We start from the raw sequence: 247,623 nt of genomic DNA on the forward strand, positions 1-247,623 counted from the left end.
TATGGTCCAGGTTACATTTAAAGAACATTATATTAGTCTTTGATATATTGAAAGATAATAAATTGGCATCACACCATTGTTTAACTTTGCCTATATCATGCTCTACCCTAATTTTTAGTGCATCAGTGCTTCTTCCATGGCAAAGTATAGACGTGTCATCAGCAAAACTTGTGAATTTGCCTTCAATCGATATATATGCCAGATCATTTATATATAATGAAAACAGCAAAGGCCCGAGGACAGATCCCCGAGGTACTCCACATTTAATGCTCATTGTATCTGATGATGTACTTTTGAAATTTACTACTTGAATTGATCTGATAGATATGACTCAAACCACAACAAGATGTTTCCTCTAAATCCGTAAATCATCTCAGAACAAACAATCCTAAAAAATGTATACTTTGAGATGGGTGACTATTTGGATTGGAAGATACAATTATATTTCAAGTTTCATTTCAATTCAGAGTCAGCTTATTAGCAGCAAACCATATGGTAATATGGTAATATTTTGCTGTCTCGTGTCATTAGTTTAAAGCTGGTCGAGTCTTTGCTAGAACATATTGAAGTCCTATCATCTGCAAACAAGGTACATTCTGTCCTGGTTTTTTCATGAACTTTTTCAAGGAGTATTTGAACGACCTGAATATCAAAAGCATGCCTCCTCTCGGCGGGGACGCGAAGGCGCACCTGTAGAAGTACTTTGCTACTCTACCCTTAAGGTAGAGGTAGTCATGAAATCTAGACATATAAATAGTTTATTTTGATAAAAAGATTTTTGCTTTTGCCTTTTTGCAAACAAGGTACATCTTGCTGGTTTTATAAAACTGCATAGATCATTGATATAAATCAAGAACAATGATGGACCTAAAACGGAACACTTTGCTACATTTGTTTGAGGTCTGACTTTATGTTGTTCATTTCAACATATTGGTACGTATTTGTGAGATAAGACTGGACAAGCTTGAGAGCTCTGCCCCAGACACCACAGTAACTCATTTTTTCAATCAAAATAGTATACGATACACAGTCAAACGCCTTCATCAGGTCACAGAGAGTCAAAGAAGAGTGCTTTCCCTGATCAAGACCTTCGACTATGTTGGACACTTTTTTGTAAGCTGCTTGAGTAACCATATTGTCAACCGTTGAAGTAGGACCGTTTTTCAAAGTAAGAATGAAATCATCGATGATTCAAAATTACCTCAATTACTTACCCAATTGAAGCACGCTACCAAAATATATTTTCAATAAAAGCCAACCACTTACCCGTTGGAATACTAGAATTCGTTGTGGCAGACATCCCGATCCCGCCCAAAGGGGGCATCATACTGACAGGAGGCATCACCCCTGTAGGCATCACCATCTCGCCGCCAATAGGAGGCTGTCTCATCAGTCCCGGCAGCAGGGGTTGCTGCTGAGTGGGTGCTACTTGCGACACGAGGGGTTGATTCGGCATTGCGTTCTGCACCCCGATGAGGGACTGCGTCGCCAGCAGAGGAGCAACTTTCGGAGGCTCTGGTCTGGGAGGGGCGCTGACTAGATTCGCGTTAGGAAGAGGAGGTATAGCGGGGGGAGTATTAGCTTTGAGAGAGGCTAGCAGGGAAGGGGGCAGACCTTTGGGGAGGTCGTAGCCCCTCAGTTTTAGGTTGATCAGCTTGCAAGCGATAGAGAATTCGTTTATGTTCATTTTGCCGTCAGCATCGGTGTCAGCGAGACCCCTAGGAGAAGAAATCGCTTTTACACTGCGGGAAAGGTCTTTAAATTAGTCAGAGCTTACCATATTTGTCCTAAAGTGACAGGGGGCAGCTGTGACTGGAGAAAGAAGCCTTTGGCTTGCTCCCCGGTCACTACCCCATTGTTGGGTTTAAGAGATCTGAACTGCTCCTCATACCGGGCCCTTTCCCTGGCCAAAATGACCCAAGGGTCCCTTGAAGGTGTCCCTGCGGCGGACATCGCAACTAAAACCAAAATAAATTTGATCAATCGCTTTATTGTTTGAAGAAATATGTTTTCTTTTTGACAAAGTCTAGCTTATGAGTAAAATTAAGCATAGCAGCCTGATGCAAGTTTTTTGTTGAGATATTTTATGTGTTCATTAAATTTCAGAGTATTATCAATCCATAATCACAATAATTTGGAGCACACCTTATTTTCAATGACCTGATTCTGGAGGCTTAGGTTTCCACAAACAAATTTAAATTATGTTAGTTCTATTCAGATTGAAACATAAAGAATTGAAATCACCCCAAGATTTGACTTTCTCTAAATCAGCCTCAATTATATTTTTCTGAGAGTTTCTATCATTTCCATGCCATAGTAAAGTATCGTCTGCAAACATTGTAAACTTCACTTGTTTATTGATATTAGATAGGTCATTCGCATAGATAAGGAACAAAATAGGGCCGAGCACTGATCCTTGGGGGACTCCACAGGTTACTTCCGAGATACTAGAATTTGTCAACAAAAAAATCTATTAGAATTATTCTTAGAAGAGACGTTATGGCCTATTTAACATAGGGAAAGTATATGCCTATGACTGCTTACTGTGGAAAATGAGTACACTCATTATTATAATCTATCACACACAGAATACACGAATGATGGCAAGCCATGTTATAAATATTGATTGATTGATTGACTCACAGCCAAAAATGTATCACTTACTTTGGTCTTAAGCTATACAATCAGCTACCTTCATATATAAAAAATATCAATAACCACAAAAAACTTCTATTCATTAAAAACCATTATGATCAACTGAAAAATATCTTAGAGAACAACTGAATCATTGTATACTCTGCCTTGATCCTCTACATTAGTCTACATCAATATTTATTATCTATATATTCATATCAATTCCTATATATGTCTCTACTCGAACTGTTTTCTAAAAACGTTTTTTCTTCTTTTAGTGACAAGCTGAAACATATTCTAGTGACATAATTTTATTGAATTACTGGTTTTTCTTTATAAAAATTCATGCAACATAGAAAATATCATTTTACATATACTTACTCATGATATCTATGTAATGGAATCATGTGCTTTCAAAAGTGACAAATTTCTACAACATAAAACTTACGACTTTAATCCACCTCGAATTAAAATCAATCTAGTGATAAGAGCTGGGAATTATATGTTTTACGTGTGATTTACAAGGCAAAAAGCAAACGAGCACTAATTCGTACCTTATTATGGCAGCTGCGACAATCGTCAGTTCTAGAGAGGCATTTTAACAACGAAAAGATAATTTAGCAATAGCTCTAATCATTTTTCACAAGACGAATCCTCCCTCAAATTGTTGTCACCATTACCACAGTCGAATCAATAAATTCTACCCTGCAAAGAGCCCACGTAAATTGAATCATAAAATAGGTTTACATAGAAATCGAAATCGCTTGGCTGTCAAAAATGAATGTTATTGACTTTGACATATAAGGGATTTTTTAGCGAAATAACCGTTGGTCCACGTTGAAGCTTCTGATAATTCATCGATTTTTCATTGGTTAAGGACTCAGGATTTCTTGTTTGAGTAGAATAATCTGCTCTGAAATAATAATGGATAAAAGTGCCTTTTCAAACAGTGAAATGTGGCATTCGGCTTTCATTGTTATTGTTTATTACTGGAGTTTTTTACCAACACCAAATCGTTATTTTCAACACCTCGACACGTGTTTCGAAGAAGTTTTAAGCTTCCTCTTTGAAGATGACCACTTGGTGATCGAAACACGTGTCAAGCTGTTAAAAATAACGATTTGGTGTTGGGAAAAAAACTCCAGTAATATTCATCACTACACCAAAGGTTCCAAACAGTGCATCATAATTGTTATAGTTACTATAACTATTGAATGATTAGTTAAGAGTTGGGTAGAAACTACTGGAAAAAATATTTTTTTGAAATCGAGTGTTCTATAATTTTAATGAGATATACAAAAAATAAAAAAGCTCTTTCCTAGTTGAAGCACAAGACCATTTTGAGTTATTGGAGATTAGTTTTTTTTTAATGTTAATACGACCACTTCCATTTAGGAATAGACCCCAGATGGCAGAATAATTATAAATTATATTTTGTACCTCATCCTTTTACAAACTGATATGTTTAAGTAAACCTAACAACTGAATTATGAATTATGAGGGGAGCACCATCTTGTTGTCAACAAATCGTCAATCGATTTAATGCATGTTATTTTATTCCATTTTAGTCTCATCAGTCACAATATTTATGACGTACATTCCCAATATCATGTTTATTCTATGGTGAAGTATAGTTTTCATTCATTGTTACGTCGTAATTCAATTCAGTTATGAATCTCGAACGTAAAAAAGTAGCTTATCGGCATAGTTTTCTTTCAAACGTCATTCTGATTTGTGTCTGTATTTCCAAAAACTATAAGAGAGAAAAAAACTCTGTAGTATTTTTGCTGTAGAAATAAAACGTAGACATATTTGAAAAGTACAGCAGAGGGGTTTATGATTGTTTGCGAGACTTTTTGCAGGCTTCTGTTTTTTTAATTATGTCAGCTATCAATTCTTCGTTTTTCATTATTATTATGAAAGGTGGTGAGGTCGATACCAACCTCAACCAGATATTTTTCTCGAGAGAATTTATCTATTTGAAGTTGGGATGAGATGATATGAACCATCAACTAAAAACAATGGTTGAATCTTATTTGTATATGTTGAATCATAACTGGTGATATTAGAGAGATATCGGTTACCCAAATAGCGTCAGGCAGTATTAGCGTTATCAGTTATCATCCAAAGACGAATGTGGATACTAACAATCGAAGGGTCGTAAAGTAATTTGACTTGGAATATTTTAATTTTCAATTTTCATTTCTTGTTAATATTTTTTTTTTATTTCCATGTCGTGTTAATATTTCAATTTTTTATTTTTTTAGTCGTTGCTTGTATTTCATTTCATTGTAATTACAGTTTGTTTGCCTAATATAGTTGTTATTTTTCAGCTAATATTTTTAATTTTTTACAGATTCTTTTAGGGATTTCAGACATTAGACAGATATTAGACAATGGAAGTCCGAATTAATGAAATGCACCACGAAACACTCTCAACCACCTTCAAATATCAATAATTCATGAATCAAACCAAATGGACGGTTAATGGGTTCTGTTGATAAAAAAATCGTGAAAAATGGTCCTAAAAATCTATATTTACCCCGCACTTCAAAAACAATGTCACAATCGGATGATCTTACGGTGTCTTCTGTACACATGCGCAGTAGTTGCAATCATCTAAACGTATGTGATGGACCGGACAAGTTTATAATTTTCAAGCCGCTAGAAATAGTACGACTATCATTCTGGTCCACTTTGGTCCCGAATTTAGACTTTAACGCATGTGTTTAAAGATCTGATACAAGTGTTTAGTGAAAAAGAAATTCCGCTGTGATAGTAGTACTCTGTTTTCTGTAGGAGAATTTTAAATCCTTAAGGTAAGGGGGTAGACTTTTAATTTATAAAATCATTATTTAACCGTTTGTTACGAGGTGTAGGGGAGATGTTGGTTGCTATGCGACCGGATATTGATGGCGCCAAAAACTGCGGTTTTGAACGGTGTTTTTAGATTGAGATCAACAATAGTCCTACAATTTTCCTCATTAGTCGATTGATATGAAATGAAAGGATATGTTACCATTGTCAAAATTGTGCTTATGAATAAATCTTCCATCGCCTATTTATCTTTTATCAATGTTGATTGCTTTAAATTTTAAATAACGTTCAGTTGAGAATAATTTAAAAGCGTACCGTGTTTGTCAAAATGAAATTTCCATTTCAAAATAGGTTGAACGTTGAAGTTATTTTTTGAGAATGAATAATTGTTGACGCAATCTGGAAAAGTGATTTTGCCTTCTTTGAATTTTAAATTAATAATGATATCTTGTACTATCTGGCAAACCTCAGACTATAGCTATTTGGATTGCCTTTGTATAGGCTATAGCCTATATCTTCGAGTTCAAATTTAGATTTGCTCCCATTTGCGAACGAAATATTTGTTGTTGAATATTTGTTTCAAAAGTTCAAGTCTCACGTTGATATCAACAAAAGAGCTATTCATTCAAAAACTGATAACAAAAATAATGTTCCATTCGAAACGTTTCAAAGTTATGTATTGAGGTAATAAATTAGCTGGGTTATAAAAGTTGTGTAGTATTACAAAATATTTTGTAATCGAGACCATTGTTATTTTCACATGAAATTAGAAAAACAGTCGTTTACATTTATGTTAAAAACAATTTTGATTACATGAAAGACAGGACAGTATTCAGGAAATATTTTTCCGTGAATTTCATATAACTGTAATTTTCACTCAATATGTTGTATACAGGGTTTTTCCTACGGTACGAAACTTCAGAGGGTGATTCATTAGGTCGTTTTAAAAAAAAGTTCCTATGTACATAATATGTCCGGAGTTGCTTCAGTTCTGAGATACAGCGACACAAGAGACGACAAAGGTTGTATTTTTAGTTTATTGATCTAAAAACTTAAAAACTACTAGTTAGTGGCGTACAATTTTTTTCCCAGTATTGTTGGCTGTGGTGTCCAATGAGATTCCACTGGACCTAATAATTTCAATCCAGTTAGGGCTAAATAAACGCCTTATCATTTTAAATAACTCTAGCAAACCCATTACGAAACATCTTCATTCAAATTTTTGCTCTAGACACCTTTCTAGATTATTAAAAACATAGCTTCCTGAAACCAATAAATAAACTAGGAGATATGAAAAATATTAGGAATTATAGAGCTGTTTGCAATCAGTTAGAGATGGCTGAGATGTTTGATTATATGCTTACAAAGAAACTTTCCTGAGACTGTAAGTCTTTACTCAATTCCCAACAACACGGTTCCTCAGAAGGTAAATCCACTTGTACCCACCTTGCTCTTTACACAAACTACACAACTGAAAATCTTGAGAGGAGGCTACAAGTTGACTCTGTCTATACTGACTTTTCCAAAGCTTTTGACAGAGTCAACCCCGTCCTACTTATACCCCGCTTGGTATAGACAGTAATATTTTGCAAGTAATCAATAGCTTGTTAACTGGTAGAACTCTGTCTGTAAACTACGGAGATACATCGACGCGAATTCAGATTCCATCAGGGGTACCGCAGGGATCCCATATAGGCCCATTGCTGTTCAACTTGTTTGTATCGGACAGAGTTTGTTTTCAATTATTTAGAATTTCTTATGCTTGCTGATGATAATCAAACTTTATTGAGCAATTACTTACCAGGAAGATGCTGAATTAGATCAAAGAGATCTCGAAGCGTTTTCCATGTGGTGTAGAAATAATTTGTTAGAAGGTAAACATTGATAAGTGTCAAATCATTACGTTCGCTAAAATTAGAAGTCCAAAATTATTTGAATGTGCATTGAATAGTATAGCTCTTGAAAGAGAAACATTTTTTCGCGATCTAGGAGTTAAATTTGATGGCGTAATCAATTTTAATCTTCAAGGATCAGAAATTGTGGCAAAAAGTCTCAAAATGCTAGGTTTTGTTTTGAGAATTTTGGGAATAAATTAGATCTGTTTAATGTATCACTTCAGGTCTTTATTAACTGAAAGCGCGTTTTCAAAGCTTTTCTTGACCTTACCATTTTCTTTGTAAGTACCAGATTTGCTACATCTTTTTTTTTGTAAGTACCAAAATTGTTTCATCTTTTAGTAATGTAGTCACAAGACATACGGATTTATTAATATTTTGTATTATACAATTCGCTAAATGTTTAGTAAAATTGTAAATTGTAATGTAGAAGACATCAGACATGAGCATTCAAAAATACTTTCTAGTTCCTCACACTTTGTTAAAGATGTTTTTGTAAATTGGCTTTGCCGTTGAATAAATAAATGAATAAATTTCAACCAAATCAATAGACCCCGAAATGTGATAATTTCTGTCGATCGTTCAAATCATGGGGCACCCACTTTTCGAGTTTTCTGACCTTTCCCATACGTTTTAAACCATCAAAAACCGTATGGGTGCTGACGCCCAGTTCTTCCACCATCTCACGCACCGTTTGTGACGGAGCAATCTCCACCAGGGTCCTCAAATCATCGTCCTGGATTACTGTAGGTCGACCACTTCGGGGCTCATCGAGGTTTAAATCTCTTGAACGAAATTTCGTAAATGAATGACAGAGCTACCATTTCCAAATGTCTGGTCAATTTTTCGGGCTGTTTCGGTAACGCTTTGGTTCAATTTGAATTCGTGCATTACTTACTGATTGTGTGAAGCACATTAAGTCAGTTATTGTTGATCTTTTGCTAAAGAAACCGTGTTGATTGTTTGAAATTAAATTCTTAACATCAGGAAAGATTCTGTTGTACAAGCACATCTCAAAAGCCTTCGCAAAGTTTGATAACAAGGTTATAGGTCGGTAGTTTTGGATATTGTTTATGACACCAGCTTTGAAAATTGGGCAAATTTTTGATATTTTCCATTTGTTAGGAAATCTTTAACGAAAAAGCTAGGTATGTTATCATCCCCGCTTTTGAGTTTTGGTTTTAGTTTGTTGAGAGAATTGCAGATTTCAATTAGTGAAAAATGTTTTAAAGAAATGATAGGATTGTTTGAGGTAACATTTGAGGTAACATATAAGTTGAAAAGGGGCAAAAAAAATCAAAATTTCGAAAAAATTAACTGCATCAATGTTTGGAATGGAGTTCAATATTCTCCATCGACACAGTAGAATAAATATTTATTGAGATATGAAACTACAAAAACATAACATGAAAACGGGCAAAACTATTGAAACAGACTGATATTTAATTCATTTTGCGAGCGAATGGGTATGCCTGCCTTCTTTAGAATCGTGCTAGATAATTCATTTTGAATATTAGATCGCCGAAAGACCTTGAATAGAAACGTGAATGCGTTCTGTATTTTAGTTGTGTTCAGTCGTAGTAATGATGATAATTATATTCCTCTCCCTTTCCTTGTAATGTTTCGAGAGCATTGATTTTTCAAATATATCGGTGGATTAGTGAATTATTTTACTGTTTAAATTAAATGCGAATCATTGACAGTTTATTTGCTATTAAACAGATAGTCTTCAATTAACTATTTCAGTGTTGAGTATTAATATCGCGTTCTGGGAATCTTATTGAACATTCGAACCGCAAGTAACAATCGAATAAATCGCTCAAAAATAAGTAGTTTCAGATAACAGACTACTTAGTAGCTTATGATAGTCCAGTTCACAGGAATCTTTTCATCGAAGACTTGTCCTCCGGATCTAAAATTCGATTCGGAATTGTATCTGAAGTTTACGAATCGGTCGGGAAAAATTGCAATCAAGTAATGTTTTGCAAATATCTTTAAAACTACAAAACTGCATATCGGTAATTTTTATGATTTTGATACTTCAAGGCTCTGTACTGGGCCCCATATTATTTATTATTTATCTTAATGACCTAGATAAATTACCGGTTCCATTTGAATTCACCATACAGTGTGTAAAAGCCAAATGGAATAAATTCATTTTTTCCGTTACGGTACATATTTCAACAAAATCCCGAAAAACGTCAAATATAATTTGACATAATTCAACGGGAAAATGCTATCCCTACCTTCAACCCTCTTTGAATGACAGGTACAACCACCAACTTTTTAAATGGGAAGTATAGGCTTGTGATATGCCGTTTGAAAGGTCTCCTCATTCTCTATCCAAAAATGTTATCGCTTTCAAGTTTATTGCAACAATTAAGATAAAATAAGTTAAAATCATCAATTAGAAAATCCCAGGTTTTCAATTTGAAAATTATCTCAGTTTCTATATTAACTTGCAACTAGTAAAAACTTACCTACTTAAATAATTAACAAACTGCATAATTAACATTTTATTGGGTCGAACATTTGTTCATTGGCGTCTTAATAATATCCATTTTAATTAATTTTACCGATATTGAGGTTTCTGAGTTCTACTTTTCCTTCTAAATTAAAATTATAAAAATCGGCGCTACACTTCCGATAGTTGAGACTTCTTTCTTAATTTCCTGATCTTATAGGATTTTTTTCTCAAATTTCAGGTAACTTCAATATTTTCCAAAAAATCATACCGCCATTTTTTTTGGTGATAGTTTACAACATTTTGCAATGTTAGCCGACTTTCAAAAGTTTAGTAACGTTTTCAGACCCAATGACACTGACACCTCAATCGAAATTTTCGGTCTAGGAAAGATTTTCTATAAAATGGCACTCGTTAACTAGACTAGTAGTGTCACATAACAGGCTACTTGATAATCGATCCATAAAGTGCAAAAATGTCAACAATCGGTAAACCCGTCACCGGCAGTTGTTTAACGTAACCATCGCCACCTCTATATAAAGCCAATCATCCTATTACCGGCAATTTCTTGTCGTTAACCAACGAATCTCGAAAGAATCTTTCGTTTTCTGTCGCTGCTGATAGCCCGTTTCCTCGACTTACAGCTTCCTAGACTTTTAAAAATAGCCTTATCATTATTTAGTTGCGTTTTGTTCCAGTCTCCGTATCAAAATGGGCTACGACGACGTAATCTCCCTGCTCGGAGATTTCGGCCGATACCAGAGACGGATTTACTTCTTGCTGTGCCTACCCGCGATTTTGTGTGCCTTCCATAAATTGGGGAACGTGTTTATGATAGCAGAACCGGATTATAGGTGAGTGTAAATTTGTTTCTTTCATAATAAAGGAGATTGGGATGGCTAGGGTTGCCAATTGAAGAGGGAGAAAAAAATCAAAGTAATATTTTCCTCCATATTAACTTTTTTTATGAATTCGTGTAGTCAATGACCATTTCGCCCAATACATTTCATAAAAAATTGAATTTGGTTTCTAGTTAGTTTCTAGTTTTGTTCATAAGTTGGTGTAAAATAGGGATAGTAGTCAGAAAAATACGTGTGATCCCGATTGATATCTAAAATGTGCTAAAGTTGTTTTCTAGCACACACAAATTGCAAACATTTCAAAAATTATAAAGAATTTAAGAAATTGAAAAAAAAAAAACTAAAGAGGAGGAAATTTTCCGCATTGTCAATTCCTAGCAATAATTATTGTTGATTTATAACAATAATTTGTGGTTGTAAATGAAATTATCACAAATATGGCCGAATAATGATAAAAATGAAGAATTACTCACGACTGGTATTTCTAAGCCTTTGACCGTGTGTGGGTTGAGGGTTTGCTGGCCAAACTTCGATGCTATGGCTTGTCAGATCATTTTTGTAAATGGCTCTTCACCTTCCTGAAAGAACGTTCCATGCAAGTGGCCGTCGATGGATATCTCCCGAAAACTTTCACCATCAATGCTGGTGTTCCCCAGGGATCCATATTGTCTTCAACCCTCTTTTTATTGAATATTAACGACTTATTGGAAAAAAACAAGAATCCAATATATTGCTTTGCTGACGACAACACACTTACATGATGGAATCGGCCCATACTTGATGAAAATCCATAACTAACGTATTCTAAAAACACTTTATTGTGTGATTTGCACTAGACAGTTTTACAAAAACGCAACACGCGTTTCGCCATACAATGGCTTCCTTGGGCGTGTATTAAGGCACGCCCGAGGAAGCCATTGTATGGCGAAACACGTGTAAAACCGTCTAGTGCAAATCAAACAATAAAGTGTTTTTAGAATATGACAACACACTTGTCTCGTCATCCATTTGTATTCCAGGACATCGGCTTCTAAGACATCCTCAGAGGCAGCAGGAAGTTGCATATAAATGAGGATCTAGAAGTAATTTCGAATTGGAGTGAAAGCAACCAGGTTCAATTCAATGCCACCCAGGCATCGGTTTTCTCCAAAAAGATAAATGTTTACGAACCGGATATACCTAATAATGTCAGGTTAGATAATTTCGCTTTCACCAATACGTCTTGGAACAATCATGTCACTGGAATAGGCTTTTTCATGCTATGGAAAATGATTGGTTTGCTTATAGACTGATCGAGTTAGGGGTATATTATACTCATCAAGTCTAATCGGTCCCAAAATCTCTTTATATTTCCAGAAAAAAGAATAATTCGAAAAGCAAGAATTTAAATTGGCCGCGTGTCTGTTGACCAATAAAATTGATCGTGTCTACAGCGGAGTTGCCAAGCGTATTGGTTTTTAATATCCAATCACAGATCTGATGATCCAATTTGACAGACGCCATTTTGTTATTACAACTTCCATAAGTATATTGATAATTATAGGCTTCGCAAATTTTACGATTTGGCAATGTTGATTATTTCTATTGTTCCTATTGGCCAATCGAACAAGAAGCGGGAATAGGGGCGTGACGTCACCGGCCTACCACATTCTATCTTTAATAATTAATTACGGAAAAACTACGGTACTTAGAGAGATAAAACAAAGTGCACTGTTTTTCAATTTAAAATTTCTATCAAGTGAACTATACACTGAAAATCATGAAACAAACCCATTGCAAAGGCTGCTTCTCAAAAACTTGGAACACTATTCCGAACCATTCATTGCTACATAAATATAATTTCCGATGGTGTGAAGTTAGGCGAGAAAAACTCTTATATAAGATCCATTCTGGCTTTTATTTAAAAATAAAATGTAACAAAATATTTATTCAGTCATGTGAAAGAACACTGCCATATTCTCTTCATGGCACCTAGATGTGATTTACTATTTGAGCTTACTTATATTAAAACTAAAATGTTGATCTAACTTCGCATCCTAACTGGAACATTTGAAGCGTTACTGCGCTTGTAAATAGCTTTTTGTGGTACAACTGCTTCATTTCGAACCTGAAACCAAAATCTTCTTTAACAAAGCCGAAGACAATCGTAATAAAAATCATTTGTGAATGGTTAGTATATATTATAATTTCATTACCCTGCCGCATCGAAGAGTTCCCTGGCCCCTTCTTGGCATTCCGACATCACCAATTCAATATTGTTGAATCGATTATTCTTGCACCAGTTCTGAACCACATTGATTAGTTTTAGTCCTACGCCCTTCCGTCGGTATCTGAAATAAGTCACAATATTACTGTCAATAGCTTCCTATTCAAAAATTAGCTTGCTGAGCTTAGTGTTCCTCGCCAAAAATTTATATATCTGATTGACGTGTATCGAGCGAAGGTAATCTAGAATGGAGATAGAATGAACTATATTGTTGTTAATTATCCCCGGGAAAAAATAACGCCGGCCGCCGCTGGCCTTTGTCGATCAACTGTAACTTGGCCAAGGTCGCGCTCAATTCGACTTGCGCTTCGCGATCGTTCTAGATGTCGCATCGCTTCGAGAGACTTCCCTATCGGCGCTCAGAGACTTTCATTACGATATATAAACACTACCAACAGGCAGATCGGAGAAGTCTAGTTAAAAGTGCGGTACGAAGTGAGCATAGACATTCGAGTATTAGTCTGAAGTTCAGATAAAGCTTTTGTGTTATATTGACAGTGCAGAAGCAAAATAAAGTTGAGTTCATTTGTGCAGTCAATTATTGTCGAATCTACGGGAAGAAGTAACAGTATTTTAAGTCCTATGTTTCGATAATGTGTGTTATTTTCTTCTAGGCTTATTATGATTCTTGATTTTTTTAATTATATTGTAGTCATACATACACATGCTCAGACAAAAATGGTTCAATGCGAATCTTCTCAAACTTAATATGGGAAAAACCCAGAGACTGATATTTTCTTCCAATAACATGCTTTTGAAAAGAAAAACAAGCCCAATTACTTGGTATAACTTTGGATGACTCCCTTAATTGGACGTGTCATATTGATGAATTAAATACGAAATTATCCAAATATCTGTTTCTGTTGAGGCAATTGAGAAAATTTGTTTCTATTGACACTCTTCTCGCTGTCTACTATGCCGTTTTCCACTCGTTCATTAGCTACGGGACACTTCTTTGGGGTAATTCTACTTCTGCTGGAAAGATATTTGTAACACAAAAAAAAAACAATAAGGATAATTTCTAATGCGGGATATCGGGATAGACGTCGCCTATTGTTCAAAAAATTGGGAATCATGACTCTTTCACAGACACGTTTTCAAAAGGGCATAAAAAATGTCTCATTGATGAAGGCATTTATAGTACCTATAGATGAATAAATGGCTGCTTCCATGGTAATGCCCGGATTTATCTTCCAAACGAAAGTGCATGTAATAATATCTTTCAAAAATTTTATTGTATTTTGTTATACAGTGCTGCTTGTAATAATGTATTTTAAAAATTATTGTACCCCTTTTGGATGCCTTGTGTTTTCGTTATACTGTGGTATTAATGTTTTTATTTTATTTAGGTATTATTCAATTTCAAATGTTTGATTCATCACCTGACTTGCTACAAATGTTTCATACATATGCGTAGTCAAATAAAATATCTATCTATCATCCGACAATTAAGAATAGTTCATGCATTTTAAAGTGAGTTTTATTACTATCATTCTTCCCTATACTAAATTTTTGTCTTTTTGGAAATGGAACAATAATTTATATTTCTAACGTGACCTGTCAGCCTTGTTTGTCCCAAGTTTCTGATAACGTCCTGTCTTGATGTTTTCACCGGTGTTCTTTACCTGTGTCCATCAAACATCTCTTGGGTTGTCCTATATATTGAATACGCTTCAACTCGATGGTCGTCGATGGTGTTTTCCAGGGATCCATATTGTCTCCAACCCTCTTTTTATTGTATATCAACGACATATTGGAAAAAAACAAGAATCCAATATACTGCTCTGCCGATGACAGCACATTTGTCTCGTCATTCCATTTGGTTTCTAGAACATCGGCTGGAGATGCACATCTTTACCGGCAGCAGGTGGTTTCATATCATAATGAAGATCTTGAGGTGATTTCGAATTCAATGCCAAGGTTTTCTCCAAAAAGATAAATGTCTCCGAACAGAATATAATAATGCCAGGATAGACAATTCCGTTTTCTGCTTCTCTGGAATTGCAAAGGCTGCTTCTCAAAAGATTGAAACACTGTTCCGAACCAGAAAACTATACAAACTCCAGCAATGATCGTTGCTTTATGAAGCCCAGATCGGTTCTTTGGAGTATGATTCACATGAATGGAGATCCGCCCCTAACCATACCCTAAGCTGCTGGATTCCATCCAAAAAATATCCATCCACCTGATTGGAGATACAAGCATCACCTGCAACTTCGATAGTCTCTCTTTTATAGATACTTTCACGGGAGGTGTTCAAGTGACTTGGCTTGTGTTTTACCCTTGGGAAAAAAATTAGGGGGACAAAATTTCACTTCTTCTTTATTCGCGTGTTAGTCAAATAAGGATGTGAAGTCTCATTATAACGAAATGATGAATACTCATTAAATTATTACCTCTGGTCTACGGCAAGTCTGAACAACCACGCCCAATCCTCTTTTTGCTTATGCCTCATCACTGCTACGGTCCCGATAATCTGAAATTGAAGTTCTTGTAAATTGAGAATTTTTTAATGACATTCTAGATTTTTCTCTTGCTTCAATTTGTTGCAAATATTGATGATAATGTGGTAAAATGAAAAATACCTTAATGAATAGTTCAGTTTAGCGTATGTATTAGCAGGGGAGTCCACGATGCGAAATAGGGATTTACTCGAGCGTCATTGAGACATATTAGGTTGCAAGCTTAGATTATAAGAAGAAAAAATTTTTATATAATATACCGGGTGTCCCACATTTTATGTGACAGGCAATATCTGGTTTGTTGAAGGAGATACACAAAAATGTTTCATACAAAAGTTTTAGGAGTTCATGAGAGCTATATTTTGATATAATTTTTAAATATACAGGGTGTTTGGTGTAGGTGCTACAGACCAAAATTCCATTTTTTAAAATAGAACGCCCTGTATATCATTACATATTCAGATGCTACGTTAAATTCTGATATCATTTCATGTTTGGTTTTTGAAATTCGGTTACGGCGTTGTTGAGTTATTGCACTTTTCCTTAAATATAAAGTTTTAAAAAAACTTATTTACTCGTACACGAATCCAGTCTATATCTTTTATTGAATTGAACTAGACTACTACTGAATACAAACCATTATTCTCACCTCTACGATACGATATCGATATCAGTTGAATATAATATTGAAATTCTTGAGAATGTGACTAACTTGAGGGTGAATTGCTTTATATTGCACAATTTCATCAAGTAGCTCATGCTTGTTGATGCCATAGTAACAAATGTTGTTGAATTGTATCTACTTGTCAGTTCGATTCAGTAATTCTTTGCAAAACAGTAACTGTGTTCTTTGTGCGAAAACTCCAGTATGCCTTTCGCGTTTAGTCCAAGTGATTGCATTGATATGTTATTAATTTTTGGGGAATGTCAGAAAAACTGCCGTCAAGCACAACGTCTATACCAAGAACGTTTTCCAGACAGACCCATTCCGTCACGAATGACTTTTTCGAGAGTTGTAGAAAAATTGCGAACTGGGTCATTTCCTTCTACTATAAAGCATCGTCATCATACGAGATCTGTTAGAACTGAAGATTTAGAGATCAATGTGTTGGCTTATATTATTATTCATCCACATGTTTCTATCCGTACTCTTGCAGAAGAAGTCGGTGTGAGTAAATCTAATGTACAGAAAATTCTGAAAGAAAATAAATACCACCCATTCAAAATTCAGTTGATTTGAAACCCACGGACTTTGAACGACGACTTGAATTCATTGTTTGTATTCAGGTAATATTACATGAAAGTCCTAACATATTCAGTCAAATTTTGTGGAGCGATGAATCGCGATTCCACAATAATGGAGTTGTGAATCTACATAACAGTCACTATTGATCTCAAGAAAATCCCCACTGGGTCCGCGAAAGTAATTTTCAAACTACTTGGGGTATTAATGTATGGTGTGGATTGTTCAATGGCCGCATCATAGGACCTTACTTTTTCAATGAAAATCTCAATGGATTGCGATATTTACATTTTCTACAAAATGATTTGATCCAGTTGATGGAAGATATTCCCATAGCAGAACGACAAGGAATTTGGTGGCAACAAGATGGTGCTCCTCCTCACAATTCACAGGTTGTTACTGAATATCTGGATAGAACGTACCCAAATAGATGGATTGGTAATAAGGGTCTAATTCGGTGGCCGGCTCGTTCCCCAGATTTATCACCGCTTGATTTTTTCCTATGGGGTTATTTAAAAGATATTGTTTTCACTACTCCCCCTTTGAATGTGGATGATCTGAAAATGAAAATTCGACTAGCGTGCAGTGATATTACGCCTGATATTATAAGAGCGACTTGTACGAGAGAAGTGATTCGACGTTTCGAAGCCTGTATAATATCTAATGGGCATCACTTTGAACAATTTTTATGACTTATTTCTAGGTACCTACCATTCTTATGAAATGATTTATCAAGTTATATTATTTACATTGTTATTAATTAAAGATTTGTTTTCGAATACACCTCTTTCAATTTCGCAATTGTTTCATATTCAAAATGATTCCTGACTGAATTCCACAACTCAAAATTGAAACCATTACTTCGAACACCCAAAATTTTGACTAATTTTCATGTGATCTGATGCAGAGAGAATGTATGAGATATTTTTAAAAATAATAGTCGTTCTCAAGACTTTACATTTTAAGCAATAACTCAACAACGCCGTAACCGAATTTCAAAAACCAAACATGAAATGATATCAGAATTTAACGTAGCATCTGAATATGTAATGATATACAGGGCGTTCTATTTTAAAAAATGGAATTTTGGTCTGTAGCACCTACACCAAACACCCTGTATATTTAAAAATTATATCAAAATATAGCTCTCATGAACTCCTAAAACTTGTGTATGAAACATTTTTGTGTATCTCCTTCAACAAACCAGATATTGCCTGTCACATAAAATGTGGGACACCCGGTATACCTTTTCTTCGGTGGGGGAAGCGGCTAAAGATTTTTAAATATGTAAAAAATACTGTTGCATGGACATACTCGAGCGCGTCAGATAGCATCAATGTTCCGCCATTTTGTAGTAGTTGAAGATATTGACATTATATTGTAGGGTTCTGAAGCATTTGTCAGGAGCTTGAAAAAGATGTATCACATTGAATTTTTTGAGTTGAGCTGTTCAAAAAATAAAATAAATGCACTGTATATTCGACAACGTTTGTAACTAAGATAATATGTTTGTACCTCGTTTTGTACATACTTTTCTGATAATAGCGCCTCAAAGCAACAATTCACTATTTGTTTTGGTGTATACAGTCGTTTGCATACAATTATAATGTTAACGGTTGTTATTGTTAACAATTTCTTCGATGTGTTTGTAGATGCATTCGGTGAAAGGTCATTCGTCAGTCTAAATTGAAAGTAATCAGAATGACTCGTAGCACAAGATCAATTGAACAATAGAGGCAATCAGGTTAGGTGTGATGGAGTTTTCGTTTGAAAAAGTAGAGATGCATCAATTAAATTTACATTACAATTGAAGCTTTTTTTAAATTTTTCAAACGTGTTTCAAGAGAAATGATAAAGTATGAAGTTGGCGGCCATTTTTTTGGTGACCAAAACGTCTGTTATGCACAGCTGCAGGATATGCCCCACTGAATCATACGGGTAATTGAAAATGTACTTCCGTTTAAAAATGCAACCACTTGGGGTTATTAAATTAAAAGTTCAACTCAGTAGGTACACCTCGAACTTCACTGTTTAAAAACTCTTTCATTTGTAGAACTGCGTTTATGTGGAATAAACTTTCTGAGAACGTTTTTCCAACTGGATTTAATCTCTGACGATTCAAATAGACCATTATGTTCTTCTCAGCAAATTGACACAATTGGGACTCTCTAACCAACTGCTTACTCTATTTTTTATCATATCGAGTTAACAGAAAACAATTCGTCGAATCTGAATCTTTAAAATCGGCTCAGTACGTAGTTACATCTGGGGTACCACAAGGTTCCAATCTTGGATCCCTTTTATTTTTAATTTTTATTAATGACTTGGCAACCTCTTTGAATATTCCTAACATATTATTTGCAGACGACCTGAAAGTATATTATAAAATCGACGACATTACATATCCAAATGTAAAATAATATCATTTACAACAAAAAGCGAACTTAAATGTACGATTATTCAATCAACAACACTACAATCAACCGCGTACACGAGATAAAAGATCTTGGTATCACATACGACGGTAAATTATCATTAACAACACATGTAAGGAATATGACGGCTGACGCAAATAGGATATTTGGGCTCATTTACAGAAATGGCAAAAACTTCAAAAGTATTGCCACCTTAAAATTGCTATATTTTGCGTATGCCAGATCTAAGTTAGAGTATGGCTCTGTGTTATGGAATCCAGTTTACGACTACCAAAAAATATCAATTGAGATCGTGCAGATGAAGTTCCTAAAATACTTATGTCTAAAAGTTGATGAAAAATACCTCACGAGAGCCATCGATCATAACATTTTGTTGACACGATTTGATATAACATCTTTGGAAAATGGAGAGTTATCCTTATACTAGAATTTGTGTCAGTACTGCTACATTGCATGATTTGTAACTGTTTGTGTTATATACTCAATTTTTCATTCCTCTTTCGAAATTATAGATATACGAATATTTTATATATACCTTGTTTTAGCATTTACTTTTATACGGTTATACAGGGGTGCGCAAAAGTCCGGAATAAAATTAATATCTTTTTAACCAGTATTTTAGGAAAAACACGCTGAAACACGTCAGTTGATTTCACGTTGTACGCATTTTTGGCAATAAAATGAAATTTTTTTTTCAACCCTTTAGCTGCAACCCTCCCCAACTTTTTTTTTCAAATGCAAACCTATGTCGTGTATGGGCTCATTGAAAAGCTCGTAAAAAATTGAATCTGACCATACCCTTTATTTTTTTTTACTCATGCGGTTACCACGAAATGAGAAAAAACTCTTTTGAAACCAAAAATGTTAGAAATACCTACTTAGTGCTATCTACGGGTGAATTAAAGTTGCAAAAAACAAATAAGTGGTGATGATGTACATTGCTCAACAATTGCTAAGGATCACCAGTACCTACTTTCTAAAAGTTTACAAATTTTAAGAACAGACCAACCGGGCCAGGCACCACAATAAATTTTATTTATGTGTAAAACTGATAACGTAATTGTAGCATAAACATTCTGTGGATTTTATTTTTTCACCAAAAACTAGTTCCATCCCAAGCAATTGTTGACCAGTGTACCTCAAAAAGAGAAAAAGGTTGTTGCATTTTTTGTACCAAAATGAATGCCCTGATAAGAACTATTGTCTTGACTCGAGTTTTAAAATTGTGGCATTTCTGGGTGAAATTGAAAATTGTATGTTTAGTTTATTAATTGTTCTTTTTTAATTTGCTAAACAAAAATGGTATTGTCAGAGGGGCAGCGTATCGAAGTTTTGATATTGTTGGGATGTTGGGATAGAATGGAGAGTCAAAGTGAGGTGTGTACTTTATTTAATGCAAAATATCCGGAAAATCACATTTCCCAGGCTACTGTGAGTAAGATCTTACACAAATTTGAAGAACATGGTACAGTGAAGGACTTGCCCAAAAGTGGCCGGCACATGTTTTAGACGAAGATCAAAAATTGGACATTGCCGTATCTCTGCAAGAAGATCCACATTTGTCAACGGTTTCATTAGCCCAAAACAATCCTGCGTCTAGACGTACGATTGGGAGGTTTTTGAAAACAGAAAAATACCACCCATATAAGGTATGTCTTGTCCAAGAGTCTTGGAAGATAACTATGACAGACGTTTGCAATTTTGTGAGGAAATAATGAGGCGATGTGACAAGAATGATGGGTTTCCACTCAATATACTCTTTTTGGACGAAGCTACTTTTTATTTAATAATAGTTATAGTTATCATAAAATATAATATCTTTAACCTATTTTACTGTACTAATGTTTCCCAAAGAAACAAACAACATGTATGTTTTTATACTTTTATATATTCGCAGACCGGTCCTCAATAAAGAGTTCTCTAGCAAAGGTCGTATGATTTAAAACCTTTACACATGGAGTAGTTAACAGGCACAACTATCGATTCTGTAGTCAGGAAAGCCCACACTGGACATGCGAAGCTCGTACGCATCTTCCTCAGAAAGTAAATGTATGGGCATGCAACATCAACAACAGAATATTAGGGCCATACTTTTTTGAGGGAAACCTTACAGCTGCACGCTACTTAGACTTTTAACGCTTTGAATTAGTCCCTGCTTTAGCTGTTATGTTTTCCAATGAAGCAGAATCCAGATATCCCCACTGAAACACTTTGGTTTCAACAGGACGGCGCTCCCCACATTTTGGTATTAATGTCAGAGAATATCTCGATGACATATTCGCAGGACGCTGGATTGGACGACGTGGTACAATTGAATGGCCGCCAAGATCCCCAGACTTAACGCCATTTGATTATTTTTATTGGGGATATATTAAAGATAAGGTTTATCAAATAGGCCGGCTAATAATTGGAGGCCAATTTCAGCATCTGTTACGTTAATTCACCCGTAGATAGCACTAAGTTAGGTATTTGTAACTTTTCAAAAGAGTTTTTTCTCATTTCGTTGTAACCACAAAAAAAATAAAGTGTATGGTCAGAATCCATTTTTACGAGCTTTTCAATGAGCCCATACACGACATACATTTGCATTTGAAAAAAAAAAGTTGGGGAGGGTTGCAGCTAAGGGGTTGAAAACAAAATTTAATTTTATCGCCAAAAAATGCGTACAACGTGAAATCAACTGACGTGTTTCAGCGTTTTTTTCCTAAAATACTGATTAAAAAGATATTAATTTCATTCCGGACTTTTGCGCACCCCTGTATATTCCATTATTTTTAATACTTATTTCATAAATACTCTGTAATAATAGCATTTCCTATGTATGATCAATAAATATCTATCTATCTATCTAGCTATTATTCTATTATTTTGAGTTCAAGTTTGTCATTACTTTCATTAATAAAGCGGACCAGACTAATATTTAAATTAGATAAAACGTGAATCATAAATGCTGGTCTAAATTTTCGGCAAGAACAAATATTGACGCTGAAACAGTAATTACTTTTTATTGAGACCCATCTGAAATAACAACGTCATTATTATCATCATAGTAACTACAATTGACATCCATGGTATTATCTCGTCCGTTACTTTCGCATCACAATTCGTACTTACAAGCGAAAGTGTTGGTCCACGGATTGTTCGCCAGATTCAACGTTTCGGCCATGGCGAACACCTTCAGCAACCTGTCGCTGATCTCCTGCAAGTCGTTTCCCTCCAAATCCAAACTCTTCAAGCATCGCAAATCTTCGAAAGCCCTTTCATCGATTTTCCTGACGTTGTTGTTGTTCAGCTTCAGCTCCCCGATGCAGGATAGTCCCCGGAACATATAACTAGTTATGTAGGAGAAGTTGTTGAAGCTCAGATCGATAGTGGAAGGCTCGAATTCGTTGATGTTGTAAAACGGCTCCTCGAAGTAGCTGTAGGGAGTCCGTTTGGCGAAGGAAGGATACTGATTCAGACGGTTGAAGCTCAGATCTAAAATTCGCAGGTTCCTGGTGAGATCGAACATCAACATTGGCATCTCCATGATGTTGTTCGAGCTTAAATCGAGCGTACGCAAGTAAGTGAGGTTATAAAACGCCGAGATGCTTATAGTGTCGATGCCGTTGCCTTTGAGGACGAGTTTAGACACCGTTAAGTTAGCGAACACATTTATAGGCACTTCCTTGATCCTATTGAAGCTTAAATCGATAGTCCTGAGTCTCGTGACGTTCTGGAAGGCGAAGCTCTCCAGTCTTTCCAAGGCGCTACTTCGGATGCGGATATACTTCAGCTTGGCCAGATTGCGGAAAGTTCCCGTCTTCAAGACTCTTATCGGCTCGTTTTCTATTATGACCTCCGTGACCTCTGGTTCGGTGTTGACTGTTTCTTGTCGCAGGAGAGTGATCGGTACATCGCCCCGATAGATTTTTATAGTGATGTAGTTGAAGAATTGGGTTTCGTTTGTTAAGACGCAACTGAAACCGAATACGAAGAACGACAATTGTATGAGGATGTGCATCGTGTTTGAAATGCCGCATAAAAATGCCGAATCCTGCGGACTCCAGCGGGTTATCTGATGTTTTCGTTATGGTTTGGTGGTATTTTATAAAAGAGATCGTCATTGGAATACGTAAATATTTGTTGTATGGGCCGGATTTAGCTTCCGGGTCATAGTTTCGAGTGTAATGCTGATTTATTGTGACAATGCATGTTTCGAAAACAAAAGTAATATGCAGATGTATGGAACGCCGTTTTACTTTTTATTGTCACAAATATTCATTCCTCAATTTATTCAACTAACAATTTATTTGTTTGAATTTAATTGACTCATGCATATTTTCGACACATTAAAAAACGATTGTTCGCAAAATTTGTTCTATTTTAAATGACACTTGATTTAAAATGTTACATGAATAAAATTGTTATTTGAATAAAAAAGAGTAATGAAATAACTTGAAGCTTTTATTGATTCCGAAGAAAAATATTGTTTCAGAGTATTGGAAAATGGAACGCCAATTTATTATATATTATGCTGAAAAATAATCTATATACATATAGTTCAACTCAGCAATAAACCAACATTTTAATTCAACAATCAATGGAATGTATTATTCGAGTAAATTCAACAAACGTTTCAATTCCGCATATAATTTTGACCTTTCAATAAAATGTTAGTTATTTATATGACTGTTGAATTACAATAAAACTTCAAATTCACTTTCTTAAAGTAAGTTTGGGAATAAAATTTCAATGAATATATTTGAATGACTGTCAAAGTTTTTCCATGAAACATTGTTGGTAATAAAAATAGACTTTCGTTTGTCTGAAAATATAGCAAATTAACTTTCCATACTAAATATTTTTCAATGAATAATAAAGATTGTTATATTTCAATTTTATTGAAAGTGTTCAATATTTGCAACATTCACTTTAATGCATTCAATTTAAAATTTGGTTACACAAAAACTTTTGTGCAAAACATTGTCAAGCAAGTATCATTTTATTTCATCAGTCTTTTTAAAAAGCTAATTTCTGACAAAAAATTAAATTTTTTGATGATTTAAAAAGTTTCTTGTATTTGAAAGATACATTTAAAACGATTGTTAATTCGGCGCTGGTATCGAGCGGATTTATCAAGTACTTCAATTGTTACATATGGCAACATGCTAGTTCATTTATAGTACGACAACACGCCGTTCAACCGTGGCGCCGAATAAAAATTATCCACAATCAATTTAATTCATGTATCACTGAAATTCAACAAACAAAATAATTCAGATCATTTCAAAGGAATATTAATAAAAAGTAAAACGGCGTGGCACGCCGTTTTACTTTCTATTGGTATTTTGTGAAAATGAATTGTTTTGACTGTTGCATTTAGGTGATACATGAATTAAATTGATTGTTGATAATTTTTATTCGTCGCTGCGGTCTAACGGATTATTACCGTACTATGACCAACGCCATACATATATACAGTTGAGTAGTTCCATAAAAATACGCCCGACGACAGCGCCGAATAGAAATTATCAACAATCAATTTGATTCATGTATCACTGAAATTCGACAAACAAAATAATTCAGCTCATTTCAAATGAATATTAATAAAAAGCAAAACGGTGTGCCACGCCGTTTTACTTTTTATTATTATTCCTTTGGAAAGAATTGAATTAATTTGTTTGTTGCATTTCAGTGATACATGAATTAAATTGTTTGTTGATAATTTTTACTCGGCGCTGACGTCGGGCGTATTTTTGCGGAACTACATAACTGCATATAATATGTATGTCATTGGTCATAGTACGGTAATAATCCGTTCGACTGCAGCGCCGAATAAAAATTATCAACAAACAATTTAATTCATGTATCACTGAAATTCAACAAACAAAATAATTCAGATCATTTCAAAGGAATATTAAAAAAAGTAAAACGGCGTGGCACGCCGTTTTACTTTCTATTGGTATTTTGTAAAAATGAATTGTTTTGATTGTTGCTTTTAGGTAATACATGAATTAAATTGATTGTTGATAATTTTTATTCGGCGCTGCGGTCGGACGGAATATTGTGTTACTGTCACTAAACTATCATGTTGCCAGATTTAAAAATTCAGCTTCTGCAAGAATCCGTTCGACGCTAGCGCCGAATTAAAATTATCAACAATCGTTTTAATTCATGTAACTATAATTATCAACAAACCATTTTATTCATGTTTCACAAAAATTGTAGTAAATTATTCGATAGTTACAAAAAAAGTATATGACAAACATTTACTTCCAAAAATTTCAAACAATGAATCTATATTATAACTGTTCGCAACTTTTCATCAAACAAATTGATTCATGTAAAATTTTAAATCAAGTGTCATTTAAAATAGAACAAATTTTGGGAACAATCGTTTTTAATGTGTCGAACAAATGCATGAATCAATTAAATTCAAACAAATACATTGTTAGTTGAATAAATAGAGGAATGAATATTTGTGACAATAAAAAGTAAAACGGCGTTCCATAAATGCATGTTTCGAAAACAAAAGTAATATGCAGATGTGTGTTTGATGAACTTCCCGAAGTGACAATATTTTAGAATAGCTGATTATACGATGGTTGCCTTTTATATTTCGGGATTAGAGAACAAAAACAAATAATAATCATCGAAAATCACTTCATTGTTTTTCAAAATATTTCCCTGGAAGATCTATACACTTCTGCATGCGTTTGAACCAATTTTCGAAGCACTTTTGCCACTCTGATTGAGGCATCTCCAAAACATGCATTCTGAAAGCAGCAACTGCTTCTTCAGATGTCGAAAAACGTTGACCTCTCAGTTTGTTTTTTACGTGCGGGAATAAAAAGAAGTCATTCGGTGCCAAGTCAGGACTATACGGCGGATGACTCATCAAATCGATGTTTTGGGTGCTCAAAAATGTAGTTGTTTGAGCCGATGTGTGAGAGCTATATTAATAATAATAATACTTTATTACCTTTTAGACAAAAATTACTTTGTATGGTAATCGTCAAGCTTATATAACTACATTTAGCACATGGTACTGTGTTACATGCCAACATTCAGATACTAAAATAAGATAAATGAAATGCAGAAAGGCAACGGAAATGCGTGCTCTCTTTCGAGGTAGTTCTAATATCGAAGTCAAACAACAACAAACAAGTAACAACAACAGAACATCAACATAATAAAAATAGAAACCATGAAGAACATAGTACCAGTTAAAGCAGTGAAAACTTATTCGAACATTTCTGAAAGGCTGTAAAAGCAATTATTTATCAAAATACTCATTCAGGCGTTCCATGGCGACCGCGATCGTTGTGGTCGTGGCGAAAACGTCATTAATGACGTCATTACTTATGCTCACGCCTAGCTCACGACGACCCATCTCAAGAGGTGGGTCGTTGTGAGCGTTTCGAGAAACTGAGCGCAATTTTTAAAACTAAAAGCAGCAAACATGGCGACAACAACATAATCGTTCTATTGTGCCGAACGAGATACTGTTGTGGATCTCAAACTTTCTCCTGCAGATGCTGAACGTGCGTTAAATAAAAAAATGGTTTAATTTTATTCTTGTGAATTATGGTATATAATACTGAAATGGTTGATTAAAAAAAAATTAACCTATAAGAATCTGTTGTGGCCATTTTCCAAAGAGCTATCATCAATTGATGACGGGTAGGAATTGTAGGACATCCGGGAACACGTCAGACTAAATCTCTTGTATCAGCTTATGTAAATAATTTAATGTACATCTTGAAAGTCTAAAGAGATCAATAAAGAATTCCATGAGTAAAATTTTCAAAATCTATAGTGTATTAAGTGATAAAAAATAATTTACCTGAAATGACTTTTAAATTCTTCATCTGAATAACGAGTAATTACATTATCTTAATCAATAATACGTGGTCTAAGTTTTCGTTTTTCACGGTTATATTTTTGTAAAATTGTACTTTGTGGAGCATTATTTCGACGCACCAAAAAATTTCCAACTGCCAACGTAAAAAGCATTTTTATTATATACGAACATAAATTAGTTAAATACTCCTCTAAAATTAAAGTATATACATAATTTTTGTTTAATAAATCATGTTAACCAACAATTAATAGAACTTATTGATACCACTTACAAATTGTAACATAACCTCATCAACTTTTTGTTTTGTTTTTTTAAACGCGCCATGTGTATTATTTAAATGAACGCTCAAAACGCTCCAAAATCCATTCCACTTGAGTTAATGAGTGTGACGCCCAGAACCAAGTGGAACGGCGAAAACCGTGGTCGTGAGCGTGATCGTTGAGTGCTTAGTGGAACGCACTGATAGCGCGCTTATGTGAAAACGTTCTCAGAACGTATAAGCTCAAAAATGTCCAACTTTACGATAAAGCTGTCAGTTGCAAGATTGCAACACCAGGGTTGCCAAATCCCGAAACATAAAAGGCAACCTATCGTATATGAGATGTTTTTATAGAGGTATAGAACTTTGAAACGGAATAAAACAAAGATGAATTTTTAAATTGGCACGAAATTTACTTTATTCGCAAGATGATCTGGCATTATAATTTAAATATGACTGGAGGTCCAATTTTCGATTACTTTTTCCAACATTTGTGGCCCTATATCGGCAATAACGCGGCGAATGTTGTCCTTCAAGGAGTCAATCGTTTCGGGTAGACTAGCGAGTTCACATATCCCCACGGATAATAGTTTAGCGGCGTTAAATCGCACGATATTTGAGGCCAATTCACGGGTCCGAAATGTGAAACTATGCGGCTACCAAATTGATGAACGAACAGACCTGGAAACGTGACATTTTCTGTAGACGTTTCAAATCGTGGGGCGCCCACTTTTCGAGCTATTTAAACTTTCCAATGCGTTTCAAACCATCACTCATTTCGCTAGACAATTGACGTAGGTCAAACTGAAAGAACTTTTAGAGCGTGCATAAAAGAACATAGTAAGTATCCAGAATGGAAAAATGAAAGGTGTGCTACTCACCTCCTCACAGAGGGACATGAGCTCAATCATGAATTCAAAAATCTTCATTTCCAGAAGGAAGGTTTACAACTGGACCTTCTGGAAACTATGGAAATCAATAAGTAAGTACAAAATTCCCAACTAGTAATAATATCTCTATGTTACTTTACATGCTCTCACCAGATAATCATGATTTTTCGCCCTAGAATAATAAATATGTAATATTCATCATTTTATTGATTTCTTTTTCACAAAACTTATACTATTGAATAAGTGATTTTACTAGTATTCGCCTGCCTCAACTAGTTAATGAATTGATTTCATCCGATCCTTTCAGATAGTTAAAACTACACAAGAATGAATTATCTGGTCAGACCATAAATGTAGAATTTTTTATTATTGACGCATCCAAATCAACAACGCTGCGACTATAATTACACTCGACGTCCATAGTATTAATCTTTCCATGAGTTTGGCACCACATCTCGTATTTACACGCAAAATTATTTGTCCACGGGTTGTTGGCCAGATTCAGCGTTTCGGCCATGGCGAACACCTTCAGCAACCTATCGCTGATCTCCTGCAAATCGTTCCCCTCCAAATCCAAACTCTTCAAGCATCGCAAATCGTCAAAAGCCCTCTCGTCTATTCTCCTGATGTTGTTGTAGTTCAGCTTCAACTCCCCTAAGCAGGTCAGCATCCGAAAAATGTCCATGGTGATGTAGGTGAAGTTGTTGAAGCTCAGATCGATACGGGACGGTTCAAACTCGTCGATATTGTAGAACGCCTCGTCGAAGTAACTGTAAGGCATCCTCTCGCGTACTTTCGGTACCTGATTCAGTCGATTGTAGCTCAAATCGAGAAAGCGCAGGTTCTTCGTGAGGTAAAACATCTCCATCGGCATCTCTAGCATGTTGTTCGAGCTCAAATCGAGTGTACGTAAGTAGGTGAGGTTATAAAACGCCAAATCCTGGAACGTCTCGATGCGGTTGCCTTTGAGGGTTATTTTCGTCACAGTCAAGTTGGCGAATACGTTAGCGGGCACTTCTTTCACCCGATTGAAGCTCAAATCAATAGTCCTGAGACTGGGGAGGTTCTGGAACGAGAAGCTTTCTAGTATTTCCAACTCGCTTCTCTGGATATGGATATACTTCAGCTTGGTTAGGTTATAGAAAGATCCCGCTTTCAAAACTCTTATCGGCTCGTTTTCTATTATGACCTCCGTGACCTCTGGTTCGGTGTTGACTGTTTCTTGAAGCAGGAGAGTTATTGGTTCATCGCCCCGATAGATTTTTATGGTGATGTAGTTGAAGAATTGTAATTCTTCCGAGGAGCTACAGATGGTGTTGAGTGCTAAAAGCAATATCGTTGTAATGGCTTGCATTGTTTCTGAGAGACTATGGTCGACGGTAAATGAGTTACGCCTTATCAACTATTCTTGTTTTTGTTTCATGTTTTGTAAATATGGATGTTCAGTCTTCAATATATGATAACAAAACGACAGGAGCGGGTTAAGAAATACCTACTGCAGTTTTCAAGATTCCTCCACATCACAAGAACTTTCATTGTTGTTATATTGAATTGTTCAGTTTTATCATTTTCAAAAGCATACATCAGCGGCGGCTGGTCAGAGGAGGCCAGGGAAGCTTAGCCTCCCCATAAAATTTAAGGCTAATCATCGCAATAAATTAAAAGATATTGATAAATAATTATGATTATTTGTTTCTAAAAATGCTTGGGTATCATTATTTGACCATTAATTTTCAATATAAATATATATATATATATGTCCGAAAAAACACTATCACTCGCTACGTAGTACGTACCACACTGTACCCTGCATCAACAAACCTCAAACGCACCCCCATGAACGAATAACGAATGAACCATCGACCCAAAATAATAAATGTCATACGTTGCAAGGGAGCCAAGCCTCCGATCGCTATAAAAAACACAAGCTCCGCGAGACTGATCCAACCAGCGACATACGTCCCGATTTATGATTATAGTTGCAGAAATTATAGCGTTAGAGGAGGCTAGCCTCCAGTTGGTCTCCTTTAGTGTACGGCTACGTTTGTCTTTTATTTAATTATTCGGACGGGATGCCGTAACGGACCGGGACTGAAAAATATTTCGGTGAATCGTTTTAGTGTTTCTTGATAATATTTGTTATTTGTGTATAAAACAGGCAGTTGTATTATAGCACTGCTCTTTAGTAATATTTTTAATGTGTTTTTAAAGTGTTTTCTTTCAATTTCAATGTGTTTTCAGGTTCTCACTTTTCTGTAAGTTTTTTTTTTCATTCATTATGGATAAGTTGGATGAAATTAAAAAATCTGACGATATAGTCGATTGGTTGCTGGCAAAACCTAATTAACAGCGAGGCCAAGCATTTTCCTATTCTTTCAGAAAAAATATCTCAAAATCCATTAGAACCTTATGACAACAAATATCATGTAGAAATAATTTCAACCCTGAAGAATAACTTCAAAAATCGTTTTAAGGATTTCAATGAAATGGCTTTAGTAGCGCAGTTTGTTGTTTCACCCTTTATGGAAATTGATATCCAACAGTTTGGAACTTGTGTTATGCAGAACTTTGGCGAAGACATCGCTGCAACAGAAATGGAAGTCATTGAGTTTCAAAATGATTTAGCCTTAAAATCGTTAGTCTCAAGTACTGAATGTATCTGGCCTATTGTAAGTAAAGACAAATATTCAGTTCTATGCCGTGTTGCCTTGAAAGTGAAAGCATTATTCAATTCAACCTATTTGTGTGAATCTTCTTTTTCCAATATGAAGTTTAATAAGAACAAATATCGCAATCGACTTACAGATGAACATTTGGATAATTATATTCGAATGGCTGCATCAAATTATACTGCAAACATTAAAAAAATTATCGATGAGTCTAAGTGTCAGCCTTCTCATTGAACATGCTTTTTTATTTTTCAATATTAATGTTCATGATAGTGCGTTACTTTTTTGTTGTGACATGCCGTTGTGGCTGGATAAAAGTTTGTGTTTATTTTTCAAACAGCTTCGATTGATAGGTAGGAATGTAGCTATGAACAAGTACGTAATGGTAATATTAGTTATTTTGTTATTAGTTTATTATTAGTACCTATGAATTATGTATTACCAGTTAAATAGTAAAATAAATACATATAATGATAAATTAACTGTGGATTATTTCATTTACGTTGCGTTACGTGGCTTCCGTGTGGGTAGCTCGCTGTTTATTCCAAAATTAACAAAGTATCTCAACACATTGAAGAGGTTGGCGACCACTGGTTTAGAGAATTACACGATCTTTCAAACGATGTGCGACTCGCCCCATATTCCCTATTAAAATTCCTCTGCTCTGGGGTTGAAGTGATGACGCTGTAAATGGGGAAAAAAACTGTCTCCCTCCCAATAAAAATCGACCTGTCTGCGCGTATTTTCGGATTTGCAAGATTATTACCCAAAACCTCCATGTCAAATTTTCAATGGCCCACTCTGTATTATTATATATTATATGTTGCAAAATGATTTCTCTATAATAACATAAATGATGATGTAGTCCAGTCTTGCAGTTTTTGTTATGAAATGCGTTCTATATTTCATGCTATAAGTTTGTTGCTTTCAGGTATTTTAAAATGTTTTCTATTGGTCAATTTGCCCATTTGATCTGGGATGCGTCAATCTGATTCGATTTCTATTTTAGCAAAGTACATTCGTGCAAGTAAATTCATTTTGAACTTGACTTTGCAAAAATCTGAGCAAGTCGAAATTTAAACTGGCTAAAATACTGCTGAACTGAAAACATATCTCTCCATCTTTGTCCGGTAAATCATTATCGTTTATACCCTCTAACTATCCTGTATTTTACCTTCCTCTGGAACCCTTCTTTCTTGATACCCTCCCTTTCGATATCCTCCTCCGTAACGATCTTGTACCAGCAGTTGCCTGGGTTTTTTATAAAAAAGTACGGTTGGTAGGCTTCGGCTACCCAGCACGCTAAAGGTTTTTTGTCGTACAGTACTTGAGCGGCCTTCATACTCACTGTTCCATAGATCATTACGTACAGACTTATCAACACTGCAGGAATGGACACAAAGCAGTACACGAGAGGTATTCCGAAACAGATGAAGAGCAGCGCAGAAACTAGAATCATCAGCTGGAATGTAATCTGAAAGAACAGTCCAGTTTCAATTTGTTTATTTCATTTATCAAATTACAGGTGAAACCTGTATAAAGTATATAAAATCAATGAAATAAAATTTTATAAATAATAATACAAAATAGATTTTGTAAAAATGAATAAATAAACGTACATATTTCCAAATGAGAAACATTAACTATTATTGAAAGATTTGGCAAAAGAAAAGGAGCATAGTGACATCCTTGAAGGACCTGCAATGTAAAAATTATTTCTGATTTTCAACTCACTCCTATCTGGAAGCTATGAATGAATCCTAATAGTAGATTGGTAGCGATCAGCTACCAATCTATCTGATAATTAGCCAGATCAAGGTGTATTATGCTTACCTCATGGAAGAGTGCATTTAACCAGGAGTTGTAAACATTCGAATAGTACGCATTTCTTACTACCTCCGATAAGGCAGGAGAATCATTGTCCCTTTTTTCTCTTATGACTATGTAGTAACTCATAGTGGATTTCGACTATGAATTCAACTAGGTACATAAAAAACCACAGTTCCCGTTCGATGAAAAATTATTGAAATGTGTCATCACTATCGTCGCACGGGGATCACAACCAACCGAAAATAATTCTAAAACTATCTATAATGGAAAATGTAAACAGTACTTTTTATTTGTTTACAAATTTGCCACGGTTAGTGAGGTTAGTTGGTTCGACTGATTCTTCTTTTGTTAATTCTTAATACGGCCTCATCTTCGAGAGAAAATAGCCAGCTGTTCTTTATTAATTTTGAAGCTCTGATAACAAAATCGGCAGATCATTACCGTGAGCTGGCGCTACAAAACTCTGGGGAAAAAATTTTTTTGGCCTTGACCGGATAGCATGGATCACTTCCATGTAAAAAAAACTAGTTTCTTCTTTTCTACAAGCTCTAGCGAGCTTGTTGAAAGAACTGCCTTGTTTTACAAGTAAAACAAGTCTAAACAAAATGATATGCGATGACCTTTATTATAGGAATATGTGGTGTTGTTGCGCTTATATGAAACTTTTTTTCAGGTGTACGTTACCAGGTGAATCACAAAATGGAACATATAGCCTGAATGAAACAACGTTAGCTGATAATTATCCATGGGATAGTTTACGAAACAGATATTCTACGTGTGAAATATTGGTAAACAATAAATCTGAAAAATGTGAGAGTCATATATTTGATCATGCTCTCTATGGATACACCGCGGTTATAGAAGTGAGTACAAAGACGATTAATTGATTGTATTTTTCCTGCTCACTACGAACTCCTTGAAAATGTTTCAAGACATTTCATAAATTTCTCATGTCTCATGTTCGTATTGTGTGACATTCGATGAATATATGCTGAGTAGAAAAACAACTACCGGGGCTTTTACGATTGATTCGATTTGTACAAAAATATAACTTGACTTGAACTATTTTGTTTGTCTGGTTTCACAGTTGTTCTTTTCCCGCAGTTTGGATTAACGTGCACCAAAGCCTATTTGATAGCGACGTCAAATTCTCTCTTCATGGTCGGCGTTATGCTTGGTTCAATCGTCTTTGGAGATATGTCCGACAGGTCTGTGTCTAACGTCCTTACGGTAATTTGATTTGTGGAATATTTTGTTTCGAATGTTCACAGGTTTGGAAGGAAAATCATCTTTTTCATATCTTTGGTTATGGAAGTAGTTTTTGGAATACTCGCCGCTATAGCACCAGAATTCTGGACTTTCACTTTCGCTAGGCTCATCGTAGGAGCCACGACGTCAGGAGTGTTCCTGGTCGCATATGTTATAGGTATACAAGAATGTGAAAGAAACAGTGGTATTTCCGGTAGTTTTGATTGCTCTGTATCAAAAACAATGATAAACGCCTGATTTCTTCTCTGTTTTGTTTAACAATAATTGTTGAGTACGCTAACTTTCTAGTCTTTACTCTATGCGATATATAAAAATATATTACATTTAAAACAGAGTGCATGTTTGACGGTTTTGAAGGCAATATTAAAGAAATAGGTTCTAAAAGGAAGTGAGTGACAATTCTCCAATGTATATTTTTTTTTTTTTTTCAGAATAGTAGTTTGTTTTCAGATAAGTTGAACTAATACAGGTCTATGATAGAACTGACTGATACTTGATGAAAATCCATTATAACGTATTCAAAAAACACACTTCAATGTGAGATTTCCACTTGAAAGTTTAAAAAACCGCGACACGTGCTTAGCTATACGATACACTACACTACAAATACACTAGGTATCTCACTTAACCTAACCTATAACACTCAATTATAATTTCATGAAAAAAGAGTTAGTGCATATGTTTCTTTCAGATTATAATGATTTATCATCTAAATTAAAGACCACAGCTATAATACCAGGCACACATTTGAATCAGCAAACATTTACACATTAAAACTTGAGTAATTTCAAAGAATTTTGAGAATTTTACATATTTTTAGTTTTAAATTGCTTCTCATGACCAAAACTGTTATTTTTTATCAGGTCACAATGTTAATTTACTTCAATGAAGCAATATTCACTAAGCTTATATATTGTTTTAGGTTTGGAAATGGTAGGTCCATCGAAAAGACCTCTAGCAGGGACGATTTGTCACATGTTTTTCTCAATAGGATATATGTTAACCGCTCTTTTCGCACTATACATACCCCATTGGCGGTACTTACAATTTGCTCTGACAATCCCTGGAGTTATCTTCTTGAGCTACTGGTGGTAAGTTGAAAAGTAACACAGCAAACGTTCGTTGAAAATTTGCAACATACTCTGAGTAAAAGTTATTGTATAACAAAAAAGTGTAATAAGGCGCCCAACGTGGGGCCAAGATTAACCGTTGCATATTTTAACGAACCACGTTTTTGTCATCATCACCTTTTTGGATCTACCATTAGCTACTCGAATAGAGTTCAATTTTATTCGCACTATATTCAAACTGAATGCCAAATTTTAGGTTTATACCAGAGTCAGCCAGGTGGCTCCTATCCAAAAACAAAACGACGGAAGCCAAAAAACTCATACAGATCGCTGCTAAAAGTAATAAAGTCACAATTTCAGATGACACACTCGATATGTTGTTAGTTTCGGCCGAAGAAGAGCTGGGAATCAACACGAAGAAATCCGAGAATACAGGCACAGTTCTCGATCTGTTCAGATATCCCAATTTGAGGAAAAAGTCGCTCATCATATTCTTCGACTGGTGGGTTTTTACTTATACATTGTCGTTCTGCTGTTATATGTTTCGTTTGTTTCAGGTTCGCGAATAACATAACCTACTACGGTCTGTCGTGGAACACTAATAATTTGGGCGGGAATCCCTATTTGAATTTCGTGATATCCGGAGCTGTTGAAATTCCGGCTTACGCTTTTTTGCTATTGACTCTCAACAGGTGGGGCAGAAGAAACGTCATGTGCGGATGTATGAGCGTAGCTGGAACGGCCTTACTATTGACAATGGCTGTGCCAAAAGGTAGGAGAGTAGTTCAGAGACAAAAATAACTAACAGTTTCAAAGTTGTGAGATGCAAGTGAAAAATTTGTCTGTGATCTGAAGAAAACTTTTTTCAGATCAACAATGGCTCATCGTCACTTTGGCTATGATCGGAAAACTGGCGATTACAGCTAGTTACGCAGCAGTTTATATTTTTTCCAGCGAACAGTTTCCGACAGTTATAAGAAATGCTGGAATCGGAGCCGGATCTACTTGCGCTCGCGTGGGATCTATCATTGCTCCATACATGAACATTCTGGTAAGTTTGAATAATATCTGTTAATATGATGAAAATAAAAATAGTCAGTGAGCTCATTTTGCCAATTCAACTTTGAATTACACCTCTATCACTACATATTATGAAACAAACTCCGACTAACGAACGGTTCTCACCAGTGAGAGGAGTAATAGAAGTGTATATCTCAATAATGTTTTTGGTGGAGTGATCGATATACGACGATATTATACATAATGAAGTCGGGACAGTGGTATTACCTTAGCGAGTTTTCATAAAAAATGCTGCCTAATCCCTTTGAGATATAACAAAACAATTCATTACATTTCATTTTTCTTTTATAGGTCTACACAAAATTTCGCGATGACATATGTCTATCTTTTGAGGATAGTTTACTATACCCTTTTTAATGTTTCATCCTTTTTAATTCAAATAGGTTAATTATCTTAAGCACACAATTATTGCCATTTGATTGACCTTATTAAGTGATGCGACCCCATGGTTGCCAACTGCGGTAAAATAATAACATTTGCTAATGAATAAATTATGAATAATAATAATGGGACAGACCATCTTATATTTCTTCATAGCTGATTCTTCATTCTGGAGCCCCAACTTCATATAGGACGACTGGAAATCTCTTTTCGGTCAGATTCTGGAAATCAGTTTCTCATTTACCAAAAACTGAAATGCAGAAGGAACTCGGAAAGATAGGTTATTTATTTATAAGCAAATGTCAAATGTCATTATTTTACCGCAGTTGGCAACCATGGGGTCGCATCACATGATAAGGTCAATTAGAATTTATATCTGAGTGTTATCTAATTTCACGAAAAAATGTGAAATGATAAACGATGACAAATGTCTCATATATAACAGCCCTTTGTATTTATCCGTGGAAACATCTAAAGTTGAGGTATCAATCAAGTAGCAAATAACATTTAGGAACAATAACAAACTACTAATAATATGTGAGGTTATGATTTGCTTAGATGTATATAAAACATTAACCTAGCCGTAAACATTAATTTCCAGTCGTCTCCTGATAATGCTAATTTTGTTAGCGAAGTACAGTATTTTTTTCTGATGTGCGAAAAATGATTTTAATGAAATCTGTTCAACTTTCAGACACATGTGTGGCAACCTCTGCCTCTTCTAATATACGGTAGTCTGGCATTGATGGGGGGCATCTTGTCATTGGTTTTACCAGAGACTCTGAATAAAAAGTTACCAGAGACGATAGAAGAAGGAGAAGCATTCGGAAAGTAAGTATATGCGTTTGAGTTGTACATTTCGTTTCTCGGTCGTATAGATTATTAAATCTTTTTTTTTTTCAGGAAATCCAAGATCGTGTCGACGGGAAACGGCAATGCGTTAAACGCTATTTCTGGTGTCACTACAAACGGTTCAGCTAATGAATCAGGCACAACGTGCGAAGAAAAATTACTTCATAATGGCGCGACAACCTAGTTAATAACATGAAAAACTAACCTCAAATTTTTCGTTTACCACAATTCCACTTTGAAAACAGTCGACATTTTCAAGTATATTTTTATTACTTGCTCAATTCGATATGTTCGAGACCAAAACTTGCATGAGAAGCCAGTTTAATTTCATTTTGTGTAATGATAACCTTTCAGCCAAAGTCATGTGATAACTTTTTGAATACAAAAGGGTATTTTTTTTTATAAATGCATTACAAAATATTATTTAAGTGATATACTTCTTGGATTTGGGGAAGTAAATTAGATAATTTTGATAATGTTTTCGATTTATCTTATTCCAGGGAAGGGCAATATTAAAAGTGTTCTACATTGACCTCGAAAGGAGGCTGCCCTCATCAGACTCACAATTACTTTATCCTGCTTCAACTCGAATACCATTACTGCATTAATTTCTTTTGCGCCAGATGCGCAGTGATATCTACTGAGCATCTGCCGGCGAATTTACTTATTCGTTGACTACAATACAAACCTCTCTGAATAAACAGACGAATATTTATGCGGCAGAAAATTTCTGATGGATTGCTTCAACCAATTGAACACTCTAACGTTTCGAATGGACCAATACTTGTGCGTGCCACTAAGCGCTCACAACGATCAAAATGCTCCTATAACTGTTCCACATAATGACCGCGGTCGTTGTGGTCGCCTCGAAAACGTCACTCATGACGTCATTGGTTAATCTCGACAGTAATTAATGGAATAATTACTTACGCATAATGAAGTAAATTTAAGAGTAGCATAAATTTGTAGTATAATGTAAGTGTGCAATTAGACACGATATTTTCAAAATTTACAGTGCAATATGTGATAAATAATCATGTACCTGAAATTACTTTTGAATTCTTCATCTGAATAACGATAAAATACGTTCTCATAATCGATAATGTGAGGCTAAAGTTTTCGGTTTTCACGATTATAATTTTAACTAGATGAACTAGTTTTTGGAGCATCTACAAATCTCCAATTGCCGTATAAGACATTTTGAATACATTTAAACTGAATTTATACTTTTTGATACAAATGAAGTTGCAATTGTCCAGGTTTACGTAGCCTCGTTAAAACTTCTACTTCATTTTTTCAACCTCGCCATTTGTGATGTTTACATGAACGCCTAAAACGTCCCATAATCAATTCCAATTGAGATTATAGTGACGCTGACAAGCAAGTGGATCAGGAAAAACTGCGGTCGTGAGCGTGATTGTTGTGAGCGTCTAGTGGAACGCATGGTACATGACACCATCGGATCTATTAGTGGACTCATCGGATCCTTGGCTGGATGGCGCTGAAATGTGAGGTGAATTAACATGAAAGAGAAGAAATTATGAAGAAGACGCCATATAAAGGATTGATAGAATATCAAAGGGAAACGGGTTTTCTAAACTTGATCCGTTGTGAAAACAAGTTTAACATTCATCGATGAACTGAATTTATCCTCTATTTCTTTGTAAAGCAACTAGTCGATTGGGGAATGTTCCTCCTGACGAAAATCAAGTAGTTTTCATACAAGAGCTCTAAACAACACATGTTAAACCTATCATTCTTTCGTTTCTATTTCACCATTTGGCAACATCGGTTATAGTTAATAAAGGACAATTAATCTGTTACCTGTATGAGACAAACAAAGATGACATATTTCATAGGCGTGCTGTTATGTTTACTTATGTTTCGAGTTCCAAGACATTCTGTGACATATGACATTTTGTGCACCTAACCTATATTCCTCTATATAAATAAATAACAAAACAACTGTTGTTTATGTGGCTTGTGAAGGTGATATTGAACTATAATTTATATTTTGCCTTAATTGTTGATTCATAAAGATAATTTTTCTTTTTTAAAGTAGAACATCTAACTACGTAAAAATTATTTCAACTTGATATAGGCGATGTTGCCAATATGTGAATTAGAAACAAATCCCTTTAAAAATTTGAACCCAACATTTGAAACATCAATTTGAATACTTTTCGAAGTGAATTTGAAAAACTCATGAATTAAACTCAACCTTATTTTGTCCAAACTTTCATTTGCTGTAATAACCCAAATTGAAGAACATTCCCCATTGTGAAAGTTTGTCCTTCACGATCCCTAGTAAATTCAAATGGTATCGTTTAGTGAGTTGTATAATAATTCAGAACTATGCATAGCTTTTCAAGTGGTTGTTCTAAAAGTTTTGTCCATATGCATGAGTATTTTTAACTGTAATATCTCTGAATACTTCAATTGATTCGAAATAGGCGCCATTCGAATCAGTGCACTGTTGCCAACGTGCCGCCGAATAATTCTATCAGCATGAAAATTGTGTGCTCGGAATTCGATAAAGTCAACGAAGGCCGTTTTTGTTTCGTCCTGATTGTCGAAGTTTCTAGCGGTGAGAAAGTTATCGAAGTGCTTGAAAAGATGGTAGTTTTTTGGCTAGAAGTCTGTACTACTGAACGTTTAACTGCTTTTATGATGCACTGTTTGGAACCTTTGGTGTAGTAATGAATATTACTGTAGTTTTTTCCCAACACCAAATCGTTATTTTCAACACCTCGACACGTGTTTCGATCATCAAGTGATCATCTTCAAAGAGGAAGATTAAAACTAGAAACTAATGCGAGCTAACCCTATTTATGCTATACCTATAGGTAAACCATCCAGGCGTACCTCCCGTACAGGTATACCAACCTAATATGTTTATATAAAACATTTTTAGCTATATAAAATTAATTTCACAATATTGCCTATCCAAATTCATTTTTATATAAACATATATTGTAAAATAATAAATAAGACAAAATAAAATTAATTTAGGTTGGTAAACCTGTATAGGTGGTACGCCTGGATGATTTACCTGTATGGGATACCTATATAGCATAAATAGGGTTAGCTCACATTAGTTTCTAGTTTTAATATTCCTCTTTGAAGATGATCACTTAGTGATTGAAACACGTGTAGAGGTGTTAAAAATAACGATTTGGTGTTGGGAAAAAACCCCAGTTATATTCGTTTAACTGTTTGTTGATTCGTCTGATACGCATTTATTGTATTTGTTTTCAGATTACAAAATGTTTAATATGATCTGTTTAATTTTCCTCAAAAACTTACACTCAATTCAACAGTATGATTACATTGGAGGATAATATTAGAACAATCATCACATGCTTTGTTTACTTCAAGTAGACCCTCAAGTTGTAGAACCGGAATCAAATAAGAGGAAGAGATTTACAATATTACACTAAACTACCACCAGGTAGTTTATTGCAGCCAATACCATTTTAGAGTGATACATACTATACCTAGATAGAAATTACAGAGCGCTAACAAATTATGGTACCTTGAAATTTAGCTGGATTAGCATGTGATAGACGTTAAGCATCTTCTGAACTCCAAACTTCCAAATTTTGCTATTGGTATCTTGTTGTGGATATACGCCGTCAAGTAACTTTTCTTCGATCCTAGTAATATAGGTGGTAGTGAGGACACTATATAGTTGAACAATAATCCAACTTTGTCCTGGGATAGAAATATTTTGTGTTGTTTATATTATGGGAAGAAACAATAGGTAAATGTTTATGAATAGGGATTAACTAAAGATACAAATTTGACAACATAATGAAATATTGGACAAGGAAACGCAAGTAATTGATATGAACAATGAATTAAAATATAAACTATTTAGATGATTCTGGCTATATGAAAATCATCTAATTATGTTTTTAACTTTCTCAATTGATTTTTGAACTTGAGAGCAGTTTTAGATTTTATTTCTTCAGGAATTGTATTATATATTATAATTCTATCATGATAAATTGATTTCTGTCCAAATTTAGATTCGAAATTACTAACTGATGATAATTTTGTTTGTCTATTTAGTGTTATTACTATGAATATTATTGATTTCTATGAAATTTAGATTTGTTATTGAATGAATTAAACAAATTTTTGTTCAGATCAACTAAATTTTTTGGTTTATATAAATTTATAATTCACAATCATTTATGCATTTGAGTTTTATTTTGTAAAGAAAGGTTTTATTGTTGATTCATTGGCTGATCCCCAAATAGAAATTAGATTGAAGATTGAAATAAATATTTTTAAAAAATTTAAAAGGAATATAGTTCCTAATTTTGAATAGAATACCAATGGGGGGGGGGGGGGTGCTACTTTTTTTCGAATAATTTCACAATAATTTTCATCTATATATAATCCAAGGAATTTAATAGAATTGATATAACTTATTATTAATTATAGGATTGGTACAACTGTTCAATAATCTTTCAGAAATATTTGTTTACAAAGATTTTTGGAAATTAGTTAATTTATTCTCTTGAAGCCATATATCTTAGATGCCTCTGAAAGTATACTACTATATAAGATGAAAAAAAACTCGGATGGGCATTGAAATATACCCGATACTTATTCAGCAGCAGTTTTTTTGTGTAAGAACATTGGGAGAAGTGAATATTTTGAATATAATTTCAAAATATCTATTTTATCAATAGGTATGTATCTCTCATAGAAAATGTCAGTGGTCTCATTTCGATTTCATCTTAACAGCTCAATACCTTTAAAAACATATCACTTAAATAGTTATTAAAAATACATGAGAAAATATGCACCTTTATGAACAAAAAAAAATAGATCTTCAAAACTGAAAATATACTTTAGTATTTTTTTCACGAAACAAATACCTTCTTCGCATATCAAATCTATTCATCATCATCATCTGATTCTTCTGCCTCTTGTGTCTCTAAATACTCTGTAATTTGAGATTGCAAACTAGTGTCTGCTACCAAATCTGTAACTCTCAATTGGTTGTTGTTGCATCCAATATAAGGACATTTCGCTTTGCTTTTCAACTGCTTTATATACCCCACTATGGTTCCGTGCTCATATACATGTTTGCACCTTTTGTTTTTGTAAGGATTTCTCACAACCGTTTTGGTTATCGGGTCTATAGGAGGGGTGAAAACATTGGAGCACATCATGGAATCACTCAGTTCTTCAAAATGAGTGTCGTCAATTTTCTTTTTCTTCTGTTTGACTTCCATTACGTCGCTCATACGTCCAAAAACGCTCTTCCAGATGCGGCTGTTCGCGTAGTTTTGCGATGATGATGTAGGTTCATTTTCAAAGAAATCCTGGAACATCTTATTTATATCTTCGGAACCAGTAGCTTCTTTCTCATTTAGTTCATTGTCAACTTTTTCCAAAGCGTCGTCCGTTTTCTTGATGAGTTGGTCTACCTCGCAGTACATCTTCACACAATTTTTCAGTTTCTCTTGCTCCTCGTTTTTCTCTTGCTCATCTTCGAAGTTCTCTGTTATCAATTGTTGCCATGTATCTATCGACTTTATGCATCTCTCCAGAGTTGCATCTAGTCTTTCACGAATCGCCATTGTGAAATAAATTGGTAAATTTATCGTTAATTCAAAATGCAATCATAACTACATACCTAACCTCTCTCTGGTTTTTGTTTTTCATTCAAAAATTTCAAAATAATAAAACCTCTTGGAGTTCCGTGATTTATGCCAGAAATCACAAAACACCAAAGTATTTAACAAAAAGTTTTCAAATCAGTTGTGTCATAGGAGCAGACACCAGAAAAGGTCTTTAATCGCTTTTCTCTTAAAAAAACAAATTTTAAAATGGGTCACTGCCTTTGAATTTGAAATGAATTTTCTCAAAAGCTAGCATCTCTAATGATGGTCTCCTAAACATTCAAAAACTTAACTTCAGCAATGATGGTTAATCATATCGTCACCGACTTCAGTCATAATGATTTATCAATAATAATATAAAAATTCTTACCCTCGTCTCGTAGACAACAATACCGTCAAAAACAACTTGTATTTTAACAGATGCAAGATTTAGACTGGTTTTGTTTGCCACAAGCCATTTATATCGGAAAAGGCCGTCACCAAATCAACAGAAACCTTGGTGTTCTCCCTTTTTACCAGTTCGCTTTTACATTTGAATTGAAGGGGTTATATTTTTAGGATGAGGGAAGATTCCCTCATCCTTTTTTGTATCAAGATGGAGTAGTAGAAAGCCAAAAACTTTCTTTCCCAAAAAGTTTATACATGTTGATAGATGGTGTCAGAATCGAAATCTTTCGCGGATATTTTGATCAGTTCTTCAATATTGTAAAAAAAAATTGTCGCCCAACATCAATTTATTCCTGAACAACATTGAAAATTGAAGTACCAACCAGATATTTTCACACAGTGGGTTCATGGGGTGTACTCTGGTGTACTCAGCACCTCTATCAATAGAATGCTGAAATATATACCTATGGGGACATTTTATTGTATTTGTTCGAAACTGCGGGAACGTTAGTTGCAAATACAAGGGGTAAAATAACAAAGACAGTTTGAAAAAGTATGAAGATGAACGAAAATCGTAACTAAATATGTTGAAAACTATAAAAATAGTCTCCACTGTTTGATTGAAAAACCTTCACTTTGGACAAATCTGCATCACTCTAACTCCACTCACCTAAAAATTGATTGATTGCAAACGAAAACAGTTATTTTGGTATGATAAGAACAAATTTAGAAATCATAAATGAAAATGTCAATTCAGATCAACATAAAATATAGGAAATACAAACTATTTAAAAAAAATCGGGAAAGCTTGTATCTTTTCTACGAAAAAGTAAAATAATTGGTTGTCCAGTCCTCTTCCTCTTCACCTGTGATTGTGTCATGTGTCATTGTGATTGTGTATTGTGTCATAGTCATATCTATTATTTTGTGTTTGTGTCGTTTGTGGTTAATTTACTTTCACTTGTTAAAACGATAAGAGAAGCTCATAAATCGAAAAATGCTTATAAAGATAACAAAATAATTTACAAATTCGTCCATTTCCTGTCCATAAAAAATCTTTATTGAAACAAAGCCTTTCGAAACAGTACCAAGGCCGTTGTCTATTTACCAAAAAAAAAACGACCTTGTTCTGCAAAAATAAACCATTTTTACCAGGAAAAACGAGAGCTGTACTTTTACTTTAAGAGTTATGTGATACCGTTGTAGGATGTAGCTTATTGAATTTATAGTCAGGTGAAAATGAGATCGAAGATAATGTTCAAGTGCTTGTAGACTGTGGAAAAATTATGACTACCACATTTATTGGTAATATGTCAGTGCCATGACTGAAGACATCAGTAAGCCGCCCCGAAGCAATACGACTACCTCTTGAAGTTCCTGTTGGTAGGTGATAGTGATGTCGGAAAGCAAGAAATTTTATCAGAACTCGACGATGGTTCGTCAGAAAGTCCGTTTTGTGGCCACAGTGGTAAGTGTATGTAATTGATACTGTTGTATTCGAGTAAATGTACAACGTGCTCGTTTTACAGCTTACAAGACGACAACAATTCTCTTGGATGGGAAACGGGTGAAACTACAGCTGTGGGATACATCTGGACAAGGCCGCTTTTGTACTATAATTCGCAGCTACTCAAGAGGTGCACAAGGTTCGTTATTTTCAATTATTCTGGTGATTGCCTGGTCCAGGTATCATCCAATTTTTTCATTGTTCTAATATAGTTCGGCGAGGATAAATTGAGATCCAATAGATATTCCTATATTTTTCATTCCTGACAATGAAGCATTGCTGATTCTTCTTCAGGTGTTCTCTTAGTCTACGACATCACTAACCCTGGTCATTCGATGGGTTGGACCGATGGCTGAAAGAGGTAGATGAACATGCGCCAGGCGTGCCGAAAGTTCTAGTGGGAAACAGGCTGCACTTGGCTTTCAACAGGAAGGTTGGACAGAGGGACGCACAAATATATGCTAACAAGCACAGCATGGCATTTTTTGAGGTATCGCCTCTGTGCAACTTCAACATACACGAGAGTTTTTGTGAACTGTCCAGGATGGCTCTTCAGAGGAATGGCATGGAAAGGCTGTGGAGATCTAATAAAGGTTTGTATTATTACCACTTAGCGGCCTTAGTCGTTTTCTGATGATGGTAAGTTGGTGTAATATCTTATTCTGCACACTTATCCTTAGAACAAAATTGTTTTGTGATAGTTACCGTTGAATTAGGGGGAAATAACAGTGGATTGTTCAATAAACATTGAGTTGAATTTACTGACAGTCATTTCAGCAAAATATTAAACGTTGTTAGTGGAACAAGCATCGAGAGATGGTAAAAAAGTTAAATCAGAATTAGCCTCACTGATGAATAAACTAATGAATATTTGTTTTTCAATGAAACCATTATTCAAAGCAAATAGAAAAGACCAAATGACAAATTATAGATCAATTTCAGTTTCATTTAAAATTATTAGGAAATCAGCACATTCTAGAATTATTCAAAAAACACTTTGTGAGATTTTCACTAAACAGCTTTACAAAAATGCAACATGTGTTTCGCCATGGATAGGTTTCTTCTGGCGTGTCTTAAAGTAAAGTCACGCTGCTATGGAGTCACAAATGTAATTCTTTTGAAATATTTATTCATTTATATTTACACGGGCAAGCCCAATTCGGATATAAGTAGTACAGTGCTATGCAGTACTTGATACAATACAGTGGATCAAAAGTAAGTTATAACAATAATACAATTCCGAAGTAAGATAGCAAATAAATTATTAAGAAAAAATTTAGGCACAATACAACAACATAAGCAGAGAGTTAGCCAATCTAAGAGTTCTGGGAATAAAGCCGTTATATGAATAATTGAATCTGTGAAAAGAAACATAAAACGTTTGCACCTGTCTAGTTGAACGACTGGGGACATGTAAAGATGTTTTGGAGAGAAGCTCGGGACTGATACTCAGTCCGTTGATAATTTTGAATAGAAGTATTAAATCTCTGTTTTCTGCGAGTCTCAAGAGAAGGTATGTTCAAAATGCATTCCAATGCAGTATAGGCATAGTATACACGTATCTTGAAGGCAATATATCGCAGGAAATTGTGCTGTACTGCCTCGAGTACATAAATATACATAAAAGTAAATTTATCTTTAACTAGAATGAAAGAAATGCAGTGAAAGCAATAATCATGAAAACAGTGTATCCCGTTCTAAGAATTCTTCTACGCTATAATATCTGCTTCTTTTTTTGTTTTAAATGGTATAATATGCAAATCTTCAATATCTTTAGGCACCGTATTGAATAATATTATGCTATTATATGCAAGTGATTCCTTGAATGTTGATTTTTTTATGTTTTGGGATTGTTAATGAATGTTTATTTTGTGTTGCATAGTTATGAACTATTGATTCATCTCTCAGATTGGGTACATTATTTGTAACATGGAGCAGAGCTTTATATATATAGATACACGGTAACTTTAGCATCTTGTTATTGCAGAAAGCAGGTTTACAGCTATCCCTGGGTGCAATATTAAAGATAGTTCTAATAATTCTTTTTTAAATAATGAAAACACGTTTTGCCCCCACAGAAGAACCCCACATTAATACATTTTGAGCCATATGTGAGTACGCCAATGAATAGTAAACAGTCCTGATACCATCTAAACTAAGCACGTCTTTGATCTGTCGTATTGCAAATAACGCTTGAATCAATTTTTTGCAGACATGATCGATATGGGGCTCCGAAGACAAGGTTTTATCTATAAACATACCAAGGAGTTTGTCTGTTTCCGAGAGTTTAATGTTGTTGAATTTCACTGTTTTCCTTAACACGAAGCTTAAATGTACTGTTTTACTTTCATTCAGTATTAGTTGATTCCTATCACACCAAGAAATCATGTCATCCATGACTGAAATAATGTTGTTTTCTAGCTCCTCCGCAGCAGTATTTCCAGAAACTGTTACGGTAGTGTCATCTGCGAATAGGATAATGAAACCTTGTTTTATATACTCGGAAGATCATTTATGTAGATAGAGAAAAGCAGTGGGTCTAAAATGGACCCCTGTGGTACCCCAAGGATGATGTCTTGAATATCAGATACTGCATTATTCACAGTCACTACCATTTTCCTATCTTCCATAAATGATTTTATCCATTCCAGAAGGAACCCTCTAATGCCTATGTTCTATAACTTACTAACCATTATGTCACTACTGAATTAAACGCCTTAGCCAAGTCAAATAATATTGAAACTACGTACTTCCCCTTATCGATTTCATTGTAAATATACTCTAAATTTCTAGCAATAGAAGTCTCAACTGATCTAGCTTTTCTAAAACCATGTTGATGATCGGTTAGAATCTTGTATTTTTCGAGAAACGCAATAATTCTATTTGCTACTATTTTTTCAATAAGTTATGATGGAATACTCAGTAATGATATTTGGCGATAGTTATCTATATCTTCATGTGAACCCTTTTTATGAATAGGAATAACTTTGGCTTTTTTTAGGACACTTGGAAACACACCTTCCATTATACTATCTAGAAACTATACTATATACTATACTATCCTAGAAACGGTTTCAAGCATTTTTCGATATCAGCTTTCGTTCGTGAGATATAGCCCATTGTAAGTTTTGAAATTGACACAGTGTATATCTAGTCTCAACCTTCCTCTTTCAGACACACCTCACAAGGAGGTATCGCAAGTATAATAATCTAGGAGATACATCCATTTTTGTCATTCATCTATTCCACTACTTTTCTAAATCCGACCGTGAAATAATTTCTGAATATTTGCAGTACTGACTCTTCAAGAACTGTGCTGCCGAGCAATTGTAGCCCGAACAACCGTTTACAGCATAGAGCAGCTACCCCTACCGACGTGCGTCAAGTCTAACCTCAAGTCGTACGCGCTTACAACATCGTCCACCCAGTGGAGGTACACCATCAACCAGAAAAAGGGGCGGAAGCTGCGTTTCCCGAGTACCCCCACCACTCCTGGCTCAGGAGCTGATAATCAAAGCTGTGTGCCTCGAAACACTTGCGTTGTGTCTTGACAGACCCTGACAGTTATGAGTAAGTGTCGTTGAACAGTAAGTTGGAGAGAGCAAGAAGTTGTGACTTAATTTATATACCTGTATTGTTGTGGAATGTTTCGATTTGCGATAAAGATTTGTGTATATTTTTTGTTTCATTTCTCTTGCAGTCGTCTAACCCGTGTTAGGAATCACACGTTCAAAGGTAAGACCTCGTTAATCCTTAGCTCGCACAAGTCTCGGCTTCTGAGGGTGAGGGTTGTCGTTCCTAGAAGTGTGACATCTGGTTAACGGAAAAACATTTCTTCTCACACACAACTTTCGTGTTCGAATCGTTGATTGCAATTTTGTGAAAAGAGAAATGAAAATTTCTATGTTTTTTACCACTTTTAATTGTAACTAACGTTACTGCAGTTTCGTCCTATATGAACATTCTCAAACTAATACAATAAACTGTGTTTATTGTATTAAAAGTGGCGCCATCTGTTGTCTTTTAAAATATATTGAAATTTATGATTGAAGCATCTTATCTACAATTTCAGAAACAAAAGCCAATCCCAGCATCCGCCAGTGTGTAGACATCTTTAAAACGACAATTAGAACAAATAAATATTGAATAATAACTTCTGACCTACCACTCCATCTAAAGTAACTGAATGTGGGAAACAAACCTTACAAGATGTGTAGATTTGTAGATCATGCATAGAACACAATTGTCGGTCGTCAAAACGCTAAGGAAAATTTTTGTGACATTGAGATACTCATCAGAATGGTGTCCACTCACCATCCTATCTATAGTAACTGAATTTATTCTCAACTGAGTATTCAACTACTGCTTTCATAGTCAAATCATCAAAGTATTTTTCTTAGGCTTCACGAACAGCTTTAATTTAGTATGTAGAATATTTTGTCAAAAATTCTCAACCTACGTCAATAATAAACAAATCCTATTCATTCACAGAGGTGCTGACTACGCTTAGGAGTGACATTGCTTGACAACGTCAAATTGGTACTTAAATTTTCAAAGTTACTTACATATGGGAATAAATTGATATTGTGTGAAAGATTATTCACATTATGATCCATAAATTGCTGATTTGAATATAATAGGAGCGACAAATTTCGATTCTTGATCCATTTATCAACATGTGTACAAGTAAAAAGCTGAATCTCATTTCTCGTATCGGTAGAGTTCGACTGTTTGAACATCATCGTTCTTATACATCTTTGATTTTAGTGTATCATGAAATTTATAGTACCTACCCTGACCACCAGAGAGTGATGGTAGTACGATGTCGGTGTTCAATATGGTTACAAACAGATTAGGTTAGGGGTAACTACATTTAAATACCGACATTGGTTAAATGCACCGTACAGAAGCAAAGGCCAAGAAAACCTAGAGAAAGAGAAAATACCACAGAACTATAACTTAGCTCTGTGGAAAATACCGACATTGTATTGCCATCCCTCTCTGGTAGTCAGGGTAGGCACTATAAATTTCAGAATATACTAAAATCGTACTTAAGCTTCTGTAGGCTATCAATCAATAATAAAAATCATAACTGCTTTATTATCCTTATATTGCCAAAGCGATGAGTAAAAACTTGTGGAACATTCCATAGTTGATTAATCCATCAGTCTTCCTTTTAGGGCGGTGGATTTGGAATACAAAAAATGCATTTGGTGATTTCTCAAGAAATAGCCTAAAGTTGCATTCGGTGGTTTCGAACACAGACAATGAATAGTTCTGAAGAGTAAAAGTTCCATTCGGCGACTTTGAACACAGAAATTGCATTCAATAGTCACAAACACAAATGTTGATTTGTGGTTTGGAATAGTGAGAGTGCAATAACAGTTTTCAAGGCAATGAATAAAACTTCTCATAAATTTAAATACATTCTCTAAAGATCAGTTCTTTCGAAGTTTCTGCTGATATGATTAAATGTTAGGAATAAAACAATGAAATATTTTTATAAATTTATTCACAATCCTTCAATACACTGACGAAAATCTAAGCAGCAAGTATGTACCTGAAATCATATCAAATGTCACCAAAATAATTCTTTTCCAATATTCTGCCTATGGGGAAAAGACAAAATACAGATTCCAGAAAAGAATTACTTTCGTAGCAGCATTGGAGCATTCTATAGGTGTTAACTAACCAATGTAATACTGGATTTGAAATTAATATTGATAACTCATGACAATGTAATTCTTACCTTCATAGATACCTTTCTCCTTATTATGTCCTCCATTTCCTATGCACTTGAATTTAAACTAGTAATGTAAAGCTATCCATTTGTTTAGATTCATGAAAAATTAGAATGAAAATTCTTTAGGCAGAACAAAACCCAAACCAAGCTGTCAAAAGCAACAGTAAAAATTATGAGATGGCCTAAACAAATAAGCAAACATGGTAAAATACTGAAAAAATATGCTTCTTTCATCATTCTACATGTAGAAAGATTATCTAGTTGATAATAATAATTTATTTCCGGAAAGACAAATATTGAATTGGAATAGTCAAGAAAAAACAATGAAGATCACAAACAAGTACACATTCAGAGCTTTGGAATACAAAGACAATGTTAAGAACTGTAAACAATCGAATTTCATCCCTGTATAACGTAATAGTAGTAACAGTGACAATATGAATCTCAAGTGACCACATAAAATAAACCTTCAAGGTTTTTAATATCAGATGATCAGAATGACAATGACATGTCAAGTGAACACACGGATCTGGGTTAGAGGCTCCTATAACTGTGAACAACCCAAGCTTTGATCAAAGAGTGTGAACATTCACGACAAGAGATAATTATGCCAAAGCTAGTATCCTGGTTTGATGGCTGTGTTTTGCAGGTTTTTATGAATAAGTTTTCGTCTACGACTGCGGTAGGCATCAAAGGCGATGAGGAAACAAACGCATCAAAGCAGATACTGTATTAGTTTTGATCGAAAGATCATTTACAAAAATCAGGCCCAGTTATGCTTTCCTGTGTAATGCCTATATTATTTTTCTTATTCGCCTAAGGTGATACGAGTTTTACCTATCACTTAAATAAGATTTTAACCATTCTAAAGCTTTACCTCTTATTCCATATGTGTACAGCTTGATGAATATTCACGATTCATACAGTCACATGTTCAAGATAGGTCCAACAAAATTCCCAGTAATATATTCCCTTTCACAAATGCTTTGGCAATACTTTACAACAGCAGTTTCAACAGATCTACCCTTTATATAACTATGCTGGGTTTTTTTAATAAGATTATTATCCATTTCACACGATTTAGAGAATGTAAGCAACACGCTAATGAATCTGCAGATTTCAAATAATTCACAATTTCCTGCCTTTCAAATTTGAAACAGTTGATAAAACTTTACTGCAGAAATTACGCAATTTTGGTGAGAAAGTTTCAAAATTATTTATATAACAGAAAACAATACGCGTTCACAGAAAATCAACAAAGTACAACCGAGAGGATACTTTGTGGATTTCCGCAAGGATCTATGCTTGGTCCACTTTTGTTCCTTACCCATATCAATTCAATGGCGGGCCTTCAAGTCCCAGGCGTTTAGAGTATTTTTTGTTGAAAGGAAGAGATATAAATTCAAAAACACAGATCATTTGATTCTACCAATAGGAACAAATTCGCACCCCATTCTGTAGTATCTGCTTTGACACAACCAGAACACTTCATCGATTGCCTCACCAAGTTAAATAATGTCGACCTCCGACGTAGACGAACATTTAACAGATGTTTTGATGCAGCCAGTGTAAAAATTACTATAGTGTGCGCCCGACTTCATATTAAAACGTACTGTGAGGCAGAACTGAGAATGCACCAAGACAGATCCATAAGAAAAGTATCAGAGTGGCAGGAAACATAAAAAAGGTCTAAGAGCTAACGAGAACAACGGACAGAAAGGAGATGGGAAATCGAAACTGAATGCACAAAGAGACACCTCAAAATTTGATGAATGTTTGACTTCAATTATCTGTTATAGACCTAGTCTACGACTAAAATGCTAGTAAAAGATAGATTTACTAGCTTCAGTAGTTTAAGGTGTTTCTTCTGAACAAACACTACTTTTTTCGAATATTTAGAAAGCAAATATTTCTTTAGGAGAGACTAGTGTTTGACGACTTTTTCATCAACACACAGAAAGTGTTAAACTTATCTTTGAAAGGGTCTTACGAAATAAGATTTCGAGCCAAATTTAGGCGATATCTCAGTTACACGACAAAGTCTCAAAGACCATAGATAAACAAGAATGCCACATTCCCCCGTTTTTTCTATTACTTTGGCAGAAGCAACGTAAGAGATCATCTGAATTAACTGAACTGAAATACTACTCCCTTAACCCCCCCATTTTATCTGGTTGGAAACCCCCATTAGACCTCACAGCTGTTATCTCCCTCCTTATTCCCGTTCAGCAGGGAGAACAGCAGCAGCTTTCTGCGCCCGGCAAGAACGGCATAAGCAGCACTGGGCAATCTCTCGTACCCCCGCAAAACCGCAACACTCTCTCACAGCAAACCAGCAGCACCTGCTGTGCATATAAAACTCGTTAGTGAGTGATTCTCGGATTCATTTTGAAAAGAAGCATGTCTGCTCCAACTTTAATATTAGTGATTATTACAGTTTGATACGACGCTGAAATATTTCTTGTATTGATGCTTTAAAGAACAAGGAGGTGCTTTATGCAATGGAGGAGGCTCAGTATTTTTACTACCAAAACATCAATTCTTGCTTCAGTCTATTCAACACTTACGGAAACATTTTTATTGCTCCTTCAATTACTTACAAGACAATACATTTTTTCATCAAAGTGTTTGCGCCTGTTTTCAAAATCATGAATTGAACATACTTCAAATTGAAAACAGGAATAGTTTACTCGCTTTGTGAAAGTTTGCTAATGCTAATCATTTTGATTTCTACAGTTTACATCCAAGTATGAATGAACACATCAAATCAAATAAAAAGTTGCAAACATAATCTTGAAACTACACACTTGATGAATTTTCGAAAATTCAAATTTTTTTGTTCAAAGTACAGATCAATCTAACCTAAAAAACGTGAGCAGGGACAAAACTGCTTCAAAAACAATTGTTAAACCAAAAAATCCCAGAATTATATACAAACATTATTCCTATCTATGAAAAACGATATAATTTTAAAACAAAGATCTTTCAAACTTTTAGGTCTAAGGTGGTAGGTTTTGAATAAATACCTTTAGAGGCAGGCCCTAATGAACTGCATGGCAGCCTGCAACTCTATCTGGTATCTGCAAAAAACAAGAGCTTAGTACACTAAAATATTTATTATCAACAAAATATACCTAAGACCTAGACCTCGAACGAGATTTGCTAACCGACTTGGACCTGCGTTTTCCATTCCTTGATGGAGGCGACTTGGACCGCCCTCTGGAGCTCTTGCTATCCGAGCGAGAGCGACTTCTGCTCACTGACCTACGAGTACGTGATCTTGACCTACTTCGTCTGCCCCTAGATCTGAATAATGATAAAAATATTCATCAGAAAACAAACAATTGGTGGTTTGGACAAAAACGATGGCCATACAAAAAGTGGTGGCAGTATTTATAACTACAATATACCTCACCATACATTTCAAGATTATATAATTTCAGAAATATTCATCTCCCCCAACTACCTACACCGTAAGTTCTTTCAAATACCTGCCGGAAATCAGCTACTTTCCCGGCCAATAAACTCTTTACAAAGATGTATAGTTCATGCAAAGAATAACTTTAGATACAAACTGGAACAAAAAAAAGCTCTCTCGAAATAACTATATTCATATAAACATAAAAACACTTTTTAGTTGTGGAATTGAATCAGATATCATTCATAGTATTGCTACACAATATAATATATAAAAGAGGTAAAATTTCACTTATATAGAACACTGTCATTCTCAAGTGAAATTTTTGTTCGGCATACCAGTAAAAATTCGCCTCCCACAGAAAAATTTTGCAAAAACATACCTCCTTCTGCCGCGGTTCCTCCTTTGAGGGGAGGAAGGCCTTCCATACCGGGCCATCTGCACTCTGAGTTCCCTGCCATCCATCATGCGTCCGTCCATGGCGTCTAGCGCGTCCTCGGCGTCCCTCTTGTCATAAAACCTTTAAAAAAGTATGCAAACATGCTCCGTCTACGATCAAGTTGCTAAACCGCTTACCTAACGAAAGCGAACCCTCTGCTTTCTCTCGTGAAACGGTCCCGCGGAATATAAATGTCTCCTACTTCACCGCATCTCTCGAATGCTCTTCTCAAATCCTCAACGGTTGTACGGTATGTTAAATTGTCGACTTTTAGGGATACCATTCCCTCGATACGCGGTGCAGGCCTACCGTAACTCATTTTGGATGGATTCAATCAATAAAACTGGATAAATGAAGTAGCTTTCACCACAATGCTATTATAAACTGCGCTTCCACTAAACAACGACAAAGCATTGAAGACAAACGACATTTCTTCTTCTCATTGGCTTTTGGATCTAGTTTCTAGGCCATTATCCAGTTTCGACAAATAAACCTGTATTTTGACCTTGTTTGATGGGAATATTGTCGACACTTTAGTCTCTTTCACACAAAATTTGTTATTCTTCTTCCATTTCCTTCTTTTATTCGTTATCTTTCAACGTACAACTAGCTATTGAGGTTTCGGAGTATAAGGATTTCACAAACACAAGGGAAGGTGAATGTTAATGGTACATATTCAGGAAAATTGAAGAACAGGGTATGTAGACTCATTTTTATTCGAGTTATTTCAATTCATTTCAACTTATTTTTTATTCAATTTCCAATTTATTTTATTTATTTATTTCTCGTGTTTCAGCATAAATCGTACTTTTTTTCATTTGAGAGACATTATATTATATATGAATGAAATTGAGGAACAGATCGATGAAGCATTCTTCGTTATGTATACAGCTGATACATCTTCATTAATATCAGAAAGTAGTAAGAGGTATAAGTAATAAGAAATAAGTAATAAGAGTTCGGAAAAATGAATTTCTGTTGCTTGTAACTATCTAATGAAATTTAAAATTTGAATATTGCGCAATAAGATACTATATCTTTGGCGCAATCAGTGTCAAACAACGAAACAAATGTTTCTTGAATTTAAAGGGATGTATGTTTGTAGAAGAAATGAATTATTGAGAAAGGTTTTTGTTATCTACTTCTCCATTTCTACACAAAAACATGTGGAAAGCTTTCAAAGAGTGGAAGCCATTAATTCGAAAATAAACTGATCACATACAAGTAACTTTCTGAAAGTTACCTATTTGCATGATCTAGACATCTTTGAAAATACTGCGTTTTCAGGAACTGTCAGAAGAGGGAACTTCTTTGACCGGTCCATTTTCTATAACTTGTGGTTTATTATTTCTGAATTTGTATGAAAAAGTACAAATTTTAGGATAAGCGGTAAATTTCCATCAGTTTTTGTAAAAATTTGCATATATCACTTCAGACTTTTACATATATAGAGTGTCTTCATTTATGAAAGTCTTTTAAAATATAAAATAAAATTATTTAATGTCAACTGTCAATCGTTTGAAGAGCAATTGTCGTCCGGGGTACACGAGTTAAATTTCGAACGGTGGTAAATGATGAATTTGACATCTTGACAATCGTCCATTTTGTAATTTCGTCATCGAAGATCGAGGAACGCGCTCCCTCTTCCGAGTTCGCGCCTAGCTTGTGTATTGCCTCTGCGTGGTTTTGTTTGTAATTTACAAATACTGGCAATAATTTCGATTAAAAATGAGTTACGGTGGTAGAGCACCACCTCGCATCGAAGGAATGATTTCCTTGAAGGTAGATAACCTAACCTACCGAACGTCGGTTGAAGATCTAAGAAGAGCATTTGAACGATGTGGTGAAGTCGGAGATATTTATATTCCGAGAGATCGTTTTACGAGGGAAAGCAGAGGATTCGCATTTGTTAGGTAAGTCGCCAACATGGTATTTCGTCAAATGTTCATATTCAGTGAAAATAACGGGTAAAACTTGATCTCAAATATGCTTCGAAAGTCATTTTAATAGTTTCGTTACACCAATTTCGTTTTGATGCTAGCGATTCTGGTTTAACTCATTCAATGTTTGTAGGTTCTATGACAAGAGGGATGCTGAAGATGCGCTAGACGCCATGGACGGACGTATGTTAGATGGAAGGGAACTCAGAGTCCAGATGGCTCGCTACGGAAGGCCTTCATCGCCTCAACGAAGATATCGTGGAAGGAGAAGGTAGTATTTGCATGAAGCTTTAGTCGTGGTTGGTTATATATCAATTCCGATCTAGGGGTGGCAGGAGAAGTAGGTCCAGGTCTCGCAACCGAAAGTCACCTAGCAGAAGTCGCTCTCGATCAGACAGCAAAAGTTCCAGGGGTCGGTCCAGGTCTCCAGCTTCCAAGGACGGAAAAGGGCGTTCGAAGTCTATGAGCAAGTCTCGTTCGAGGTCTAGGTCTTAGGTGGGTAGAACAACTTACAGCATTTATAATTGAATGGGGTGAGGATAAATAAAAACCTTGATTTAATATCGAAAGAAAGTAGACTTGCTGAAATTTTGGAGGGTCAAAAGTTTCTGTATCGAATGTCATACAAAAAAAAAGTGACTTCTATATGCACAGGAGCTGAATTCCTGTGCGGCTTTTGCGAAATTGACTTTTTATATATCAAAAAGGGCCATTTATTTTGTCATGCCATATAAAATTGTGGGGGATTCGTGGGACAGTAAACATAAGATCAACCCCTTACCACAAGGATCAAGGTAATTTATTTTGGTATAGTTGATGAACTGACTTTTTTTTATATAAAACCAATTTTAAGATTGTCGTTCAAGAATTTATCACTTCCAGAAATATCCCAGTCGTAATTAGTGTCTAAATTTATGAAAACGGTACAAAACGGTCAAATTATTCCTCCATATAACCTCCCTAAAAATTCAGCATGAGCTTGCTTTCATAAGAGTTGATAATAATAGTTTTTTTGTATTACATTTTTTCAGGTGATGATTCCTGAGGCAGTGCAGTTAAATAGGCTCCTGTTCTGTTCTCTAAAGGTATTTATCAGAAAATTGACCTAACGAAACAAACCCTTTGCTTCATTTATTTCCGTGTTTAAATGTTTTACGAATAAGATTAGGACAAATTGTCTTTTCGTAATTTACCTTTTACGGATCTAATCAGTTCACCATGGATTATCAACTCAATAGGTTAGTTTTTATTCAGATGCCAAGTTTTTTTCAACTTTGACAATTGCACATGTTTTTATTGAATTAATTGAATGTGTTTTTTTGTTGAAGATTTTTGCGTAGAATCATTAGGTTAAGACATGTTTAATTTTTGGGGATCATAAAATAGTTCTTAGAGGATTTGTAGCTGGATGAATGTTTATCTGATGTAATTTTTTTCTGATAAATGTGTCTTTTAAATCGTTTTTATTTATTTTTTTGTTGAAGTGCTTTACTTTGAAGGTAGAGTATTTATCTAATATTGAAAAATATTCAGAGTTTCAGTATTTACCAAGTATTCGCCTTTTATTTTTCACGATCACAAAAAATCACTCCTGCTAGAAATTTCATTTGATTTTTTTGCATTCAAAGTATTCTTATTTTCACTCCCTTGTTATAAGGTATAAAAAGTGATTCCTTCATAAAGAAAAAACAATTTATACTCAATCAATTTTGCCATATTCATTATACAGGGTCAAAACAAATAAACTTTGAATGAGCTTTGACAAAGTTTCAATGGCCTTATTTCGATTTTGTGCAAAACCCATATTTGATACTATGTCACTTCTTCAAAGAAAATGGGCCTCGCAAAAGCGTTGTCAAAACAGAGGAGTTTTATATAAATTGCGCTGAGTCTTATTTTGCATCAGTGATGCAATTTACAAAAAAAGTAAATGAAAATCATATTATTCGTCTTATGAAATTGTATTCAAAAAACTCTTCCGAATAACTTGCTTTGATATCTGGAGAAATTGAAATTTGACAGAAAATTGGGATTGTTGATCACTTCTTTTTGGATGTTTCTAATCTCGATCAAAGCAAAGATCGACACCAAACTAAAATTTTGATCAAAACTTTCAATAAAAAAAAATCATGAGACAATAAATATTATTTAAATCTATGTGTGGGTCTCGTCACTGATCTCAACTTCCTCAACCAATGCATGTTCAGCAGCATTTCCTTTCCCATGGCAAATTTTACAAACCAGTGAAAGGCACCCCATTCTCTCCAGTTCTTGCAAACCTTTACATAGAAGACTGAAACCAAGTGTAGATGACATCTTCATTATATGGCCTCATGAATTTGAAAGTGCCCATACATTCATAAAGTCATAGGACTTACAGTCCTACCTGAAGCTCACAATGGAAATCGATAATAACAACTCACTTCTATTTCTTGACGTTCTCATCACAAAATTCAACTATTTATTCTCAGACACTGTCTACCAAAAACCATCCTATACCAACCACTACGTGAAAGTGTTTCACCCTCATCTTGCCCAGTTGAATTCAGTTTTGAATTCTCTCCAGACATAGGTCTGTCAGACTCGATGACAGTTACAATGGTTTCTAAGGAACTGGACGGACTCAAAAGTCCGTTGCCAAAAGCGACTATCCCAAACCCAAAGATCCAACTTCAGCAAACCGATACCCCTCATACCAAACAGCCCAAAGAACAGACACACCACGCAAATGTTTTTATTTCTTATATTCATGGAGTTATGGACGAAGTAAGTCTAATTCTGAAGAGGCACGACATAAGAACAGTATTGACAGCCAACAGCGAACACCTAAGGACACAAAACCTAATGAGGCCCAGGGCATGTACGAAATACCATGTTTCATCTGCTCCAGAACTTACATTGGCCAAACCTACAGAAGAGTTTCCAACAGAGCCTATGAACACGAGCTTGCTGTCCGTAAATGGGATCTAGCCTCATCACTAAAACCATCGTCACTGAAAAAAAACTCTCCAGGCCAGGATGATACGCCAATCTATTAAAATTAAAAAACGGCCACAACAAACGAGATGATTCACGAAGATAACCTTATTCATGGAGATAGATCTTTAATGTCATGCCATACATCTCACAACATTGCACACCTCTCTTCTGCAAGTCACAACCCCCGTTCCTACTACTAAACCAACCCTCGCCCCAACTTTCGGTCTGCCTCTCCACTCGTCTAGGGACATGAAAACCAGAGCCCGTGAACCCTCAGTCGTTGCTTGGGAGAAGACAGATTGAGACCCATGTGTAGACCAGTCATGAGACCTGAGGAGTAGGTAGTTTGAGACCTCGGGGTCAAGTCACAAAACTCAACAACATGTACAAATTGATTCATTCAAGTAATAAGAAATAGAGAGCTCCGCAAGGCTCTCACTGTATCAAATATATTGTCAAATGTTTCATTTATAGTGATTGTCTTCTGTTTGTTGATAACTTGAAATTGTTCAGTATTAAAGAGTCTACGAACGATAAAAAATTTGTGTATTACAAACAGATTAAACAATTCGTATAGGAAAAATGAACTATATCTAAATAGCAATGAATGTTGTTGCATGAGCTTTTTTAAAGGCTCCTGAAAATTAAAATGTGTTACAACAGTAGAGGATTTTGAAATTTATTGAACGTTTTACCAACGTTTCTCTTGTGATTTTCACAACAGAAGGGATTGTACTGAGCAACTTTTTTGAGTTTTCCTATATTCGTCCTTAGTCTTATCTATATTGATTATGCCTAAATCGTATGATCTCCTCAGTATCAAGTACATAATTTAACCCCCGAAAGAGTTCTAAACAATCATTAGAAATGAAACTTTCTATGCTTTTTAACCAATTTTATTTGTAATGAGTGATTTTTTGCTGGTATCTCTTTGGCAACACTGTTTTTGACAGATGACGCGTGAATCGTGTCTTGTGTCATTTCAAACTTTTCCCAATTTATGGGCAGTTTCGTCGGCCTACTGAGCTATTCGGAAGCTTGTGACTAAGTTTCGAACCCATTTTACATTATTGGACATTAAACCACCTACACGCGTACGTAAAGTGAGGATCGAAGAAAATATTGTGGCTGTATCCGCCAGTGTTCGTGATGACCGTGTAATGTCGATTCGCCGCCGTTCGCAACAATCGGTCCTCTGTTACTCCACTACGTGGAAAATTTTGCGAAAGGATTCGGGTGTAAAACCTTGAAAGATACAGCTGGTGCAAGAATTGAAGCCACACGACCTCCCACAACGTCTAACATTTGGTGAATGGGTGTTGGCAAAGTTGGAGGAAGATTCACATTTTAATAGAAAACTTGTGTTCAGCGACGAGGCTCATTTCTGATTGAATGGATACGTTAACAAGCAAAATGCCGCATCAGGAGCCACAAGCATTGCAAGAGCTACCGATGCTTCCCGAAAAAGTCACTGTTTGGTGTGGATTATGGGTCGGTAGCATCATTGGGCCGTACTTCAAAGACGACAATGGCCGGAACGTTACGGTGAATGGCGAGCGCTACCGTGTGATGAGTGATGACTTTTTGTTGCCCAAAATGGAAGAATTGGACATGTGTTTCCAACAAGACGGTGCCACACGGCACGCGAAACAATGGTCCAATTAAGAGTCGCCTTCGGTGAACAGTTTATCTCACGTTTGGGGCCCGACAGTTGGCCGCCTAGATCGTGTGATTTAACGCCTTTGGATTATTTCTTGTGGGGTCATGTTTAGGCTCATGTCTACAGGGATAAACTAGCAACGACTAACGCTCTGGAAGCCAATATTGAAACATTTATACGTGAAATACCGGTCGATATGTTAGAGAGAGTATTCCAAAATTGGACCTTGCGCATGGGCCGTCTAAAGCGGAGCCGCGGACATCATTTGCATGAAATCATCTTCAAAATGTTTGTGTTGTTTTGAAAATCAAATCCTATACCTCCTAAAAATCACCTGTTAACTAACATTACTGCAGTTTTGTCCTACAAGGACATTTTCAAACAAATACAGTTAACTCGATAAACTAATAAAAGTGGTAAAAAAACAAAGTTTCATTTCTCATTTTTTATGATGATCTACCACGTAGTAATGGCTACATCCATCAGTTAGTTCTGAACAAGTTTATCGGATACTGTGCATACATGTTAAACAGAGTTATAGCGCTAGCGTTTATTGAATAAAAGTGTACAAAAATTTTAAAAAAATTATTCTTCAATCGATTATTTCTTTCATACTCTTTCAAGAGCAACCATACACAAAAGCCACTAGACGAAACCAAAGCACAAAAACAAAGCATTCGTGATCGAACACCATACTGAACCACGAATGAATTGTTAGACTCGACTGTCCTTAAGGATAAGCCTAAGTAAGAACAGGAGATGAGGTCTTCCTTATGAAGATGCTGTCTATGGAAACGACGCATGAATATCAATGATGAACGAAGCTCCCAAAGCCATTGACATCGACGGCCAAACAAGATTCGCTTTCAGTGCAAGGCAAATGATCGTAACCAGAGCCCAGATTTGTCTTGCAGTGGAAGAATCTCGTTCGTCGATGTCTAAGCTTAGTTCTGCAACATTCCTCCTTTGGAAGCTTCGTTTATCTTTGATAACTATCCTACAGATGGCGCTTTCCTATCTAATGAAACGACAAAAGACTCCATAAGGAGAGAAGACATCGACTTTTCTTACTAGAGGTACTTGTAAACACACATTGAAAACAGTTGAGAATTCAAAGATACTAATGGATTTTCTATGCACAGCAGGTGCGGCTGATTTGGTGCTGTGGCAGAGTAGCTGTGGCAGCCAAAAGTTGCGAGAGAATGTTGCGGCGGGTTTGCGGGTGTAGGAGATAAAGAGGGAGAGAGATAGGTGCGAATGCTGATCTTGTGGAGACCACGCTTACTGGGCTCACCGAGAGCTATTTTTTATGCATTGATCAGAGCACCGGCCCTGCTCCACTAACTTGAAACTAACGTCCGCGAATTCAGTTTGGGGGGTAACTTGAAGAGACACCGGTAACACAGTCATTTGATCGTTTTATCCAGATGAAACCAGGGTCTAAAAACAAAGCGTTCGGTATCAAACTTCGGACAGCGCTGTTTTGACTAACGGCAGTGGTGCCACGAATACATTGCGCCACTGTCCTTGAAAGACAAGTCAGTACGAGAAAGTGTTGACATTTCCAGCTGCGGCTCGTCAGAGGAGGCAAGGGAGGCTTAGCCTCCCCATAAAATTTGAGGCTATTCATCGCAATAAATTAAAAGATATTGACAAATAATTATGATTATTTTTTTCTAAAAATGCTTGGTTATCATTACTTTACCATTAATTTTTAATATAAATACATAATATGCCCTAAAAAACACTATCACTCACTACGTAGTACGTACCACACTGCATCAACAAAACTCAAACGCACCGTCCATGAATGAATAACGAATAAACCATCAACCCGAAACAATTAATATCATACGATGCAAGGGAGCCAAGCCTCCGACCGCTTTAAAAAATACAGGCTCCACGAGACCCATCCAACCAGCAACATACGTTCCGATTTGTAATTTCAGTTGCAAAAATGATAGCGTTAGAGGAGGCTAGCCTCCAGTTGATCTCCGTTAGTGTACGACTGCGTTTCTTTTTTATTTAATTATTCGGACGGGATGCCGTGACGGACCGGGACTGAAAAATATTTCGGTAAATCGTTTTAGTGTTTATTGATGATATTTGTTATGTTTATAAAACAGGCAGTATTGTCTTATAGCAGTGCTTTTTGGTAATATTTTTAATGTGTTTTGAAGTGTTTTTTTTTCAATTTCAAGGTGTTTTCAGGTTTTCACTTTTTCGGTAAGTTTTTTTTTTCATTTATTATGGATAAATTGGACGAAATTGAAAAATCTGACGATGTAGTCGATTGGTTGCTGACAAATAATTTTAAGTCTTTATGTTATGATAATAAATTTTACATTATTAAAACTCTGGGAAGGCCTTAATTGATTTCAATTAAACATCAGATAATCGACAAAATCGAGGATTTAATATTAGTTGGTACGATAAATGCGATTGGTTAACCGGTTCCATTAAACGAGAAAAACTTTTATGTTAGCCCTGTGTTTTATTTTCCGTACAACCGAATACCAAACGTGGTCTAAATAAGGATACTCCGATTAAAAAAATTCACCTCGTTCTACAGAAAGACATTTTGAATCTGAGGAGCATATATTTTCGTCTTGTAAATTAGAATTGTTTAGCAAACAAAATATAGCAACAGCTTTAGATACAGCTCAAAAAGAGGTCATAATTTCTTTTAATAATCAGGTTAGGGAAAATCGGTCGAATTTTAAAAGACTTATCGATATTACGATTTATTTGGGTTCGCAAGAATTAGCTTTTCGCAGACACGATGGAACCGAAGATTCGATTAATCGCGGCAATTACAAGGAACTTTTAATGTTATGGGGCAAATATGATTCACAATTTGGAACTTTTTTAAACAGTAGCGTTCTTTCGGGCACCTCAAAAACCATCCAAAATGAGCTTATAGGCATTAAGGAAAATATAAGCAAGGAGATTGAAAGTGTTTCTTTTTTTTTGCATGGGAAATTGATGAAACTACCTATATTACCTGTACATCACAACTTTCAATCGTTTTTAGATATGTCAAAGATGGTAATGTGGTAGAACGTTTCATGGGTTTTCATGATGTTTCATCTGGGCGCACAGCTGTCGATTTGTTTAATTTTTCAATTCGTAAGTGTGACACCTATAATTTTAGGCAAAAGTTAATTGCGCAAACCTATGATGTGGCTGCGGTCATGGCCGGCCATTTAAATGGTTTACAAACTAAAATAAAGTCCATAGCTCCTCATGAACTTTTTACGCATTGTCATGCCCATTCTCTAACTTTAGTATTAAGCAAAGCTTGCAACAACAAGAAAATGTTCGCGCCTCCGGTGGGCTTTTCTGTATGTATATAGTCTTTATGACTTAAGCCTCCCCTGTTCTCCAATACAGGAGCCGTCACTGGACATTTCTTCTTACGAATAGGTACGTCATTCATAGAATCGACAGAAACAAACTTTTATTGTCCAAACAGGCACTAGACCCAATTACAGGACACCTTATACAATTTTGGGATGCAAGAGTCAACTTTAGGAAATATATACATATCGTTATAGTAATACAGAAGACCCAAGATGAATGAGGCTCCCAAAGGTATTCTGTTGCAATGGATGGTGTCTTTGTGAGAGGAAATGAGTTCACTTTCTCTTGATCTCTCCATATTTGAGAAATACTTCACTGTCAGATTTTCACTGAACAGTTTTGCAAAAACGCAACACGTGTTTCGTTAGACAATAGCGTCTTCAGAAGTGTCTATGCTAACTAAAATCTACATATTCGATGCTTTATACAGAGCTTTTCTTTAATGCCCCCTTTCTATTTTTTCAACGGGTCAACTCAAAACATTGAAATTTGAGATAATGAAATTAATGCATGAATACTTTATTTAGAAATGAAATTGACAGCTGAAACTTTCAAGATGGCGACTGGGGGCCATCTGGGAGAAAATTAAATGGAAAGGGGGTCTTATGACATATCTTTTTGAAGCTCCTGACAAAATATCTTCAACTACTACAAAATAGCTGAACATTTAATAATTGCCTGAATACATTGACGTTTAACTACATAATATGAGGTAATAAGCTAGAGTTCAGTTCAGAAGATGCTCGAAATGGTTGCCTTGAACTTCTTGACATATGAACAGCCTATCCGATATTTCACGCCGAACATTTTCGAACACAGTAACATCAATATCTCTACAAATATTTATTATTCTCTTTCCTTGCCGTATATCTAATATTGAAGCAGGTTCAGTTTTGTACACCTTTTGTTTCAAATAGCCCCATAAAAAAATCAAAGGTGTCAAATCTGGCGAGCGGGCTGGCCATTCTGTAAGACCTCGACGGCCAGTCCAACGACCGGTAAAAGTAGTATCCAAAAAGTTTTTTACTTGTCTGGAGTAATATGGTGGTACTCCATATCGAATTCATTAGGATTCGCTTCGATGATTTCAGTGATGAGAGGGTCAACAGTAGTTTCCAGGATTTCAAATACAGTTCCCATGTTGAATTTTGATCAATAGAGGCAATTTTGTCTGTGAACATAGCCGTTTAAAAAAAATGTACATTCGTCACTAAAACAAATATTGTGGAGATATGTAGGATGCCTTGCAATGGTTTCCATCATGATTTGGTAGGAATTTCTTCTTCGATCTGGGTTATCTTCAGTTAATTGGTGTACCATTTTAATTTTGTATGGATGATACATATTCCTCTTCAAAAGTCTCCACACAGTAGAAGGAGACATCTCACAAACATTCGCGACGGAATAAGTAGACTGTTCAGGATTTACTACCATCTCATCAATTTTTTGCACTTGCTGTTCTTCTGGAATGGACGGATGACCTGGGGGCTTTTTATTATGTACACTACCGGTAGTTGTGAAATGGGATACAAGTTCCCTCATAGATTTTCTACAGATAGGACGATTCGGAAAACGTTAATTGAAAATCCTTTCGGTCTTGTGAAAGTTACGCGTCGCACCGTAAATAAAAGTCGCTTCAATTTTTTCTTCCAATGGACGAGAATTGACCATTTTAGAGATTGTTGACGTGGTACCTTTCTGCTAGTAAAACCGAAAACTAAATGAGAATATTCTAACTGAACAATGATGTTCGTTGTCGTACTGACATTTTTTTGTAGTTTTTATAAACAAAAAATAACTTAAATCTTATCGGGTTGTTGGAATTGCCATATGGCAGATAAAAAGGATTGTTCTAGAAATATCGAAAATAATAAACATGTATTTAATTCCACTGTCGGAAAGTAATTTTCTGAGAGAACTGAAAACAACTCTTGGGCCAGGTCAGTTCAAGAAACTGTACCATATAGTAGTTTATTTGACTATATGTTACATAGCTGCATTTTTATAGCGTTCGCTTTAGGACACACTGATAATATTGGTCGTTTTTTCAAAAATTAATGTTTGGGCGTGACTTGCAAAGTTATTAAAAACAATAAAGATACAACTTAATATTGGCCAAACATGTAGACCTTTTCCCCAAAGAACTAAATATCATATTAGTAGTTTTTTGAATGGAAAGACTAATTCCACATTTGCATACCATCTTTTAGTAGAAGTACATGAGTTCAATCACGACTATGACGTGTTACATTTAGAAGAGAAATGTTTGAAACTCAATCTTTTAGAATGTTCAGAAATGCATAGAGTCAAGAATTTAGGTCATTTACTTACGAAACACGTGTTGCGTTTTTTAAAATTGTTTATTGAAAATCTGACTGTTTCTTGGATACGTTATTCCATGACATTATTCTTTTTAGAGCTCGTTTTCGAACACTCTGGTTGAAAGTATGATAGAAAATAACAAAAGAAACGTAGAAACAACAATTCGTAGAAAGTGAGATGAGGCCAAATCCTGGACAACTGCATAGGTAGGTTATTAGTCGAAGGTCTATTGAAAATTTATGCAAATGTCTTTCAATTATTGAACCACATCTAGTAAACCTTGGCCATATTCTGGGTGAGGCTGCGAATAGATATGCCCAATTATATCTCTAGGTAAAAAAGTAATTTCGCAAAAGATATTTTGGGAAGTCAGTGTAGACAAAACATTTATTTGAGACATATTCCCATTGGATTAAAGAGAATACGTGAATCATATTCATAATTTACGAGGGTGACAGTGGGGCTGTTGTGGGGACGATAATGAGGTGCCCACGCAAATGTTCACTCCCCATTGATCGGTACTACATCCCACACTGCAATGCACTAGTAGACCAATCAGAACGACCCAGCTAGAGTGCGGACCAATCGGAAGTGATCATTTGCATGTACACCCCACCATCGCCTCCACCTCTATCCGCGCCATTACCCCGAGCTTCATCTGAAATTATAAATACTAGTGAATACGTAGCTCGGCATTCAGTTGTTGCTAAGTCTTCGAGATATAAACTTTGCCCTCGCAGTCAACGCATATACCACTGTTGTGAAATATTCTCACCTATAGTTTGTGTTTGAGAAATGACGCTAAATGTTCTCAATTGAAGATACAACTTTTCTTTTTTGAAAATCTTTGCAAGAACTTTTTTCCTTTGAAATGGAATTGGTAGTTTGAAAAGCCTTGCCCACAAATTGATTTCGATAAAGGCAACGTTCTATCGGGTGTGGTCCGTAAATCTGCATTGCATTGTATAAAATAATCGAAAAAAACAAAATCCTGTTTTTGGGACATGAAGTGAAAAAGTACTTATACTTACAGTAGGTATATTGGTGGATAAATTAAACTACCCTTATAATAATAGAGTATAAACAGAGGTGGTTCCATTGGAAAACAAGCTATCAATGCACTGACGACAATGTGCAAGTTTTAAGAGACTTCACAACAAATCCATAAATAATAACCTGGTTGCCAACTTCAGACAAATGGTTTCGAACGTAAACATACGATATTTTATTAACTTGCCCATGAAATTTCACTCAAAAAAAGCCTTATTTTTGTTTGCACTACTATCAAAACAACATTGAACCATTTTGATTTAGAAAATTAAACGTTAAATGCCTTAGGTTTACCACAGTTCAGTCGTCACTCGGCGATTTGAGTGCTTAATCCTAAATCCCCTGGTTACTATTTCCATGGTACCGGAACATTTATAGCACTTGATATTGACAACATCATCACAGATAAAATGCCAAACTTTTTCCCCGTCGCAGAAAATAGTATGTTTTTTATTATTATGATTTACCAAGGGTGAGAAATATCAATTCTCCTTAGGGGAATGGAGTAAATAATAGCAATTTCTCAGGTTAGTAGTGAAAAAAAGATGATTTTCTGGCATATTAGGGACCCTCTCTGGTCAATTTTTTATGATGACATGCTTATTCACGAAATTAATAGCCGTTTTCTGGCGCTCATGTATTCAAACCGTATTTGTCTGTGATTCAAATACATTCATTCTGGCGTTGAAACGATGACGTCATATCAATTATGATTTAAAACGTATTCATGGGTATTCTGTGAATTTGACGTTTAATCGTACTCGAGCATGTATTCAAAAACGATTCGTAGTGACGTCATTAATTATAAGATTCGCCAGAATAGAATTATGCAATTTGTGTCAGATGTCAAATTCAATAATAAAAACAAACTTTTCAATTTTCTCTTACCTCAATTAGAATCGGATTTGTACATACAATAATTTCCCAGCTTCATTTTGTACATTATTACAACTTATTTTATAAAAACTTCTCAGCACTATAAACTATAACGATCAAAATAAAACAGAAACTGACGTAACGTGACGTCAAATTTCGTTTCAAAACCAACCTCACGCTAGTTTTGAATCATCGCAGATTAAAATATTTCAATCTGTGTATGAGGGCCAGAAAACGCATTTAGTTTCATGTTTCATATTATTTTCCAGAGTTCGCAAGCCTAGTGACAGAATAGTAATTGTGAACTATTCTGTGGCCTAGTTCTGCCATATTTATTATCATTGGTAAACAATCCCAGCGACTGAAGCCATAATATTTTTTAATGAAGGACCACGATTCTGCGTAAATTATTTCATGCATTAACGCATTACTAATTTGTGTGTGGTGTCAGTCAAATAATTTATTAAATTTTGTGATTGTGTTCATGATACGTTCATATTTCGTCAAATTGTAGTTGCTTTGTTCATAAATTCATCAGACCAAAATGCCTAGAGGTGAGTTTCGGCAACATCGATGAAAAACTATTTCATCATCCAATTAACAAAATATCGCTGAAATGTGGTCATTTTTTAAGGAAAATTTACCAACCACAAGGGTCGCAATCGTAGGTTTACGAACCCCGAGGAATTGGAAGAGGAAAGGAAGAAAGAAGAGCAGAAAAAAAGATGGAGGCAACAGCAAGGAATGAGCAGTAGTGAAGAATCTGAAGACGAAGCTGCTGGAGATAAAAAGATCAGTGAAGGATCCGAATCGGGCAGCGAATCTGAGGAAAGCAGCGAGGATGAAGACGTAAGTAAAGTTTTGACCTTCTATATTTTCAGAAGACATCGTACAACTGGTATATGAGATGGATATCTGATCTTGCAGCAAGAAAGAATACATGAATTTGACTAAAGGGGAGATTCCGTGTGGCTTTTCCTCTATGTACTAGTTTTTAAGTTATAGTTCATCAAAACTGTCTTAGTGTTACGAACGTTATATCTTCGTCATCAATTTACTCATAGAAATATAAAATCAAGATTTCTTCTAATGTTCTATTTAACAGACAGTGTCTGCATAAAAAAGCATGGCATGATCCAACCGATATGTCGACATCCTCAGCAACTTCTCTTATGGTACTTCAAGAGGAAGATTAAACTGTTTAATCTTCCTCCTGAAGATGATCACTTGGTGATCGAAACAGGTGTCGAGGTGTTAGAAATAAAGGTTTGCTGTAGGGATTTAAAACTCCAGTCATTACTACACCAAAGGTTCCAAACAGTGTATCACAAGTACTACTATGTTAATTCATTTTGAGATGCCTTAATCATGGTCGATTCAAAACAAAGTCATAGCAACGGATGAAACTATCAAAATAAATGAATTGGTTACATTATATTCTCAAATAGCTAATGTAGATGCACGATACAGAGAAATCAGCCAGCGCTTGACAAAAAGATACAGGCAACAGTTGTAATAAAAATAAAAAAAAGAATCGATCTGATAATAGCCAGTTCGATTTATAAAACGACAACAACATGGCGGTTGGTTAATCTACTGAAAAAGAAACCCAACCAAGCTACAGAAATTTCCTTAAAAGAGAAAGCAAAAGAAAATTATCCACTAGAGAAATGGTCGTCAAATTCAATAAACATTTTTAACTTACTCCAATGAAAGTGGGGCTAAGTTCTTAGGCGTTACGTTTAATAGTTGGGCTAACATAGGAAGCACAGAAACACCATATGTTCAAAACTGAGCCCTACATGCTATATAATAAAATATCTGGGAGATATTGTATCGGCAGACATCTTGAGACTATTATATTTTGGGAAGGTTCAGTCTACTTTGCAATATGGCAAAGAAAGGATAATAACAACAATGTGTCATGCTTATCCAACTACAACATGTAAACCTTTATTCAAGAATGCCCATATACTAAACTAACCCTTCCATGCTGATTATGTACATTGGAAAATACCAAAATGAACTAATGAGGAATGAGGACACTCATATGTAAAATACTTGTAATATAGAAAGACTTCGACATCCCTATGCAAGGTTATCAGTCTGTGAAAATTCACCAAAGCATATTCTTATCAAATGTTGCAATGAAATAAGATGTATAGTAGATGTGAATCTGAATGACATTCTCTTCAAAAATCAACTGAGAAATTTCCTTTTTGAAAAAGTATTTAATAATGTTGAAGAATTTTATATTTCCTGATATCTTTACTATTGTGAAACTGACTATTGTATGTAAAATTCATTTGTAGATTAGCTTCTTATTATTTGACTAGTCTGATGAGTTTAATACACTTGGTATGTATGATGTCTTGTATAATATTCAAGTATTCTATTATAATCATTTAAATTGACCAACTTCGATTGATTCCCCGCATATATTTTCGAGGCTAAATGACTCGATGTTGATCATGACCAGCAACTCAAATTTCTCTAAACAATTATGTGCCTCATTATTATAATTACTTTTAGGCCAAGGGCAAAGGGGTATCTAAACTTATCGAAATAGAAAACCCAAACAGGGTACAAAAAAAAACGAAGAAACTGGCAACCCTCAACTCGACCGATCTTGATGCCAAGCCTACGTTGTCTAGGCGAGAGAGAGAAGAAATTGAGAAGCAAAAAGCTCAGGCTCATTACCAAAAATTGCATGCTGAAGGTAAAACCGATCAGGCTAGAGCTGACCTTGCCAGGTTAGCAATCATCAAGCAACAGAGGGAAGATGCAAAAAAGAGAAGAGAAGCCGAACAGAAAGGTAAGATGTTCATCAAAGCTGTCATAGTTGAAGAAAAATTTCTTGGTGACAATTTCTGTACAATTATGAAGGGATAAATTTCCAAACTTTTTGAAATGTAATTGATTGGCAAAATCTCCCTAAATTTTTATATGGTCCAGGGATCCTCAAGTCTCTTCATAGATTTGACAAGCTGTATTTTCCTTCATTTATGTACCGTCTGTAAAATTTGGATGTATGATTGTTATTATCATAAATTATTATCTCGAACCGCTTTGTGATTCATTCACTTTTTTCTTTTTCAGAGAAGGACACAGCTGCTAAAGAAAAAACTGCCCAAACTAGGAAAGCCTTAGGCAAAAAATAGAAATAGAAGTGATCGATTATAAAATATATATATGTATTATCACTAATTGAAGTTCCCCATATATTTGTTCATATTTCACCCCAAGAGGTCTTTTTCGATAGTTTAAACGAATCTACTGAAGGAAAAAAAATGTTCAAATTTCTATTCGTTTTGTATTAATAAACTGATTGATGCCAGTACTTTTTTTAATTATTCATATTTATTAAGTCTTACTCTATCTAATAGAAAAAATAATCTTATGGATCTTATATAAATTTAATATGACTGCCTATCTTGATATCTGATTAAAGTAAATGCTACAGAAAAATGAAGCCGTTTCCTTTTTGATCAATTTTGTAGCTTTATAACATAAGAAATCCCATCTTGGATTAACGAGGTTTGTGTTACATGCGATTTAACAGATGGCGCGAGTATAACCGAACTGGCTCAATTTTACTCTTTATATTGTTTACCTTATAAAATATAGCTGATTATTATTCCATACATCCATCCTCAAAGAAAACCGAAGTTACTTTAAATTTCCTTATTTCGGTTGGTTAAACTAGTGCACGTTCAGTGTATTCTATCATTTTTAGGAATTGAAAGTTTTACACTGAATGAACACGGGTTGTAGCAATGGAAAACGTTTTAACATTTACCATCTTCACCGGCGACACGGCACCTGAATTCTAATATAAATTAATGTGAATTAACAAAATATTGTTTATTCACATTAATTGTTTCGATTGTGTCAACTGCTATCCAACAATAGTACGCGCTCTCAGGTGGATGTCTAAGCAAGTAAACAAAAAAAGCGGGAAACTATCAAGATATTTATCTAAACGTGATTGTTGTAATCTGTGCATGCCTGAATGAAAGCAAAAGCTGATATTGAGAGAGAGAGATACTTCTATAAATGACGTTTTACACTTGACGTTGTTTCCTGGTAGTCACACGAGCATTGAATGAGGGCAACCACGAAATTCTTGCAGCGAGAGGGCGCTGAGGGGCATGAGGTCAGTTCTCCTGATTCTTTCGTATTTACATAGGGATGAAATTGATTTATTCGAATTATGCGACTAGGTTTGAGAAATCATTCGAAGGAGTGGGATTCAAGAGCACCAATACTACGGTGTAAGGTATTGATGTGACAAGTACTGCAGCTCACTCATAGCTGATTTATTATGTGTTCTAACATAAATGGTTGTGAATGTTGTAGGTGTTACAATTTTTGAATTCTATGAGAACTACAAATGAAAACTGTGTGAATGAAAGTTGAAAATATTGAAATACCAGGATTGAAATATTCCGATGGGCTAGTTGAAAAAGAAAATATTAAAAAAAACAAAAAAAATGTTAGAACAATAAGAATTAGAATCAAATAATACAGACGAATAATGGAAGAATATGTACGAAAACAAGAATAAATATTTCAAATTGAACTACTTCACGCCTTTCATTTGTTAGTATGTCCACATTTGATTTTGGTTAATTGGTTCATCTTTAGTTTTATTGTTCACATATTCTTGACCTGAACTTATTCAATTCATTCAATTACTCCCTTCCATTTTAGGTCACGATAATTTGTTTCCTTTGCAAATTCTTGTTCCTATAATTTTTTAAATTTTGTTTTAAAAGGAAGGATTATATTTTTAGGAGTGTTTAATTTTTGTTAAAGAAAGTTTTTGCCTTTCTACTATTCCATCTTGATCCAAAAAAATTCATTGTTGATTTCTTCCCTTATTTTTTAAATATTATTTTTTTGAGTCATATTCTTCATATTTCAATGACTAAATTTATTTGTATGTATTTCACTCAATAAGCCATTTAGCAAGGATATGTTTATCATTTAGAAATTTGTGATAGTATTTACTCACGGAGCATATTATTAACACCTAATTTATAAGCCAAATCCTCGCAAAAAGAACTTCAAACTCTTAAAACAAGCCTAATCGAACATATATCTCTCAGGCATTTCATGAATAAAATTCCAAAAGTCTTACAGAAAATTGTATTACTTAGTGTGGATAGCAAGTAATTCTACTTCAACAAGGAAATATTTACCAAGTATCCATGAACTGTTATCTTGACTTCTCGCCCAGCGCCCTCTGATGACCTCGCCGATGATAGTCCTCACTGTGTCATTATGAAGAAGTGGCAACCGGCAAGGAATTAGGTGAAATGAAAAAATATAAAGGTTATGTTTTGGGAGCGAAAAAATTAAAATAGTTATAAGCGCAATTAAAATTTGTTGCTGTTGTTAAAATTCACGAACTAACGATGGCTTCCTCAGGAGACAAACGAGATAAGGTTGTGACAACTCGCAATTGTACGTTCACCTTAATTTCTAATATCATTTCAGAACAACCAAGGCGGCGATCAGAAGGAAAAGAAAAGGAAAGAATCCATTCTCGATCTATCTAAATACTTGGAGAAAACGATCAGAGTCAAGTTTGCAGGAGGCAGGGAAGCTAGCGGAGTTCTTAAAGGTTATGATCCATTGCTCAACTTGGTTCTCGATAATACTTCCGAATACCTACGGGATCCTGATGATCCGTTCAAGTTGATTGAAGATACAAGGGAACTGGGACTGGTGGTTTGCAGGGGCACCAGTGTGGTTCTTATTTGTCCTATGGACGGAATGGAATCGATACCGAACCCTTTCATTTCACAAGACTGAACATTACTTTTCATGTGTGGTGTGGTTCAAATTAATATCTTTTTTATTTATGGGATAAAGTGTAACAAATCTTTATTGGTTTTTCTGATTCTCCTTTATATGATTAGGTTTGAAAGGTTTGTTTTTTGTGGAAAAAGTCGAGGAGACACTAGGTCTAGTAACCAGCAACTAAAATACGTTTACAACTTCAATATGCTCCATTCTTCAGTGTACCTGTCACTCAAAGACCTACAATAGAAATAGTTTCATTCCACTTCTCAGAGAGATCCAAGCAATCGACATAAACAGGCATGTCTTATTCACAGCAAAAATTTATTTGTTTCTCTTGTAGCACTGACTAATATTTTCATGAATCTACCTACTCCTAGTGGAGCTATAAAAACTCATGACCTACGGCACCGTTAAAAAGAAATGAAGAGATCAGGCGGTTCGACGTGGGTACTTTGTTCACTCAGTCAATCGGCCGATGTGTTTCTCGATGGTTCAAGCCCCAGGCTGAAAGATGGATTTTCACTTTCTATCGTCCAACCCGTGTTAGGAATCACACGTTAAAAGGTAAGACCTCGTTATTCCTTAGCTCACACGAGTAGAAACTTCTGAGGTTTATCGTTCGTAGGGGTGCGATACCTGGTTAACGGAAAAACATATTTTAAACATAGTTTCAATACTTCATTCACAGAGGCGCTGAGTACAACTCAGGTGAGGCAGCATGACAATGTCAAGTTAGCACTTCACTTTTTAATGTTCACATTTAGGAATAAATTGATATTAGGTGAAAGATTTTATTTACATTATAGTCCATAAATTGAGATCTGAACAGAATACGCGCGACATATTTTTTGATTCTTGCACCATCTATCAACAATGTACGAAGTTGGGTCACAGAACACCAGGGTGTTCTGTGGTTGGTTCAATCTCCTGTCGAGAGTTTTTGACAATACAAAAGCAAATAATAAAAAATACCAGAGATGACCAGGGTTTCTTCTCGTTTTTTTTGTTCCTTCCTTGCTTGCGCAATGGACCACTACTTCTTCTTCTTTTCGATTCAATGGCCTCAGCAACTAAGGCTATCCGGCCAGTTGTTAACGAAAGTTGTTGTTAAATCCAAATGTGGCCACACTCAAGTGGATCTAAGGCGGGCCCATCCACAATTGGGTTGAAATCACTATCCAGGAACTTGTTAAGCACAGCAAGCTTAAAATAATCCAGTTATATCATACAGGTGAAAACAATGGTTGTCCATGCACTACGAAGACATCGCACTAGCAAGCACATAGGTTTATTCGCAATGTAAGCAGAGTCTATTCAGAAGGTAAGCACAACAACACTTTTAATTGCAGTAACGTTAGTTACAATTAAAAGTGGTAAAAAACATAGAAACTTTCATTTCTCTTTTCATTATGATCTCCTACCACGTAGTAACGGCTACATCCATCAATTTATCTGAAAAAATCTATTGGAACAAGTCGTTAAACGAGTAAACCCAAAACTAACACTTTCAAAAACTCCGAAATATGCGAGGTCTGTTAAAAAATAAGGTGAGGGTTCAAATTTCGCGGGATACGTACATTCGATTAGCAATTTTTTATGTTGGTACACTCGTCTTGAACATATGTTCACAGTTTCAGCTGTTTAGAATGTTTAGTTTGTAGGGGAGAGGCATAAAAGTTGCGGTTTCGACAATTTTCTCCTATCGAAAAAAATGTATCAAGGTTTGTGTAAAAATGGAATTAAGTGCTCAAAAACACTTGGAATGTTTACAGTGGTGATTGTACTCTTGAGTTAGAAAAATGTTTACAAGTGGTATAAGCTTTCCACAAAAGGTTGAGACATAGTAAAAATCAACCAGTAAGTCCACTCCCACTCATAAATTCACAAAGTTCTCGGTGACCTCGAAAAGAAGTGCGGAGCCAATTTTGTCCTTTTACCATAGGCGTGCGCTCATATAAAAACGAAATTAAAGATATTATAGAAGATTTTGTGGTAAGTTACTTAAAACCAGCTACAAAATCTAAAACCAATAATAACAACAGCGAATAAACAAACACAATAAAAATTTCTGACCGTTTATTATAACTAATCCAATGCCCGTGGGACCGTCGAATCCTTCAATACTACAGCACTGAACGCGTTGGATGAGATCTCATCCTAGAGCAGTTGAAGGTCCCCGGCAACTCAGGCGGATCACGTGGTGAGATGTGGTTGAGATGTGAGTGAATGACGACGCTCGCCCTGGATGACCCAGCACATCAACAACCGATGAATATGATGAGAAAGTGAAGAAAATTTTAATGGAGAATCGTCAAATCATTATTAGAGAGGTTTATGAGGATGTAGGTATACCGTTTGGATATTTTTAAAAATGGCAATAATTTTTTTTTTAGATCGCTTTAGGGAAAAAAAAGTTGACGGGTGATTATTAAACGAATGTAACTTACAACAAAATTTATTAAATGGTCAAAAATACTGAGTGCGCATATAAGCAAAACTAAAAAAAAATATGGCTCTTCTTTGGCACCCCGAAAAAAAATCATAATACAAAAAAAAAATGGAATCAGTACAAAGTATGGCCTCCACGCTGGTTTATTACGGCCCTACATCTATCGTGCATCGACAAAATGGGATTGTCAATGTCTTGTTGAGGTACATTTGCCCATTCAGCGATTAAAAGCTCTCTCAATTGGAACGTTGTGTGAATGTTCCCCATATGCGGAGTAATTCTTCGTTGAAGCATGTCCCACACATGCTCGATGGGATTCAAGTCCGGTGATTGTGCTGGCCATGGCAATACATCAACTCCTTCGTTGGTGAGCCAGTCAGTCACTAGACGCGCGACATGTGGACGAGCATTATCGTGCATTAGGTGGAAGTTTTCACCAACAGCACCAGAAAACGGACGGACGATAGGTAGAAGAATGGTGTCGAGGTACTGTCGAGCTGTGAGGGAGCGATTTGGAAAAACGAGATCGGTTCTGCCGCTGATCATGATTCCGCCCCATAGCATTACTGTACCACCTCTGTATGTGTGGAATTCCTGGACGTGTCTCAAACGTTCCTTATTTCCAGGTCGTCTCCACAGTCTTGCTCGACGAGAATCTGGATTCGTCTGTAAACAAAACTGTGGCCCAATCATTTGCATCCCAGTTTTGATTTTTTTGACACCACTCTAATCTTCTACCGCGATTGCCACTCGACAAAGGTGGACATCTAAGTGGCCTTCTGTTGTGGAGATCTGCTTCATGCAGTCGATTTCTGACAGTATCACGACCAATGGTTACCTGGTGCGTCTGCTGCAACACCTTAACCAACTCAGGTGCTGTGATTGTCGGTTGTCTTCTTGCGGTTAAGACCAAAAATCGGTCTTGAACTGCAGTTGTAGCGCGTCCTCGCCCTGGATGTTGTTCGGCTGGACTGCCAGTTTCACGGAAACGCCGCCACAATCGACTGATAACACTTTGGGAGACACCCAAACGAAGAGCTACATCATTTTGTCGCATGCCACCTTGAAGAAGCCCTACAGCTCTATTCATCTCAGCCAATGGTAAGTGATGGCGTTCCATGTTAAAGCACAATATTTCCAGTTTAATTGCTGAGCAAGAACTGCATAGAATGTACAAACTCGACACTTTCAGATTATTCATTTTAGCCGAAAACCTACAGTTTATAAAAAACTTGATGAAAGATTAGTTACCGTTTTTGCAGGCTTTGTTCAACCCATAGAAATCTACTGGGTGGTCGAGTGTACCAATTTAATCGAAATTAAACGACCTCATGCATTCAATTTTATGATATTTAGTATGTTATAAAAATATCCCTAGACTTTTCCGATGTATATATATATATATATATATATATATATATATATATATATATATATATATATATATATATATATATATATATATATATAATATATATATATATATATATATGTGAAACCATGTTGTGAGGGCGATAACAAGTTATTTGCTATGAAATAGGATTCCAATTGTTCTTTTATGTTAATTTCATAAAGTTCAGAGATACTTGAAAGAATACTAATTGCTCTATAATTATCCATATTGTTAGGATCACCTTTTTTAAAAATAGCAAGTTTAAGATTGGTAGGAAAGATCCCTTTTGAGGTTGACAGATTAATTAATTATTGAAGTGAGAGATGATTAATTTGCAGATCCAACAATGAAACCTAACATTTTTAGCGCTTTAGAAGTAGTATTTGGAATATGGCGTTTGAATGACATTTTTGGGTCGAGGGTGATTCCTAAATCTCTGATTGTGTTTGCTGTTTTCAGTTCTGATTGATTGATTTTATATGGCCGGTTAATGGGATTTTTGTTTCGGAAAAAGTAAATTTCTGACATTTGTCTATATTTAATTGGAGTAGATTTATATCACACCAGCAAACAAAGTTAGATAAATCGTAGTGTAATAATTTTGTATCAGTTGAGTCGTGAATAACTTTAAACATCTTCAGGTCATCGGCAAACAAAAAAAATCACTATAAAGACTAACATCTTTCAAGTCATTTACAAATAGGTTGTAAAGCAATGGCCCTAAATGAGAACCCTGTGGTACACCCGGTGAAACTGTGATTGAGGAATATACTGAGTTACCATATTTTACAAATTGTACTCTGCAGGCTAGATAATTTTCAATCCATTTCAGAATGTTTTCTTGAATACCCAAAGCGTTTAGTTTATGCAACAACAAATTGTGGTTTACTCGGTCAAATGCCTTTGAAAAATCTATGTAAGTAGAATCCACCTGGTGTCTATTTTCGAAGGCATTCATTATACAGTCTTGATAAATGAGCAGATTTGTTCTGGTAGATCTACCACTTCTGAATCCACGTTGTTGATCAATGATTATATGTCTACAATTCCATGTTAGTTATGTTGTAATTAGGCTTTCTAACAATTTGAGTAATTCTGATTGATTACAGACTGCTCGATAATTTTTTATATCATTATGTGATCCACTTTTATAAATAGGTTTCAAAAAACGATTTTAAGGAAATATTCAATATCATGTGAATTGGTTTTACCAGGGTAAAAATACATTTTTTGATTAGGAATAGCGGAATTCCATCAGGACCTGTAGACAATTTCCCAGGTAATGACATGACTAGACTACTAACTAGCATACAAGACTGATAAAACCTTGGATAGACATATAAAAACAATAAATCCAACATCAACAACAACAACAAATCGTTTGTCTACATGCTAAAATGTGGCTCATACCCAAAAGTTTATATTGGAAGAACTTAACCAGAAAAGAAGTTTTAAATTAAAAAAAACCAATCCAACCCATGCATGCCTTCTGCTGGAGAACAACCGTAACTTCAACACAAACTACGACGTACTACATACAGAAAAAAAAGGAAAAAAATTAAACCTGCTGGAATCCCTGGAAATTATTAAACGTAAACAATATTTACAATTGAACGAAGAACAAAATTTAATCTCTAATGTAGAGGACCAGTCTAACTGAAGAAACTACCAAGTAGTGAAACGCCTGTTGGAAATTAAGTCTATATTGTTAATATTTATAGTTACCATCATGAATGGTATAAAAATATGACTTAAACACATGCATCAGGAAATCCCTCCCCTTATTTATATAAAATATTATTGGATGTATGAATCGGCAAAAAGTTATTATAGAGTTTGCTTTGAATCCCAGGCAAATACAAACCAAAGAAAATAAACAAAAAATAAAACTAGTTTATTTGAAAGTATGATAGCACACTATTTACAGAAAATATATAAAAGTATAAAGTATAAAATAGATGAGCACGTAAAAAAATCTGATCAGATGACATAAAAAATGATTAAAAGTCAGATAACTGACAATACTTAAAATATATTGAAATAATAATATCTAACTATGATTCTTCTCATTTCTATTGTATGTACAGTGTGACCGCTTTGGTTTCACTCGGACGGTGGTCTGAAAAAACAACACAAAAAACAGTATTATTTTATTAATTACGGCTAACAAACGAGAAACATTATCAGTGAACACTAAATAGATAGATATATACTTTATTGTCCAAGAAAATACAATCTTATTGACAAAGCTTGTTGAAAAATCTGGTATGTATATCACTTCAAAGATTAAAAGAAAAGAAACAATTCAAAAACACGAATACCCAGAAACACAGTTGGAACAAAACTAAGTTCACATATCTAATAGATAAAATATAACAATAAAAAATAAAATTTAACCACGTTTGTTGAAAGAATAGTTTTTATAGTCCCTTTCAAAAATGTTGAAAACAAATATACACAATTTGAACATAAGTTCACATGTCATGGTAATAAAATAAGATATATTCCAGTACAAAATGTAATTCAAAGTATAGCTGTCAATATAAACAAAAAACAACACCTATATTAAATCACAGCAAAGTTCCATTGTAATATTCATCAAGATTGTAGTACGCTTTTGTTGCTAGGGCATCTTTAACAAGATTTATTAACTTTTTATAGCTTTTTTCCTTCCTAATTTCGTAAGGTATGTGATTATTCAGGTTTTTACTTTTATAAATTAAAGAATACTTTGTCTGGCTTGGTTTTGGAACAGTAAGATGTATTTTATTTCCTGTTACTTGCCGTGTTATGTAGTTTATATGTTCAGGAGTTCCAACCATATTATGTTTTTTGTAAATCAGGCAAACAGTTTCCAGTATGAAAATTTTTTCTCTCAAAAATAATGGTCTGCATGACTCACACACTACCACTTTGCATAAGTATCTGACTGGTCGCTTTTGCAAAACGAACACTGAATGACGAAGTTGTTGACTGCACAATCCCCAGAAGGCAACACCATATCTCAGGTGGGACTCAATCAGGGAATGATATACCATTTTTGTTGTGGATGAACTCAGTTCATTTGAAACTATTCGAAGTACATAACATCCTGATGCCAATTTTTTATTCAAAGCTGAAATATGTTGATCAAATTTTTATTTGTTATCCATGAAGATATTACAGCTAAAGGTGAGTAGGTTTGTCCCTTTCAAAAGTTGAGGGGGAGACTATTGACGTCTGCAGTGTATATCTGAAAGTAGTAGTATTCTTCCTATAGACAAAAAATCTCTCATAACTAAGACATCTAAGAATTGTAGTCTCTCATTGTTTTCACTTCCTTATGTATAGTTCATATTCAGGGATCATCCACTTTTAAAAAGATGTGTTCAATGTTATAAATACAATATATTAACCAACTGTCAATTTGGCTTTCAGAAGGCGAAAGGTACAAATGATGCAAACTTTTTCTTTCTTGAACATGTCTACACACATGTAAACAATGGTGAGGTAGTAGCTGCAGGATTCTGCGATTTCTCCAAAGCTTTTGATTGTCTAAATCATGAACTTCTTTTGCAGAAGTTGAACTACTATGGCTTATGTAAGATATTCATTATAGATACACTCTGTATGTACATCGAGCGGTGGTATATTGTTTTTACGGGAATGTTAAACTACTTTTTTTTGTATATATTTTTTATATTGACATTCCAGTCAGTGGGAAATAGAATATGAAAAGTGAAACATCTTGTTTTATTATTCCAGAACGAATATTTATATTAATATTAGTTGTGAATATTCTGAGTTCCATCAAATTATTGAGTTCAGTATATTACAGCTTAAGTGATAGAAAACAGTTAGTAAGATGAAACGAAAAACTAGCATACACTAAAGATATCTTATGGGGAGTTCCACAAGGATCATTACTGGGCCCGATTCTTTTCCTTATTTAGGTAAATGACCTTGTGACTCTCTCAATTCAAGGAAATTTTGCGATCTTTTCGGATGACACCACACTCCTTTGGCATGGAAAAAATACTTGTAATATGAAAGAAACTATCTTTAGTGATTTAGAATTTGTGAAAAAATGGTGTGATGCAAACTACTTGTGCTTTAATATTAAAAACCAAACCTACTCACCTTCAGCTGTAATATTAACAATTTATACATGAATGGACAAATTCTTGAGAATAAAAACCAATCCAAATTCTTGTGAATCTTCATGGATAACAAATTAAAATTTGATCAACATATTTCAGCTTTGAATAAAAAATTGACATCAGGATGTTATGCACTTCGAAAAGTTTCAAATGAACTGAGTTCATCCACAACAAAAATGGTCCCGATTGAGTCCCACCTGAGATATGGTGTTGCCTTCTGGGGATTTTGCAGCCAACAACTTTTTCATTCAGTGTTTGTTTTGTAAAAGCAAGCGGTTAGACACTTATGTAAGCTGGAAACTCTTTGGCTGATTTGCAAAAAACATAATATGGTTGGAACTCCGCAACATATTAATTACAAAACCTGGCTCGTACCCGAAAATAAAATACATCTTCCTGTTCCAAAAACAAGTCAGACAAAGTATTTTTAATTTATGAAAGTAAAAAGCTGTATAATCACATACCTTACAAAATTAGGAAGGAAAAAAGCTACAAAAAGTTCAGAAATCTTGTTAACAATAGTGATACTACAAAATGTTTAGGACTATACATCAATGAAAGTCTTTGTTGGAATACTCATATTGAGATGTTAAAAAAGAAAATCGGACCAATTATAGGAATATTATTTAGGATTAGAAATTTTATTCGATTAAAAAATCTCAAATGTATATATTTCTGTTTGGTATATTCAAATCTACAATATATAATTTCAATTTGGGGAACAGCTAATTTATCAATAATAAATCTTCTCAAGAGACTGCAAAATAAAATAATAAAATGTATATCAAAATTACCATATCTTTAACCTACGTCAAATTTATATATACCACATGATCTTTTGGATATTCAATCTATTTTTCAATCGAAAATTTGTTGTTTCGTTCATTCTGTTAGAACGAATCACAAACATTCAAACTTGAAATTCAATCAAATAAATACCATCCATGACCATAATACAAGACAAGCAAAAAAACTACTAGTTAAATCATATCACTCAAAATTTGGGGAGAAATCAATATTTCATTTAGGAGTTAAAATACCTATATAATAATCTTCCAGAAAAACTAAAAATGAATCAAAAAACAAAATTCAAATCGGAATTGGAAAAGTTTATACTTTCTTCCACTAATTAAAATTCTGATCTCCATATTACATTTTTTTGTTTTTAATTAGCATTATAATTTAAAAATGTATATATACTTATATATGTATGTGTGTATATATGTAAATATGTATGTACATATGTGTTTGTATTTATGTGCTGTATATTTAACTGATATTCATTATTGAAATAATTTATCTAATCATTATTTTAAATTGTATCCCTGTTATAAACATTCTTGTTTCTTGGGATTAATAAAGATTATTATTATTATTATTATAGTGTACTACAATCTTGATGAATATTAAAATTGATCTTTGCTGTGATATAGTGTTTTTTTGTTGCTTATATTGACAACTATACTTTGAATTATATTTTATACTGGGATATATCTTATTTTACTGCCATGACATGTGAACCTATATTCAAATTGAGTATATTTTGTCTTTACATTTTTTGAAAGGGACTATACCAACTATTCTTTCAACAAATGTGGATAAATTTTATTTGTTATTGTTATACTTAATCTATTAGATATATGAACTTAGTTTTCTCCAATTGTGTTTCTTGGTATGTGTGATTTTGAATTGTTTCTTTTCTTTTATTCCCTGACGTGCTATACATACCAGATTTTTCAACAACCTTTGTCAGTAAGATTGTATTTTACTGCACAATTTAGTATATGTCTATCTAAAATCTCCAAAACCAGTATATCTGATACTTACCAGTCTCACTTCAAAAACGGTCGGTCTCTCTTGTGCAATATCGACACGTCCGTACAGGGATCCTCCAACAAGCTGTCGCTGATGGAACTCCTAGTGAGCTCAACCCCGGTCGCTAGTTCCGCCGTGATCTTCGCTGGGCTCTTGTACCGTGCCAACTTCCTATCGTGCCTAGTAAGACCCGGCTCCAAAATCATTTTCTCGATGGAAGGCGGCAAAGCCTGCTTCCTTTCCGCTGTGGTGATTTGCGTCTTGCCTGGTTTGTATATAACCGCGGGGAGGTTATCCAGGTTCTCCTTGTTCTTGTGGTTATGCGAAGGAGACGTTTCGACTTTAACCCTGCCCATCCTCGTCGGGTCTACATTCTTTTTCAGTACGGGCTGCGGACTATGGCGGATGTACATTCCAACGGGACTGACGATGTTCCTGAAGTTGGAGCATGTTCTGGGGGAAGTTTTGGACGGTAATTTTTGCCAGACGGGTGTCACGGGAATTTTGAAGTTGTCGCCGGATGGTGATTTTTTTAGTTTTGGTATAAAGCTCTTGGTACTCATCGCTGGGGTTACACGGTTCAGCTGTTTTTCTTTCAGTGCTGAGTTCGGTTCGGATCTGTTGATTAATAATATTTATTGATTTCTTTAGGACATGCTAATATACATACATTATTTTAAAAATATATAAATAAATGACATAAATAACAAAAATGATGATATGGTAGAAGAAAAAAATAAAAACCATTTTTCAATGATTCCAGAATGGTTTCAACATAAGGATATACATAATAAATATATTACCAAACAGAAAAAAGAAAATCAAGTATGATATTTTATATAGTTCATGAGTTTTTTTTTATAATTGGAAAACATTTATTGAATCTTTCAACGAAAGTAGGAGTTTGTTATACTCAATCAAACCTTTACAAAATAAAGACTTCATCCTATTCCAGCAGCTGGGAAACCAGCAAATCAGGAATAGCAGACCATGTTTGGACCCATCAACACAACATCGAGTGGTCCCAAGCTGAGATCTTGCACAAAAAGGAACATTGGTTTAGGAGAAAATTCAAGGAAGCCGCATACATGTTGTCCAACAACGTATTCAGCCAAGCCAGCGTAGAAATACGCAACATATGGAAACCCATCAAGAAGCGAAAAATGGCCAGCTCCCGCCAAAACGGTCATCTCCCACGGAACCAGTGAAGCGGAAAATGGAAAGCGGGGATAAGGGAAAGTACTCGAACGACCTATAAATAGTCATCTCTCAAAGGAATCAGTCCAGTCATCACCCGAAGACGATTGTAGATACTAAAACCATTTATATACCTAATAAATCAATCACTTATACAAGGGTTCTTTCCAGATGAATTTAAAAAAGCATTGGTAATTCCTCTGCACAAAAAAGGTGACCTAAAAGTAGTTGACAACTACAGGCAAATTTCTCTTCTCAGTTCTTTATCGAAATTGTTTGAAAAAATAGTGTCTACAAGAGTGATTTATCACTTAGAAAAGAACAAATTAGTAAGTACTTCTCAGCATGGTTTCAGGCAAAACAGGTCGATTGAAACAGCCTCGTGTCACTTGCTTAATTATATATATATATATATATATATATATATATATATATATATATATATATATATATATATATATATATATATATATATATAAAGAGATTGACAACAACAAATATGTCTTATCATTATTTTTCGACTTGTCAAAAGCCTTTCATACAGTGTGTATTGAAACTTTAATAGATAAATTGGCGCCTCTAGGACTTCCAGCCAGTATAATAAAGTGGATACAATCATATATGACAGATAGAACCATGATAGTGAGATGCAATAATTCAATTTCACACAGTCAGGCTGTGAAACTTGGGGTACCACAGGGTTCAGTTCATGGGCCACTGCTGTTTCTTCTTTATGTAAATGATCTTCCACAATATTTAGAAAACGTTCATGTTACCATGTTTGCCGACGACACAACGATAACAATATCCGATCAGGATGCAGAACAGCTTGCAGTTAAACTGGAAATGGTTGTAAATCAATTTTCATCCTGGTGTCAGAGAAATAAGTTAATTCTAAACACGTCCAAATCGGTAATAGTCAAATTTTTTCACCGAAAATTGTTACCCAACAAACTTTTTGTAGTTGATGACATCCAACCCTCTATGGAAACTAAATTTTTAGGCACTTGTTTAGATGAGAGTATAAATTGGAGTAGACACATTGAAAGTGTATATTCAAAACTGAATAAAGCCTATTTCGCTATTAAACAAATGAAATCAACCTTGAATACAGCAGGCTTGTTAAGCATTTACTATGCTATGGCATATGCACATATTAATCTGAACATATTGGCATGGGGTCGAGCAAGAGAATTCTTGAGAGTGTTTGTTTCCCAAAAGCGTTTAGTAAGACTGATTTTTAACTTGAATTATCAAGACAGTTGTCAATCTATCTTTAAAGAAAATAAAATTCTTACGGTGCCTGATGTGTACATATTTCAAAAGAAAGTTAAAGACTTGCTATTAGAGAAATGCTACTATAGTTTCCAAGAATTTTTAGACGATAATTTCTGAAAAATAAAATATGAACTTTGCCCGCGAAATTTGAACATTAACATTATTTTTTTAACAGACTGCGTATACATTAACATTCCAAAAAATAAAAGTACTCAATATTTTTCATCAACATCAAAACCAACACTCACCTGCCATTTGGAGTAGTTTTGGTGACCTTGCTGTTGAGCGGAGTAGTTTTCTCTTCGGAATACAACAGATCTGGGTTTGGTTTTTGAAGAAAAGATGCCGATATAATATCGTCATGGTTACTCTTCTCAGACACCCTGCGGATGTCCCTATCGGAACTTTCGCTGTCTGCAAGAGACGCGTTATTTGCTTGATTTAGGAGCTTATCCATCATCTCCATGGTGTCGTTGAGTTGGGAAAGAGCGTCATAAGAGTCGTCGAACTGAGCGAAGTCAATATTAGGAATCGCAACGGGAGAAATGTTGCAGTTTCTAGGAAGATGTTCGCTCTTGAACAGGTCTGTTACGTTGTGCGATTCAATTATCCCTGAAATATCATTTATTAATTAATCAGCCTTAACCCACTCTTTGATTAGATATTGAAATTAACATCAAGTAAATTGAAATAGGCCCAAATATTCTTTCAAAAGTTTAGGCGATTGCTATTGATGCACTACGCGTGAGCACATCAAATAAAAAATATTGATAGATAGATTTTATTCAAACTGTACAGTCAATGTCATGGTATATAAAATATATGATTTTACAATACACAGGGTAAATAAACACCGAAAATTACGTACAAGAGAAACATTAATAAAACAGGGATCTATGGCGCATTTTTTTTTAAAGACTGTCTTATTTCTAATTCATCACAGCAAAAAAAATCAAGACTTTGATGACTTATGACTAGATCATTCACTTGCCTAAGGCAGTGATTGAGTTGAGACTGATTGGGTGCCTGCATAAAAAACCCTATTGCGAATTAATAATAATAATAATTTTTATTGGTCTCAAGAAACATAAAGTTTGTAGACAGGTCAGTAGAAAAATACATTTAAAAATTTATATAAGGTCATACATTAAAATTGGTTAATGATAAAAAAATAGAAGGTATAATGCAATAGAAAAGCTAAATAATACATAAAAACAATGGCATTATACATTATAAATATATAAAGTATGTATATAGATAATGATGAATTGTGCTATCAATATAAATAAAACTACAGGTTTCTGTGGGTCATGAAGATATTTCTGTTTTTCTTGATGAATGTTTCGAATTCAAGTATACTATAGAAACAGTTATTTGATAGTATCTGTTTTAATTGATTTTTGAATTGCGTCGAGGGTCTATTCCTTAACTCTGTGGGAAGAAGGTTGAAGAGCCGTATGTCGTCTCTTTGCGTTCATTGCAGACGACATAATGGCACCAACAAATTGTGTTTGTGTCTGGTATCATGAGGGTGAATTTACGAGTGTGTAGAATTTATCTTTGACTTAACTGTTATTATACTTTGATAAATAAACAGTGAGTAGATGGTCATGATTTTTAATGAAGGAAACAGTTCTCTACAACTGGTATCCCATGGTACATTTAAAATAGATCTTATTGCCGCTTTCTGCAATGTGAAAATTCTCGTAATATGTGTAGATACTGCATTACCGTAACACTGTATTCCATACATCAAGTGACTATGAAACAATGCATAATACGCAGATACTGTTGCTTCCATGTTTGTGACATGTCATATTTTTCTTAGTGCAAATATCACTTGCGACAGTTTGTTACGTAAACAGTTTATATGAGCTGTCCACCTCAGTTGTGGGTCTAAAACTATACCTAGGAATTTTATGTGCTCATTTTCAACCAAACTATTTGTACCATTTACACTAAAGATTTCACAGCACTAGGAACATGAAGATTGATCACACTGAGGAGTTTAGGTACATTTATTATCTGATTAGAATATAAATAGTACATCATTCAAGCTTCGGCGATCCGACAGAGTTGGCATGTCAAAATGTTCTAGTTGAGTCCTGTAGGAGATCATAGAGGAAGACTCTTTATTTTTTTTGAAGTAGGTGTACCTAAGAAATTTCTTCTGTATTTTTTCTATCATCTCTGAATGAAATGCTGTTTGCGAATTCCAAATTGTTGAAGCGTATTCAAACTTTGATCTGACAAAGTCATTGAATAGAAGAATTCCTAGTTCCCATTTGAAATCCCTGGCGTTTCTTAACACAAAACCAAGCTTTCTGTTTGCATCATGTACAATATATTCTATGTGATTTCTGAAATTGAAGTTACTATTAAATATGACTCCTAGATCTTTGATTTGAGCAAGCTTTTCCAGTTTGGTGCCATTTATAAAATATTCCGTCGGAGTAATAACATTTCTCCGTGAAAAAGACATAACTTTGCATTTACCCTCATTCAGCATCAAGTTGTTCGTCTCATAAAAGATAGCGATAGAATCTAAGTCTTTCTGAAGGTTTTCACTGTCTCTTTCATCGTTGATGGTTTGGTATAGTTTGAGATCATCTGCATAGAGCAGGAATTTGGAATGTCTTATATAATCACCTATATTATTAATGAACATTAAAAATAAAAGTGGGCCTAGAATCGATCCCTGAGGAACGCCAGAGGTTGGTCTGAATTGTGTCGAACTTTTTTTATTGAAAGCAACAAATTGATCTCTATCTGATAGATATGATTTCACTAATGTTATCATTGATTGATTCATTGACAATTTCCTTAATTTGGCGATGAGAACGTCAAGGTTCACTTTGTCGAACGCTTTCGCTAGGTCTATATAGATTACATCAACTTGTTTTCCCATATTTATCAAGAGTGCTAAGTTATTTCTGAACACCATGAGATTTGTTATAGTTGATTTTTTATTAACAAAACCGTGCCGTTCTATGCAGATAGTGTCTTCAACATGGACATATAGTCTGTTATATAAGACTCTCTAAGATTTTTTATAATGAGGGGAGTATTGTTATCGGCCTATAGTTTGTTTTGATTGCCAGATTTATGGATAGGAATTATACGTCCCATTTTGAGATGTTTTGGAAACACACTACTTTCAACAACGCTATTGAAGATTATATTCAGAGGTCTTGTTAGGTTTTCCATATAACGTTTGTGAAAGTAAGATGGAATACCGTCAACTCCAGTTGATGTTTTGGGTTTCAAGGATCTAACTGCTTTTCATATATCTTGTTCGGAAATTGATGATATACATAATTCTCGTAGGTTGATCTCTAGAAAGAGATTGGTGCCACTTGGAGAATCATTACTATAAACTGATTGAAAATATTCAGCAAAAGCATTAGCAATATCTTGGTCATCAGAAATGGCCACATCTTTATATCTGAAATTCTTAGATATTTTGTAATCTCTTTTTATATTGTTAATGTAATTCCGCAATTCTTTAGAGTTTTTACTGATTTTGTTTTCAATAGTTTGTATGTGAGAGAGCTTAACATTGTTCCATTAAAAAAAATATATATGTTTTTCCGTTAATCAGCTGTTGCCCCCATACGAATTATAGGATGGATGCAAAGACAATATCATTTTCATTCATTCATTTCACAATATTAACTCCATTATAGTCAAATACAAAAATACTGAACCAAGTTCTGAACCTCGAGGAACCCCTCATTTTTTGAAACCACTGTCAAAGATCCTTTGAGAAAAATTGAGCTTAGGTAAAATTGTATCTACTTATCTCTGTACACAACTGTAATTTTATATTAATTAGTATTACTTTGTAGCATAACATAAGTGTTAAGTCACTTAGATGCTATTTTATACATAATCTTTACTTGATGTACTGCAATTACTGTCTTTACTTTACTTTACTGTCTTTACTTTCCACTGCAACTTACCTGAGATCTGCCTTGGTGACAAAATCTTAGACAGGGTACATAATTATAAATTTCTAGGGTTGAACATTGATGATAAACTGAAATTTAAAAATCACACAATAAACTTAAGCAAGAAGCTTGCCTCAGGTTGCTATGCACTAAGAGTGATTTCTAGAGAACTCTAGGCTACAAGAACAGCTTATTTCGCTCTAATAGATCCCCATATTAAATATGGAATTGCCTTCTGGAGAGTTTGTTCTAGAGATTTATTTCAAATGATTTTTTTGCTCCAAAAAAGGGATGTCCGATATATGTGCAAAGCAGCTCCCAGGGATCCATGCAAGCCTCTTTTCATAGCTCACGGTATTTTAACAGTAGCTGTTAGATCCTATTCCTGCGAGCTCCCTTGTTAGGAATTCAATTATATTCAACGGGATCAAACTGTTTAACCACTTACCAGCCCGAATTAAATAAATGCTACTTGTTGTTAGGGCCTATTATTCAGTTCAGGAGTATCTTGACGATTCACTTGAATCTTAACTTTTATTTCTATGTCTTGTTATTTCCAGCTGAATATCTCACTGTATTTCACATTTTTAGCTTATGTTTATTGTATTTTGTTTAAATTGTGTATGTTTTTTTTATGTAGATTTTTGTATCTTACATATTATTTATGACTTTGTCTACAAGATGTAGTTCTTCAGACAATAAAGTATATTTGATTGATTGATTGATTTATATCTGTCTCTTCGTCAGTGTTTTATTTTTGTTTTATGTATTTTCATGTATCAATTAAATAAAATAAATAAATTTCTTGAAGAGAATAGAATCTGTGCGGCAAAATTTTGTAGTTTTTCATTCAGAACATGCCTGGGGTCTTTCATTAAATTACCACTTAGAAGATTATTTCTTTTTGCAATAAATTTAAATCCAAGAACTCACCTTGGTGAATATTTTCCACTTTTTCATTTTCCAAACTTTCATTACTATCATTGCTGCCCCTTTCTTCCTCTACAGATTCAAGGCGCCTCCCTCCATGTCTCGTTTTAGACCGATCAAAAGATGCCTCGACTTTATCTTCAATGCTACCCATTTCACCCGAAAAACCACCATGCTCCTTCTCACATTCAGAACTCACTTTGTTTGTCGTTCTATTCAGTGTACTCGATTCTTCAACTTCTTCGAAGAGTTTACTAGATGACTTTCTAGCACTTTCCAGACTATCATTACTATAATTGCTGCACTTTTCTTCCTCGACAGATTCAAGGCGCCTCCCTTCACGTCTCGCTTGAGACGAATCAAAAGACACCTCAAATTTATCATCACCGCCAACAATTTCATCCGAAGAACTACCATAATTGTTTTCATAGTCGGAACTTTCCTCGCTTGTCCTTCTATTCAGTTTATTTGATCCTTCAAACTCTTCAAAACATTCACTGAAGGACTCTTTAGCGTTGTGGATAGAGTATTCCTTCTCAACATCTGAATCATTTGCTTCGTCGATACACACAACGTCATCAGAATTTGAATCTCTTGCCCTAGACAATCAGAATACAATTTAGTGTCGTCAGTAAAAATATTCTTTTATTAGCAAAGTCTATATGAAAATGAGTTTTAATAGTATTAACATAACTGTGTGATTGATGCTGTCAACCGAACATAAATAATAATAATAATAATAATATTTATTTATCCTTTGAGACGTTAACAAAATATAGGACAAGTCAGTACAACACATTAAAATAGTATAAAGAAAATAAACATACATAAAGATAAAATATCTCAGCAGTTTTAAAGTATGAAAATGTATAAAATATAAAGAAAAAAAAACAAGATTAGTCAAAATTGGATGTATAATAAAATAATAAAATCTGGATGAAAGTCTGGACCGCAATCAGCTAAAGTCGTCTAAAAGGAATTCCCTGACACTGTAATAAGCCTTAGACAGGAGCAAATTTTTAACTTCTCTTTTAAATGACATCAAACTCATGGTTTTAAAGTGATCAGGTAGGTGATTGATTAATTTTATTCTCATATATTTGGGTGACTGTTCAAATTTAGAGGATCTGTGTCTAGGAATACTTAACAATTTTCCATTTCTGGTTGAGGAACTGTGGTAAGAAGAATTTGTGTTATATTTTGTTAAATTATCGTGGATGTATAGTAAGCATTTAAATATGTAAATACAAGGGAATGGCAGGATTTGATATGATATGAAGTGCTGTTTGCACGATTCTCTCCATGGGATATCAAATAATTTTCTGATGAGGTTTGCACAATCTGACGTCTTCCTGTGAGATAATTCTCGAGCCATTTATGAGTAATTCCACGGATGCCATAGTGATATAGTTTTTTTAGCAGTATTTTGTGATCTACACAGTCAAAGGCTTTAGCAAAGTCTCAGAACACTGCTGCTGATGACTCTTTTTTATTAATGTTTCCATAAACATCATAAAATAAAGAAAACATAGCATCATGGATGTTCTTTTTTATTGAAAGCCGAACTAAACATTATGTGCATTGAAGCTCGGAGATCAGAGGTCCGATTATGAGTACTCTGATATCCTGATACTTTTGAATTTATCTGCTTTGGAGCACTGCCGACCTGATATGAACTGTCTATATTAACTTCAAAGTAAATTCAAGAAGAACCAGAGTGTCGGAGTTGTTTAAAGTTCCTTACCATTCTAGTAGCCATAAATCCATTACTAGCAAATTTGAATCAAACATACTGTCCTGCTATGAAGAAACTGCTGATTATTTTTATTAATTATTTGATATTTTGTATTCTTAATATTCTATATTGTTGTCCAATTGTTTATTTTTCTCTCACACTATTTATATGTTTATTGTAAAATGGCAAGTCCTTTAATAATGAATAGTCAAATAAATGAATAAATACATAAATAATCTGGTTACAGATGTTAATTTCACTTGTATATACCACTTTTTTATATTGTCAGAAAATTATATGTATTTTCCATCTGTGACTTGCCGTAAATGTACGAGAATACATAAAATGGTTAAATAAACTACTACTGGTGCTACTTCAGTTACTTACGACAAATTTTCATCCCGTGATTTTCCAAGACGTTTCCCAAAAGCCGAAGTATCTGACTCATCTTGCTCGACTTCATCAGAGGAGTTCAAACTGTCTTCATTTATGTTTCCACTGCTAGTGCCAACGCTCGAAGAGTTTTCTTTTTCTTCACTCGTATCCAGAGTGATATTATGTACCATTATTTCTTGTATGTCTTCATCGGATACCTCTCTCTTATATATCGAGCTTTCCTCAATTTCATGAAGGCTACGATTCCTTTCAGGGAAACCCTCACTACCGATACTGATTTTTCCGCAACTGTATTTTTCGTCTTTAACATTCCTGCTGTCCCCTTCAAAACTTTCACCTTCGTCACTGGATATTTCGATAACTCCTTCTTGAGATTCTATGCTATTGTTAGGACACGAATTGTTAAAACTCTGTTCGGAACAAAGCACCGTGGGTTCTACCAGGGTGTGATGGAAGTTCTGAATGTCAAAATAAGAGTTTCTGTTCATTGCCGCTTTTACAAAGTCAATATGAGTATCATTGTGATTTTGAATACTCGCAGGACTTGTAGCCGCGGTGGCTTTTGTGTCTGATGCTGTTAGGTACGCGGAGCTGTCTTGGATCAAAGAGTCATTCGTTTCTGCAAAAACAATATGAGATTTTAAATCCGTCAAACTTTGTCAACTATAGCAAATTTCGTAAAAGTACAGTTTGATTTTTTCCTGGTTTAAAATCGATAATTGAAAAAATAAAAATCAAATCTGATCAATATTTCCTTCTTAAATTTTTAAAAATCATTGATTTATTTTCAACAATTTTTATTTCTGATTATAAATGAAAAAGTAATACCCCAATTATAAATTGAACTATTCTTTATTTATCCCAAAATATTTATATTAGGGTTTAAACAAAATAAAAATAAAAATAAAAACAATTTGTTCAATAGTCAAAAATACTTGGTATCAAAAAAATCTTCACTAGTAAAATTTTATTTCAATACTAAACATTTGAGTGATTTCAAATTGATTAGTTTTGAGGAGCTACACGATATATTGTTGACAATGAAAAATAAAGGCAGCGATGATGATCTAACAACGGAATTCGTAAAAAAAGAATATCATAATATGAAAGGCCCGTTATTAAACCTTGTCAACTATTCCCTACACACCAGTACATTTCCATTTATGCTGAAAGTATCAACAATAATTCCAGTTCCAAAAGTAAAGAATACAAGTAAAGCCAGTGATATGCGACCAATAAATAGTTTGTTGGCAATAGAAAAACTAATGGAGAAAATTGTCTATGTACAAATGTTAAATTTTTTAAATAGTAATAATATTCTAACTGAAAATCAATCAGGTTTTAGAACTGGGCATAATTGCGAAACAGCGGTCCAAAGTGTTTTATTTGACTGGAAAATGTGGACAGATAAAAATATGAATGTAGGAGCAGTTTACTTAGATTTGAAAAGAGCCTTTGAGACAGTAAATAGGAAAAGACTCCTGCTTAAATTGAGAAACTATGGAATATCCGGTACAGTCTATAAATGGTTTGAAGATTACCTAAATAGTAGAAGACAAGTAACAAAACTTAATAATGTAACGTCGTGTGAAAATGTCAATAACAACGGAGTACCTCAGGGCAGTACACTAGGACCACTCTTATTCCTAATATATATAAATGATATTGTTAATAAGGTAGACAAGTGTAAAATTCATCTCTTCGCTGATGACACACTTGTATATTACTGTGCACATGATGTGGAACATTTGATAGATACAATGAATAGTGAACTACAAAAAATAAGTCGGTGGTGTAGTTATAATGTATTGAAATTAAATGGTAATAAATCAAAATTCATGTTGTTTACTAATAAAGCGGGATATCATGAACTTGAAAGCAGACATTTGAATATCCATATTGATAATATAGAAATAGAAACCGTTAGTGCGACGAAATATCTTGGAGTCTTAATTGATAGAGGCTTAACATTCAAAGAACACGTACAAGAGGTAATGAAAACTATCTCAAGAAATGTTAGCTTTCTAGGAAGGATTTCGCCAACATATAATATATAACACACTTATATTACCACATTTTACATTTTGTGCATCGATAATATATACTGCCAATACAAATGAAATAGATACATTACAAAAACAGCAAAACCGAGCCATGATGATCATATTAAGAAAACCAAGAGAGACACCAATCAAAGCAATGCTGAAGGAATTGCAATGGATGGCTGTGACAGATCTCATATATTACTATACAATGATAATGATATATAAAATGAATAATCACCTATCACAGACATACCTGAGTAGGCATATTGAATACAATGAGAATCATCATCACTATAATACAAGAACGCGTAAAAACATATATGTAGGAGTTAAAAATAAAAAGTGTACTGAGAAATCCATTTACCATGCAGGAATGTTAGCTTTTAATAGTTTGAACAAAAATATTAAAGAATGTAGCACTCTTGCATTATTCAAAAGAAAGTTGAAGAGTCATCTATTGGGTGAATGAACTAGTCTTTATATAATATAAATTTTGACTGTATAAACTTTTTGTTTTTGTATTCTATATTTGCATTTTATTTGTTTTATATTGACTAACAACTGTGATATTTTAAGTAGATGTTGTATATTTATTGTAGTACTCATACTTTGAAATTTTATTCCTGAGTTTAGTTGACTAACACATTGTGGTGTCGTATTTGATTATAGATGTATTGTATTAGCAGTTTCATTGCTAAATAAAGGATTTATATATATTCTTTAATATACTAGAAAATTAATTTATATTGAAATGGCATATTTTATGGAGAGAAAGGCCAAAAACCTTCTTTCCCAGAAAATAAATATTTTGAAATGAAATTTTAAAATATTTATCCCTCCCAACTACGTACACAGTAAGCTCTGGTATATGCCTCCCGAAAAACAACTACTTTCCCGGCTAATACCACGCTGGGGCTTTTATGAATAGCAATACTTTGGTTAAAAAAATGAACTTTTAGAGAAAGAAAGAATTCACTATACCTAATATATCCTTATGATTTTGAATTCTCAAAGGACTTTTATCCATGGTAGCTTTTGTGTCTGATGCTGTGAAGTATGTGGAGCTGTCTTGGACCAAATCATCATTTATATCTGAAATAATAATAAGCCTTTTATTCCAATCTGATCAAGTACATGATATAGAAAATGTCAAAAAATTATATAACTAGATAGATAAAAACTTCTTTACCAACATTGGCCCAACTTTAGCAAGGACAATTCCGAAAAGAAATTTCAAGCCTCTATTAAAAAAAAAATTAGAAACATACATGAACAACAGACTTGTCACCTTCCTCAATCACACAAATTTCTGTAATGGTAAATATGGTTTTAGGAGAAATAGCAGTACTGAAACTGTTTTTCAGAGATTTCACTATGTAAAAATGTTGACATATTAGGATTGTTTCAAATCAAAATAAACTTTATTGTCAGAATATTTTGTATCCCATCAACAAAGCTTTGTAGGTATAAATATAAGCATAACTAATGGTGTATAGATAAAAACTGGCAATTAATAAAGGTTTGAATAAAACAGGTACAAATACAATAAATATAAAATGGAATACACTTTTAAAATGATTCATTATTTCAAATAAACACTAGAATTGCCATATTTACCGAAGCGGGAACTTTTCGTCGACTCGTTAGGACTGTAATACTCGTCACAGGTTGAGGAAACGTTATTTTCCATCTGATGGCAAAATGTTGGAGGTTCTACTGTTATTTCTGGGCAAACGTGGGCTTCGTTCTTTGAAGAGGGGTGTATTGTATGCCTTCTTTCAGGTTTGCGCCGGGATCTCTTCAAGTCGCCTTTAATTTCTCGCAGTGTTATGGGACCCCAAGCGACTTCTTCGTCGCTGCTGTAATAGGAATTCATAACTATTTTCAAAACCCCAACGGTCACCTGCGTTCAAAATCTAACAACAAAATACGCAACTTCGTTTGACATAAACCCCATGTTGCCACTGAATATTTTTGTACTGAATCGCGGACAGATGTCGTACTAGATTAAAAAGCATGTTATCAAGTGTTATAGGGAAAGAAAGGTTTTGGCTTTTTACGTTTCCATCTATATACAGAAAAAATGTGGGAACACAAATTGGAAGAGAAATCCTTTTCGACAACTACTTTCATATGAACATTGAATTATACGAAAGAAAAACTCTTTCAAAACAATTAACTACTTTTACTTATATGAACATTGAATTATACAGAAAACACTGTTTTCTATTCAGTTTGTATTCCAAACATTCGTTATCGTTACCAGATATCATTCACAGCATTGCTACACAATATAGTATGAGGAAGAGGTAAAATTTCACTCAGATGGAATACTGTCATCCTCAATGGTAGACAATCGATGTTTCGGAATAAGACGATTGTCTTATTGCATCTTCGGCACTAATCTGGATTTACAAGATGAAGCATTCAATTCATTATTAACATTACAACTTCATGTCAAGAATGGGTTGAATCTATTCATGTCAATCAATCAATCATGCTTTATTGTCCAAAATCCTTATTGACAAAGCTAGTTAAACTTTATGAAATCAACAATGTTAAAGTTCCAAAAAGATATTAAAATCATTTTATACAGTGAATAATCATTATAGGGTTAAAAAATGTACATTTATCAATACACATCAATAAAATGTGTGAAAGACACGCCAGATAAAGCCATTGTATGGCGGAACACGTGTTGCGTTTTTGTAAAACAATTTAGTGAAAATCTCACAATAAAGTGTTTTTGGAATACGTTAGTTATGGATTTTCATCAAGTATCGGCCGATTCCATCATATATCATTACAGATAATAAATAAATAAATCATTACAGATATATCAGCATTTGAACTACTGAGAGTTGAAATACATCATCGTAATATTCCTTTAAGTCCTAGTAGGCTTTTTTCAATAAGTACTCTTTAACTAATTTTCTGAATTTAAAAAAATTAGTTATTGCCCTCTATAGCATATTGGAAGGTGGTTGTATATTTTCATCAATGAGAATTCGTAATGACATTCATTCGCTTAATTGATTCAATCTCAGCCACAGGAATCTTGTTTAATTTGAAAGTGGCATATTTTTAGGAGAGAATTATTTTTCAGAAAGAAAGGTTTTGGCGTTCTACTTCTTCATCTTCACACAAAATAAATATGGGAAAGGAAGAAAGTTATATCACAGTATAGAGGAATCGGACACAGAGATTGATTCACTGTGATTATATCCCTTGTTTTTTGAATGTTTGTTTATTTGAATAAAATGTGTGAAAAAAAGATAACAGAAAAACTTAAAAGCTTCAAAAAATGCACATGCACCATCAACAAAATACGCACTAAAACCTATATAGCATTCTTTTTTCTAGAAGTAGAAAAGGAAGTCAAAGCAATCAACTTTTGTATTTGATTAGAGGAAGCTTTTATTTGGATTATACCTTGCACTCAGTATAATATACGTGTTCTATGCCAAATGCTTAATTGTCAATGTTCAATGTCACCGATATTCTGTCTTATCTTATTCCGTGCTAGTGTTTAGTACTTCTCGCGAGTTGTACTCGATCAGTTGGTTTTTGTTGAAGATAAATAATTTTTTATTTTTTTTTCTCGTTAAAATGGCAAATTTGAGGCAAACTCCTTTAACTTGCAGTGGCCACACTCGTCCGGTAGTACATCTAGATTTCAGTGAAGTTACGGACAGCGGATACTACCTAATTTCGGCTTGTAAAGGTAAGTAAATGTAACATTGCTACAATTACTAACCTTCGATGTCCAAGACTGTTACACCTTGGCCTGATTTAAAATAATAAAAATGCTACATGTTGTTTGACCTGAAAGACATGAATGCTAAATTATTCGCTGACTAAGGTCGGTCTCAAGAATCTTCCTGTTTTTTATTTTTCCATCAGGCCATATTTGAATAATCCTGTTACAATGAATAATTTGATTACCTTGTAATCTGATGAGATTAGATTTTGAAGTTGAACAACTGCGACTTATTTCTCGACAATAGTTTTATTATAATTCTCGTGTTTTTATCAGTAAAAAACGTATACATACAGACTCAGGCCCTGGGAGGTTCTATGTTACCTTTCCCATTTCATTAAAATGAGTCTCACCTGAAAAATCAACCTTTTTCAAATATCTTATCAAGCCAATGTCCAAGAATGAGAATAATTCAAATACATGAAGAAAATATATGCATGTTTCTTCACCAACAATAAATTATATGAGGCATTCCAATCTTGATATTACACGTGTAAGTGAAACATTCTAGTGGTGACTTACCAGCAAAATTTGATTGTATCTTAGTTTTGACTTCTTTCAAGATGAATAAAAGATCAAATGACTTTCGCCATCTCTAAAGCTTTATCTTTATTTTCGGCTCGATGAAAATTCATAAATTATTTTTTTCTCACAATTTGTAAAACTAAAAAGAAAAATGTTATCAGAACTTACCTTCTGCATAATTCTGCTTCATTAAGTTTTTGGGGCTATACAGTTTCACATGTAAAGTTCGCGAAATAGGTATGTAATTCATCAGTTCGGACTTTCATTGTCTAATTTAATATAAATTTATTTGAAATTCCTGAAACTGAAAAAATTATAGAGATTAACCGAAAAGTAACAATTTTATTGAACAAAAAACTGAAATTACAAAGAAATAACACACAAGCAATAACCAAAAAAATAAAATTAAAAAATGAAATGAAACAATATTAAAAATATATTAAATTAGACAATGGAAGTCCGAACCGATGAAATACACCACGAAACATGCAGTTGGTTAGTACCTCGTCCACTAGATGGAGTGACATTTTGTGATGATGTTCGCTCCACCTATTGTGTAGGTAGGTATATAGAGACTGGCCTGAACGTTTATAGTTCTGCTTTAGATTTTTTTAAATGTAATAGATATACTCCAATAACCCATATGTTAAGAGACTTTACAGTGGCAATCAGTAACCAAAAGGTTGACTATCTCAGCAATGATCTTCATTTTTAAAATTGTCAAAGATTTGATGCCAACTTATTTCAAACAATTCATCAAGTTTAATCATGAGGTCCGCGAATACTGTACTAGAAGTGCAAATAATTTTCATGTGGATAGAGCTTATTCCAGAAAAGGAATGAACTCACTTTTCATACGAGGTTTAGTTGAATATAATTCCCTTCCAAATGAAATTAAAAAATGTGATACACTTGTATCGTTTAAGAAAAAACTATCAAAATATCTGTGATTGTTATGAATGTAGTTATATTGTATTATAGATTTTCAGCTGAATTGAGTCAGTTATTGTATAGTTTTGATATTTGTATTATCTCAATCTTACTTTGTTATAATAATAATAATAAATTTTATTTAATCTTTAGAAACACATACAGTTTATCGATACATCAATAAAGTATATCTGAAATAGTCTAAAATTAAAAACATTACAGGTTATTAGCTTAAAATTGAGTAATTAAACAACATTAACATTAACACGCAAGTTAAAAATATCGACTTTATAGACTTGTAACAATATTCATTTAGTCTTTAGGAAACATAGTCAATACAGGATAACATAAATTCCTTATTACAATAATAGCATTACAATTGAAAGATATCACGTCAGTTTAATTTCCAACTTAATAATCTGGTAACTATCACATGCTATATATAGCTTTCTACTTTAGGCAATCAATTCGAACAAGTCTCTAACCTCCCAAGTACATCAGAAAATTCATCAATGTTATAAATAGGGTTTGTACTCAAAATATTTTTTAACTTACTCTTGAATGTTTTGCTTGGTAATTGACGAAACTGAGGTGGTAGTAAATTGTATAGCCTGATACCGACATTATCAGTTCTCTTCAATCTATTTAATTCCTGTACAAGATCTGTTTTATGTCTTGTATTGTAATGATGTATGTCTGTGTGCATGGTATGTTTATTTAAGTTTTCCTTAATGTTTAGCAGATTTTCAAATACAATAACTGAATATAGAGTCATAATTTTCATAGCTTTAAATAACGGACGACAGGTTTCACTGGGTTTTCATCGAGGTTATGGCTCTCACGGCTGCTTTTTGAATAATAAATACTTTGTCTAGATGAGTTTTAGATGCTGAACTCCAGCTTAGAATCCCGTATTTCAGAATTGAATGGAAAAGGGAATGATATGTCATTAGTGCTGCATTTTGGTTTATAACTTTTTTTATCACTCTAATTGCATAAATTGTCTTACTAAGTCTATTGCACATATTATTTATATGTTCTCACCATCTTAAATTTGAATCTATATTTACCCCCAAGAACTTGACCACCGATTGTTCGTTTATATTCGATTTATTGATTTCAAAAATTAAATATTCTGTTTTTTGTTCGTTCAATATTAACTCGTTTGGTATAAACCAAGATTTTGCTTTATCCAAGATTATATTCAGGCTTTGTTGCGGGCAATTTAATTCATCAACTGTTTTACTCAGCGTTGCATCATCTGCATACATTATTGTTTTAATATTTACTTGGCCCATGGTATGTGGTAAATCGTTAATATATATAAGGAACAATAGTGGGCCCAGTATGGAACCCTGAGGCACCCCTCTGATTAAATTCATTTTTTCACTCCGCGAATCTGTCAGTTCTACTACTTGGCTTCTTCCTTTTAAATATGAGGCTATTATATCAGAGCAAACTCCTCTGACTCCATAAAAATTTATTGTTTATTGTTAATAATGTATTTTGTTATAAATTCATACATGGATTCATTCATTGTATTATGTTTTATATAGTATTTACTTAATAATCATTTATTATAGAATTACAACTTTGTATTGTGAATATTAGGATTATTCCTATTCAATAAAGACTACTTACTTACTTACTTACTTAACTTTGTATGCTGGTGTGATATAAATAATATCTTCAACAGGATGGCCCTCCTCCCCATAATGCAGCAATAGTAAGGTAACATTTAGATGTAATATTCCCAAGGAAATGGATTGGAAGCAATAGATCAATCAACTGGCCAGCTCGATCCCCAGATCTCACTCCTTTAGTTTTTTTTGTCTTGGGATACATAAAGGATAATTTTTTTTTAACACCAAGTACAGATATGGACCATCTCAAACAAAAAATTAGAGATGCATGTATTAGTATCACACCTATTATGCTAGAAAATTGCCACAGAAATTTTCTGGACCGACAACTTATGTGCATTCAACAAAGAGATCGTCAGTTCGAGCATTTAATGTAGATTGCCATGTAGCTTTGATTTTCTGTATTGATTTCATCTTTCCCATAAAATACATTGTTTTACTGTTTGATTGTTGTCACTGATGATGGTGGTAAATTACAAATGAAACGCTATAAAAATATCAAATATGATATACCCATAGTTATTGAGTATTATTTTTTCAGATGGCAAACCCATGTTACGTCAAGGTGACACGGGCGACTGGATTGGCACGTTCGAGGGCCACAAGGGGGCCGTATGGGGCGTAGCCCTGAACGCTGACGCTACCAGGGCGGCCAGCGGAGCGGCAGACTTTACGGGCAAAGTTTGGGACGCCATCTCTGGAGAGGTATTGCATTCATTCCAGCACAACCACATCGTCAAGAGCGTGGACTTCTCCAGAGATTCTGGAATGATGGTTACCGGAAGCAACGAGAAACTTGTCAGGATATTCGATCTCAACAAACCGGAAGCTAGTGAGTTTATATGTTGAGACTTGTTTCTTTAAAAGGTTGTTTTTTACGATGAAATGTAAAATTGGAACCTCAGGCGTAGAATAAATTCAAAACCACCAAACAGCGAGAATTGACAGTAATGAATTGACTTGCCAACATCGTTTATAAATAGGGTAAAGAGCAGGGGTCCCAAATGAGAGCCCCGAGGCAGTCCAGAAGGTACCAAGACTCGTTCTGATTCAAAGTTTTCAATCTTGACTACCTGTGACCTGTTTTGGAGATGATCGCTTATCTAGTGAGTAATAAAACTGGGAAGACCTAACAAGACCAACTTCTGTACCAATAGATTATGGTTAACACAATGAAACGCTGAACTAAAGTTGAAGATTTGTCAAATCAAATCGTACAACAACATTGATTGTTTGAAATAAATTTACATATACTACTTGAAAATAATTCATTACTCCGCTGCGTAAGGAAATAGACTATACATGGGCTGTTCAAAAAATACTGCGAAGGTTCAAATTTCTCGGGCTACATACGTTGGATTAGCGTGTTTTATGTTGGTCTCGAGTGTACCTGCTCGCCCTTAAATCTAGGGACTTCAACACAATCTGTGTCGTAGGTGTTAGTTTGCAGAATCGAATAATTTTTTTATGTCCATGGACCTAACAAATATTAGGTGAAATCAAAATCATCAGGTTTTTTTAAGAACTTTATTCAGATAAATATAATAAACATTTGTAATAGTAATTGAGATAGCAGCACTATCCAAAAAAAAAAGTTATCCAAAGCAGCACCAACATGCTGGTCTCTGAAAACTAGCTAAAAACAATATACTAATACTTTATGCAGTACAAAAAAATAATATTATCAAGATTAACTTGAGAATAGTACATAATACAAATGTGAATAAAATAAAAAACTTAATCGTAATCAATACAGATAATTGAATAGATTTAAGCCGTTCCTTCGTTGAATATGCTAGTATAAAAACTCTTTATTTTATTCTTAGAGATACTGAAATTAGGGTTATCTGTTATTTCCTTGGGAAGATAATTATAAGTTTTCATGCATAGTGTAATGGGATTATTTAAGCCAATATTAGTACGTACAGGTTCTAAAAAGACATAATTGCATTCCAAAGCTGATTAACAAAAGTTAAGTTGAATTTCACTAGTTCGGACTTCCATTGTCTACTATATAAAATGATTTGAAATCCCTGAAACAAGTAAAAAAAAAATAATTAAAAAAGAATAGTTGAAAATAACAATTATATTAAGCAACAATAAACCTGAAATGAAATGATAGTGAAATAACCTACAAGTAAAAATATAATAATTGAATAAATAAAAATTAAAGGAATGAAAAAAGAAAATAATAAAAAATAAAAAAGTGTAGAGATTCCAAGTCACGTTAGTTCACGACGTTTCGATTGTTGGTATCTACAATCGTCTTCGGGTGATGACTGGACTGATTCCTTGAGAGATGACTATTTTATAGGTCGTTGAAATACTTTCACTTTCTCTACTTTCCATTTTCCGCTTCACTGATTCCGTGAGAGATGACCGTTTTGGCGGGAGTTGGTCATTTTTCGTTTGATGATGGGTTTCCATATGTTTCGTATATCTACGCTGGCCTGGCTGAATACGTTGTTGGACAACATGTATGCGGCTTCCTTAAATTTTCTCCTGAACCAATGTTCCTCTCTGTGCAAGATCTCAGCTTGGGACCACTCGATGTTGTGTTGATGGGTCCAAACATGCTCTGCTATTCCTGATTTGCTGGTTTCTCCTCGCTGTGTGTGCTTCTTGTGCTCGGCAATGCGAACTAGACGCCTTTCTGAAACACATCAACAGCGTGAGACCTTGCATCACTTTCACAATGGAGAAGGAAATCCACAATGAATTGCTATTCTTAGACGTTTTGGTGAAGAGGACCGACACTAAGTGGGAAACATCTGTATACCGATGTTGTTGCTTAATATAATTGTTATTTTCGACTATTCTTTTTTAATTATTCTTTGTTACTTATTTCAGGGATTTCAAATCATTTTATATAGTAGACAATGGAAGTCCGAACTAGTGAAATTCATCACGAAACATTGTCAATCACCTTCAAACAAAAGTGAAGTTGGTATTACATTTGACTTGTTCATGTAGAACCTTGTATGCAAATTTACCGTGCTCGATTTCTAGAACATGAAGAGGCAGTATTTTGGTTACACTGTATAAAGTATCAGCTGAGGTTCCGTAGTCAAGCCTGAATAAGGACTTTGTTCTGAAGTATTTTTACTTTTTTGAATAATGTCTGTCCACTTGTACCCCATATAGGAATTAAATAGCTACTAGTGTTTCGAGTTGTTTCAACTCTTTACCTTTATATACAAGAACAGTATCATCTGCGAATTTAAAGTATCTACCTATAATGTTAGCAGTTTTCAATGACAGAACATGTAATGTATAGAGTAGGGGTCGAAGCACTGAGCCTGAGTTTTGTCAATAAAATATCTTTACTACAGCAACTGTCTTGGAGAAATCAGAATCATTTTTTTTTTCTCGTTGAAATACGTTCCATTTTAAAAGAAGTCTTGTTGATTATCTTTTCCTGTTCAGTTGATCCAACATTGAACTATCTAACAATTTTGAAATGGCTGACTAACTTCAAATACTCTGTTAATTTTCTATCATCATTATCATTGTCGTTTTATTTGGAAATTGACATAATAATATATTTTTTTGACATTACAGAACTTCCAATTACATTTCTTCTTTCTTCATTGTAGGTCCAGAAGTTTTTAGCGGTCACACATCAGGAATAAGGCACGTTCTCTTTTTCCGAGACGACACTCATTTAGTTTCTTGTGCGGATGATAAAACGTTGAGAGTTTGGGACAGGTCAACGGGAAAGGTGAGAATTTTTCGGTTGATTCTTTTATAGACAATCTGAGGATACCCAACCAAGATTGAAATTTTTGAAACAATTACTTTCAGTACTACGTCTTGAGATGTTATGTTTTTCTTTGCTACAGTCACAATTGAGGTATGGTAGTTTAGGAAACGAACAAACAAACTGTTATCCATAATTTACTATTTACCCAACAGCTAATATCATTTTGATATACCTAATAATCTAGAAGTTATGACTTGTCTAATAAAGCTACAGTTTTAGAACATGTCACAAAATACGATAAAATTAACATATGCTCAGAAAGTAAAATATAAAATCTTCAGAAGATACTGTGCAATAAAAATAATAATACAGTACATACATACAAGGCATTTTTGCTCTATGGTCCAGAGAATGAATGGAAAAAGTCATTAAAACCATATAGGGGATTTTCAGTAAGTAATGTCTTTAAATGTTTTTCGAATTTAGTAAAGTTCAGAGAACGTACTGTGAGAGGTAGGGCATTGTACATTTTAATATCAATAGTATCATCCATTCTTTGTAACCGGGTTTGAGGTATAATCAAATTATCTTTATTTCTAGTATTGTGACTGTGTATATCGGACACAACGGAGTAACTATTAATGTTTTGTTTGGCGTATAGTAACTTTACAAAAATTATCAGAGAGTAAAGTGTCATTATTCTCAACGTTTTGAAAATTGGTCTTCAAAATTAGCTCCTATAATAGATCTTACAGCACTCTTCTGAGCTGCCGAGCTCCAGACAGACAAGCCATATCTAATAATGGATTCGAACAGTGCATAATGAGTAGTTATTGCAGCGGATTGGTTAATATATTGTTTAACTTTTCTAATAGCAAATACGGCATTATTTAGTCTATCGCAAATTGTATACAGAGTGGTCCAACGAAAAGTATGCACCTTGCTTTTCTCCTTTTTTTGTAACTTAACGCAAAAATGCTCGGACAGGTCAATTTTGCTTTTCTACCTGTGCTTTCAACCCCCTAGCGAGGGTGAGTAACAACCCTAAAATTTTAAATGGAAAGTGGGGTCGAGTGATATATATTTGAAAGGGCACAAAATTTTCTTTCCAATGATACCTAATTTGTTGTATTTCACTCAAACATGTATGTATTATGAAGAAAAACAACTATAACCCAGTACTTTGAAATGTGTAATTGACTTAGTAAAATCCTACTTCAGCAAGTGCTGAAAATGTGACCCATTTGCTTCCATACAATAATACAGATTTTGTTCAAATCTATTCCTAACATTCTGTAGCATATCAGGTGTTATACTTCTGCACTCTCCTCTAATTCGTTGGCGAAGATCTTCTACGGACTTGGGCTGCGTAGCAAAACATTTATTTTTCAAGTGTCCCCAAAGGAAAAAGTCTAAAAGCGATAAATCAGGTGATCTGGCAGGCCATTCGATGGGGCCTCTCCTTCCAATCCACCGTCCAGGAAACCAGTCATCTAAAAACTCTCTTACCGGAGCAACATGTGAGGAGGTGCTCCATCTTGCTGGAAATGAAGCTGATCATCATTATGATTTTGGTCATTTTCAATTATTTCTGTTATGACAGGATCAATTGTATCTTCAAGCATGTTCAGGTAGTCCTCACCAGTTGAATTCCCAGGAATAAAAAGTGGCCCTACGATATGACTACCTAATATGCCACACCAGACATTGATTTTTTGAGGGTACTGGGTATGGACCTCTCGGAATAAGTGTGGGTTACTGTCATCCCAGTAACGGCAATTATGCCTATTCACAGCTACATTCAAAAAAAAGTACTCTCATCGGAAAAGCACGTGTTGAATGATAGGTGCGGATCATCAATTGCTGGCTCAGTTGTTCACAAAATTGCAGCCTTCTGTCAGGATCATCTTCATTGAGTTCCTGTACTAATTTAATTTTGTACGGATGAAATTTATAGGCTTTTAATATCCGTATTATGGACGAACGGGTGACACCTGAGGCTTTAGCAAGATGACGGGTACTTTGAGTATGATCCAATTCAACATGTCCCAAAACAGCAACTTCCACTGCTTCATTTCTGATCGGTTTCCGTGGCTGGTGTTTCACATTACAGACAGATCCGGTATCGACAAACTTTTGGACTAACTTGGCAACGTACGAATCATTCACATTTTTCCCGGGATGACTGTTATTAAAGAGGCGAGCAGTAAGTCTAGCACAACTATTACGTTGATAATAAAGTTTAACAATTTCGACTCGTTCAGGAATGGAATAAACCATTTTTACAGTAAAGTTGAAATAATTTCAAAAACGTTTGCCTAAATTCTTTTTGTACACTTATCTGCTGTTGTTATTTGAACCAAAAAAACGCACGAGAGAAATTGAGGAATGTAGAAGTGATAAAAATGCCGTTTCATCCGCATTTTCATTAACACCAAAAATATTGAGTAAATGTTCTTGCTTTTTTTTATAACTATTCAAGTAAATACAACAAATTAGGTATCATTGGAAAGCGAATTTTGTGACCTTTCAAATGATATATCACTCGACCCCACTTTCCATTTAAAATTTTAGGGTTGTTACCCACCCTCGCTAGGGGTTGAAGGCACAGATAGAAAAATACATCTAAAATGTGTCCCCCTCAGAAGCAAAATTGACCTGTCCGAGCATTTTTGCGTTAAGTTACAAAAAAAAGAGAAAAGCAAGGTGCATACTTTTCGCTGGACCACTCGATATATATGTATGTCAGAGTGTCAGAAATGCTTTATTGTCTTAAAAGTTTAGGTTAAGAACTTAAACAATCTGAAACATTAACATAAAGGTCAAGAATTTATAACAAGATATTAATATGGCTCAAGCACACTTCAACAAGTTTATGGTAAAAGTCTGTGATAAAAAATTGTATATGTTGACAAAACAGGCTTAAAAACCAAAACAATCAGAAACATTAAAATAAAGGTCAATAATTAAAATAAGATATTAATATCGATAGTACGTTCCATAGTAGCCAGACATCTACATCTACACCCAGAAATTTAGTGTGCAGCATGTCTAGGTCGTTTTCTACGTTGTAGGATATTCTGGATTCGAAAATGAGACTTTTGGTTTTTTTTTCATTTAGTATGAGCTTGTTTGTCGAAAACCAGGTTTTTGCTTCTTCCATAATTTCCCTAAGGATTGTAGCCGGACACTCCCCTTTATTAATACTGATGCCAAATGTGGTGTCATCAGCATACATAATTGTCTCGATATTTGAGGTGAACATATTTGGCAAATCGTTAATATAAATAATAAAGAGAAGAGGGCCCAATGTTGTTCACTGGGGAACTCCTCCACATACTGTTTGATCAGCGCTTCTCTGATTTTCAATGCAAACACCTGAAATCGATTGGATATGAAGTAGGATTTGATTAGTTTGAGTGCCACTCCTCTTATTTCGTAGTACTCCATTTTCCTCAGTAGTATGTCATGATCAACGCAACCAAAAGCTGCACTTAGGTCTATGAAGGTTCCCAAAAATTTTTCGTTTCTTTCAAAACTGGTTTTTATAGCACGAGTTAATGACTTTATAGCATCCAAAGTGGACATATTTTTCCTAAAACCATACTGCCGAGGACTCAGGATTTTGTTCTAATCGAAGTAATTAACTAGTTGATTATAAAGAATAGTATAATGAATCAGTTTGAATAATATGATATTGTATTTAATTATTGACTCATAATTTTACCACTACAAAAGAAATACCTTCCTAATAACTAATTATTTTACCAGAGTTCAGATATAAACTTATTGGAAATTCAAAAAAATATTACCAACTCATTAAATGTACAGGTAATAAATTAATTTCCACATAATAAAACAGAGGGGTAGAATTCGTTTCAATTGAAAATTTCCCGAATTCATAAATATTTTAATTTTTAAGCATTCCCTTTCTATTCCAAATGTAATAAGTTATATTCGTGGTTGAACTTGTACCTCTCCGCCAAAAGATGTTTTGCAAATGTAAAATTGGTCTTCACAATAAAGAAAATATTCATACGTTCTTTTATTCGTTGTAAAAAGGTTCTTCTCGTTTGACCAATATAAATTTTTGAGCAAGAAACACATGTCAATAGAATTGAATTCTTCCCCTCTGTTGAATCTGTTTTCTGTATATGAATGAGACACTTTTTCAGGAGGTGCAAAAAGTCGACTTCAGCTCGAGCCCGAACAGCATGGAGATATCGAAAGACGGCTCAGTCCTGACGGTGGCCTACTCCAATCGCGTCGCCTTCCTGGAAGCCCAAACCTTGACGAAAATCCGCGAATTCTCAGTCCCCTCGACCGTCAGTTCGGCGTCGCTCCACCCCGACAAGAGCATCTTCGTCGCTGGCGGAGAAGACCTGAAAGTCTACAAATTCGATTACACGACGGGCACGGAAATCGAGTCGTTCAAGGGCCACTTCGGCCCTGTGCACTGCATCAAATTTTCGCCGGACGGTGAGCTGTACGCTTCCGGTTCCGAGGACGGCACTTTGAGGTTATGGCAGACGACGGTCGGCAAGACTTACGGCCTGTGGAAATGCGTGGAGGGGCAGACGAACGTCGAGCCCCTTATGCCCCCCAAGGAGGTCCAGGCTAACTGAAGGGCGGGACGGGGCGGGAGAGTTACTTGTTCATAACGGCTATGAAATTATTGCGGAAAGGAGTTGGCGAACGTGAACGTTTCTTTGCTACTTTTTCACAGGACGACGTTGACCTGTTTTGAGAGCTTTTCATGCTGACTAGTTGCAAACAGGTTAATAAAAAAAATATTTGAGTTTTTTTTTTCGCTGCGCCTCAAGTGAGTACTGCAAATGTTAACGGCGGAATTTTTTTGGGGAATTAGGGTAATTTTTTTAAAACATTCAATATTCAGTGTATGTGCGGACATTTTAAAATAGAAGTTTATTTGAAATATGACTAATTTATGTGCCTATATTTTAAGATACATTCACAATTCACAGTAAAATTTTTGGAGGAAATCGGGGTTGTTCAATAATTTTTTGGGGACTATCCACAATCTGAAAAAAATAAAAATTATAATGAAGAACTTTATACAGGTTTAGCAAATTTCTAGATCACCCCTTATTGAGAAAATAAAAAAACACATGAGATATCTAATTGGCAGTTTTCAAAACCGCGACACATGTCTTGGAAATTCCACATTAAATTTTTTTTGAGAACGTTATAATGGATTTTTATCAAGATCGGTCAGTTCTATCATATTTTTATATTTTTGAGAAATGTTTGGGGCCGTTCTAGCATTACGTAAGCGCTATTGGGGAACTGGGGGTCTTTGCTTTGCTTATTTTTGATAACATGGGGGCAAGGGGGTCTAGATGGTGAGACTTCCCTGGGAAACACCAGAACAGGCTTCAATTGTAACTGTAAGGAAGCTGTCAATCCAATTAAAAACACTACCCCCAAAGCCAAAGGATTCTAGTTTTCGAATTTTCGAAGCAATACAATATGATTAATTCTCGTCAAACGCCTTTGAGAAATCTTTATAAATTGAGTTAACTTGGTACCATTCAAAATTCAGTTATCGATAAATACACAAAATATTCCCTTCTGATAGATACTGGTTTAAAAATAAACTTATAAATAAACTTGAATTGTCAATGAACAACTTCAGAATACTTACAAACGACATTGGACATCACAATGAATCAACGATGAAATTGAGTCATCTGAAGCAGTTGTCAGAAACTATTGAAAACACTGGCTGGATAGCCTTAGTGCTGAGGCAATTGTATCGATAAGAAGAAGAATTGAAAAACAAGTACAATGATTTCCAGCTGCATTCCAGTTGAAACTTCATCAGTAGCCCATTGCTGTAGTTCAGGAATTATATGTTATAACTGACAACATTAACCATACTTGTCAGAAGTTCAGAAGCATTTTGAAATGTCTGTTGCCTGCCATTGTTCACCAGAATGTTCTAGTGACAACATAGAATATGGTCAGAAGTTAGTTGTCAATGAACACTTCAGAAATTATATTTATTGATTCATATCTTTAAAAAATTCATTTGTAGCTCAGTGCCGTAATTAATAGACGTAGCTGTGTATATAATCTTTCGCATTTCATTGGTTGAATTTTTTAATTCTGAGAAATGAAACTTTCTATAGTCTTTAACTTGTATTTGTGACTAAAGTCACTACGGTTTCCTACTATAAGAACATTTATTGTATTCGCTTGAAAATGTTCTTAAAAGACGAAACTGCAGTAACGTTAGTTACAAATACAAGTGACCAAAAAACAGAAAATTTTTTTTCTCATTTTTCATGATGATCTATCACGTAGTAACGGCTACATTTATCAGTTTATTTTTCAATTCTGTTAACAGTTTTTAATGAACAGTTCATGATCACTTCTCAGATGAACACATAAGTTAGACGAAAAACAATTTGTTGCTACTTTATAAACACTATAATGCCACTAACCATCTGAAAACGTCATATTCTGCTTGATAACATGGCATATATTCAACATTACAAAAAAAAACTGATTTGAATGTGCAAAACCTATAGGCATCTATATCTGGTGAATTGTGGAATGTTGGTCACATTGCAAATCACCAAAAAAGACACTGATCTTCAATGAAAAATTAATTGACCTTATTAAAGTGTTCAATTTGAATGATGCTACCCCATGGTTGCCAACTGCGGTAAAATAATGGCATTTGACATTTGCTAATGAATAAATAACCTATCTTTCTGAGTTCCTTCTGCATTTTCATTTTTGGGACATAATTGACCTTATTAAGTGATGCGACCCAATGGTTGCCAACTGCGGTAAAATTTTGACATTTACTAATGAATAAATAACCTATCTTTCTGAGTTCCTTCTGCATTTTCATTTTTGGGACATGAATGTTTCTTCATTCTGGAGCCCCAACTTCAAATAGGACGACTGGAAATCTCTTTTCGGCCATATTCTGGAAATCAGTTTCTCATATACTAAAAATGAAAATGCAGACGGAACTCGGAAAGATAGGTTATTTATGTATTAGCAAATGTCATTTAACTGCAGTTGGCAACCATGGGGTCGCATCACTCAATAAGGTCAATTGCATGTTGCATACAGATGATGGCGAAAATCTGAAGTGGCCTTCATCATCAGGAATTTTATGTATGTCATGGAATGAAGGCCACTTTACCATTATGCAATTTTCTTCATGCAACTTGCAATTTTGCGTCTGCGCATGCAAGAAAACAATTAGCTGGTGCAATTTTCAGACTATTTAGTGACATTTTTGGTGATTTTCAATGTAACCCAAAATTCACTGGATGTACTTAAAAGGTAGCCAAATTACAGAGAAGCTTAGATATATGGAATGAAAAAACACATTTGGTTCATATAATTTGTACTTTCTTGAGCCCTTATTTTTTTAATGGATTTTTTAACATAATTTCAAATAGGCGCAGAAATGTATCCAATGAAAATGCCACCGAAAATTTTGTTTTTATCGTTTCAATTTTTTAGGGTTTATATGTCTTCATGGACTTTATAGTAAAGATTGTTTATGATAATTCTATTTTATTTTGTATCACAAACAACGGTAATTGTATAATTGGTTTATATGGTGGAAAAGGTGGTTAGTGATGTTTCTGGGAAATAACTGTTTTGTGTAATAAAGAAATACAAAACAATTTTATGGCTGCTTTGGTCAGAATTATTTCTCAAATCATTAGGAAAAGTGACTTTTTGAGCAGAAAGTCCATGAAAGACACCCTTCTCTAGTGACCTATATGTCACTGTGTCAACCTCAGGATACTGTTAAATACGCTGCAGAGGAATTGCTTGTGGTTTGGGTCATATCTGCTGGGTAGAAAACTGTGTAAAGATCTCAGATGAACATTCAAAATGGTTCGAAATCAGTTCGGGAGTTCCTCAGGGGTCAGTGCTTGGTGCTATCCTATTTCCGCTCTATCTCTCAAGTTTTCTTGGTTTCAATGTAAAGAAAACAAACAATACATATTCGACAATCTTGAATAATAATAATAATATTGTTATTATCTTCAAATACATTTTTGAAGCAAATAAATTAGGTACAATTTGATTTTTTTTTAAGGTAGATGAGCATCAAGTCGGAAATTAATCCTGTACCAAACTTCTGGGGATTCATAATGATGTTCCAATCACTGAGTGGCAGATCAGCATCAGGATGCTCCGCCATGTGGATAGCATATTGAGGTTTCTGCAATCAACTTGAATTCCATATTCTTTAACATTTTTGGATTTAATGTTACTGCGATCTATAACAAATGAACAATTACCTGAGAAATGTCTTACAAATCCCATATTAGACAGAAAATGAATGTCTGTCGGCGGTCGATATTGAAGCAGATAATAAATCTTTATACTATTGAAGCTTCGGTTCGTAACGAACCGCCTTGGAAAGCAACGTTTATCTTTGATATTCGAGGGTTGAGTTCTCTATCGATACAATAGATGGCGTCTTAGTAAAGGAAGATGTCATTGCCTCTGCTTGGGCTTTTCCTTCAAGGACAGGTGTGTCCAGCAAAGCATTCATGATCATATCCTGAGTTATCTAATGAATACTTTTCTCACCCAAACACCCTAGCCAGATAGGAATACACCATACGAGGGGCGGTACGGATGATGTCTGAAGACCGTCATCAATCCCCAATCAGTTGTGTTTCGTTTGTCCGGCTGACGAACACAGGTCGTAAGGGTAAGGGAGCTAGGTTCAAATCTGTTTAAACTAAGACTAACAATCGGAATGCATTTATGGTTCACCACTAATGAGAACTATGATGGGTAGAAACAGCGCAGTCTGGTGTTGGATTACAAATGCGTTGCTTTTGAGGCTTCAGTTCCTGGTTTAGCTTCTTTGATTGACGACTTGTTTATTTTGTGGAAATTCATGTTCACTGAGGATACATTATAGAAACACACTTTTACTATCGTGAAAAATAGACAAAATCTGGGTCGCCGTTGACGTCAATCAACAATTCCTAAGCGATGCACATGCGACGGTTTTTTTAGTCAACCACTGCTGAATACAACATTGAAAGACCAAACAAATAAAGTATCACAAAGCCCCTTTTCTATTAAAAAAAAAAGTGAATAGCATTCTATATATCGGTATCGAATGACATTACAACTTTTTTATCATCATGAGCCATTATATATTCATGTAGTCCTACTGAAAAGTGAAGAGGATGGAACTTTTTATGTTCATGATATCCTCTTAGAATAAATCACAGAATCTCCACTTGAATATTCAGATGACATTTAGGAATACCCTGTATATATTGAACGGAAGTAAATTTTTGTGGAGGAAATCAGAATTAATATCAACCTTTTTTGGGATATTTTTCAACTTCCGCAATCTGGAAAAATAAAAAAATTTAAATGGAGATGAAAATACCCAAACAGTCAATAAAAACACTGTATATATTATCCAGTGTAAACACATACACGAGTATTTACAGATACCGTACGTTTGAAAGCCCATGCAATTGTTCTGAGAAATTCTGTCAATATATGTTATTTGTTGCCCGATAGTGATTATCAGCTTCAGCGATACCCTTCGACTTTTGACCTTAATAGTAATTAACCGAATTCCTTGTGTTTCCAAGGCATTGCACATCTCTTTGTGAGAACCAGTTTGCTTCAGTCGAGCAAGCTAAGATTAATTTCCAAACCGATTTTACCGAGTGAAGCCCCGGCCATTTTGTTATTTTTTTATCAGTTTTGTACACACCGGAATCTGCATGATTTTTCCACGGGACGATAAGGAGTTTCGAGATCTATTCGGCAGATCTTCAGGTGAGTGTATAACAAGTAAACAACCAATGGACAATAATATTATTAATTTGGCAAGTTCGTATTTTCAAAATGTATAATCGTAGATAAAGTTAGGAAAATGAACATGTGAGAATTTAAGAAAACCAAGTAATCAAGCCCTATTATTTCGAACTCAATTTTAATGATACATGTGATTTATCTGACATCTCCATCTAAAAACAGAAGATTGTGTTTCTAAGAATAAACTCTTTGTAACTGACACTGTAAATGTTCGGAAATCAATGATGAAGTCCTAAAAGAATAAATAAATCAAACATACTAACATTGCATATCAGCTCTAATAATTGAAACTCTAAGTGATGGCAAACCTCATATCATTGCGACTTGAAAATATTTCATTCGAATATTCGCAGTCTTATGATAAAATTTGAACTAGTGTTCTAGTGTTCAATCGTAATCGAGCGTGTAGGTATTCAAAAACTATTCGTAGTGACGTCAATAATAAGATTAGTCAGAATGGAATGATACAATTCGTGTCAGATGTCAAATTCAAAAATGAAAACAAACTTTTCAATTTTCTCTAACCTCAATTTGTGTAGGTAATAATTTCCCAGCTTTATTTTGTAAATCCTCACAACGTATTAGATGAAAAGTTTTCAGCACTTCATGAACTATAACGATCAAAATAAAGCAGAAACTGACAACTGACGTAATGTAACGTCAATCCGTTTCAAACCAACCTCACGCTAGTTTTGAATCGAACACCAGAAGAATGTGTTTAAATCGCAGACGAATACGGATTGAATACATGAGCGCCAGAAAAAGCCTTAGCGATCATTGAGTTTTGACAGAAACATATAAACTAAAGAGTTTTGTCTCGTTATATAATGAGGGTCAGCTCAATAAAAATGATGGGATTATCGCTTTTATTAAAGACAATCTAAACTTCACAGCCGATAAGACTCAGATTGGTGAAATTGAGTTTCGAATTAGATGAAATATACATCATCTCCATTTATCACTCTCCTAGAACATGTCCGAAACTTTTTTATTCTGATCTAATGGAATACTTGGAACAACGAGGGCAATATAATGTTGATGTTGTCACAGTTGAACTCAATATGAATCTGTTGGGTGATAACAGATTGCTAGATTGCTAAGTCACAGTTGCTTTGATAATTTTTTCCTAAGATACAAAAAACCGAAAACAAATCAAATCTTTCACAATTTAATATAGTATAACGGATCACTACCCATATTTCTGTCTATAAAATCTCTCTCAACCAGCTCAAACTTGATTTGAGAACAGAAAGTTTAAACGAAATGTACTCTCAAAATCATATTGACCAAATGGCTTCTATATTCACTGAAAAATTAAAATATTACATGCAAAAAAACACAAATACTGTAAAAATAAAAAGTAAAAACGACTCTGTGTATGTATGTTACTTTACCAATAATTGACTACACTGAGCAATAATCAAACTTAACTTTATTTCACTTTAAATACAACAAACACTTTAACTAAAACTTCAACTATTATTCGAATGTCTATCGTCTTACTAGATCGCTCCGCGTACCGCACTGTATAAATTCCACTTGACTGTCTCGATGGGCGAGTGGATGGCGCTTATATTTGGCAATCGAAGGCGCCGGAACATTTCTCGGAATTTCATCGAAGCCTGTAGCATTATTCTAGCTACATCTAGAACGGCAAGGGAAAATCGTACGTTCGCGAACTCTTAGCTACGTCACAATTGGTTTATGGCTACCAGTGGCGGCCGGCGTTATTTTCTTTAGGGCATGATTTACAACACTAAGGGCATGAGTCATGCCGTATATATATAATAACTGTGACACAGAATTATCAGTGAATTTGAGAAAAATATTGTTAATTAAAAGATTAGGTTATTCGGAACAGTAGCCACAGTAGCCAAATAACACAAATTGATTTCGTCGACCCAACGGTTTAACATTCATTGTCGTTGATAAAGAACAACGGATAATTCATTTGAATCTAAAGACGTAATTTCTTGTGAACAAATTTGTTACAAAATTTAAATTGGGGCTGACACATTGATCCCGTTTAATCTGACATTGAATAAACAGTAGGTAAACAAACTACAAATTAATTTAATCGCTGCCGTCAGAAGAAGACCAAAATGTATTGCTATATTTGCCAACTGTTATATTTGCAAAATTGTTTGTAGGTTTTTTCCTTGACACTATACAATTATATTTATTTTCAGTTCTCTATTTGGGAGTAAAGCTGGCGACAGTCTTTAACGAAACCTTCGATTATTACTGTCTAAGTAAGTATAATTTTTTGGTAGATGAATATTTATGTATTCAAATAGAAAACCTATGCAAATGCATGACAGCTTATAGGAAAACCTAATGTACATAAATGTTAAAAAATGACCAGTTTATCAATTGTTTAAATTTATTACCAATGTATTTTGTAATATATAACCATTTCTTTTTTTGTGAAGAATTGAGATCTTGATCTACAAAAACATATGAATTGTAACGAAAAAAACTTATGAAATAACCTAATATAATCAAATCAGAGCATTCATATTATGAGTACTGCTTATATGCAAATTATTAATATTCCTAGTGAAATAAACTCCTTTGTTGAAAGTAATTATTTCGTCCGAGATATAATAGTGCTAATTGGTGTACCTACTATCTTTCAGATGGAAATACAGGAGTATTAGCTAAATTTTATATCGTAATTCAATTTTAACCTCAAATCTGGAATGGCTGTTTTCTCAACGTGAAGCAAATAATGTAAAAAACATTAGGTAGTAAATAACACGATGTTAATGGTGTACAACGGCTGCATCTTAAAATTATTCGCTTATTTCGACATTTTTTCCTATCCAATTTTCACTCCAAACATTTGATTATGGAATTGAATCAGATATCATTTACTGGTTTGCTACACGTGTTTATGATAAAAGTAAAATTTCACTCACATGGAACACTGCCCTTACTAAAGTATTAAATGGAATTTTAAACATCTATAGTATTCAGACACTATTTGATATTCCTAAAGAATAATAAATAATATCATTATCTTTGTACAATTCCATTCCATTGCAATTTGGAGCTTTTTATTTCATTTATTTGCCTGTCGCAAAGTGATCCCAACAGAAGTTTGTAGCCTTCGGTATTCATAGTTAAGGAACTGGTAAGACATAGGCGTGCCTTTGGGTCAGATTTACAGAACACACTGAAGAAACAAAATGGAAGCACTTTATTCTCAAGCACATTTTATGAAACGATTGTAATTTTTATGTGGAAAAATTTGTATATTTATTTGGTTGAGTAAAAGTTATACATCAGCAAATATATAAGAACAAATTTCGTGACAAAAATAATATAATTGTTATTAATTTTCAGACTGTGAGCAAGAAGAAAACATGGCTGCGGTGCCACAAGCCGCATTTGCTGCGAAAAAAATCAGGCAAAACGAAGAAAAGCTGAAAACATTTCCTCGTAAGTTTTCAACTGATCTCTATCTTACGTATTTACTCCTTAGAATATTGAGGTAATAAATAAATTTTTTTTTTTTCAGGTAAAACTGATCCAACGAATTACAGTAGCTTATACATGAATAGTATTTGGGGTCAATACAACCGATATTCGGTTCATAATTTGAAAAAAATAATGGATGAAACGCTGTTTATTGCGAGTTTCAAAAATCCACTTGAGTAAGTATATATCCAAACAAGTTCCAGAGTAACTAAACAGATCTTGCAATCATGTAGCAACTATAATAATAATCTTCATTGTCATTTGACCTTGTTTAAAAGATATTGACATCCTCACATAAAACTACAATTCAAAGAAATAATCAGATATAAATTCAAAGTTACATTTTGAAAAATTTATTTTTGAATGCTTTATGGTGATAATAATAAGCATAGCAATACGTTATTTGTCGTGGAATTTTCAGCTCCTGGCGAGACAAATATCGTCTGAAAAGAGGAGGAAAAACGGATAAAATATCGACATTTTGTTTTCGAACACAGACTCTGTGAAAGCTATTTCCCGGTTTTTTTGGCCGTGGTTTGCAGGTTTTTATGACGGGCGTTTCGTCTACTTCTGCGGTAGACATTATCAAAGACCATGTGGTAAAGGTATCCGAGATGGTACTCCCGTTGTTACGACTCGGACACACCGACATATCGGCTGTAGCCAAGTATACTCTCAACACATTATCTTATTCAAAGATACAGTAATACTCGATAAAACTTAAAGTTACTATCCAAAAGTATATGTATAGAAAGGCAATGGAAATTCAAAAATACAGGGATAATTTCAATAGAAAATAAGAACAATACAAAACCAGTCAAATGCTAACATCTTAGTAAATGCTTCGTAACAACAGAAGTACCATCTAGGGTACAACGACCGTTTGCTCAGGGCACATTATTCTCGTTGCCAATGATCATTTACCCCACGGCGTGGGAAGTAGTCATTGGTTGATAATGCTGACGCGCCCTTCCGAACGTATCGGGGCTTCGAATGACAGGGCCCGATCAGCGCCATCTAGAAAAACTAATAGCAATGGCATGCTAGTGATTATACATCTCATTTTGAATCGAAATAATAAAGATAAAGACAAAAATATCTATTCAAAGTCGTTAATGTCTCAATCTCTGAAAGAATAATGGTTATTTTTGTATGAAAGGCTTGAATTGAATAAGATTTGATACAGGAAAAGATTAGAATGGACACAAGTATAACAAATATACATTCCTGTAATGATAAATCAGATGAATCATTTGGAATTGAAGCAGAATAGAGGTTGAGCAAGCCTTATCAGAGCTAGTACTCCATACCATTTTCTTGTATTCGATCAACATGTTTTTTTTACCATTCTAGGTAATTTTACATGTTCATCTAAAATTTAATTTGTCCTTAAAAGCTTCACTACTAATTTATTGGTATTCAGAAGATTCTGCTTGCTTTTTGTATTTACGAGCTAACCTCGGGAGGTCTTCTGATAGAAAAGGAACATTACTTTTTGGAAGACAAGTTGAAAAGTTTTGTTGCTGTTAAGATATTATTTATGAGGTTGTCAGTGATTCATTTACATATGCAGTCTCTTTCATTTTGTAGATTTGTTAACAACATCCTGTGGGTATAACGCCGAGATATATAACAATATTTTACGTTCCACTTTTTTATCATTGGACATACATTATTATTGATTGAGTTGATTACTTACTTGATCAGTTAGTACCAATTATTTGATTATGCTGACTTCAAAAATTCACTTACGATCTCTTTTTGTTCAAGGAAAACCGCTGTTATCCCGGTTCCCGAAAAACCTGTATTTAGTACTGACATTGGACCGTCCATCCATTTTTCTGCTCAAACTATTTATAATTGAAAAATCATGAGGCTGTTATGTTAGAATAGAATGGTAGAGTGTCTGTGAAATAATCTATGTAATAAGTATACTACTAATCTGTGCAATTATTTTATATATATAAATGATATTCAATTGTTATATTTTTTATTTGGAATAGAAATATATGTATGATTCTGTAGGTAGCATCAATAGTATGAAAAAACTGGTAATGAAAGTCTCCACAATCAGGTTATTTATTTAATGAGCCTTTAGATGGTTTAAATGGCATAAGTTTTCCTCATCCTTGAGCTTTACGTGAGAGATCACTGGAAAAATCGTCTAGGTATTGATGAAATTAGTGAGTGAGAAGGAAGTGGAGAATGAGTTTTTTACTCATAAAACATTCAGGAAGAGGACTCCCTTGGGAACGCCTGTCAAAATACCGGCAATTGGCATTCGTGATTCTGGTTATTTATCGTTATTAGTTGGCAGCAAAAAACTACTGTAATGTCCAGAGGAGTATTAGGTCGAGTGGAAAAGTGAGAAGTATAGATGCGAGACTTGTTGTCTACAGACAATTCCGTTACTGAGTACATATAAACAAATATATTACATGGCAGTAGCCACCTTAACCATTGCGAGGCTCGGGAATCTATACAAGGCACTTATTAGCTATTGTGATAATTATGTAATCGGAAATAGATTTCATGATAATTGATAATATATGAAACATATAAATAATTTTTGAGGTTCAATTTACTATATTCTGGAAAAATAAGAAGCACAAAGACAACAAATATTTGTTGAATACACATCATTCCAATAATTACAACCAAGTGAGCCTAATTTCACCATGTTCAGGTTGACTAAATACTCGAAGAAATTTTCATGTTGACAGTAATCACCGGTAGGTTTTCTGAAAAGATTCATATATTCTATTTGTTGTGTGTCTTTTCTGTGAGGTATTCTGTTCTGAAAAATTAAGATAAGTATTTGTATAATATTCATTATAATTCTTCAACTGGTCACTTGAAGTCCGTTTTTTGGCGATATTTTTTTTGCAGATGAAAATAAACAACTTGAACATTTTCAACAGGCATTTTTATTTGAACACCTAACTGAAAGAAAAAGCTATCTCGAAACCACTGTTAGTAACCTGTGAAATAGGAGTGACAAGCAGTGATGCCAACTGCTTAAAATCTTTCCCCTAAGCCTATTTTAAAACCCCCTAAACTCAAACCAAGTTACCCCAAATGTTTGTAGTAAATGAAAAATCTAATTAAATATTCAAAGTTGCTATAACATTTAATAGTTTAAAAGTTAATAGATTAACTTACCTTTATATTCTTATTATAACAAAGTTTCAAATAAAAAGTTTATTGAAAAATGTTAGATAAAATTTTTAAAACATGGTAACTTTTTTATTGCCTTTATGTGAGTACGTCAGTGTACACATCAACTAATAAATGAAAAATTAATACATCAATGGAACACACATATATGAGCGTTAATACTTATACTATATTAATTCCCAATTCATTCATAATTTCGAAAAACTCATCAGCTTCCTGTTCTTCATTTGTGTCGATATCAGTTATTCATTTTCTCCCTAAAAAAAATCCCCTTTTTCAAATTATATCCCCTTAATTTAAGGGGAAACCCCCAAGTTGGCATCACTGGTGACAAGTTATTGTTCTGTGATACACGTCAAGATGTGGACTGCTGGCAATAAACAGTTGCTTGATTAAGGGCCGGTTTATCAATATGTAGTTGAATGCTCCTGTTAGCTACCTCGAAGCTAAGCTTAGCTGATAGTCAATGTTGCAGTTACTACTCAAATCGTTTATCATACCCTGACTGATGCTAATGTTTAATAACTGTTAGTTAACTAAGGTTGGCATAAGTGACTATTTCAGGGGCTTGTTTTTATTGGAGGATTGATTTTCAAAAATGACAACTGCTAACAAAAAGTTCATGAGTTATACATAATAACCTATATGAGTTGAGAGGGCATATGAAAAACGAAAATGAGCAATAAAAGAACATCCAATTTTATCGAAACAGACAGATCACATCCTAATAAAAATTGACAATTCCTATAAATTTATCATTGAGTGCAAAAAAAAAAACTGATGCCATCACATGGAAGAAGAAAGAAGAGGCCTGGAAAAGAGTTGAATTTGATTTTAATTCCTCTACATCAGGGCCTGTAAGTCTCTACCTCATCTAATTCTTTGAAAGCATCATTACGTTCATTAACAATGTAAGGTCTTCTTTGAACTCCAATATATCCTCATCTTCGTCATTCAACAAATGGAAAACTTCTTTAATCAAACAATTATAGTAATTAACCCTTTACTTGCAAAAAGTATTTCTCAAATTATCACAAAAAACATAAATAACCTAATTTCGCATGCGCGACCACATAACCACAGAATATCGGAACTGATATTCTGTGACATAACTGTCAGCTTAAATAAAAAAACTCACTTTCTAGCGACTGTTACGGTCACTGAGACTTCAGCTACCAGTTGATGGTAACATGATAACGAAAAACAGTTTGACTAGGAGCTAAGACAAAACCATTAGTCAAATGAGGTTAGCTGGCGATTGATAAACCGGCCCTAAGTAAAGTTGTTTTAATTGACCTCCCAAAATTCCTATAAAACATGGCGCAGTCGGTAAGATACACTGCTCTTTTATGTGAATATTTAATTCCACGAAAGAAAAATACTTTTGAAACAACTACTTTTATTGGAATATAAAATTATACGAAAACACTTTTTTATCTTGAAACTATTTGCCTTTTTTCTTTTTTGGTAATTCCCACATTTTTTTGTATGAAGATGGAGAACTAGAAAGCCAAACCCTTTCTTTCCCAAAAATTGATCTCTTTCAAGAATATACCCATTTCAATTGAAGTATAAACATCAAATATAAGCAAATTCTTTCATACATACATTTTTGGAATAATACGAAATGTGGGGTATGTTTTCGAATTTTCCCAAATTCGTCTCTGGCATAAACGCAACTGAAATATTTCAAGAAAAAAACTGACTGCAACTGTCCCTTTTACGGGTTCTTCAATTCAAATTGATTTTTCTACTGGTCTTTTAGTTAGGTCTCAAGTCAGGAAACGTGAAATGATACAAATTATTGTGTGTTCGTTTTATTATTTATTCATAATTCATAATAATCATTACAATAAAAAAAAACAATAAAGCTTCAGATGGTTCACTAAAATCCAAATGGGTATACACAGTGGTACATGAAAATAACATTCACTAAAATTCTCATCTCAACACATTCGATTATATCCAACTCTACCTACAACAAAGCCATACAAAATCTCCAGAGGACCCGCATCTTCAATAAATTTTCCTTATCTAGGATTCGAAAATATTCATCTTCAATTTCAAACAGACTATGCTTCAAAATACTTGGTTGTTGCAAGATGGACAGTTTAGATGGTTACAAAGTATCAAAAACACAGCTGTTTTTAGATCGATCGATTTTTTGCAAACATTCTTCATTCTTTCTCAGCTCAAAATTATCAACACCAAAATAGTTAGTTTCTTTTATTAAAAAGAGATCAACTATTTCAACTGTTGAAAAATTTTGGGTGTCGAATAAGTGAATTCAACAAATTTTTTTGGTAGAATACCTCCCAAAATGACTATCATTTTCCACATACCACACCTTAATTTACTCTTGTACTTTATTTCAGAATCCTGCATATTGTTTTCATTAAAATTTTATCTTTTAAATACAAAATTTCCTACTTTCCTTAATTAATATTTGATAAAAAGTTTTCAACTTGCTGAGTCAAAATACAAATAATCCTGAGTTAATTAATTCTTGACTAACAGTCAAAACTATTTTTTCAAAGTCAATTTTGACTAAATATCTGCATCTGGTGAATGAAAGACTTGTTTTTTTCCATTATTTTCAATAAATCAAATTTCTGACTATTGTGTGAAATAAGATCCAAATATTGGAATCAATCAATTTCTATTCAATTCAGAATTTAAATACAATATTTCATCACTTTTCAAGTATATATCAAAAACTGGTTTTTGGTTTGACGTTTCGTCTGCTATTGCGGTAGACGATGTGGCAACGCTCGCAGTGCTCGAGTTGTTATTCCCGTCTACTACCGCAGTAGTAGACGAAACGTCAAGCACAAAAACCTGCAGACGACAGCCAAAAATCCGAAAAATAGCTTTCACACAGTTGTTCTTTTATACTTCTGTATATTTTGAGAAATTAATCAACTTATCTTCAATATTGAATTATTTCAAAAAGACAATAATACATGATTTTGAAACTGACCTTTTTTTTTAAGAAAAAAGTCTTATTATATATTACGATCCACTCATTCAATGCAGAGCATTACATCTAGTCGGAAGCTATCTGTAAACTTTTCTCACTCCCGACCTTCTGATAACTTTCAACCATCTAAAACCCCACCAACGACAACAATAACATCAAAAAATTGCCTACTCAACCTCACAACAACATTTTAAAACATCCCTAAAATGTGTATCAACACGTAATCCAATAGATAAAAACGAAAAAATTGTATCGCTATTTCAGTTACACCTATCAAAAAAAATCCTCCCAGAAAACGTAGCAAGCGAGACGATGCCAATACACATCGAATGCCGCTCTAAAATTAGAAAAATCAATATAGTCCAATCATGTGCGATGATATGTTCAACAAGGATAATACGGTAAAAATGTTACTATCAATTACCCTAACTAGAGGCAGGGCGTCTGCAAAATCTGACTAATTTTCATGGTTACAATTTTCTCTCTCAAACGAATCAAGCAAGGTTTAATTTGCTTGCGAAATGCAAGGGTTCACCTTCAAAAAAGGCATATCGTTTCAAAATTAGTAGTAATGCAAGGCAGATTCTGGTACAGTTAGCACCATCAAGTTAACCCCATCTAAGACAATTGATAATCAATGTTCAAATACTTCGTGACCACTTTATCTCTAGTGAACCCAACACTTCTCAGCATCAAATGACAGCAATTAGGAAGTGTTTCGATTTCAAACGCAACATTAAAATTTTTTGTGCAGACACCCTGTACGTCTCTCCTGCGTATGGCGACCAGTGATTCAGTAGCCCGCAGAAGGACGTGAACTTCAAATTTTCCAACAAACCTACTGCTGCATGAGTAAAGACAAAATTTTGCTACTTCAGTCTATTTCGTAAAAAACTGTGAGACAAAAATGCACTTTCTCGTAACTATTGGCTAAAATAAACACAGAAGAGGCCTTCACTTTTCAATAACTTAGATTACCTACACTAGAAATGATAGTGGGGGCGTGGGAAAAACAGCTGGGCGACAAACGAAACAGGAACAGTTGAAAATTAAGCATAAGCTTTCGAGGCGTCGCAGCCGATTTTTACCCACCCCTTATACGATATTACTTCTACCTACAAGAGAAAAGCCATTAATCTGTGAATATTATTCGTTAAATATTACAACAATAAATATAAAACGTCTACTTATAAGATATTGACTGTATATTTACAAAAAAAAAAGAAAATTCTGCTACAATTATATAAAACAATAAAGTATGTACAATATTTACAAAAACTAGCTGCACTCCATTCACATTTGTCCACGGGTAGGAAGGGTGGGTTTATTTACTTCACCGTCTCTTAAAAAAATATTCAACAATATATATATTTACAAATTCACATTAAATGTATTGAGTGATAAATGTTTTTTTTCCAGTACATTCTATTTCTCACTTTTCTGAACTCAAAATATCAATTATATCACCCCTTTGAACCAGAAATACGAGTTTGTCTTTCAGTATGACTTCTAACATTTTCAAAAGCATTCACAAACACTCTTCCATTAGCTAATAAGCATTCAAGTCTAATTATCTCTCTTTCTCTATATCTTTCTCTCAAAGCCTTCTATCATGCTGAAAGTCCAACTTGCATTAACGATTTATCTGAAGTTTGATAAAATTGACAATAAATTCACAAGACTCCTTTCAAAATTCAGAAATATGAAAAAATTGAGATGCAGGCAAGACAAATTTAAAACACATTAGCTGCCATTTTCTTAAGCTGATTCGGTTATTTTCATCAACATTTTTTGTATTAGCATGATTCAACATTTTGAACAGCATGAATTTCCAGATTCTATGAGTAAAATATATAAACTTCTTTTTCAAATTAGTAGTTATACAACATTGCTTCTAGGCTACTTAGCGCAACTAAGTTAATTCCAACCTTTAAAAACTTATTATCAACGTCCAAGTACTGCATGACCACTTTCGAGTAAACTCACCATTATTTTTCAGCGCTAGGATGGCAACCAACGTGTAAAAATTATTCATCACTCAGTACGTAAAATAGGAAGTTTTTTAGCTTTACACCTTTCTTAAAGCCAAGAGTCTCATCGACTGCTAGTGAAAAAACCCAGAGAACATTTCCGGTCACGGTCTTACAACCTAAATCCACTGAATTAATGCTTAACCTTAGCGTTACTCAGCAAAGTTTGACTGCTGCTCTGCTTCAAGCCTTCGCTTTTCATAAAGTCTATCTCGGCGTAGATGAACGTGGATTCGGGAACAATCGGGTCGATGCTCGACCTCGGACTGCAGCTCTCTTCCTCCTCCTGAGCCTGCGCGAGGTCCAAGCTCGCGTAATGTAGTTTTTCCATCTGGTTGTCGACCTGCACGCGGTCAGAATTGACGGACTCCGGTCGCGAACTGACCAGCGTCGACGAACTCGACCACAATTCGCTCGACGTTGAATTGGGTCGCGAAGTGGCAGCCTTGGCAGCGTCCAAGGGACGAGCTGGGGTGGCGACGGCAGGTTTGTCGCCGTCGACAGAGTTTGGGCGGGATATTTTTGCCGCAGGGGAGACGCATTCGCTAGAAGAGCGGGGTTCTGAGGTTTCGGGCGCCGAGGATGACTTGTTGGTCGAGGGTTTTTCTGTAACAAAAAAAAAATTAGATTATTTCTCATGGACCCGCTCACCCACTAACGGGAGTGAAAGTTGTAAATGAAAAAATGCTCACCCATTTCCACGACAGCTCCACCGCTCATCGACAGGGTCTTGGAGTCCTCCTTGATGGGCCGAAAACACATCGACTGACTTTCCTTGATGCCTATCATAGACAAGTGTCCGATCAAAGGCGAAGTGCCAGATTCATAACTTCCCGAAACCGGTCTGAGCGGGGACACTTTAGACGGCTCGGAAGTCCCCGGCTGCATCATTGCGTAATCGCTCATGGGATCGTCGACAACGGTTCTATCGACAGCCGGCGCATAGTTAACATAGTCCGAGGGATTATTCTCTTTGCCATTCTTCCTGATCTCGAAATCCATGGGAGCATAGTCATTGCTGGAGGAGTTAGTTTTGTTGTTGTTCTTGTAAAAGGCGTTCAATAGGGTGGCCGGAAATTTAAGAGCGGAAGAAGTCTCAATTTTCGCCGGTTTCATCGGAGAACTGGGGCTGTTCAAGCTCATGGGAAAAATGGTACTAGAGCTACTCGGAGTGGTGAGGCTAGAGCTTGAGCTGTCTCTAGAGTCCTTTCTAGCTCTTTGCCTGGGAAGGCTCGAGTACGGGGTCGACCAAGTAGACAATGGTAAGTGCATCTTTGGGGACGAGCCTCCGGAAGATTTCCTCGATAGCAAAGAGGAGATGGGACTCGAAGAATTTTTCGTAACTTGCGAAGAGGTAGTGGGATGAATGGATATCGGCTGGGACATCGCCTTTTCCTTCTTGACTGGCTTCTTTTTCGGCCCGATCGACATGTTGAGATAGTCTTCGTTCCCACCGGCGTTGATGTGGTTGCTGTCCAAGCTGCTCTGCCTCTGGTGCTTCTTGCCGAGTGTCATCTCTACATACCCATCGGGAGTCTTCGCTTGGTCCTGCTGGAAAAAGCTCAGCGGCATATAGTCGCTGTTCTTCGGCGAGGAGGCGGATGAGGAGCTCCGATCCAATCTCCTCGACTGCTGGTTAGCGGTCATGTCTAGGTAATCAGCGTTCACTGCCGGCGATGTGGCAGTCTTCACCTTGTTTTTCCTGTGGTCCATGTCGACGTAGTTGTTGTTCATCGGTAGCCGGTACTGGCGGTTGATGTCGACGAATGAAGTGTACTCTGTGGTCTTAGGAGATCCTCCGCTCATGTCCATGTACGGCGCCGACCCGGACATGTCCATGTATGGCGAAGGGTCCGTTCTTCTGGGAATGATCTCCACGCCGGGCTTCATCTCCACGTATCCACTCGGCGTCTTGGTGGAGTTGTTGTTGAGCGCGTTGTTGGATCCTTTCGAGAAGTCCATCTCCATCAAGTTATCCATAGGGTCGATCGAGCTGTGGCTTCTCGAGTTCGAGAGAAGCGGCGCGCTGATCGACTTGCCGCCCGTGTGCTGGTGATGCTGCAGCAACCTACTGGGGCCCTTTTTCGTCTTCGATCCCATACTGAAGGACCTAACCCGGGGTCTTCTGGGGTTCCGGCCAGTCCGACGTGACGCCTGTCGCGGTTTTCTTCGGGGCGGGATCCCACGGAGTAAGCTCTGGCTGGCCTGGTGTCATCGTTTTCAGTCACGAAGTAGGAGGACACCTTGTCGAGGGGGTAGTCGGAGAAGCGAATGTCGGTGGAGGGGGTTCCGGAGACGACACTGCTGACACTGACAGACGGCGAGTGAGTGTTGAGGCGACTTCGGGGCGACATGTCGACGTAGCCATCATCGGAACTAGGGGGCGCCATGGGAACGTAGCTTCCATACATGCCTGAAGAAGAACGACCGTTAATATTACAGCACCATTCAGAGCGAAACGAAATAATAGCGAGATACACGATATTTGAAAAGATAGAACTGTTGCAATCAGAGGGTAATATGGGATCGAAACACAAGTTACACACTAAAAAGTACTAATTCTGTTTAGTACAATATATATTTAGAATGTGTATCAATCCTCAAACTCAGTCACTTCAAGTCAAATTCATTAATATCCAAAAAAGGAGCTCAGTGAAATTGACAGCAGAGCATATCTTGAAATAGAATGGTGATCACCAAATGAGATGGGGCGAAATAAAAATGCTGAGGCAAGAAATTGAAAACTGAAATATGATCCTACACTGAATTCTCGGAAAACATCCTGTAGTTTAGACTATAGACATATTTCAAAGTATTACAATACATATACTAATTGATACTCGCAAATTGTAGTTTTCAATACAGTTAGTGAATTATTCATTTAAATGACTTGCTCAAATGGAAATGTTTAAAAGTAACCAATTAGAAATGGAAAAGAGCAATCACATACCAATGTTCACAAGCAGTTTCATGAGTTTCATTCAGTTTAATTCGTTATTCAGAGCATCCATCAATATTTTTCAGTATAATGAAAATTTTGATTGGTGCTAACCATTTAGATAATGTATGCATGAAAGTTTCTTGTCATATTTTTTGGTAAAACAAGAAAACAATTCCATTTCGAATCCAGTAAAAACGGATATATGAACTTGTACAATGATTCTAATGCTTTGATCTCAAGGAAAATAAATGTACTTCGAACTTAGGCCAGCAATATCAAGAGAACTCTGATAATGGAGTTGAAACAATATTTTTACTTTTTTATTATATGCACGAAAATATTTCAAAAATGGTTAACACATAGTAAGGCGTTTTGATATCTGCAATGATTTTGAAAAATGTCACTTTGTATGCCGAATTCAGAAAAAATAATTTTTCATGTTCGCATCTATCCCTGAAAATCGCCAACTAAATATTTTTTATCAAAACCTCAAGATTTCGAGAACTATCATAAAGATAATGGTTGTTACTGATAAAACTGATAAAAGCTTACAAAAAAAGAATAAGAATTACTAAATGCTGATATTCATTCATTCATTCCTGATTCAAACATTTCCCCAATTTATTATTCAATTAATTTGTACTGGGTCACACTACATCGATTTTCATACTCCCAACTCTTCTGAATCAATGAAAATAATAGATTTTGATAATGCCAAAATGACATCTTTTACGGAAAGAAAATTTTTGGCTTTATACTACTCCATCTTGATACAAAAAAAGGGATGAGGGAATCTTCCAAAGAAAGGAAGGAAGTAATCAATTTGAAAATAAGTAACTCTATACATGGATGTGTAGAACATGCAAAGAAGTAACTTTCAGACACAAACTGAAAGAAAGAGGATGAAACAGCTACTTTCATATAAACATTGAATTACACGAAAGAAAAAAAATTCTTTCGAAACAAATACTTCTATATGAACACTGAATTATACAGAAGATACTTTTCTCTACTCAGTTTGTATTTCAAACATTCGTTGTGGAATAAAAATCAGATATCATTCACACGAGTTCTACTTTGAATGAATGGTAATAAATTGCACTTGCATGGAACACTGTCACCCTCACTGGTATACACCGATGTTTCGCCTCAAGCACTTGCCCCAAGGCTCTTCAGTACCAAATTGGATAACATTATAGAAAATACACACAATTCATTCATGAATTACGATTTCTTATGTCACGGAATAAGCTTGATCTGCTTATGTCATCGATGACATCGTAATGACATTCATTCACCTATTTGATTTAATCCCAGTCAAGAGGAATCTTATTTGAATTAATATTAATTTTACGTAATATAAATACTAGTTGAACATGCACCCACATTCGACATAAATCTTTTCATTTCAACGTAACAATAACTTTCCCAAGCTTATTAATATCTGTCTTGAAGTGTCAGATTATTAATTATGTACCATTGTTGAGGTGTCAAATTGTCTCACCACGTTTTTGATATATTTACTAACGTTTTTTGACAAAATTCCTCTACTAGGAAAAATGTTCTCCAATAAATAAAGCACTAAGGAGATTACCAATCTCTCACGAATGTCACTAAGATTAAAAGCATGAGCCATTAGGCAAGTAGCCATTGGCAAGCAATTTGGATGAAATTATTCAAGAATAATACCGAAAAAACTCCTTCAAAATGGTTCACTAAGAATAAAAATGTGTGCCAGCAGATGTAAATTTTAGGGTAGTTTCTACAAAAAATACTTCCATCATTGGACAGTCTATTCAATTCAAGTTCCCAAACCCATTTTTCAATTTGACTATATATCATATTATGGACTGAGTAACCTTTCAATAAAAGTATTTATTATCATCATTATTATTATGTATACAACTTTGTTGAAATCAATATTTTCCAGGATAAGCTGAATTTTGAATTGTCCATCAAGTACGAAGCTGTATTTCAAAGGTGCGAAACTGTATATACAAAATCATAGCGGAAACTCAACTGAGAGTATTTCCTCAATTATGAATAATATGCCATCAGAACCATTTCTCCAGTGTTACTATTTTCATTTGGGTTTGAAGGCCGTCATAGTTTGCAGGAGGAGTTTCTTTCAGTTTGTGTCTGAAAGTTACTTCTTTGCATGATCTACACATCCATGTATAGAATTACTTATTTTCAAATTGATTACTTCCTTCCTTTCTTTGGAAGATTCTCTCATCCATTTTTTTTGTATCAGATGGAGTAGTAGAAAGCCAAAAACTTTCTTTCCCAAAAATTAATCACTCCTAAAAATATAACCCTTTCAATTCAAATTGATAATGTGTTTCTGATATGACCAAAATATAATTAAATTGTTAGGTAACCGCTATCATATGTTCTGGTTAGTACCATTTAGAAGGTAGTATTTGATTCGTCCATTTTAATTGATGAGATATAAAAATCCTACTTGTCAAGTGTTACATTTTCTGTCAAATGATTGACAATGTGTTTCTGATATGACCAAAATATAATTAAATTGTTGCGTAACCCCTATCAGATGTTCTGGTTAGTACCATTTAGAAGGTAGTTCATTTAGAAGGTAGTATTTGATTCGTCATTTTAATTGATAAGATATATAAATCCTTCTTGTCAAACGTCAAATTTTTGTCAAAAAATTGACAATGGGTTTCTGATATGACCAAAATATAATTAAATTGTTAGGTAACCGCTATCATATGTTCTGGTTAGTACCATTTAGAAGGTAGTATTTGATTCGTCCATTTCAATTGATGAGATATAAAAATCCTTCTGTCAAGTGTCACATTTTCTGTCAAATAATTGACAATGTGTTTCTGATATGACCAAAATATAATTGAATTGTTGCGTAACTCCTATCATATGTTCTGGTTAGTACCATTTAGAAGGTAGTATTTGATTCGTCATTTTAATTGATGAGATATAAAAATCCTTGTCAAATGTCAAATTTTTGTCAAATAATTGACAATGTGTTTCTGATATGACCAAAATATAATTAAATTGTTAGGTAACCGCTATCATATGTTCTGGTTAGTACCATTTAGAAGGTAGTATTTGATTCGTCCATTTTAATTGATGAGATATAAAAATCCTACTTGCCAAGTGTTACATTTTCTGTCAAATAATTGACCAAAATATAATTAAATTGTTGCGTAACCCCTATCAGATGTTCTGGTTAGTACCATTTAGAAGGTAGTTCATTTAGAAGGTAGTATTTGATTCGTCATTTTAATTGATAAGATATATAAATCCTTCTTGTCAAACGTCAAATTTTTGTCAAATAATTGACAATGTGTTTCTGATATGACCAAAATATAATTGAATTGTTAGGTAACCACTATCATATGTTTTGGTTAGTACCATTTAGAAGGTAGTCCATTTGGAAGGTAGTATTTGATTCATTCGTCCATTTTAATTGATGAGATATAAAAATCTTACTTGTCAAGTGTCACATTTTTTGTCAAATAATTGACAGAGTTTCTGATATAACCAAAAAATAAATAAACTGTTAAGTAACCGCTATCATATGATCTGGTTAGCACCATTTAGAAAGTTGTTTCTTTTAGGACATATTGTTAGTGCGTCAATATAGGCAGACAGTTGAAAACTACATTGACAGATGAAATACGACATGTCCAGTGACGAACACCTAATGAACTGAAGAGGGAAAAGATTGCGACATTACCCTACCAATTCTTTTTATTGCAATATCTTTATTCACGTTTCAAATATCGGCTACGCCATCCTCTTATCCTTCCAAGTCACCAAACTTACCGCAAGGACTCTCCGGGCAATCCTCCTCAGCAATGGCCTCGTCCGGAGTCAATGGGCCGCTGTACCTCATGGTTTCCGGGCATTCGTTCCCCATGCACATGTCGGTTTCATCTGTCAGGCTGTAAGACGATCCCATGGAATCTGTGGAGCAGCCCACGCTGGGAGGGCTGAGGGGGCTCCCGCTTGGTGGGCTGTGGGATATGTCTTGACCGTGGGAACGGTGGGGGGTCAGATAGGGTCTGCAAGCCGCCGGAATGACGTGGGTACCTTCGCTGGTGGTCCTCGGACGCGAAGGCATGCTGTCGCAGCGTTCTCGACCTGCAAGACAGAAGTGAGGTTAGGAAGATATGTTTTGTTAATGTATGGACACAAATGGAGGATGAAGGGGATGGAGGTGTGTATTTTGATGTGAAATAATAAGTAAAAGATGATTCAAACATAAAGAAAAATGTATTAATGGGAGAATTCACATTTACAATTGTAATTCACAAATAAAACTGTAAATTACCAGGTATGATTGTAAATTTACAGTTACAAATGTAAATTGATAAATTCTCACTATAAATTTAGAATAACAACTAATAGAACTTATGTTGCAAATTCTTACTTTAACTATAACAGTAGAAATGATGCCAAAAATTATAGATTTTTGTGGCCTTTCTATGCTTTCGTATTTAAGCTGTTAGTTTAGAATGTTTGAGGTTATTTTTCAATTTTTTGACACTTCTCCTTTTTTATATTTACTCTACTATTACGTCAGTGCCATTTTACAAAGGTGTTTCACAAAAGAAAGCTGTAGATTTTATTTGTGAAATCATTCATCCTTCTGAATTTCATACAAAATATAAAATTAAATTTGTGAGTTAGTGTTTGTCTACCACGATTTCCATTTGGTTAGTTTTTTGCACGTTTGAGGTATTTTTACAATGTTTCAGCTCATTTCCCCCAGTTTGTGACTCGAGTATTGTTCTAATAGAATTTCTAATCTTATGCTTTCGTAAACTGTTGATGTAATATGTATCTATTGTTAATAAAATATACAGCCTGCAAACCCATCTGTCATAATCTTATCTTTGGTATGAACACCATATTAAGTATTCTACAGAAAAAAAAAGTTTAAGTTGAGGCATAAAAAATGTGCAATATATATTTGAGTACATTAACTTGAATTTAATTATCATGCTCACATTTCTGTCTTTAATATTACAGAGCTGAATATTTGTTAAGATAAGCATTACATTCAACTTGTGAAAATTAAAGGGCGATTTGACGTTTGACGTGTTTTGTTTTCCATTGATACTTGTAAGCAAAATGATAAACTTTATCTTTTTCAAGTTTCAAGAAACGAGAACAATTTTTCATCAGCCGAAATATATAACGATCCTTATAGTTCAAATTGTGTTTATAGAGGGCGAAGAAATCTGTTTGTTTCACCAATAGTAAACAACCATGCAAAAATTGTGAGATATATATAACGATCCTTATAATTCAAATTGCGTTTATAGAGGGCGAAGAAATCTGTTTGTTTCACCAATAGTAAACAACCATGCAAAAATTGTGAGAAATATATAACGATCCTTATAGTTCGAATTGTGTTTATAGAGGGCGCAGAAATCTGTTTGACCAATGGTAAAAAACCACGAAAAAATTGTGTGGTACCCTGTATATTCACTCTTTTGGGATGGTAATAGAGATAATATAACAGAGTAGAAAACATGCATCCAAATTATGGATTGTTCTTTACTCAAGTTTATAGAGAATTTCAATTCGGTCAAAATGGTCAATCGAGATTCATTTGCATATAATCAAATTTGAAAAGTATTTAATGAACTAAGCGATTTCAAAGTTACACAATGATACAACTATAAAGTGAATACACACATATCAATCAGAACACGAACATAATACTCAATTTGCAAAAACCCGATCACACAATTTCTTCTACTTTTTTGAAATGTATAACTATAGATATATTTTTTCAGACGAAAGTACAGAGTTGAAAGCATCTAACATTCACCTAAGACCTAGAAGAGGTTTATAAAAAAATGTAAACCAGAAAAATAATTTCAATAGAACGTTACAAGGCACAATTTTAGGTCCATTTTATGTTTATGTTCATGAATAACCAAATCTTAAATTGCAAGTTGAATATTCAAGAAGCAAGACTAGGAACATATTTATAAATCAGCAAATTCATCAATTAATTGGTTAAAAAACAATTCTGAAGTAGTTTCTTTACAAAATCAGTCTTGAAACTCATTTTTCTTGCAGGTAAGTTAGGAAAAAATTGTGAGGTTAAGTTTTCCACAAACTGCTTCACAAAAAGCAGGTTCAGACACAAATTATCGGTTAAAGGTTGAAAGGGAATGTCAAAAGGTATTTTTTGGAAATCTATCGTCCTCAACGTGACTAATTTTTCTCAGTACTCAGTTCAATCAAAAAATAATAATTTCAAACTAGTGACTTCGCATTGCAGTCTCGGGTAAACTCTTAGACACACTGAAAAACGAATAGTGCGCAACGGAGCCCCCCAAGGTTCCGCCCTGGGCCCCTGCCTTTCAGCATCTACCGTCTAATTTTCATCAAATACCGAGAAAAACTAGACAGCCAATCTAGCGTGCGTCGCAAACACCACAACAATCGCACATCAACAGTGATATACACAGACGAAGATAGCGAATGAGCAAGAGAATACATACACTTTGCAGATTGGTTGGATCGCTTATTGACATTGGTGGTGTTGTTGGTGGTGGCTCGTGAAGAAGGGTGTGTGGGGAAGTAATCTGTTGTGGGGGGTGCGTATGTGGTGGTCGGGTTTTCGGTGAGAGGCAGTGATTGAGTGCGTTGATGGCTGATTGTGGTCCCCACGCAGGGCGTGGCGCCGACTGCTACGACAAAAAAATCATATTCACCTATAGGGATGACGATATCGAGCTAAGCAATGGCACCAACAGATTTTTAATTGAATCCCTGAGTAAATCGGTGCATTCCTTGAAACTCTGAATCGTAAAATGAGTAACTGAATTTTCTTGGAATATGATTCGATATTCTCAAACATAATATTACATAATACGTTCGATAGTGTCTATATGTTGCTATCAGCCTCATACAAGACATATATTGGTATTCAATTTTTCCCTTGGTTGGGATGTTTTTTTTTTTAAATTTGACGTTACAGTGAATCATCAATGTTAAGTGTCGGGATACGTCTTTGATGACTTGATTCTTGAATAGAAAATTTGATAACTGGATTCAGAGTTTTCAGAAGGGCACAAACTTACTTTAAAAATATTTGAGTGACCAAGTTTTGCCACCACAGAATGAATAAAGCACATAGGGCTGAAAATTTAGTGGAAGAGGGTCTGTTTTTGTTCAGTGAAGCAAAGAAACGTTTCGTGAAATAAGGAAGAAAAAAACACAACATTCTTAGGATTTTTTACATTCACATATTATTCAAAGAAGATAAAGGATTAGATTTTTCTGATCTATTCAGGGTGTTAATTGAGTATGTACCACAAATTTAACAGACGATTCTTTAGATAATTTTAAGTTGCAGAGAACAAACACTTCAGTTCTGTCAAACTGATTCAATACTTGGAGACTCTGAAGTTGTGAAAATATCTAACTTCTGCTTTCAAGTCTAATGGGCTGAAGGATTCATCATGGTCTCTAATGAAGATGTCTTCAGAATCCTTATTTGTCATATAAAAATTATGGGAATGTTTCACTGAAATCTTTCAATTGACTCGGCCCCCACTAACAACACGTTCAATAAGGAAAAATAATTGATGAAATTAACGTTTTTGATTAAGATATCTATCTGAAAAACAAGTTGGTCGATAGGTTTTGCAGCCAAAGAAGAGATTTCAAAATGATGTAGATGAAAGGTTAGTAGAAAGAACTGCTAGAGAGAAAGAGAGAGAGGTAGATGAAATATGGGTGCAGATATATCAAATCGGGTTACCATATAGTTCTACGATGTGTAGAGAAGAGAACGCAGAGATGAAGACAAACGAATTGAAAAATGAACATAACAAAAATCTTACTTGTGCATTCTCATCTATAACACACAATACGACTAACATATAGTTCTTCTTGTTATTTGATTAGCACAAAATACTTACTTTGAATGAAATAAGGCGCTTTGGGCAAGCCAGACACGACTTGTTTTCTGTACGCGTTGTTAGGTTTAGAGCACTCTGTTGCAGAAGAAGACCTTATCCTCATCTCATCATGTTTATTGTTAGTTGACATTGCACTGAAAAAAAAAGATGAATTTCCTCAATACAAGTCGAAAAAAAATCGAAATAATAATAATATGCTTTATTGTCCAAAGAACATCAGGTCTCATGGACAAAGCTGCAAATTTTTTTCGGTCGCCATACAAGTAAATATACAGTGTGACCCATTTTTAATGGAAACACCCCCCCAAAATTTGAAGTTGTAAATTGATTTTAATATGTTTTTTAATGTCAAGTACTAAATGGTCTACATTGGGACAAAATTTGAAATGTTTATTAAAGTTTCAGGGCATACTACGATATTTTTTTAGTCGAAAATCGGGATTTTTTATTAGCGATTTTTTTATTGAAAAAATCACTACGCCACTGGATTCAGAGTGCCTCTAAATAGGTGTGATCAAAATTTCATGAAAAAATATTCATTACTAACAAAGTTATGACAACTCAAAAATTCGAAAACTCACACAGCTAACAGTCACAATATATAATTTCTTTTATGATTTCAACAATAAAGTGCCGCCAGATGAAAAAAAAAAACAAATAGCGTAAATATTTTTAATAAAAATAACGGAATTACATTCACACAATTCAACTAACAATGAAGCAAAAAATTTTAATAAACATAACTAATAACTAATTATTGAAATGTTTCGATTCAGTGCAACAATTAATTCTAACTCATATTCTAGTAGCCTCTACTAATCCACCACGTATTTCGATACATGTGTCGTAGCGCTTACGAATATTTCTGATTACGTTCCTTAGTTTTTGAGGGCTAATATCTGCATATAACTGTCGAATTCTTGCACAAAGTTCATTTCTATCTCTTGAGCGGTTTTTGTAAACCTTTTGTGTGAGAAGTCTCCAGAGAAAAAAGTCAAAATCTGTGAGGTCTGGAGATCTGGGTGGCCACTCTATAAACGGACTACCACGGCCTATCCATCGGTTTGGAAAATGTTCGTTAAGCCATTGCCTCACAGCTCTGGCATAATGAACTGAACACCCATCTAACTGGACAATTAAATTTGATCGTTCATTGATTGGCAGCTCGTGAATAGCATCCCAAAACTCTGTGTTTAAAAATTCTAGAAACCTCTGCGCATTAATGTTTTCCTCAAAAAAGAAAGGACCAATAATTCGTTCGTTCAATATCCCACACCAGACGTTAATTTTTTGGGAATACTGGCTTTTACAGTTTATTACCCAGTTAGGATTATCCGCTGCCCAATAGTGACAATTCTGTGATGACACAACTCCATTTGTAGTGAAAGTGGATTCGTCGGCATATAAAATATTTTTCAGTAAATTTCTATTGTTTAAATATTCCCCTTGGGCCCATAAATAATATTCCAGGCGTCTTGCTTCGTCGCCTTCTTGAAGTGTGTTTGAAAATTTTGGCTTGAAAGGTTTAATATTCTTCGCCTTGAGACATCTCCGAATAGTTTATCGTGGAATATTCAAATCTAAAGTGGCATTCTTTATACTGGCATTAGGATTATTTCCGAAATAATCTAAAATGATTTGATCATTCCTGTTTCGTCTTTGTACAGGATTACTTTTTAACATCATTTTTGATACTGTACCACTTTCATTGAATATTTTATTTATTTTATTTATCGTACCGCAGCTAATACGAGGACGATCTGGATGTCTCTCATTAAATACTCTACAAACCTCTCTAGCACTTCTAACGTCATCTCCCGAAAGGCGTACAATTTCAATTTTCTCTCTTACGCTCCATCTTGCAGCCATGACACAAAATAATTCGAAGAACTGTAAGGTGAATATTGTTGACAATAGTATACTTAAATCTTTCACAAGTGTCAAACTGTAATATCATTTCCATGGCAACTAAGATTTAAAGTGAAATATTAGGTCTTAGTTTTAGTTAATTTGCGTGAAAACTTAAATGTAATTCCGTTATTTTCATTAAAAATATTTACGCTATTTGTTTTTTTTCATCTGGCGGCGCTTTATTGCTGAAATCATAAAAAAAATATTCCCAAGGCTATATCTGTTGATATAGGGTGTTTTTGTGACTGTTAGCTATGTGAGTTTTCGAATATTTGAGTTGTCATAACTTTGTTAATAATGAATATTTTTTCATGAAATTTTGGTCACACCTGTTTAGAGGCACTCTGAATCCCGTGGCGTAGTGATTTTTTCAATAAAAAAAATCTCTAATAAAAAATCCCGATTTTCAACTAAGAAAAAATATCGTAGTATGCCCTGAAACTTTAATGAACATTTCAAATTTTGTCCCAAGGTAGACCTTTTAGTACTTGACATTTAAAAAAAAATTATTAAAATTGGTTTACAACTTCAAATTTTAGGGGGGTGATTCCATTAAAAATGGGTCACACTGTATATACACATACATATACGAGTACAAATCATATCAAAATACTCAAACACACACAATACATACGGATACTGAAGAGAGATAATACACAATGAAGAGACAATATCAGAAAAGTTTAAAATATCAAAAATAAAAAAAATCCCGGTCCCAGTATCGAACCTTGTGGTATGCCATTTTTTATTTATTTTTCTGATGAGAAGGCGAAATAAAATGATGTTAACGTAAAATCGCCGTTGAAGGGATTCCTGTGGGAACCTAGAAACACACTTCTAGGGGACGAGAGCCCACAATTTGGGAAATAGACCAACTAAACTTTAATTTTTTTTTTATTTCAAATGCCAAGCTGAACGTGCTTCAATTTCCATCACGAGTTTTAGCAAAATTGTTTTGAACGGACGTTAGATGTTAATGAGCAATAAATTGAAACAATGGTCAGCTTGACGGCTATTAAAATAAGTAACAATAACAGATTTTATTGTCCCCAGAAACAATATACTATGTGAATGAAATAGAAAGAATATGTATGAATGGTCTACGTGACAAATCATAATTGATTCTTTCATTACCTTTGCTTCGTGTTTTTGCAGAGAATACAACAAAGGGTTATGAAGTGAGGAGCATTTGTGTACACAGTAAACTATCTTAACCCATATTACAAATTTTGATGAATTTGTAGATTGATAATGAAGGGATCTCTAACTGTAACTGAGGATCAATTTCCCAAATAGAAAGTTATCAACTTTCCTCTTTAATAGTAGCATCCTTAACACATTCACCAGGAGTTTTTTCAGCGAGATTGTGTTAATCAGTGTACAAGCTTTCTTTTAAATGAATTTTTCGGTATATTAGTGAATTATAGTCTCCTCTAACACATTAGCCATAACTCTGGTTTCCTACATCTGAATCGTCAATCAATTCAACTCTGTCTTTGATTGACATTCCTTAAAAATTAACAGCATATCCACTTTCTCAAGTTTTGTTACCCTAATATCTTATTTTCAAATGAGGTCAAGACCATTTGAGCAGATAATGACCTCTTACCACAAGTTAATCTGGTACATTTTAACTTTATGATAAACATGATATCTTTCACGCAAAATTTTTGCCCGACCGAGTTATGTAACAGTTTATATTTTAATGTGTTTATGAAGGTTTTGTTTGCTTAGATGGATGTTGGTCTCTGCTTACCTTTGAGGAGCAAATTTTGTTTTGCAATACTAGATTCGATGGTTCAGTAAGTAGAGGGGATACGAGAGTTCTGGGGCGTATTCCCTAGGGGACGTAATTACGGTAGTGAATGGGAAAGAGAGGTGTGCGACGTGATCGACGCATAGAAGGATGGAATGAGCATCGAGTAGATTCATTTAATAGATAAGAGCGCGGTGGAATTACAAAAATAACGCTATATTATTAATAATGAACGAAAAATCGGATTAAAGAAAAAAACATGGCTGTCATACAGGGTGTCTCATCGTTTAGGAAAAAAAACATGTACGTCAACGTGAAAAATGATGGTATAATAATAATAATGAATGAAAAATCGGATTAAAGAAAAAACATGGCTGCCATACAGGGTGTCTCAAAATATGTCATTAAAAAAAACATGACAGTTTAACGGGGCTCTAATGTTTCAACGTGTGATTCTTCAATGTGTACAGGGTGTCTCATCGTTTAGTAGAAAAAACATGTACAGGGCGTCTCAAAATACGTCAGCGTGAAAAATAATGGTATAATAATGAATGAAAAATTGGATTAAAGAAAAAACATGACGTCAATGTGTACAGGGTGTCCCAAAATGTGTCATTAAAAAAATGACAGTTTAACAGGGCTCTATCGTTTTAGCGTGTGATTCTTCAATATGTACAGGGTGTCTTATCGTTTGAGAAAAAGAAACATGTCCGAGGTGCCTCAAATACGTCAGCGTGGAAAATAACAGTATAATATTGATAATGAACGAAAAATCGATTAAAAGAAAAAACATGGCTGCCATACAGGGTGACTCATCGTTTAGGAAAAAAACATGTACAGGGTGTCTCAAAATACGTCGACGTGAAAAGTAATGGTATAATAATAATAATGAATAAAAATTGGATTAAAGAAAAAACATGACGTCAATGTGTACAGGGTGTCCCAAAATGCGTCATTAAAAAACATGCCAGTTCAACAGGGCTCTATCGTTTTAGCGTGTGATTCTTCAATGTGTACAGGGTGCCTCATCGTTTGAGAAAAAAACATGTCCGAGGTGCCTCAAATTCAGCAGGAAAAAATGAAAATTATTTATGTTCTAACAGGTATGTTTGCAATCGAGCAACTAGTGATACCAGAGAGCAAAAAGTCCTTGATATGTATGGCATCCAGATACAGACATTTTTATTTATGGAAGTAGTACAAGAACCTCTCATAGCCGGTTATTTCTAAAAACACTTGAAGTGAATAACATGTGATATTTAAAATTTTTATAACAGTGCGTAGTAAGTTGTTCGTTTTCTTTTTTAAAGATGATGTAAGGGATAGTAGACTGTAAGGGATAGTAGACTTCGCCCTGGAGTACCTGATTAACACAGCGCCGAATTACTGCAGGTCTACTGTATTTCTATTAGGGATCCGGCATCCAAGAACTTTAATAATCAAGCTCAATTTTTTTTAAATGGCTTCAGTTACTCCATTGACAATACAATAAGGGATAGTAGACCTCTACTTCGCTCTTAAGTGCCGAATTGACACAGCGTCGTATTGCTGGAGGTCTACTGTGTTTATATTAAGTTGCATATTCACAAAAAAAGCGAGCACGAGCGAACAAGAGTGAACGAGCATTTTGTATCAATAAAACCAGCTCAATTTTCTTGAAAATTGTTTATATTAGGGATCCGGCATCAAAGAACATTAACAACAGCTAAGTTTTCTCAAAAATGGTTTAAATTACTTTTTTGGTAATACTATACGGGACAGTATACCTCTGCCTCGACCTGGAGTACTGGATTGACACAGCGCCGGATTACTGGAAGTCTACCGTATTTATATTAGGGATCCGACATTCAAGAACAATAAAACCAACAAAGTTTTCTTGATAATGGTTTCCATCAATCTTTTGATAATACTATACGGGACAGTAGACCTCTGCCTCGCCCTGAAGTGCCGGATTGACACAGCGTCGGATTATTGGAAGTCTACCTTATTTATATCGGGGATCCGGCATCTAAGAACATTAAAACCAGCTCAGCTTTTTTGAAAATGGTGTCAGTTACTCTTTTGATAACATTATACGGGACAGTAGTCCTCTTCTTCACCTTGGAGTGCCGAATTGACACAGCGCCGGATTGCTGCAAGTCTACTGTTTATATTAGGAATCCGGCATCGGAAAACATTACCAACAGCTCAGTATTCTTAAAAATGGTTTCAATTATTCTTTTGATAATACTATACGGGGCGGTATACCCCTGCCTGGGCCTGGAGTGCCGGATTGACACAGCGCCGGATTACTGGAAGTCTACCTTGTTCATATCCGGCATCGAAGAACATCAAAACCAGGTCTTTCGAAAAAAAATGATTTCGATTACTTTTGACAGTAATATACGGGACAGTAGACCTCTGCCTTCAGCTGGAGATCGAACTGACACAGAGCCGGATTACTGACACAAATCGCTACATGCTACATACAATTAAAACCGGAACACAATTTGAGTTTCTAGAAGACACAAAAAAACGTTGGAAATCTTTCTGTTCTTTGTTACAGCCTCACTGATGATCGTTACTGTATTCACATTTTCCAAGCCAACTCAAAGGTTTACAAAATACTTGAATCACTTACCTAACCTTATAGCACATATACTCAATATTTACGTTGATAGAAACTTATCATTTTGAACTGTCAGATGCAACAGTGTTGACAAGTACTTGTCAATGTTAAAAATGTTAACCAAAGAACAAAATACGGACGGTTAACTTTTGGTCTAACCTGAAGTCGTCGTTTTCACGTAAATTAGGGGGAACTGTTTTCATCCATCTTGCATAACTAAGAAACCAGGGAAGTTCGGCGTAGTGGAAAAGGATGCTGAAGAAATCGGAGCGTTTTTCAAGCAGTCTTAGATAATAAAAATCGTATGACTTCAAGAAATATACCGGGGTTAATAGCCACTACTTATCGCTTTCCCCTCGTATTCCAGACATTCAACGTCCAATTTGATCCCGGATCGAGATAACACTTTCCGAGGTAAACAGTCGCCACGAGTAAATAAACAGACTGGTTCTTTATCAAACTTTTATCGTTTTTACAATACGTTTCCACGAAATTGTTTACGAAAAAAATAATCAACAAGTATGTCACGAGATCTTTTGATGTAATATTAACATTTTCGCTTGGTTGTGTGTGCGTGTTCAAGTAACTGGCGCCATGAACTGTGTACACAAGGGAAATGGGTTTGGGAGGTATTTGTACGCAGATTTTATCGGATTATCTGAGATATCAGATGTCACTGAAACGTTTCTTCGTTTTTTGGCGAATTAGCAGCGAACGATTTAGTAGATTCTTTGGACCCCACTTACGATTTTCGCGAAGAGAGAGGGCTTTCCAAAAACAAGCACTTTTCCCAATCACCACCATTTTAATACTCTCATTTGAAACTGGTAGATACTGTTTCATGGTGAATTTCATTAGTTCAGGCTTCCCCCTTGTCTAATATTTTATGAATCTACATTCGAAATCTATGAAAGAATAAATAAAATTAGAATGAGTAGCTAAAGCATCAATTATACATATACAGTGCATTTCTTTAATGTAATAAAGGGGGGCCTTTATTTTTTGAACAGCTCAACTCAAAAAATTGAAATTTGGGGTTGATAATTCTAGAAATATTCTTTTCTATCTGCCATATGGCAATTTCAACAACCGGATAAGGTTTGTTAAGTTATTTTTTGTTTATAAAAACGACGAAAAATGTCAGCACGACAATGAACATCATTGTTCAGTTAGAATATTCTCCTCATTTAGTTTTCGGTTTTACTCGTAGAAAGGTATCACGTCAACAATCTCTGAAATGGTCAATTCTCGTCCATTGGAAGAAAAAATTGAAGCGATTTTTGTTTACGGTGCGACGCGTAACTTTCACGAGACCGAAAGGATTTTCAATGAACTCCAGACAAGTAAGAAACTATTTGGATACTACTTTTCCCGGTCGTTGGATTGCCCGTCGAGGTCCTACAGAACGGCCAGCCTGCTCGCCAGATTTGACACCTTTGGAATTTTATGTGGCTATTTGAAGCAAAAGTTGTAGGAAACTAAACCTGCTTCAATATTCGATATATGGCAGAGAATAATAAATATTTGCAGATATTTATTATTATCAGATATTTATTATTATCATTATTGTCGTTCATATGGGGGCGACAGCTGATTAACGGAAAAACAGATTTTAAACAGATTTTTTAAACAGAATTATTGAATGTTCCGCCATTTTGTAATAGTTGAGGATATTGATATTATATTCTAGGGTTGTGAAGCATTTGTCAGGAGCTTCAAAAAGATGTATAACAAGATCTCTTTTTCCATTTAATTTTTTCCCCAAGAAGGCGCCCAGTCGCCATCTTGAAAGTTTCATATGTCAATTTCACTTCAAAATAAAGTAGTCACACATTAATTTCATTATCTTAAATTTTAATTTTTTGAGTTGGCCCTTTCAAAAAATAAAGGGGGGAGACATTAAAGAAAAGCACTATATAACCAATAAAAACGTGAAAAAAAAATACACAATAATTGTTGACTCCACTTCACCGGTTTTGCGGAAGTTCACCGTTTGGCGGAAGTTGATCTTCTCCGCTTGATTACAGTTTTCCATGTTGCGTATATCTACGTTTGCTGAAAACAAGAAAAACACACAGCAAGGAGAAACCAGCAAATCGGGAATAGCAGAGCATGTTTGGAGTCATCAACATAAATCAAGTGGTCCCAATCTGAGATCATCCACAGGGAGGAACATTGGTTCAAGAGAAAGTTCAAAGAAGCACAATTTTCAATTGTGAAAGATTAGCCTACAGAAACGAGTGTAGAAAACAATGTTTGATTTTATAGACCAAATATGTTATTTCCAGTTGTTGTCATATTCCTTATTAGCCCAACAATTTTAATATATTTTTGTAATTATACTTACTGGAAAATGGTGGTGTGTATGTTTTGAGCAATGTTGGTATCTTCAGACTCCATCCATAGTTCTCCTGCACCCAAAAGACTGGATCTACCAACCTGAAACGATTAACCAACATTATAATCAAAACCTAAACCTCGAAAACAACGAAATTTGTTACTTTTGGAATTTTGAACTGTAATTACTAGAAACATTGACATTAATGAAGAAAAGAAGAGAAAAAACTTATAATTGATATGCACAATAAATTTTGAGAGAAATGAAAAAATAGCTATTTATGATATGAGTGTTGAAAGTAGGGTTTAATTTTGTGTTAAAAGTATCTACCTCGAAATGGAACATGTTTTGAATTCAGTTTGGAATGAAAAAAACTCAGTTTTGACTTATTTGACATATTCCTTGATATTGTTTGGAATATCTCTGTTGAAATATTTGTTGATATTTTGAATTAGAAACTTGATTCTCAAATTGTTCAGAAATGTTTACCTTGATTTGACAAATTAGACTTCTTTTTCATGATCTTGACAAATTAAGCAAGGTTAGTTTCACTCTTTTCACAATATTTAGACATTTTTATGAATCCAAAATTTTACACTGAAGTCGAATTAAATTTTATTGTGATAAAAAAATAAATTTTCTCTTTGATTTCATACTTGTCGATTTTTTATTACAAATTTATTTGAAGTGAGAAAGTTTACATTCCGTTTCATTACTACAAATCATTCAGACATTTGTCATACAATTTTGAAACGTTTATATATATATATATATATATATATATATATATATATATATATATATATATATATATATATATATATATATATATATATAACAGAATAATTAGTGACTGGATTAACTATAAATCGATTTAATTCGTGAGGTTTGTTATATGTCAAGCTTTCGGTATATTTCACACCTTCGTCAGGACAACTACAATAATAAGATTATATATCTTGTAAAAAATATATAAATATGGAGAACTTACTAACGTGAGAATAAAATATAAAATGGTTCAAAAACAGATAGAAAAACATTATAAATGACAGTTAATAAAAATTTTGGCTGACAATGTCAAGTGGGAAAATTCTGAATGATACTCGAATTACTAGATTTTTTATTTTCTTTATCATATTTCAGTAGGTACGTGTAAATTTTGCTGAGACTATCAATATCAGTTTGTTTATTCATTGAATGTTCTTCGAAGAACATTCAGAATTTTCCCACTTGACATTGTCAGCCAAAATTTTTATTAACTGTCATTTATTAATGTTTATCTATCTGTTTTTGAACCATTTTATATTTTATTCTCACGTTAGTAAGTTCTCCATATTTATATATTTTTTACAAGATATATAATCTTATTATTGTAGTTGTCCTGACGAAGGTGTGAAATATACCGAAAGCTTGACATATAACAAAGAGTTTTCTTTGTAACAGCCCAGCTATTGACTGCAACCTCACGAATTAAATCGATTTTTATATATATATATATATATATATATATATATATATATATATATATATATATATATATATATATATATACACTATTTTCTATGAATTTAGTGGAAATTTAAACTTTTCCTGTCATACCATTTTCTTGTTTTTTTCTTTCATAAAATTGTATCTTCATTTGAAATTTTAAACTTTTTTCTTTCTTCTCTGAATCTCTAAAATTGAATTTAACTCAAAATTTAGACATATTTCTTGAAATTTAAACTCTTCTCATAAGTTTGGCCTTGAATAAGTAAATTTAGAATATTTCTTTAAGAGCTTACAGTTTTGTTTTTTCCTTTCTAAATTTTGACTTTGAAGTTGAAGTAAATTCAATGTCAACTTCTTAAAATTTCGGTTTTTTGAAAACATCGCCCTTTTTCGCCCAAATTTCCACTTTCAAGTAAAAAAGTTTTAGTTTTTTCTGGATATAACTCACCTCTAGAAAGAAGTAGTTCTTCAAACTGCCGCAACTCCTGATATTGGACAGATTCAGAGTAATGGCTGAGTTATTGCCTTCTTTTTTTATCAAGCTGAGGGTCTTGTCTGTGAGACACAATCGGTAGTTGCCTATCCTGTCCGTTCCCAGGCCCCTGTTCAAGATAACCACCTGCCACACGTGCTCTGAAACAAAAATAGGGCTATCAGTTTTTCGCGGAATTTCGCGCAATAGAAATTGATCGACGATATTTCAGATAAAACCGGAATACAAAAAGTAGATAATATCAAATTATGATTATTTCGTAGCAGCAGTGACATCAGACCAAACAAGCTTGTTTTTCCGAACAGTTGGTGTTTATAGTTTACTGAGAATTTTGTTGATTAGAGTGGAGACAAACACATTCGGTGGATGTCAGCACATGATAACGGTCTATTTAGTTCTGCAATGGATTATTTTCCTTCTTATGTGGGTGTTTGGCAGGAAATTATGACTGATCATTTTGAGTTTCGGCCGTATCAATTAATCAGGAAACACATTTCCAATTGAAATGCTTACTAGAATTGTATGGTATGGAAATTACTATCAGGGATCACACAAGAGTGCGTAATCATGAAACACAAATATTTTTGAAAAAAAAAATACGTTAATTTTTCAACATAATCTCCTTGCAGCTTTACACTAGCCTAATCAACAAGTTCAAAAACATAAAAAATAGATAAAATCCTGAAAATATGAGCGATAGCTCATTCGATTCAGAATCTCCTCTAGAAAAATGTTTTTGAAGGATTTTGGTGCAGGTAAAAAATTGCAATTGTTAATAACAAGATAAGATTAAAAAAAAAGGTATTTAGTTTTTCGTTAATAACTAAAAAAATAGTAATATTTAAGCAATTTTGAAAAAAGCTCGTTAAAGAGGAGGAAATTTCCGATAAAAAAGTCCCGACTCCCGAAATTCTACCTCCATTATTTATAATTTTAATTTGACGTTGAAAATAGGGTTCCGGGGGGCTGTTACGGCATGCGCGCGCTGCCGCAAAAGAGAGTTTATCAAAAATAATAATTTTTTATAACATGAAATGCCATTTTGTAAATTTGAAAAAAATCTAGTATCTTCTCAACACTTGAATGAATCGAGTCCCGTAGAAAAAAAAGTTTTATTACCATTTTTCAAAAAGTTATTCAATTGTTAACTAACAAATTTTTTCCCAATCTTCGTTGGCATAAATAATGGGATAAAAGGTATAAATAATTGGCCTATGAATTTTAAACTTCGTGGAGCCCTTTCGATATATATATACTTCATACGATTCTGTGATAAAAGCTCATAAAAATTTATTAATTTGTTTATTATGATTTTTTATAAATAATGCAAAATTAAATATCTAAAAATTGTTGATAATTTTTTTTTCAATTGATATTTAGCTATGTCTGTTTTCACATTAAACAATGGCAGTTATTAACATAGGATATGCATTTTTTACGCAATTTGTTTATTAAATTGTTTTAAACAAATAGAGAAACGCAATATTTTTGAAAAAAAATTTGTTTGCTATTTTGTTGTTTAGAGATAATTATGATTGAATTTTTTTTTTTAATTTTAATTTTTAATTGTTTAAAATCGATTTTTTATATTTCGATTGTTTAAATAATTAGTTAATAAATAATTTCGCTTTTAAAAATCACAATTTACAGTTTTAAATAGTTTGGCAAAAAAATTATTTATTATTTAATTGTTTTTTCATTAGATTTAGATTAGATTAGAAATCTTATTTTTATTGGTGATAAAATAACATCTTTGAACCACGGCCCTGTTGAATTTTCAGCGTTAGTGACTAATCCAACCATACCTACTTAAACAAAAAAACTACGTTCTACCTGGAAATTAACAAACCCAAAACGTAAATAAATTCACCGTAGCAACAATTTTTCGAAAAGCGTCATGAAATTTCCAGGCTGTTGACCACTTCTGTATAACTTAATTCACTTCCAATAAAACGTTGTTGTGAAATTTTCAATACGTTTCAGGACAGAAACTTGTACTCCTCATGTTTTTGAATTTTCGTGAGAAGGTCTTTTCCTGGTAGTTATTTCCCATTCTTTAAATTGATGTTCTCTGTTATTCATATATAAGTTGAGAAGTGGAGTGCCCAAAACAATTTTTTTCGAATACATATCAACTTTTTGAGACGTAGAGATTCTTTCGAAATAGTTGACCAGCACATTGTATAGAACCATCTAAACCAGTAGGTTAAAATTCAAAAGTAACAAGCCGCAGTCAGAGAGCATAAAAAGCGAGATAAACCAAAAAATCATTTTAACAGATACGAATTGTTATATAAACAGATACCAAGACGACTAAATGGGAAAAAAAGGCAACTGTCATCGGGAACAATACAATGGTCGAAGAAAATTTACGGGGACTCTCGCCCTTCTCGAGTTATACGGGGAAAACAAAAAAGTCTGTTATTCGTTTTCTTCAAATAGAATTGTCATTTCCGATAATATAAAAAAATGCAAAAAAAATTGTTTTTGTATTCGAAGTGTACTATGACGATGTAATAATATATATTCGATAAAACGTTTCGTGTCAACATGGCCACCATCAACTTTTTTTTTAATACACACCTGTCTTTTTAATTACAGATATTGATGAAGCGATAAAATCACAATCCAAGGGTGCATTACATTTGATATTTTTATAGCGTTTTATTTGAAATAACTACCATCATCAGTGACAACAATTTTGAATTACGGTCCTGTCGTTACTTCTTTTGTTAATTGTAATTGTACTGCCGTAATCCTTCTTTCAAGGCTTATCTCTCCCTAATCAATTATAATTCGTAATATTTTTATAATTATCAATCCTGGAAGTAACGAAAATATCAATTTTTGGTCAAAATTCGATTGTTGTATAATTTGGTATGATCAAAAAATAGCGTCTCAATTTATTTACCATCTTAAACGTATAGGCTTTGTTTGGTTTCTATGGCAGGAAAAACGAATGCGTTGTTGATATCTGTTGAGAATTGTCAGACGTTTATGAACATATCAAAGATGTATTCAAATGATGAAAGGACTGATATGCTATTTAGTTATGCAAAATCAAATAGAAATCCTCTTTTGGCAAGGAATATTTATGTTGAGCTATACCCAAATCGTCGTATTCCGAACATCCAAATGTTTAGACGATTAGAAAGAAAGGTGAATTTTCGTTTTGAGGGCACCCGGCGATTTTGAAAAAATTTTTGAGTGTACTTACGTATTTTGATGCAAAGATTACGAATCCGAAAAAAAGCGGCGCTCTCCCTTATTTACAAAGTGAAGCGAAAAGTGTCAAAGAAGGAGGAATATGGTGTAAAGGTGACCTAGTGACTAAATGCTTGTGTTTTTAAATAGTTCATTTTGTGAAAAAGAAGGCTGAAAAGTTGCTCTTTTCTGAACTTTGAAGGGCCGTAACTTTGTAAATAAGGGATAGCGCCGCTTTTTTCTTTCGGATTCGTAATCTACGCATCAAAATGTGGTTACTGGAAGTGTGAGGAATCAAATAAATGTTAAGGGTAAGTAAATATTACTACAAGAAAATTTACACCATGAAAACATCTTTTTTATTTAGTATTGGCCACTTACAAAAATTATGCTAATCGAGATTGTTCTTTACAAAAAATTGCCAAAGAAATGGAGATTTCTGTAAAACCCACCAGAACTATTTTGAAAAAGAATAAATGCTACAGGATTCGCAAAGTTCATCACTTCAAGGAAAAGGATTACGGAAGGAGAGTTGTGAAAAAATAATATGGACGGACGAATCAAAATTCACCAACAATGGTTGGTTCAACAGAAATATCCATTACAGGTGGAATAATACAAACGAACATTTACATAGGGAAACCAATTTCCAAGGAAGGTTCGGAATGAATGTTTGGTTGGGAATTGTGGGAACAAACATCCCAGACAGCCCTTTGAATAGTGAAATGTATCTTCATTTTCTATTCAATGATTTCGATGGTTACTTAGATGAATTGCCACTGAATATCCGCCATGAAATACAATATTTTCAACAGGACGGCGCTCCTCCCCATAATGCAGTAATAGTAAGGGAACATTCAGTTGCAATATTCCCAAGAAAATGGATTGGAAACAATGGACCAATTAACTGGCCAGCTCGTTCCCCAGATATTACTCCTTTAGATTTTTTGTCTGGGGATACATGAAAGATAGTTTTTTCTTTTCAACACCAAGTACAGATAAAGACCATCTCAAACAAAAAATAAAAGATGCATGTATTAGTATTACACCAATTATGCTAGAAAATTGCCACAGAAATTGTCTGGACTGACAATTTATGTGCATTCAACAAAGAGGTCGTCAATTCGAGCATTTAATGTAGATTGCCATGTAGCTTTGATTTTCCGTATTGGTTTCATTTTTTCCAAAAGTTCATGATAAAATAAATTGATTTTTCTGTTTGATCGTTGTCACTGATGATGGTGGTTATTTCAACTGAAACGCTATAAAAATATCAAATGTGATATACCCTTGGATTTTGAATTCATCGCTTTATCAATATCTGTAATTAAAAAGACAGGTCCGTATTTAAAAAAAAGTTGATGGTGGCCATGTTGACACGAAAAGTTTTATCGAATAATTATTGTTATATCGTCATAGTATACTTCGAATACAATTAATTGTTCCCTTTTCATTTTTTGATGTTCTCCGAAACAACAATTCCATTCGCAAAAAACGAAAAACAGCATTTTTGGTTTTCCCCGTATAACTCGAGAAAGGCGAGAGTCACGATAAATTTTACACGCTTTATATTAGCTTCTCCTGTATGCATGTATGTATGATTGTTTGTATGCATGTTTGTGTGTAACTCTCAAGATCGGGATCTGTAATGACAGAATTATCGGCATTATTGCTTGATCTATTCGCGGGCAGATGGCGGTGTACGTAACTATCAATTATTGCAATCAAATAAAATCAAAATGTACTTTATTGTTGAAGATGAAATCTCATTGACAAAGTGTTACTATTCTAAGAAATATAAGATACACAACTTGAAAGATATTGTCGAAAATAAAATATTATTGTCAAAGTGTTATTATTTTAAAGAATATAAGTTATACAAATTGAAAGTAATATTTGAACACTTGGTGATTTCAGCATTTTGGGGTGAAAAAGTAGTCAGAAAGTGATTATAGTTTAAAAAAACTAAAAAACACGCTTTTGAAGAACATCGATCTAAAAAGTCAAAAATATTTTTTTTTAGTTTTTTATCGACCTTTTTGGGTATTCGTTATCTTCCACAGTCTTTTACGTTTCGGAGGCCAAAATCTACCTCCGTCTTCAGAAATGGATAAAAAAATCGAATATATTCGCAGTTATTCCTTTTTTGATATCTTATTTCTTTACTTCTTCGACAGATGTCAAAAAAAAACTTCTTTGAATTCTTCTTCGAATTTTTTATCCATTTCTGAAGACGAAGGCAGATTTTGGCCTCCGAAACGTAAAAGATTGCGGAAGGTAACAAATACCCAAAAAAGGTCGATAAAAAACTGATTTTTCTGTACCGTTTTTATAATAAGAACTGTATTGCTCCTCAAAATAGCCATTAACTGCCGACATCACTCCTTCATCGTTGGAAAATCTTTGACCGATGAGCCATTTTTTTCAAGTTTGAGAACAGAAAATAACCCGAGTGGGCTAAATCTGGCGAATGGGGTGTATGTGGTAACAATTCAAACCTTAATTCGTCCTCCGCACGAGCCGTACCCATTTCAACCCAAGAAATCCAGCGTCGAATTTGCGACGTCTTGTGGAAGGGCCGCACCCGACGCCTAGCGCCAAGGCCACTTCGAAATACTACGACGCGACGCATCCAGACGTCGTTCGAGTCGGCCTCGTGTGTTTGGCTCCCCTCGCCGACCCCTCCCCTCCCTCGTGACCCGATCTAGACGTCTACCTCGTCTCGCGGGGGCATTTGTCAACGTTCGCGCCCAAATTAACTGGAATGCCATACGGAAACGACTCGACACGAATTTATATTCATATTGTGTCGGTCCGGATGTCTGGGAAGCGATGGTCTTTTTTTTTCAGTAGACCATTTTGCAGGAGGCCGCTTGTACACGGTGGACGCCATAACTGCTCATACTCTGGTTCTCAATAGTAAAAAAGGCTTTTTATAAATGCTAACCAAGTGCTAAAACAAAATTTTGTGATTTCGTTACAATAACTGTATTAATTAGTTCATCAAGTATCGGCCAGTTCTATATAATTAGTGTCTATATAGTATAGACATGTCTGAAGAAGTATATACAAGCATGCCTATTCTATATAGTATAGACGTTTCTATACAGACGTATAAATATGGTATAGACATGTCTGTACAAGCGTGTCTGTATACGTGTATGGTAAAGTCACGTCTGACGTGACTATACAGGCGTGTCTATATAGTATGGACGTATTTATATAGGCGTGTATATATAGTATGGAATTATTTATATAGGCGTGTCTATATAGTATAGACGTTTCACTTCAGTATAGAAACTCCTAAAGAAGTCTATACAGGCGTGTCCATATAGTATAGATGTGTCTAGACAGGCGCGGCTATATAGTATAGACGTGTATATATAGGCGTGTCTATATAGTATATACGTGTCTATACAGGCGTGACTGTATATTACAGACGTTTCTATACGGGCGTGTATATATCGTATAGACATGTCTGTATAAGCGTGTCTATATAGTATATAGTATAGACGTGTATTTACAGACGTGACTATTCTATATAGTATAGTAACTATACTTACTATCATATAGAATAGTGACTTTACTATATAGTATAGTCACGTCTGAAGACGTCTATACAGTATGGACGTATCTGTACAGTCGTGTCTATATAGTATAGACGTTTCACTTCAGTATAGAAACTCTTCAAGAAGTCTATACATGCGTGTCCATATAGTATATATGTGTCTAGACAAGCGTGACTATATAGTATAGAAGTACCTACACAGGCATGTCTATATAGTATATACGTGTCTATACAGGGATGTCCATATAGTATATACGTGCCTATACAGGCGTATCTAGTATATAGTATAGACATGTCACTAGAGTACAGACGCCTGAAGGAGTATATACAGGCGTGTCCATGTAATATAGATGTGTCAATACAGGCGTGTCCATGTAATATAGATGTGTCAATACAGGCGTGTCTATATAGCAGAGACGTGTATATACAGGCATGTCTATATAGCATAGCCACGTCTGAAGACGTCTATACAAGCCTGTCTATTTAGTATATACGTTCTTATACAGGCTTGTATATGTAGTGTATACGTGTCTATACAGGGATGTCCATATAGTATATACCTGCCTATACAGGCGTATCTAGTCTATATAGTATATATTATAGACGTGTCACTAGAGTACAGACTGGTCTGAAGGAGTATATACAGGCGTATCCAAGTAATATGCATGTGTCTATACAGACGTGTCTATATATTAGAGACGTGTATACGTGTCTATACATGAATGTCCATATAGTATATACGTGCCTATACAAGCGTGTCTATATAGTATATATCTGTCACTTGAGTACAGACACGCCTGAAGAAGTCTATACAGGCTTGTCCATATAGTATAGACGTGTCTATATAGTACATACTTGTATATACAGGCGTGTATATAAAGTATAGGCGTGCCTATATATGCGTGTCACATCTGAAGACGTTTATACAGGTGTGTCCATATAGTATAGCCGTGCCTATAAGGGCGAGTCTATATAGTAGACTTTTCTCTATAGTAAACACACGCCTGAGAAAACACGCGTGTCTAACAGAGGTGTCTATACAGACGTATCTATATAGTGTAGATGTTTCAATATAGGCGTGTCTATCTAGTAAAGACACGCCTGAAGGAGTCTATGGAGCCATGTCTACGTAGTGTAGACACGACTGAGGAAGGTATTGTATAGCGAAACAGGTGTTGCGTTTTTGTGAAACGGTGTACTGAAAATTTCACAATGAAGTGTATCTTGAATACGTTATCAAGTATCGGACAATCCCAAACAGTTTATTTCAAAAGGTATATCCTTCGTTAAGCTAAGTTGCATCCAGATAATTAATATCTTTCAATTCGCACTCACTTCATTTTACTTACTCATGATTGTTTGCATCTTCGATATTTGTGAATACATATCGAGATAACTCTCCAGTAACTATATTTCCTTTCTTATGTATACAGGTATTCTACTCTCTTCTTCTTCATCCTTAATCATACAATAGGTGATATAATCAATCTCACCTACAATATTATTATTCTAAAGGAGTCTCATCTAAGGGGACATTATATAATAATTTAAAGATGTTACAAGTTGAATTGAACTTCATACCATATTCCAATTTATAACAACGTTTAATGAGCCATTAAATATAACAATCAATATTTCACGTAAGTTGTTTGTTCGCGAATTTTGTGGTTTTTGAGCTAATCGAAAATTTTCCTGATTAGATATATCGATTAAAAAAAACAAACTAATCAAGTCGTCTAGACAGCTTGCTCATTATGCCAGTCATTTTGTGCGAATATCAGTTCAAGAAACTAAAAAAATATGGAATATTCGTACCGGCGTAATTAATTTTTAAATTTCAACGGGGTAGACCAACAAACATAAGTAAAACTCCGTTTAAAAATTCAATGACCGCGCTTATCCTCGTTAGTTTATTAAAATTTAGCGGAAAATTATTTTCGAAAACGATTGTAAAGATAGATATTCCCAAATATGAACTGAACAATTCCATATCTTGGGTTCAATAAACTTTCAATAGCCTAGTTGAAACGATGAAAAAGTCACCAAAAATAAATATTGTCGTTACTCCATGAATTTTTGATGATAAGAGATGATGCCCAGCGTCCGTAGCGCCATCTATTGGTCGTTCCTAAAATTATCAATGAAAACCCTAGTGAACTAGGTGACAAAGATATCAATAAACACGGCATTCATTTGTCTGTAAGGTTAGAAATTTGATATTTGTTTTGAAGCCGACATTTTCAAGATATTTGTTTTGAAGCCGACATTTTCAACAATAAAATAATTCTTCCAGCTCAACTGGAAGCGGACCGTGATACCGAAATCAAGAATTATGACGAAACCTTGAACAAAACTTACTAAAGTTTCATTTTGATTCTCAACATGTAAGGTTTATCCAACGGTTACAGGTGTTTCACCACCCAGTACCTTTTTCAAGCAAGATTTGATCAACTTTTTAGATTGTAATATTTTCCAGAAGTGATCTCCTGGAAGACGAAGAGTTTGGAATTCATGATAGACCTCATGTCCTTCTGTGAGGAGGTGAAATAGCATATGCTGAATTTATTCTTCAAATTATGAAACTGTTTATGTGTTCTTTTGCGCGTGCTTCCAATTTATTCCAGTTTGACCTATGTAAAAAGCGAACACGAACCACAAGAGAATTTATACTCCCGATCTACCGAACTCTCATCTTTTTTTTTCAATAAAAATTTTCAAGTTATTACGCTATATTCACACCTTTATTTCTCATAAAATCAAATTTAGGTGGCTCAAATATGTTAAAGTTCTGTATATTTCTGTAGTACATTAGATAGACCATGAAATTCTCTTTTCAACGACCGGTTTCGGGTTGTTTGGCCACTCGTCAGTGCAAGGTAGTGTCTGTCATCAACATAAAGTCGATAATTTCCGACAATTGAAAATCGAATTCCTTCAGAGTATCATTCCTCGAACTAGGCTGAAGCGGACAACAAACAACAAGTTTATCATCGCTCCGTCTGCCTGTGAACGAGGTAACCAACCGCATATCCGAAATTTGCCCAATTCCTCGTATAAGGAAAGAAAACTTTTCGCAGTGGGCATACTGGAAGACACCACACACCTTTCCATGCGTTTTTCCCATTTATCGAAGCATTGCTGGAAGTCTTCTTTGATGGGGCCTCTAGAAGCTCCGTCGTTTTTTGCTTCACCGCTTCCATCGACTCAAATCGGGTTACTTCCAAAGCAGATTATATCTTAGGAAACAAAGAAAAGTCGCACGGTGCCAAATCTGGCGAGCACGGTGCGTGTTCCAACTCGGGCCGTTTCTTACGAACTCGTTCTCGCAGTGTTTCCATAACCGACAAATAGTAAGTCAAGTTGACAGCCTGACCCTCTGGAACCCATTCAGTCATCATTATACCGTTAATGTCGGAAAAAAAACCATCAAAATTGTCTTTAAATTTTGTTTTGAACATCCTTGCACTGAAAAACACGCGCACGAGATAGGGAATTGTCCCCATAGGCCCCTTGCAACAGTTTATAGCACTTAATCGGAGTTTTTGTTTTTTAATTCAACGAGAACTTTGAGATTGATACGTTGTTCCTGTTCTTTCGTCACACATGGTTTTCGGCACGAGAAAAAAACAGGTTCGCTTCAAACCGCTACTGCACAAGAGGGTGCCTCTTTAGGGCGCGCAGTCTCGTTATGTAATAGCCTTCTTCTTCTCTTCTTCTTTTCGATTCAATGGCCTCAGCAACTAAGGCTATCCGGCCAGTCCGGACCTCATTCCATGACACAGTAAAATAAATATCTCTCGAATTATGAAGCTACAAACACACGTAACATTAAAACGGACAAAAACTTTTGAAACTTAATATTTTCCTGTCGCATGTATCTTTGCTTCGACATAGTAATCAGACAGATTTGATTCCATTGGAGAAATGTTTATTTCTTCTAGTTTTGCATAGGTACGATTTTAGTTTTGTATATTATCGTTCAACGGGAACATACGAAAAATCTCTATTCACACAAAAATCGTTACGAATATATTAGCTCACCCCGTACACGGTGTCGATAGCACGGTAAACTACCAAGTAGATAAGAAATCGAGGAAATTTATGAGCATATCATTACGCCACCGACCATGTATATGTGTGTTTGGTACCTGTCTGTACTTCAGACCTCCAAAAGTGACACTATCAAACGAGGTTGAAGAATACACACGCGACCATAATTTGTTTATCATCGTTATAGTCAGGGGCTTCTTGCATGACTGACGCTGATCGTTGTAACCCGAGGTTTTACGATTGGAGAGATTGAAAAGGTTGTTGACAGTCACTTTTTATATTGTTCAAAACCAGATTTTGAACATTTAAAAAGCCCGCTTGGAGGGATGTTCAAAATTATTTTTGTAGCTGGGTTGGCAAACCTGTTCTCTACAGCCCGCGGAGTTTGAGCGTCCGTTATTTAGATTGTTTACACTGTTTACATTACTAAATTTTTTAATTAACCTCGAACAAATAATTTGTCTGGAAGTGTTTCATTCCAGATTCCAAGCCAATTTTTTTGTACGAATTCAAATTGAACCAGAGCGCTGCCGAAACAACCCAAAAAATTAACGAGACATTTGGCGATGATAGTGTTAATCAACGCACTGTTCGGCGTTGGTATGCGAAATTTCGTTCCGCATAAAACGATCCTTTTTTGGATCGAATCGTCACATGTGTCAAAATGGATTCTTTACGACAACAAGATCCATTGAGGACACCGATGAGCCATCCAGGCACTTCCCAAAGGCGAAAACCTACCAAAAAAGACCATGGTCACTGTATGGTGGTCAGCAGCCGGTGTTAGTCACTATAATTTTCTGCAACCGTACTGTAGGTACTATGGTAAGTTATAGTGGTACTTGTCCGCAGCAGACAGAAAGCTAGGTTGGGTTCATAAAAGCTTGGCCTTCTTTCACCATAGGCGTGCGCTCATATAAAAACGAGGATATTATAGAAGATTTTATGGTAAACCAACTACAAAAACTATCTCGTGGTAAGAAAGCCTACTGGTTGTATAATTCTACTGTGGCTTAACTTTGAGCTGGCTCACGCCGATTGTTGGTTCGATGCATATGAAGTTTACGAATCAAGCGAACTTAAGGTATAAGCCAGGCTTAATAGAATACGGATAACACGGCCATAAGTATCAGTTGAGTCATCCACTCTTGAGTGAGGAAGTAGAAAATCTTTCAAACGGGTTCCTGTACGTGGATGGTCCCAAAGTACCTGGCCTGACCTAGAGATGGCCCTAGTTGTTTGAAAAATATTGCGGTATTAAAAAGTAAACAGTATATAAAACATATGTTTCAAGTTTGAAGACGCTGCGTTGTTTAGTATTTGTTTGGCAGCCATCAGTAGCGAGCGTTTTCGGTGAATTTGTGAAAATGGAGAAAATTGATCAGCGTTCTTTCACCATAGACGTGCGCTCATATAATAATGCCTTTTTTACATCTTCCATTTTCTAATTACTTAATAATAAAACAAACAACAATAACCAACTACAAAACTAAAAACCATAATAACAACAGCGAATAAACTAAACACAATATAATTTTCCAACTGTTCATTATAACTAATCCGATGCCCCTGGTACCGTCGAATCCTTCAATACTACAGCACTGAACGCGTTGGTAAGACAGCCTACTGGTTGTATTATTCTACTGTGGTTAAATATTGAGTAGCAGAGTTTAAAAGAAGCCGTACGAGCAACAAAGACGAGCATCGCACTGCTCGACCAAATGAGGTGACGACTCCAGAAACGGTGAAGAAAATCCACAAAGCGGTACTGTACGGAATGATCGTCTACTGAAAATGCGCGAGCTAGCAGATTCAGTAGACATGTCAAAAAGTGCGGTACATCGTATATTATATGACAATTTGGGTGCCGCATTAGTTCACACTCGACCAAAAACAATGTTGTGGATATATTTCAATTGAGTGTAGTTATAAAAAAGTTTCACGGCAACAAAACAGAATTCTTGCGTCGTTTCATAACCATAGATGCAACATGGGCTCATCACTTTACACCCGAGACAGTAGAACATCATAACAGTGGACTCAACAGGGAGAACCGACGCCAAAGAAGACGAAGACCGTTTCATCTGCTGGCGAAATCATGGCATAGGTGTTTTGGGATACGCGTGGGATAACTTTCATTGACGCCGTTGAAACTATCAACGGCGAGTATTATACGAACTTATTAAACGTTTGAGTGGGGAAATCGAGCAAAAACGGTCGCATTTTGTTTAAAAAAGTGTTGCTTCATCACGACAATGCTCCAGCTCACAAATCTATATCGCAATGATCAAAAATAACGAATTGAAGTTTGAATTGCCACCCCATTCGCCAGATTCAGCCCCCTCGGATCATTTTCTGTTCCCAAAGTTGAAAAAATGGCTTTACAAAACTTTTGTTTGCTTTATTGAGCCGGGTACTTCTGGGACTACCCTCTTAGATGAAATCTCTGAATTTATATTTCTGTGTTGTACCGATTATTTCTGATGACACCAGAGGGCGTGATAAGTCTGTTCGTTGGTATATCTTCAGTAGAGGCTTTCTGAACTTGTACTTTTCTGCGGAACTGTCTTTCAATCCGTCAATACTACATTAAACTTTCTTTGTAAGATAACGAGATATTTTTTACTGCGCTTTATGACTTCATTCACGATTGTATCCGTTTTTATTTAACCTATTAGGAAATAGTCCTTTTATACATTCAATATATTCTATTCAATAAGCACTGAAGCTTCTAAACATCTGCCTTGTACTTTTCCTCAACTACCTGCATGTCTTATCTTTAGAATAACATCATTCAGACTGCCTACGATCCTAAGAGATCCCCTCGGAGAACCTCTTTATCTCGATAATTTAATTAGTAGACACCGCTAAGACTAATTTCGCTAAAAGACAAACACAGCTGGATCCGGATAAACTGTTTTAGGTAAATTACGTCGTCAGCCCACAGAATTTTGCGTGGAACAAGTCAGGTCAACAAAAATGATTTTGGAATTCCCAGAAATGGAAGCGAGATTCGACTCAAAGGTGTAGTTGGTGATTATTACAGATTACACTGAGAAAAATGCAACTCGATTTTGAATTTCTGTAATGAGACTTACAGTACGAATCAAAAAGCCTACATTAATTCTATGAATTCATATCGGATTCTCAAAAGCCACAATTACACCAGCCCAAACGGAATTTGTTGGGGTTTGTAAAGTTATCACCCACTCGTGATTTTCTTTTGCGCCGAATGGACAATTTTGGCATTATCGTTTACAGCTAAGGTCGCTTGATCGAAAAATGGATAACCTTCACTCTAATCGGAATTTGGTAACTTTTATGAATCTTCCAAAATTTGATACAAAAAACAACACTCAATGGAAAAAAAAGTGTAGACTTCTATTTCTTATCGATTTTACTATAAGTCTGAAACAGTTCATCTCGAAAACGGTTCGAATTCGAAATAGGACTAATAATAATAATAATTTATTCACAGTAACATAGGGTACAGATTGTCAATAAAGTAATACCACGGAAGCAGTACTGCTGTATATATACATATATGGCTAATTTAACATTCAGAGTAAAATTAGAGGTCAAAATATAAAAAGAAAATCTAAAATAAATTTATATGTAGACTGTATATACATGTTTGAGTTACTATATAAAAATAACTATTGAAATTCCAATCTAAAAATGAACGAATATAAAGAATTTATATTATTACGCTTAAATATATGTGTACATGTGAGTGGTCTATGTGTGTATTGAAAATGTGATTTTTTCATCATGGGAATTTATGGTGAGCAATCAATATAGTAGTTAACAATATTATTGTTTTTCCATTATTTTTTTCCAGTTTTCAATTAGTGCACGAGTCTCATATCGATCAGATTGCTTCGTGAAGAGTTTTATTCCTTTCTTGAATCTGAATTTGGAAGTCTCGTTTTTCAATTCTTTAGAAAGTATATTAAATGCCTTTGGAGCTAGGACTCTATAACGGTTTTGACCAATTGATTTGGATGCGAAGGGTATTGAGAAGTTACATTTGGAAGTCTCGTTTTTCAATTCTTTAGGAAGTATATTAAATGCCTTTGGAGCTAGGACTCTATAACGGTTTTGACCAATTGATTTGGATGCGAAGGGTATTGAGAAGTTACATTTGGAAGTCTCGTTTTTCAATTCTTTAGGAAGTATATTAAATGCCTTTGGAGCTAGGACTCTATAACGGTTTTGACCAATTGATTTGGATGCGAAGGTTTCTGGAGTTCATTTTTATTTAAGAACTGCGTTGTAGTTATGCTAATGAAAAATAATTGACTCAGATCAAACATATTAGATCTTCATAAAGAGCGTCGCTTGAATATATATTATTTCTGTTTAGAATCATTCTCACATTCTCAGAAAACGTTTTTGTGCCACTTAAAGATGTTTGAGGTGACTTTTAGAGACTCCCCCTATCCTATAATCCCGTGGTTCAAAAGAGATTCTACTAAACTCATAATTTTAAGTTGTTTTGTATCGAATATTCCTGAAAGTTTTTTGAATCTGTACAAAATACATCCAATATAATTTGATTGAAATGTGGAAGACCTGTTTTGTTGCTGCAAAAAGGTAAGTAAACGGTTTTCTTCAGGTTTATCGAAAGCAGTCTATGATTCAGCCATTTTATAATGTGAGGAAAGTTATTTTCAAAGTCAATATTATTTTTACATACAGTGCATTTCTTTTATTTTTTGAACGGGTCCACTAAAAAAATAAAAAATTTGGGATAATGAAATTAATGCATGAATACTTTATTTTGAAGTGAAATTATACGATATTTCACGCCGAACATTTTCGATCACAGTAACGTCAATATCTCTACAAATATTTATTATTCGCTGCCGTATATCCAATATTGAAGCAGGTTCAGTTTCGTACACCTTTTGCTTCAAATAGCCCCATAAAAAAGTCTGAAGGTGTCAAATCTGGGAAGCGGACTGGCCATTCTGTAGGAACTCGACGGCCAATACAACGACCGGGAAAAGTAGTTTCCACATAGTTTCTTACTTGTCTGGAGTTCATTGAAAATCCTTTCGGTCTCGTGAAAGTTACGCGTCGCACCGTAAATAAAAATCGCTACAAATTTTTCTTCCAATGGACGATAATTGACCATTTTCGAGATTGTTGACGTGGTACCTTTCTACCAGTGAAACCGAAAACTAAATGATAATATTCTATATGAACAATGATGTTCATTGTCGTACTGACATTTTTTGATGTTTTTATGAACAAAAAATAACTTAACAAACATTATCGGGTTGTTGGAATTGCCATAATATGTCAGATAAAAAGAATATTTCTAGAAATATCGATATTAATGTGTTTGTCTTCAGGAAATTATTAAATGTTCCGCCAATCTGTAGTCGGTGAAAATTTTGACTTCATATTCTAGGATTGTAAAGTATTCGCCAGGAGCTGTAATACGATTGTCACACGACCCCCCATTTCCATTTAATTGAATATTGAAATTTAATTGAAATGAAATATTTTCCCCTTTTTTAAATGGGGCTATTCTTTGAAGGTTTTAGAAGCAATTCTTGGGGGAAAAATTGAAAAACTTGAATTTTCAATTCTTTGATGAACAGTCATAAATGAAAAACATAAATCGAAAAATAATTTGTTTTTCAATGATCCCCATTGCCTTGATTTGTAATTGATAAAAACCATATGAATGTTTTTTAAATATTTCATTATTGTTTACAAAATTTATGAACAAATTGTTGTTGATGAGGATATTAAATTTAATACTTCAAATAATTATTTTTAGAAAAACACCGCATAAAATCGTATTTGGTAATTAACTATTCATTCTTGGCAGAAAATGTCAATTAAGGAACAATTTTTCATGAAAAATCATTATATTTACTGCTTTTCGCATTCTAGAAAAAAACGTATTATTTTTTTCAACCAATAAAAAAATTATTATGAAAAATTAATTTTTACTTCATGCCACACAGGCACAAAGTAGACTATTATGTCGTTGGTAACTGAACAAACAAAATAATGATAATAATAGTTTGGCTTGTTTTTTTGTTGGATGGATATAGTGGATATAGTTCAGAAAGACGTAAAATAATCACTTCCCCTAACTTTGCCCCCAGACTATATCCCGTTGTTTACAGTCAATATTAAAGCCAGTTCGATAAATTCCTGAATGGAATATTATCTCTGCTCGCTTGTTTTCCACAAACACTCCACACCATCGTCATATCTCTTATGCATGCGACACAATAATAAAAATAGAAAAACAGTTCGTGAACGGATGTGATTCATCTGGAACTCTGGTAAACATGCACGGAGCTCATGGACGGTCTAATATGCCCGAATAGATTAATTACATTTCGCAAATGGATACGTAACGAAAACATCTTGCCGTAGAGCTCCGGTGGTCTAGTTGACAAGCAGGATTGTCACGTAATAAATCTAATGTTTTTAACCGTTTTCGAGTACACTTTGACAGCTTATGTCAAACTTCTTATTAACTTGTTTATCGAGGCTAGGCCAAAGATCGTTTACTACATTTTAACTCGAAATTACGACTTTTCAACTCAAAATTTCAACATTATTCTCGAAGTTTCAATTTTAAACTCGAAATTACGGCTTTTCAACTCGAAACTGCGACTTTAAACTCGAAATTACGACTCAACTTGAAATTTTTACTTTTTAACTCGAAGTTTCAATTTTAAACTCGAATTTACGGCTTTTTAATTCGAAACTGCGACTTTAAACTCGAAAGTACGACTTTTCAATTGAAAATTTCGACATTTATCTCGAAGATTCGACTCAAACGTGGAAATTACGACTCAACTAGAAATTTTTACTTTTCAACTCGAAGTTTCGACTTTAAATTCAAAGTTACGACTTTTCAACTCGAAATTACGACTTCAAACTCGACATTTCGACTTAAATATCAAAATTTCGACATTAATCTCGAAGATTCGACTCAGATCTGGAAATTACGACTTTTTAACTGGAAATGTCGACATCAATCTCGAAGATTCAAATCAAACCTGGAAACCCGGTCGGTAGCCGGTCGCTTCGACGTGGGTGCTTTGTTCACTCACTCAAATGGACCGCCGTGTTGGTCGGTGGTTCAAGCCCCAGGCTGAACGATCGATTTTCACTTGCTACCGTCCAAACCGTATTAGGGATCACACCTTAAAAGGTAAGACCTCGCTAGTCCTTAGCTCGCATAAGTTTCGACTTCTGAGGGTTGTTGTTCGTAGAGGTGCGACAGCTGGTTAACGGAAAAACAGATATTTTTTAAAAACCAGTTTGAGTATAGCCATGAAGATGATAGCAGTCTGCTATCGAAGGCGCTGGCATATAATAATTAGACGTTATTAAAGTTTCAAATCCTTTTTGTAATATTAACATTTGTTCACAGAAAGCTTTAATAACGTCTAATAAATATATGCCAGCGCTTTTGATAGCAGACTGCGCTATCATCTTCATGGCTCTACTCAAACTGAACGTTTTATCTTCTTGTTTGTTCTTTTATACGGTTAGAATACCTTAGTGCAGGTATTGGTTCTCTCCTTTCATCCGGATGTCCCTTTAAATGTGCCTGTACTTGGGTTACATCAGGAGATATCCTTTGTGTTGGTGTTTCTCTAGGTTCATTGTTTCCAGGAATGTTTTTTAGAACCTAGAGAAACACGAACACAAAGGATATCTCCTGATGTAACCCAAGTACAGGCAAATTCAAAGAGACATCAGAATGAAGGAGAGGACAAATACCTGCACTAAGGCGTTCTAAACGTATAAACGAACAAACAAGAAGACAAAACGTTCAGTTTGAGTAGAGCATGAACATGATAGCGTAGTATGGAAGGAAAATATGTTGAAAAATAAAGAAAAAAAATCTGAAAAACAGGTATTTTACATTTGGTAAACCGGAAACTTTTCAGGCTTCCCTTGTAAATTTCTCTGTGTTAAATTATGAATCGAATAACACGTCAATCTCAATTCCCTGTGAAGGCAAACTAAAATTTTATGAATTGGCATTTGTAAACTAGACTACACGTGAACTGTGAAATTACTGCACCAAATTATACTTTTAAAAGTATTATCGTTACAGTCCATTTCCTTATCTACAAAGTTCACAAAACCGTGTTCAATTGTCGATTCACACAGTCCAAACTGAATTAGTAAATTTTAATGGGTTCGTTTAACTTTGCTACGTAATTCAATTTAAAATAATTTCTCTGATACCGTAACTGTAGCCGCTAATCCCAAAATGTGACGAGTGGATCAAGACGAGATGTGAGACAATTGCAGAAAACGTAATATCTGTTACTTTACTTGTTAACAATTTTACTTGCATTTGTATATCACCATGGTAATAAGAATATATGAAAAAGAAGTAGATATACATAGTGTTCATATACTACAAATATCAACGACTCATTGGAAAAAACCTAGAATCCAATATACAGGGCTTTTCATGATGAGCGTTAAGTAGCCCTTTCTGGCAAACTATTCAACGGATCAACCTGAAAATTCCACAGTATGCATAAGTCAATATGACCTACATTTTAGACGAAGCGGTGTTGTCGCTTCTACTATAAAATAGCGGCTTCTTTGACTTTTCAAATGGAACACCCCGTATATAATATTATGATTCATTACCACTTTGTCAACAAATTCATATACTATTTCCCTATATCTATCTATTACCGTTTAGAAGATATAAATTAATTTCGATATTTTTTTTTACCAAACATGAACTTTTATAAATGCTGATAATCTTGCACTAAAACGATCAAATTTGAAATGGAGTGGAGTGATACTATGAGGATCTTCACTCCGAGTCATATTTTCATTTGCTTCATACAGGGTCTTCAAAAAATGCAGATACTTTGATCGCATGAAAAAATGAGTGGAACTCAATTTTTTCAAATGGAACACCCTGTATATTTCAACATTTTTGAGCTCTACATCCAATTTTAGATTAACTTTGTTCAGATAATACTATTTCTATTTTGAACCGTTTACGAGATAAACTGTTTCAAACGGAAACTGACGTGGTTTTCTTGCTCGTTTTTTTGATTTCATCACTTATTTTGGATATTCAACTTTTTTTTATTACTTAGTAATATTTCATTTTGATCCAGTTTTTTAACTGTCTCAGATCAGTCAATTCGAAATTGGTATGTACCTACCTTTGAAAAAGTTACAATTTGTATACATTGAGGTATTGGTCTCTAACGTAAAACAGTACACATCAATATTTTTAAATATTGTGCTCTGGAAAAATAAATAAACCAATTAGTTAACGTCAGACTTTCGTTGGTGGTTTTGACTGATCGTGATAGCTACCAATTATAATAGAATAATGTCAAGATTAGGTTATAGTAATGAAGATTTCTTGAATTTATTAATAATTTATGGCGAGTGCAATAGAATTGCAATTAGAACATGCCGAGTATTTCATGAAAGATATCCACAACTTCCGAAGCCGAATAATAATGTGATAAATCGACTACTAAAAAACTGTAGGTTGAATGGAACCTTCCGTCCAAAAATCATTCGTAAGAAGACTAAAGTGGATGATGATGACAATGGTATAACAGTTTTGGGATACTTTCATGCATTTCCAAATGCTTCTCTGCACGAGGCTGAAAGAGAGATAGGTATACCCTACGTGGCAATTTGTCGAATTCTTAATAAGCATAAATGGCATCCCTATAAGTTCTACTGTGTCCAACATTTGAAAGAGACTGATTTACCTCGTAGAGTGGAATTCTTTGAATGGTTACTTGTCAAAACTCAAGAGGATGAACATTTCCTTGACAATATCATATGGGCAGATGAGGCCAAGTTCACAAAAAATGGAGTTTTCAATAGACACAACAGTCATTATTGGGCGCCAGAAAATCCCCATGTTGTCCGCCAAAGGGGTTTTCAAGAAAGATGGCAATTCAATGTATTTTGTGCCATAAAGAATGAGTCAATTTTTTATATCGAGTTTTATGATGATAATTTGAATGTATCAAAATATGAAGATTTACTGAGAAATGGAATTCAAATGATTTTAAATAATAGACCAGGAAGAGAACGCGTATGGTACCAAATGGATGGTGCTCCACCCCATAATTCTCATTCAGTCAGCGAAGCTTTAACCGAAATCTTCGAAGACAGATGGATTGGTAATAATGGACCTTTTCGTTGGCCTCCTAGAACACCAGATGGCAATCCATTAGATTATTTCGTGTGGAGTTTCATTAAAAATATGGTTTACTCTACTCCAATAACAACAATGGAATATATGAAATCCAGAGTTACAACTGTTTTCAATAGTTTGACTCCAGACTTTATCAGAAGCGCTACACATGACAATCTTTTGAAGAGATTACATGTTTGTTTAAGTAGAGGTGGAGATGTGTTTGAACATATTCTGAAATACACTGACGATTGGATTAACTCATTAATTTATGTGTTTATTATTTTCAGTTCGTGTTTCAGCGTTAATAAAACTATTGTTTGAAGAGAAGTTTCATTCGATGGTTGAGGAGTATTTTAATAATTATCTTTTCATTGTATTATCTGTCACTAATTGAGAAACATCAAACGAAATCTGTTTTACAAAAATGAGTGATGAACAAGGAAACCATGTCAATTTCCATTTGAAACAGATTATCTCGAAAACGGTTCAAAATAGAAATAGTATTATCTGAACAAAGTTAATCTAAAATTGGATGTAGAGCTCAAAAATGTTGAAATATACAGGGTGTTCCATTTGAAAAAATTGAGTTCCACTCATTTTTTCATGAGATCAAAGTATCTGCATTTTTTGAAGACCCTGTATGAGGCAAATGAAAATTAGACTCGTAGTGAAGATCCTCATAGTATCACTCCACTCCATTTCAAATTTGATCGTTTTAGTGCAAGCGAGTTCAAGATTATCAGCATTTATAAAAGTTCATGTTTGGTAAAAAAAATATCGATATTAATTTATATCTTCTAAACGGTAATAGATAGGTATAGGGAAATAGTATATGAATTTGTTGACAAAGTGGTAATGAATCATAATATGATATTATATACGGGGTGTTCCATTTGAAAAATCAAAGAAGCCGCTACTTTATAGTAGAAGCGACAACGCCGCTTCGTTTAAACTATTTTAGGCGTGTAGGTCATATTGACTTATGCATACTCTGGAATTTTCAGGTTGATCCGTTGAATAGTTTGCCAGAAACGGCTGATTAACGCTCATCATGAAAAGCCCTGTATTGCTTTGTTGTCTCGTCATTTCATTTGGATTCCAGGACATCGGCTACGGTTGAACATCTTCATCACCGGCAACAGGAGGTTGCATATCTTAAGGAGGATCTAGAAGTGATTTCGAATTGGGATGAAAGTAACCCGGTTCAATTCAATGCCACAAAAACCCAGGCATCGGTTTTTTCCAAGAAGATAAATGTCTCCGAACCGGATATAATAATGTCAGGTCAGACAACTCCGCTTTCTGCTTCGATAAGTTTGTTGGGGGTTAAAGTGGACACCAATATGTCTTGGCACAATCAAGTCGCTGGAATTGCAAAGGCTGCAATTCCACTGCGTTCCACCGTACTGTTTTTGTTGACAAAGAGTTTTCAGCGATGAATGCTGAAAACAAATTGCGGTACCGGGAAGTACCAGTGATGCCGGTTAGTCAACCTTTATTTACCATGACTAATCAGTGTCGAGTGGATTTCAATGAAATGTTTTTCGGGGGGTTTTCTACGAATAGCAGCAACAAACAACTCTCCCGAAGACCAACGACCGGCCATTGAAGTAAAATGATTTGGCGAAACAAACAATGCGAAGTTACTGAACGCGCTGGTGAGGATGATTGACCGATTTCGGAGGACAGTAACTTTTTTCGAATATTATACAGGGTGAAACATTGATACTACTTCATTGATAACACTGGTCTACAGTGGTTTTGTTGCCCTGGATATAAGATTGATTTTGGGTGTATTTATACTCACAATTCATGAAATTATCAATGGTTTTGTAAGATTTGCTCTCGTTTTCTTTTAAAAATTCGAAAACAAGAAACAAAATAACAGATATATTTATAATATCAGTTTTATTTGGAGAAAAATATGATACTTTGAAGTAAATAGAGAGGGAAATTTCGAAAACCTGTTATATTTCCATGAAACACCTTTCAAGAGCTTTTCTTTTATAATTTTTCAGAGGAGGATCTCTTTTTAAAGACCAGCAGTAATCGGTCATCATGTGACAATCCCATCGACCCTGATATCTTCCTTCCATTACTTTTAGATCCTGGAGGAACCGCTCTCCCTACTCCTCACTATAATTTCCTAAATTATCTGGAAATTTATCCAAATGGTTTCGAAGATAGTGTAACTTGATACTCATATTTGCTCTACAAATATATTTAAAACAATCTCCTTCCTTGTCCAAAGCTTTTACGAATTGCTTTATCATTCCTAACTTAATATCCAATGGTGGAAGTATAATTTTGTCTCTGCTCACCAACGGCTCTCTTATTACATTAGCTTTACCGACAGTTAAATAATTTCTTTCAGGCCAAACATCTTGTTCCCAATGACGTTGCTTTGCTCTACTGTCCCACATACAAATGAAGCAAGGGTATTTCGTGTATCCACTTTGTTGACCAAGTAAAAAATTAACCATTTTTAAATCCACACAGATCGACCATTGATGCTCTGAGTAATTGATTTTTTCTAAAACTAATTTGACATTTTCATATTCTTCTTTGAGTTTTGTAGAATGGGCAATTGGAATTGATGCAAATTTATTTCCATTATGCAGTAAGACGCATTTTAAACTTCTTTTACAGATATCAATAAAAAGACGCCACTCAGTAGGTTTGTATTCTTTCAAACTCATGTCCAGAAGCAGCTTCGCAATATTAATACAGTATACCAATCCTTCATTTTCATAAAAAAACTGTAATTGCTCACTTTCTCGCGTTCTGTACGTTGTAATTGTAACTGTCGGTGCCAATACATTTTTTTCTTTCAATCTTGAAGCTGACAGTTCTGATCCTAGTTTTGATAAATTTAGATCACGTATTAAATCACTGAGTTCATTTTGAGAAAACAACTTTGGCGTAGATGTTTCAAACTCCTATTCACTTTCACTGGTAGACTGATTCGATTTTTGCGAATTTGGCAACATCATTGATTCTGAGGGCACGCGAATCACTTTTGAAACATAAATAGGCCGAGGGAGATTTTCACTGTGTAAAACAGGACATTTTGTAGACTGTAAGTCTGGATATCTCCACGTTTGATTTCGATTAAAACCTTTAGCATCTACTACGCAAAAGTAACAATCATCGAAATGATTCTTAGGCTCCACCCAGATCATAGGAATACCAAAGTCTAATCCAGAACGTTCTCCTTTTTTCCACAACCGCAAAGACTCAACGCAAGACTTACAAACATTATTAGGAACCCATGATTTATCTAATTTGTCCATTTTAAAACCGAAATATTCAGCATAAGTTTCCTTAACAAATTGTGTGATATTTCTTTTTTGTTTTTTTGATATACAGGGTGTCCCTGGACTTCCTCTTTTCCTCTCGGGAATGTATAGATGGGGTCAAAATATCACCAGTACTTTATATAACTTTTTTTCCTAAAAGTCTTCGTAACCAAGTTACGGGCCCTCGAAGTTACAAAATGAAAAATGTTTTTCTTTGATAACTTTTCAAGTGAATATTCAAAATCATCCAAATTTTGGTAATTGACTAAACAAATGAATTCCGTCGATGAGCTTTCATGCAGGAGTCAGTTGTTTTGCTACAAAGTCAGGAACGGACTACCCCGATGGTCCACACCCCAAAACTTTGAAATGACAGATATTTTTCAATATTTTTCAACAAAATAAGGTTACTTGGACAATTTTATGAATAAAAGTACTCGTGTGGAAAGTCGATCGGAGCAACGAGTCTTGATAAAAATGTAGTTCTACTCGACGACATCAAACCCGCTCGTCCACCATTATTTGAAATGAATAATTAGCAAAGCAGAAATAATAATGATAACGTTAATTCAACAACATTTATAACAGGAATAATACAAAGTATGCTAAAATGAAGTCGTAAACAAAAAGTACAGTACCTATATGGAAGTTTAAGTCACAATTGTGATAGCAGATATTTTTTCAAAAGAAATATCAAGTTCTGTAGATTCGTGGTGTTTTTAAACTAACAAGCTACTCTACTATGAAATATCGAATTCATTCCATATTTTGTATGTACATAATACGTGTCGAATAATCACGTTTCGTGTTGATCAGTTATCTGAATCTCATGAAACTCAACATTCGAATGTTTCAAATTCTTCTTCACAGCTAAACTGTTGAGGAGTTTCACTGATAATTATAATTTTATGGGAGAAATTCTTTAACACGAATCTAAATTTAGCTGAAAAAACGCACATCGGAAAAAATATTTACTATACTAATAAAAAGCAAACGAATGAACTACAAAAACGGCTGCACATGATCAGGTGAAAAATATCCAGGGAATAATTATGTTCCATTTCTTTCACAGATGTTGACAAAAAAACCTTGTAGAAAGTTTTGATAAAAAATGAGAAACTGGAATGCGATTTTGTTTTGTTGAGTGGTGCGTTGTCATATGACTATCATTGTATTGTCAATATTCTATAGGATATTTTGAATTTTTTTGATATGGCCGAACAGTTTACATTCAATGAATATGCAGATATGCATGTATTTTATGGACGAGCATTTTGTAATGCTGCAGAAACTCATCGTCTGTATTCCGAGCATTTTCCCAATCGAACGGTACCGTCAAGAGAAACATTCGAGCGTGTCGATCGCAGCTTGAGGGAGACAGGTATGTAATAATTGATAATTAATTTGAGCACGTTGTTTTATTTCGATATTATTGTAGGTACAGTTTTGCCAAAACGAGGTGGTGAGGGCGCTCCTAGGACTGTACGTACCGTTGTATTGGAAATTGTAACGGAAATTCAACGTGAATGTTTGGGCTGGTATCATAGGAAACCATCTTAAAGGACCATTCGTTCTACAGGACCGATTGAATGGAGAACGTTATTTGGAGTTCATTCAGAACGATTTGAATGGACTTTTGGAACATGTTCCATTGCAAACCCGAAGAGATATGTGGTTTATGCATGATGGCGCTCCTCCTCATTTTAGTTTGATTGTGCGTGACCATCTGAACCATATTTTCCACAATAGATGGATTGGTAGAGGTGGGCCATATTCATGGCCATCGCGGTCTCCGGATTTAAATCCATTGGATTTCTTTCTGTGGGGGCATCTAAAAAGCCTTGTTTACGCTACACCTATTCACACAAGAGATGCATTGTTGAATAGAATAACATTACATTGTGAAGCCATACGAAAAGACCCTGGAATGCTATTTGAAGTACAGAGAGGGTGTCTTCGCAGACTAAGAAAATGTATAGAGAGAGAAGGTGGTCATATCGAGCAGTTTCTGTAGCGGATTTTTCATTTCTGTTTGCTCTTGAGGCTCTTGAGTTTCGTTAGTTAAACGTGTTTGCATTATAAAAATTCGTTATGAACATTTTACCTATCATTTCCATTTTCCTTAAAAACTAATATTTTCGAATAATGGTAGACATCTCAGGATAAATGTTGTTGAATTAACGTTATCATTATTATTTCTGCTTTGATAATTATTCATTTCAAATAATGGTGGACGAGCGGGTTTGATGTCGTCGAGTGAAACTACATTTTTTTCAAGACTCGTTGCTCCGATCGACTTTCCACACGAGTACTTTTATTCATAAAATTGTCCAAGTAACCTTAATTTGTTGAAAAATATCTGTCATTTCAAAGTTTTGGGGTGTGGACCATCGGGGGTAGTCCGTTCCTGACTTTGTAGCAAAACAACTGACACCTGCATGAAAGCTCATCGACGGAATTCATTTGTTTAGTCAATTACCAAAATTTGGATGATTTTGAATATTCACTTGAAAAGTTATCAAAGAAAAACATTTTTCATTTTGTAACTTCGAGGGCCCGTTACTTGGTAACGAAGGATTTTAGGAAAAAAAGTTATATGAAGTACTGGTGATATTTTGACCCCATCTATACATTCCCGAGAGGAAAAGAGGAAGTCCAGGGACACCCTGTATAAATACCACAAATATAACAGAATAAATAAATAAATCATGACTGAGAAAATAATTTTTTTTTGGTAATCACCCGATTATTATTAAAAATACAAGATACGTAAAAATCATAAAAAGTAGAGCACATTCAGTACTTTCATAAATATATTCGTGAATTAGGCACTCGAAAACATAAAAATTTGCAAAAATATCCAGGGCAACACAATTTTTTTTTTTGTAGAGCTGTGTAATGATCCAAAATTATATTTGATTACATTTTCGAAAACTCCTAGAATATGCATTGAGTACCTACTTGAATATCGACTGTTAATTCCAATTTTATCAACAACAAATTTGTTAAATGTTCACTTCATTTAAACTCATGATTTACTGACTTTTCTAGTCTTATCAGCAGTGTCAACATCACATTAAAAATCGAAGAACGTTTCTGCTGTACTTTTGCCATTGATTCGTACGCTCCGCCTAAAAATAAACGTATCAGGCGGGCATTCCGTACAGTCTCCGCCATCTTAATGGATGATGACAATGACCATGAATCTAAATCCGGTAAAAATAAGAATTATGCGCTGGCAATCGACCAAATACTTTTAGGAGCAGCCTGGTATTAGTTAGTCCGACTTTACAACTGCGCTATTCCGACAATGTCTCGAGACGAAATCCTTTCATTCCGAGTGACAAGTGACGGCTCGTTTGCTTATCGAATCAGTGAGGTAATGTGGCAATCACCTCGCTCATTATAATTATAGTCTATCCATTCCCAATTGGAACAGCAAAAAAATAAGATTACAGTCATAAACATTTCTTGTCTGTGGCCCCTAGTCGCCCAGATAGTTAGTAAACGTGCTATCAAACGTAGTTGAGGAGTGCAGGCTCGGCTAGCTGGACTGGCTGAATACTAATTTTTTGTCCGTTTCACAATATTTCTTTATCAGTGCCGTGTGTTCGTGGGGTTAGGTGAGGTAGTGAGTGGTTATGCAAACCGATTTTTGAAAACTTTTTCTAGGGATCAATTACCCTAACACCAAACTGATATTTTTGCACTCGACGCGCGTTTCGCTAACAAGGTTAGCATCTTCAGGATAAGCAAATTGATACTGAATCTGAAGACAAGGGTTAGCAGTTTATGTACTGAATATACAAATTAATTTGTCAACAATAGATATGGATACTTTTTGAAACGAATGATAACGTTACGTGTGAGGAATCTGTGTCAATCGACAGGGATCCGGAAAATATTCATGAATGCTTGAAGAAGGAAAACTGTCACACTTCACAGAATGCTATTGTGAATAGAATACGCGAGTTAACGAAACTATCTCGTTCGACAGTTCTTCGAGTCATTAAAATAGGGGATGTCATTGACCATGCAATGAAACGAAAACAAAGGAATAAAAAATTCGCAAACGTCGATGGTGCTACAAAAGATGTGATTCGGCGAACAATGTATGGTATATACCAAAAAAATGAAGTACTAACTGTTTGGGCAAACTACTTATTTTCGGCATAATAAGATTCTATTTTACTTTTCTGCTTTTTAATCAAAAACAAAACTGACAACAATAATGGTAACTATATAAAACAATAAATAATCTCAACTTCAATACTAGATGTGAAATTAATTCACAACATCCTCCGGGGCTCGCAAATTACTGCTTTGGCTTCAACAAAATGATTTTTGTGATAGGACGACGATAAACTCCTGTTGCTGTAGTCACTTCGACTACCCGTACTCTACCATCGGGACCAGGAAAAATTCGCGTAACTTTTCCTCTTGGCCATGAGTTTCTGGGAAAACTATCATCCGTAATAATGACGAATTGAAAGAACTAATGAATGAAACTATTCTGATGGATAATTTGGGAGTTGAAAATGACAAATTCAATCATATTTCAGAAGAAGACAAAAAAGCGTTCCAACTCATGGAAGAAACATGTCGACAAGTAGAGAACAACCACTGGGAAATTGGTTTGCTTTGGAAGAAAGAAAATATCGATTTGCCAGACAGCAGAGCTACCGCGTTGAATAGATTATTCACTGTAGAGAAGAAAATGCAGAAAGATCAGCATTTTGGAGAGCAATCTTCCAAAAAAATAGAAAATTTCGTTGAAAAAGGATACGCAAAAGTTTTGACTTGCGAAGAAGCCGCCGTTACGTCTCACAAAACCTGGTATTTGCCACACTTTGCAGTAAAACATCCTAGTAAACCACAAAAATTCAGATTTGTATTTGATGCCAGAGCCAAAATAGATGGAATCAATTTGAACGAAAATTTATTAAAAGGTCCTGATCTTTTGAATTCCTTAGTAAACATTTTATTCAATTTTCGTCAAAATCGAATAGCTGTAATGGGAGACATCGAAGAAATGTTTTTAAGGATATACATACGAAATGAAGATCAAGATTCGCAGCGTTTTCTGTGGAGGGGAAGAAATAAAGACGGACCTATCCTTACTTACCAAATGAAATCCATGATTTTCGGAGCAATCTGTTCTCCAAGCTCTGTGATCTACGTCCTTCGTGAAAATGCTAAAAAACATGGAAAGAAACATCCAGAAGCAGTGAAAGCTATTGAAAAATTTCATTACATGGATGATTACTTAGACAGTTTTGAAAACGAAGCAGAAGCCATTGAAATTGTTCACGAAGTCATAAACATCCGGCTCGAAGGACCAAAATGTTTGGGCAAACTACTTATTTTCGGCAAAATAAGATTCTATTTTACTTTTCTGCTTTTTAATCAAAAACAAAACTGACAACAATGATGGTAACTATATAAAACAATAAATAATCTCAACTTCAATACTAGATGTGAAATTAATTCACAACACTAACCTTGGAAATGATTTGGTATAAATTACTCGACTATCCCGATTACAATTACAAATCTTTAGAAACTCTACGAGATGACTTATTGTCTTGTGGTTTCAAATATAAAAAATTGAACAATCGGATGGTCATATTGGAATCGAAACGCATTGTTCAACTCCGACAAGAATATTTGAGGCGAATGAAAAGCTACCGAGAATCCAGCAGACATATAATCTACATCGACGAAACTTGGTTTGACACCCATGATGTTGTCAAATATGGCTGGGTAGTATTGTGCTTTGAACACACCTTCTTCAAGGGGAAAACGTGTTATAATTTTGCATGCCGGGAATAAAAGTGGTTTCGTACCTAACGCTTTGCTTCTGTCGGCCAAAAATATAAAAGATTCGTCTGCTGATTACTACGAAGATATGACTGCGGCTTTATTCGAAACCTGGTTCAGTGAGCAGCTTCTCCCAAATATTCCTCCAAACTCTGTTATTGTTATGGATAACACTTCGCATCATTGTCGGTTATTGACTACAATACCAAACAATAACACAAAAAAAAACAGATATTGTTGATTTCATGCGAAATCATGACATGGAAATACCCGAAAAGATTCCAACGAAAAAGGTATCACTGGCGATCATAAAACAACGTAATTTTAAAAAAGAGTATATTTATTTACTTTTTACTCCTACAAACACAATATTGAATTGTAATTAAAAGTAAGAGAGATAAAACTACAATAACAAAATAAGCTTAAGAACTACTAACTAAAATAAAACAAAACAGTAAATATAAAAGGAAACAAAAAAGAAATCAAATAAATTATCACAATTTTTAAAATGTATACAAGTACCTATAAATTAAGTTACCCAATACCTAGAAATTAATCCGGCTGTGAGAAAAAGTAGGCCCTTATCTCTTTGGCATTTGTTTTAGTAAAAAGATCCACGGTGCTATTTTCAGTTAAAATGTTGCAATGATTTAGCATACGGGTGATTGGCGAGTTATCAGAAAGGCCGATAAAGAATGTTCTCTTGTCCTGCCTACGCAGGTTTACCTTAGGCACAACAATTTTACATAGTTGACCAGAGATGATCCCTTGTACTTTACATTATTAATTATATAGTATACAAAAAGAACATCCTGTAATGCACGTCTGTTCTGTAAAGTAACAATGTTAAATTCCTTGAGCATGCTTCTGTAAGACACCATAATGGGATAGCAGTCATAAATTTTGACATAAAGATATCTAAGAAATCTTTTTTGAACTTTTTCAATCAAATCTGCGTTGGTCTCTCCCTGTGGTGACCAAATAACAGAAGCATACTCAAGATGAGGTCTAACTAGAGCATTAAATAACTTTACAATACACCCAACATCTCTAAAGTTTTTTGTATTTCTAATAACAAAACCAAGAATCTTATAGGCTTTGTTGACAATATATTCATAGTGAGTGTTGAATTTGAGGTTACTTTGAAAATAAACTCCTAAGTCCTTACACTCAGACTTACGCATAAGTGGAACGTTTTCTACTTTGTAAGAAGCAGAAATATAGTTAATTTTCCTTGTGAATGTTATAACTGAGCACTTATCGATATTTAAGAACATTTTGTTACTTTCAAACCACCTGCAAACCGAATCAAGATCTTCCTGCAATTTCATGCAGTCTTCTAGGCACGTTATTAGCTTAAACAGCTTAAAATCATCTGCGAATATAAGGCAAAATGTAAGGCAAAATATAAGGCAAAATATAAGGCAAAATGCAGTGAGCTAGGTCATTGATGAAAATTATGAAAAGAAGTGGGCCCAAGTTGCTACCCTGTGGCACCCCAGATGTTACAGAAAACCTGTCAGATAATGACTGCCCCACCCTGACTTGCTGATATCTGTCAAGCAAATAAAATTTTATAAATTGCAGAGCTGCCTCAGAAAATCCAAAATCACCAAGTTTCTTTAATAGTATGTTATGATTAACTTTATCAAATGCCTTTGCACAATCAGTCATAATTGAATCAAGTTGCTCCTTTTTATTAATAGCTTCAGCAGCAGATTGAGTGAATAAAAAAAGGTTCGTAGCTGTAGATCGATCTAGGAGAAAGCCGTGTTGTTGTTCTGCAAATTTAAATTTAAAATGAGTGTAGATGTCATCATAGATGATTGTTTCGAAAATTTTAGCCAATGTATTCATAATACTTATTGGCCTGTAGTTTTTAACTTGATTTTTGTCACCAGATTTAAAAATTGGTGTAACAATTGACATTTTTAAAGCAGAAGGAAACACTTTACATTTAAGAGATTCATTAAATAGATAAGTTAGAGGTTGTACAAGAAAGTCAATACATCCCTTATAAATGTATGGAGGAATATTGTCCACACCACAGCATTTTTTTGGTTTTAATTTCTTGATACTGTTTCTGACTGTATCCTCAGAGATATTTGAAAAAGTAAAATGCCCTGTCGGGCCCCAGACATAATCGTTATCAGAGGGCTCATAGACTGAACTAAAATATTGTGCAAAGGCATCTGCTATACCCTTTGGCTCTATTTTTGGCATATTCTCATAATGCATTACCTGAGGAATGCCACTTTGCTTATTTTTAGACTTAATAAAGGACCAAAAACTGCTAGAATCTATACTAGCATTATCCTCTACAAAACGCTGATAATTCAGATACTCAAGCCTAGTTTGGACTTTGATCTCTTTCCGGAGAGAGCTGTACTCATGTTGATTCGATGTGTGAAACACGTGGTCATATTATCTTACGTTTGCCTCCATACTAATGTGTGTTCAATCCAATTGAAATGGTTTGGGCCAAATGAAAGGAAGCTTGCGGAAATGTAATCAGTCACCGACTTTGAATGCTGTAGTAGTGCTTGACAATATAAGGCGAGTGGTGAATGAAGTAGGTAATAGTGATGTGTGGCCCACGTTATAAAAGAAGAGAACAAATATTATGTGCAAAGTTCCAGCGCTTACTGCGCAACCTCTGCTGCAGGCAACCAGTGAAGCAATTGAACACAGGTTTGTGTTTAATCACCCCTACAAAATACAAATAAAACAGAACACAGAGTCAGATGCTACAAATAAAATACGCATATATACAGACGGCTCAAAAACCAAAGAAGGCTCAGGATGTGGAGTGTACTCCAGATCACTAAGCTTAGAGTGGGGAATGGGAAAAAATACCAGCGTGGTCCAAACAGAATTGGCTGGTATCTCAATCGCCACAAAAGAAATAACCACGAAAGGAACTTCTGGCAGAAACGTAACAATCTGCACTGACAGCAGACAAGCCCTATTAGCCTTGAACAGACAACGTGTAACCTCAGGGCTAGTATTAGAGTGTCACCAAGATTTAGCCAAAGCCTCGGTAGATAATAACATTATCCTGAGGTGGGTTAAAGAGCACGACAGAAGTAAAGGTAATCGCATTGCCAACTCTTTAGCCAAGGAAGCGGCTGGACTAAGAATTTTAGGACCCGTAATCTTGCCATGATCACCCTGGGCAACCCTGGAAAGCTGGCGCCGAAGAAATATCTGGCGATGACCAGGAAAAATCTGCTAGTGGACACAACTCTACGCAGGATGTGTGAACAGGAAGATGAAACTGTCAGACATGTCCTATGCGAGTGCCCGGAGTTATCGTCAATAAGAGAGTGTGTGTTCAGCGAGTCTTGGCCTACTGCCGATATGCCCAGTGACCTATCCATCTTCCTGGAAAGGACAGGATGGACGATGACCTAGGAGGACAACTCCTCGGGCCTAAGTGCCGTGGGCTTACACTCACCCTCCCTACTCTACAGATACAGATACCCGGGGAGGCAGGCAGCGTTGTTCATATATTTTCGGGTGTTGAATTTGAAGGCAAGACTTTCTATCACATCATAACTTCTTCAATATCACGTTACCCAGAAGTCTGAGTATTGGGACAATCTGTATAACCGCTTTCAATAATATAAATGACGAAGATAAACCGTTCTTGGTTCAACTTGTAGGTAAAAACAAGTCATTAGTGTCTCAGAAAAACATAGTCAAGGACAACATCTTATCTACCTAGTATTATTCGCAAAACCACAATAAAATCGTCCAAAATGCTGCCTCAAATATAAAACTGTAACTTTTCACTTCACATCTGTTTTTATCCCGACTGAAAAAAACTGTAGTCAAATCCAGTCGACGTTCTGTTTGTCCTCAACTTTTTTACGATCTATTTGCTGTCTGGCTAGAAACAAGGTACACTAGGTCAAGGTTTGATTGTCTTTATAAATATACGTCAAAAAATAGAAACGCGCATATTCAAAATGTTCCATTGACTGGGCAACATCGTTAATGGCAATACCCGAAGCCAAATATTTTCCTGTTAATCAGCTACACGAACCATTAAAATTACCAAAAGCATGTTAATGATAATTTTAATATTGGTTTTATGATTTTCTTCAATTAACATTAACCCCAAAAAAAAAACGAAGTTGTTACAAGTGCTCGGTCTAGCGAACCCGGCCATAAAAAGTTTCTATACCATAAAATTTTCATTAATATCATTACGTTTAACCATGCAGCGTGTCGGCAAATAACAATTCATGCATATACATCCCTCCGAAACTCTGTCAGAGCGACACTGACAAATAACCTATAAATAGACAATAATATTTCAACGAATTTCAGTGAATACATCTGACAATAATATGTTTATTCCGACGCTCATCGGCAATTCCTATGAAAACAATTTGCATCCAACGTAAAAAACATGTTTTTTTCCGTGAATTACTTTCGAAAACAATGATGTAATGAACCGCTTTGTGGGGAGCCCGCGTGCAGAGATGGCCTTAGGGACCAAATGTGTGACACAACTTCAAAAAAATTCAACGTTGCAAACAACATAACCTGTATTTTCTTCATTACATTGTGCAAGTTGGGATGAGAGTTCTTATAATAGAGTCAATTTATTGAATGGGAGAAATTTAGGTTTACATTATTTATTTTAATTATTGTAAAATGATGTGGGGGAAAATATATCAGTATGAATTTATAAAAAAGCCGCCATCAACTACTTCTGTTATGAATAAGGACAAAACACATAGTCTAAGATCCGAACCTAAATCGACCTTCACCGAACTGATAATAGAATGAAATATATTTTATAATGAATTTAGTATATTAGAAAATATGTTGAAAATGGGTTCGCTAAAAAAATCCTGGACAGACTATTTTTAATTATTTTTTGAAAAATGATTTTCAATTAAATTTTGCAACATCAAGATAATAGGAAAATTTTTGTCCTTACTTGAAGTATAAAACTTATAGAATGTGCAGCCGTTTTTCAGGAATAAACAGCTATATAGATGCCAGTAACTTTCACTGATTAGATAATAAAAAAAAATTATATCATCATAAGCGCTGTTTCATTGCGAACACGTTGATATAGGGTTGTCTCCAGAAAATTCGGTCCTATTAGGGGTTTGCGAACTTTAAAGATTTGAATTTCAATGCGCGTGGAAATGTGTGACAGAGAGATCCGAGGTAAGTATACTGTGTAATAATAAAGGACCCAACATCGTAGTCGCCTCGAATGGGGCCTTGAATATTAGAAAGTGCGCATGTACCCTTTCAAATAATATATCACTCGACCCCACTTTCCATTTAAAATTTTAGGGTTGTTACTCACCCTCGCTAGGGGGTTAAAGGCACAGGTAGAAAAATACATCTAAAATGTGTCCCCCTCAAAAGCAAAATTGACCTGTCCGAGCATTTTGCGTTAAGTTACAAAAAAAAGAGAAAAGCAAGGGGGATACTTTTCGTTGGACCACTCGATATAGTCTGAACGAATTGTTCTTAGATAATTTGTTCTGTAATAGTTGAAGACTTTGTGTCAATGTCAAATTTTCACTTCCTTTTCCTCCTCGTACTCGGCACGTTGGAGATGGTTTTCTTTTAAAAATAATTTTAAAAATATTCAAACAAAAATATCCACATTTTGTGCAAATGTTTGCACAAAATGTTACTAAAGTTGTTGTACCTTAAGACAGCAGGATCTTCTTGTATATACTTGACGAGTAAGTAATTCTACAATATTAAAAGAATTTAAAATTCAATCTAAAATTAAAATGAATATCATTGAATATTACTTACTTGCAGGTATCGCACTGATGATGGCGTAACAGCCAACACGAAATACGATTCCTTTCCTGATTTAAATAATATAGTAGGTACCAAAAAAAGAAAGGAGCCAAAATTTCAATTATCGCGAAAATCATATTCTTCACAGAAAGTTCAGCTTGCTAAAAATACGATTGTCCATAGAAAAAAGCAACAAAATCCATACGGGATGTTTGAAAAGATGAAAATTCAAAGTTTTTACAAGCGAAAATTAGCCGTAACGAATGTTTAGCAAAGTGCTGTTCAACCTAACCTGACCTAACCTAACCTAACCATCACATCTTCAAACATTTTGGTTCTTATCAAAGGCCAGCTTCAAATTTTCATTTCCCTCAAAATGTTCGAAGATCCATTTTGTCGCGCTTTAAAACAGATACTCCGCAGTTTTGTAGCGATATCAGATACTTCTTCATTTTGAAATAACCTCATTATTTTGAGACAATGGAATTATTATTATTATTATTATTATTATGAACCATCTTCATTGAAATTTTTTTCTTTTTCAAAATATCTCACGGACTTTCTTCAGTACGACCAATATTTAACGATATTTATCACAGCACTTCAACAAATTTTTTTTTTTTTGGGGCCCTGAAAACGACCCTGGACGTCTATACCGTGGGTGTCGGCGAATTGTACTTTGCACGCTATTGGGGTCAGTAGATTCGACAGCCACACTATAAAAGGGTTCGAAATCTAATCTCTCAAGTTGTATCCTTAGGCAGATTCGGTAATTCTGTCTATGTATGTCGTAATACGGAGGTGTTCGGTAAATCCATGAAACCAGACTGCAATTTTCGATAACGTGCGAGGCGTTGAACAATTTAGATTTGGGCGAATCAAGGCGTATACTTGCCAAGAAATGTTTTGATCATCAAGCTAGTGGGCTGCCGTGAATGGTGTTAGGGTGAAAGTTGAACATTTTTAAGCATTGCAAGTAAACAAGTATATTGACATCTCATTTGATTAACGATCCATGAAAAATCTCAAGGGGTCAGATCTGGCATTTTTGTTGGCCATACTAACCTTGTCGAATACTTCTTCCTTATTCTCTGTTTCACTATCACTGTCGTCATTTAAATCAATAATGAATATATTTCCACCATTAATATGGAAGTGTTCAATCTCCATATAGTCGTCTTTTTCAACTAAAATTACTTTTTTGTTCCTTTTCTGCCAGTCTTCTTCGGCAATATTAGATACTCCTTTTTTAATTAGCCCTATTATCTTCTTTTCAAATTTTGGAAAATTATTTTTACGCCTGATGCTTTGTTTCAATTTTCCCCAAATCAACTTGATGGGCTTGAGAACAGAAAAATAGGGGGGAAGTCTTAGTATGGTGTGTCCATAGTTTTCAACAATACTCTTAAGGGCATACACTTTATTAAATGTTTTTTTCTGTAAAATTTCCAAATAGTTGGTTTTTGGTATAGTTATCTTCAAAATACAAATTATTATCCTTTGAAAAACTTTGTATTTCATCTTTCCTTAAATTTTTATTCGGAACTTTGATGAGTTGTTGTGTATGACAGAAAACCTTAATGATTAGTAGCGACCCTTTGTTTGCAGGCATGTTAGGCGTACACATTCTCGAACCATCAGTCCACCCTTTCGTAACTGTGTCGTGAGTGTCATACCAAGTTTCGTCCAAATAGAAAATTTGCCGTTGTTCATGTATATATTTAGTTATTTTAAATCTAAATCCCAGTTTCTTTATCCAATTCTGAAGAATTTTCTCACAGCAACTCACGTTATGGCCAGAAGTATTAAATTTCTTCCTTTTGATTTCAGTTGTAGGAATCTCATTGCTTTTGTAACAGTCGAGTCGTATAATGTTTTTTTCAATGATTTTATTAGATGAACATCTAAAGGTTTTGGGGTAATCCCGTATCAAATGGCGTCTTGCGTTCATAAGGTTTGTTTTTGACTATTTTACGTACAGCTGAGAAAGGAATTTCGGTCAAATCTGATGTTGCTTGTAATAGTTTGTTTAAACCTAACTTAAGATGTAGATTCTTATATGCATTGGAACATACTATCTGTGTTTCAATATGGAATTGCATCGGAGTTTTATTCACTGGTATCTCTTTTTCTCATTGTTCACCATCGCTATTGGAATAACTACACTGGAAAAAGTCTGCGTTGTTATCACACTCGTTGTTACTATTAGTACTTCTCCAAGGACGCCACATTTTGAACAGTTAACAAAAATTTTAAGTAATTATAACTGCACCAATATAGAATTCCAATACTCAAATCGCGATCAGTTCCTGAACTGAACACGACGGCGATAACCATCCCCGCATTCTTATTTCTATTCGTCACCGTACCATGACTTCAAATTTAATGTTATGACTTTTCAGCCAATCACAAAACTCGGTTAGTAAAAATTATCCAATACGAACCGCGAATTCTACAGTACACGTGGACTATTTCGCAGCCGGTTCCTTTCTATGTATTGGTTTTTTTGGCCTTTGAGAGTGCCGCCAACTTTGAGAGAGTATAATATCGTTTACTTCGACTATACGTAGCCTGCGAAACATTCACCTGATTTACTGTTATTTACTGTGATTTACCTGTTAACCCAAGAAACACCCTATCATCATTCAATCAAAACGTCCAGAGTGAATAGCAACAACAACTTCCACAAAATTTCTGCCAACTCTAACCTACAGATTCCACGTGACCTGAATTTGAACACACCTTGTATCCTGTTCCAGTACACAACGATTATTACTGATAGTTGTATTTTGTTCAACTAATATCGACGACTGCATAAATGAATTCAAAACATAACAGTACATACCAATAAACATATTTTTTTCTATCGGAGTTGCGAAATAATGCGCTAATAATAATGACAATTATAAAACGGCACGATTGTTCGGTGGAAAAGTTGCATATCCCGAGTTATGTATATAGCGATTGAGGAGGGCGAATTCAAACATATAATCCAGTCATTTAAGCTTAAATTAGGTAAGAATCTCGGAATTCGAAATACCCAGCTGTAAGTCTGTAAATACTTGTATATTGACACCCTTAAAGTTGTCTCAAAACCTACATATGGTAGGGTGTAAGCAACTATTAAATTTCAAGGTCAAAGGTCACAAAAATCGGTTTTTTTGCGCTTTTTTTGGAAATATCTCATTTCCTATGGGTTTTTTGCTACTTGTATTCATTATCAATATTGTAGAATACAAAATTCTCTACAAATTTTGTTTAAAACATTTTTTTTATACGGTGAACCGTTTTCGAGATAGAAGGCGGAGAGCGCGCGGTCACAGCATCACTTCAGGTCAACCGGTGCCTCCGGTCGAAAAGGCGCCATATATAGTTGATGAACTATCGATAAATCAATGATTATAAATATTTGTCAATTTTTATTAACTATCATAATATATTTTATCATTTTTTTCCTAACTTATCCATTTTTTATTCAGTATCTATTTTTTTAACAACACTTACCTGCCCATGTAATTGCAGAATTGTTAATGAAAATATAGGAATTATATTTGAATTTTAACCTAATTAATATTTATAACTTCTTACATAATGAAAAAAAAACAAATTATGAATTAATCTTTTTATTAAAAAATATCATTGAATACATTTATTTTTATTGAAAGTAAAGAAATGGAATAAAGGGTACAAAAACTACAATTTATAATTTTAATCATCTTCTTCCTCTTCATCGTCGTCTTCTGGCTGCTGGTAAATTTCAAACTGGTCTTCATTATCGTCTTCAACGACATTTGTCTCCAGTTCTTCCATGATTTCGGAGTCAAAGGTTCCATCTTCATTAATGTCGCTCTGATATGGTAGAGCATTGAGACAAGCTTGCCCATTACATTGGCCACAAGCTAAAGAGCATTGCAAGCCCGCTTTCCTGCATCCGCATCGCGAACCACAACCACTCTTGCAGTTGCAGAATATTGTATTTAGCAAATCTTCTGGAGCAGGTGGTAAAATGGTCATGATAGGCTCCAGAAAATCGTTTCGCATTGCCCAACCCCATTCCTGGGGTTTCAAATCATGTCCTAACCAAGTTTGAACTTGATAATATACACGGTTGAAATGTTGATGAGCAGCTGCACTTGTTGGTGGAATATTTGAAAGCTGCACAGGTTTATTAAGTTTTGTAGACTTGACGTGATGCATATAAAGAAGATGATCGAGACTTTTCACAGATTTCGGAGCATTATAGACTGCCAATAAGGTTTGAGTTCCACTCTCTAATAATCTCTGGGCCGAACAATTTTCTTCCTCAAATGCTGCAGCTAGTTCATCCAAATTTGTCAGTTTCTCAAAAACTTTCAAAAATGATTTTTTTCCCTTTTTAAAAAGCGCAGAAGTTGTGTCACAGCCACTTAATGCGTGCGACAGCTGGTTAACGGAAAAACAGATTTTAAACAAAACTCAATCATCTTGCGAAATCTACAGGGTAGAGCACGATGGCCGTCGGCTAGCTGTGTTTTGGGAAACAATAGGATTCATATTCTGAAAATTGGCAAATATAGGTTTTCAATATGCTTCATCGAATGAAAATAATGGAGTTTTTCGAACACTTCGTTGCTTCAAATGTAACACTCTGTATATTCTCACATTTTGGAATACCTGGCATAGTTCTAATGTGCGTTTATGAAATACACTCTGTACCAAAAAACTAGATATTCCGCTCTCGAGTGGTTCCACCATAAAATGCAAGAGTTTGATAGAGTACATGGAAAAGCTATTATTGATTCATCAAAATACTTCATTCCATCGTTTTGTAGGAGTAACATTTCCAAAATGTTATACAAGGTGTTCGGTATCGATGACAAATTCTGAAGATATCAAATGGACCATAACTCGATTTTTTCAAATTGAACACCCTGTCTATACTAACTCAGCTAGTATGGAATGGAATTTTTTTTTATTTATTAAGTGATCTACACAAGCAGTTCCAGTAGGTTACAATATCAAAAACTAATTAAATAACCATTCTCAATATGATACAATGACTAAAACTAAAGTTACTCCAAATCACCTGAATCAAAATCAAATTCAAAGACACATTCAGTTGAAAATGAAAAATGGTCCATAGTCATTTAAATTGATTTTCAGTTACAATTAGTTATCAATTTCTGAGGATGACATCTCGATTTCAATATTTTTTTATGTTTTCACGTTACCTACATTTGACAAAGAAATCTATATTCTTCAAACAATTTGCAAGAGAACACATATTGTAACACATATAACAAATATATATTTCCTTCTATTATTGAAGTATGTACTGCATATCAGATAAATTTTTGACAAGTGTATTATCCACTCTATTATCCAATAGCTTATAGAAAAATAATAGAAAAGCAATGTTTTTCTAAATTCTAAGGTTGTGAATTCAAATTCATTCAAGAAAATATGACTAAGATTGAAAATATATTCACCGTGTTTTTTGTAATGTAGAAATCTCAAGAATTTTTTTTGTACCTTTTCAATTTCATTTTTATGAACCGAATAATAAGCAAACCATACTATTGCACCATATTCCAGTATACTACGGACAAATGCATCATAAAGCGTTAGTAATGTGGATATTTTTGTGAATTTGAATGAGTTCCTAATAATGAAACCAAGCATTCTATTTTCTCTGTTTATAATATTGGTCATATGTTGCTCAAAAGCGAGTTTTTCATTCACCATAACCAATTCTCTACATTCCGTCTTCTTGGCTAAATATTCATTGTTTATCTTATTCTGAAAATCATTCCGTAGTTTTTCCCTAGTAATTGAGACACTAAAGCATTTGTCAACATTAAATGTGAGGCGATTTGACAGGGGCCACTCGTAAACTCTATCACGTCATTTTGTAGCAAAATCACATCTTCTTGACTTTTAATTTCCTTCAATAAGTTCAAATTATCCGCGAATAGTACACATTGCGAGTCCTGAACTACACTGGCAGATCATCTACTAGTAATAAGAAAAAGAGGGGTCCTAGATTGGACCCTCGGGGTACACCAGATATGTGTATATTTACCAGCACCTAATTCTGGAAGCTGAAGAATATTTATTTTGTTTGTTTGTTGTTATCCAAAACAGGAACTGTTCCCAAATATCAGAACTGCAACACTATTCTCAACGCCAGTTTTATCAAGTTCGCGTCTTCAGGTGAAGGAGTAGACTTGGCTTGCGAAACGCGCATCGAAAATGAAGTGGTGGTTCTGATGTTTGGAAACGGAGCAGTTATATTCAGTTATTAGATCCACAACGTCATTTCGGGCATTATTATTATTTTTTTCCAAATCCGCCACACCGCACAACGATCCTTCTACCCAGCCCGGCAATTACCCTAGCAATTACCCAATTAGCGGGCCCGTCCGTCGAATTCCACGCATACTTCGACCGTTAGTCGGTGCCGTGTTATTTTTCTATCTCTATCGTAGGAAGAGAAAGTTTCGCGAAACGCGGATAGCATTCCACGATCTATCGACAGATCGAATCACAGATGTAGGTTGGCCGCCTCACGGGGGCGGGTGAATAGGGGCAAGGACACCCGTCCTGGAAAGGACGTTGCGAACGCGATATCCGAGGCGTCGATTGCATTTTGTTTTGTGATTCGCGGAGAGCGTGATTGCTTTTTAATGACGATCGATTGCCAAGAAAATAACGGTGGGAGTAGAAGAAAAATCACTGCTTGAAAATCCCCAAGGAAGTTCAAGAACGGTGCACGTGCCTGTCTCAATCGATATTAGAGACGTATGACATATCCATATATCCAAAATATTCGCGACGCAGCCTCCTGAAACTAGGCATCATCAGAAAATATCTTCAAAGGAATGGTTACTCCAAACTGATGATGGAACAGACTTAGGCTAGAAAACAGCAAGAGCCTCTCAAGTAAGAGAAGTCGTCGCCACCAGTGCTACCCTTCCGTCAGAGGACTGCCGGAAAGGATAAGAAGAATTGGGTCGAAGTACAACATCAGAACCTGCTTCAGATCCGGAAAACTCATCAGAAAACCAGGCCACCAAACGCGGACTGCGATTCCAAGAATTGTATTCACCGGATACCCCGTGAGTGCGGCAAATCTGGATTAGCAGAGCATGTTTGGACTCATCAACGTAACATCAACAGGTCCCAAGCTGTGATCATCCACGGGGAGGAACAATGGTTCGAGAGGAAGTTCAAAGAAGCTGAATATATAGTGTCACCATTAAAGTGCGCACTATATGGGAAACTTTTTTTTCGAAAAGTTTCAATGAAGTTTAACTTCAGCACTTGTTTGTGCTTTAAATTTAACTTAAAATGATGCGACCCACTGACGTTCAGTGTTTGTCAAATTCAACTTTTTTTTTGAAAAAAATTGAAAAAGTGCATTTCTAGATCGAATTTAACAAAAAGTTGCTTGAAAAAGTTGTGTCTACGGCAATTTTATATCCATATGCCAAATTTTATGCAACTAGGATAAAGTTAACGTTTTATTTATTTTTGACAGATATCCCCTTTATTTTAAAAAACAAGTTCGGTTAATTGTCATCAACTCATGTATACATAACAAACTCATCATGGAGTTTAACTTTTCTAATACATTTTTACTTATAATGACATTTTTAGAGAGAAATTAAAAATTTGCTATAAAAATTTTAACATGACTGGTGCAAAGTTTCAATCACTTGGCTATTTTCTTAAACAAACCTTTGATTTCGAAAAAGCAGAGGCAACTAAAAAAAATGCAAATAATTTCGATAGAACTATTATTATTATTATTATAAATTTTAAACAACAATAATATTATAGAAAATACAAATGGGTACAAAAAATTACTTATTGATCTAAATGAGGTTGTCAAACACTTATAGCCTACATTTCAGTACGTCGTCCTCCACGTTCAATACAAATTATGGTCCTTCTACTGACATCTGTAACTGCATTTTTAATAAATCGGGGATTTATATTTGCATAGCACTCGCGAATGGTATTTTCCATATGTTGTATGTCAGTAAATGGTCTACTTCGGTACACTTTTTATTTCAGGTAACCCCACAAGAAAAAGTCTAAAGGCGTCAAGTCGGGTGATCTAGGTGGCCAATAATGTTCCCAGTTACGTCCAATAACTTTGCCTCTGAACATTTGTTGGAGGGACTGTTTTACAGCAACCGTGTGATGTATTGGTGCGCCATCAAGCTGATACCATAGGTCGCATTTAATATTTAAAGGCATATTATCTAAAACTTCACTAATTTCATTATTTGAAAGGTTGAGATAACCGACGGATGATAAATTTTTCCTAAAGAAAAATGGCCCAATTATTTGATCGTTAAGTATTCCACACCATACATTAGTTTTAAAGGAATACTGATCACCACATTCAACTGTGAAATTGGGATTTTCTTGGGCCCATCATCGGCAATTTTGAGAACTTACCGTTCCATTTGAAGAGAACGTTGCCTCATCTGTCCATAAAATTTTATACGGGAACTTTACATTTTCTTCTCTCTGTCCTTGAAACCAAAATGAAAATCCCAATCGAACATCAAAATCTCGTTCTTTTAATGTGTTAATAAATTTTGGCTTGTAAGACCAAAATTTATTCTTTAATATTGAAATTTTAATGTAATTTCAACTCTAGTAATTTTATTAATACTTATTGCAGTTTTTGAGTTGTGTCTGCTTTTTCAAAATTGAAGGTACTGACGTTTGTTTAAGAAAATATCCAAGTGATTGAAACTTTCCACCAGTCATGTTAAAATTTTTATAAAACATTTTTATTTCTCTCTAAAAATGTCCGTATAAGTAAAACTGTATCAGAAAAGTTAAACTCGATGATGAGTTTGTTAAGTATACATGAATTGATGACAATTAACCGAACTTGTTTTTTGAAATAAAGGGGATATCTGTCAAAAATAAGCAAAACGTTAACTTCATCCTAGTTGCATAAAATTTGGCATATGGATATAAAATTACCGTAGACACAACTTTTTCAAGTAACTTTTTGTTAAATTCGATCTAGAAATGCACTTTTTCAATAAAAAAAAAGTTGAATTTGACAAACACTGAACGTCAGTGAGTCGCAGTTGGCCGCATCATTTTAAGTTTAATTTAAAGCACAAACAAGTGCCGAAGTTAAACTTCATTGAAACTTTTCGAAAAAAAAGTTTCCCATATGGTGCGCACTTTAATGGTGACACTGTATGTTGCCAAATGACGCATTCAGCCAAACTTGTGTAGAGATACGTCTTGTCGACATCAGCATAGTTGATGTTTTGTTTTGTCTGTTTGGTGGAAATCGGCAATAATTTTATACTATACTTGAGACTCAACTTCCTTTCGAAAGAAGAAAGAAAGAAGAACATAATAATAAACAGAGTCTGTAGATACACAGATATTGTAAAGTATTAATTACATAGTAATCATCTCGTATATGATGAGTGATTTTTTTGATGGTATCTTTTTGGCATCACTGTTTTTGACAGATCACACGTGAATCGTGTCTTGTGTCATTGTCAATAATTTAACCATGCTTGCAAATTATTGAATTGTATTGTCAAAATTCATGCTCTGTGAAGAAAGTGCATCGTGCACTTCTTCCAATGTATGCCAGTGTTCGTGATGACCGTGAAATGTCGATTCGCCGCCGTTCGCAGCAATTGGGCCTCTGTTACTCCACTACGTGGAAAATGTTGCGAAAGGATTTGGGTGAGAGTGTGCCAAAATTAGACCTTGTGCATGGCTAAAGCAGAGCCGTTAACAATATTTGCAGGAAATCAAATCCAATACCTCTTAAAAAATCACCCGTTAATCATCTCGTACCTATATAGATCAATTTTTTCTCTGTGTATCTTCTCGTCTACGCACAAGGACGTTTTCCGGAATGATTGATGTACTTTTAACTCTTTTTTTCCTCAGCCTGCTGTAGTTTGTTTTTTGGAGATCACAAGAACAATAATATTTCGTGTTGTTTTTCTAAGATTCCAGAGTTTTTTGTCTCTCAATCCCCCAAAAAATAACTTTCTCCGGTCGAAAGAAACGAAGAATGTTTTTATACTTCGCCGGATGAATTTCAACCAATAAATAAGCGCTCCCACGTATTTTAATGGAATCCAAAATCTATAATGGAAACGACTCATTTCGTAAACATCCACTTAAAACAGAACGCTACTTTTTAGTCGGTATCTGCTTCTGAATAAACAACAATCAGATTGTTGTTGAAAATTTGTAGTGGTTTCGATAGAATGTATCGAAATGTTTACACAAAAAACGAATTTACAATAATATATCATTTATACGCCTTTCAAATTATACAGATTACGGCTCGCTATCAGCTTGTTTTCAAAAACGAGATTACTTTGTTTATCGTTCGGGAAAAAATACGAAAAAAAACAACAGAATCATCGTTCCGATTCGTGCAGTTCTCACAAATTGGTCATTAGATTAATCGACGTTTGAATGATGATGATTGCGATTGGCAGACATGTTTTTTTTTTCTTTTCTAGCACCTTCATGATCATTTCGTATTGAAAGCACTATATTTTCGGGTGATCGTGTTGTTTTCAGGAAAAAATTGCTACATTCACAGCTACGAGTGAGTACATTGCTACATTCGCGTGTTTTATGATTGTCTAAACAGTCATAAAATTATATTTGTTATGTCATGTTACGGTGACGAATAGAAATCGGGGAATAATAATAATAATAATTTGTATTAGTCTCAAGAAACACAGTTTTTAGACACGTCAATACAATTTCTAAAATAGGTTTGAGAGGGTAAGATTTGTCAATATAGTTTTAAAAAAATGCTTGTAGATAAATTAACACGTGTTAACAAGATAAAATTCCAATCTTATAAGACTTGACTAAAATGTAAAGCCATGAGCTTTTACAAATTATAAATCACATAGCTAACGTATTATATATATATATATATATATATATATATATATATATATATATATATATATATATATATGATGAGCTGTTTTCTCGGGTTTCGTTCCGTGTTCTGTGTATTTTCTCCCCATAAGGATTATTTTCACAACGTTTCGGCAAAGTCTCATTTGCCATCTTCTGGTGATGTCTGGTTTTTTCAACTAGACGAGTTAACATATATATATATATATATATATATATATATATATATATATATATATATATATATATATATTCAAAGTTGAGTAAAAGTTCGGAAGGTGACCACAAAAGTGTCTCTTCTTGGATAACTTCCATATAAAGGACGTTTGGTTAATATTTTCTTCAATAAGTTTTTGAATCTTCTAAATGACAAATTAAGAAATTCGGCAGATAAGGCATTGTATAGCTTAATTCCTATATTATCTGTTCTTTTCAACCTATTAGCTCTAGGAACTTGGTTTGATTTATTTCTTGTATCATGTTGGTGTATATCCTTGTGAGCAACTTCATTCAACAAGTTTTGTTGAACAAGAAGCAGATTTTCATAGACAATAACTGAATATAGGGTCATTATTTAAAGTTTTACAAATATTGGTCGACACTTTTCATCATAATTGGCATTGAATGACAAATATTCTATTAAGATGTACCTTTGATGCATTATTCCAATTGATTATACCATACCTAAGGACTGAATGAAAAAGAGAATGATATGTTGCAAGTGCCGCACTTTGATTTACTATTTTTTCAATTCTTCTGATAGCAAAAACCGTCTTACTAAGTTTACTACACATGTTATTTATGTGGTCTATCCATTTCAGGTTGGAATCTATTTGTACTCCCAAAAATTTGGTAGAATTTTTGTTAACTCGATTTAAGCAAATTGTTTCAAAAGTTAGAGTTTCTATTTTTTGTTCATTGAGAATCAAGTCATTTGGTGTGAACCATGATCGAGCCTTCTCTAATATGTCAGTATGGATCATATGAGGATCATCTATTTTATATATTTTTTTGTCCAAGGTTGCATCATCTGCATACAATATAGTTTCTATGCCTGACGAGTTCATCACGTTAGGTAGGTCGTTGATATATATTAGAAACAGAAGTAGTCCCAATATTGACCCTTGAGGCACTCCTCTTAATATTTTTCTTTTTTCACTTTTGGTATTTCCTATTTATCAATTTCATATCTTTCGTTAAGGTATGACTTCATCATGTCCAGGCAGATACCTCTCACTCCGTAGAAATCTAAATTGGTCAATAAAATCGAGTGATGAAGTAAGATCTGTAAAAACGCTCACATATTTTTCTTGGTTATCAAAGGCGTCTTTTATACTATTTGTGAGAAAGTTTATTGCATTAGACGTCGAATTTCCTTTCCGAAACCCAAATTGATGAAGACTCAGAAGATTATTTATATCAAAGTATGTGGAGATGGTTATCGCCGTCGTGTTCAGTTCAGGAACTGATCGCGATTTAAGTGTTGACATTTGATATTGATGCAGTTGTAATTACTTAAAAATTTTATTATTATCTGTTTAAAATGTGGCGCCCTTGGACAGATATTGATAGTAGGTAATAACGAGTGTTATAACAACGCAGACTTTTTCCGGTGTAGTGATTCCAATAGCGAAGGTGAACAATGCGAAAAAGAGATACCAGGAATAAGATTTGGATGCATTCAAATATTGAAACGCAGAGAGTATGTTTCAATGTATATAAGAATCTAAATATCAAGTTTGGGAAATCATTGAAAAAAACAATATACGACAGTTACAAAAGCAATGAGATTCCTACAACTGAAATCATAAGGAAGAAATTGAATACTTCCGGCCATAACATGAGCTACTGTGACAAAACTTTTCAGAATTTTATAAAGAAACTAGGATTTAGATTTGAAATGATAAAGAATAAGCGTAAGAATAGTGGAATTGCGAAACAAATACTCGGAAACAAACAACTAAATATAAACAAGAACAACGGCAAATTTTCTATTTGGACGAAACTTGGTATGACACTCACGACACAGTTACGAAAGGGTGGACTGATGGTTCGAGAATGTGTACGCCTAATATGCCTGCAAACGAAGGATCGCGACTGATCATTGTGCATTGCGGAGGAAGTGAAGGATGCGTCCCGAATTCTTTGAAATTATGTGGAAAAAACTTGAGGACTGCAATGTTGACTATCATAAGAACATGGAAGCTAACATTTACAAGGAGTGGTTTGAAAACACATTGATCCCAAATTTGGAAGCAAATAGTGTGATAGTTCTTGACAACGCTTCCTATCATTCGCGATAGCTCATCAAAGTACCGAATGAAAATTCGAGGAAAGATGAAACACAAAGTTTTTTAATGGATAACAATTTGTATTTTGAAGGTTACTATACCAAAAACCAACTACTTGAAGTTTTATAGACAAAAACATTTGAAAAAGTGTATGCCCTTGAGAGTTTTGCTGAAAAGTATGGACACGCCATACTAAGACCTCCCCCCTATTTTTGTGTTTTCAATTCCATCGAGTTGATTCGGGAAAAATTGGAAACAAAGCATCAGGCGTAAAAATAATTTTCTAAAATTTTATAAGAAGGTAATTGAGCTAATTAAAGAAAAAGTATCTAAGAAGAAGAAGAAGACTGACAGAAAAGGATTAAAAAAGTAATTTTAGTTGAAAAAGACTATGTATATGGAAATTGTACACTTCCATATTAATGGTGGAAATAAATTCATTATTGATTTAAATGACGAAAGTGATAGTGAAACAGAGAATATGGAAGAGGAATCATCAGAAGCTTTCCAAGAAAGTTAGTGAAGTGTTTTTGAAGCGATCGATTGTATATATGTGAGTAAGTCGTATTCAGAAGTATTTTCAATTATCACCCTGTCATTTGAATCCCTACTTTCCCACTCACATATATGAACAAAATATTCATTTTATATATAATCTTCTTATATAACACAACACAACAAAGTTTTTGTTTCGGGGTTGAAATTAGATGATTTTAATGTATTTCCACGTGTTAAAACCGAAAGTGCCCATAAAAATTATATATTAGCTCTTGTTTTCAAGATATAGTATCATTATATTATATATATGTATATTGAGTTTTCAACAAATGAAATATTTCATCACCAACAGTTGGTACACATGTTTGTTTACATAACACCCCTCTCATCAGCTGTTCTTAAGTAGTAAACATAACCTATGTGAGTTTGTCAATTGTACGCACGTGGTTGCTATTGAAATTATCGTGTGAAGTTTATTTTTAAATTAATTTAAGTGCTAATCTGAAATGCCTCGAAAGTGTGTGAATTCTGTCGATAGCTTTTGCTATATATGTGGTGAAATAACATTTAAGGCTCAGAAACGTAAAATGACACCTATCGTTAAGACAGCCTATGAACGTTATTTTGGTGTGAAAGTTGGGGACCAAGATAAATCATGGGCTCCTCATATATGTTGTAATTCTTGTTCCGTCATATTGCGAGAGTGGCTGAAAAATAAAAACCGGGCAATGGCTTTTGCAGTACCTATGGTTTGGCGTGAGCCTACCAATCATACAGACGACTGTTATTTCTGCTTAACTCCTCCCATTAAGCAAGGTTTATCTATGAAGAAAAGAGGAACGGTTAAATACCCTAATCTCCCATCTGCTCTTCGGCCTGTACCACACTCAGACAATTTGCCAGTCCCTTCTCCACCCCAAAACTATGAAATTTTAGAGGAAGATGATGAAGACTGTTTAGAAGGAGCAACCCATCCTTCTACATCCTATGACTCTGATTTTGAGGTAAGCGATAGGTCTAGTGATCCGCACAGAATTAGTCAAGCAGAGTTGAGTGACCTTATAAGAGATCTTCGCTTGTCTAAGGAAAAGGCTGAGCTGTTAGGGTCAAGACTACAACAGTGTAATCTTCTAAAACATGATGTGAAAATATCTCAGTACAGACAGCGTCAAAAAGATTTGCTTCCTTTTTTTGAGAAAAAAGAAAACCTCGTAGTTTGTTCTGATGTTAATGGTTTGATGGACTGCTTGAATTTGGATCACACTCCATCTGAATGGAGACTGTTTATAGACTCTTCAAAACTAAGCTTAAAAGCTGTACTTCTGCATAATGGAAATCAGCTACCCTCTATTCCTATAGGTCATGCAGTTCACATGAAGGAAACGTATATAAATATGAAAACACTTTTCCAATCAATCAAATATGAACAACACAAGTGGCACATCTGTGGTGATCTGAAAGTCATTGCTATACTCCTAGGAATGCAATTAGGGTTCACCAAGTACTGTTGTTTTTTGTGTCTGTGGGACAGTCGGAATAGAAAATCTCACTATAAAAAAATGAACTGGCCTACACGAGACCTAAACCCTAATGAGAAAAATGTAGTTTACGAGCCTCTTGTAGATCCTAAGGATGTTCTCCTTCCCCCATTACATATTAAGTTGGGACTAATGAAAAACTTTGTGAAGGCCATGGACCAGGAAGGACGAGCTTTTAAGTACTTGAGAGCAAAGTTTCCCAGGTTGAGTGATGTAAAGTCAAGGAAGGCATCTTTATTGGGTCTCAAATCCGTGAAATCGTAAATGATCCTGCTTTTGACATGATTTTAACAGGAAATGAAAAAAGAGCCTGGGAAGCCTTTAAGGGGGTTGTACATGGGTTTTTAGGTAACAAAAGAGATGATAACTTCACAGCATTGGTTAAAGAGCTTCTTCAAGCTTACCACCAACTTGGATGCAACATGTCCTTAAAAATTCATTTTATTCACTCTCATCTTAATTTCTTCCCACAAAACTGTGGAGCTGTGAGTGACGAACATGGAGAAAGATTCCATCAAGACATTGCCTTAATGAACAGAGATATCAGGGCCGTTGGAATGAAGCAATGCTTGCAGACTACTGCTGGTCTGTGTGTAGGGATGCTCCACGCTAAACGACAGCGATCTTACAATGAATCGGATGGACTTAATTGAAATTTGGTGGTACAAACTTCTTTTATTTGTCAAAACACTAAGAATAATGTTTTTTTTTTTTTAATTTTGTATTAAAAATATTCCAAAAGAAACATAACAATATTGTTTTAAGTACTTTCACTTTTCACGTATAGTATAACTACTCTTTAAGATTAAGTACTGTGTATCTCAAAAACCAGAGCTAATAAAAATTTTTCATTGTTATTTTCATTTTTATCACCCCAAAATTAGTAGAAATTGACTAATTTAGTGTAGGAAACATTCAAAAAATATTTTTTTGTTGTGTTGTGATAATCAGAAATGATTATTGAGTAACGAAATTAGTTAGCTCCCTACCTATATTACTGAAGAGGAGCTGTTGGAAAGTAGGTTGCACTATATCGTTTACTTGAACTATACAATCGTCTCGAACAATAGTCACAGTTTCAGCTGTTTAGCATGTATAGTTTGTTGGCGAGGAGCCTAAAGTTAGGAGTGTTTCGCGAGTTTAGAGATTTTCTGCTATTGTGTTGACAGTGGCATACAATGATTGTACTCTGAGTTAGAAAAATGTTTACAAGTGGTACAAGCTTTCCACAGAAGGTCGAGAAGATGTGATTGACGATGCTCACTCTGGACGGCCCAACACATCAACAACCGATGAAAATGTTGAGGAAGTGAAGAAAATCGTTATGGAGAATCGTAGAATAACTAATAGAGAAGCTGCGAAAATTTTGGGCATCGCATCGCTAAGGAATTGTTGAATTACATCAACTGCGATCCAGATTAGCTTGAAAGGGTCACGACTGGTGAAAAACCAAGGGTATACGTCGAAACCAGAGTCCAATCGTTTGTCTAGGACAAACTATAGGGCAACAGTGCCTCCCAATGACGTTTTCATGTCGGATGCGTTCAAAACAAAAACAATATTCTGTAATGAGCACCTACTGAGTGAAGTCGACTTGTTTACCGACTGCCAATCGTAAACAACATAATTACCTCTAAAAAGACTGGCGCACGAAAAAAACAAACGCATCATCGACGATGGCATACAGAAAAATTGTTGTCGGCCGGCTCTCGCACTCAGAATCAATGTTGCCAACTCAACGAAGTTGCTTTGCGCGAAAAATCTGATCGAAAAGCGCGATACAGAAGAGCCTCCGAGATGTTACAAAATGCAGTTTAGTTGAAAAATTACAATAAATATGTTTTAAAAAACTAAAAAACACGCTTTTGAAGAACATCGAATTGAAAAGTTAAAAGTAGTTTTTTAAAATAAGCTTAAAACGATAACGAACGAAAAACACAAATATTATTGTGAAAAAAGCGACGAGCGCTTGATATACAAAAAATATGGCATAATAAAATGGCAATGGCATATGGCAATAAAAAGCTTTTTTTAAAAGAAAATCAACTTTTTAGTTCGATGTTTTTCAAAGCTATATTTGATTTTCATTACTAGTTTCATATGCTATGAAAGCGTGTTTTATAGTCTTTTTAAACTATATTTATTTTATCTAAACTCCGGGATCAATCAGCCGTATATTGTTTAGAAAAATGACCGTTGATATTTTCCGATTCCGGAGAGGAAGCCTGAAAAATCAGCTACCAAGCCCAAGAAGCAGGTGCGCAAAGGAGGGTTACAAATAAGGCAGCAGGCGGGCGTGTTAATAAAAATAAAGACTTTTTCCAAATGAAGAAATACATGTAAAGTGAGTTCGAATTATATCAAGAAGGTTACGTATAACGCCATCTACCCGCGAATAGATCAAGCAATAATGTCGATAATTCTGACAAATACAGATCCCGAGCATTCAAACGGGAATAAATATAAAATGAAAAGGAGAGTTACAAACGAACTGACAAAACAAACAAACATACATACAAACAGTGTGTCTCAATTCTCATGGAAACACCCCCGTATCTTCCGTAATATTCGAGGTGGAACGATGAAACTCTCAGGACTGATGGAAATGCTCAAAATGCACCTACCACCTGAATGGGGTTGGCCAAAGTGATATACACTGTCCGCCATTCGCGATGGAACACCCCATTTTATACGGTAAAACATATTAGGGGGCAAAATAGGCTCAAATTTCCTTCAGATTCGTGATCAGATCTACCAACTCACTACGAATACATTTTGTTTCTGAAAAAATTTCAGTCCTGAAAAATCCGAATTTGTCTCACTTCTTATGGAAACACCCCCGTATCTTCCGTAATATTCGAGGTGGAACGATGAAACTCTCAGGACTTATGGAAATGCTCAAAATGCACCTACCACCTGAATGGGGTTGACCAAAGTGATATACACTGTCCGCCACTCGCGATGGAATAGCCCATTTTTACGGTAAAACATATTAGGGGACAAAATAGGCTCAAAATTCCTTCAGATTCGTGATCAGGACTACCAACTTACTACGAATACATTTTTTTCCTGAAAAAATTTCAGTCCTGAAAAATCCGAATTTGTCTCACTTCTTATGGAAAAACCCCCGTATCTTCCGTAATATTCGAGGTGGAACGATGAAACTCTCAGGACTTATGGAAATGCTCAAAATGCACCTACCACCTGAATGGGGTTGGCCAAAGTGATATACACTGTTCGCCACTCGCGATGGAACACCCCATTTTCAGGTAGAACATATTACAGCGCAAAATAGTTCGCTATGAGATGCTATCATCCATTTTGAGCCTATCTGAGGAAAATGTCACAGCACCACATTCTCACTGAGGATACACTACAAAAACACACTTTTGTCTATTTTCCACGCTATTTTTTTATTGTGACTATTTTCGGCTATTACACCAGTTTCAAAAATAACTGATTACATTTAAATCTGAGTAATTTATACCTAAGATGCCTATCCTATCATAAATAATTTGGTACCTACATTTTGTGTACCAGTAATAACAAAACAAAGCTTTTGATATAATGTAGGTTTTGGGAACTGGATTATAGATTCAGGAGAGGACTATTATTTGGAATCAAAGAAGTTAAACCACATTCGATGACAGATGCATCTTTATGCATCTGTCATATATCTATATATTTATCTAACTATGTGTCTATACATTCACCTATGAATCTATCTATTATCACTCTCCTATGAAGAAGTAAAAAGGATAGATATTTTTCGAAAAAAAAATTACCATAGTATTTGGTACACTGAACATAAAGGAGCAGAAAAAGTGCTCCGATCACGTTCGTTTAAAAAAATTGAATGCCAAATGTCAACGGGCTTGGGACTCTCTGAGATGAACCTGATCTGTTGAGATTTCATGACAGGGTTAAAATGTGCAGAAAACCCATAAAAATATTTTCAATTTCAAAAACTACATCTCACGATTTGATCCCCACTAACTTTATTTGAAAAATATATCACAACATGTTTCGCTATCACAGTAGCTTTCTCAATTGATTTCAATACTTCACGTTGTTCTTACATTAGTATTTATATACTATAGGTAGCCATAATTGAGACTACCTCCGAAAAATTACCTAAACCTCTAACGTATTCAATTATGATCACCTTCCATTTTTTAAGTTTATTTTAAGTCAATTTTCGAGTTTATTAATTTCCATTGCTTCCAAATGATTCAGTTTCAAACCTTTATTTTCTATGTGTAAAATTTCGAACTCTTCGTGAAATATATAATTTTCTTCTAGATGATTTGAATATGTTGAATTTGTTTTCTTATTTACACGGCTCGTGTATGTTCCTGGTTTCGATTCCTAAATGTTCTGCCCGTTTGACCAATATATACCTCAGGGCACGTTCCACACTTTAATTTATATACTCCTGATTTCTCGAATTTGAAAGTTTTGTCTTTATCATTTTTAACTAATAAAATAAAGAAGATGGATCTTTATCAAGTAACGGCCGAATCAATCAGAAAAAAACAACATTGTTTGCGTATTCTGCACCTTCTTGGCAACATCGCAGACAAAACATCGCCGGTTTACGTAAGAATCCATTTTTTCTGTCGACCATGTATAAACAGAACACGTTCTCTTCTCGTGTACGAAAAATAATTTTGTTTTTCAAAGTTTTGGTTCGTCTCCTTTTTATTGTCAACACGGGATGATTGTTGATAACGCTTTTAAAAAACATTTCTCGATTCAAATATTCCGACTTTAGCTGGGAAGATGAAAGTAAATATTTGCTTCCAAGTTAGATGTGGGAGAAACACAAGATATAGAGCAGTCAACACGGTCAACAAATACACAGTGTATCTCTATAAATAGATCTTTTTGAAAACCTACTCAATCAATGAATAAAGAATGCTTTATGTTTATCTAGTTGAAAAAGAATGAAGCTAATATTTCACTTGTTTTGCTTAAAGAAAACAGATCGTTTTTGTTGCACTCTTTTGGATTTCTGGAGATGTTTCCAAACAAATCTTTCCTTCATTATATTAATACAAAACTTATTACTCAAAACTTTTTTGGCACCTACAAAAAAATATTCACGTTTATCTGTATACCTATGAATCTGCGTATATTATACAATAGAGGAAGGATGTTTTTTATGGATTTTTTCATCAGAAATAGTAATTAAACTAGTAACTTGTAACATTGAAGTGAAAACTTTTTTTTTCATCACCAGGTCTTCTATTTTTGTTTTATTATCGTCAAGAGCAAATTTTTTAATTTTTCTTGCTTTCAAACTACGATTAATATCATTTCATTCAAGTTTACCTTTTCAGTTGAATCACGATTTTCGTCTCAATTCTAACCTCTTTTATAATAAGAACCCTAATAGTATTGTGCTCAATTAATTGTTCCAATGTAACCTAAAAGGTAAAAGTTTTGACACTGACAGATACGTCTTTAATAAAAGTAATAATTCTCATACTGAAATATACGAGACTTTGAAATAATGGCGTTGACTTTGATTCATTGATAATAATTTTACATCAACAGATAAGTGTCTTTGACGTAAAGATAATTTTTTGACATTGATGTTTGAGGTCTAATTCGGGGTAACAATTTGGCCCCGGAGCACCAATTAATTTTTGTTGTTTCATAATTTCATGGTTTGTATTACTATCTTCTTTAATAACAAGACTTCCTAGATGTATGTATAAGCAATAATTGTTTCACTGACAGATAAGTGCCTCTAATACGAAATCAATAATTCTGACAATGGCAGACAGATTAATAAATTACTGCCTTTGATATAAAGGAAATCTTTTGAAGACTAGTTCATGAAAATGATATCTTCGATGCATAGGTAATGATTTTGGTCCTGACATAAGAGAGTTTTTGACATAATAATTCTGACATTTACAGGTAAGGTTATAAATTTGACATTGACAGATAAGTAATTTTTGAAATTAAGATAATTGACATTAGCAAGTGAGTGTGTGAATTGAGACAAATGCGCCCCTGGAATCAATGAAGTCGCCCCGGATCGCCAATTAATTTTTATTGTTGTTTCAATTGATATATTTCAAAGCAAACTATGAATAATAAAATTGAGACAATGACAGACAAATGCCTTTGATGTAAAAATGTCAGACATTGTAGATATATAGATGACAATTTTGACATTATTAAAGGATTGATTTCGATTTGAAGAAAATCGTTTAAGACTAGTTCATGAATATGATGTCTTTGATGCATAGGTAATGATGCTTACATGATAGTTTTTGACATATAATAATTCTTGACATTTACAGGTAAGGTAATACATTTGACATTGACAGAGGTGATAATTTTGACATTATTGAATGATTTCCTTCGATATGAAGAAAATATTTTGAGACTAGTTGATGAATATAATGTCTTTGATGCACAGGTAATGATGTTGATACTTACATGAGAGTTTTTGACATATAATAATTCTTGACATTTACAGGTAAGGTAATACATTTGACATTGACACATAAGTATCTTTGAAATAGAGGTAATAATCGACATTAGCAAGTAAGCGTGAGTGAATTTAGACAATGACAGATAAATGCCTTTGATGTAGAAATAATAGACATTGTGCTTTAGATATAAAACAAAATCTTTTGAAACTAGTTCATGAATATGACGTATTTGAATCATAGGTAATACTGTTGGTACTTACATAAGAGTTTTTGACATAAAAATTCTGACATTTACAGGTAAGGTAATAAATTTCACATTGACAGATGAGTATCTTTGAAATAAAGGTAATAATGGACATTAGTAAGTCAGTGTGAGTGAGTTTAGACAATGACAGATAAATTCCTTTGATGCAAAAATGATAGACATTGTAGATATATAGGTAATAATTTTGACATTAATGAATTAGTTCATGAATATGATGTTATAGATGCAAAAATAATGATTTTGGTACTGGCATAAGAGTTTTTGACATGTTCAGGTAAGGTAATAAATTTGACATTGACAGATAAGTATCTTTGAAATGAAGATAATAATTAACATTAGCAAAACAGATGAATGCATTTGATGTAAAAATAATCATTAGACATTGTAGATATATAGGTAATAATTTTGACATTATAAAATGAGTGCTTTCGGTATAAAGACAATCTTTTGAGACTAATTAATGAATATGATGTCTTTGATGCGTAGGTAATGATTTTGGTACTGACATAAAAGTTTTTGACATATAATAATTCAGACATTTACAGGTAACGTAATAAATTTGACAGTGCCATTGAGACAATGATAGATGAATGCTTTCGACGTAAAAATAATGATTAGACATTCTAGATATATAGGTGATACTTTTGACATAATTGAACGATATAAAGAAAATCTTTTGAGACTATTTGACGAGTATGTTGGTACTGTCATAAGAGTCTTTGACATCATAACCATATGAAGTATTAATTTTGACACTGAGAAATAAGAAAGTAACTGACAAGTACCTTTGATACACAATCAAATCTCAATAATTCTAGACACATTATAGATAAATAATATTCAGAGACACTCCCACAGCCTTTGTCGATTCGGAACGCGGTACAGGAACTCGTTTCGATCAGATTATTCTCCCAACGGCGACTGACATTTCGCTTTCTTGCAAAAATCGCAACGTTTTATTTTTAGATCCGTTTATACCTTTCGATAACGTCATCGGCCGATCTCGCTTGTTTTGTCTATGAATTTCTGCGATTGTCATTTGAAAGTTTGAATAATCGGCGACCGCGGTACGATTCGGGTTACAAAAATAGACACAATGTAACAGCCGCTTAGAGTCGTTACGATACTTAAGGCGACGGTCGGTTGTTTCAGCAGAGGTTTTGTTCGCAGAAAAACTGGTAGTCTAGTTCACATGTACTTTTTTTTGTAACATTTTTCAGCCCTGTCCAAAAGTTACGAGCCTGTCCAAAAGTTACGAGCAAGGTGTCATTCGATTCGTATTTTTGCCTAGAAAGTTTGAGGGAAGGTCCGAAAACGCGTCGATAAAAATTACAGAAGTTATAAATAATTAAGTGGAAAAAAATGGGGCTTTAGTTTTTCTTAATATCTCGGAAAATTTTCAAAATTTTGGAAATTTGAAAAAAGATTTGAAAAGATCAATGAATATGCGTAAAAAAAAGTCCCGACTCCAGAAACTGTATCTCGATTATTTATAATTTTTACAGAGCCCTGAAAATAAAGCCAAAAGAGGGTAGTCTGGCTTACGCGCGCCTTTCGTCACTCTGACATAAAAACAAAAAAAATATTTAAACATATTAAATGTTAATATTAAGGAATGAAAAAATTCATGTAACGTTGGGATACATCAATAAACAATAATCCGCAGGCAAAAAATTTTTATCCCAATTTTAACGTTAATTATAAATTTTTTAATTAATAACTTTTTCTGGATTGAAAGTTAATATAAAAATCCCTATAATTATTAAACTGGCATTTTTTCCTTTGGAGAAGTTATCCTTAATAGGTAAAAAAATAGATTACCGTTACCAAAATAAAAACAATATTTTCTATTTTTTCATTAACAATTGAAAATTATAATTTTATAAAAAATACATTACAATTTAATTTTTATTTTTTATTGTTTCAATGTCTCATGGCTAAAAACTAATTAATAATATTTTTTTAAATTTTTTTACAGCTATTGTCAATAAATTCATTATAAACAAATACATTGTTTTTAAGCAATTCGAATTTTTTTTGCATTATGTTAATTGAAAAAAATCATGATTTTTATGAAAAAAATGGTTTCTTAAAAAAAATTCTGTGTTGCTAAAAAATGCGTTTGTTAACTAACAATCGTTTTTTGCAACTAAATAATAAAATTAAGGAACCGTTTATTTTTAAATCATAAATTCTATTGTTCTTTAAGGTTTTGAAAAAACTTTTTTTATTATTTTTTTAATTGTTTATTTAAAACAAAATTGTTATAAACAAATTATTTTTTTATATTTTATTCAATACTTTGTTCTATAACAAAAGTAACTATGTGTTTTTTTTAATATCATACTAAAAGTTTTATAAAAAATAGAATAAAAAAACAGTTACTTTTATTATAGAACAAAGTATTGAAAAAAATTGTTTATAACAATTTTTTTTAAATGAACAATTAAAAAAAGAATTAGAAAAAAAGTTTTTTCAAAACTTTAAAGAACAATAGAATTTATGATTGAAAAAAAACGGTTCCTTAATTTTAATATTAGGTTGCAAAAAACGATTGTTGATTAACAAACGCATTTTTTAGCAACAAAGAAATTTTTTTAAGAAACCATTTTTTTTCAAAAAATCATGATTTTTTTCCATTAGCATAATACAAAAAAAAATTCGAATTGCTTATAAACAAAGTATTTGTTTATAATGAATTTATTAACAGTTGTAAAAAATTTAAAAAAATATTATTAATTGGTTTTTAGCTATGAGACATTGAAACAATAAAAAATTTAAAAAAATTATAATGTATTTTTTATAAAAATTATAATTTTCAATTGTTAATAAAAAAATAGAAAATTACAATTTTTTTATTTTGGCAACGGTAATCTATTTTTTGCCTATTAAGGATAATTTCACCAAAGGAAAAAAATGCCAGGGTTTTAGTTCAATAATTATAAGGATTTTTATATTAACTTTCAATTCAGAAAAAGTTATTAATTAACAAATTTATAATTAACGTTGAAATTGGGATAACATTTTTTTACTGCGGATTATTGTTTATTGATGTATCCCAACATTACATGAATTTTTTCATTCCTTAATATTTACATTTAATATGTTTAAATAATTTTTTTTGTTTTTATGTCAGAGTGACGAAAGGCGCGCAGAAACCAGACTACCCGCTTTTGGCTCTATTTTCAGGGCTCTGTAAAAATTATAAATAATCGAGATACAGTTATGGGAGTCGGGACTTTTTTTACACAAATTCATTGATCTTTTCGAATCTTTTTTCAAATTTCCAAAATTTTGAAAATTTTCCGAGATATTAAGAAAAAACTAAAGCCCCATTTTTTTCAATTAATTGTTTATAACTTTTGTAATTTTTATCGGCGCGTTTTCGGACCTTTTCGTAAACTTTCTAGGCAAAAATACGAATTGAATGACACCTTGGCCGTAATTTTTGGACAGGGCTGAAAAATGTCACCAAAAAGAGCTAAATCGAGTACATGTGAACCAGACAATGGCATATCTGTTTACGTGTACACCTGGCAAAATCATAACAGCACTATCTATGAACGATCCTTCACGTATCATGCTGTAACAATAATAGTGTAACTTCGTGGCGAAGAGAATGCCTGAATGTCTTCGCTAAAAATTGTATTCGAAGTAACTTTCTCATTGATAAAAGGTCGAGTCATAAATACAGTCAAGAAAGGTCAACCACTGGGCCCTTCTCTTAACCCATCAAAGTGTTAACAATGAGTACCTACTTGAAACATCCAAAGTGACATTAAAAATCGTAATTCATGAATGAATTGAGTGTATTTTCTATAATGTTATCCAATTTGATACTGAAGAGCCTTGGGGCAAGTGTCTTAAGGCGAAACATCGATGTATACCAGTGAGGATGACAGTGTTACATGTAAGTCCAATTTGTTACCATTCATTCTTTCAGTTTGTGTCTGAAAGTTACTTCTTTGCATGATCTACAACAACATCCATGTATAGAGTTACTTATTTTCAAATTGATTACTTCCTTCCTTTCTTTGGAAGATTCCCTCATCTTTTTTTTTTGTATCAAGATGGAGCAGTAGATAGCCAAAAACTTTCTTTCCCAATAGTTAAATGTATTTCTTGGTTTGGAGCTTTTGTGATCTGTTATACTAATTACGATTCATATATGTGTTTGTGCGACGACTTAAATCAGGATTTTTTTATATTTTCATTGCACTGTGACACAGAACACCAATAGATCATGTGTTCTGTGACCAAATAGTGATAGATTACAGTTTGTTTCGATTGTACATAGAGACGTAAAGTAATGGATCTACTACAACAGAAATGACATACTCGTATGCAACACTGGTTGTTTTGCAAAACTTTTAGCATGAAATAGGGAGGATTACTCTGTTTTCCATTCTTCGAGTCGCGCTTCTTCGGTCTTTGGCAACATCGCGACATATTCGCGCCAGATAAATCGGCCCCGTGTTCCCGTAGCATCGAATTCCGTGGCCGTGCGACCGCACCGGTTCACAGGAAATGCTTTTGCGACCACCGAGAAGCATCCCCGGAATGTGGAACGCGCGGGTTTTAACTTTTACAAGCGAAGAGAACAATCCGCGCGGCAAACTCGGTGTTGTAGAATTTCGGATGTGACGTCCGCGTCTGCGGCAAGTGAACGACCTCCTGTCTTCCTTCTTCATTCAAGAACGCCGGAGAAGAAGACGAAGATGGAGACGCTCGCCGACTATTATTACTATGCGATCGTAAACGTGGAATGCGAGGAATGCCGCGTTGTGCGAGTCAAGGGCCGATTTTATGATCAATGGTTGCTTTGCCGGCGAGTGTAAGTTGCTGTAGAGACCGCATACTGTGTATATAGTTCAAGTAAACGTTATGAAGCAACCTGCCTCCCAACTGCTCCCTTTTAAAAATATAGTTAGGGGGCTAACTAATTTCTTTATCCAATACTCATTTCTGACTATATAAGAATCACAATAACTATACTTATATGTTCAATAAAAATATATATAATAAATATTTCGTTTATGTAGGTGGGTGGGAAAGTAGGGATTCAAATAACAGGGTGTATATATACAGTGTCATCCCCAAAGTATACACCATATGGGAGACTTATTTATTAAGGGTTTTTTGACAAAAAGTTATTCTTGATAAAAGTTTGTGCATCCCCTAAAACTAAACATGCAGCAACAAAATTCAGTACAACACACGTAATATACGAGGAGCCTTCAAATATTTTATTTTGCGACAAGAGTAAAGTACTCTTATTTTGAAAAATCTCGAGAAATGTTATTTAGAAAAGTTGTTCAGCATTGAAAAATACAGTTGGATTTGAAGTTATAGCCATCTGAGTGAAGTTTTGTTTTTTTACAATTTTTTTAAAAAATTTGCTAAAACGATAAATAGACAACATCCTGTATAAGACGGTTCATTTTGAAAGCCTGTAATATTACAAATAACACAACTATGGTGTTAACCACTGTCACTGGTTTTGAAAAGTAAATTAATTTTCAGAGTTTTTGGTACAAAGTTATTTTTATTTTGGTTTACACCGAAAATTATTCAAAATTATAAAGTATTGTAACAAGAACTTAATATTCAATAATATAAAATCACAAAACATCAAAATAAAATAGGCATTTCGCAACAAACTCATTGATTTGCTAGAGATTCAACTTAAATCACTTATTTTGGACAAGAACCAAGTTCTTATGATAGTCAACATTGCAGTCCTCAAGTTTTTTCCCACATAATTTCACAGCCCATCTTTTACTTTCTCCGCAATGCACAATGATTAGTCGAGATCCTTTGTTTGCAGACATGTTAGGCGTACACATTCTCGAACCCTCAGTCCACCCTTTCGTAACTGTGTCGTGAGTACACACCAAGTTTCGTCCAAATAGAAAATGTGCCGTTGTTCTTGTCTATATTTAGTTATTTGTTCTAAGTATACCACTATTCTTCTGCTTTCCATAGCTGTTTGACGTTTGTTTATTATTTCAAATATAAATCCTAGTTTCTTTATCTAATTCTGAAGAGTTTTGTCACAGCAGCTCACGTTATGACCGGAAGTATTCAATTTCTCCCTTATGATTTCAGTTGTAGGAATCTCATTGCTTTTTTAATAATCGTATATTGTTTTTTTCAATGATTTCATTAGATGAACATCTGAAGGTTTTGGTAATCCCGTATCACATCGCGTCTTGCGTTCGTAAGGTTTGTTTTTGACTATTTTACGTACAGTTGAGAAAGAGATTTCGGTCAAATCTGATGTTGCTTGTAATAGTTTGTTTCACTCGAAACCAAACTTGAGATGTAGATTCTTATATACATTGAAACATATTCTCTGCGTTTCAATATTGTAATGCGTCCAAGGATGCCAGATTTTAAACAGATAACAAAAATTTAAGGTAATTATTACTGCACCAACATAGAATTTCAACACTCAAATCGCGATCAGTTCCTGAACTGAACACGACGCCGATAACCATCCCCGCATTTCCCGATTTCTATTCGTCACCGTAACCTGACTTCAAATTCAATTTCATGACTCTTCAGCCAATCATAAAACTCGGTTAGTAAAAATTATCCAAAACGAACCGGCAAGTCTACAGTCCACGTGGACTAGTTTGCTGCCGGTTCATTTCTATGTATTGTTTTTTTTTTGGTCTTTGAGGGTGCCAAAAACTTCAAGAGTGCACAATACTGTTTACTTCGACTATACACGAACAGGTATTACGATTGAGAACGATATAAATAGAGCGCCCCGTACGGAAATAGTACCTAGTTAATGCTTTGGATACAACAGGAACAAGAACCAGAGCACATCGCCTTTGAAAATGTCTACCGCAGCAGTAGACGAAAGGTCAGACATACAAACCTGCAGACCACGGCCCAGAAAACCCGGAAAATAGCTTTCACGCAGTTGTCTGCGGCCGTGAAAGTTTAGATTCTCCGATTCACCCTATTTGTTACCTGTCCTCGTAAATAAGAATCCCGACTCAATAATATAACAAACCATAATCGTCAAAGAAGTAGATTCAGAAACTAGTGAAACGACTAAAAGATACTAGTGAACATTATGAAACTATACTAAAACTACTGAAACTATGCTAAACTATGTCTTCAAAACATGCTTCCTAATTAAAAGTGTGCTGCCTCTATAGATACCTAATGCTACCTTGATTATACCAACCTACGTTTGTTGTACACAGTTATCACGAAAATATTATGCACAGGTGTTTTTATACTTTATCGGTTATCAGTTTAATTATGGTTGTGAAATATGCTGACACACGAGTTTCTTGTTCGTAAAAAATTTGAGGTATATTGCCTATTACATTTTTATAGATAGTAATAGGGGAGCCCAAGCGGGATTTCGGGATTTACTGAAGCGCGGCAGATTAATATACAGAGGGATACCTTGTACCCGGTTAAGTGCCTCCACCAAATATGAGCCCCATATATAAGGCCGCCCGTGAAGGAGAAAGGATCAGATTAGTAAAAAAAATGGATCACCAGAAATTCTCGAGCGCGTCAGATTAAGGTAGGGTGAGTTAATTACATGCTAAAAAGTGTATATTCCAGTAATTGACAATTTGAGAATGACGTAAAGAAAGGGGAGGGCAGCAAAGTTGTATTCGACATTCTGATGCGTAGCTAATTTTTTTTATTTTGAAATTCGTCGATAAAGTTTAATGCGTGCAGCTGTGTGATACCTATATTTCCCTCTCTGACTTTCTATTCCTCTTTCACTTTTTCTCTATCTATTGAACTTTCACTCCGTCCCCACTCTGAATTCTGTTGCCATGACGCCATCACAGCTGATCACAGAGACTCGTTCGTGATGAAGATGATGATTGATTAATCAAATGATCATACAAAATTAATTTTTTTGAACATTTTTAAACATTATTTTTTTATAAATACAAGTTTTCTACTTAAAAAACATACACTTATTTATTTGCATGCTATTTCCTGAGCTTTTCAATTAAGTTCAATGATTTGAAAACATTTTTTTGGTCAGATTAGGCGAATTCCTCTAGATAATCGTCAGATTATCTAGAGAGATAATCGTCAGATTATCTAGAGGAATCAAGGTAAATATTGAAAAGAATTGTGCCCAGGGTAGTTCCCTGGCCCGAACGAATTGTTCTTTTAGATGATTTGATTTATAATTTGGTTCAACTTTTTGCCTATATATTGATGTAGTGATCATTAAAATTATCAGCAATTTCGGGAATATTATCCGTGGATCTTCCTTCTATATTTATATGTATTATTTTATTTATTGGGACACTTTAAGGAGCTGAGAAAAGTGTATATAGCTGCAACGAGATTATGTTGAAAAATAAATACATTTTTCCAAAATTCTGTTTTCTTTGTTGGGCCGGGATACTTCTGATACCTCTCTCGTAATTTGAAAGTTTAAAAAAAAACCGTTGCATGTAGATTTGCGATTGTAACGAATACAACAAAAGCCTATTCGTATCCTTTAGTCACTGTTCTGGTATTTTTCCAAAGTTCTTCCGTCAAGTGGTGTTATTTATAGATTCCGAAACGAACGAGCTATATTTAGCTCGAAATCCATCCATTCATCCTGAACTATGCGTCATACCAATTGAAGAGTTTATTTCGAGTCCAATATAACAATTAGCCGACGCTTATTGTTTGCCATATTCCAGTCACAATAATTATTCAAACATACCGCAGATCTGAGAGATACTGAAAACTACGCACGAGAGAAGTAAGCTAAGTAAGTCTACCATCGTGACTTGTATATTTTCAATTTGACGCCGTTAAACGAACGTATGGTAAATATTCGGCGATAAAAACAACTTTGACGTCTGTTTTATCAAACAGGTAGTATTGCGAAACATGGTATAATTGGTTTTGCGAATCGCGTCTTGTTACGCACAGAAAAACAATACCCTATTAAAAATATGGCCATCAACGTTATTGGGAACATTTTAAATGTTGGACCAATGACGGGTCATTGAAACATTTCGGAATTTACCACTCCATTTTTCGAAGAGCGAAATTAAAATCCATTATATTTACGATAATAATCAAAAATTTCAACAAAATAGACCTTATTTCCTAATGGAATTGAATGCTGAAAAACACTTGAAATGTTGACAGTGGCATACGGTGCTTGTACTCTGAGTCAGAAAGTGTGGTATAGTCGAAGTAACCTTTATTGTGAATACTTAAAGCTATCGGCATCTCAAAGGCCAAAAAAAACCAATACAGAGAAATAATGCCGCCGAACTAGTCCACGTGGACTGAAAAATTGGCGGTTCGTATTGGATTATTTTTACTAACCGAGTTTTATGATTGGCTGAAGAGTCATAAAATTAAAGTCATGTTACGGTGACGAATAGAAAGTGGGGATGAGTATCGCCGTTGTGTCGTCAATGTTCAATTCATTAACTGATCGCGATTTCAGTGTTGAAATTCGATATTGGTGCAGTTATAATCACTTAACATTTTTGTTATCTGTTCAAAATGTGGCACAAGTACTAAAAGTAATAACGAGTGTGATAACAACGTAGACTTTTTCCTGTGTAGTGATTTCGGTGGTAAACAATGCGAAAAAGAGATACCAATGAATGAGATTCGGATGCATTTGAATATTGAAACACAGAGTATGTTTCAATGTATATGAGAATCTACATCTCAAGTTTGGTTTCGAGGGAAACAGCAACATCAGATTTGACCGAATTTTCTTTCTCAACTGTACGTAAAATAGTCAAAAACAAACCTTATACACGCAAGACGCGATTTGATACGGTATTACCAACACCTTTAGATGTTCATCTAATAAAATCATTGAAAAAAACAATATACGACTGTTACAAAAGCAATGAGATTCCTACAACTGAAATCATAAGGAAGAAATTTAATACTTCCGGCCATAACGTGAGCTGCTGTGACAAAACTCTTCAGAATTGGATAAATAAACTGGGATTTATATTTAAAATAATAAACAAACGTCAAGAAGTTATGGAAAGCCGAAGAATAGTGGATTTGCGTAGAACATACTAAGAACAAATAACTAAATATAGACAAGAACAACGGCAACTTTTCTATTTGGACGAAACTTGGTATGACACTCACGACACAGTAACTAAAGGGTGGACTGATGGTTCGAAAATGTGTACGCCTAACATGCCTGTAAACAAAGGATCGCGACTAATCATTGTGCATTGCGGAGGAAGTAAAGTATGGGTTCCGAATTGTTTGATATTATGTGGAAAAAACTTGAGGAGTGCAATGTTGACTATCATAAGAACATAGAAGCTGATATTTTTGAGGAATGGTTTGAAAACACATTGATCTCAAATTTGGATACGAATAGTGTAATAGTTCTTGACAACGCTTCCTATCATTGGCGACAGCTCATCAAAGTCCAGAATGAAAATTCGATGAAAGATGAAATACAAAATTTTTTAATGGATAACAATTTGTATTTTGAAGATAACTATACCAAACCTTCATGCCACACACGGTCAAAGGCCTTAAAAATATCAAGCGCAACAGCTCGTGACTCTTCATGTTTCTCGATTTAATCCAGTCATTTAAGCTTAAATTAGGTAAGAATCTCGGAATTCGAGATACCCAGCTGTAAGTCTGTAAATACTTGCATATTGACACCCTAAAAGTTGTCTCAAAACCTACATATGGTAGGGTGTAAGCAACTATTAAATTTCAAGGTCAAAGGTCACAAAAATCGGTTTTTTGCGCTATTTTTGGAAATATCCCATTTCCTATGGGTTTTTTGCTATTTGTATTCATTATCAATATTGTAGAATACAACATTCTCTACAAATTTTGTTTAAAAAAATTTTTTATACTGTGAACCGTTTTCGAGATAGAGGGCGGAGAGCGCGCGGTCACAGCATCACTTCAGGTCAACCGGTGCCTCTGGTCGAAAACGCGCCATATATAGTTGATGAACTATCGATAAATCAATGATTATAAATATTACTACTAAACAAGCCAGAGATGATGCGGATGTTCTTATTGTTGAAACTGCAATTGAAGAATCAAAGTCTAAAAAAACTGCAGTTATAATAGGACAAGATATTGATTTACTTGTCATTTTAATTGGGCGTACACTGTCTTACGAACAAGAAATTTTCTTTAAAAAAGTTGGGAAAGGTAATGTAAAAACGGAGATATACTCGACTAAAAGTTTTGATAATTATCCTCATTCTAAAAAACATATTTTATTTCTGCACGCATTAAGTGGCTGTAACACAACTTCTGCGCTTTTTAAAAAGGAAAAAAAATCATTTTCAAAAGTTTTTGAGAAACTGACAAATTTGGATGAACTAGCTGCAGCATTTGAGGAAGAAAATTGTTCGGCCCAGAGATTATTAGAGAGTGGAACTCAAACCTTATTGGCAGTCTATAATGCTCCGAAATCTGTGAAAAGTCTTGATCATCTTCGTTATATGCATTACGTCAAGTCTACAAAACTTAATAAATCTGTGCAGCTTTCAAATATTCCACCAACAAGTGCAGCTGCTCATCAACATTTCAACCGTGTATATTATCAAGTTCAAACTTGGTTAGGACATGATTTGGAATCCCAGGTATGGGGTTGGGCAATGCGAAACGATTTTCTGGAGCCTATCATGACAATTTTACCACCTGCTCCAGAAGATTTGCTAAATACAATTTTCTGCAACTGCAAGAGTGGTTGTGGTTCGCGATGCGGATATGCAGGAAAGCGGGCTTGCAATGCTCTTTAGCTTGTGGCCAATGTAATGGGCAAGCTTGTCTCAATGCTCTACCATATCAGAGCGACATTAACGAAGATGGAACCCTTGACCCCAAAATCATGGAAGAACTTGAGACAAAAGACGATAATGAAGACCAGTTTGAAATTTATCAGTAGCCAGAAGACGACGATGAAGAGGAAGAAGATGATTAAAATTATAAATTGTAGTTTTTGTACCCTTTATTCCATTTCTTTACTTTCAATAAAAATAAATGTATTCAATGATATTTTTTAATAAAAAGATTAATTCATAATTTATTTGTTTTTTTTTTTCATTATGTAAGAAGTTATAAATATTAATTAGGTTAAAATTCAAATATAATTCCTATATTTTCATTAACAATTCTGCAATTACATGGGCAGGTAAGTGTTGTTAAATAAATTAATACTGAATAAAAAGTGGATAAGTTAGGAAAAAAATGATAAAATATAATATAATAGTTAATAAAAATTGACAAATATTTATAATCATTGATTTATCGATAGTTCATCAACTATATATGGCGCGTTTTCGACCGGAGACACCGGTTGACCTGAAGTGATGCTGTGACCGCGCGCTCTCCGCCCTCTATCTCGAAAACGGTTCACCGTATAAAAAATTTTTTTAAACAAAATTTGTAGAGAATTTTGTATTCCACAATATTGATAATAAATACAAATAGCAAAAAACCCATAGGAAATGAGATATTTCCAAAAAAAAAGCGCAAAAAACCGATTTTTGTGACCTTTGACCTTGAAATTTAATAGTTGCTTACACCCTACCATATGTAGGTTTTGAGACAACTTTTAGGATGTCAATATACAAGTATTTACAGAATTACAGCTGGGTATCTCGAATTCCGAGGTGAACTTACTATAATGACTGGACTAATTGCGTTTTTCCAAATATGGGTGACATACGACAGAAGGTGCCTGTTGATCTTTCTTTCTGAAAGCTATACTGATGATCGCTCAAGATGCTGAAGCCTTCCAAATATTTGAGGATATGGTGGTTTACGGCTTTCTCCATGATATTCGATATCACTGATTGCAAAGCGACTGATCTATAGTTATTTGGAAGAGTTTTCTTCCAATCAAAATCGAGAACAGCGGTCCTGGAAATATTTCAGAAAACAACAACAGTTTGAGACGAAAATAAATGTTGTTGTTCGTGTGTCGCTGCGGTATTTTTCAATTTACGATTTTAGTCGCAGACACAATATCCAAGGAATCCACAAACTGCCGAAACGGTGTCACGCGCCCATCACTCGGCACATCCTTTGGCTCGCATTAATTACACCCGAATAAACATCGGGTTTATTTCATCCTAGAAATAAACACGTTCTCTTCGAACACCAACAAAACGCTAGACACAAACAAATACCTCTATTAACCTATTTGACGAATTTATTCGTGGATGGACGCGGAATGTTGTGACAAGTTCCGAGAGAAATGGGTTTTTCTAATTTGGGCGCGTCGAGTGTTGGTTTTACGAGCTCGACGATAGATCTCAACTAGTCTTGGAAAATGTAACGTTTCAAAATGGTGGATTTACAAATAATATATTGCCGCAAATTATTGCCAACAGTATCAAAATTCAGCATTCGACTGAATACGGTGATATAAAATCTAACGAGACACGTGTCAAATTATCTCATGAAGGCAGGTATTCATTTGTAACAAATGTCCCGTTACATGCCCGTAACAGTTGATCTATACCACATTGAAAGGCGAACTCGAGAGGCGCTATTCTTTTTGTAACAAATTACCCGTAAAGTAATCAAGAACACATTACGTCACAGCTAGTGAAGATGGAAATTCTGCTGTATTTTATCCATATCACGTTGACCCGTAACCTAACCGTCAACACGTTACGTTACAACTAGTGGAGACGGAATTTCTGCTGTTTTTTATAAGGTATAAACGCGTACCCCTGAGATGCCATTCACTTGTAACAAATGACCCGTAGCGTAACCAAGCACATGTTACGTTACGGCTAGGGGAGGGAAGTATCTGTTACATCTTATCCGTACCACTTCGACGCGCATACCAGTGAGGCGCGTATCCATTTTCAACAAATAAGGCGCAACGTAACCGCGAACATGTTAGGTTACAGCTAGTGCTTACCGAGTTTCTGCTGTAGTTAATCCATACTACGTTCAAACGTGTACCCCTAAGACGCTCTCCACTCGTAATAATCGACACGTAACGTAACCACGATTACGTTACGGCTAGTGGAGACGTAGCGAGCGCCCATTTGTGAAAAATGACCCGTAACGTAACCGCGAACACGTTACGTTACGACTAGTGGAGACGGAGTAGCTATTGCATTTTATCCGTACCACTTTGACGCGCATACCCGTGAGGCGATTATCAAGTTGTAACAAATAAGCCGTAACGTCACCGAGAACATGTTACGTTACAGCTAATAGATACCAAGTTTCTGCTGTAGTTAATCCATACTACGTTCAAACTAGTACCCCTGAGACGCTACCACTTGCAATAATTGCCCCGTAACGTAACCACGATTACGTTACGGCTACTGAAGACTAGCGAGTATCCATTTGTGGAAAATGACCCGTAACCTAACCGCGAACACGTTACGTTACGACGCGTATCCATTTTTAACAAATAAGGCGCAACGTAACCGCGAACATGTTGGGTTACAGCTAGTGCTACCGAGTTTCAGCTGTATTTTATCCATACTACGTTCAAAAGAGTACCACTGAGACGATATCCACTTGTAATAATTGAACCGTAACTTAACCACGATTACGTTCCGGCCAGTGGAGACGTAGCGAGTGTCCATTTGTGAAAAATGTCCCGTAACGTAACCGTGATTACGTTACTACTTGTGGAGACGGAGTACATGTTGCATACCCGTGAGGCGCGTTTCCATTTTTTAACAAATAAGGCGTAACGTAACCGCGGACAAGTTAGGTTACAGCTAGTGCATACCGCGTTTCTGCTATAGTTAATCCATACGTTGTTCAAACGAGTACCCCTGAGATGCTATCCACTTGTAATAGTTGAGCCGTAAGGTAACCGCGAACATGTTGGGTTACAGCTAGTGCTACCGAGTTTCAGCTGTATTTTATCCATACTACGTTCAAAAGAGTACCACTGAGACGATATCCACTTGTAATAATTGAACCGTAACTTAACCACGATTACGTTACGGCCAGTGGAGACGTAGCGAGTGTCCATTTGTAAAAAATGTCCCGTAACGTAACCGTGATTACGTTACTACTTGTGGAGACGGAGTACATGTTGCATACCCGTGAGGCGCGTTTCCATTTTTTAACAAATAAGGCGTAACGTAACCGCGAACAAGTTAGGTTACAGCTAGTGCATACCGCGTTTCTGCTATAGTTAATCCATACGTTGTTCAAACGAGTACCCCTGAGACGCTATCCACTTGTAATAGTTGAGCCGTAAGGTAACCGCGAACATGTTGGGTTACAGCTAGTGCTACCGAGTTTCAGCTGTATTTTATCCATACTACGTTCAAAAGAGTACCACTGAGACGATATCCACTTGTAATAATTGAACCGTAACTTAACCACGATTACGTTCCGGCCAGTGGAGACGTAGCGAGTGTCCATTTGTGAAAAATGTCCCGTAACGTAACCATGATTACGTTACTACTTGTGGAGACGGAGTACATGTTGCATACCCGTGAGGCGCGTTTCCATTTTTTAACAAATAAGGCGTAACGTAACCGCGAACAAGTTAGGTTACAGCTAGTGCATACCGCGATTCTGCTATAGTTAATCCATATGATGTTCAAACGAGTACCCCTGAGACTCTATCCACTTGTAATAGTTGAGCCGTAACGTAACGACAATTACGTTACGGCTAGTGGAGACGTAGCAAGTGTCCATTTGTGAAAAATTACCCGTAATGTAACCGTAAACATTATGTTGAAGAAAGTTTGTTCTTTCGAACATGTATGAAGTTCTTCATTGAATGTTTCTTTTCAGATTGTGAAAATTCCTAAGAAGGTCGATAAACTGTGATTCCCTCCACAAAATCCTGTTTGTTTCAGGAAACAAATTAATATGTAATAAAAAACAAAGGCCTGCTTGGCCTTTGAATCGATGACAATCGAGTACAAAAAATTATATATTTTTAGTCTCGTTCACATGTACTATTTTTTTCAAATCAAATCAAATCGCTTTATTAATCCTGTAAAACTTACAAAGTTATAGATAGGATAGGTCAAATAGCATTTTGTACGTATCATAAAATAATAATTAGAGTAAAATTAAATTAAAAAGAGTGAAGTTAAAGTAAATGAAAAAGAGTAAAATTAAAACTGACCAGGTTAGAGATTAAATCTTCGTCTTGATGATGGTAACTTGGAGCTCGGAACACGTGTCGAGATGTTGAAAATAACGCTTTGGTGTTGGGAAAAAACTCCAGTAATATTTATTACTACACTAAGTAAAGGTTCCAAACAGTGCATCACAAATAAATAAAAAACTCAAAGAACCATAAAATTGATGATTTTTAGAAAAAAAAATGGTTCCTTGATTTTAATATTTGGTCGCAAAAAACGTTGTTGATAAACGCATTTTTTTTAGTAACAAATAATTTTTTTAAGGAACCGTTTTTTCTCTAAAAATCATAATTTCCATCAACAATTATATTACAAAAAAAAATTTAGATTAACTCGTAAACAATGTATTTGTTTATAACAATTTTTCAAACAATAACAGTAAAAAAAAATTTAAAAAAAGTTTAAGTAGCTTTTAACCGTTAGACATCGAAACAATCAAGATTTAGGGAAAAAATTATTGACTTTTTTTAATTTTAATTTTCAATTGTTAATAAAATAGTGTAAAATCAAAATTTTGTAATTTTTGCAACGGCGATCTATTCATTAGCCTGTTGAGAATAACTTCACGAAGTGAAAAAAATGTATTCCAAAACTACATGAATTTTTTCATTCCTTAATTTTCATATTTAATGTATTTAAATAATACATTGCTGTGTTTTTGGCTCTAGTTTCAGGGCTCTGTAAAAATCATAAAATAATAGAGGTACAGCTCCGGGGTCGGACCTTTTTTGAAATTTGATCTTTTTTAAAATTCGAAAATTCTGAATATTTCTCGAGATATTCAAAAAAAAACAAACCTCAATTTTTTTACTAATTTGTTCATAACTTTTGTAATTTTTTTCAGCGCCTTTTCGAACTTTCCCTCAAACTTTCTACGTAATTTTCGGAGACTGTATAAAAATGTTCATATTTTCAAGAAAAAATGGTACATGTGAACTAGACTATTTTTCCAACACAATCACATTCCTTGCGAATTATTCTAAAAAATTGGAACACGAATGTCTTTCTTTTTCGGCCAGACGACCGTCCCCTTCACTTGCGTTCGCCAAACAAAAAACAACACCGATCCGAGCATTCGCGAAACAATTCCATAATGGAACCGGATTACGGTCGGTATTTCGTTGAATCAGCGACTACCTTGCCGATAGAGTAGGTAAACAAACATCCTGCATTTCAAAAGTCGTTACCGGCAGTTTCAATATTCATTTACCGCTTCTGAACCATTCGAAACAAATTGTTCTGGGAAAAACAATCGACGTGGTTGCCGAAGGAATGATTGTGCGTAAATTCCTAACGAGGATAATGGACCCGTTGACCAGTGGCGGCGCATTGAAACAGATTAAAATAAAAAAAGGGTAATAAATATAGTTTAAAAAATTAAAAAAATTAAAAACACGCTTTTGAAGAACATCGAATAAAAAATTTGAAAATATTTTTATACTAGTATTTTTCGTTCGTTATTGTTTTAAGCGTATTTAAAAAAAATAACTTTTCTTCAAAAGCGTGTTTTTTATTGTTTTAAACTACATTTATTTATCATTTTTACGTTTCGTATGCTATGAAAGCGTGTTTTTCAGTCTTTTTAAACTATATATATTTTAAACTATAGAGAAACCAATAATGATTGAGAGTAAAGCGCGTTGTCATATCTGAATTTTACGTTACCAGTTTATAGCAGAATCAAAATATAGTAAGCAGTAGAGTTGTAGGTTGTGGCAAATTATAGATAATACACAATACTAGTACGATTAAAAGGTATTAGTATCAGTATTAGTATCAGTAATGAGCTTGTAATGAGTAATACTTATACATTTCCTGATTACTGATCAGTTAAAATTCATTATTTTCTGTATAGTGTTAGATATTTATTACAACTAGTGGCAACACTGTACGCAACGATATTTCTGTCACTTTACCGTAACTTCCATCTCATCGTTGCAGTCCTCACTAATGTACTTGCAGCCATGAGCGTATCATTGGTTTGTGAATTATACAGCGTGAATTGTACGTTTTACAGTTAAGTTAGTCAGCAATCGACGTGTTGTGATAACAATTGGTGAAAATAATAGTGCTAATAAGTGTTCAAGTGTTACATAATTATATTTCTACACCGTTCTCAAACTACTCAAAAAATGGGAGACATGGTCGGGCCTTCCACGTCGAAAAAGGTCAAACGGTCGGAGTCTCGGTCAGTAAGAGAAAAACAAATTGTACTGCGAGTATTTCACTGTCTTGAAAGAGATCATCAGCCACCAAAAGATGACTTTGTGCATATGTGCTGTAATTCTACGTGTGTACCTCCGAATAACCAACCGGGCATTTCTACATCATTAAGTTCCACAATTACAAAAGATAAATTAGTTGATATGTGCTCTGATTATACCGGTGTACCAAAATCATCGATTTACAAAATACTAAGAGAAGCAGAAATTCATGGGGACGTACAAACGCCAAAAACTAGTAGCGGACGAAAAAAAATCACAGTTGATGAAGAAGCCAAAACCAGTATACGCAGAACTATTCACAGTTTCTTTTTCAGAAATGAGCTGCCCACACTACAAACAGTTCTGGAGACACTTAGCGATCATGAATTGGTCCCAAAAATGGGTAAAGAAACTTTTAGGAAACTTGTACACGAAATGAAATTCACGCACGGAAAAGTTGACAGGAAAAGCATTCTCATTGAACGTCAAGAAATAATAGCATGGAGAAGAAACTATCTAAGAAAAATTGACGAATTTCAGAAACTCAAAAAAATTGTACTTCATGGACGAGACATGGGTTAACCAAGGACATACGGTCAAAAAAGTATGGCAGGATGGTAATATAACAAGTGCACGACAAGCCTTTATTGAAGGTTTGTCAGTTGGGTTAAAACAGCCATCTGGAAAAGGTAGTCGTCTGATAGTTACGCATATAGGAAGCGACAGTGGATTTTTGACAAATGGTGAATTAATATTTAAATCTAAGAAAACAGGCGACTATCATGAAGAGATGAATGCGGAGGTGTTCGAAAAATGGTTTGAAGGCATCATTCAACTTGTGGAACCTGCAACGATATTGCAAAGTTTTAATGAAATAAATAAAAAATGTGTATGAATATTTTAACTAATTGTACTAAGAATTTTTCTTTCATTCTTAACCCTCTCAAAAATTGATAAGCACGCCCCCGATTTGCTGTCAACTGGGCTTACTTCTACTCTCAATCATTATTGGTTTTAGTATATATCTAAACTTTGGGATCAATCAGTCGTATATTGTTTAGGAAAATGACCATTAACAATGAGTACCTACTCGAAACATCCCAAGTGGTGTCTGTCGTTCTAAACATTCATGTGTTTTTCGGCAATAAACTTCAGTTTCGAGAGAAAAGAACATTTCAATGATATGCGATGAGAAAATACGAAAATAACAAGTAAAAATCAAAATAAAACAATCAACATTGAAAATCAAGCAGATGGATATTTTGGACGACTGTTCGATAATGCAGTTATGAAAAGTTAATTCTCTAACTAAAATTTATAATACAAAATAAATATAGAAATAAAATGTTTCTAAAGTAAATTTAATCTTCCTCTTTGAAGATGATCACTTGGTGATCGAAACACGTGTCGAGGTGTTGAAAAGGAATATTTGGTGTTGGGAAAAAACTCCAGTAATATTTCCTACAGTGATTTGGCAAACAGACTGATTCAATAGATGTAGCTTCAATAAGATGAGCGTTATTAACTGTCAAAGTTCGGAAGTTTCTGTTAGAAGATCCTATAGTTTTGGAAACTGAGAAAATTTAAAAAAAAATACATGAAAATTAAAAAAAAAACAATAAAAAAAACTTGTAATTTTTTTTACAGAAAAACATTTAAGACACCTTCGAACTACACTTTGATCTATATTTCCACAAATTTCGTATCGGTATACAGTAAAAACAGATGTGAACCCTCCCATATTGATTTGGGCTATTCGATTTAAAACTTCGATATTTTTCCAAGAAAATCCGGAACAACAGCGAACCTCGTGAAATTTTTCCGTGAACAATCTTGTTTGGGCGTTTTAATAATAATAATAATAATGTTTAGTCAAAAAAAGTTCAAAATTTTACAATTGAAGTTGCGAACGTTTTTGGATGAGACCAAGCTTAAAAAAGCGAGGAAGTTATTCCATTAATGAATTGTTAGTTCCGTTACGTGAGGATGATATTGGACTAAGTGGTGAGATTCGTTCAAGTTTTCAGAATTATCCAAGAATGTCCACCGAAGATTTCGAGAATCTGATATGCCTTGTTGGTCCTACAGTTGCCAAAAGACATACTAACTACAGAAATGCTATAAGTGTAACAGTATTATTTGTCGCCACTTTGTCGCGAAACATGAATGTTCTTGTCGTTGTTTTGTCTGCTTGGTCTGGACCCGGCATTAGATATCGTAGTTCATCCCTACTGTATAGGGTTATGCAGCTTATATTTAAAATTGGCTTTCGAAAAGAAGTAGTTTGAATCTTTTCCGTAAAACAGAAAGTTCAGAATTTCTTATTTCTTTTGGTAACAGGTTGATCACTTGGTATATATTATAGCTAAAAGATCGCTTGAAAAATTCAGTTTTAAAACTAGGTGGGGTAAGACTTAATTTGAAGCGAATATTGTTGAATATTATCATGAAATCAGCATGAAATTGCGGAATGAGAATAATTGGAATTCTAAAGTGATTACTGCCAGATATGAAGATATTTATTTGTGCTAAAAATGTTAATAAATGAATTAAATTATTTCTGAAATCTGGTTCTAAAAACGAAATTGTAGAGATTGTTGTTTTTTTGTTGATGGAGCTACCAAACATCAAATTCTCACCGAAATCTCAATAAATTTGTTATTATAATCCAAGATTTTGAATATTATAACTATTTTGGAAACTGGTAGTACTACTTCGCATGAAAAACAGTGTAATCATGAACATAACAAGAACATTGATTATGTCTCTAATGACGGAATGGCTGGAATGTTAATTATATCCCAGTTGAAAAGGTATTCAATTATGGTTAAATTACGAATGAATTCTGTTTTTTAAATGTTTTTCTTATTTCAACTATGGTTGAATTATGAATGAATTCTGCTTTTTTCAATCTTTGATTTTCAGTGGTTTGATTTTTAGATATTTTTGAACTTCGATATAGATATGGACTTGATTGATAAAAATAGTTCCACAGATTATCATTAGCTTTGCTGTGTCATTGTGAAATGCAAGCGTGGTATTTAGCAGTAAAAACTAACCTTCAAGAGCCGCTTCAATGCAAATGAAAAAATTTAGAAATGAAAAACCTTTCAAAGAAAAGTGTACGAGTAATTAGTTTTAAGAACTGATAATTTTTTAATGAATTTCACAAATCCGATGCAAAAATAAGCAAAAAATTCGCAATTAGATCTTTGTCGATTCCAAAAAGGTTTCAATATTCATTTTATGAGTTTTTATAGAAAAATATGGTAAATTTTCGTTTTGAGGTCACCCGGCGATTTTGAAAAATTTTTTGACTGTACTTACGTATTTTGATGCGTAGATTACGAATCCGAAAGAAAAAAGCGGCGCTCTCCCTTATTTACAAAGTTAGGGCCCTCGAAAGTTCAGAGAAGGGCGACTTTTCAGCCTTCTTTTTCACTAAATAAACTCTTTAAAAACACAAGTATTTATTCACTAGGTCACCTTTACACCTTATTCCTCCTTCTTTGACACTTTTCACTTCAATAATCAACATTTTTAACATAAAAAGTTTTATTTAAAAACGAATACTTCTCCTGGTGACACTCTTCTAGTTTTAGGTTAGTTATTAGTGACATTTCAGAAAAAAACGGTTGGTATTTGCCGCCGCCTACTACTTCAAATTCCTAACACACCACCAAAAACCAATTTAGGATCTAACGAATGAAGGTAAAAAACATTTGAATTACTTTAGGAATATTGACTGCGTCAGTCGTACCAACCATGCCACTAACCTTAAAAACGTAAAATACAGAAATATGTAACCAAACAGCAGCTCCGTACATTTTTTAATATTTTTATTGGAAAAATGTTGATTATTGATGTGAATTAATGCTTGTGTTTTAAAATAGTTTATTTTGTGAAAAAGAAGGCTGAAAAGTCGCCCTTTTCTTAACTTTGAAGGTCCGTAACTTTGTAAATAAGGGAAAGCGCCGATTTTTTCTTTCGGATTCGTAATCTACGCATCAAAATACGTAAGTACACTCAAAAAATTTTTCAGAATCGCCGGGTGTCCTCATAACGAAAATTTATTTAAAAAAAAAGCAACGAGTTCTTTTTTACAATTACAAAAAAAATTTTGATAGCTTTCACAAGGTATATCCTTTATGATGAGAATCGTTTCTATATACTTAGTTTCAGGAATTGAGAGTATTTTTCTAATTATGCGAAATCGATGCAAAAAATAAAATAACAAAATTGCAATTGATATTCTTTTATTCCAAAGAGTTTTTTGTGACACTTTTTAATAATTATTTATTAAAGCACACTTTACGAGTTTATTTACAAAAATACTTCTAGTATCAAGATCTGAGATGTTTATTAAAAATTGTACGAGTTCGTTGCAAAACATTTATAAAACATTTAGTTTTTGAAAGGTCCATAAAGACTTTCAGTGACACTTTTTGTTAATGGATAAACTATATAAGTATAAAGGTACGCTTTGCGATGGGATTTTTATATGGAACTGTGTCCAGATTTAAGAACTTCGAGGAATTTTCTTATAATTTCACAAATACGATGAAACAAATATAATAAACAAAAAAATGTCAATTTTTTTTACTTTTTTTACAATTTCCACAAAAATTTTCTGTTATTTCTGCGATTTTGATTTGTTATAAACGAGATTATAAAGTAAACTATGTGAAAAGTAAAAAGGAAGGTTTTGTTGACGAAGATATTAGTTTAAAAAACTTGAGTTTTTTTATGAAAGTTTTAGAAGTTTCAACGAAAGTCATTTTTTGTGGTGGAAAAATCAGTTTTTTATCGACCTTTTCTGGGTATTTGTTACCTTCCAGAATCTGAAAAATTTAAAAATTATAATGGAGAACTTTAGAAGTTGTATGAAAAAACGCAACGAGTTTTTCACAATTTTCTCAAAAATTGTTTGTGATACCTTTTATGAAGTATACTTAATGATAAAAATTTGTTCTATAGGGTGTTTCATTAAGCGCTTCCAATCTTTAAATTTAAATAAAACAAAGTGTGTGTCAAATATCATCGTTTAAAAGACCTATTGGTGCCATTATGTGTGGAATATAACATCGTTAACCCGAAACGTCCAATTTTCAGTTGGCAACTGCTCCAGAACGCATTCAGCGAACTCACGTCGTTGTCTATGCTCGTTTACGTTCAGTTACTGGATCAGTTGAATTTTGTACAGATGCAGGCCCAAGTCACGACGTCAAATACGCCAAATTGTAGTCCAAGAAAGGCCGAGTTCTTGTGAGCGACGTGAAATCGACTGCCTCGCGGATTCTCCTGCACACTCTCACAGACAGCGGCGACGTTTTCAGCAGATCTTGCGTTTCGTCGACGTACGGGTGTTGGTCGATCGTTCACTGAACCAGCGGACTCAAATTTTTCCACCACGTTGCGAATATAGACGATTATAGGGACTGTAAAACCTATTTTGAGAAAACAACTTTATCATTTGCAAATGACAACTGATTTGACAGATGTAGTTCCAACAAGATGGCCGTTATCTATTGTTAAAGTTCGGAAGTCCCTACTAGAAGAACCTATATTTTACTATATTGGTTACAGGATTTTGTTCTAAATTCAAACTTGTACTATATTGACTACACTGAATAATCAAACTTAACTTTATTTCACTTGAAATACAACAATCACTTATACTAAAATTTCAACTATTATTTGGATGTCTATCGCCTTACTAGTTCACGTCGCGTACCGCAGTTACGTCCACTTCACTGTGTACTTGACTGTCCCAATACGCTTGCAGCCAGCGTTTAAATATCGCAATGGAACATCGTAGAATTTCGCAGAAGTTCTATCGACATTGGTAGCATGTTTCGTGTTCTTTCTCGAGCGGCAGGTAACATTGGATATTACCACGCTCTCAGCTACGTCACGATTGGTTTATGGTCACCAGTGGCGGCCGGTGTCATTTCCTGTCGGGCATGATTTACAACAGTATTCAAAAAACTCTCTACATTGCTTGATCACAAGCCGACCGAACGACTAAATCCCACAACTTTTTGTCTCAACCCCGTATATTGAACTAAAATTTTTGTCGGCTGCCCTGTCACTGTTTTCTCGAAAACACTCATCGGAAATTTCAGGCAAGTCATTAGCGAAATTTGTCATTGAGAACGTGTGAAATTATTCAGCATAAAAATAACAAACAAGTCGGTGGTTTGTTATGCCTCGAAGGTATGAGTACGTCATCTGTTAGCGAGGTCGCGGAATCCATATGTCATGATTCGAAATATAGACTAGTTCCAAGAGAACCAAAACAAGATTATTCACGGAGAAATTTCACAAGATTGGTTGTTGTTCCGGATTTTCGTGGAAAAATATCGAGGTTTTGAATCGTATTCATAGTCCAATAAATATAGGAGGGTTCACATCTGTTTTTACTGTATAGCGATACGAAATTCGTGGAAAAAATAATAATAATAACGTAGCCTTTATTACCCAACAGTTGAAAACAATTTACAGGGTTAACTAAGTATGTTAAAAAAAGTAATATAGATCATTATAATTACAAAGTTACAATTTGAGAAAATTAATCACAAAATTATAATATAATTAAATCTAATAAAAAAAAATATACCAGAAAATTAAAAATTCTCTATGAACTACTGAAGTGCAGTGTCAACTATATATTCTAGGGAATCAAAATTGATATCACACAAATGTGAAATTAAATTGAAATTATTGCAAATGCTAAAGATAGGTGACTTGAGGTGCAAATTGGTTCTGGCCAGTCAGTCTCTAAAATGAAGCACACAGAAGATAACACCTCCATAGCATCCACATTGTTGTGCAGTAATTTATACAGAAAAATTATTCCAGCAAGTTTTCTGCGTAACTCAAAGACTTTCAATATTGAATGTTATGGTAAGAGATTCATATGGAATACCTCTATCGGGATAGATACCATAAAATTTGAAGTAAATAAACTAGGAAACGACGTTGACCTTTTCAATTAATGTATTGTAACGAATTAATGAATTAACTGTTTTAAACAAATTTATGTTTAACAATATTTCACTATCACAACTAATTTATGTACAACACTTAGCAACTAACGCTAAATTTATCTCCACAGTTAGATTTCTTTCTTTAAACGCACGATTCACTTTCTAAGTACAGACTGCCTCACTGACTAGAAGCGGCGCCTTTTTATATCGGCAACGATCGCTCCGGATCTCTTTAGGGATTTCAGGACTCATCTACACCTTTCGCGTTGTTTCGCGATGAGTCATGCGTTTGCTGACTGAGATAACGGTCAGGGCCGGCTTCAGATTCATTACAGTATTATAGCAATTATAGAATGGAGACTATAGAACAGAGCCATATTCTAATTTTGACCTTACGTAGACTACATAAAGATCTACAATTGTGAACTATGAAGCCATAAACTTTCAATGCTTCACTAAATTTCGATCTAATGTGGTTAGAAAAAGACAAATTTTGGTCAAAATATACACCTAGATCTTTAATCGAGTTACTTCGTGACAGTCAAATGGTATCTATTAGATAATTATACTCGATGACTGACACAAAGTGGAAGAAAAAGTCCTCCTGAAACAACTACTTTCATATAAACATTGAACTAGATGAAAGAAAAAATATTTTCACTTGCTCTAAACAGAAATCGGGTCACCAGGTAGGTATTCGAAAAATTGGAGATCACAGAGGCTGATTTCAAGCATGACTTATTCAACCATAATTTAGGAGATGTAACAGAGCTGATAAGTAGGTAGATGGTTTACGACTATTCAGCAAAACAACAATACTGTTCAATACCTTTACAAAACCTTTCTGAAGGCATACAACTTTCTGAAAAGAAAACTCAAATAGAATTGTATGGATATATGGAAGTAGAAAGCGGGGATACAATAAGCATTTTGTTAAATTTATTCAACAATTTATGTTATTTTGTTGTATGAGTATAAAGCATTCATGTAGTGGAAGTTGATGTAAACTTCAAATCGACAACCCAGTACATTTTTTGATCGGGAAAAACTGAACCGTTATTGGTTGTCAACCTAAATTTGACTAGGCTATTGACAAATGTCACAATTAAAATTTAGGACCACAAATATTGCACAAGAATATTTTTTATTTGAGTGGAAATTCCAAGAACCCCGTCTTCAAATCGATACTTTCTCGTTAACGGGGATTCACTTAATTCCAGCAACAAGAATTACGTCAATTGCATAATTATTTGCTAAATTACTCTTGTCATATGGTACTATATTTTAAAGATAATCGTTATCTCTTTGACAGTTTAAGTTACGAATTCTGTAAAACGGAATTAACTACATAGATTTCCATACTGTTACTTAAGAAAGTTGCATTGATTCGAAATTTTTTATTTTACCTGTTTGCAGATACCTAAAATCTTCTTCTCCAATAAATGTTTTATGTTGAAACGGTCATGATTTTTGGAAATATTAATTTTTCGTAGCTTTCTAATTCTTCCTCTTTATACAACAAAATATGGGAATTTTCCAAAGAAAAGAAGAAAGCAATTAGTTCAAAATGAACTCCAGCAGAGCTAATTTTGGGTCGCAGTTCTACAATTGTATTAGCAATTGATAATGACGTTCAAATTTCAATATTTACTTGGATAAATAATTGATAGATCAGTTCAAATTAATAACATTAAACTAACCGAAAACCATATTTTATGTAATGTTGTTGAGAAATTAACGAAAAAGAAACCAAATACAAAATCCATTGATATCGGCTATGACAAAAGAGACATTAGTCTGAAATTCTAAGTATTATGATTTTTTCAGGCATTTGTGGATATTGACGAATCCATTGTTCCAAATATTTTTTGCAAGATTTAAAGGGTGATTTTGTTGATAGCTTTACATATTTTTACATAAAAATAAAAATTCAAGAATAAAAAAAATCTAAAGATGGCCCTGGAATGTGGTTGTGATATGTGGAAAAGTTAGATTTGGTTTTGGTCACATTTGTAAAATAAAACTGAAAAATTACTTATATGAATTTCACTAATAAGGTCCTTCAGTTGAAGCAAATTTTGAGCATTTTTTCAAATATTTTGATAATGCATTCAACGTTATCAAAATACACGACTTTGAAACTATGTGTTTGTCGAAAGGTAGTGTGACGTCACGAGATATGTGTGATTCTCGCTATAGTGTCTAAAATGTTATAAAGTGAAGCATTTAATGTTTTTATATAAATAATATTGATTCAGAAGTATTGGATTCTTATGTTTTTTCATTTTTCAGTCAAAGTTGTGCCAAAGCGAGAAAAATAACGTAGGACACTGCAAAAAAATTACCGTATGCTACTCATTTTTTTGTTTACTTTACAATCATTCATAAAAATGAAAAAGAAATGTGGATATTACTCGCAAAAATGATGTTTTTCGTAAATCAAATGTGTGACGTCATGAGATATGTGCGATTGTCGATAAAATGTCCAAACTGTTATAGAAGTGAAGCATTTATTGTTTTTATATAAATAATATTGATTCAGAAGTATTAGATTCTTATGTTTTATCATTTTTCAGTCAAAGTTGTGCCAAAGCGAGAAAAATAACGTAGGACACTACAAAAAAAATTACCCTATGCTTCTCATTTTTTGTTTATTTTACAATCATTCATAAAAATGAAAAAGAAATGTGGATATTACTCGTAAAAATTATGTTTTTCGTAAATCAAATGTGTGACGTCATGAGATATGTTCGATTGTATGTAAAGTGTCCAAACTGTTATAGAAGTGGAGCATTTATTGTTTTTATATAAATAATATTGATTTAAGTACTGAATTCTTGATGTTTTATCGTTTTTTCGTCAAAGTTGTGCCATAGCGAGGTAAATAACTACAATGGGATAGAAATGTGGACATTCTCGTTATCTATTAACAATTTGGATAGGGAAATTAAAAAAATTATACAGATAGGACATAATAACGGTTTCAACGCAGACACAATCCAGAAGTTAGTCAGAAAACAAAGCCTCAAATTTACGTAGAGATTAATATACTCCCAGATCAAACAATCAGAAATCAAGAAATTTGTATTTTTGGTAAAAGAACAGAGACAATGGCGGGATTTTTTTAGAAAAAAACAATGTAGAACTAGCATTCAGACCACATGCCAGGTTATCTAATTTCCTTTTCAATGCCAAAGATAAGGTGGACAAATTGGAGAAATCTGGAGTTTATAAGCTTATCTGTCGGAGTGTAATAGTGTTTATGTAAGACAATGTGGTCGAAATTTTTCAAAACGGTATGCTGAACATGAAAGGTCCTTCAGACTAGGTAAAAATGATTGGACGTTTTCAAATCATTCCTTAAAATGCAACCATAAACTCGCGTATCTAAACGATACCGAGATTTTTCACTATGCAGGCAAGGGATGGTTATTTGGAATCCTTGGAAATTTATAAACATAAGCATTGCGGATGTAACCTACTTGAATTACCACAACAATAAGTAGAGAAAAGTATCTTCTGTATAGAAGTATTTGTTTCGAAAGAATTTTTTTTCTTTCGTGTAATTCAATATTTATATGAAAGTAGCTGTTTCAGGAAGACTTTCTTTCAGTTTGTGTCTGAAAGTTACTTCTTTGCATGATCTACACATCCATGTATAGAGTTACTTAATTTAGAATTACTTCCTTCCTTTCCTTGGAAGATTCCCTCATCCTTGTTTTTTGTATCAAGATGGAGTAGTAGAAAGCCAAAAACTTTCTTTCCCAAAAAATTAATCACTCCTAAAAATATAACCCCTTCAAGTCAAACAATAAGTTATTATGTAGGTAAATATTTCTTAAACTTCCTAGTTTCTCATCATGAACCTTTTAGTTTTAAGTAATATTAGTATTAATATATCAGTTTTAGGTCATTTTTGAGAACTTATTTTATATATACCAATTTTATGACAGTCTTATGCTTATGTTATCAGCAACCCTATTTATATATTTTCTTCTCATGTTTATAAACACTGTGTACCCTCTTGCTGTTTATATTCATGTATTGTGACTTGCTACAAATGTTTTCAACATAACGTAGTCAAATAACGTACCTATTTATCTACTGAATGACCAAATTGATCTAGTTTACTCGTCGGTTTCATACTAGCGTACCCACATTGTCACAGGTAAACAAAATTCAGGTAATAAAGTCATTAGGGACCATCTGTTATTACCGACAAGTGGTTGTATTGGTATAGGTACAAGGGCGTACACTGTTGATTATTTTCAGTTCATTTTATTCGTTTGGAAATGTCCTCAGTAACGTTAGTTACAAATTTTAATATAAGTGATATAAAAGTATAGGAAGTAATGGCTACATCCATCAATTCAAAACATTCTCAAGGTTTATTTTGCGAATGAAAAAAATTCAAACACAACTATAAGGATATGAATGTTATCATCAACTGTGATTGGTTCAAAGGTGTGCGTTATGTGCCATTTTGACTACCTACTTTGACAACACACTTGATGCTATTTCCAATAGTCACAGAAGAAAACGTCTCATGAAATCGAACCAACTCGAGTGAGAGACCCCTTATAATCATAACCAAAACAATCTGTCATTCCTCAGACACGTTCATCGCCTCCCCTCTACCGAAAACTCCCCTTACGAACTAGGCCCGCATGTTATGCGTGACTTCTCACATGCGTCACTCCACAATTCCTTTTTTTTACTCACCGAACGTGGGTTTGGGATCTTCCCCGTCAACCGCTTCCTCACCGTGCTGAAGCGACAGCAGGGCCTTCAGCCAGCCATCCAACTCTTCCTCGGAATCGAGCACGACGCAAAAACAATCGTCCTTGGTGTAGAGAGCGATGACATGTTTGTGTTTGGTGTCGATCCTCTTGTTGATGTTGAAGCACGTCTTCAGCGGAATGCTCCTTTTGGGCGCCTGCCCCGCGTTGAATTTCTTCTCGGTGTCGTAGTATTCGAGCCTGGCGGAACACTCGGGGGTCTCGGCCCTCAAAACGAACCACTTCTTTCGTGAGGTTTTTAGTTTTTTGAGGAAGCCAGAGCGGAGTACCTCACCCCCGCGATTGTTGCCAACACTTTTAACGGACATTGTCACGTGTACGTACTCGCGATAATTGCACTATGCAACATGCTCCAAGGGCACACCGTCAACTTTCTTCGTGCGCATTACCCGAACGCGTATTTTATAGGTCAACGAAAGGTGTGCGTGTATGGCACCCCCAAACAAACCAGCGTTTATGTCTGTTGTGGCGCACTTTGCGTAAACACTTACTGGATGCACTGCACTGTCACCGAACACGGCTTACTTAGCGAATTGTCAACAATTAACGACGGATTTCAACTGTGTGAAGATCACTCTACCACTCATGTGGCCGTGTTTCCGTATTGTAGACGTCTGCTCTGCTGCCGTTGCACTAAATGTTTGGCTGCCAAAATACTCACGACGCTGCGTCTCTGTCCGATACGTTCGCGCGACGGATTCTCTCTCTTTTCGAGTGGCGTTTCTGACGAAGCGGCCGAGCGTAACTTATAAACAATCCGTGCGCATGTGCAAATCGTAGTATTCAATAACGAGGCGTAGTTGGCGGAGTTGCGTGCAGGACGGAATGTAGGCGCGGATTTTCAACATAGAGGGAGAGATAGGTAATTATTCCATCTATAATTTCCGTTATGGTAAAAAAGTTAAATAACGCAGCTGAAAGAGCTAGTGGAGTATGGAGGAGGTCATCCTGAGCTCTATAAAGAAATCAATATTTCCTAACCACGCACAGAAAACATTATTGAACCTTTTCTTTCTGATTGATTCCGCAGTTACTTGATGAAGATCCATAGTAATTTCACGAACTACACTTTACGACTTGATCTTCACAAACTTTATTTTCGAAAACTATATCACGACATGTTTCGCTATCACAGTAGCTCTTTCCTAAGGAAAATATCCTGTGATAGCGAAACATGAGAGAGAGAGGGAGAATATACTTAATTATTATATGAGTAATCTTGTGGACAAAGTTTCACCTAATCTATTATACAGTTTTTATGTAAAAACAAAGTGCATTTACATTGATCAATTTTCACTCAATACATAAAATCAGTTTGTGTATATAAAAACATATAAGTCATACAGAGGGTACTGTGGCAAATAATAAATTAAAAAATAACATTTGGTATATATAAAAACATATAAGTCGGTCAGGATGCTGGTAAATAATAAATAAATAAGATATTTTTTTTAATTATCATTATAAAATCCTTGTCTAATGTTATAGTATGGTCTATCACTTATAAAACCTTTCACAACCTTCTTGTAAAGACTTTATTTCTGTTACATTCTTTGGCAAGTGGTTGAACATTTTACAACCATTATAGAGAATGGAATCCTTTATGACTGATGTCGTTAGTATTGGCAACTTAATGTTGTTGGATTGCCTTGTCACATAATTAATCAATCAATCAATTAACCAAACATTTATTGAATCAGTTTTCATTTACAATCACATTAGGCAAACATCATCATAAAATACTGGCTGATACAACAGGTCAAACTATTATAGAAAAACAAATACAAAGCATAACTTAAATAAAAATAAAATTACTAAGCTACAATCAAATTATGATTATGACTCAAGGAGAAACTCATCCACATAGTAGTATGCTTTCTGCAATAGAAAAACCTTAAGCTTCCTTTTAAAGACATTGGTGTTTGAGGACTTAATGTCATTACTAAGCTTATTATATAGTTTAATCCCACAGCACATGGGGTGATTCTTCGATACTGTCAATCTACTATAAGGCTGATAAAGTTGAAGGTTATTTCTGGTGAAATGTTCATGGATTTGCTCATTTCTAGGAATAATTGAAATATTGTTTCTTATATATATCAGAGTTTGGTAGATATACAAACTAGGCATTGTTAATACACTATAACGAATGAATAATGGCCTGCAGTTTGAACTTGAAGATGTCCCAGCCAGAATTCTGATTACCTTTTTCTGAATAACAAACACTTCATCAGCTTTAGCTGATAAGCCCCACTGTTCAAGACCATAGTAAATCACTGACTGAATTAAACTGTGGTATAAAAGCATGAGAACAACAAAAGAGACTGTTTGTTTCAACCTACGAAGTAAATATATATGTTTACTGAACTTCAGTTTGACACTATCAACATGGAAACTCCAGGTAAGTTTATTATCAATATCAACACCCAAGAATTTAGTACAATTAACTTGATGTAAAGTTTCATTATTTAATCTTACCAAATAGCTTTTATCAATGGTTATATTGATGGGTTGGTGAGGATTGAAATTTCTCAAAATATTTCTTAATTAAACATACTGTTTCCATTATAAAGAAAGAAATCACTGTTAGAATTCTATGAGTCATAAAGAATCTACAAGAGTCTGTACTTTTTGATTTGCACGTATATCTTAGGGCTCGTTTTTGCAAAATTAAAATATTTTGTAATAGATAATCATTACATACGCCCCACAATGGAATTCCATATCTCAGGTGAGATACAACCAGAGAACAGTCTTAGCTGCTGTTAAACCAATTTCATTCGCGACTACTCTGACTGCATGACAACCAGATGACACTTTATTACCCAAGGCATAAATATGGCCTTCAAATTTTAATTTTCTATCGATATGTACTCAATGATGTCATTCCCAATGGGTATATTGTCAAATTCACATCTGAAAGTTACTATGTTAGTTTTCGGAATATTTAGAGACAGGAGATTTGAATCACACCAACTCTTTACTTTCATCATATCGGTGGATATGATTTCAGTTAAATCATTTGCATTGTCCGATTGCCAAAAAGTGCAAATAGTGTGAATTTTCCTGAGATATTTATACTTTTCAAATCTTTGAGGTAGATGAGAGACAATGTTGGCCCTAGTATTGAACCTTGAGGCACATCATTACGTATTTTCCCAATTTCTGAGCGATGGGTTGTTTCGTGATCCACACAGTCGAAAGCCTTCGAAAACTCGCAAAATACTGCTGCAGCTACCTCGCCACTATTGATTCCAATATAAACCTTTTCTATGAGTGAGAAAATTACATTATTAGTGCCTTTGCTACTTTGAAAGCCAAACTGTTCTTTATTAATGATTTTATGTTTCGATAGAAATACAGTTATCCTTATCTTGACCAGTTTTTCTAGAAGTTTTCTATGGGATTTAGGCCGATAATGCGAGGAGTCGTCCTGATTTCCACCTCTATAAAGTGGTATTACCAATGATACCTTCAGGAAATCAGATAAACTTTCCTGCTTGAAATGATACATTAATAATGTTGGTTAAGAGTTGTAATGTGTTATCTGGGAGATTTTTCAAAATGTTTGCATTAATGTCGTCGTAACCAGAAGACATGTTTTTTTCAATGGAAACAATCACCTGTTTCAGCTCATAAATATCAGTGTCATAAAGAATGCAAGTTTCAGAAATAAAGGGTGGTTTTACTTGTTCCATAGGGTCGTACTGAGTAGTCAATTTTTCTGCAACAGAGCAGTAATATTCGTTAAGAACGTTTGGTGAAAGAGAAACTTCATGTACTTTATTAGATTTACCTCTTAGGTCATTAATTACTTGCCAACTTTTTTTCGATTTGCTTTCAGCTTGCTCGAATATATTTTTATAGTAACTTTTATTGCTTGTCAGACAACCTAACCTGTCTATAGATGCTGCGATATTTACTAAAATATCTTTGAAATGAGATATTATCATTAAACTTCTGAATATAGTGTGGTGTGGTTTATGAAATTATTGAACGATTTCATAACAGTTGGGCTGAAAAGTTCGTATGTTAACCTAGAATTTTTTTTATGTAATTTGATTTTGCCTTCGAGAGCGACACAACGATCATGGTGGGTATATACCCCTGCTGCTGTCTTCGACTCTAGGGATATATGGTAAATACGGCAACCATCTGAGCCTTCTTTCCGTTTTGAACCGTGAAACCCTTCAGTTTCTCTAGATGCTCTGGTCCACATATTCTTCGAGTTCTTTTCCGTTAGAGTGGAGATGACTCCTCTCTTTTGACTAAGATGATGGTTTGATAGTGCGTGCAGGTGTCTATCTGTGTACGTGGGTTTTCGGTACAGTTGGTTTAGTACCACATTGTTCGATGAGTACATCTAGGAATGCTATGCGCTGGTCCTGTGGAGTCGATGGTTTCTGCTGTTTATTGGTTATCTAGTCTTCCACGATCTGGAAACAAAATTAAATCAATAGGCAGGGCAAACTGCGTAAAATAAACCAGCACTTAGGAGTTCAATTAGTCGGTAACTTGTATTACGTATTCAAAAAAACACGTAAATGTGAGATTTCTACTTGAAAGTTTACAAAACCGGGACATGTGTTTCGCTATACGATATCATATTCGGGCGTCACAGTAATGTATTGTACGGTTTTGTAAACTTTCAACTGGAAATCTCACACTAAGGTGTGTTTTTTGAATACTAGTAAATACTCTTGTTTTCATCTGAGGCGTTTCATTAAATGCTTCCTATCTTTAAGTTTAAATGAAACAAAGTGTGTGTGAGATATCCTCGGAACTTTTTATTCGTTTGAAAAACATATTGATGCCATCGTTCAGATTTTCCATAACTTTGGCGCATAAATCAGGCTGAATTTGACCGATGACACGGGTTATGTTGGCTTTGAGAAACGCTGTGGTTTGTGGCTCATTCGCATACACCTGCGACTCAAGAAAACCCCACAAGAAAAAGTCTAGCGGGTTCATCAACCTATAGCGCTCGCCGTTTACAGTGATGACCTGGCCAACGCCGTTCTCAAAGAAATATGAACTGATGACGCCGCCAGCCAAAAATTAATACCAAACAGTGACTTTTTCGAGATGCATGGGACGCTCTTGGATCTCATATGGATTGGTGTCGTCCCAAATTCGACAATTTTGTTTGTTCACTCACCCATTCATCCAGAAATAGGACTCATCGTTGAAGATGATTTTTCGATGAAGTTTAGGGTCAGTTGCCAATTGCTTCAAAGGACATTCAGCGAACACACGTCATTGTCTTTCGTTGTTTTTCAGTTGCTAGGTCAGGCCCAAGCCACGAAGCAAACTTCGCCAAGTTATGGCTTGCGAAAGGCCGAGTTCTTGTGAGCGATGCGAAATCGACTGTTTTCGGCAAATCTTCGACATTATGGTAGGTTTGTTCTGGTTCTAACTACTGGAACTGTTTGGAAACTGCGCAAGACATGATGCATACAAACAAAAAATCTCAAACAGTCCGAAATAGTCTTGGAAACTTGGTTGAACCAGAACGTATTTTGAGGAGACCAGAAAATACTATTGATCATGTCCATCTTGTTATGTAGCGTATCCTTGTAGTCCGTTCAAATGTTATCTAACCTCAATCATCAATAACTTGATTCAAATAAATAAAAAATATCCTAGAAAATAGCCTAAACAAATTTCCACATGGTTGCGCATGAGCAACGGGAACAGTTCTCAACAGTTCAGCCTTCGGGACGATTCGGGACGGTTCAAGACTGTTTAGGATCCTTTCGCAGTCGAAACCAGAACAGGGATTCATCAATCCGAACTTATCCTCAATAAACCAGAACGCTCTATATCAACTGTGCATGATACTGACGTCCTAGAAACTGAATTTCGTAGAACCATAACAAACTTGATGTTGGTCGATCGTTAACTGAACCAATGGACTCAAATTCATCCACCACATTGGGGATTGTCCTCTCGGTAGGTAGATTATGGCGACCGTAAAATGGGCGATGCGTACGGTAAATTGTCCGAACAAAACGCTCATTTTGATAAAAGAATTTTATTATTTGCACGTGTTGCTGAATATTGTATCCATCCATGGTGATTCGACAAAACAGACTGGATGGGGAAGCAAACTGTCAATTTGTTGTACATAGAGGGCGCTAAGTGTTTGTCATCAAAAGATACATTGGTTATATGGGAACATTTCTGATTTTTCGTTTTTATTAAGAGAAATGGGTCGTTGTGCTTCTTTCGGGTGCAAAGAAATGGGAGTGTATAAGTTTCCTGAAGATACTGTTATGAGAAGAAAATGGGAAAAATCTTTGAGGATAGTAACGTTCAAATGTACTGATCATTCTAGGTTATGTGGTGAACATTTCAAATATTCTGATTTTGAGACTACTTCAACGACAACTGGTAAGTAGCATTCATTTTACTTACTTATATGTGATATCAATTTTATAAAATTTTATAGGATTTTCACTCCAAAGAACTTTTTTTTAAAAAAATCAGCTGTACCTTCTATATTTTGCTGTACTTCGAATTCTATCAGTCTACGGATGTTGAGATTAGAAAAAAGGAATGCTAAACGTGATTTGAAGCCAGGTAGTAGTGATTCATCTGAAATTTTCGAAGATAAAGATAACCAGCTTCCTCTCAATGATGAGTATCCAATAAATAAATTTATTATATTGACTGCTCAACCACCACTATATTCCATTTGATTTTCAGATATAAATTATCTAGACCTCCAACAAGAAATTGCCTCAGAAGTTACTTTCCACCCCGAGGAAGATAATACTGATTAGGAAAGCCACCTAATCAGCCAGTCCACACAAACACCAACTTTATTCAGATTATTTTCCAATGATGAATTTCTAATGAACAAAAAATCTGTTCTTCATTATACAGGTCTCCCTTGAGGGATATTCTCGAAATTGAAATGTCTATCATAAGCCTCTAATCTGAAAACAAAATTGAACCTTAAAACTTGCATGTTTTTGAGGTTCATTGATTATTAGTGAAAAAAAACACAAAATACGTTTTTTGTTTCAATTATTTATTTCTTGGGAGCAAATTGGATGCAAAAAACTGTCTTTATAATGAGAGTGTTGTTCAAAAATGCAAAATTATGAACCTTTCCACTAGATCAGTTTTCTTCCCTCTTAGGGTTGCACCTCTTCTCTGTAACTCCTCCTTCAACTGAGCGATACGCCATGTAGAATACATCTTGAATTGCAAGCAATTTAAATAAGAAACTTTCAAATAAATCAATAAATAACGGTTGAAACTTTGGCAGCTAATGACCAATGTGACAAACAGTCAGCGCACTCTGCCGGATGAGTTTTCCGTAATCATCCCCATTGATGACAACTAATTGGACTAGCTTCAACAACATGGCTGTTATCAATCGTCAGAGTTCGGAAGGTCCCTGTTTTGAAAACAGAAGCAACTACTTTTCGAAACGTTGTAGTCTTTTTGAAAAAAGCCAAGTATTAAAAGATCGCTCATCATAAGTTTCCAATACAAGATCCAAAGGTACAACCGCAAAGATTTTGGGTGACACCCAAAACACTAATATCTCTAATTGATATATCCGGTCTTTGTTCACAGTGTGGGATTCGGAATTGTTACGGTTCGTAAACCGAAATATCTGTTCGCATTTGTCTACTGCGCATTTTCCACTTCAAACTCAAAGTCCACATTTAGACGCAATAGCTCCTCGGCCTGTAACGAAGACCGCCCAGCGACTAAAGAAACCGAATCAAAACAAAAGCGCCCTGCTTGTTCCAATCCCACCGCTCGTCGATGGTCGATATTACAACGAAACAAACAAATCCGTAAGAAATAAACAAAATAATTATGTCTTGTGGTGAAGCAGAGCGACGGGCAAGGTGCCTCTATGTTCGATCGACGAGGGCCAGTGACCTTGCGCTTTACGGCCATTTAATTCTAAAAATGGACGAAATTAGAGGTGTATTGCACAACCGGCGAGTTAGAAGATTCGCCCGAAGTCGCTGGTGGATGAAGAGCAACGCCCTTTTGGCATCGCAGACGTCTGGCGGGAAACGGTCGCGAGAAGAATGTGTGTACAGGGTGTGCCGAAAGAATTGCGCCGAGACGCGGTAGTATCGATCGGTTTTCTGGAAAATAGGCCGCATCGACAGTTGGCTAGTTGACCCGATTAGAGGGAATTTCTTCGGAGCGTGTGATGCGGCGTGTCTGGCTCGTGGCGAAGTTTTTGAAGGGGGTAACGTTGACGTTTTTTCAGCGAGTTTTTGTGGCGGTTTCTTGGCAGGCCGGGTTTACTTACCTGTGTACTTTGTTTTAGATGAAAAAGAAAATTACTTCGGGATATTTTCGTTTTCAAAAACAATAAATTAGTGAACATGATAGGTATAGTCTATCCATTCCCAATTGGAACGGCAATAAAAATAAGAGCACTACGAGGGGTGTTCATAATCACTGCCCGGCAAATGGGAAATGTTTATACTACCAGTGCTTTTATGTTCAAAGCGTCCCTGGTACAGTCATAAACATTTCTTGCCTGTGGTCCCTAGTCGCCCAGATAGTTAGTAAACGTGCTATCAAATGTAGTTGAGGAATAAAGGCTCGGCTAGCTGGACTGGCTGAATACTAATTTTTTGCCCGTTTCACAATATTTTTCTATCAGTGCTGTGTGTTCGTGCGGTTAGTTGAGGTAGTGAGTTGTTTTGCAAACCGGTTTTTGAAAACTTTTTCTGGAGATCAATTACCCTAACACCAAACTGATATTTTTGCACTCGACGCGCGTTTCGCTAACAAGGTTAGCATCTTCAGGAGAAGCAAATTGATAATGAATCTAAAGACAAGGGTTAACTGTTTATATACTTAAAGTTTTTTGGTCCCTACGTTAAATGTGTGTGGAAATGTGTTGTTGTGAAATTGGCCGCGGTGGTAGTGCGCCCGACTCATGATCGGAAGACCGTGGGTTCGATTCCTGCCTCGACCAGATATTTTTCTCGAGAGAATTCATCTGGTTGAAGTTGGGATGATTCTGCAACCGTGTTAGGAATCACACGTTAAAAGGTAAGACCTCGTTAGTCCTTAGCTCGCACAAGTTTCTCAACTTCTGAGAGTTGTCGTTCGTATGGGGGCGACAGCTGATTAACGGAAAAACAGATTTTTTTTTAATGATGATAATTCTAATTGATTTTTCGGTAATTAACCAGTGGAACCACTACCTGCAAATTAATTTGTCCGCTTTTCAATCTATTGTTGACAAATCAATTTGCAGGTAGTGGTTCCACTAGTTAATTACCGAAAAATCATTTAGGATAATCATCATTTAACAAAGTCCACATCGGACCAAAAAACTTTAGATATATAAACAGCTAACCCTTGTCTTTAGATTAAGTATCAATTTGCTTCTCCTGAAGATGTTAACCTGGTTACCGAAACGCGCGTCGAGTGCAAAAATATCAGTTTGGTATTAGGGTAATTGATCTCTAGAAAGAGTTTTCAAAAATCGGTTTGAAAAACCACTCACTACCTCACCTAACCCCACGAACACACGGCACTGATAAAGAAATATTGTGAAACGGACAAAAAATTTGTGCCAGTCCAGCTAGCCGAGCCTTTATTCCTCAACTACGTTTGATAGCACGTTTACTAACTATCTGGGCGACTAGGGGCTAGAAGAAGCGACTTTATTGAGAAAACTTGACGATTTAGGTATAGGGACATGATATATCATCTTGAAGCATTTTTCACCATCTTTCAATTTACCGAGTAATATACAGGGGGTTTCATTTGAAAAAATGAACTTTTGACTACTTTTATGCGCAATGGAAATAATAGTAATTTTAGCACGCCCTGTAAGATATGGAGTCGATTTCTTGGTGTTATTTGAATATTTCGAGTTTGTCCAAACTATCATCAAAATATCAACTTTTCATGAATTGAGAGTACTGATGTACTTAATTTCAATTAAGGCTATGTTTTGGACCATATTTAGCACAATTTATTTTTTATTTCGAAAACAGATAGAGATAGGTATAGGACATCATCAACAAAAAAGTATTAAAATACCAGAGCGACTCCAAAAATGTATTATTATACGGGGTGTTCCATTTAAAAAAATAAAGTTGCTAGGACTTTTTGATGGAAGTGTCAACGCCGCAATGCTGAAAATATTTTAGATCGATAGAACAGGTAATGAAATGTGAGAGGTGAAATTTTCAGAAAAATCATGCTTTGCGTTTTCCAGAAACGTCTAACCTACCATCGACCGTGAGTCACGCTGTATATATGGAGTGGTTTGAAACTCTGGCCATTGAAGAAGCCCATAAGAAACCTCGAGTCTGGTTGAGATATTTGTGACGTACTGTTTGGAACCTTTGTTGTAGTAA

General features: G+C 34.6%; 15 protein-coding genes and 1 long non-coding RNA gene across 28 annotated transcripts in view; 7 read left to right on the forward strand and 9 right to left on the reverse strand.

The window, feature by feature from the left end:
- The window catches only part of Dap160 (Dynamin associated protein 160), a 66,157-nt gene extending 62,753 nt beyond the window's left edge, over window positions 1-3,404 (reverse strand). For 6 of the 7 annotated variants that reach the window (XM_023159303.2, XM_074181146.1, XM_023159302.2 and 3 more), the window contains exons 1-3: window positions 3,189-3,404; window positions 1,778-1,958; window positions 1,267-1,718 (exon numbers count right to left, since the gene is read on the reverse strand). In XM_023159303.2, the coding sequence (XP_023015071.2) occupies window positions 1,267-1,718; window positions 1,778-1,953 (628 nt within the window). In that variant the 5' untranslated portion in view covers window positions 1,954-1,958; window positions 3,189-3,404. The remainder of the gene's footprint in view (window positions 1-1,266; window positions 1,719-1,777; window positions 1,959-3,188) is intronic. The other variant, XM_023159304.2, reaches the window with a different exon arrangement.
- A 1,871-nt stretch (window positions 3,405-5,275) lies between these two features.
- Window positions 5,276-40,498, forward strand: Orct (Organic cation transporter). The gene is made up of 11 exons (XM_074181181.1): window positions 5,276-5,453; window positions 10,509-10,664; window positions 33,244-33,433; window positions 33,675-33,778; window positions 33,842-33,996; window positions 34,762-34,930; window positions 35,166-35,411; window positions 35,467-35,681; window positions 35,779-35,960; window positions 37,065-37,201; window positions 37,274-40,498. Exons 2-11 carry the CDS (start codon window positions 10,522-10,524, stop codon window positions 37,404-37,406), a joined length of 1,674 nt encoding a protein of 557 aa, XP_074037282.1. The 5' UTR covers window positions 5,276-5,453; window positions 10,509-10,521; the 3' UTR covers window positions 37,407-40,498.
- Window positions 12,544-32,907, reverse strand: LOC111504638 (uncharacterized). The gene is made up of 5 exons (XM_074181214.1): window positions 32,574-32,907; window positions 31,915-32,214; window positions 15,333-15,412; window positions 12,866-13,000; window positions 12,544-12,777 (listed from the first exon to the last, which is right to left on the reverse strand). The coding sequence occupies exons 1-5, from the start codon at window positions 32,694-32,696 to the stop codon at window positions 12,681-12,683; spliced, it is 735 nt and encodes a 244-aa protein (XP_074037315.1). The 5' UTR covers window positions 32,697-32,907; the 3' UTR covers window positions 12,544-12,680.
- On the reverse strand, window positions 22,056-23,307 carry LOC111506518 (uncharacterized). The gene has a single exon (XM_023161625.2). It carries the CDS (start codon window positions 23,077-23,079, stop codon window positions 22,174-22,176), a length of 906 nt encoding a protein of 301 aa, XP_023017393.2. The 5' UTR covers window positions 23,080-23,307; the 3' UTR covers window positions 22,056-22,173.
- Window positions 28,261-29,563, reverse strand: LOC111506493 (uncharacterized). The gene has a single exon (XM_023161570.2). The coding sequence runs from the start codon at window positions 29,423-29,425 to the stop codon at window positions 28,412-28,414; it is 1,014 nt and encodes a 337-aa protein (XP_023017338.2). The 5' UTR covers window positions 29,426-29,563; the 3' UTR covers window positions 28,261-28,411.
- Window positions 40,499-42,030: 1,532 nt separating the features above from the next.
- Window positions 42,031-42,922, reverse strand: LOC111506494 (uncharacterized). The gene has a single exon (XM_023161571.2). The coding sequence runs from the start codon at window positions 42,820-42,822 to the stop codon at window positions 42,133-42,135; it is 690 nt and encodes a 229-aa protein (XP_023017339.1). The 5' UTR covers window positions 42,823-42,922; the 3' UTR covers window positions 42,031-42,132.
- Window positions 42,923-44,132: 1,210 nt separating this feature from the next.
- Rab40 (RAS oncogene family member Rab40) lies at window positions 44,133-48,434 on the forward strand. Its single transcript, XM_023161573.2, is given in 6 exon segments — window positions 44,133-44,597; window positions 44,600-44,719; window positions 44,781-44,897; window positions 45,053-45,079; window positions 45,082-45,351; window positions 48,053-48,434. Coding segments are annotated over 6 exon segments (816 nt in total). The 5' UTR covers window positions 44,133-44,572; the 3' UTR covers window positions 48,310-48,434.
- Window positions 48,435-50,253: 1,819 nt separating this feature from the next.
- On the reverse strand, window positions 50,254-54,781 carry LOC111506496 (serine/arginine-rich splicing factor 2). 3 transcript variants are annotated; one of them, XR_002722270.2, is made up of 5 exons: window positions 54,496-54,781; window positions 54,302-54,439; window positions 53,636-53,807; window positions 53,528-53,581; window positions 50,254-52,843 (listed from the first exon to the last, which is right to left on the reverse strand). XR_002722270.2 is itself a non-coding variant. In XM_023161574.2 (4 exons), exons 1-3 carry the CDS (start codon window positions 54,675-54,677, stop codon window positions 53,636-53,638), a joined length of 492 nt encoding a protein of 163 aa, XP_023017342.1. In that variant the 5' UTR covers window positions 54,678-54,781; the 3' UTR covers window positions 53,041-53,581. The 3 variants fall into 3 exon arrangements, 1 of the variants encoding a protein (XP_023017342.1); XR_002722269.2 differs by having other exon boundaries at window positions 50,254-52,846; XM_023161574.2 differs by lacking the exon at window positions 50,254-52,843 and having other exon boundaries at window positions 53,041-53,581.
- Window positions 54,782-55,956: 1,175 nt separating this feature from the next.
- Window positions 55,957-62,415, forward strand: LOC111506498 (serine/arginine-rich splicing factor 2). Of its 3 annotated transcripts, none has more exons than XR_012467038.1 (5): window positions 55,957-56,271; window positions 56,432-56,569; window positions 56,625-56,793; window positions 57,330-57,383; window positions 62,080-62,415. XR_012467038.1 is itself a non-coding variant. In XM_023161575.2 (4 exons), exons 1-3 carry the CDS (start codon window positions 56,087-56,089, stop codon window positions 56,791-56,793), a joined length of 492 nt encoding a protein of 163 aa, XP_023017343.1. In that variant the 5' UTR covers window positions 55,958-56,086; the 3' UTR covers window positions 57,330-57,760. The 3 variants fall into 3 exon arrangements, 1 of the variants encoding a protein (XP_023017343.1); XR_012467039.1 differs by having other exon boundaries at window positions 62,083-62,415; XM_023161575.2 differs by lacking the exon at window positions 62,080-62,415 and having other exon boundaries at window positions 55,958-56,271; window positions 57,330-57,760.
- Window positions 62,416-68,946: 6,531 nt separating this feature from the next.
- On the forward strand, window positions 68,947-71,886 carry LOC111506499 (uncharacterized). Its single transcript, XM_023161576.2, has 4 exons — window positions 68,947-69,102; window positions 69,183-69,397; window positions 71,081-71,363; window positions 71,648-71,886. Exons 1-4 carry the CDS (start codon window positions 69,093-69,095, stop codon window positions 71,707-71,709), a joined length of 570 nt encoding a protein of 189 aa, XP_023017344.1. The 5' UTR covers window positions 68,947-69,092; the 3' UTR covers window positions 71,710-71,886.
- A 1,942-nt stretch (window positions 71,887-73,828) lies between these two features.
- Window positions 73,829-74,441, forward strand: LSm7 (U6 snRNA-associated Sm-like protein LSm7). The gene is made up of 2 exons (XM_023161627.2): window positions 73,829-73,998; window positions 74,051-74,441. The coding sequence occupies exons 1-2, from the start codon at window positions 73,969-73,971 to the stop codon at window positions 74,366-74,368; spliced, it is 348 nt and encodes a 115-aa protein (XP_023017395.1). The 5' UTR covers window positions 73,829-73,968; the 3' UTR covers window positions 74,369-74,441.
- A 5,633-nt stretch (window positions 74,442-80,074) lies between these two features.
- LOC111506500 (uncharacterized) lies at window positions 80,075-97,639 on the reverse strand. 2 transcript variants are annotated; one of them, XM_023161577.2, is made up of 7 exons: window positions 97,304-97,638; window positions 96,668-96,778; window positions 93,633-94,260; window positions 91,514-92,109; window positions 86,879-87,242; window positions 84,168-84,773; window positions 80,075-80,320 (listed from the first exon to the last, which is right to left on the reverse strand). In XM_023161577.2, exons 1-6 carry the CDS (start codon window positions 97,560-97,562, stop codon window positions 84,173-84,175), a joined length of 2,559 nt encoding a protein of 852 aa, XP_023017345.2. In that variant the 5' UTR covers window positions 97,563-97,638; the 3' UTR covers window positions 80,075-80,320; window positions 84,168-84,172. The 2 variants fall into 2 exon arrangements, with proteins under 2 accessions (XP_023017345.2, XP_074037370.1); XM_074181269.1 differs by lacking the exon at window positions 96,668-96,778 and having other exon boundaries at window positions 97,304-97,639.
- A 1,565-nt stretch (window positions 97,640-99,204) lies between these two features.
- On the forward strand, window positions 99,205-111,323 carry wmd (serine-threonine kinase receptor-associated protein wmd). The gene is made up of 4 exons (XM_023161580.2): window positions 99,205-99,410; window positions 103,086-103,376; window positions 106,141-106,265; window positions 110,423-111,323. Exons 1-4 carry the CDS (start codon window positions 99,296-99,298, stop codon window positions 110,870-110,872), a joined length of 981 nt encoding a protein of 326 aa, XP_023017348.1. The 5' UTR covers window positions 99,205-99,295; the 3' UTR covers window positions 110,873-111,323.
- A 1,300-nt stretch (window positions 111,324-112,623) lies between these two features.
- LOC141485157 (uncharacterized) lies at window positions 112,624-119,136 on the reverse strand. 2 transcript variants are annotated; one of them, XR_012467049.1, is made up of 3 exons: window positions 119,030-119,136; window positions 113,100-114,529; window positions 112,624-112,979 (listed from the first exon to the last, which is right to left on the reverse strand). It is a non-coding gene; the product is annotated as an uncharacterized lncRNA (long non-coding RNA). The 2 variants fall into 2 exon arrangements; XR_012467051.1 differs by lacking the exon at window positions 119,030-119,136 and adding an exon at window positions 116,634-116,857.
- On the forward strand, window positions 115,857-121,615 carry LOC111506502 (uncharacterized). Its single transcript, XM_023161581.2, has 5 exons — window positions 115,857-116,069; window positions 118,298-118,360; window positions 119,457-119,552; window positions 119,632-119,767; window positions 121,362-121,615. Exons 1-5 carry the CDS (start codon window positions 116,015-116,017, stop codon window positions 121,453-121,455), a joined length of 444 nt encoding a protein of 147 aa, XP_023017349.1. The 5' UTR covers window positions 115,857-116,014; the 3' UTR covers window positions 121,456-121,615.
- Window positions 121,616-124,569: 2,954 nt separating this feature from the next.
- chico (insulin receptor substrate 1 chico) lies at window positions 124,570-237,974 on the reverse strand. Its single transcript, XM_023161582.2, is given in 9 exon segments — window positions 124,570-128,384; window positions 128,471-129,895; window positions 129,898-130,191; window positions 134,527-134,844; window positions 137,226-137,414; window positions 138,651-138,784; window positions 147,273-147,364; window positions 149,203-149,387; window positions 237,180-237,974. Coding segments are annotated over 9 exon segments (3,495 nt in total). The 5' UTR covers window positions 237,565-237,974; the 3' UTR covers window positions 124,570-127,911.
- Between the last annotated feature and the right edge of the window lie 9,649 nt (window positions 237,975-247,623).

Source organism: Leptinotarsa decemlineata, unplaced genomic scaffold (assembly GCF_025532065.1).
Source record: "Leptinotarsa decemlineata unplaced genomic scaffold, Ldec_3_MD MMD2_P_RNA_scaffold_2, whole genome shotgun sequence".
NCBI classification, from domain to species: domain Eukaryota; kingdom Metazoa; phylum Arthropoda; class Insecta; order Coleoptera; family Chrysomelidae; genus Leptinotarsa; species Leptinotarsa decemlineata.

Coding starts and splice junctions, on each gene's coding strand:
- LOC111506518 (XM_023161625.2), bottom strand. CDS start 23,079: ATGCACATCCTCATACAATTGTCGTTCTTCGTATTCGGTTTCAGTTGC.
- LOC111506500 (XM_023161577.2), bottom strand. CDS start 97,562: ATGAATTCCTATTACAGCAGCGACGAAGAAGTCGCTTGGGGTCCCATA. Junction 87,243..91,513: donor AGTGGAAAATATTCACCAAG/GTGAGTTCTTGG, acceptor ATGATATTTCAG/GGATAATTGAATCGCACAAC. Junction 84,774..86,878: donor AAAACTACTCCAAATGGCAG/GTGAGTGTTGGT, acceptor ATTAATCAACAG/ATCCGAACCGAACTCAGCAC.
- Orct (XM_074181181.1), top strand. CDS start 10,522: ATGGGCTACGACGACGTAATCTCCCTGCTCGGAGATTTCGGCCGATAC. Junction 35,682..35,778: donor GACAATGGCTGTGCCAAAAG/GTAGGAGAGTAG, acceptor AACTTTTTTCAG/ATCAACAATGGCTCATCGTC. Junction 37,202..37,273: donor GAAGGAGAAGCATTCGGAAA/GTAAGTATATGC, acceptor TTTTTTTTTCAG/GAAATCCAAGATCGTGTCGA.
- LOC111506496 (XM_023161574.2), bottom strand. CDS start 54,677: ATGAGTTACGGTAGGCCTGCACCGCGTATCGAGGGAATGGTATCCCTA. Junction 54,440..54,495: donor AGAGGGTTCGCTTTCGTTAG/GTAAGCGGTTTA, acceptor ACTTTTTTAAAG/GTTTTATGACAAGAGGGACG. Junction 53,808..54,301: donor AGGAACCGCGGCAGAAGGAG/GTATGTTTTTGC, acceptor ATCATTATTCAG/ATCTAGGGGCAGACGAAGTA.
- LOC111506493 (XM_023161570.2), bottom strand. CDS start 29,425: ATGCAAGCCATTACAACGATATTGCTTTTAGCACTCAACACCATCTGT.
- LOC111504638 (XM_074181214.1), bottom strand. CDS start 32,696: ATGAGTTACTACATAGTCATAAGAGAAAAAAGGGACAATGATTCTCCT. Junction 32,215..32,573: donor TAAATGCACTCTTCCATGAG/GTAAGCATAATA, acceptor CTGTTCTTTCAG/ATTACATTCCAGCTGATGAT. Junction 12,778..12,865: donor GAACTCTTCGATGCGGCAGG/GTAATGAAATTA, acceptor TTTTGGTTTCAG/GTTCGAAATGAAGCAGTTGT.
- LOC111506499 (XM_023161576.2), top strand. Junction 69,398..71,080: donor AAAGCAGCGAGGATGAAGAC/GTAAGTAAAGTT, acceptor AATTACTTTTAG/GCCAAGGGCAAAGGGGTATC. Junction 71,364..71,647: donor AAGAGAAGCCGAACAGAAAG/GTAAGATGTTCA, acceptor TTTCTTTTTCAG/AGAAGGACACAGCTGCTAAA.
- LSm7 (XM_023161627.2), top strand. CDS start 73,969: ATGGCTTCCTCAGGAGACAAACGAGATAAG. Junction 73,999..74,050: donor CAGGAGACAAACGAGATAAG/GTTGTGACAACT, acceptor ATATCATTTCAG/AACAACCAAGGCGGCGATCA.
- LOC111506494 (XM_023161571.2), bottom strand. CDS start 42,822: ATGGCGATTCGTGAAAGACTAGATGCAACTCTGGAGAGATGCATAAAG.
- LOC111506502 (XM_023161581.2), top strand. CDS start 116,015: ATGATTTTTCCACGGGACGATAAGGAGTTTCGAGATCTATTCGGCAGA. Junction 116,070..118,297: donor TCTATTCGGCAGATCTTCAG/GTGAGTGTATAA, acceptor ATTTATTTTCAG/TTCTCTATTTGGGAGTAAAG. Junction 118,361..119,456: donor CTTCGATTATTACTGTCTAA/GTAAGTATAATT, acceptor ATTAATTTTCAG/ACTGTGAGCAAGAAGAAAAC.
- wmd (XM_023161580.2), top strand. CDS start 99,296: ATGGCAAATTTGAGGCAAACTCCTTTAACTTGCAGTGGCCACACTCGT. Junction 103,377..106,140: donor TCTCAACAAACCGGAAGCTA/GTGAGTTTATAT, acceptor TCTTCATTGTAG/GTCCAGAAGTTTTTAGCGGT. Junction 106,266..110,422: donor GGGACAGGTCAACGGGAAAG/GTGAGAATTTTT, acceptor ACACTTTTTCAG/GAGGTGCAAAAAGTCGACTT.
- LOC111506498 (XM_023161575.2), top strand. CDS start 56,087: ATGAGTTACGGTGGTAGAGCACCACCTCGCATCGAAGGAATGATTTCC. Junction 56,272..56,431: donor AGAGGATTCGCATTTGTTAG/GTAAGTCGCCAA, acceptor CAATGTTTGTAG/GTTCTATGACAAGAGGGATG. Junction 56,570..56,624: donor AGATATCGTGGAAGGAGAAG/GTAGTATTTGCA, acceptor ATTCCGATCTAG/GGGTGGCAGGAGAAGTAGGT.